Source organism: Argiope bruennichi, chromosome 2 (assembly GCF_947563725.1).
Source record: "Argiope bruennichi chromosome 2, qqArgBrue1.1, whole genome shotgun sequence".
NCBI classification, from domain to species: Eukaryota; Metazoa; Arthropoda; class Arachnida; order Araneae; family Araneidae; genus Argiope; species Argiope bruennichi.
The window spans coordinates 78,505,669-78,754,407 of record NC_079152.1 but is presented as its reverse complement, the minus strand read 5'-3'; the positions used below and the strand labels follow the sequence as shown (position 1 = coordinate 78,754,407).

At 27.2% G+C, this 248,739-nt stretch overlaps 3 protein-coding genes across 7 annotated transcripts; 1 reads left to right on the top strand and 2 right to left on the bottom strand.

Annotated features, from left to right (window-relative positions):
* Positions 1-22,872: 22,872 nt before the first annotated feature.
* LOC129956810 (patched domain-containing protein 3-like) lies at positions 22,873-182,463 on the bottom strand. 5 transcript variants are annotated; one of them, XM_056068777.1, is made up of 4 exons: positions 182,350-182,463; positions 57,982-59,016; positions 31,726-32,058; positions 22,873-25,764 (listed from the first exon to the last, which is right to left on the bottom strand). In XM_056068777.1, the coding sequence occupies exons 2-4, from the start codon at positions 58,973-58,975 to the stop codon at positions 23,888-23,890; spliced, it is 3,204 nt and encodes a 1,067-aa protein (XP_055924752.1). In that variant the 5' UTR covers positions 58,976-59,016; positions 182,350-182,463; the 3' UTR covers positions 22,873-23,887. The 5 variants fall into 5 exon arrangements, with proteins under 5 accessions (XP_055924752.1, XP_055924750.1, XP_055924744.1 ...); XM_056068775.1 differs by lacking the exon at positions 182,350-182,463 and adding an exon at positions 179,465-179,848; XM_056068769.1 differs by lacking the exon at positions 182,350-182,463 and adding an exon at positions 96,139-96,169.
* A 25,880-nt stretch (positions 182,464-208,343) lies between these two features.
* Positions 208,344-213,835, bottom strand: LOC129961349 (bursicon-like). The gene is made up of 3 exons (XM_056074982.1): positions 213,749-213,835; positions 211,006-211,240; positions 208,344-209,167 (listed from the first exon to the last, which is right to left on the bottom strand). The coding sequence occupies exons 2-3, from the start codon at positions 211,216-211,218 to the stop codon at positions 208,859-208,861; spliced, it is 522 nt and encodes a 173-aa protein (XP_055930957.1). The 5' UTR covers positions 211,219-211,240; positions 213,749-213,835; the 3' UTR covers positions 208,344-208,858.
* Positions 213,836-219,560: 5,725 nt separating this feature from the next.
* Positions 219,561-229,831, top strand: LOC129961557 (partner of bursicon-like). Its single transcript, XM_056075045.1, has 3 exons — positions 219,561-219,771; positions 222,838-223,125; positions 229,512-229,831. The coding sequence occupies exons 1-3, from the start codon at positions 219,742-219,744 to the stop codon at positions 229,668-229,670; spliced, it is 477 nt and encodes a 158-aa protein (XP_055931020.1). The 5' UTR covers positions 219,561-219,741; the 3' UTR covers positions 229,671-229,831.
* The last annotated feature ends 18,908 nt before the right edge of the window (positions 229,832-248,739 follow it).

Sequence of the window (248,739 nt, the reverse complement as noted above, 5' to 3'; positions counted from 1 at the left end):
ACAAAAAATTTGTTGCTAAGATTTCATAGAATAACTATTGTTAAGCTACGTGTATGTATATAATAATGCATAGTAATATTTGAGAATTATACACTCTATAAAACAGTATACTATCACAAAAGTTAGATATTATCACAAAACAGAGGAAGAGTCCATTTCTCGATTTTCTCGTACTCATACACAACTGGTATTGTATCATTATTATTATTATTTATTTATTTATCTCCTATTCTCCTCACCATCCTCAGAACTTAATGGAGGTGAAGTAGAGTAAGGAGAGAACAAACCCTTTAAGATGTGATTGTTCGTAAGCATGAATATCCACCACCACCCCTCTCCATATTTGCACTTGTATTAAGACAATAAAACGCGTTTTATGTTTCGTACTATAGTAAAGAAAACTTAATGTTTCTTTTCATATGTATTCTTTTCATATGTATTCTTTTCAACCGATTGGATCCAAAATTTAACACATATCTATAATTTTGGCTAGAAGGCAGCACGGCAAATTTTATTTATCTAACAATTATACAGATTAGCATCCGTTTAAAGAGATTTGATGCCAAAACTTTGTACATATTTATGATTCTGATTATAAATCTGTACATAAAATTTCTTCCTTACAGTTAAATGCTTCTATGAATTGTCATATTTACATGTATGGGATCAAATAAATGTACATTCTTTTGACAGATTTCATTTCGAAATTTTGACATAAATTTAAAAGCTTGTTAAGACTACATACAAAATTTCATCATTCTATTTCAATGTGTTTTTGAGTGTTATATTCAAACAGACATGATATATCAAAGACTATGTTTTCTGTTCTTGAAACGTGAAAATCTTGATGTCGAATTTTTTGATAATTACAATTTCTTTGTGTATACAAGAAAGTAAAACAGTTATAAACACTGACATATTATTTTTGAAGTTACCTGCTTTGTAAATTAAAGGAGTGAAATATTTTTGTAGTTTTGCATTCATTTTTTTTTAATTTCATACATTATGTGTTACCGATTCATTGCAATTTCATTTTCAATATTAATGATTTAATAAAATATTATGCTTTATATGAGTGAGTGTTCTTTGAAAATAAACAAATAATGACTTTAAATTGTTGTTCTAATAATGTTTCCATCTTTAGCGTATTGTTCAAGAATTCAAGTTAGTTAATAAGTTTTATTATTTTACCTACTTTGTGTTAGGTACGGAAGTAAATATAGATTTAGAAATACTAAATCCAAGTTTGGTATTTCTAAATTAGAATAAATAAAAATTATTTTAATCAAAACAAAAAGATTATTACATATAAATGATATTTTTCGAATCTGATATATATAGAGACTCATAAAATCTTGACGTTTCTGATACACAAGTTGAATTTGTATATTTATTTTTCCTTTCTGTTATATAGGATATTACCTATGTTTAAGCTGTATATTTCTACAAACAATTTATTCATTATGTCCTTTCTTTTATGATAGTGAGATTCAAATAAAAATACATTAAAAAAAAATAACAGAAAAGCTTTTGACTTCTTTATACTCCTTTACGAAATTATTAAATTTGAATAAGATGGATATAAGCATGAAATTAATTTTATCATAAGCATGAATTGATTTTATTATAAGCATGAAAGAATTTTACTATCAGAAAGTAATTTAAAGCTAATCATAATTATTTAGGAAGACGAAAAACTTGAATTTATATTCAAATAGCAGAACACGAAAATGAATTTTTTTTAAATCTAAATAACTAAAATTTTACATTAATTTCTTTATCTAGTCAAAATCCCTTTTTCTTTTCTTTTATGCAATCAAGTTTTATATAAATAATATCATGAGAAAGACATTTTTACTGTCGATAATAATGTTTTTTAAGAATATCCATATTTAGTACCGAACTATCAAAACATCTATATTTACGGACGTCAAGTCTGATGCCATAGTGATGTCTTATATTGATCTTTCTTTTATAATGATGTCCGAGCAAAACAGAAAAAAAAATCAATCTCGTCTAAATTTGATCTACGAAAGTCTAAAAATGTCATTTAAGTATCAAATTTATAGATTTTGAGAACATACTATTTCTTTCTTTAATTCCTTCTATCTTAGGATACTTTGCACTCTTAAAAAATGTGTTTATTAGAACAGTTTTTATTTATTGTGACCAATGTTTTCTTGATGTATGACTGCTTTCTTGGAATTAAATTTATAATTTAAATGACACGTAGTGACAGTCCGTTTACTAGGGATTGTTTAAAATTAAACAGCTCTCTAATATTATCCTTAAGATTTGTATTTTCTTTTTTTAATTTCATTTAGTTACTTTTTTCACATTGAGAGCTTCTTGATCAATAAAAACAAAATAATAAAAAACCAAGACGAAATTAGAGAAGCACACACAGAAAAGATGGAAAATGAATCAACAATCAGTAGAGATATCGGATAAAGTTGCACTCTATCTACGCCAGAAACTTTAATTTAAATTTAAAATACGAAAAAAAAAATTTTTATTTCGAAAGAACGATACATTTATATAAGAAAAATAATAACATCGCTGATTTCCCATCTAGTTTTTGAAGTGATACTTTTACCTCAAACTTTATACTTTCATTCCTATTTCATTTCTCTTAGTCTTATCTTACATTTTTAATTAAATTCTGTCTTACCTGTTCTCAGATCAGATTTCGCCTCGTTATTATTTTAACATTTTTGAAAATTTTCCCAGAATTACCTTCATTAATTGTTTTGAAAAAGATATTAAATCTATTTTTCATTTTTTGAATCAAGAACAGTAGATGTTCTCAGATTGTATTATTATCAATTAAAATTGCAAAAAAAAAAAAAAAAAAAAAAAAAAAAAAAAAATCTGCGTTTTTACTGACAGCATTATTTTGGGAAAGCTGATTTTTGAAATAAGACAAGACGTGCGGCTCGTATAATATTGCGGAGAAAGGAAATTATTAAGTTTTGGAGAAAACAAAGCTTTAAAATATTGCAAATGATTTTTTTTGCTTGTTTGTTTCAAATCATCATTCTCGTTTTTTTTCAAGGTCTACTCACATTATGTTTAAAAATTTAATTAATTTTGTTAAATATAAAATTAATCAAAAATTTTTGAGATATATAAGTTTTTGAGATCACCTAGATATTTTATTTTACTTCATCTTTAATTGTGATTGTGAATGTTTCGCAACAAAAAATATTTACTGCTATTTTTGCAAGAATTAACTGTTGCCTTTCTTCTGTTTTATATAATTTTTAAGCAAACGAATCCCACTATCTGTTATTTATCTCATTTTCTTAATAGAAACTTTGTTTGAATTGAACAATTTATTATACAAATGATAATTTTTGTACAGCTTTAATTTTACGCTTAATTTGCAATAGAGATAAATAAAAATAATGATGTGCCCGTTTTAAATGCATATCAAAATAATGTCATAAAAAATAGAATAATATAAATCATCGCCATAAACAAAATGAGGAAAAAATAATAATAACTTGAAAAGTGTAAATTGCCTGTCGTAAGGAATAAAAATCGGTTGCTCAAATTTTTGTTTAGAATTTAGAATTAAGAAAATAGAATTTAAGATTTAGAAATAAGGAAAAAAAAAATGAAAACGTTCCGCCCTCTACTTTCTTGCACACTAACATATTAGATGTTTGTATGTATTTTAATCAGCGACATTTATTGGTAAACATACAAAGGACAATTTAAATTGGATCAAAATGGGAAAAAGTTGTAGAAAATGATGGAAAATATTTTGATTTATATATATTGTACCAATTTTTCACGATAAATGCCTTTTTAAAGTGAAAAAATTATCAAAATACATGCTAACACCTAATCATATAGCATGTTATAATGAAGTTCTTAGAATAAACATTTTTGACATCCTCATTTCTATCTGAATTAAAAGTGAAACTAAAATTTGTTCCTCTTCTGCAATTTTGGTGAATAATTATCATAAAATTCATGTAATTCGATCATTGTGACTTATATATATAGTTTTAACATATCCGTGAACAGACAGATTGAAAATTGCTGATGGATTTTTCAAACTATGATATTCATCGGCAATTCTGATAATAAAACAACATATTAAATTCTAACCTTTCAAACTCTCATCTGCAATTTGACTGAAGTCTAAAATTTCGGTGTTATAACAACAAAACCATATTTCATTTGTGAACTCGGTGATTTTGAGCTAACGCTTTTATAGATATAATTAAAAGAATGTGTATTTTTTTCAGACAGAGAGAAGTTTAAAATATCAAAATCTCAAAATTTAATTTTTTTTTTAAAGGATTACAGTACTTTCTCTATATATTTGTGTACGAGAAAGCAAGAAAAATGTGTTCAAATTTTGCACTTTTCAGTAATATCTCCCAGAATAATGTCCTGTTTGCCACCTCTATTATTGACATAGTTGAACTTAATCGACAATAAATATAATTATGATGTTGTCTGTGGCACATTTGAAGCTAGGCCTAGGATTTATAGCTTGAGAAGGGGTCGCCTTCAAATTGATTTTTAAAAATTCTTTTCCTAGTTGCCAAGTAAATAAGTTTGTAAAATGTACAAATTCTATGAATGATAAAGTATTAGCATTTTATCAAATATAATTGTTAGAGTTCCTATATGTTTTATTACATTAACTTGGAATATTTATAAAATTGAATATCCGTTTCAATAATATTGCACACAAATGGGGATACCAAGTGTTCTGGAATCATAATAGAATTTTAAAAAATATCTATTCACGAAGTTAATAAAATAAAAAAATATAATCCTGCAATTACAATTATTAATCATTAAAAATATAAAAACGTTCTGAAATATGAAATTAAATTGATCATATTATAATAAAAAAAAATAGCTCTTCGTAACGTGCCCTTTCTAAATCCGGCAGGCGCCATTTACTTAAATGCGGGGTCCGATTGAAAACATTTGATATCCAATCGACTAAAAACTGATACAATGTGAACGCAACAGTGTGATTTAGGAACATCTAATAATTCGCAGACATAGAATAGGCATCAATACTTCCTTTATTCAAAGGATGCTTCCTTTACTTGTAAATAATGATATATTCACATAAAAATAAAATTTGTTACTATCATACAGGACATTTTTGCATTTATTAAAATGTCTCGATCAAATGGTTCGTATGGAATATTGCTTTCAAAATTGCTAAATTATTGATATTGAATGCATAATTATTTAAAATTAAACCTTTCTTGTTTGAAAAAAATAGAACTTGATTCAAATTGAAATTTATCAAGCTGAAATTAATTATCCTTTTTTTGCCTGCTTTCGAAATACTGCATGATGTATTGAAGAAACAATTAGATCTCAACTGTTGTTTACTGCCAAATTTAACAAGTCAGCATCTGAAAATTCAAATTTAAAGGTCACATCATTTTTTTAAGAATAAATATCAGAACTTTCGGAATAATTTTTAGCTAAAGTGTTTAAAAGAAAAGGAAATCAAATCATGATAAATAAAAACCATAAAAGGAACCCAAAATAAAAATCTATAATTAAAAAATAAATCAATAAGCAAATGTCTTTTTCTAAAAATTATAAAGAAATAAAAAATATCAATTTGCAGATATCGCTAATTTAAATCCGGAAATATAATACATCATCTCGTGCGACGTTTTTAATCATGAAAAGTATAGCTTCATCTTATGTTACAATAATAATCTTTGAAATAAAACTCGCTGATGCATTGTTGTTCACTTTCATTGAATAAAAAAATGTATTGAAAATAAGAACAAAAAAAAAATGCTTTTTAAATTTTGTTAATATCAGAAAGAAAATCATGCAGCAGTTAAGGTGTATTCACTTAAAAATTGATTTTTTAAATCCTAAGATGGCATAAAAGTTAATCTTGTGGCGTAATATTTTTGGAGCATATTACGGAAAACATAATAACATATTTTAAGTTTTTTTTTTCTTTAAGTTAATCAGTAGCTGATATTTTAATTAAACTTATAATATACCTATATAATATACCTATACATATATTATATATGTATAGGTTTATTGGTTTTGGATGAAATAGCCAGAATTGACTAAAATGCGGCAACTAAGTAATGTCATTAAACACACTTTATATAAATCAAAAACAGAAGATTTTATTTTAGTTTTGTTTGAAACTCAAACTGAAAAAAACTGATAAACTAAAGATTTTATTTAAGAAAATTTGTTTGTAAATAATAAAAATCCCGATTTAAAAACAATAAAAGAATTTAAAACTGGTTTTAGAATGACATTTCATCATTTCTTGTAGCAATACGGAGTGAAAATTCAAGAAGTAAGAGAAAAAGTATCCGAAAAAAATATGAAAATTGAGTTAGCCACTATATGCAATACCACAAGAAAGTATTACCTTCTGAATTAAATGAATCTTAGTCTGATAGTTTGACTATTTTAAACATAAATCTGATTCACCAAGAGATCCTTTTATACGTTGTGCGCAGTGGCGTAGCGATATGAGGGAAGAGAGAGGAGAATATAGAGATCCGTGACACCAGCTTTAGAGGATATCATAGAAACAAAACAGAAAAAGATAAAACTATGCCCTGAATATCGATGGCCTTCATTAAGCCACTTATGACGACTGATGGCAAAAAAATCTTATATGACGAGGGCGCCATAAACCCTCGTTACAGCACTGATCATATGCTATGTTATCATAATTGTTAATCATAGTCTGTTGTTAGTTCTTATTAAGGGTTTGTAGTAAGTAGAATTGACATACAAAATATAATTTTCCAATTTAGAAATGAGACCTTTTGATATTAAGATCACAGGAATTTTTACTAGTGGACTGAAAGTAAAAATACTGATTCCCCCGAAATGAAATTAACAGTCGATAAATATTGTAAAAATCGCTCTTAAGCATTCATGGTATAGCTTTATATTTGTAGAATTTTGTAGAGATCTATTTTTGAAGACAAACATAACCTGAAAGTTTGCCTTTGCCTTTGTCCTTTCAAAGCACGAAATATTTGAGATTTTATTACTGATAATGCAGAGGTCACGGGTGAAATGACGAAATGTATTTTCGATAGAATATTTTAGAACGATAATGGTTATAGCTGGTGTATTAGCTGTAAATTGCGACATGTGTAAATTGACATGAAAATTTATACAAAACACTAAACAAGATTAATCATTGGATTCAGAGATGCCAATTTATTATTCAGAGATGACATAATTATTTTTAGGGTAATTAGTGCTAACTCAGAAAGAACTTTTCCAAAAATTTAATTATATTTTTTATTAAAAATTAATAAAAATGTTTAATGTTTTCCTACAATAGCTTTTGCGCTTATTATTGAAATCTTGACATTACACTTTAAAATGCAATTAATTAATTTATCATTGATGCCAGTTTTATTTGTATATAATTTGTTTCTCTAATTTTTATAAATTAAAAAGGATAATATTAATTATATTTTGGAAAATTATTTTTCATCTTTTTAATTACTGAATTCATATTCATATGCGTTATCAAGATTTTAAACACATTTCTTTTTGTGCTTACATTATCACTGCTATATAATTAAGAATAAATTTGAAATTTGAAATAAAGATTGACAAATCAAACATAAAATATTATCTTACTGTGATGCTCGTTTCGAATTTCCATTAAAATATTTATTGAAGTAGCAATAGGTATTGAAATTAATTTATTCGAGTAAATAAAATTATGCACTACTTCATATTGTATTATTAATTACTGTTTTAATAATTATTGTTAATTACTGTTAAAAAATGAAACCTTTGATAACGATTAATATCTAGACGTTTACTTCCTTCCAGTATTATATTGTGCAATTTTCTTCACATTTATCCTTTTTTATAGAATTTTTTAAGCTGAATCTGGTCACATTGCAGAAAACTTCAATCTTGCAGGTTTTAGCTGGCTTACTTGTAGCCGAATCAGCTAAGCCTATAAAGGTCTCCACTATAAAACAAGTATAAAGCTAATATCAAATCCAGGAAGTAATGGGGATCCACCTATATTTACAAATTCCGTTCTTGCGATTTAGCAATATTAATGGATCATCTTAAACAAATAAAATTTTCTAGAAGATCAATTCTGCCAACATTTGGGTAAAACTCGACACAGTTTGCCTTTCAGACTAAAAATTTGGGCGTGGTTGATGACACACTCACACTGCTGTAACTCTACTAGCAAAAAACAAAATATAGTTTATTATTTTGCTTTTTAGAATAAAAAGTCTACTGTTATTATTCTGCTCCTAACTCTAAGCTAAATTTCTGAAAATATTTTGAAATATTCAACACCAATTTCTTAACAAAAAGAAATCTATTGTTTTTAAAACTTCTATAATTTATGCATTTAAAATTTCCAAACATAAAGAAAATTTGAGATTAATTCTAAATTTTACGATTCTTTGACAAGTATAACTAAAATAAGTTCAGGTAGGAAAAGGGAAATGGAGGTTTTGAATTTGAATAGAATGAAGGAATATTTTTTAAAAATATTAATCACCAAAATAGGTATAAAAAATTGGCAGAAAATTACTGAACTAAAACTGATTAAAAAGCCTCTAAATCAATGTTTTTTAAAAATTAAATAAGAAACATCATTATCAAAGAATTTTATATTTTCTTAATTCCCCCCTCCATAATTGATGATGATTTTACAAAATAATTAAAATAAATAACGCAAGCGCTTAGCTCAAAATTTTGGATGGAATTTTCACCAAAAGGAGATGTGATTTTTAATGCTCTGATCTGTTCGAATTTCAAAATATTTTAAGTGTTAATATCCTCTGATTATACCTATCTGTTTATTGCGATGTGAAACTGTGGTAACTGATGATCGATATTTTCTTTTCATAACAAATATTTTCTCCATAAAAAGTTAGATTAATTGTTGGCGTTGTGGGCCTTTTCGAAAATTGGAAACAACCACTTGTGAATATTTAAGACATGAAATAAAATGTTTCCTATGATATTTATCTTTTCTCTAACGTTTCTGAAAAGGGTTTTGTAATGCTGTTCGTTTTCATGATAATGCGGGTTATTATAATGTATCTAGAAATCCTCCTATGATTGAGCGGGACATAAATAACCAATACGTCTACTTCTCTGCCACAAAAAGCACATTATCCCGTTGCATGCTTTAGATTTCCGATTATTAAAAAAAAACATAAATAAGCAGAAAAAATGACGAAGTATCTACTATTATGCTATTTTCTAATTTATTGGAATTTAATAAAAATATTTATAACCTGCAAGTTATATTTATGATCAATTACAATCATTAATACATATTTAATTTTTTAGAAAATTTTGATTTTTTTTTCTAAAAATAGAATACTAACAGAAGTTTTGTAATTTTTAGCTGGAGAGGAAACGTTCTTTTTTCTTTGTTTTCACTCAGATATGATCGAACAAATCAGCTTCCACCAATAGTGATAATGCATTCCAAGCATTTTCTTTGATAATCATTCTTAAAGATAGCGTTTATTATTGATTCAAATAGCCTTCAAAAAATTTGTTGCCATCGGAATAAAGATTGTGTTTTTAATAATAATAACAACAACAAAACGTCAAATTGGTATAAATTTTCCATAATCAATTACATATAATCCCGATTTCAGTGAAGAACAAATGCTATTTCAGAATATGCATATTAGTTATTCCAAGTATTTTAAATATATTTGATTCTACTATGAATTCAATGCAAATTCTAATTATTGTGGTAAGTCATAAGCTGAATATGCTAATAATAAATAGATTTTTGCATTATGATTGTGCACTTTAAATTGCATGCACAGTTATTAAATTAGATTATTATCACAGATTAGAAAATGCATCCAAAGTTATGATTGTGAACTTTCCTTTATGAACCTTTCCTGAACCTTCAAAGGATGATATTTATAAATAAATAATATTTTTCTGTTTTGATAACTTACTCATAAGCAGTTGCTTATAATATTTTTATATTTTATATCCAATTTATCTAGCGAATTTTCATTTTGAATTAAAGAAAAATTCATAGCTAAAGTGTAAAAAAATGCCATTCCTTTCAAACTTTTAAACCAAATTTATTATAGACTATGATAAGGATGGATATGATAACTGTGGGAAAGGACTGCGATAATACGATAGAAAAGAATACATTTCATTAATATAAATACATTTCATTAGAGAAATATTACATTAGTCACTAAAAAAATAAGAACTGTGTTGCCAGTAAAGGCTCCTTTTTGCTGATTATGCATTATAAAGGAAGATTTTTGCATTTCGACAGTTTTTGATAGAAATTTTGAATCTTGAACTTGAATTATAACTACTATTATTGTAATTATAAGTAGAACAAAGAATTACGACAAGAACAAATTAATAAAAGTCCAGCAGAATTTTGTATATATTTTTTATTATAAACAGACTATCCAGCAGAAATATGTATATTTTTATTATTATTTATAGGAAAATGCAGAAAATTGGTTCATGGATCTAGATACCACATAGTAGTTGGAGAGAATGTTCTCTATGCAAGGTAAAGTTTTGATGAAGTTAGCATAATAATAATAAACATAGTGGAAAGGTCCCTTGGGATATTAGGATATATAGGATATAGGATATTAGGATTCCTCTACGAACGCATGCTGGATGAAGTAGAAGGAACATTATACTTCAAGAAGAGACCTAGTAAGAAAAATGAACAAAAATTTTCTATTAAATAGAATCGTTTTTTTATATTTGATATTTTTCATTTCTTCGCCCGAATGAAAATTACATGCTTTTTCATCATGTGGGTGAAGATTAAATTAGTTTAATGAATATTATTGTTTAGAACCTAATGTACTTACTTAGGTTAATTTTTATATAATATATTCCTCTTACTGGAATCACATCAAACATGAGGATGAGAAGCTTCCGACATGGTGGTTGTTTCTCGTTATCTTAGTGGGCACTAAAATAGTGAGGGTCGGCTACCTCCTACCGATGACGGGACGTGCTTCCCGGGGAAGGTTTGTACCATGGCCGGTGATGGTCCTTAGGTCTCATCCTTAGTTCCCACTAATGTTGTCGCGCAGCCCGGTCCTTCAAATTAAATCTGTATGCCATATGAACAGGCGGGTGGAGTAGCCTTGTGTGGTTACCTGATATATTACCCGCTGGATGGCACTCCTAAAGAGGTGATAAGAAACTTCTGGTTGGTTCTTGCTCTCTTGTTGGATAAAATAAAGTGTGGGAAAGAGTCGACTTCACTAAAATGACGGGATGTGCCTTCTTAGTTATGTGGTATAGTTATGGGGCAAGTAATAGTCATTAGACTCAATCATAGTTCTCATTTCAGTGCTATCGTGAGCATGTAATTCAAACCGCAGGTGACTGAGTGGTTCGATTTACGGTTATCTAATGCATCCAAATTAACCATCAAAAGTGATTTTGAATAGCATATAAGATGAAAATTCGATATTGTTACCGGAATGTCCACAAATATACCCATTACATCATCAGTGGCACATAGCACAATAATATAAAACACAATCTACAAAGAATTTAGCGCATTTCTAAATCTGATTGTGATTAACTTACCTTAGTAAACTTTGAAAGTAGAAAAGGGAGAATAACCACTAAAAGTCTAAAACAAAGTTTCAAAGCACAGAATAATCAGAAACGATCTATGTAACAATTTTATATCTGATAAATCTCGCCAACGACCTCAAACTTACAACCTGTTATCAAGCTTTTAAGGTAGAAATCCTTTAAGTGTTTTCACTTGTAGGGCTTCTGCACGAATATTTCAAGAATCTTGTTTCAACGAGTGTTTGCACCAGTCAATCAATCAACAGCCAATATAAATTCAGTTTTGATATTTTGGTCACTTACAAGGTTTCTGTAATGAGTTGTTCATTTATTAGAAGGTACTACGAATTTATCGTCTAGTCTAACATATTTGTATGGAGACTCTAACATTTGATGTCAAATGCCATAAGTAACAACAACAGTAGCATTTGCTTTCTTTTTAAATATTAGTTTTGCGCAGTCGTGCAATAACATTATACGATGACAACAAATGATTTATAGTGTAATTTGAATGAGAATGGCAAAAATGGGTGAAATTAAAACACACAAAACATGGAGGAAAAAGCTCTATTATTCTGAAAATCAATCGATACTTGATTTTAATTTTAATAAAGTCGCACGCATAGCTTTTTTTGTAAATTAAATGATAGCACAAAAAGTTAGACTTGAAAACATTGCAAAAATATTGGGACCTCTAGACAGTTGTCTACTTTGCCTGTTTGTTTATTTCAGTAGAACTTTTTCTATTTCAGCCATTTTGATCACCTCTTACAAATGTATATTTAATACTAAAGTATCTATATCTGAGAATCATATCATATCTGAATATCATTTTCACTTTTTCCCGTTTCTACTCAAACTACACTTTAATTAGGCTTAACTAAAATATTCATAATAATATGAATGAATAAAGGAAATTATATTTAATTGTGAAAAACGTGGAAATTTAAAGAAAAGTTTTTGTTTAGCTACATAAAATGGGAAATGTAATAAGAATGGCTGATTATATAAAAGAAAAAATGTTTTTCTTTTTGTGATAGGAGAGACGTAAAAGTAAACACCTCTGAAAAAAATAAAACATCCACATTAGGGTCATAAGAGAAGAAAATTAGAAAAATAATCACACAATCGGTTGGTTGGAAACTACTTTGATATATTCCAGTTTTCTAAAATCTAGCAATTTAAGATTTCGATCCAGTTCGAATCTGTGATTATTATTATTATTATTCGCTGCGACAGAAATATTGAAGTTAAATTTTATTCACTACAGTTAACATTGTAATTTTTACTGACACGACATATAGTTAAACTTTTATTCAGTAATTATAAATTTCTTTGGATAACACAATCTTAACTTATCACTCAATCAGTTAGAAAAATATTGAATCTTATTTAAAGGAACATAACACAATTTAAAATGACTTGACTATTTTCCAATAAATATTAATTAGCTATTCTTTTTGAATTGTATTCAAAAAATAATATTACAAATAACGGAACAAATAGTTGTGGAATATATTTGCTTTCATTTATAAATAGCGTATATTATTTAATTGTCGAATGGAATTGTAAATATTTAAATTACACGATTGAAGTTTAAATTTTATTAAAAAAATAATGAATACCCGTCATATTCACTATCTGTTAATAATTATTTTTTCTAATCAGAAATCTTATTTAATTAAATATGATAATTCTTATATTATCTGAGGAGAAACAAAATCCGTTTTGTATTAAAATTGTCTAAACTGAAAAAAAAAATGTACCCATACTCGATTTTATAATGAACGTTGAATCTCGTGTTCCGCGAAGCGTCGATCGATGAAAATAAATAAAGACAAAATATGGTCCCGCAAACAGAGGGCGTAACCACTCGACTGTGGAAAATCCGCATTTTTATTTTTTTAAATAAATATTTCTGATGCTATTGCAGATATGCACAATATTTTTTGATATAATTAAATTAATTTTCAGTAATTTAAGAAAAGTAAGTAAAAATATTTGCGAACAAGGAGTAATTTGGAACGATAATTTCAGTACACACAGAGAAAGATTTAGCGAGCTGGGAAATACAAATTTTCTTTGAGACACGTTTGTGGAAAATCAAAATCACTTTTCAATTTTTTTCACTGTTATTTTTTAACGTTTGCTTTTGAAGTTGTAATCGTATTCAAAGAAAATTACGCCAAAATGTTTCTAAGTAACTTAAATCATTTCCTACATCGATTACTTTTAAGATAAATTGCTAATACGTATTTTTTGGATCTGTAAGATATTATGGTTTTCAGTTTTCATTTTTGGAGTTTTGCCTGGGAAACAGGATAATGTTCTTATTTATTTTTGACAACTTTCATCATGCATGAACAAGCTTTTAACGTATTAAAAAGATTTTATACATGATGAAATAATAATGTAAAAATTCAATGTAATTTGAAATAATATGATTTGTCATATGATTGGAAGTAAATTTAAAAAGAAAGAAATTTCCACCAATAATGTTCATTATTTTATGCCAAATTATCAACAGATTAGTTTTAAGGAAGCTACCATGTAATGTACATACATATTACTTTTCGTGTATAAGAAGATTTATTATTAATAATGATCTGATGCTGTTTGAAAAAATTCTTTAAAAAAAATTAAAAAAAATTTTTTTTTTTAAATTCTTCGAGAAAATGGCAAAAAAATTACTGAAGGATGAATCAGAAAATGATGATTTCGATTCTTTTCAAAATGAAATGGAGATAGTTGAAATAGAGGAAGTCATCTCGAAAAATTTACAATTGATTTTTCAAAAAATATGCATATTTTCTAGATTATGATGAAAGTATTTATTGAGTTGAATAGGAGATTTAATGCTCTGCTTGAAGGGAGAGCTCTGCTTTCTAATATTAAATTTAATTTCTAATCCTAATTCATTTCCAAATTCGTTTCTAAACCTAAACAATTTTCATCTTTTTTTTGTCATAATCTTCAATCGTTTCTGTTTTTATAAACAATAATTTTCCAACTTTTCCTGACAAAATAAGTGACAGAATGATTATAAATTATTTCAAATTTAAGATGATATATTAATTCATATTCTATATTCTATGAATTAAAATATATTTTTATTGGAAAACAATAAAAAAAAAGAACTTTGGAGTCGATGGGAACGAGCAGTAAAATAAATTCTGTGTCAATAAACAGTAATTGCTTGTCATTTAAATATATTATTATTAAACCAGTAAAATTACTATGATTAGAAGCAAAAACACGTGTTCCCAATTACCCCATAGTTTCTGGAGTAATTCGGATATAATATTGGAGTAATTATGAACATTTCTGTAACTATGACTGATGAACTAAAAAACTGATTTGAAAATATAGCAATATTTAATGAACCCTTCAGCATATAATTATGCAGTCGCATAAATTATAGGTCTATTTTCCATATATTAAATCGAAAAAAATGAAAGATTATGGAAAATTCATTCCCAGTTACTCTAACAGATCCTATTCCTTTTCTTCGAACAAGAATCGTTTTGAAGACAGAAAAATATAATTATATTTTGCATATAAATTAGTGTACTCTTTCTTATTTAAGCAAAACTATAATTACTTAGTTTTTACACATTTCCATTAACCTCTACATTCAATTTCGAGTAATATAACAGCCTTTGAGGCATAAAACTATTGGTTTCTTTTAAAAGTAAATTATTTTTATTGATCGTCAATCGATTTTAGACAACGCCATATTTGTTTTCTTCGTACAACAATGTTTACTCTTCTTGCCTGTTATAGCATAATTATGTATGTCTGCTAACAAGAAATAGCGAGCTTTTTAATGAAGAACTCTAAAATATTTGTTACATTTTTAGGAGATTTAAAACACAAAATTCTATTCAAAATACAGAAAGTGAAAGTGACATACTCTCAATAATATTACTAACTTTTAAATAAAACTCTAAAAACATTTTTTAATTATGTTAAAATTTATTCTCTAATTCAGTTATTCATCATTCATAAATGCAACCTCTTCAGGAAATTCAAAAGAAGAAAGTGGCTAAAATTAAAAAAAAAAAAAAAAAAAAAAAAAAAATTACCCCCCCCCCCTTCTCCAAAATCAGAACAAATATTTAATACAAAAATAATATTAGGTATTCCTTGTACTGTATTCCTCATACTTTTGTAATAATATGTTCAGCACAAAGATATCGCAAATAGCAGTAAACTTAAACAAATTAGCCCTTGTACTTCTGATCATTCCGTGTAGATTTCACAGTTTTATTTATATTGAATCAAAATATATTAATTGGAAAAAACAAACATTTTAAAATATAAATTTTAAATTAACAGGAAATTCGGAAATAAAATTCTCCATTAAAATTAAAAAGATGCATGCAAGTAAAATAAAGAATCATATGCAATTCCAGAACTCATTAAAATAAGAAAAAATCTGAGAATGATTAAAATTGATATGATATAGTAGGTTAAGTTGAAAATGAGATGTTTCTATAATTTGAATAATTATTATTTTCACAGATCTGATGTCAATAGAAATGACTCGAGGAAATAGGTGTATTACAATCCACAAACTGTAGGTCTGAGTTAAATTACATAAATAATTAACAATTATATTAAAACATTTTCCATTGCACATATCCATTCAGTTTTTCTGCCGAATAATTTTTTATTATGAAACCAGCTTCCCAAAACTTTTATGTAGTTATTATAGTAATGTAGTGAATAGCTTATAATCCAGTTAACAGCTACGCTACCTGAGCAATTGCTCATGTTACTCGGCTGCGAATCACAAGGTCCCTGGTTCTATCCCCGCTCTTTCCAATTCGCTACATTGGTGACCCGGACGTTATTTGAACACGCAACCTTAAACATTTTAAAGTTCAAAATTTCAAGGGGTTTTTTAATGGCTTTTTCAATGAATTTTGCAAACTTTTGACTATCTTTTCGAATGTTATTGCATATTTCTCAAAAAAGTTGTAACTCGATGAAAGAATATTGCTTTACTATACAAAATGATGTAGTATATTAGTAAATAGTAAAAGAAAAAAAAAATTATATCCCTTTACAACTTTTTAAACATGATTATGAAAAAGGGGAATTGTTACATGGTATCATTTTAAGATAACAAAGTTGCGATGTTAAAACGATGAAATCCAAAAATTTTGAGCATATATGTAATAGCTTTTGAAATATTTATTAAAAAAAACAACTGAATTCCAAAAGTCGAACGGTTACGCCCATCATGTCCATTAAAACTAAATCGTCGTTTCAGTATATTAAAAATTGAAAAAGTGTTCAGAGTAAACAGGCAATGCCATCAATTTAGATAAAAACAAAACATGAATTTAGGGATTGCGAAATAAAAAATTGAAGAATTTCTTAACATAGGATCTTAAAACATTAATAATAAAAATAATTCAGGCAGTAATAATTATTATGATATAAAATTATTCTTTTGAAATACTGTAGAGCTTTATTTAATAGCAGCGCTCATGTATTTACTCTCCATATTACTAAAAAAAAATATTTCTGCATAACAAAGTCTTTTGAATCTTTTACCATTTTATTTCCTCTTCCCCACAAAGTTGAACGGCTTTTCATTTGTCAAATTTTTCAACAAAATCTTATAAATCGATATAAAAAATGGCAGCATCAGAAAGACATGACGCAATAATGATGATATTATATTTGTTGAATACTTTAAGGAACGTAATATATTGCTAGGCATTACGGAATATAACGAAGACAGCACAATGAGTGATGATGTTGATAATGAAGGGTTAGTTTAATTGTAAAAAAAATTCATGAAAAATATGTTATTAAATCTGTGTAAAGCAGTGCTGCAAACTTTTCTTACAGATTTCAATATGTGTTCAAATCATTAAAATAAATAAGTAAATTTGTATTTGTTTTCCCCCTGTTTTTATACTTTATTTTAGAATTTTTTTTATGAAGAAGATTTAAAACTTTGATAAATAGGTATTCGAATGCAATAAAAATTATTATCCATGTAACATAAACGCAGAACCCTTAAGGGATACACATATTTCAAATTATCATTTAATAATTTACAAAATCATTTCAGTCTTGATAGTTTGGGTATACGTTATCTGCTACACTCCGTAGCGCAGATTCTATCGTCACAATAGTTTTATTGGTAGTGGTTATAAGTTTGTCTTCTGAGTAGAAACCATACCTTAGTCATGACACTGAATTAAAATTTTAAAAAAATAGTTTAAAACTAAATTTGAATTGATTCGTTTGGGCTTCATTTGTTATTTTATATTGCACCTACAAAAAATTTAACAGATGCAATTTTATTCAAGAGAAATCTCTTTTTGATTACGCTTAAATCTGAGTAAAACTCTCTCATTGAATTTTATTTAATTAAAAATGCTATGTGATATGAATGAAACATTATTTAAAAGGATTTTACTTTTAACTTAAAATTTTATTGAGAATTGATACAATTTCAAATTTAACGCAAATTTTTAATTCATATAATTTTTTTTCTAATTTAGCTTTTTTGCATTTATAAACTTTCAACAGTGTTAGACAATATTTTAAAGGAGAAAAATTATAATATAAAACAAACGCAATATATGAACATCCTTTAAAAAATACTTTCTTTACAAGGCCTTCTTTTAAGATTGATCTAAATCTGAATTAATTATTTAAATAAATTTGTGTATTATCATCGGACGATCACGCTGTAAGCTTGATGTTTATTTCCGATTTCCTCCATGACGTCAGATCTTCATGGAATGATGTCAGCCAATGAACTGTGTAAAAAGCCGGATTCAATTTCTGCTTGAAAGAATGATGATTAGATTGATAACATTATACTGCGCGACCTTTTTATCTTCATCATCAAAATGATGATAAACACTTTGATTTATGAATTTATATTTTTTGAGCAGGCAATTCTGTTATTTCAGTAAGTTGTACAGTTGTCAGTTTCACCACTATTAGAAAAATATTACTTTTAATTACCATTGTTATTAATTATTTTTATTTAAAAATAACCTGTTTTTTATGAAATAGTATTCCATTTTTAATCTTTTGTTAATGCTTCTTTTATTTATTTGTTCTGATCAAGTTGAAATGTATAGTTACAAATTATAAATTTAAAATTTTCAAAAACATTTAAATATTATAATTTAAATATTATAATTTTCGAGGTCATTTAAATATTATAATTTTCGAGGTTAATGAAACATTATATACAGGTGCATATTTGATATTCATTTATATTTTTAATTGGTTTGATTTAATTTTTAACAGATTATCAACTAATAATAAAATAGTTTATTTGGCAATCATTTCTTCATTTCAGTAAAAAATTTTTTAATCAAACAGTTGCAAAATTTCCAACTCTTTAATTTTAATTAGAAATCTCAGTTTCATTTTTAAAATTATTTTTCTTACAAACTTTAAACTGATATACATTCTGAGAACTGCACAGCTGCGATTAAAAAATAAAATAAATAAACAAAAATAAATCCGATGTTGAAGTAATTTCTTCCTTTTAACAATTCCAAGGCTCATATCTATAAATATCAGAGACTGTGCTGCCATCTAGAAGACTAAAAGATTACAAATCGATACCAGAAACGTTGCATCACGTGATAAATTCAGATTTACCATATAGATCAAAATTAAAATTTTAGATCAATTATCAAGTAACCAAACAAAATCACCACCTTTCATTTTATTTTATTAATGTGTCGAAACTTTACAAGTTTTGATTTATTGTGTCCTAATTTTAGGCAGAATACTTTTTTTTTCTTTTTTTTTTTAATTTCACTTGCTAACTGATTAAAATATTCAAACGATTATTCCACGAATATTAAAATGAATTTAAAAGCAATTTAAGCATATATTATTGATTAAATAAAAGTTTACATTTGTGAGGTGAAAGCCGTGATTATTTCTTAAAACTATATTTATTAAAATATTGTTTTTTAATGCCCGCATATTTTATACCATATTCATGGGTAAAATCAGGTCATATTCATTGCAAGAAGCGCAGTTATTCACGAGAGGAAAATAAACTTGTCTGACTCGATCTATATTAAACAAAAATTTTAAATTTTGGATTGCCTATCATTGCCAAAATTTTAGATTTCATCTCAGATAAAGCTTGTTACTTTTATTCTGAATATGAATGAGTAGATAATTTCTATTATTTATTTATTTTTATTCTGCCCTAATTTTATTCCAGTTTTTTTCTATCACTTTTTTTAATATTTTGTAAAAATCTATCCTTTTTCTTTTTAATTTTTAGGACATGCAATTAACTAAAAGTTATTAGTGTATGTATTAAATATGATAATTAAATTTTCTTATAGCGATTTGTGCATCAGACAGCACTTTATTTAACTTATGAAGTTTTAGCAAGCTTCATTTCATCGAATTTATATATTTCTAGAATAAATTCTTAGCTTAAAGTATCTGCATTCCCTCGAATGAAAGCTTTAATCCATGCTTTCAATTGAAATTATATAAATGTAACTTTTGTAGACAGCTTAACAATACAGTCATTTTTTGCAGCAAATTGATATGTCTTTCTCAGATACAAGGAGACGTCATCAAAAATTTTTTTAAAGTATTTTGTTTTAAAACCACTATCAAATTCGTTATCACATTTCAATGAAAAAAAAAAATTGTGCCCAATTTGTTTTATACCAATCTGGATTAGAATTATATTAAAATGTTTGAAGAATGAAAAATTTAAATTAAACTTCTAAAAAGTTAATTTTTTTTTCAATTGCGTAAAGTCTAACACAATGATTTTATTTCTTACTTAACAATTAATTTATATTATATATTCTATAAAATGCTGTTAATAATCAGGATTAAATAACTTTCTTTTATATTTTTATCTTAATTGGATGAAAATGCAAACATCTATAAATATGCTATACGTGTCTTTCTTGTGAATAACTAGTGTACATGCAAAGAGAAATTATATACTGCGAAAAAGATTATATTTAAATAATAAAATGCAATCTGTTAAAGAATTAATTTATTGCACTGATCTGATGTGTAACTTCACTCATTTTAATTATCATTCCTATTCTATTTTATTTTCTTGCCTTTCTTTCATTTACAAACACAATTTTCTTTGGATTCCTTTGGAATTATGCATTTAAGCATTCAAATGAAAAAAAATGAAATTGTGCTACATAGAACTGCTATTTTTTAAAACTAAATATGAATATTTCAAGGACTATAATATCTGCAATTATTCTGATATTATAGATCTTAAATAATTCAAAAATTTTGCTTTAGAAGTTTTTGTCCTTTCCCAGAATTTTTCCAGAAGCATTGATTTTTCACATTTTATATCAAATGCTTTATTCATTTAACTTTTGATATTTTTAGAGATTTCTCTTTTAGCAGTTTTAAGTTTCTCTCCTATTTTGCATTCCACGATTTCAGAAAAAAAAAGTTTTATTAATTTTGTTAAAATATGTTTAGCAATTTTTTTCAATGTACATGGATGAGTATGACTAATCAAGATTCTTTATTGACAATAGCATTTTTTACAATCGAAAAAAAATTACATTTAGACAGGAAACTTCAGTTTTTTCGGAGGGGGAGATTGAATTATGTTACATCAAAAAATGTATTATAAACATCTTCAAAAATGTTTAAAAGTTAAATCTTTTTCTCTAAATTCCATGGCTGACTTTATTTCACCTAGTAATAATTGGAAAATATGTGTCTGATTATGTGTTCTCTTGACTTTCAGCATGTAACACTGTTTGACCAAGAATACCAGATTCAGCATGCATTTACTTTGAAGGTGGAAATATTCGACACGAAATAAACTTTTAAAAACTTTAATTTGAATTTTAATTAATTAAAAATAAAGAGAGATATTGCTTTTTCCGCTGAAACTTCCGAAAATATCATTACATGAAAATTTTACTTTTTTGTTTAAGAATTCAAAATATATGTTTTTTGTGATATTAGTTTAATTGACAAATAATTTTTTCCCTTGAATTTTGGTTTAAAAAAAATTTGCATACTTTTCATTGTTGCGATAATGTTCAAATAGTTTATTTCACCAAATATTTAGTCAATGATTTTATTTTCCGTCCTTGAAAGTTAAGGAAAAGAGATTTTATTTATTATCTACTCAATTTACATAAAGGAAGAAGAAAGAGGATATAGATAAATGTGCATTTAGAGATAGATTGTCCGCCTAATACATTTTCAATGGCAATATAATGCAATAGGATTCAATTCTGTTAGGTAAGTTTATAACAATAAGCAGAACAATTGTAAGGTTATTTAAATAATACGGTTTTAATGTTTATCATGATTTATTGCTTAAAAATACTTTATTGAGGGAATCATGAATATCAAGATAGCATTAGAAATTTTATAGAAAATAAGCACGTCCATTTCCAATGAACTAACTGATAGCGAACGGCAATCAGTAGCAGTTAAAAGTTCTTCAAAAAATGAATCAGAAATTATCACACAATGATCAGAAAGTTAAAAGGATATTTCAAAATCGATAAACTGTTTAGTAAAACAAGAAAAGTATCAAGGTTAAAATGAATTGAGTATATATGAAAAGTTTTCCTTAGTAGAAAACATTATAACCATTACTGTAAAATTCATTTTAGTTAATGACAACTCAAGAAGGTTACAGAGGAACTAACTCATCGGAGACGAATTACTTAATATGAGTTACTACATGTCTTAGGTCTACAAGGAAAAGAAACTACAATAATATAAAACATTTGTTTGTGTAATATAGTTTCATTAGATAACATTTTTTATTGCCATTTAAAAATCATTCATTTTCAAATGAATCAATTACTTTTAACCACATTCAGATCAAACCTTAAACTAGGTACAGCTTTTTAATAGCTGTCTATTTTGTTCTTCGCGAAATGTACTTAAAATTACACAATATTTAACCGATATATTCTAGTTTTTATGCTATAGATTTATATATCAGTAATCGATACCCTATTATTTCTGTCATTAAAAGTACCTAGTTTACTTCTAGATAATTAATTAATTTATATTTTTTATGTTTTATTCGAGATAGAGGTAAACAACATCTTTGTCTAATAATAATAATAATAAATTATAATAAATATAATGGAAATTATCAGTTATATATGCGACTGTTTGAGATCATAAAATATGTTTTTAAATGTTTCTGTCGTCAAATTTGGAACCAAAAGTGGGATATATAAATTGCAATTGCTATCGGACAAAATGCTAAAAATAATAAACACTTCATTATAAAAAAAATCACATTTTAATATCTGAAATACACTGTATGAAAACATGATTGTCACAGCCAAACGGCAGAGTAGTACATAAATACAAAAGGCATATGCGCAGTTCTGATACAAAATACATTCACGCACTTCTCCAGAGTTATATTGAATATCAATTGTTGATATCAGGTCACATATACCATGCACATATTGAAGGTATACGGCTGGTCTGTAGGACGCGGATCTTCACAAAAGTTTAAACAATTATGAAAATTGGGCTTATTCGCAGTTTAATCAATTTATACCTGGTATGTTTGAGATTGTATTCTATTCAGGTGACTAGCCGAAATTAATAAAAATATTAGTTTAATAGATGAGGAAACTATTTCATTTTCATGAACATGAGCTAATAATGACATAACAAAATTACACATAAAACATGAATATGTATAAATTGTATCTGTTTCAAAATCAAATTGAGTACTTTATTTCGCAATAAAATTGAACTGAAAGTAATGCATAATCTAAATTTTTAAACATAAAACTAAAATGTTCTGATTATTAAATTAATTGGATATTTTAGTCAATATTTACTCATTTTTCTATAATTTTACAGTATTAAAATAAATATTATGTCCTGAATGCTATTTTTTCATATTTAAACATTTCATTATAATTTATCTACCAATTGTCAAAAAATTAATAATCCATTAAGAAAATACAAAATCAATAACAAAAATAAATAATGGTGGTAATAGTTTCTTGATTCCAGTTACAACACACACAAAAGTTCTCAAATTGAATAAGTGTCAGTTATACCAAACTTAAATAAACAGTAGAAACATTAACAATATATAAACAGAACAAAAAAAAAAAAATCATAACGAATACCCGTGCCTTGGAATCGAATATCAAACATATCCGTTTTCTATCTGACAGAACTGATGACATCAGAAGTTGTCAAATAATTAAATACTTGACGTGGCACATTTAAGTTATTATTTTCCTAGAGTGCTTATTATAATACTAGTAAATCACAATGGCATCTGAAATTCTCTTACATAACCACTGTTAAGCCTCGACATATAACGAGATAGTGGACTATCTGGTTCGCTGTTCCTACGCGGTTTCGAGTCTTTGTTATTGGTATGATTTTTGGTAGCTGATGCTTGCTGAATATGCAAGTCGTCCCACGTTTCGTGGTAACTAGCTGGTTTACCATCCCGATTTGAATGATGGTAACCCTTCATCCGGGATCTATCAGACGCACGGAATCCGTCGTCATCAATGAACGCAGGATTCACATGATTTTCCCTTTCTCGGGATCGAGGTGATTCCCCAGGCTGACAAACGGATGTCAATTTGGTAGAGCTGCCATGCAGCTGGGTGGCATGGTCAATAATTTCATCATTTCCGCCCCTCCAGCTGCCATCACTACTCTCTCCACTTGTTCCTATACCTTGATCTAAATCTCCATTATCTGTCCATGTGGCCGTGGTTTTGTATTTCGGTTCTTCAATTATAGTAGGAAAATGTGGATCAGCAAGAGTTTTGTATGTCGGAATAGACACTTTACCATCTTTATTAGTGATTATACCGTCGGGTTGAGATGTTATATAGAAGGGTGGTGTGCCTTCTTTTTCACTGACATCATCCCCTCCTTTCTTAGCCCCGCTGCAGCAACCGTCTGTGAGGGATAGAAGAACGGGAAGCAATAAGAGTCCATGTAGGGAAGCAAAGAAAATAACTAAAAACACAGTCTTGAAGAAAACTGTAAAGATATAAGATGGAGCAGCGTTTAATATGACAATTCCAAGGAGAGTGGAAACACTTCCTTGGGCTATTGGCAAACCTAAAGAGTGAAGAGCATTCCTCATTCGAGTGTCGGGGTCTTTTTGTTCAGACGATATGTAAGCGTACGTGATATGTGCCGAATAGTCTACTGAAAATCCTATACAGAGAATTAAATTGATCATTGATATGGCATCTAAATTCACATTCCACCAACTCATGTAACCGACGACTCCAATCTCGATAGAAAATATGGAAAATGCCACCCAGAGAGCACAGTTTGGAATTGGAATGAAAATGAAGGATATCAACATCATCACTGCAGTGGCCACGCCTACCGCTTGTATGGACGTGTCTCTTATCAAAAGAAATTGATCGAACAGCACAAAGAGTTGATTAAATACCACAACAGGAAGCGAAGAATTAGCCGCTATTTCTCGAAGTTCTATCAACATATTTTTCTCATCGATTGCGTCCATTATATTCTCAGTTTGTAATACAAATCTAGCAGCAGTAATTTCTGTAAAATTTTCGTTGAATTTGATATCCTGTTTGAAATAGTCTTGTGAGAGACGGAAGAATACCTTATGTATACCTCTATAAAAATCTTCTTTTTTGCTCATATTGTATCCCTGAAGGAATACTTGCGTTCGCGAATCATTAACAAATCTATGATAAATTCTTAACCATGATTCTGTAAATCGCGGTCCAGCCATCAAACGGTTATTTTCAAGTTTGTGAAGTAAATCTTCTACCCGTTCCTGAACTACAGGATCTGAGTAATCCAGAGTTTCATTGATAACTACTTGAATTCGATAGGGGTACTTCCTAAAGTATTTATCTTCGAGGTCATAATAATCAAGAGAATAGGAATCGTATCGAGCCATTTTGAATCGTTCCAATCCTTCTTTCACTTTTGTGCATCCCCAGAGCCCGAATGCGAGGTACAGAAGGAACGATATTATTATAATAAATTTGACTGGTTTCTTGGTGAGAAATACTCCTAACTTGTCTCGGAAAAACATCATCATCATGTTTTCTTCATTATCCAGGGGATTGTCAGGATCCAATGGATTACGACCTCCAGTGCAACACAATCTGTAACAGTATCCACGATTTTCTGAAAAAGAAAAACATTTGTAAGAAATAATTTTATCTTTTAATGTTGCACATGATCGAATATTTGTAACTGAGCAATAAAATCCACATCCTAACGTTAAAGTACTTTTAATAATAATAAAGAGAACAGTTTAAGTACAATAGCATTCTAACAACACATTTTATGAAAGATGTTTGTCCAACAGCCCTTTCCATGTTCAATCAACTGTTTAACCAATCGCACAGACTATAGTCGTAGGAGCATGGAGAGGCGTTATGTCCAATAGTCTGTTGTGTACAACAGGCTATTGGATGCTAAACATTTCATTCAATGGGGAGCTAAAATGCTGAACATTTCATTCAATGGGGAACTAAAATGCTGAACATTTCATTCAATGGAGTACTAGGGTTGTAGCCTGGAAACGAACGTTATTTTATACTAATTATGTATTTAATTAAAATTTTAAATTGGAAGGCAAAAATGTGATTAGAGTTTTAACTAGGTTCCCTTTTTTTTTTTTTTTTAAGAAATCCAGTATATTAGAGAGGGATTACAAATTCTTAGAGATTCAAAATATGGTATAAATTTAAATAGTTGCCTATCAACAGCCTTCTTTCATAACAACAATAGGGATTTTGGGAAAAGGGAAGAAATCTAGAAGTCAGAATTGAAAGAAGATCTAAATTTTATTAATGCTTGGCAAATTAAAATTACATTAATAAAATAAAATAAAACTGTTGAAATTTTTAATTTTCAAGCTAAGCTAATTTTTTTTTTTGGTTAAATTTTTCGAATAAGAAAATTTTATTCAGTCTTAATTTTTTTTTTATGTAGAATTATACACAAGATAAAACAGAATTTGCCTAAAGCTTCAAGAATTATTTTATAATTGGCCTAGACGTCCTTTGTCTACATCATCCAAATTGGATTCTATCACCTAAAAAATTCCGACGTGCGAAGTTGAGCCAAATGTATAAACAAGGGATTTTGTTTTACTGGAGTAATGAAGTCATCTTTTTCGATTGCATCAGATCTTTTTTTATTGCATAACAGATTTTTTATTTGATGTTGTAGTTTGATTGGAAAATTGCACTTTCAGAAGTCGTATATTTTTGAAAGAAATTCAGTTTATTTAAGAAAAAAATAACTTGAACAATTTTTAGAAATTTAGTTTATGTGAGGTTATTCAGAAAAGTATGATGAAAAATTTAAAGAGATAACAGAAAATATACGATGGAATAGTGGTTATCAATATATACCTTTTTTTTTTAAAGAGAAATGCAGTTTATTTGAGATTATTCAGAAATATAGAACAAAAATATAAAATGATAATTAAAAAGCATACGTATAAATAAATCCATTGTTAGAATTTCTTTTAGATTTAATTAAAGTAAATGAATAATTTACAAATTTAGTAATGGTAATATTTATAATAAAGTAATAGTAAAAAAAGTAGTGGTAATGTTTTCATTTGTTGTGCCTAGATGGCAGCACAACCTAGAAGGGATATATGCTGTTCATAATTTTGAAGTTATAAGTTGATTAATTTGCCATACATTTATTTTTTATATAATTTAAAACTACTTCTTGATTTAAAATTTAGGTGGAATATACTGATTAAAAAATCGACCTTAATACTGGTTTTGGATATATGCACAAGGAAAAAGATGTAAATTCATTTTTTACTAATTAGTAGGCACAGCATTGCTCCGAATAACATTTTCAATTTATTAATAAAAATTTAATGATTTAGTTAATTGTCTCAAAACCTTTATCACAACCTTGATTATTTCAGTATATTTTTATTCAGCAGTTTTTATATGTTTAAAAAATTTAGTTATAAATGTATGTCAAAGATTAAAATTTTATTAATATTGAATTCCATTTTATTTAATAAATTGGCAATTGGTGGAATCCTAATGCATTTGTAAACAGGCGCTTTTGAAATAGCTTATTGTTAATGCAAAAGATTATAATATATGAAATATTATGATACAAAAAAAATCACTCTAACGTTCACAAATTTATTATTACATAAAAGGAAAATGTTTGTTGCACCAAAGAGTAAAATAATTTGTAGTTTCATGAAAATTCATAGATTTCCCCAAACAATTTTTATATACAACCTAAAGTTGATTTCCAACATAAATTATTATTATTTTAAAAGAACTATACAAAATTTAGTAAAACATTGCGAATTACAACTTAGGGTAATCATTTTACAATAGTGAATTATAATCTCCATCGATAGTGAAAAGCATAAAGTAAAGTTAAAAATCTCCAAGTTAAAAAAACAATTTTCAATATCCTTTATTAATAAGAAGATAAATCTTTTTGTGTATGTCTTCTTCACATGTTGTGACTTCTTTAAATTCTATTTACTATACAAATCTTTGCTACCGCCATGTTGTTTGTTGGGAAAATAGTGCGCAGGCGCAAAAGAAACAGTTTGTAATTAATAAAAAAATAACTATACATTTAATCGTCCCAAAATCTTATCTAAAGTGTTCTTTATGCATTGCAATATTTTTAAGAAGAAATTAGAAGAAAATCTCTTTTTTTTTAAAAAATTCGGATTTTAGTAGAGCAAACAAAAATTGGAGTTTCATTTATACAGATAAAGCGAAAAATTTTTAGAAAATTTATGTCACAAATACTTGTAAGTTCTATATGCGGTTCTTTGAATCTTGCTGGCTTTTTGAAGAGAACAACAACAACAACAACAACAAAAAAAAGGTTTCTTGGTCAAAATTAGTGTTGTTAAAACTTCATCATGAAGTGAGATAATAATAATAAATAGAAACTTTTTTTTCTATACTCATTTTATTGTACCATCATTTTCTTTTTGTTTGTTTGTTTAAAGATTATCATTAATACTGTAAAAAGTAAAACCAGATCAGTCAGATTTAAGTAGTTCTTATAAACTACATTTATTATATGCCATTGTTCATATTTTAACCTTACAAATTATGTCATATACATTTATCTCTAACGAAAGTATATATGAGCTTAAATCTGTGCATTCACCCAATAATTACTAGTGTCTTTATTATCTTTCACAAAAGAAATACTATTGACAGGAATGTCAATAAAATCTCCAATTATAATGAATAACAATAATAGTAGTTGTTCTACTGATAACATATTTCATTTTATTCCTTTTAAAATTATGAAATTTAGATAGATATCATCAAGGTTTATTATACGTGCTCTTAAGTAAGCAAAAAAAAAATTTTCAGACAGGGAAAAATACAATAGGGAAAAAGGATACATTTTGCCTTATGTGAATGAAACAAGCAGGTATTGAAATCTCAAGGATTATTTTTTAAGTTTTCCTTTCTAATTGAAATCAAGGACATTTCCTCGTGCGAGCTAAGGAGCATTATATCCAATATTAAAGTGATCACTATTGACATATCAAATCCCTTTCTGATAAAAGAAATTTTCTCTACAATTAGTTTGAAAATCAACATGATGACAAGGAAGCAGTTAATGTACTTTTATGATAAGATTCTTATCAATAAGTTTTGCTATCTCTTAGAGATGCAAATGACTCTAACGTGAAATATGCTATCACAAATCTAGTTTAATGTATTGGGGATTCCATCATCATAATTCCATCAAAATTCCATCATCATAAGAAGAAAAATATATTAAAATCTTATTTAAAAAATTCTTTGAAATTATAGGAAGTTTAAGGGAGGATTGATGACTAGGTAGCTGCCTGGAGCCGCCAGGCTAAAAGGTAGCTTCAGGCAAATCCATTAAATAAATTGAACCTAGGCCAGTAAATAAATAAATGTATAAAAATGCACATTATATTAATTATAAAATATCCGGATATTGGTAACATTTTGGAATGTGTATGTGGTCATATTTTTATCATTTTAGTCAGTTCATTTAATTACAGTATAAATAAGGAATGACCGCTTAAATATTATTGTGACGATCGTCGATATATCGCAGACATAAGTAACAAAAACTTTTTACAAAATATATTCATTTTCATAAAGTAAGCAAATAAACCAAAAATAAATCATTAACATATATTTTTAAGTTAAAAACGAGGTAATTTGTGAAACTAAATTGATTTATTCTGATGATTCGTACTGCTCCAAAACTAATAAATCTGCCACTGAGAGAGATATAATGGCCAAATGAAGAAGTTTGAGTTTTAGTGCTTGAGGTTAGAGAGCACATTTCACAGAATATATAGGTTTAATGTAACCTAAATATGAGTTCATGGATACTCAAATTATCCAGAGGAAGGAAAGTATTAAAATTCGTGCTTTCATTAAAACGGGACATTCAAGAAACAAAATACTAAATTAAAGCTGCAGCTTGAATTTCGTGAAATATTGTAAGCAGTAATCGAAAAATGTTTTCTTTTGCTTTGTTTCCCTCCAAACTCATCTAGAAAGCACTATAGTGGACATTAGTCTTAGAACTCAATATATTAAAAGAGAATGTTATTTCACTCGAACAGGGAAATTATTTTTGACCTTCAATACGTATATAACTGAAATTTCTTTATAATACCAGATTAGTGCAAAAAAATTAAAATAGAGAAATATTCTCAAATTTCCTTGTTAACCAATGATCCTATGGCTAAAACAGCACCCGTTCGGATTAAATAAGCATGTAGCGGTTATTCTTGTTAATTCACAAAGTTCTACTGTGGATATTCCTATATGCTATTGTTGCATTGATCGTTGCGAAAGTATACGAAGATTAGAGAATGTATATCATAATTTGAAACAGTTGTCAAATGACTAGGACGATACTATAATATACTCCTTACTTTCCTAATTTCTAAGCCATACTAACATGACTTCCGCATGCCGATATAATATGATTCAATTCCACAGGCATGAAGGATCATCGGGAGAATAAGGTATCGAATCTGTGATTTTTTTCATCAAAAGATTGCCGCTAGGTTACAGTGACTCTGAAGTCACTAATTACTTCATATTAATTTCAAGACTAGTTGTTAATGATGGACTCATGTTGCAGGACAAATATTCCAGGAATTTTTTAAAATATTACAGCACATAGGAATTTTCAATTTTGCAATTTCAATTTGTTAGAAAATTATGGATTACAAGGTGTTCGTTATCTATTTTTAAATACAAAATCCAGTTTTACTTGAAATTCAACATTAGGTATTTAATAATTTGGATGGTTATAAATATTAATATGATAAAGATGAGACAATACAGATGTATGTAAATAATATAAAAATAGCATAAATTAAAGACAACATGTATTGTATATAACTTTAAATTAAAAAATATATATAATTTTAAGAACCTTACTATGTACCTCTAATTTGAAAAAAGAAAATATTATATGAGATAGAATGAAAAGATATATCAGATAGATTTATTTATTTTGCCACTTCTATGAAAAAAGAAAACTATCAGTGAAAAATACTATTTATTAAGAAAAAGTATTTTAACCCTTTCTAAGGCCGTGGGAAGTATGCTTCCCACCAAATTTATCAATCTTTGTATGAAATTATGTAGGTTGGCATAAGTTCTGACAAATTATTTTAGAAAGACAGAAACTTTGATGTTTCAGTTCTTTATCTCACACAAAATGATGTGTCTTGGTTTGTCACTTAATTATTAATTAACCAAATTAATTAATGAATCAAATTAAATTTATCTAATAAGCTAAATGGATCCCTTTTCTTATTCTAATTTCAAGCCTAAAAATATTTTAACATAATATGACTAGAAAAAAAATGACCCTTTAAAGGGTTAAATTAAAAAAATATATATTTATTATCTGACTTAAATTTCAGAAAAATCTGGCAAACATTCGCTTTTTGATTATGAAAATACTTCTAAATTTGAAAAAAAAAAAAAAAAAAAGAAAGAAAGAAACCTTGATTTGCAATTGTTTTTCTTTCTTTTTTCTTTTTTTTTTTTACGAGTGGTCAGTGCATATCAACAAAATATATGTTTAATTGATACTAACGTGCGAGTGACTTGGGCATGGTGGGGACACAGATGAAAGAGTGTAAATTCCTCTCCTCCGCGTATCCGCTGAGAGCCATGCATCCTCCGAAGAACGTCACGTGGTAGATGTAGGTGAAGAGCACGGACATGGCCGTGTAGATGCAGAAGATGCGGACACAGGGGAAAGGGGTGATCACTCCGATCCAGAAAGAAATGAAGTTCGTCAGAGAGGTAATGGTGATGGACACGCCAGCGTCGGCGTACGTGTGTGCAAGCCTTTCGGGTACACTAAGGCGGTCATCCGTCCGCCTCCAGGCGGCTAGTAACACGAAAGTGTCGTCCATGCCAATTCCTAAGGGAGAAACGTGAGAAAAATTTAGTAATCTGTAATGCGATACATTTTCCAGTTAATGCATTTCTTATATTTTTATTTATGAAATGTACATTATCAACAATTAAAATTAAATTTGCCTCGGCGGTTTTTTTTTCTCTATAAAATCAGTAATTGCATGCAATATTCAATAGAAATAAAACTATGAAATATATTGTATTTCTTTTTTCTATCTTTCGACTGATTTTTCAATTTTTGAAATCACTGTGAAGAAATAGATGATCATCTTGCCTTCATTAAAATTTTTAATAACCTCGATACAAAAAAAAAAAAAAATCTGTTGTATTTATAAAAGTAAGCTTTTATTCCTTTTGATGAATTCCTTTGAAAATCATCACTGTATCTCTAATTAGGGAAGTGCAGAGCTCAATGGAATTGGAAACACAATCAGAAATAAATAAAATAAATTCCACATAAACATTCTAGTTCTTCAACTAACAAAAGTTTTAAAAACTCTATTTTATATTTAATTTTCCTTCTGCTCTTTTGTATCAGTCATGTATACTTCTTTTTCAAAGTACCTTTAAACCATGGACTTTTTAGAATATTAATATAAAGTTAATTGATTCACAAGTTTCTTTAAATAAATTATGGTTCTGAAGCAATTAGTATTAATTTATTTATCAAATTATACATTAAATTGTTGAATAAATTCAGATATCTTTTTTATATTGACATCGCTAGATGGCACCACCAATATACTTTTTCCCATCTTGTATGTTTTGGTGATTTTGCATTTTATTTATGTCTAAAGTTAATAAATAAACATTTTAATATAAATCTGAAGACATTCTTTTGAAATTCTTACACAAAATACTGATTGCTGAGATTTATTAATTACAAAAGATACTTATTTGATAAAAGTTTTGGAAGAAGAATATTTTTGGGTGTAAAAATAAATAAATTCTGTACTTAACTTTTGACTTTTGAAACTAAAATCTTTTAAATTAATAACTAAAATATTTTTATTAAAATTAATTGAATTTTCAATGTTTTACCACCATAACTTCTGAAAATATTATAGCAAAAAATCATTTATACACTCATTTAAAATTCATAAAATTATGTTTTTAATAATACGATTGTAACTGTCATAATTTTTTAAAATTATTTTAACAACTTAAAAAAATATTTTTTAGCGTAATTAGCAACAATGCCTTTTTTTGTTCTAATGAAAATCAAACCGTTTATTTTCATTGTGTCTCCAAATATTTCAGCAATTATTAAACGTCATGAAATGTACATTCTGCTTATATTTTTATATTTATCAGTTTTTATAATGTTATATTTTGATTTTGTTCCAATCAGGTTTTTTGTGTGTGAATGTATGGAATGTAAATGTATTCCACTAAGTAATTAGGAAATAATCCGACATACTGAAAGATTTTACTCTATACTTTTTTTTTTCTTTTTTTCTAGAATGCATCAATTTATCACAGCTAACATAATGCTGGGCGTGTTCAAATAACATTAACTAATTGCACCTCGCTAATTTTATATTGGAATCAACAATGATTGAGGAGTAAGGAAATGAAATTACAGTACCATGAAAGACAACATGCAACTAGATATTGGATAATGTGGATGCGATTTTGGCACGTAGTTTGACTGCATTTTGAAGTTTCATGGACAAAGAAAAAATCAGGTTTATGGATATTAAAAGAAAACTTTGGTTTCTTTGTTATAGGAACCATAAATATCAACTTACGTATGAGAGATTTAATTAAAATTAAAGCAACCAATAATCTAAGAGACCCAACTTGTTACCAAAGGTGGCTAGTTATTAAATAAATAAAAGTTATTTATTCTTAAAAAAGTTTTCAAAAATTAAATGAAACGAATAAATAAAATTTCAAATGGTCTTCTTATTGCATATAATATGTATTCTGCGTCTATTACTGAAAATAAGTAAGAAAATACAAACATATTATTTACATTATATTTAAATATCTTTATTCAGATTAAAAATCACACTTCTCTCATAAAAATTATTTTTGTTATGAAATTAAATAAGTGATACGATTTGTGGCATTTTGTGTCTCCAGATTGTGCACATTAAGAGGTCCCTTTGTTAATAATTGATCAATTTAGTTCCAAATTTCAACATATTCTTAATCATTCAACTTGTTAATAATAAATTTGTAATTAACTTTTAGTAACTGCGTGAAAATATATCAATTTTATTCATTAAATTTTTAATTTCATGTTTCATAGAAAAACTGAATAAAGTCGTAAAATTAAAATTCGGTTGTAAATCAACCGCTATTGAAGATATCATTAGAATTAGGAGTATTCAACAATTATGATAGATTATGAAAATAATAAATCTTCAAACAAATGTATCATTTAAAATTATTCTTTCGCAGGACATGTCCAATGGAATATGATATACCCATTCAAATGAGTAATTAACATTTCATTATACTATAAGTATGTAATTAATCATTCCTTAATCGTTAATGATGATTTAAACTTCAGTGTAACAACAGATTGTAGTACTAATATTTTCTAATTCATAAAATTCGTATCTTTAACACTATGCCACTACGTCCTACTAACTAACAACCTACATGATGGCATCGAGGATAATGAGATTGCGGACACCCTGTCTAAAGCGGGAGCTAGTAATGCCTCTGTACCTACTGAAACTTTTATCTACATGGAAATTTTCTCGAATAGGCCAAAATAGGTTTGTTCCACCAGTACATCAATGGTATAAGAGTAGGCGTCCAGATTGGCGTTTGATTGTAGTAGATAGGATCAGACTACTCTTATTCGCTTTCTTAGTGGGCACCTTAGAATTCTGAAATATTTTGAGGTTTCTAAGCGCTTTGAAGTCTGCCCAAGTCTTTTACGAAAGAGGCTTCATCTGATCACATTCTTATTTGTATGGGCCTCTCCAGGAAGTAGAGAGTAGGCGTCCAGATTGACGTTTGATTGTAGTAGATAGGATCAGACTACTCTTACTCGCTTTCTCAGTGGGCACCTTAGAATTCTGAAATATTCTGAGGGTTCTAAGCGCTTTGAAGTCTGCCCAAGTCTTTTACGAAAGAGGCTTCATCTGATCACATTTTTGTTTGTCTGGGCCTCTCCAGGAAGGATCTCCTCTTGGCAATCCGTTGTTAGTATTGAGCTCTTTCAGGATGCACAATTTCGCAGACTTAATATAGCTCTGCTGTTCTAGGGGATATGCAACAAAACTAATCTCCAAGTAGTTGTTCTGTTCCCAAAAAATTGTACACTTAAGAGGAGTATAGTTGCTCGGAATAGGTGTGAGAAATACTGGTAACAGTATGTTTGCTTCTAGGAGCTCTGGTGGGAATTTCGATAAATGAATTTAAATTTGAATATAACTATACATTTATATAAATCGTGATCAATCGATAAAATTCAAAAACCTAGTATTACCAAGTTAAGTGTAATCACTTGTGGCAAGACCTGTGACATATATGCATTCATTTATTTAACGACCAGGAAAAACACTTTTTTAATCAGTCTGCCTGTGGTTTCCCTAGTCGAAAATCCGCCTCTGTATGAAGCACCGTTCCAATTTCATACTAATACACTACTAAAGAGATAAATTAATTTTATGTGGTATAATAACCCTTCAAATTTCAGGATTTACAAATACTAAAAACTAAGCGATTTCGTTATACTTTAGAAATTCCATTTATTACTTCAAGGTATGTAATTATTTCTGCACAAGTCGTTTATTCACAATTTTCTCTGCAAGATACCAAATGAAAATTATCGTCTTCAGAGAACGCATTGCTTTCCTGATTCATGCAGAGCCCCAGGCTCATCTCACAAAACTGCTCACTGCAACCGAAACTGCTGCGTTCTTTCCCGCCAACGCTTTAAAGGAGGGCAAGGTCGCAACTATGTTGCGTCAAGGCTCCTTGCAATGGTCCGTTTGATTTCATCGTCCAAACGGTTGGCAGCACTTTACGTCTTTCATTAACTCGAGCATGTCGATATAATTGAGAGGCAAAGTGTAAGATTTCAATAGGTCGAAATCAGTGATTCCATTCTTTTTAAGGGGACATTATTTGCTAGGATATAAAGATAATTAGCTTTTTAAAATGCTATTATCAAGATTTTAATGAATTTGGTAATTCTGTTGGGGTTTTTTTTTGTATGGTTTTAGAACTTTTATAGTTTTTAGAGAAATAGTGGTGATTTCGACATCTGGCAAAACAGTTCTCAAATCAGAAAACAAATTATGATGCTTAAACCTATAAATCACGCATAAAAAATAAAATTAAAGTATTCGAGGTTGTTCTTTTTATATGGCAAAAAATGATCTTTAAATTTTTTTGAAGATTTGTTTTATTATTTGATATTCTAGTATACAATATTGGCCAGAAACGAACTATCAAAAACTATTACAATAATTTGGCTTTTTTTAAACATAAGTTACTAAAGATTTTGAATTACTGTAACTTTACGCCCATACCTTAATGAGCATACTATCTCATATTCAATACTATGAAATGATACACGATATTTTTACGACATTGTTCAATATTCGATTGGCCCAGACAGCTCGTCTCCAGTAATCCTCTCCTGATTGTGCCCCAGCCGCTTCATGGCTGCCGAAAATTTCTCTTTCAACAGTCTCTACAGAGCATCCTTTGTCTTCTCTTTTTATCTATTATCTATTTCTCAATTTTCATGCTAATTTCTAAACTTTAGTCCCCCCCCCATATTCTTCCACAGTAAGCAAAAGCCTTAACTCCATGACGTGCGGTTAAGGCCCCAGCCGGTGACCAATATACCGCAGTAACCTTCTTTACTCTGCTACTCACTATTCGAATTATGGCGGGCTTTTTTTATTCTTAGTATAAACATGAAATTATAGGTAATATTCAATATTATGTAATCGTATCGTAACGTTCAATAAAAATGAAATCCAACATGTTCGTTATTTATTACGTTTAGTACGTTAAATTTCGTTTTTAGTCTTCCTCATGTAAAATTTGGAAAATTGAGATGAGTATATAAATAATGATGTTTATGCAATTTGCTGCTTGAGTTATGAATTTAGTGTGATATCGAATCGATGTAAATATGAATAATGAATAGGTATAATCAAAATTAATTATTTACATTGTACTAATTAAAAAACAGAATTAAAAATAGTAAATTTTTGGTTTTTTACAGGTGTTAATAATATGAGCATGAAACAAATTGTGTAACCTTATGCGTTAATTTGCTTTTTGTACTTTAATTTAATTTAATTATATTAATTCCTTAAGTTTTTTAATAAACATTAGAGCTATTTTGGAACAAATAGATTTCGCGTGTCTAAACATTGGTCAGATGATGAGAATGACACTTGGGTCGACAATACTCTCATCAAATTTCTATACTATACTAGTGAAATATCTAAGTCAGATTTGAACTCCAAATAATATACAGGATGTTTTTTTTTTTTTTTTGGATCGAATAGGACTTTGAAGTGGAGTTCTCTGGTTCTGAGGCAAAAACTTTACTACAAGATCATACATCCTATTATTTCTTTTAGCAGTACTGCAAAGTTTGTTCCTTAAATATTGAGAGAAAAAGCAAGATATTTTAGAGATTTCTTATTAATTTTTATCCATATAGAGGGTGAGTATGCAATATTTGTTTATTTCTTTTTCCTACACCATGCATTGTGTGTACACACTGATGTGACCGACTCCCTCATTAGCTCAGTGAAAACTTCTACAGTTTATCAATCTAAATAAAGAACCATTATTATCATTAATAATGTTAATTGTTAATAATAATATTAATAGTAAATAATATGTTATAATTTTTTATTTATTTTAATTGCAGTTTCTTTTGAAACTTGTTAAATTCTTGTTAAGGAAACCTTAGGTCTGTTATATGCCTCTTGTCCACCTTTTGCTTTAATGGCGGATTTCCAACAAGGCAGCTGCCTAGGTCCGTTAAGCTGAGAAGTAATCGCTCACAGGTGAATTAAAAATATTATTAACTTAGTTGTTAATTGAATAAATTTGAAAAATATAATTCTATGTATTATAAAATGTAGGGACAGTATTAATACTTTGTTAAGCATTATACATCAATTTTATATATGTGTTTTACCATGTTCAGTCAATTATTGTAGGGTTTATAAACACCGAATTTCTGCTTAAATAGTTTTTCTCCCATATAATCATAATAAATAAATAAAACTATGTACATTTTAAAACTTATTAAATTAGAAAATGATAACCTAAAATAGTTCCTTAAAATATTGATTAGATTAAAAATCCACTGAAATATGATATGAAATTGACTAGTGTATGAAAAAAGTGGCTTATAATACGCACTATTTAGGGTCACACAATGCAAGAAAGATTTAAATAAAATACAGAATCCAAAACATTTAAAATATATTTGTTGATATTTAATACGTTGTAAAAATTTAGCGTAATCATTTTCCTAAGGATAGATTAATATTAAAGGAAATTTCAACAATTTTCTTTAAGGAAGAGGATGAATCAAGCTTATTATTTAATAATGACAATAGATAGGATTTGATCACATGTTTCTTTATTTTTTGAATAGTAATGATTCTAAATCATTATAAATGGTAGCTTTGGTATACAGAAATTCCTTGCGCATTCATTGTATTAAAAATAATTAAAAAAATATTTCCTGTCAGTTATGCTTTTTTTTCCTATTAAAAACGTTATTTGATTGATGGCATTGCTTGATTTGTAATTCTAAGAATTGTTTCTTAATGGACTTTAGGAAGAGATGAAAGACAATAATTATTTCGACCTTTACGGGCATTCAAGGGTGGAAAGTAAAATTTGGAAACTTGAAAATAATAATTTCTCATTTTTTTTAAAAATCATGATTTTTTTTATATAAAACCGATAAAAATATTATATTTAATAAAATCTTTTAATTATTCCAACGTATAAATAAATAAATGTCTGCAGCTAAAAAAAGCGAGAAAAATATTTTTAGTATATAATTTTAAACCAGGATAAGCTTTGAGTAAAATTTTCTGTTTAAATTTTACAAAAATATTTAGAAATGAATAAAATACAATACTGAACAGATTATTGTATTTATTAATACACATTTCTGTTGGAAATTTGTTTTATTCATTTTCAAGACAAAGCTTACTTACTACTAAAGTCAAAATATATTATTAATTTGATATTACATAACAGTTTCTAAAAATCATTCTAAGCGTTGAGTGCTTATTTTGTTATATTTGAATCAAAAATTAACTAGCTATTCATAATGATACAGTAATAATCCCCCAAAAGGCATTTCTTAACAACTTTATTTTAGAAGCATTGTCTTTTGTTTCATCAAATTATTCCAAATTTATTTTTCCAAAATTTAAGTTCAGACAAATTTATCAAACTATTAATCCTAAAATTCATAATTGAAGAGTATTGAGGCAAATTAGATTTGTTCAGCCCTAATTAAGTACGATATGCCCATAATATCTTTTTTAATTCAAAGATAGTAAGACTTTTGAATGCGGTTGGAAATGCAATGAATTTTTGATATCAAAATATTTGAATCATTTATTATTAAGTATATTAAAAAAATTCTTAAAGGCAAAATAATAGCTATATTTTTTTAAATTTCACAAAAAATAAATAAAAATGATATTAATTGATTAAATTAGATATTGAAATATTAAGCGTTTTTGGTAAATAATTGGTTAATTATAATGGCAGAATATATTTTTTATTTTAAAGAAAAGTACTTCAAAGAAAGGAAGAGAAAAGCATGTATTTTAGGTTATTATGTAATCTTCAATTAAAATACATTTTTTCAAATCAATTGAGAATGGAGAACATTAAAATTTTATTTCATATTATGGTAAATTAAAAAATATAAATGAATAGCAATGGATTTCTGTTTATAACTTTTAATTAAACAGGATTTTTATTCTTTAGAATTCGAGTTTACTTTATTATTTAGCTGTACATTTTTCAGAGTAATAAAACAAATAACAGGAAAGGAATTCAAGGGGATATAAAGAATTCGATTAAGAATTTTCCATGCATTGTGTTAACATAAATGAAAGTTATACTGAAATATAAAAAAAATATATTAGAAAATGGTAAATGTTGCAAATAAATTAAACAAATCTTAAACATTAATTAAAAGGTTTTTAATATATTTTATATAAAATCAGGGCAACAATTGAATGTGCAAAAAAGAAATGTCAGCAAGCGCTTATATTAAATTTGTTTGTTACTATGCATTAGTATAATGCATCTATAACTTATGGCAAACAATAATTGAAATGCACTATCTCAATTGCAGAGTCTAGTTTATTATACTGAATATTTAAAAAAATATTTTTCTTCAAAATAAAAATATTATTTAAAGAAATTATATTAGTTATGTGCTGATGATAATTTTTTTTTAATGTTTTAAGATAACATTGAGCACCACATTTTTTTTTAAAATTCTCGTCTACATGCCTATTTATTTAATTTCCGAAAAAATGTTTTTGATTTTCTCTTCAGATGTTTAGAGGTACGCTTGATTAAAGCTTCATTGAAAATGAAATTGTTAACTAGGGCACAAGAAAGTAATTTCAATGTTTTAGTTTAAATTTTTCACTGTAGATTGTTTACTTCTATTTCATTCCCTTTGATAATATTTTGAAAAAGTTTTTGAAAAGAATTTCGATGTTATTCGGGCCCCTGCTACAAATTTAATATTCAATCATTGTTAAATATTCATTTTCTATTTTCATTGTAATTATTAATAATAAAAACACGAATAAAATTTATTGTTTCTTCAGTTACCCTCTTCAATCTAGAAGAATAGCTCCGGACCAACTAATATGTATTGACACGCGAATTGACTAAAAAAGTATTCAATTTAGATTAATCGAATCTTGTTGACCCCGACAAACACTCATTAAGGTCAAGAACACGATAATGAAAATATTTCAGTTATTTTAAGATAAAACATTGAATTATTCTGCAAAAATACAAGGAATTGTCTATAAAACTGGGAGGAGTTGAGGATTTTTTTTTCTTTTCCTTCTTGGTGAACTATTAAAAAACTTTTTTCATTTGTCTTAGATTTTCTTAGATATGTGATTTTTTTTTAATCCTCTTTTTCCAAACTCGATATCTAACATTTTTTTCAAATTATTTATACATATCTATGTAAATTTAAAATATATTTGTTATTTATAAATCCTTCCTAAGGAATTTTTTCATAATAATAATCCATTGTAAAGTTATATACATTTGAAATCGAAACAATGAAAAAAAAAAATAAACAATTCATTCCTTAGAATTTATCGCAAAATACAAGTAATTTGAAAGTTATTTTTATCTACAGTTAAACTTTCAGTTTAATCACCAGACGTTGCTTAAATAAAAATAATATGAAACAGTGTGCGCTTATGGTCAATTGATTTTGATACTCCCTATCAAAATCAATTGGCAGGAAGGAAGTATTCAAAGAAATCAAATTTAATTTTTAGAAAAATACTTAATTGAAGCAATTTTTTGTATGAGTATTCAGATTTTATATATTATGATTTAAAAATATGAAAATATTGATCGTCAGATAATATTGTTGGTCTTTGAGCACAAATTAATTAAAAATTTTATTGGAAAGCTATATATATAGTCATAAAAGTCTAATATTCATTGAATGTGTAATAAAATTACACATAAACACACATCAAAAGGGATATTTTTTATATGTAATTATTCTTTCTTTGAAAATAATTTCGATCAAAGAATTTTAATATGAAATATTTAATATTAATTAGAGTTCAAATATTTTATATTAAAACACTGTATACATCTATATTATCTATCAATAGATCTATATAAATATATATTCATAGTTTCTGATTTTGATTGATAATGAATTAGAGAAATAAAAATTACAATATTATTTACTTAAAATATTTTGTAGTAAAGATAGATTTGATTATAAGTAATTATATGTAGTACAGATAAATCGTGTATTAAAGCAAGCTGGATTGAAATAACTGATATATTGAGCCAAAGCATGTCCTGTATCAGAAGCCTGGATTTCAGGAAGAGGATTATGAGCTATATTCTCTGATTTTGCAATCAGAATTATTTAAAACAAGACCAAACAGCTATAGCAGTGAATTGCTCTTTGCAGTCAAGCTGGCTGTTTATCTATTTTTTTCGAATAAATCTTCCAGGGAACAATATATCTTCCAGAAGTATACCGAAGTCAGAATTCATTAGAAATTTTAAAATTGCTTTGATCAGCAAAAGATTTTACACTTCTTTTTATCATAATTGGTGACATAATTAAGTCGATTAACTAGATTTGCTAAGCCAAGTGAATCAGAGACGCCAAATTTTTAAAAAAATATAATATCGGTTTATAGTATAATATCTGAAAAAAATCAATAGATTTAATTTCTTCTTCTGACAATATTTATATTGTAGATGCTGATAATCATATTTCTTTCTATTATTGTTAAAATAACTTCATATCTTTTCAGATTTATATATATTTCAAATTTGATTCTTATAATTGATAAATGAATTTCAGAATTACATTTATGCATAAAGAATGTTAAGGATATATTTTACATACATTAAATTGATTTGCTTTGAATTTTATTTTTCCGGATAAAATGCATATCAAATACTAAAAAAAAGACGATTTTAGCATATGAGCTAAAAATATCTGAGGGTTCTTTTTTTTTTAAACAATAGGAAGAAATATGATTATCAGCATCTACAATATCAATATTGTCAGAAGAAGAAATTAAATCTATTGATTTTTTCCTTTCTTTTCAACTCGTTATAAGTTTTAAATCTTTCATAAATAATGGTATAATTTATGTTTTTTTTTATTACAAAACTAACCTAATTAATGTTCGTGCTTCTTTTATAATATGATTAACAAATCAAGAGCTATATATATCTGAAATCATTCTTAAGAAATATGCCTTCTCCTAATAAAAAAAATATAAGTTGAATTTCTAACTATAACATAGTGAATTTCTAATGAAAAGGAAAACTATTTTGTTATCAAATTAATCTATTGAAAAAAAATTATATTAAGAATTTGGAAAAAATAATTCCCAGAAAACAATTTCACACGAAGTTTCCACATCACAAGAAACCCCTAGGCATATGGTTAAACCCATCATAAAAAATATTAGTATTTCAATGGTTTTTTACCTTCGTTGTCTTCGGTCAAAAATGTTGTAAACAATTATTAAAAACGTTATAAAAATCGCTCGTTGTGATTCTAGAGTATCTAATTATAATATAGTGTATTTCTAATGAAAATGAAAACTATTTTGTTATCAAATTAATCTATTGAAGAAAAAAGAAACGTTACATCAACAATTTGGAAAAAAATAATTGCTTGAAAACAATTTCACACGAAGTTTCTATACCACAAGAAACCCCTAGGCATATGGTTGAACCCATCATAAAAAATATTAGTACGTCAATGGTTTTCCCCTTTGTTGACTCCGGCCAAAAATAATCTCTGCTTCAATTATTTTTTTGGGAGAGTTGGATGACCATGATAAGCGACCTCATACGTGCAAACCTCCTAGTTGAAGGGCACAGGCCAAGAGAGCCTACCATCACCTTCCAGAACATCCGCTCGGAAGGCCAACCTGTGTTCCATCACTTGAAACCTGTTTCTTTCCGGTCGGTGATCCATAAAGAAAAACGGGCAAATCGGACAAAAAAAAAAAAAAAAAAAAAAAAACATTTGTTGATCCAGAAGATTCTTTCGACCATTCAATAGAGACGAAGGAAAACAAAGAAAAAATGAGTAGGTCCGATACTAATAACTTGGATTCCTGGAACTATTTATCATAATGGAAATAATTTGAGGCATGTGCCTAATTCATATAAAAACTTAAAATGTTACGAAATAAAGTGGACTATTATTGTAATTTGAGTAGTGATATCCTGAAGAGGTTAATATGAGTTATAATTTTACTTTGTTTATATATGTATATAAGAATTTTATTTTATCGATGAAAAAGTACTGCAATGAATATTGTAATGTTTTTATTGCTTCTTTCCTTCCAATTTTGGATTTAAAACCTCGATGACATAATGCCTTTTTTAAAAATACAAATGAAGATTTATTTAAAATTAATGGATAAAATTAAAAAACACGTTCAAGTATTTCTTCTTTTAATTTTTTTCAAGGCTTATATTAAATATACAAATTAAAAAGTTTTCAACATTCTGGAAAATGTGAAATTTATTTACAAAGTATATTTCGATGTATTCAATGCGTATTTCAGCTTAGTTCAGCGAATTCAACGCATATTTCAACGTGAGACATTCAAAACCTACTTAAATGTATATAACAAACTTATGCGCGCATAAATTAATGCAAGTAGAAAATTATACTATAATTATTCTTCCAGAGTATCGGGGTTAAACTGAATGTCCATCATCGAAATGACAACATCTGAAAGGAACAATGGTAGAATACGAATGACCATCACCAGCTACGATATGACCCTTCCAATAAGCGATGTATCCCGATATCGATACTATGTTTGAGCTATTGTAATTTTGTATTCCATTAAATCTTCATTTTACGCTTTATATATATTTATCCGTATCTCATTTTCTATTATTTAATGCATTGACACAGAGCTCTTTTTCTTTGAACAGTTTATCCTCCTGGTAGCGGACTAAGTTTGAGTTTTAGAGTCTTATTGTTTTTGTAAGCTTTATCTACCTTAAAAGTTCAGCAACGACATTTTGGATACTGTATATATTCTATAAGGTCTTTTATTTCATACCATGCTATTCATGAAATATCACCATCGCTATCATGGAACCATTTAAGCTAAGATAAGATTTAACATAATCTAAACAACATTTCTTATAATAATTAATGCAACATTTCTTATAATAATTAATGCAACATTTCTTAATAGTTAATTTGCTGAAAGAATATGGAAGTTCCAAAAAGTTTTTGTATAAACACTATGTAAAGCATATTGATATAGAAAAAGGGTTGTTTGAAATAGTGTAAAAAAATGCAGATGACTTTTAAAAAAATAGCATCAAACTTTAAGAAATAAAGCGTATCATTTTTTTTATTGAACATTTAAAATTTAGAGCTAATATTACATAAATATAAACAATTGAAATCGCTGGCGGGGAGAATAAACAATGCTAACATCATCCAGCAAATAATATCAATTTTGTTTTGATTTCACATGAGTAGTTGAAACAAGGAGAATTAGACACGCATAGTTAGCATTCTGGTTCATCGGTTTTTTGTTTATTTACTCAATGAAAACATTATCGCTTCACACCAGCTGCAGGCGGAAGTTGTGTTTACATGACTGCTGGTTTGTGCGTTTGACTTTGCTGACATAATGTGTCAGATTTGTTGAGAAATAGAGTAGAATGATCATATTATTTTCATTTTTTGATAATAATCGATTTTCAGAATTACAATAAGTGCGGGGAGAATCAGGGCATATAGCAAACGATTTCTGCAGATTAAAATTATATATGTGATCTTTTATGTCAAATTTGCTATAATTGCACGAACTTGACACTCGTTTACATCCTTTGTCACTTAATTTGAAAAGATTTAAATGAAATATAAAATTAGTTTGACTATACGACTGTATAATTTTTAGCAACAAAAAAAAAAACATACTAATAATTTATTATATTAGCGATGCAAATTGTCGTAAAGCGTATATTTTAGATATGCATCTGAGATGTTTCAAATAGAATCATTTATGTAAATAATACGCGGTCAGTTAAGTGCAGTGCAGTTTTTGTAATGCAGCCAAATCTAGTTTGAACACCCATTTATAACAAATCATTCGCATAGCGAGAAAAATCGAATGTAAAAAAGTGAATCACTTAGCGAGAGATGTTTCGCAAAACGAGTTCGAAGAGATATCGTGTCCTCACATATTGGATTGACCGATATCAGTCTGTATTAAATGCTTGTTTAAGGATAACTATTATATCTACATGGAGAAAGGTTTAACCGGAGAGCGTTGCCGAATGCGACTCCGAGGCATTTGAACAAGTGACTATGGGAGCTTGATTGATTACATTGTACCTATAGCCAAGATTATGAAGATAAAATGAATAACAAGACTAGTGAAAGAACATAGTCAAAACTACTGAGGAATTTATTAAGCTACTTTTGGTTAAAACACTTGCGGAAGAGATTTGGTCAGAAGAAATGGAAATAATAGACTCAACAGAGCAGCAACCTTATAGTGAAATAAAACAGATAAGAAGCATGGTTCTTAATAAGGCAATAGCTGTGCGAGCTACAAATTCATTTAATGATTTATTTAATGCCGTGTCTAATTTTTGCCAAATTTTAGAAAAAAAAAACAAATTCTTTGTAGACAACTTTCATTTAAAAAAACATAAATTAAATAATAAATTACACTATTATACATTTGTATGAGTAAGTCTTTACGGAATGTATTTATATTTATTCCTATAAATTATATTTATACCTATATATTATAAATCGGTGTTTATAGTCTTTATATTTATTCCTATAGAAGAAATTCGGTTAATTAGTGTTTCATTTTATGTGTAAGATGTGGGAACCATTTATGCTCCATTTAAGTGAAGTTAAACCATTTAAGCGAGGTTACACGCTATAAAAATTACTAACAAAGTTTTAAAACAAAATTTTATCATTCTTTTTTGAATATATTGATATAAATAACATTGAGTTTTGAAGTAAACACAAGTAAAAACAAGCATCAATGATATAATGGAAAGTTAATCTCTTTTAAATATATGAAGTAGCTATTCCCTATTAAAACTCAGGTTTCATCATAAAAAAGTAGTAATCTAAAAGAATTTTTTTCAGTCAATGAATTCAAGCACAATATTAGAAAGGAAAAGGGCCTCACATAATACTTGAGACCAATGTGCTGATTCATTGCTCAATAAACAACAGTGAAATATCCTGTGAAATACGTTGGATTGCTATGGCATTTTAAAAAACAGAACACGCATAAAATATTTTATATTTTTGACGGTAAATTCAATGTTAGACTGTTTTACAAGGTATATATTTCACCCTAGCCAATAACATTTAGAGACATTGGATAGTAATGAGATTTCTTTTTCCTGCTTAAAGGTAAGGATTTCAGAACTGTAACAATTAGCATATATTAGCATTCTGAGTATATAGTCCATTCTCATACATAATAATACTTACTCTCATAATATAGAATTGCCTCTGAATTGATGCTTACAGAAGTCAAAGTGATTGTTGGCTCAAGATAAGGAAAATAACCTGATATTATGATAAAGAAGATTACATTTTACTTCTAATTTTGATTGAGAATCCAATAAAATATCTGAAAAACATTTCACCTTATTCAGGAAACTAGTCGTTTATCTTATGGTAATTAATCTTTTTTGTATTAAATCATCAAATGATGACGGAAGATATTGATTATTAGTAGGCTGTAAATTAAAACCCTATTCCTGTCTTTTTCATTCTAATCCAAATAATTGGAATTCTTTCAAAATCTTCAAAGGGAAAGAGGAAAAAAAAAAAAAAAAAAAAGCATCTAAATAACTCTAAAAACGACTGTCTGACGCGCACTGCACATTGATTCAATTCTAATGATTCATGCATGTGTTTCAATTCAAAGTAATGTGTAAAATCTTTCTTTTTCTGAAAAGCCCAGGGACACGTGCTGTATGATGTATTTTTTCCTTGTGTCCGCAACTCCTCAAAAGGAGGAGAACTGGACAAACTTTCCTTCTTCCAATTCAGATGATTGCGCACTTTCCTGTTTAGACAGTAGCCAAGTGTAACCTTGAAATTAATATTTCCCCCTCAGAATAGGAAAATTCTCGTCACGTGAAGCTGTTTAAGAAGAGGGCAAAACATTTTATCCTCAGACACATCATACTTATCTTGTTATTTAAAGAAACCCCATTGCCTCCGCCTGTTTGAGACATATCACCAAGAGTCGTTTCGTCAAGACAAAGCAATTTATTTTCACAACTCGCTCTTTTAAAATGAATGGAAAGAGAAAAAATATCAGCCAGCTCATTCATATTAGAAAAAAAATCTTTAAAAAATGCGCGAAAGAAGGAAACTCCAGTCCTGGTCAAACATTACAACACTCCTTTGTATATAAAGTGAAATGTAAATAAATGTTATTGTAAAGTAATATAAACAAATTATTTTTAAGGTCACTTTGCAGTCAAGATACTTAAATATGATTTCTTTGTATACATATTATTGTATTAAAAATAAAGCTTGAACACGGACTTTGAATAAATAATGCATTGCAAAGATTAATTAACATTAATTAATACCTATTAAATAACGATAATAATTAAATTAATATCTAATAAATATAAATAATGAGTAAAAACGAAATACATTCATCGAAATAATTAAGAAAATATCATTTTTTCTGATTAGTATCAGAAACGACTTCGTTATAAATAAGCAATTTATTTATTACCTTTTATATTATATTATGTATTATTTCATCATGTATTTATTTTATTTTTATTTATTAGAGAAACACATTTCATTCACTCATGAAGACACTAAAAAAAAAAATCATGAAATTTGTCATCTGTCATAGTATCTCACTAACCTTAAATTACTTCACTCGATATTACTTTAAATGTGTATATATATATATATAAAAATAAGGAATCCGGTCATTGAAATGAATTTCATGTATAGATTAAATTACTCAATGTGTCCTGTTAAAATGATTTGAAAATAATAATTTTTTGTTCATAAAAAAGCTTTTTCTTAAAAATAATAATGACAGTTTCGATTAAAATTAATGCTACTTAATCAAGGCTTCTTATTTGCAAGGATAGTGAAAATAAGCACCTAAGATTGTTAGATGCAAAATGTGTTAAAATTGATGGATCTTATTCAGATGCATGTGTCTGATTAAACAAAATAAGAAACAGAAACATTTTCCAGTTGCAAAATCAGTCACTGGCGCGGGCATTGTACTGTTAACATCGACCGCACCCCTCTCCGTCTGATCTTGTTCAGGGGGTGTACGGATGTATAATTTATAAAACTTATTTTATTGAACACTTCCTAGTGAATGTGTATTTTTATTAGTAGCCGACTGATGTGGAGCAGAAAATAGCAATAAGATACAAAGCTATACATCGTTTGAAATTTTTCTTATACTGTAATCTAAAAATTGAATATAATTCAACAAATAACGTAAAAGTTGGAAAGTTCGATTTTTTAACAGTTAGATGTTACGAATGATAAATAACATTTGTAATATTTCATTTATAATAGAAGTTCTCATTAAATAAAGAATATTTTTCTCATCGGTATAACGCAAATTTCTGCAAAAGTGAAATAATGAAATATTATAATTGCTTCTTCATTTTGATTGCACTGTACATGTATATACATGTAGAAATCTAAGAACGAAATTTGGTGTATAAGAACTAAAAGCCCTCCTGATATAATGCCATGCAGGAAAATATTTTTCATCAACGAATTCTTTTGATAAGGAAATTTATGTGAAACAAAGACTAATTCTTGTAATAATAAAATTTTGAAGCTTTTGAAACACACATATAAACCCAGTACAATAATGTAAATCAATAATGTCATAGTCAACATGTCAACATGAATACGTCTCAAGTGCGATAATCCATAAATTTAAAATACTTAGCAAAACACAGAACCAGCCCTACAGACACAACTACAGAACCGATTTCCGGGTGCTGTTTCAACGAAATTTCACGACCGCTTGATGTATCATGAGTTATATCCGGCACCCTTCAATTTCAAGAGAAACCTAAAAAAATGCTATTTCATTTTATATTTTATATGATTTGTAATTTCGGCATATTTCCCCGATCACAACCATTGTATCAACTTTACTAATTTTTATTTCCAATCAACTCATGATTCCCAAAAATATTGTCAGTCATTCCTCTAATACCCCGTACTCCCCGGATTAATTTAGACAATTAATTCCCTACGCAACATAAAGCCAATAAGAATTATTTATGCTTATTATGCGAGTATAATTTAAAATAATACTTTTTTTTATTGTTATAAGATGTACTTAATAAAAATTGTTTTATTTGTTAAATATAGAGACAAATAGAATAAAATTACTTATAGAGTTTATTATTATCACTATTGTTTTTTTTACGTATTTTAAAAAAAGCAAAAATATAATTAAATAATAGTTAGATCATCAATTTATTTATATAAAATTATTTATTTATTATTTTATTCTAGATAAAATAATTCGCGTTTTACTTTCATTCTTCTACAAGCTGACTGTCAATTCTATGAATTGCAGGAATTTTCTTCTTCGAGGCATTTTCTTAAAACTAGTTTAGTGAGTGTAATACTTATCGAAACTAGCAAAATTTTACTGCTGCAATTAATTGCAGAAACAATTCCTGCAATTCAACAATTCGAAATTTAATGAAAACCAAATGACAGCCATGACATAAATGAAGTTCAATCGAGGGAAACAAAAAGAAAATTTATGAATCCAGGTCAAACAGCCTTCTTGGAAAGAAAGAAACTCCAAGCGGATAAATCTCTAGTTCTACAGATAACAATAAGAAAATGCGTGTGTGTGTTGCTGTTCTACAGGCCAGATCGTTTGACCAAGAGCCACCTAATTTAATGCATATATATTTTGAAAGATAAAAATGAATATTCCGAGTAATTTTTAAAAAATTAATTAATCAATAGCTTAATGATATTTTGATGTTTTTCGGCAATAAATTTAGAAAATATTCAGAATTACCGGAAATGTATAGATTCTGGAATTTTTAAAAAAATTACCTTTTAATGATGTAAATTTAATTACCCTACAATAGTTTCTTGAACTTTGACACTTTTAACAATATATTTCTGCATAATTTTCAACAATAAATTACACTGTTTTCATGAACTTTAAATCCTTTACATTGTTTATCAAATGCTGAAACATTTAACTTTCCTTCATTAATAATAATAAATAAGCATTAAATAAAAATAATAAGCAAGTGAATTTACAGTATCGCGATAAAAAAAAGCACAGTTAGAAGATCGAATAAAGGAAGATTTTTAATGGCTCTATGATGTCATGGGACTTGAAGCTAGTAGATAGGTTCATAAGTACAATAAATAGAACATGTTTAAAGACATTAAATAACACGGTTTTATATCTATAACAATTTGGTGACTGCAAATACTTTTGATGGAGTCATGAACATCAAATTATGCGTAAATATTTATTATGTTGCAGATTAGATGACAAATAACTTAGATTAGGATTGCAAGTTATTATTTTTGGCAGAATGCATGCTGAATTGGAATCATCTGACAAGCGGTTTCTAAAAGAGTCTTTAATTTTATTCATTTCTGAAAATAATGACTCACAGGCATAGGTAAATGAAAATATGGTTAAAATAGCATGAACCAGCTTCTCCAAACAGTTAAATATGTCTGAAATCGAATTCCATGTTTCAAAAATTTTGTTGCTGGCATTTTTTGTTACTGGCATTTAACGTGTACAATTAATTTTCCTGTTTCAATCAATTCTAACTTTTTCCTTGTTTCAATAAATTTTTGAATCCATATTGAATTAGATTGAAAATCAATCAGTTGCATTCCAAATTCTTCAATTTGCAACTAATCGAATTGGGACAAGAAATGAATGAAATTATATCAGGGTACATAATAAACTTGAGCGTTTACGATAATTTTTTTGAACTGAGAAAATCTGGCTGAAAATTCCTTGCTTGACGAATCAATTACGGAAATAAATTCTTCGGTGACTTTTTCTTCGTCTGGTTTCTCATGTGCATCTAAATATTTGATACATATATTTTTCCAAATTTAGAAAGTACTTGTAGTTTTTTTAATAATAACGTTCCTAAAACCGTTCTTACCGTATGTGTGGCGCAGTTTAATCAAAAATGGTTCTTGCACCAATAAACTCCATCAACCAACCAACTTAAAACATGCAATCCAGCGTCAAAAGCACGAATGCGATCCACCATGACGATAATTGTTTTATTTGTGCCTTGAAGCTTTATGTTCACTTCATTGAAATGTTGGCACATGTCTGTAAAAAACATCAATTTTGAGAGCCACATAACATCTACCAACTGTGGATATTGTTCAATTTCCCCCATATTTTGCAGAAACAGTCTGATTTCTTCCAAGCAGTCAACAAATCTTTGAAGTGCGTTCCCGCAGTTCAACCAGCAAACATTATTATACATTAGTAAGCCATTAAACACCGAGTTGACTTCATCCAACAAAGCCTCAAACTTTCGCTTATTTAAAGCCTCCGACGATATGAGGTTTTCTATTTTTGTGACTAACGCCATTACATTATCAAGAGAGGTTTAACCACTCTTAGAACACAAGGCTTGGTGAAGGGGAGTTCAAGAATCGAATGTCCTATGTCTGTTGAAATAAAATAATGAAACCATTTTTTTGCCCACCATATTTGGAGCACCATCAATTACTGAAATAATTCTTTTCGAATCAATCTCTTTCTCAGCAAGCGAATTTTTAACAGCCGCACAAATATCTGTGCCCTTTTTTTAAAGAGAATGGGAACACTCGCGTTTGTTTGTAATGCTTCATAGTGAACTTTGCTACTTTGAACTAAAATGAAAACCGTTTTGATCGGCGGCGTGCCCAAAATATTGTGTCCCGTGCCATCAATAGCACACGTGCCAGTGGTTCGCCATTCCTGATCTAGGTTGAAGACAACTATCAATGTATTTTACAGGCCACAGAGAGCTTTATCAAAGAATCAAACTAAAAATAATCTACACTGGTAAGTCTTATCCATTTCAGATTCAAGAATAATGAGAAATGCTGAATGTAGGGACACATTTATGAATCAATGCATTCGAAACTAAAACACTCAATTCATGGATTGGTAGTAACAGCAATATTAAGCTAGTGTAAATAGGATAGTTTAGTATTCATAAGCCTATATGAAAGTAAGTGTTTTGAAAATAGTATTTTGTGTGAGTTACACTATTTTTTTTTTTTTTTGGTTTCAAATCTGAATAATTTGCTGTCCTCTGAATAATCTAGGAATTGTGACAAATCTTAAAGATTAAATATATAGCTGGGAATATATTCATCGGAACATGAAGGTAAAGGATCCAATCCAGATAAAGTTTAAAAAATCTTTTAAGAGAATATAAATGATGATATCGAAATGTGTTGAAAAATATAATAGTATGACTTACACAATTGTAATATTTTTTAATATTTGAAAGCTGATACTACGCATGTTTTAAAAATAACTTCTCGATAGTTTCATAGGAAGATAAAAGTAGCACTCTAGTTTAAAATAAATGTTTGAGCTTTTTTAAAAAATAATATTCATCAATTTAAATACTGCGGAAGATTCAGGCGTTTGGCGGCCCTAAACAAAGCACATTATGAGACCCCTCTTGTTCAATGTTCACATTCAAACACATTAATTTAATCAACATGTTAACGATTTAGTTTAAATTCAATTTTTATATTAAAGGCTTTGTGAAAATGTATATGTTTGTATTTTTTTATTATTATTATAATTGTGCAATATAAAGGATTTTGTATAATATTATTTGAAAAAAATAATTTATAATTGCTGCAATAAAAAGTGAAAATGAAACAGCCCTATTAGCACAAGTTATTGAACGATATATCCATAAAGGTTTTCGATATTTTCAATGTCTCCGATATCGAGAAGGTATGTCAACAATATTATTAGACATTTTATACTAATTCGGAGATAAGAATAAGAAAAAATGAAATACTATTTTAATTAACTTGAAAAATTATTAACATTATCATAAAGTTGCATATTTTTTACAAATTTATTTATTAGATAGCAGGCTAATAGCATTCTTTTAACAGACTGCCAGCCCCCGCCTCCTTTTCCCCTCCCAGCTTAATCCGCCATTGCTTAAATACATGTCTCAACATTTTGAGAAACTGTGATTATCTTTCAGTTCATTTTAAAGATTTAATATTCTATGACTTCTCTATTACTATCACTATTTACCAAACTGGCATTTTCTTTTAACGGAAGAGTCAAAATCAGGCGTTATCAATTACTATATTAAAAAATACCCAAATGAGATCACTACCACATGATTGATTCCTCAAAAGAAATGGTCATAAACAACGTCTTGTGACCGTTTTTTAATGATATGATATTGGTGAGTGTTTCCTTTAGCCCACGATAATTGTTTACGAAAGGACGATCACTTCCTCTCGCCATTGAAATCTGTATACGCCAGGCATGCGGAAAAAAAGAACCTAAGGACGTTTCATCAACTCAGCATGACGGGCGGCAGCGGAAAAGACGCAACACTGCCGTCACGTGCCTCATTTTGAATCACGTGATGAGACACACTTTCGATTATGACCCACATTTTTTTGAGTTGTAGGTTGTTACGCACTTGGGAGTAAGATCGACTTAGTTTCGGAAGCTGTGTTGAGAGTAAAAGTAGGTAAAGATGACCTGAATAAGGGGAAGTATGTATTAAAGGGAATGTCTCTATGTTTTCGTTGTTGGAAGTTCGATTGGCTCGGAAACGTTGTTCGGCGTTGCTCGATACAATTTAATAACGCAGTCGTTGTACAGAATGGTGCCATACAATGTTCAGAAACAATCACTCAGAACACTATACCAGCTATTGTGTAATGTAAATAATTGTTATAATAATTATATCCATAAAATGTTTCACGGCGGAAGCATGGACATTTTGTTTAATTTTTTTAAATGTTGGTGAGATAATATTTAGCTAAGACAAATGAAAAATTTAGCAAATAAACATTGAGACCTTTTTATGATTAAAAAAAAAAAAAAAACAGAAAGTTATGTTAAGAAGCTATAATGATAGATTTTAGGAAGCATTTTTTTTAGTAGAATGGTAATAAAATGTAATTCAATATAATATCTCATCAGTTTTGAAAAATAAACAGAAATCATAACATCTAGAACTGCAATGATGAGAGTGTATGAAAAGTATTCCTGGTACTGCAATGATGAGATAGTATGAATAGTATTCTAGATACTGCAATGATGAGAATGTATGAAAAGTATTCCAGGAACTGCAATGATGAGAGTGTATGAAAAGTATTCCAGGAAATACAATGATGAGAGTGTATGAAAAGTATTCCAGGAACTGCAATGATGAGATAGTATGAATAGTATTCTAGATACTGCAATGATGAGAATGTATGAAAAGTATTCTAGGGAATGCAAGATTTTCTCAAAAGAATGCCAAGAACCGCTAACAAATGATAAAATATGTTTCTATCACAATGAAAAAAAATCCTTTGAATATTCATTTATAATTTTTTTTTTCAATTTTATAAATCTGAGAAGAGACTTTTCAGCACTTAACCAATCCCATGGCAATTATCAAGGAAGATCATGATATGAAATACATTTGCAATTCACTGCATATGTTTTTGTCAAAACGGATTTACAGTTGACAAATATCGAGAAGCATAATAATCACATTTAATTAAGCCTTTGCGCACAGAAAATTTATAAAATATATATCATTATACAGGTGTGAATGTAAGGATTTGTTTTTATTTTAGATTATGAAAAAAATGTAGTGATTAATTTGCTTTATTTCCTAAAAATTAATTTGAAAATTTACATTCTCATATAATTTTTTATAGTAGTCATTATCTAACCAGAATGTGAAAACGATGCATCGTTCAGGATGGCAAATTAGACACAACTTTCGAGTGCAAAAAACTTAACAGTTGGAAGTTTCAGTGAAACAAAATTAAAAATAATCGTTTTCAGCTCAGAGGATATTTTGAATTTGTAATTAACACATTTGAGATTTTATTTATTTATTGCCATTCTGTAAGATCTTCTCCAAAATATTGTTATGAAGAAAAATAAATATTAATATTCAAATGATGTTAGAGGAAGAATGAAACTGTCTTAATTACTACAAATTTGTATAACGTATTTAATTATTTTTCATATTGCATAAAAAATATTACAATTTTTATATTAATTTTCCTATTTTTTAAATTCAAACAAATAATTTATTTTTATTTAATTACTTATATGTTTCTAAAATTACAATTTGAGAAGAATTCAGACTCTAAGAGTCAAGCGGTGTGATGAAAATGTTATGTTTTCTATATTTAAGATTGGCAGATAGAGAACAACATAAAAAAAATTCATTCATATTTCATAGACGCGATTAATTAATTATAGGTAAGTTAATAATTCTAATATTCAACGAATTCCATCATGAATTGGTAGCATTTCCAAAACCAGTTTGAGGTTCTCCAAACCGCCTTTCTCCAATGGCCTTCAGGGTCGTTTCTCAACCAGGAAGCAAGTGGACGAACTCGATTTGTTTTGCCATTCGCTTTTCATTACTTTCGCGATTTGTTATTCCTCTGACATATAATTTAATATGCTCAAGCTGAAACTAGACATCAAAATCAAGGGAAAAGAATTATCAGCAAATCAATATTCTTCATGAAAAAGGTAAAATTTCATTTAGTTCAATGAATTCAAACGAAGGAAGAACTTTTACTTCTTATCTCAAGACCTGAAAATATATTAGTGACGAAAAACTAGAACCGTAACTATTTTTTACTAGCTACTGGCTGGCTTGTCACTGTAGTTACTAACGTTTGAAAACTAATGCAGTGGTGGTTTGTAAAAGGTAAGGATATATCGATTAATTTTTAATTAATAAAAGTAATCAAGATTGGTCTTACGTGAAGTTCCATTAGAGTTATGAATATTAATTTTAAAGAACATAGGCACTTAGGTTATGGGGTGATTCGTAATATGTATAAAAGCATGTAATAGGGTATCATTTTCCAATTACACTGAAATGCGGTTGTTCTGGTAAAACGCAGAAAAAAACTCCACACTTCCCTAAAGTTAATTATTATATTATGATTGGACTGGACAGGCAGATTCCTTAAATCCATAAATATAAATGTCAATAATGTGTTGCAAGGTACGTTCAGTCTTCCAATAAAAGGAACAATTACGCTTTTTGTTAAGATTATTAAATTCTATCATTATTTACAGTATGCAATTCATGCACATTCTTTTTCATGAAAGCTATATACTAATTATGAAGCCTGGAATCTAATATTATTCAATACAAAGTGACAAAAGAGTAAATTAAGTGAAGTATAATTATTTCTGCAAATATTGGCATGTCACAGGAAGTAGCAATAGCAGAAATCAAGAAAAAGTCTAAGTTCCTGTACAGGAAATTAGTTATTTTAATAAAGGGAAATAAATTCTTGCCAAGGTCAGAAAAGTTGAACAGGAATTATGCGTCATGTTATTAGCAGGAACAAACATTTTCATAACATGTATTGCTGTTTAATCCAAAATAAGCTTTCAGATATTCACTTACATGAAGAGCAAAGTCTAGTTATAATTTAATTAAAATTAATTGGCTCAGGTCATTGATAATTTAATTTCCCAATAAGCTGAACACTAAAAGAGGTAACATAATAAAGATTTCAATGCTTCTTAGAACGATAAATATGATTTTCTATACCTACTGTCGATATATGACAATCAAATATATTTGTTTTATTTATATATTTTTCGGATTTTTTTCATAGCTTTTTAGTACCCCGGCATCGAAATATATTTTATCCTAATTTCAATGCACGATTTGGACTAATGCAAATGCGTTCGCATACTTTTGAAATGTAGTGATTGTTATATATAAGAAATGTTAAAACCTCTTAAACTGCATATTTTAGCCCACACAAGTAGCTGGATATGTATTTGAAAGAAAGTTATAATGATGTCACGAGTAGATTTAACTAATATGTGAATGTGAGTTATCATAAATTATACGAACAAAGTATTACATTACTTACCAAGCATCAAGAAAGGCGCAGCTAAGTTAAGCCCAATAAATTCCAATCCACAGTATACCGTTAAACCGAAAGCTGCTGCTACTGCCACTGCTGATGAAAAGCATCCAAGGACTCCAAGCCATGGCTTGCTTTTTACCCAATCCAACATCATGCACGTAGACACAGAAAAAGCAAGCATAATAACGACCGTCACACTAAACAAAGGCAGAACCGATATGGTATTTTTCTCAAGTTCAGCCGACAATGTCAGGGATGTGTAGTAAGCGATGTTGAGATGCTCGAATTCACTCTCCTCCATCAACTGCAAGAACGCTGCTTCCCAGACGTTAGCCCTTTCAGTTTTTATAGGTCCTGTTTCCAAAAAATACAATAAATTAACCGCTCTGGCAGATTCTATCATGTTGAACTCGTCCGTTTTAACGCCACCCAAGAAAGCAGCACTAAAAAACACTTTAAACGTCACTTCATTAATCATGAGAGGGTAATCTATAGAATACTTCCCCTTCGCCATATCATCCAGTCGATCAGCAAATTCAAGAATCGTATTCTCAAAGCATTTTCTGTTCTTCTTCGCGCACATATTTTTATACTTCCACAGGCGATGGTTATGCCATATAGTTATATTATTCACCATTTTGTCTATCTTTATCAAGTCACCAAACACTTCTTTGTCGAAAATACTTTTTCCATGTTTGGCTTCTATCATTATCCTGGCGAAGGGACTGATTCGAGTCATCCTACCTACATCGAAATCTTTGGAGAGATTCATTGGAAAAAGTGTTTCTATAACCTCTCTCTCATGTTTGGCCGGACCGTCTGTAGGACTGAAAAGGTACTCTGGATCGGCTTCATACCTTATCCTTTGCATACCAGTTGCAAGAAGGGCAGAAATGAGAACAGGAACTATGATAAAGTACCCAGGTTTCCGTCCAACCATCCATCCTAGTTGCCGAAACATGTACGAGACTAGACGGTCCACACAATCGCACTTCATGGTGTGCTTGTGGGGCTTCTTAGGCTCTTGGAACTGAGGATCTGTAAAAATAAAGACAAAATGAGCAAAGTGATGACTTGAAATGTCAAAAACTCACAATAATTACACTTAAAAAGTTCTTTAAATAGCAGATGGAACAGAATATATCAGTTGAATTTTAGTAGTATTTTACATAACAGAGCTGAATCAGAATCCAGTAACAACATTTAACAGTACATAAATAGAGGATTTGAATCAGAATCCAGCAAATGCATTTAACAATGCTTATAAAAAGCAGAATTGGATGAGAACCCAGTAATTAGATTTAACGGCACTTACAAATTATATCGAATCAGATTACAGCAATTACACTTAAGAGCATTTAAAATAGCATCCATCCTAGGCATATTTGAATCAGGATTTTGCTGATTTCGTATTCTTTGAGTGATAATATGTCCTTTTTTTCCTTAAAAAGTATTCTGGATACACTATATCTGGAAAATAAATTTTTGATCGAGTTCTCTTGAAAAATAGAATTTTTGAATTTAACACAGTTCTTATGCAAATGTGAGAAACGCATTTATATCACGAAAAATGTGACTTTTAATCTGAACAACAACAAAAAAATGATACAATTTTGTTGAATTCTATGGTTCTCAACAACATCGCCATTCTTTGGGCGATAAAAAGCTATGTGACAAGTTCGTCGCAGACTTGCAAGAGTCATTTTAAGCGAATAACGAGGAGAATGTAATTTTGTCATTTTTGTCGAAAATCATTTCTAGGCCTTATTAGTATTCAAGTAATAATTTCAGAGTATGCGTGAGAAGAATAAGAATTTTTTTTCCGAGTGGCCCACTGGGCACGCAAATGAGTTTAATCACTTCAAGCCGGTATTACAAATACGACCAGATTGCGGTGACATTTCAGAATTTTTGTTTTAGTTCAAACTAGTTGGAAAGTATAGAAAAGCCATGAGAAAACAAGCACTGGAGCAAAAAGTCTTTAGTTTATATCGTTGTACATAACCAATGAGTTATTACCTAAAGCAAGTTTGGTATATATTTGCAAACATCACTTGAATAAGACTGAAATGCTTAATTATGATTCCTATCCTAAAATTTTGAATAGAAACAGTTAAAATTTTTATTAATAGCAAAATAGATATAGTGATCAATCATGGAATTACTAAATTAATCATTTAAAATTTTTTCTTCCCACAATACAGGTTTTCTGAAGAGAATGAACGTTTATACGATCTTTTTACTATACAAAAATAATCTAATTTGATTATATTCGTACTGAAATTTTGCTGAATTTAATGAAAATTAATCGTCTCCATTAAGCAGACATCTTACAGGACAACTGAACAATGACAACTGAAAAATGACCGAGTTTCATTAAAAGGAGGAAAAAAGCTCAGTATAATGAAATAAATTCTTATTAGGAACAGTGCGCTTTTAAATTTAATTAGTACACATATACGCGACTGATTTATTTAGTGAAATAAACACTGAAGTCTAATGCCATGAATACTGTCTTTGTTTACATTACTAAATATACACTTCTGGGATGTATCAAGTTACAACCTTGAAGAGAACGGAAGGGAAAGGCCGCACGTGCGCATAATGTAAGAGACTCGGTAAAACGTAAAAAATATTGCGTATTTGGACTCCTGTTGTTTTCTGAACTGCACTTCCCACTGATCTAAAATTTAAAATTCATGAGAGGAATTTATGTCACTATTTGAAGTAGATAACGGAAGAATTAGACATGCAATAGTCTGTTAAGTAACTCTGCTACTTTATTGGGGGTGATGAACTTAAAAATTTATTTTTCATGTATTTGTTTGAAAAACTTTTCCTGAATAAAGACTTACCATTTTAAGGTAACCAAAAGGCCTTTTTTTTACTTACAAAGAATAAGCTGCTTTTAAATTGACTCAAAATATTCGAATATCAATTCAGAAAACTAAAATGATGTTGTTTGCCACGTAGAAATTCAGCTGAGATAGAATTAGCTGATTAATTTTAAGAACACAGCTAAATTGAAATTAGTATACATATATATGATTATTTTATTCAGCTATTTTTTATGATCTCATATCATCACTTTTAAATTAAAATATTATACGTCAAATTTGTAAAACATCTGTATAGTCTACGTCTGCTCAAAAATTGTTGTATGTGGTATATCACTGCCGTATGCTGGCAGAAAATGTTCACATATTGTAAGCGATTTTAGTTAAATTATATGATAAATTAAATTAAATGATAAAAATAGCAAATAAAAGCAAATTCAGACAACGCTGCTGAACAAAGAGGCATTAGAATATTCCACATTAAACGGCGGACGGATTAATCAATATGAAGTTTAAGGCTTTATCAATGATATCAGTACAAAATTTATTAATCTACTTTTATCGTAGTCAATTCGCATCAAAACTACTTTTTCGTAGAATATATAAGGGATAAAAAACAAATATTTTTTAAAGGATTCTCCTATCGGTTAATTTTACATTTTCTCTTGAGATGGATTTAATAAGTAAATGTTAAAAAATCTCAGTAAAATGTTAAAAAAATAATTATAATCATAGTTGGAATTTAATCATATTCATATTTAGAGTTTCTATAAATCATATTTAATGAAACTCATATATAAGACATATATAAGAGGACTTTCAAAACGAATATAGGAAAAAAGTAGCTTAATTTCACCTTCAATAAGCCACGGTTATATTACAAGATTAAAAATAGACTTTGTAGCTGAAAATCATAACAATATACTTTTCAAATTTTTATGATTTTATTTTCCTCATATTTGATTAAATACGTATGTTAACTAATTCATACAGTAAATTTCAAGAAAAATTCATGAAATGAAATATTTGATCACTTTACTAATTTTCAATACGGAGCGAATATTACAATCAATAAATAGTGTTTAATTTTTGCATTTTTTTTAAAGAAATTTTTGAAGATTTTTTTAATTTCTGAATGTTTTATTTCTTTTAACTTTGAAAACTTATTCTCTGACGATAATACACTTTTCATCAACTATAGTTAATAGGCTTGAATGATATGAAAACAAGAATATGGTAAAAATGTAACAAGAATTCAAGACATTCAATATATTAATCAATTTTAATATTAATTTAATATCTTAACTTTTGCTCAATGCCTCATTTTTTTTCTTGACTGTAAAGATACCCCGCATTCCACCCAAAAGGTACAGAATTTAGCTACAATACTGCATGTCTTTTTAGTTTAAGCGAAGACATTTCATATATAAATCCAAAATCTCTGAATGACGGCTTCTTAAAATATGTCGGGTTTTTTTGTTTTTTTTTTTTTTAAATTTTAAACGAAGACATTTCATGTATAACTCCAAAATATATAAATGAACATTTCTTAAAATATTTAATGATTTTTTTTTAAATTTAAACGAAGACATTTCAGTTATAACTCCAAAACTCTATGAATGATTGCTTCTTAAAATGCCTTGAAACTGGGAAGAAACTAATGTCCATCAAGCATACCGCAGCCATTTGTAAGTCTTGTAACGTAACTTCTAATGATTCATATTTTTCTATCCAAACTTTTTAAATAAATATTTTGTTTTTCATATCATCAATTTGAGACTCACTACAGCGTGAGATTTGCTTCATCGAAAAGTTTCCCCACCTCCTCAATCGACGATTAAACATGTGACTATTGCCATTGAAAGGCCACTCATTCGTCACTTGTTATGCCATCATCGATGTTTTCTTTCTCATTCGGCTGTTCTATTTTCCAACCTTGGGGAGGGGGAAGGAGAGAAAAGAGAGAGTTCAGAGACCATGTAAAACAGCCGTTTTACTTTTACCAAATCCATTGACAAGGAATTGTGTTGGAGAGCGGAATTGCACACAGCTGATAGGAAAAAAAGGGGAGGAGCCTTGGTACGCTTCAGGGATTTAACACACGAAACTCGAGTTTGACACCATTTGAAAACAGGCCGCACGTTACTGCAGCAAAGTGCTTCTTGAACGTTTCGTTTGACTTTGTTTCAAGAAATGTTTAAGGGGTAAAGTAATTATTAAAATTTGTAAAAAACATTGACATTATACACAAGTTACACACAAAGGGGTATGTATAGCAAAAATAAAGTAAAAGACTATTTCATATAGAAAATCGATACGTTACAAAACTGTAACCATTTTAGAAGTCATAAACAGAAACAACAATGTTGGAAATGATCTTTTAAAAAAAATGTTAATTTCTGCAGTTACTGATGTATTACAGAAATGAAAGCTTATTTTCTAATTCATGCTGGTAAGATTCTTCAAAGTAGAAGCCCTAACGAAAACTCAATGTTTTTGAATTAAATTCACAAAGAATCAACTAAGAAAATGATGAAATTCAATAGTAAATAAGAGAAAATTTTGTAAAGAATATAATATTTTGTTTCTTGATTTCTAATGAGCATCAGTTTTGCTTCTTATATTTGATTAAAAGACTGTATTAAATATGCATTTCTACTTTATTACAATTACCGTTCCTACTATATTAAAGTTACCGGTCCTACTATATTACAGTTACCGTTGCTACTATATTACAGTTACTATTCCTACTATATTAAAGTTACCATTCCTACAATATTACAGTTACCGTTCCTACTATATTACAGTTGTTACCGTTCCTACTATATTACAGTTGTTACCGTTCCTAATATATTACAGTTACATGCTTCGCTTACATTGTTCGGACACTTGATCAATATACCTGTAAAACTTACATCTTTCAGTATAAATTTTATGAAATAAAGTTTTGAAAATTTCTTACTTAAAAGTTTCAATCTCTACAGTTATTAAATCAAAAAAATATTTCCATATGTATATTTAAACTTATATGTTAATGATAATTTCGAATCATCCTCTTTTTAATTCTGGATTGCTGAAAAAAAAATACTAAAATTGAAATTAAGGGTGAAAACAAAGCTAATTGGCACAAAAATTGTGATCTGGAAAAAAGTGCCCATGAGATAATAATAATATCTCTGTGTTTACTTCATGTGAACTTTTAGTTAGTAATTACTCTACCTGTTATAGAATTTTCAATAAATTTGATCCATCATAGTACAATTTTTTAAATAAATATTGTATAAATTTATGTAAATAGATAAAAAGATGTCAAAAAATAAATAAAATATTTAGTTTTGAAAGTTATAATAAAAATTAATTATAGTAATTTTAATTAAATAATATTTTAAAGTTCATTATTAGCTAAGTTAAATTATTTGAAAAAAAAAAAAAAAGAAAAATAGTGGTGATACAAATATGTAATTATACATAGATTACTCTGACGTGTAGAATTAACGAAACATGTAAAAATTCTTACCAGAAATTGTTTCAAAAAGATGTTACAATAAAAATTAGTTTTACAAATATAATAAATCATAAAATGCTGAAAATTTCGTTTTTAGAAGTCCATAAAAAATACTGAATTATTTATCCAGTCTTTCCACTGTTGTTGGAAGATAAATAGCAACTGTTATTGTTATTACGAAAAAAAATAATAATATTTGTAAACGTTCTATTTTTAGACCAAAGAAACAGTAAATAATAATTCTGCTATTATAAAATAAATAGCAAAAAGCGATCGTTTTTACAAATAAAATAGAAAGCATTTTTTTCAGCCAAACAATTGGTAATTTATGATTCATGCAAATAAACATACTGAGATTTTAATGAAATTCGATGAAAAGAAAGTAGGTAGAAGAAATAAACAAGCAATTCCCGAAAATCAAAATTAATTTTTTGTAATTATTATTTCTGGAAGGCAATTATATAAAAGACGATGCAAGTTATTATAATTTTATATATTTCGCTAAGTTTATAAATAAAAAAAAAGTCAGAATTTTTTGAAACTAAATGCAACCGTAAAAACTTCAACTGATTTAAAATTAAGGATCTAACAGGAATAAAATCAAATTACAATTTATTTCATTTTGCTAAAAATTATTGATAACATTTACAGCAGTGGATAATAGTAACTTTATTACCTAGATAATAGAAACTTTATTACTTATTAAGATCAAATTAGAAAGCAATTTGATCTTATCATTGACATATAATTAAAAATACTACTTCAGATAATTCCAATGTTTATAAACAAAACAGTTTTTTTATTATCAGAGTTCACGATAACAGGCAGTTTATTTCACAAACCGTGGAACATTAATAAAGAAAAAAAAAATAATTGAAAAGCTCAATGACTTGGCAAGCAATTTCATTCAGCCATTTTTGGTGATTAATTAAATATTAGACTCGAATTTAATTTATTAACTATCTGTTTCTGGGTTTTTAGCAAGATATGGAGACGTAAAAACTTTCCAATACTTTTTATTTATGATGATGATATAATAAATCAAATTTTATTAATATCTATTTTACTTTGAGAAAATAATTGATTTACCATGTTTAGTATTAAATTGATATATAAAAATTTATTAATAAATTTAATTACTTCTTCTAGGCAAATGCTATATTCAGAAAAGAAAAAATTTTTTAAACTGATTTGAAAGAATTTCAGTCTTTGTTTAACAAGTCATTGATCACTGGAAGGGATATATAATAATTCCTTATATCTTTAAAACACATTTAGTAATTTCTTATGTCATTGAAAATAAAAAATTCAGTTCTTTGATTAATTGCAATAATTCAAAATATCGCGTTGCTTAAAAAATCAATAACGCTCAATGTGATCAAGTATATAATTCTGATTATTTTAGCATTTCTTTTTACAAAATTACCTTTTTCAGATAAATATTTAATACCTTCTACCTTGCGCTGAAATTGATGAAAATTTAATAATTAACCTTTAGTTACGGAATAGATAAATCACCAATATTCGCTGAAAACGATGATTCTAGCAAAGAGATAAGAATATGTTTTCTCATCCTTTTTGCGCAAGGACAATACGAGATAAAATCTATGATCTCGTTCGAAGCCCCATGGACTTACTTTTCTTGCCTGATCCTATTAAAGATAAAAATATTCATTGAACGGGTAGCAATCTAATGTAATAAAGAAGTGTCAAATTTAACAGAGTGAAGAGTTTCTACAGATAGTTTAGCATAGGAATGATTATCATACAAAATCATTGTAATGAATTTTTATGATAAATGCATAATTCTTATAGTCTGCTAAGGTAACATTTGTACTTTCGCAAAGAAAGCATGAAAATAATTAAATATGTAAATAAATTTTATCATTAATAATTGTCAAATGCAAATAAAGATGCTTTTAATTCTAATTCTTTATTTAACATGTTTTTCGTTAATTTTGTAACTGCAATTTTATCGCATTTGAAACGAAGGAAAAAAAAATCACCAAATGCATATTTCATTTCACATTCTTTGAAATATATATAAATATTTCTATGCAAAAAAAAACTAAAAACTAAACAACATAGCTTTTATCTGCAAAAGGTAAAAATATTTCTAATATAAGGTGAAAGGTTCTGCTTGTGTACATCGAATAACTTTTAACTTTAGGATGGAAATGAATAAAAATAAAAAAATTTATAGCTAAGTTTTCGAAATTATTAATATGTAAAATATTTTTTTTTGCTAACCTTTTAAGTATAAATAATATAGTTAGCGCAAACGTCTGTAATGCTAATAAATGAATATACAAATGAAAATAAATATATGCATGCAGTAAATAAATGAATGAAACAATATATTATGATAAAATTAACAAAAAGACTTAAAGGATCCATGAATCAATTTTCTCAAATTATGCATTCTTTGGATGGAAAATTCTGGCATCAGAAAATTTATTGATTCTAAAAAAGAAAATAGTATATATTTTTTTTATTTCCATTTATTTAAGCATTTTAACTGATATTAACAATACATAGAAATTTTAAAGTGAATACAAACAGTAGTGAATTTTGATACAGAGAAAATTTCATTTTATAAATAAATTATCTAGTTTTATGAATGAAAAATTAAAATCTGAAGTAGTGGTAACTGATTTATTTTCATCTAGTTAACTTCAAAAAATTATTACTTACTTTTATAACAGAATTTCTGGATTCGGTTTCCATTTTTATGATCAATTACATTTTAAAATCGCGCGTTTCTCATTCTTTAACTTAAATCCTTTCAAAATGCTGCAGAGTAAGGATTATAACTATCTAGATTATAACAAATCCGTTTCGTTTCCGCATATTTTCTTCACAATACTACCTATACATATCGCTAGTTTTTTTCCAATGAAATAGACAGAAAAAGTTATAAACCTTATTAGTATTGATGTTTTGGCAACACAGACCTGGTAAGTTATCAGTTATAAATAAGTAGACAAAGTTATTATATATAAAGAACATATTTTGGTAACAAAGAAAAATTGATCAATTTAAAAGAAAATTAAGTACTTCCAACTTTTTAAAGTTTGCTATTTTACTTTTGCCTGTAAACTTAAAATTATTAACAAAATTAAGATGATATTTTTCCTATATATGTTTATTGAAACATCTTACTTATACTCTTTTACGGAAGTGTTCCAAGAAATGTTAATTATTTCGTGATATATCATCTCTATCGTGACTAAAGCAACTAAGTTGATTGAGTAAATAGCTGTTACTCTAATAGCGAAACTCAATAACTCTGTACTCAATTGTTGCTATGACAACCACTTAAGAGTTGGTAGACCGTTGAAAGAAAAACATTTTCATCTGAACTTAAAACGATTAAAAAACAGACTTTACAATATTTTTTATGGATTCATCTTTTCTCAGAAAGACAAGACATATACAGTAGTAGCAAATAAAAAAAATGAAATTTCTAATTAGTGTAATGTTATTAAAGTAGAATAATGTAGAAAGTGCATCCAAAATAAATAGTTCACAATAAATATAAATAGACCATAAACATATTTATAAATTTGATATTTAATTAAATTTCATCATCCATTATTTAATAAAATATACTTAAAATATTTAATATATTTTAAGATTTGAGATAATATTAAGTATTTGAGATTAGTAATATTTGCTGCATTAAACGCGACAATTTCACATATACTTTTTCAGAAATGAACATGTAAAATTTAAAAAATGTTGCCATTAAAAAAAAATTTATGCCTGTAAAATGCAATGCAAATTTTTAATAAATATTTTTGTGAAATAAATATATAAACTATTATTCTAAAGAAAAACAAAGAATAATTTTCGAAATTTTATGAATTTCAAAAAAAATTTTTTATTATACTATAATCAAAATTTATTGAAAAAAAAGGTTTTTCAAAAACGATAGCAAAATAGAAATTTTACGTTTTTTCAAAGATTAAGTAAATTAAACTATGTATAGGATAACTAGTAGGATTTTCATCAAGTTAAAATTATAAAATAATAAAATGTTTTTAATATATTTTACACGCATAAGTTCAACTCATCACAATGACATTTTTACCTTGTCATATATTAGCGCAAACATCTATATGAAATACATAACATAAACATTTATGCAATTTTACACCTTAAAATTCAAATATTCATTGGTCATGAAAAAGAACGCATTGTTTAGGTTATTAACCTAAAGAAAGCACTTTTTCATGGACAAATGTTGTTTATAGACAGAGATAGCACAGTGAAACTTAGTTCTTGCTTCTTAAAGTTTATTATTTGATTTTAGATTGTTGTAAGTAATTTAATTTGTAGTATATTTTTCATTAAAATCAACTAGATTTATTGCATTAATTTGAAATTATTTTATAATGATTGTTCCAATAAAAAGCTATGCGCTATCTCCTTTTAAATATAGTATGGATTAAACGTTAAATTATTCTGAGATAAGACAAAACAATTTTTAATTTATTTTGTTATTATTTTTAACAAACTTTAGTTAAGATTCTGTACTAAGCCACAAGACCAACAACAGTAATAACAGTTTTATGTACATAAATGAAGAGGAAAAACTTATCAGACATTCAAGATTACTTTTGAAACTGAATATTTTAGAAAACTATCACTCATGACAGGCTATTATTTAGAGCTTCTTAAGAGATATTAAGATTTTCTACACTTTCAAAATATGCCCAAAAGTTGCAAGTTTTGTGCCAATTCATAATCATGTGAAATACTGCAAAATATTTAGAACTAAGCCTATAATATTGCATGGTTTATAACTTCGTATATATTTTACAATAACATTATCAATTATCATTATTACTTATCTATAATTTTAGATCTTTTATACTTTCTCCTATATGAGGTATACATAGTGTTGTATCGTTAAAAAAAATCGATTTCTCAAGATTTTAACGAATTTCCACATTTCGAATCTTCTTGAGTCCGAACAACACATTTTTGGAATTATATTTGTCTGTCCGTAACTCAAAAAAGGCTTTGAATTAAATAAATGAAATTTGATACATGGCCTTTATGCCAAATTTGTAGATTTCTGTCAAATTTTCAATGAAATTTATTCTGAGAAAATCCGTTTGTTTTGCTACCCTAATACAAGTTAACACGATAATTATAAAACGAAAAAAAGAACTAGATAGGTGAAATTTAGTACACAGATATAACATCTAGAGAATATATCTGATAAAATTTGGAATCAAATCCACCAAGGATCTGTACAAGGGTTTGAACTCTGTCTGATCATCTGTTCGGTCTGTATTTTCACAAGCATGTAAACGCGACAACTCAAAACTTAATGACTTAAATATTTGAAATTCTGTATGTGGTCTTGTGACTTCAATTGTAGTTTCATTTTCTTCAATTGTGTCAAACTTTAATTTCAATCGGTGGGGAAAAAGGCTTCAAAACATATATTCGGTTTTCTGATAGTTGAGTATTAAAAGTATCCCAGGTATTAATAACTAAAAAAAAACCGATAAAGATATCATGCTATTATATTCTTCCGTACTTTTTATTCACCAATGGTATGCAGTTAACAATATATATTTATCAGAGAATATGCGAGATAGTTTCGAGTAGACCATTCCCGCTGATTTGAACGCAAAATGCACTATTTGAGAAATTGTGACTCATCCGAGTTGAAAATAGGTTTCATGCTAAAATATAATTATGATACTACAGATTATATTACAGCAATTGTACAAACAAATGATTTTATTTCATCTCCGTATATTAAACTCACGGCGACTTTTGAGATATAAAAAGATTCATATTTTTCGTGACTTTTCCGTAAATTAAAAAACTGGAAACTTTAATAAAGTAATGAAGGTGAAAAACAAAATATAGCTGTATATGATTAGAATTTTTTAATTGTATATAGTATATAATGGTTAATTACAAAATATGACAAATTTAACAAATGGTGATTCCAAGAGGATTCGGCAATTTTCGTATAACTACAAGTCAAATAAGAATGTTCATTCAAAAAATAATTGTTTTAAATAATTATGACAGAGAATTGTCTGATAAAATAAAACCGTGAAAAACTGTTGATATACTTCAAACAGAAATTTAATGCGACTAAATAAAAGAAACAAACAAATTGATACGAAGTAGCTAAAAGAGAAATATGTGAAAATTTCATATATAATGACGAAGTACAATTATTATGATTGTAATAGGATGCAAATTTATTTCATTTTCATATTATAATTCCAGGGATGTAATAAGGATTGAACCCCTAATTCCTAATTAAAACAGACTCCAATTTTGAAAAAAATATGATTGATGTGACTTGGATATAAAACTCATGGAATTCTCTGAAGCGAGGCACAGACAAAGAATGTAAGCTATAATCAGTATTTAGTTATACCGAAGATTCGATTACATCATAATTTGAAAATTTTTGACATTTATGCGCATATCTATAAAGAAAAAGCGTGAATTCTTTCCCTTTTTTTTATTAATGATGACCTGGCCTGTAGAGCGCCAACACACATACACACACACACACACACATTGAGCTTTATTATAAGTATAGACTAGATGCAGGTCGAAAGATTAATTTATGACGCAAAGAATATTCAAGGTTACCACGGCAGATTTCAGCTTTCGATGTCAATCATTAAGAATCCCAAACGGAAGACAGTTTATTTCTTTACTTTTTCCCACCTCGAATTGTAGATGTTCGCTGCTTACAGTAACTTGTTGATAGAATCTAGAACTACTGGGTAATTCACATTAATCAGACAAAATTACAACATACCTGTAAACGCCGTAATTAATTTTATTTTGCTAAATCAAATTTACCGTGAAACTAAAGTAATCCATATTTCTATAGCTGTCTCCCCGGTGACAAGGTCTATGAAGTATTCTAGTTCATGTGGCTGTAGTAACAGAATACCCTCCTATTAATGCGTCCAGTACGTCAATTATCTGCTGCTTCAGTTACTGTACGTTCTGGATTAGTGAATGCATAAATACTTTGTCTTTCACAAAAAACACTGGAAAAAATCTCAAGATGGATCTAGCAATCTCTTATATAAGCAGTCTGTGTCCTGAAATAGCTTCACTAACCGTATCCTGAAATAGCTTCACTAACCGTGGTGATGATGCGGTGGTTCTTTACCAAATGTTGTGTGATGTCCTTGAACGACGATAAACGAAAATTGGTGTATTCCAAACGCAAAACACTTTCTGCTGCAGGGATGGAGCTATTTTTATAACGTCGTCGGCGATTTCATTACTGGGAGAATTTTTGTTGTTTCTAGAAAAACTTGTATTTCATAGTAAATTTATTTTATATAAATAAATAAATTACAGATTTATACTATGTTATTCTTTTCTGTACCTTTCAATATGACTCGTTCTGTATATCATATAAAGTGCTTTAAAGGTAATTAAAAATGGAATGGTTAAAATTTACGAAAATTAAAATATTAAAATTAAACTATAGGGCGCAGTCTGACCAAAATGTTAAAGGTATTATCCCAGATAAAACGTAGGGACCTTGGCCAAGGCCCTAAACCCCACGAGTACCTATTTTCTAATTTTTAGTTTGGCTAGCGAGAATTTTATACTACTTTCTAAAATAGTGATGAAAAGTGACTATGCATTTTGAATGACTCTTTTTTCAAGTGATTGAAACCAAAATATGAAACAGAACTACAATTTGGATAAAAATATCTCAATATCTTCGTTTATCTAAGATGCTACATTTTTGAAATATTGCATTAACATATATGCAAATATACATACCGACAAACCTGTCAACCCTAAGAAGAATTACATTGAAAATTTGCTACAACTTTTAATATAAAGTGCTCGATAACAATGTCCCAATGTGTTTAGTGTTTTCCTATTCTCATCCGATATCTTCAATTCTTCACATAATTTTCCCACTATTGCAAGATATTAATAGACATTCAATATATAGAAAGCCATTGCAGATATATCGTACAATATAATTTATTAATAGGGATAGAGCTGTTATAATATATCATACTTATTCATATTCGTACTTATGATACTTTTTAAATATCGTTCATATTTTTTAGATTAAAACGGAAAGTAAATATTATGCCAGAAACTAAGTTTAAAAGGAAGTGTGTACCACAATGTAATCGATACGAAGAATCAAAGAAAAAATTTCAAGAATTGTTTGAAACAAACGTGAATTAAAATGATCAATTACAATCACTACATTCAATTCTAAAAACTTTCAATACATTATTACTACAGAAATTTTTAATAAATAAATATAAAACAATGACGTTCATATCTCGAATCAGGAAATTCTGTAAGTTCAATTATATACAATTTTTACGAGCATTTTAATATTCTAGTTTTCCTGGTAAACGTAAGCGAAGGTTAAATACATTAGTACAAATTCAGATTGCTAAGTTTCTCAATTACGAATCTACGAAAAGCATTCTATTGTTACACGATAGACCAATTATATGCAATCAATATTCTGACATCATTCTGTATGGCGACTGCATTTTTAAATTAAAGGAACTGATAGAAGTTTCAATAAATGAAGGTACAATTTAGATTATTGTATTAGAGCAAAAGAATTAACTAAAAATGATTAATTTATGAGGATACTATTGTCTACAATTAATATAATCAGTTCCAATTGAAAATTTTAATAACGATTTTCCTATTAATTATTTAATGAAAAATCTCAAATATATAGATAATCAATTAAGTAATCAATAAAAGTACAATAAAATTGTACTTTTATTTTGTAAGTTTTCAAAAAAAAATTCATGCGAGTTTATTTAATGTTTGTAAGAAAAAATATTAAAATTATCATGCTTTTTTAAGGAAAACAATGAATAATGATAGGTTGCACAATTTGTAGTAGACATATTCGAGTCGAGAAAAACAACTTTAATTGATATGAGATTAATCAATGTAATTGTTAATTTTTTCGAATATTGGAAAATGGATTAGGGATTATAATTCTTCATTCTTTTTCACTTTTGTGAATTAGATCTATGAAGGATTATGGTTTTAGAAGCCTCTACATAAAAAAAAAGGGAAATTTTAGAATATAAATAATTTTTTTTATTGTATATTGAAAATTTTCAATTTCAAGCGTATTTTCTCTTAGGATCAGTGGTAGATTTTCGAACTAGGAAGACTAGGCAGCTGCCTAGGATCGCTTGCCTCAAGAAGACCACAGGTAAACTCTTTAAGTTTTCGAATAAATTGCATAAAAATACAAATGGTATAAATTATAAAATATTAGAATAATATTTATATTTCATCAAGCATTATTGGCCGGCCACCTATCTATTTCACCACATTCACTTTGTCATTACAGTATTTATAAACTCTCAGTGTCTGCTGAAATAATAATCTGTACAAATGCAGATGACACGTTAAAATGAGCCATAATAAAAAAATACTATTCTTTTTTCACAAAGTTACAAAAATAATAAATATGATATAAAGTAATTCAATAACGTATTAAGTTAAAATAAACATATTTAATAAAAAAATATCGATTGCGATAATTGTAAAGCTCATAATGTGCACTGCTTAGGGAAGTGGAATGCCAAAATCCGCCTCTGATTAATATGATTGATGTTTTCTTTACATATGCCGTTGATAAATACTACCCGAAGAAAATATAATTAAATTATGAGGATATTCATGAAATTATGTGTTCGTAAACTATATGAATTGTGAATTTTCGTGAAATTCAAAAGTTAAATCCAAGATGTAGCTGGATTTTTGAAAGATGGCCTATTCCAAGTAGAGATAGCTTTATTTAAATTTTGTGAACTCGAATACATTCCAAAGTTGAAAATAATGATTAATTGTATTACTTTTGTTATGATGCCTGTATGAATTTAGCAAAAGTTTAAAAATATCCCCCCCCCCTTCCTCTGAAAACAGAAATTTTGGATTTCTGACAACAGTTAATTCAGATTTTGAGTAATGTATTCGATTCTTGTGAATTTAAATAATTCTCATTTCACTTTGGAAATTGAAATCAGAGTGGAATAAAATTTAAGGTTATCAAAAAAAAATTATTAATTTATATGTTATTTACATGCTTTCACAACAGACAAATAAATAGTTTTCTAAAATCAACATGTAAGTTTTAATATTTCAGAATTTAAAATTATTATTTATAAATTTAAAGGGAATTTTAATTGAAGCAATTAAATATTGGATTGAAAATGAGTTTGCTCTACATGTTCAAGCGCGGAATTATCTGTAATGAAAATCAAATTATGTATTTCAGATAAAAAGATCGAAAATCCAATTGCTGAAATAAACAATCCTCATTCAAAAAGTTAAAAAATTATATATATGTATCATGTTATAATGATCTTTAAAATAAAAAAAAAAACTTTTATCTTTCTATTTCTTACATAATATTGGATAAAAATTCTTGAACAATCAAATTTTTATTCTTGAACAATCAAAATTTTTAAAGATAGCAACTTTTACTGCAAACATATGTATTATTAAATAAACTATGGAAAATGAAGAGAAAACAAAACGAAAAATTTAACAATAAATTTAAAATTATTTTTTTCAATTTTAGTAACTAAAAAAAAAAGACTTAAAAATTCCATATCAAAATCAGATATTCGATTAATAATTTTCACTACGACAGAAATGTGACTAAAATTTTATTTCCAATACTGTAGAATTTTTTAAATAATTTTAATCGATTTAAAATATCGATTATTTAATAATTTTGGATATAAAATATTGATTATTTTATAATTTTTAAATAAGAATTTTCCTCTAATACATTTAAGCATTATAAATTAAATTATATATTAAAGCGATAAAAAAATTTCATTAACAGCGATATGATTTGAATGATTTTGACATTCAACTATAATGCGAAAACTACTCTATTCTGAAATTGTTATTATACAGATGCCTTAGTCTGGCTCTATGTCATTATAATATGTAATTTTGAGCAGTAGAATAGAGATTGTGACTGTTAAATCACACGTCTCTGTACGTACAAGTGTTTTTTTTTAGACTTTTATTTATTTTTTTCTAAAACTACATTTTCTGGGGAAATGAGCATTTGTAATAAATATTAAAATATTTATATATTTTGCTATGAGAAAACCATTTTTCACCTGTTAAACTAATTCGAAATTTTAGATTCTTTATTATTATTTTGATAATGAAAGTTTCCGTTTTACTCGAACTATAATTTTCTCATAACGGAGAATCATTTCTTGAGCCCCTCTAATCTCAACCAATATCTTATTTCGGAAATTTTTAAGTAAATAATGCAACAAAAAAAATATGTTTCAAGGTGAAAATATGCGGTTATAGGTTAAAGCAACGATTTATTCAAAACCTAATTAGTTCTCAATCACATTAAGTTGTTGCATATCTTGGGGCAACATATTTTAAATATTTTAAATCGTTTGATGAGGAAATAAGTTATAATCTTGTGAGTTCTCCTAATAGATCCATTTTAAACGCTTGTTGTGAAATTATATGCAGCTATTTTTATTCGTTTCTTTATATATTTTTAAATTAATCTTTTTTTAAATCAAAAATCATTTTCAATACTAACAAAAATCACTCTTTTTTTAGTATAGGAAACTATATTAATTTGTTAATTGTTTTTGACGAGTGTACTCGTCACGGAAAAAATGCAATATTTTGTGTTATGACGAGTTTATTCAATGACATTATATTTATATAATAATTGTTCAATTATTATATCTATATAATGTGTATTTGCTTATGATAATTTAGATACGCATTTTCCGAAGAGGTCGAAATGATTAACTGGTTAATTTGCATTTCTATTTATTGAAAAATATAAATTTAGTCTTCTTCCTAATAACCACAGTTTATTTTAGTTTATTTGTCACTCTTTTAAAGATAAAAAGAAATATTTGCACTTAACGTTCGTAATTTTGAACAGCGATCAGATAATAAGGATGCAACCTGAATCCATATACTCTGTGAGAACCTCGATTCAGGTTCTTGGAATTGTGAACCAGGTTGAGAGATCGCTGCGAACCTCTACAAAATTTAATATGCAGGAGTGTATTAGGCCCGATTAAGCATATTAGACAGCGGTTGTGGCCTTTAGGCAGAGGGAACTGCAGAAGGTCCGTTTAAACAGGTGTCATTAAACTAGTTTGCCAAGTATATAAGTTTATAAAAGATAAAATTTCGATGAATTTAAAATATTAGGATAATCTGAACAATTCCAGTTCATAACATGAAAATATCATCAAGTATAATTAGTCAGATTTCTATGATTTTATTTATGCAACTTAATGTTATGATATTTATAAGATATTCATTTATTTATTTATGATATTTGTTGTTTAAATAACAATGACATACAAGATACATTTTTAGCAATCACGAATCATAATCATAATAATAATAATAAGAAGCTTCTACATTATGATTTGATGTTCAGTTCAATTAGATTTTTTTTATGATTAAAGGGACATATCGATCATTTTTAATAGCAAAATTTACTATTCTTTTATTTAAAAAAAAGCGAGATCTAGATTTCTAAATATTAACGAATTAATTATTAGATAATTTTTAACAGTGTAACTAGAAATATATTCAACATTAATAATTGGCAATTTAATTTAATGAAGCAATTAATTAATTAAATTGCAACAAAAGGACTGCAAATAAGAATTCTAAAAAATTATTTTTTATAGAAAGTAAAGCTATAAATTTGTAAAGCGCTTAACATATTTAAAAATATTAAGAACTGCAATATTGAATCTAGATTATCCATTCAAAAAAGAGTGATCATATTACATGCTTAGAGAAACTTTAAAAAGAAGGCTTTATCAGAAGATAAATTTTAAAAATTAATATGAATTAGACAGACTTGAATCCATTGTCTGAAGCATCGCTCAACGCTTCATACTTCTGAAGAATGAACAACAAACATTTTTCTAGATAAATACAGTCTTTTTTTTATTGCAAAATTACAATAAAAGTACAAATTTCTGTGATCACTTTACGATAAATAAACATAATCTAACAACTTTTATTTGCAGCGAAAGTTTCATTTCCGTTCCTACAGAGAAAGTAAAGTTGTATGACTACTACTCATCGGTAGTACTCATCATGGATGTACTACTTGGAAGTCAAGTTTCTTCCCCGACACGCGTTTGTCACAGAATACGCGAATCAACACACGTCTTCAAATTGCGAGATCGTGCATCCGATGCACTTCTTTGTCTTTCAAATAATGGACATAGAATATTGAGTTTGTCAAGGATTATCTGAGATCAAATGGTTACAAAATTACCCGGAAGAAGCGATTCAAGATGACATTAAAATGGAAGATGCTTTGTTTGAATATCAAATCGGTTTTTCATAAAATAAGATCAAAATTGGATCAAAATTATCGAATACAAGATGAAGCATTATAAAAAAAAGAGGTTTCATTATGAACTACTTTTCATAACAACTGATATTTTGATCTTTTATCAAACGTTTAGAGCATATTTAGTAAAGACTATTTTAAATATCATTGACAGTAAACAATGTTTTTTATTATAAAATAGGATAATGCGATTGCTCAATTCATTATTAATTTCATATTATTATTTCTTGGTTTATTGAATCTGTAATGTTAGGAATATAAATGTGCATATATTAAGTAGATAAATTCATTTTATTGTATAACTTTTTAAAAATTTTTTTAGATAGAAAGTATTAATTTTAATATTTAGTTTTTTCTGTGAACGTATTTATTTGTAAGACAACAAATTTTAATAATTAAAATAATAAAAATAATTACTACACCATTTTAGTAGTTTGAAATAGAATATAATTTGCTTTAATAAAAAATGAAATTGTATTTCATTGCTTCAAAGGTTTCTTACCATATAAAGGAAGTTCAGAAATGGTTTAGTAAAGTCTTTTATAAATTAGAAGAAAATATTAAAAGGTTTAAATAATAAAGCATGCTTTGAAAATGTCAGAAGAAGACAAAAGACTAATTATTAACTAATCTAAAACAATATTTCAAATATATTTAAGCATTAGCTATGAATTTTAGGAGATACTAATCTTTTTTTCAGATTTTATGGGCAATTTAAAAAGACTGAAAATAAAGAAATTATTTTAAATTCACTGTAAAGTTAAAGATGTCAGTTAGTGAAAGTTCCGAAGATCAAAGTCAAAAAATCAAAGAAATGAAAAAAGAAGTTAGAAATGAAATATATTTGCTTTGTATATCTTAAAAATGAAACAATTGATTATCTACAGCAATTTTAGTTTTCTTTTTTCTTTTTGGTAAAAAAGAATAGGCGATTCTTCTGAAAAGAGTAAACAAATGGATGGATAATAGATGAATAAAATGCAAAATTTCTTTAAATCAAATATTAAATGTCAAGGTTGGTATTGAGACTGAAATGATAAATTTTTATGAGCGTTCAATAGTAAACATGACTGAAAGAATATATAATAGAATATAAATAATATTTTAATCAAAACATTAGAAAAGTTTTTGAAAAGACTTTACTAAACATTGGTAAAGACTTTACTAAACAAATCAAACTTCCTTTGTTTCAAACGCAAAATCCCTTTATTTTTCAAAAATCTCAGAGCTGGGAAATAAGTTATTTTTCACAATTTTTCCTCTGATGTTTATGATAGCTGCAGGAAACACGTAATCAAATTTTATATTTTTTCAAAGCATTTGGATATTCGAACTTCTAATATTCTAGTTTAATTACCTTATTTCAATAAATATTCCATAATTTACGTATAAGCAATACAGAAGTTTTGAAAAAATAACCTTACCTTGTGCCAACTTCTGATGGGACCACATTTGGAATATTTAGAATTTTTTCCAATCAATAAAAGGGCACTGTATAATCCAAATCGAAGGTTTTCACAGAAAGGGTTGTTTTTGTCATAACTTAGAAGAAATGTTACCATACTTAGCCGTGTGATATAAATCACTTTTGAAACGCAGCGATCCAACAGAGCACAAGTTTATAATTCACCGGTCTCAAGCGACCAAAGTTCGTTCCTGTAGTGATCAGCAACCTGACGTCATTCATGGAAAAAAGCATAAACAAAACATTATACCGTGAATTTCAAAGTTCCTCACGCAAAATTATCGAACTGTAAGTTTACATTAGGCCAACCGAGAAAACAAATAGAAACAAAAAATGCTCGCAAAAATCGATTACCGTATACTTTTCCTTTCACTAGCCTATCTGGGAACTGAATGCGGATTGGGAAAAGGTTTCGGGGCAACTAGAAAAACAGACCATCGGAAGTGAAAGTCATCCGCTCGTAAGTAGGTGAAAAAAAGACAATCAAACTAGAATGGTCAACAAAACTGAAAAAGAGAACAAATTCGTAGGAGGAAGTAAACAGCTTACCTGTTCCGGTCGGCATCTTGACTTTTGGAAAAGGAGAAAAATAATAACAAAAAATAAGATGAATTCAATTGGATTCCGCGGAAGTAGAATGTTCTAATAATCTTTTTTCTTTCTAGAAGGCACTCATGTCATGTTGATCACAGATGACAGATCTTCCAAAGCCAGCATCGATTTCGGGATGGCTGCACCCTCTTCGCAAGCCTTTGGGGCTCGCGCTAGGGATAAACGTAAACAAAGGCGATGTCTGGACTGAACTTGGAAATCGCTTTCACTTGTTGCACGCTTCGCGAAGCCTGTTCCCGATCCTACAAGTTAGCTTGGCTTTAAGCGGACGACTGTGAACCAACACTAACAAATGTGAAGTGGAACCTCCTTTGCTGTGTAACTCTTTCGTCGTCAACCGCCATGGATAACAACTTTCACCTCCCCCCCCCCTTCATCATTTTCCTTCGGTCCCCTGGTTTTCCTCACGGCATCACACGTGAAAGTGGTCGCAACCGGTTTCGCTTTGGTTACGTCACGAGACTCGGTTCTCCGAAGAATGGTTGAAGTAAATAAAGAAAAAAATCTCTAAAGGTGGGTAGAGAAGTTTAAAGGAGTCCAAATCAAGGTTATTTTTTCTCTTACGAACAATGAGGGTAATATTGGAAGTCCCATTCATTTCCAACGACTGATTTAATAATCAGGTGCGGACAATCAAAACAGAAACACATTGGTCCAGAATAAGGATAGATTGAAATCGTTATCACTAAAAATCTAAGGTCATTTCTTCAAGACGACAATATGCGTGGTAAATTGTATATATTAATTTGAATTTTAGAATAACGTTTAGAAATGCTATGTAGTCATTTCAACAAGTGATAGGATCTTAAATGCTTTTATGTAAGAATATCGGGACAAAATTTTTGTTTTCCTATTTCTAATACAGGATGTAAATAGCAATTTTTGTTTCTAATACAGGATGTAGATAGCAATTTTGATGATTTATGATACGAGTATATTTTAGAATTTTTATAACAGCTTGGTTATCAATATTTTTTATTCTCCTTAAAAGACTATGAGCACATTTTGAATTAACTTGAGTTCGTCATATTATTGATAAAAGTAATAAATTTGCTTTGTGATACAATATGGAAATTCTGTAAGTTGCACAAAACTTTTCATAAACTAATGAATAAGATGTGTTAAATTTTTCATTTATGAACAAGGTATTAATGTTCCAACTATTTTAGCACATTTTAGCTTTTTCTTGACTCAAAAGTAAAAGTAAAATGTAAATTAAACAAATAGAATAATTAGCATATAAATTTAATTTATAGAATGATTATATGTTTTCTTCAGCGTTAACGAGTAAAGATATTTAATGCAAAAGTAAATAGATGCATATTTTTATAGCTTTCTTATGGTTAAATTTTAATGATTTGAATTTTTCTTGCACCTATCGTCTTTAAGAAGAAATTTATCATACAGTTACAATGTTGTTAAGTACAATGATATCATATGATGTTTAAAATTCTATTCAAGTTATACACCATTTAAATGCGAAGCCATTACGGTTTTAAATCTATTTATATTTTAATTTTTTCTCATGGCGCTGGGCATTTATTTAATTCATTTAAGTATCGCCAAATAACATTTTTATTATACTATGGGAATTTCGACTATATTTCCTTTCATTTATTTTAATGACATTTTGGATTAAAAATTCATGTAGTAAATGAAAAAAAGATGGACTTATTTAAAACTCTCTAAAAACAGTGTAATAAATATAAAACCAAATATTAATACTGAAAATTTAATTTTATTGTTGAAATAATTTCATATTAGTTTTCAAAATTCAAGTTAAGAAATGAGAAAATTTATCATATTACATTATAAAAAAAGGTTATTTGACTTCATGTATTATAATTAAATGACATAAATATGGATTATTTTTAGTTGTTTAATCTGTTGAACACTGAGTTGCAAGTCATTTTCGTATTATTTGAAGAAAATACGAGAATAAAATTTTTGAATTCAAGAACATGTTTGGGGCTTAGTATTTTTGCCAGAGATTACCTTCTGGCGTATACATGATGTCGAATGATCAGAAATGTTTGACAGAAAATGCATTAGCAGTGTATATTATAAAGAGAGAAAGTACACGAATAGAAAACAACTGAATTTTTTTTTTAATTGAAGAAAGGACATTAAGTTAAGAAATAATATGATGGATGCGGTGATACGCTGATTGAAGATTAGAAAGAATTATTTTTGGCAGATGCAATTGAATGACTTCATGAATTCTAAAAGTTCTAGCATTATTTGTATTTTGGAATTGTTTCCTAAAAACAGGAAGCATTCGCTTAGTTTATGAAGTTTTTGAAAGCCCATATGTACTTCAAATAACATATTGTTTTTTATTTGTTTTAACAAGAAAAGGAAAACTAAAAGAATGAGGACCAGAAATCGTATCTGTAATTCGCAGATAAAATATATAAAATTAAAAGATAAGAAACAAAGTCTTGACGAAAATTCTCTTTATCCCAAGAAAAATTTATGTCGCTGATGATTTTCTATTGAAAAAAGTTATTAAATAATGTCCAAGAGATTTATGATGCAGATTGATATTCTTCTCCTGAATGAGCTTATTTTTCAATGTATTTAAATTTAAGACAAGTTATCAGAAGTTGGAAAAACAAATTAAGCAATATTTTTTTAATAATCAAATACGTAAAAGATACAAAGTATAATAAAAATATCTAACTGATCGGAAAAACATTAATTTAACATGCCATCTAGATATTTTATTACTGAAATTAACTGTCAACATGCAATAACAGTATCTTATCTAGAATTTTGCTGACAAATTAGGACAGTGGTTAATAATTCGTAATATGCTGATCGATTTCTTTCAATTAACATGAAACAAGAATATTTGAAGTAATTATATATATTACGGTCAAAGTGAATAATTACTCATTAATTATAATAACCGCCGATTATTATTAATAACTGACTGATCACTATAATGAATCGATTAATTACATTTGCCAATTATTATTATTGTCGATTATTAATAATAATCGATTAATCACATTAAACCTTAACATTTACATTTGTTTCTAGATTGATATGATTTTGGAAAACCAGTCACGATATTTATATAATTTTTCAAGAAATTCATATATCACAAAGAGCTTTATATTAATAGTATACGAATCAGCTCTATTTTGAAGCATTTTTTCTCAACAGGATATTAATTTATTCCCGATCTTTTAAACAGGTAATAAATTGTAAAGATAATATATTCTCTCTTGAAGTTTCTAATTTATATATATATATCAGCAAACATATTGCTGCTTTAACTCCTGAAGTTCGCAGAATTCTGGGTTTTTCCATGATTTTCGAGGTCTATTTTTTTTCTGTAACTTTAAATATTTGACTTTGAATTGCCATATCACCTGAAAATAGCATGCCAAAAAAAGAGTTGCTGGCTCATCTGTTTTTTCGAATAAAGTTCTTTTTCTAACTTATAAAAATGCTGAACGCTTTCCCAGGCTTCTTTTATCTGTTTTAGACAAATACTGAAAGCACGTTACTTAGGTTCCTGGTTATACTGATCTTCAAAGAAATTTAAAATTATCTAAAAGGTGCACTTTTTGCCGAACAAAGAAAAAAAAAAGGAATAAAAATGTTATTTAAAGGACAATTCGCTTGAGCGTTTTTCAGCCAACGTAAATTATATTAATTTGCTATGAAGAGATTTTGAATCAGAAAAAAGTTGGAGTAAAATTTTACAAAGTCATCGACATCAATCAGAGATAAAATAAAACGATATTTCAGTAATTCTTATTGATCATTTCTGCAAGGAATACCATGTGAAATTTTTATTTTTGTGATATATCCACACTATGTTTAACTATATCAGTTTTGTTTTAACTATATCAGTCTTCCTCCAGTTTTTTTATATGCCAGTTAATATTGTTAACCGAGATTGTAATATAGATGATCAGTTACAAGATTTCTATGAGTAATGAATTTAAGGTTTAATGTTAATTTAAACGCATATTGTAATGTCCTCAGTTTTCGAAAACCCTAACTCAGAAAGGAAAATAATTAGTCTAATTGTTTTACATGTAGAAAAAAAGTTACAATCGATACGTTGCTTGAAATATGTATTTTTAGATAATTTTAAATTAGATTATAGATTAATTTGGTTTAGTTTACTTTCCATTTCGTTACGATATTCATTTATTATTAGAATATAAAATATTTAAAGTCATAACTAATTTAGTTGAATTCGGGTAAAATAGAATTAGTTTATTCAGTTAATTATGATTCTTTAATCATTTTATTTTTAATATAAGTATTATTCAATTATATAAAATGAAATTTTAAATAAATTACTTTTTAATTAATGAATTATTCATCTCGTGGATTAGCGTCTGTTTTAATATTGATTTTAAAAATTTTAAGTTGATGAAAGTTCTTGATTAATGAAAAGTTTAATAACTTAATGGGAGTCTAGAATTGCGATGATGCAATTATGATCTCAGAAAATAATAAATATTTAAAACAATAAATCACATTTTTAATAAAAATCGACCAATATACAGAATAACTTTGCAAACTACAGAAAATAATTATTATTAGTTAATTATAATTAATATTTTATTATTATAATTAATTTTTTCATCTAATCTGGCTTCCATTTCTATAAAACGGAAACAATAAATTCAATCGAAATTCTAAAAATATATAATGTTTTTTTTTAAACCACATATATTTTAACAGTGCCAGCTTTAGCCACATTTAAATTATTGAAGATATATCACATATTTCTTATAATTAGGGCTTTTTATATAAAGAAGAATTAACAGTAAAAAAAAAAAAATACTACAGCGTGGAACAACCTTAAGGAAAATAAATTCATGCTGAGTGTTACATAAGTACTGGATAACATGTTTTTCTTCTTATTTAACAAATCTCTTATTAGCGTAATGAACGTTTCTTAAAGATATTCGAGAAACGCTTGCAATCTTTTGTTGAATTTATTTGAATGTCAGAAGTAAACCATAAAAGAAGCCGTATTTGTTAAATAGATGGCGTAAGCTTAAACTTCAAATAGATTCATGCTGTTCTTAATACATGTTGCGCACTGTACCTGGTATTTTATATTTCCAGGTCTTTTTAAAGGAGAAGATTGCATCAGTTGATTCTATTGGACATGAAACTGAAAGCAAATACGTAGAATATAAGAACAATTATCTATTTTTTTTTTTCATATTTCTTTTCCGATTTATGTTTAAGAATTAAAATTTATTTATTCTATATTATAACTTCCTATTGATCCAATTATTTAAAATCCGTACATAAAATTCAAATACGTTTCAAAATAACTGTGAAAGTGACTGATAAAAAAAGAACCCAACAAAACAGACTTAAAAGACTTAATTATTAATTATCTTTTTATCATTTTAGTCCTATGAATTTTATCTTTAGCAATTTAACTTAAAAACTATTATTTTTCATAATCATTATTGAACCATGTTGTCTCTTAAAGAAAGAATACATCCTGCTATTTATTTTTATAAATTTTGCCCTCCGCTTGGAAATTGTATCCCTGAGCGGTGTATTTTGCTTCTACAGGAATATAAATTTTATTTGGGCGGTATAGATAATTCTTTGCAGCCAGTTAAATAACGCAATTCGCTTTTATCAATTTTTTGTAGTCATTGCGTTTCATCTTATCGATTTGCTAGAGATTAGATAGTTTTGATTAAAAGAATTAAAAATTATTAAATGCTTTGAGCATTAAGAATGTTCTTTTGATAATAAAAATTAAAAATTAATATTTGGATAAAAATAAGAACATTTATCAAGGAAATTATTTCTACAATGTAAATAATAACAACTAAAATAAAATACTTATTATAAATAAAAAGTAATTTAAAAGCAGTATAATTAGATAATTCAATTTATCCATTGGTGTTCTAATCAAAAGCCAGTTTTCAAGCTATTAAGAATGTTATGGAAAATTTAAGCAGAACTATATAATAATTTTATTTATAATAATATGATTTTAGATACGTTGTACATGATTTACAAAAAGGTATAATTTTGCCAAGAGGAATTAAATCCAGATTCACTGACAATAAAATATGGATAAAAGACTCCATATACTTTAAATAAATCGAGATAAAATTTTTAATCAAAAATTGTTTTAAAGAAAAATGATATACTTTTTATTGAAGATTGGATTACTTTTACATTTGTTGACGCTAAAATTCCAATAACAAGAAACATAACAAAATCCATATTTCTGGTATAATAAATGATTAAAATGAAATAGCCTTATTTTGAATTTGCAAATAAAAAACAAAATTTGTATCAGAATTTTTTATAATTATAAAAGGTAAGAAAATAAGCAATATTTCGAAAATGGCCAGATTCCAAATATATGTAAAAATATGAAGCGAATACGTTATGTATATATATATATATTTATATATATATATATATATATATATATATATATATATATATATATATATATATATATATATATTAAATGAATTTTATTTCATGTACTTGTCAATTTTTTTTTTTTTTTTTTTTGCAAAGCACAGCGGAAAGTATCATTAAAAAGCAATTCTAAGCTTAGTGCTTTTTCTGTATTGGTCCTTATTTATTCTTCTGTAAAACTTGTTTAGTCCAAAGCCTGAAGTCATACATTAAGAACATGTAATATTTTCTTTAAAATAACTAACAAACAAAATTCGAGACCATTTTTCAAAATTGAAATGTTATCTTTATACGCTTATTCAGTGACAATTTTTGAACTTTTTTAAAAACCGGCTCTTTAAAAAAATTGTTTTTTTTTTTTTTTCAGAATTAACTTAAGTACTATTTCTATTTATAATATATAAAAATACATGGAGAACAATTTTTGTCACAAATTAAATAATTTTTTCATTGACGATTAAGACTAGAAAGTTTTAAAAATTGTCATAAAACCTTGTACGAAATCATTAATTATTTTTCATCAACTGTGAAACTGTATTCAGAATTATAATAAATAAAAAGCTTGTTAATCGTTAAGTCCTGAGATTAAAATTTCCAAACATCGACTAATTAAAAAGTGGCAATAGTAATTTATCTTCAATAAAATTCAATCAATGATGGCTTCGTTGAAATATTCTGTCCTTCACCTGTCCGTTATCCGTTAATTACTGATATAATTACTTCCACTAAGTCGTCAAAATTTTATACAAACTGTTTTTCCAGAATGCGTGACGAACACAAATTTTAGCTGTGGCAATAAATTTCACAAACATTTTTCAATGCAATTTTTCAGACAAATTACTTTTTCCGAAGCCTTTCTTTAGATAATGTGCAATAAGATTAATAACTTACACGATTTCATCTTCAGTTTCGAATAAACTATGTTATAAATTGAAGTCTATGCCGCTATATACTCAAAACTAATATATAAAACGAGTAAATCTGAAAGAAACCTCATGAACTGGTTTTCCACTAATGTATTCCAAGTACACTGTTATTTTATTAATGAAACCAATTGGCTGCTTTATTAATGTTTCAATCACATACTAAAAATAACTGCACGTAGTATCAAATATTAAATATTTCACTAAACAGAAGAAAAATAGAAAAACAAATCGAGTTTTTTTGAAATTTTGAATGATTCTTTGGGATAGTGCTCTAAGTGATGTATTAAATGGCTCCATGGATGAGATGAAAGTTCTAGAGGGGTGGGGCTATAGGTTAATCAGGGTATTACAGAATGCTTAAAGATAATTCTTTTCGTTTTTTCTTGAATATCTCAAAAACTGTGGATTCTGTTAAACATTTTTAGAAAGAAAATTAAATTATATTAAATTTCTTTAGAAAAATAACTCGCCATTTTTTTTCTACACTTTACATGCATTATATAGTTCTGCATTTTTTGAGGAATCAATAGTTTTGAAGATAGAAGAGGATGAAAACGTATAGAATTCCAACAAATGGGTGAAAATATTAATTATTTTTTTGATTAAAACGCTTTTTGCTAAAATATTAGCTTTAAACTATAGTATTTTTCCAATAAAACATTCTATATATATCAACATAAAAATAAAGGAAGCCAAAATATCACTTGTTCATTATTAAACTTAACAGATATTTACACTTTTTTTAGGCTTTAATTATAAACTCCTTGTGTTGCAACAAATGTAATACAAAGTAAATCAATACTCAACCGATATTGGAAGGACATTTCAAATGGAAAAGATACAAGAACAAATTCAAATCAAAATGGGTAAAAATAAAAATATACACAAATAAAAACATTAAAAAAAATTCACATGCCAACGGAAACATTCAGCAATTAAGATCGTACGATGAGTAAAGTTCGGAAGCAAGATCAAAATAAGATATTCAAAATACAAAGACATATAGCGTAATAATATTTATATGTAAGCAAACACTTAAAAATAAAGTCTAAATTATGCTGGAAAAGTACTATTAATATATGTACAAAATGATGTAGAGGATGATTTGCTCCGAACAAAGACAGAGAATGGAGGAGGTAATGCTATATGGTTCCTTTGTAGACAATTCATAAATGTACGTCTTTCAGGAGTAAATTTGGTCCTTCCAAGTATCAAATGCTTGGCATACTGGACTTCACTACTGTAGTCGGAACAGTAGACAAATGAAAGCGTTTTGGATTTTCCATGCCTAGCCAGAAACAGGTAATGCTTAAAATTAGGTTCAAAGTGATTATCATTTAAACGTCTCTGAATGTTGTCCCACTATTTAATCAAGTTGAAACTGTTCTTCTTTTAGATAAGTACTATTAGTGACGATTCTGCAAGCAGATGAGAGCTGTTTGCGAAACATTTGCTACAACATGTCAACTTTCTCTCATCACATTTTTCACTCATTCACATAGCGACAGAATACAGAGTTATGGTGTTTACTGTATGTAACTGTGTTAGAACTCTTCCAAGTACTAATTTTTTTTTGTTGTTGTTGGGGTGGTAGATCGCTAGACAACTCTCATTTCCTAACTAATGATAGTTGCCTACCTATCCACTATCATTAGTTATGAAATAACTATTTATCAAGTCATTGTTATACCTACGTACAATAATATACCAGGCACATTTTTAACGAGTATTCTCCACTACATCTTTGGTTGGTGGAAGTAAGAAATGATTAAATTTGACCTTGATTGATAATTTTATAAACACTGCATAATAATGGTTTTTAAATAATGTTGAATTATGAATTAGTATAATTTCAATGAATTTATGTATTCAATAATGAACTAGTATACTTCAAAATTTGGCGCTTTTGTGTTAAATTTTATTGTTCAGTGAAAACACAACGAATATGCATTTTGAATTTCTTCACTATGACCAATTGCGAAGAAACCTTAGATTGGTTTGGTTCAGGATTTAATACAAACCTACGATTGGAGTTTTAAGATCATCTTTTAAATTTCGTTTATCTAGCTAGTTGTGTTAAGATATCTTTCTATGCTTCATGTATGAGCTAATAATAAAAAACAATACGAATAAAGCATAAAACAATACGAATAAAATATATTAAAGCATATTTAAATGTGATGGAATTTCAAAGTATGCAATTTTTTTTCTTCCAATTTGTATCACTGAAAGCTAACAAACAGTTGTATAATGAACAAACGTTGTTTAAAATGAAAAAAACAAACAAACTTATCTTGTTACGATAGATATAATTGGTCGAAATGGATAATTTCATGTTGACAATAAAAGCCTATGATATTGACGCTTACCTAATATACATAAGTTGAGATATGCATGTAGTTTTCCGAACAACAAGATTATACAGCCTTTAAAAATAGCCAGATAGTAATGATTAGGGATTGCAATACCGGACCAAAATTTCAATACCGGTATTCGGTATTTTATAGATCTTAATACCGGGATACCGGTTTTAATACCGGTATTAGAAATTTTAGAAAAAGAAAGAAAACACAGGTGTTTCTTTGTTTTATTTACCAGTTTTGTTAGAGAGTGTAAATATCACAAAAATAATTTGTAACTTATAAATTATAACAGTATATAAAGAATCACAAAAAAGTAAAAAAACATCTTATTTATTTAAATCACAAAAAAAAAAAAAAATTGTAAATATCACTATTAAGTCTGTGGTACTAATACAAATTTTTGAAATATGATCTTAAAAAACATAATGCATCAGTTGTACTGTCATTAAAGCTGAAAAGTAATTTTGTGTAAAAATTACCAGCTGTCGTAAACGCTCTCTCGGCATCTACGTCTACATTCTTCAGATAGTGATTTGTGCTGTTCTTTCATGATTGCAACATGAAATTTATTGTTGCATTAGCTGATAATAAATTAAAATCTCTCCGACATAATGCCTCTATAGTCAGTTTTATTGGAAGTAGAACTGGCATAGTTCTGGATATTAAGACGAATTCACTGTCTGAAAAAATTAATTTGCAGGTTTAAGTTGATTATTGCTTTTTGGATTGGATTTCTAAATTTCAAAAACCGTTCCATCATTAGGAGTAAACTGTTCCAACGTGTCTTAGAATATATTATTGACATATATTCTGTTTTATTTTCAGTTAGTATATATATTTTTAATATGAAGTTTTTTGTAGGGGAAAGTTTAAATATCTTAACAATTTTTCGAACTTTATAAATTATAGGAAGCAATTCTTGATGGGTTAATATTTCATCCTCATTAGCAATATCTTCTTCCACAATTACATTGTCATTATCTTCATTGTCAATATCACTCTCACTCTTACTCTCTTCAATGTCGGAATCCGAAGTTTCTATATCCACAATATTTGGATTCTTCTATTCTTTATTTTTTTGGTATATTTGGTATTTACTCCTAATTGAAATCCATGAGCAAAGCACAATTGCTGATTTGCACCCATCAACTTTCCAAATTTTTTCATAACTGTTGCTCCATGAGTCGTTATAGATACAATATCTTCTTTCAGGGATAATGCATGTTTCGCTAATTTAGATTTAAGCAATTAATTAAGCCATTAATTAACTAATTAATTTCGTCAGTTGGGGAGACATAAAAACAAAAACGTATACTATTTTGCTATGTTGGCGATCCCTGTGGAGACAATTTAAAATATTTCTAGTAAATACCGAAAAACCGGTATTTAAACTTGTAAATACCGGTATTACGAAATTGTAAAATGGCTCGAAATACCGGTATCGGTATCCCGGTATACCGGTATTGCAATCCCTAGTAATGATAGAATTAAAAAAAAAAATTCGGTAGTCAGAAAAGAACTGCCCATATTTTATATACTAGAGAGCAAGAATGAAAAGATTTGTTATTTACAATATTATGTAACGGCAGGTCATTAAGTCAGAGTAACTGCGACTCCTATTTTTTTTTAACAACCGTCGTAACAGAGAAATTTATAAAAACTTAAAAAAAAGCATTAAAAACAATTTTAAAGTTAATTAATACTATGCGGAATTTTCGCTTAAAAGATAAAATTATTTCTATCTTTTAATAAAATAAATTGCCTTCATGATATAATTAACATTTCCAGTAACATTTCAGAACTCACAATAAATTAAACTCCCAACACCTGCAGTCAATAAGCTTCTACTAAACCAACCAAATCATCAAGGTTAAGGTAAACTTCGACAAATCTTTAATATATTTTTTTTTATTTCCGAAACTTGTTTTTTGAAGCAGTTTTACTATCTTAACTTAGTTTGTTAAGTTTGTTTAATGATGCAAGCAACAGATAGCATCAACGCCGGCGTCTTAGCATAAGGGGTGCGCGTCTTCCCCGTGATCTGGGCGTCCCGTGATCGAGTCCCAGTTCGGGTATGGTTGTTCTTCCTCTTTTTTCTATCTGTGAGGTGTGCGAATGTGCCTCTCTGTAAAAAGGGGTTGTGCAAGCGAATGTGACGCATGAAGTAGCTAAATCGTATTCTTGTCCTTAGCTGGTGCTACTGAAAAAACAAGAGACGCTCCCTCGGATTAAATCGCTGACAGATAACTGTCAGCGGGCATGTAAAGTGCCTTAAGTCACAACAACAGATAGCATCAATTAAAGCACAAAAAACTAATAAATTGCTTGGAATTTCAAACAAAGTATTAACTATCGAAACATAAACTGAAGGCTTTTACAAATTACCTTTGAAATTAAATAATGATATATCTTCTTTGCTTAAGCTTAATTTTTACTAACCATTTTTCCATTTGATTGATGTATGATTTCAATCATTTCTCTAATTTTAAAAAGAAATTTTATACTTATTTTAATTTAATAATTTAAAAACTTTCATGACTTCTTCATGATAATATTCATAATTATTTATCAACATTAGTGTTATTTTTCTTATTATTTAACTATTTAAAATCACATTTTGATTGTGATTTATTTATCATGTGAATGCACAGTTATTTCATGGATAAGAAACATTAATAATTTTATAAAAATACTTATAAATTTAATTTTAAGCTATTTATTCATAAAGATAAATAAATAACATTCAAACCTTTTACCAGCTGGATGGCAGATAACTGCGCCACCATCCATTATGTTTCGCGCTGACCAGAAGGAACAATATACAAGTATTCTGAAGATGATTAGGTGTGTATCAAAAGAGGCAATACACCGGTAAAAAGCTCATAATTAAAATTAAAAAATGGAATTTAAAAGGCTGTCAAAGAATTTACCGTTCAAAAAAAATCTTTCATACGTTTGCGTGCTTGATACAAAAGAAGCTAAAGACAGACAAAGAAAGTAAAAATAATAATTTAAAAAATACCAGAACAAAAAATAAGCCGGCAAACATAAACAAAACGTGGTGGAAGTCTGAATGGCTCAAACAGCAGAGCTACATAATATTTCACAGCAACAGTATCATTTAAACATAATTAGTAAATAATGAAATTTACCAAAGATAGACAACTTCATTTTAGTAAACAGAAAAATAAATAGAAAGAAAATAAAAGAATTTTAGAGAAAAGAGAAAAATAAATAAATAAAAAAAGAAAGAAAATTAAGCAAGAAAAAATAATATATGCATTGGCTCAGTCTTAGGTAGAGTCCATGCTCAGAAACAAAAGGCTGGATAAAAGAATTCTTTTTGCATTTTTTTTCTCTTCTTATATTCTCAAGATACTGTCCACGTTTAACAGTACATCAATTACTCTATCCTATTCTCTATTAGTTACTCTATTCTTTAGTCAATTCTTTGGCAATGGAAGAGTCCAATCTAAAGTTTTCTATTGTAAAATAATAATAATAATAATAAAACTTTAACACTTGAAGTACTAAAAGGAATGAAAAATGGTATGTAACAAAGTATAATCAATAGAAAGTCCGCTTTTCTTTGTAATGAAATCCCATATGACTCCGACAAGTCCAAATTTGGGAAGAATTAGTTCAGATAAGAAACAAAAGGGGATATATTATTATTCCACTTGGAAAATCCTTCTTTAACAGTGGTACAAGAAATCCAAGATAGCTTAAGCTTCTAAAGCCAATTTACAAGTATAAGTTATGCCAAAAAATTCTGAAATGCCAATAGTTAAAGAATTGGCTAACTATTGCACTTTAATATTTTAATCAACGAATGTCTTAAAGACATCCTGGTAATATACCTGGTGTCATCATGAACTAAAAGTCCTAACCAGAGCCTTATATTTAGAGAATAGCTATTAATTTATTAAATATCTAAGCAAATGCTTCAAAATTTCAGAATTGTTTCCCAATAAATGTCTTTAAATAAACGGCTATTTTATGAACGTATAGTCACCATTAGCTGTGCAAGGTGTCAAAGCACTTTTTTGTTTCCAATATTTCTATTATAATTTTAATTTTAGTTTCTGTAAAGAATTAAAAAATACAGCAAAAAAAAAAACCCATCAGAAATTTACAATCACGCGGATTTCTTTTCGTTATGAAGGCATGAATAGTTAGTTATTTATCACCAGTAAAATTTTACTTATTATTCAATTAAAAATGAAATTTTAATTTAAATATCATATGAATGAGCGATTATTCTATGAATAATTAATATTCCGCTAAATTATTCTTAAAAGTTCATTTAAAATGATTAATTCAAAACTCTTCAGGATCGTTTCTTGACTGCTTGGAAGGGAAGTTGAATAACTATTTGGCAAGCCTCATAAAAGATTGGCGTCTATTCTCTTTCTCCACAGATCAACAATGCCAACTTATTAGTATAAAAGCTATGGCGAAAGTTTATGGATTATTTATCAGAAAACGCTAGCTATTATGCTTTAATATTTAAAAGAGTGGGCATTCTGAAAGTATGCGCCATTATGTCAAATGTCGCCTTGAATTGAATATCCTAACACGTATCCTCTCGAACATTTTAATGATTATGCCTTTATAATATTAAAGCAAAGAATTAAGGTTAAAAAAATCTGCTTTACTCACATGTGTTCATTTAAATGCAAATTTATTTTTTAAAGTGGTGACAAACAAAGAGACAAGGACAATAGAAGATCCACTGTTTTTGATTTTATACAGTCAAAAGAAATATATCTGGCACCGATGAGCTACAGTTCGATGATTTGCACAATCACAATTTGACAGCCAAAGATGACGGTCCTTATGGATAAATTAATACTATTTTTTTTCCTAGAGCTGATTCACATGTGCAGTGGCCTTATTGCAAGATAACATTTTTGGATCGGGAAGATTGTACAATCGAAATTCGATTCAAGCTAAGATCCACCATGTGCGCGGGTCTGGTGAATGCTGAATCTAAAAATTAAAGATTTCTGCTGGTAATGCTCGGAAGTTTGGAGAGAGTGGAGCCAATAACATCTTCTATTCAATTGAAAAGTCCACTTCCAAATTGTATTTGTAGTCAACTACTCTAACTAACCATTAGTTCAATTTAAAAAGCTGGATATTAATATAATTAAACTTCAAAAGCCCTAAAAGTGTTCTTCCATTTTTAAATTCCCTGTTCAAATCTTTAAAGCTTTTGTTTGTCAAATACATGCGTCTTCTTTATCACAATTGTTTTACCTTAATTTATTATTAAGATACCCAGATCCTAACTTAAAAAGCCGGTATCGAATTCATAAAATATCCTTTACATGAATTTTTGTGAATTTTCTAGTGAATTTAGAAGCAACGCTATGGTTATTTTAGGAAGGATCTTTTTAATTTAGAATTGCAAACCGTTGACAAGAATGACACACGCTAGAATATTTTAAATCGAACACATATGGAAAGGAAATTAAACTTCAATCAATCTGAATACAAAATTTTGCATGAAAAAATATCCTGGCAGAAATTATTAATTGTCTGCTTTTAAACTTTACTTTTAATGTTTTTCTAGAATTTATTTATGACTGGCAAATGGGGCAACTGTATTTACAGCAACTGTTTGGCAACTGTGTTTCATTCAGTGTTTTTATCCATGATATGTCACAATGTTCATGTATTTATGCAAACTAGAAATAGACATAAATGGTTGCGTTCGCATTCGAATGAATTTGACTGTTGAATCTGGTTTAAATGTAATTTATTGTTTGCCAATATATTCTAAATCCCTCCGCGTATTTGCTCATGCGTTAGGATGGGTTTAATTCGTCAAATTAGGGGTGAAAGGAAAGGTGAAAAGAAGAGATGTGTGCATTTAAAATATAGTAAACTCGGATTACTCGATGAAATAAAATAAATAAATTTAGAGTTAAACAAAATAACATGGTCAAAAGCAACACAACAGTTACAAATATATGGAAAAAAAAACCCGACAAAATATCTAATTGGGCGGAAATTAAGCCAAAGAATGACGAAAAATTTCGGAAAGGAGCTCGTCATTCCGTGTCTCACCCTTTAGTGAGATACAATCGTCGAAAAGAGGTAGTCTCAGGATACTGAAACGAAAAGTAATTGAGAACTGCATCCATATCACACATCTCATTGATTAATCTCTTAAGCTTATATTTTAATGATGTTTCAGGATCCATCATTTTCTTTTTATTTTAACGACACTGAATATCAAACTGAGTGATGTAAATGCATGAAATTGTGATCTAGATACCAATTTAAAATCACATTGATGATTTTAAACTTCACGTAACAATTTAATATTGCGTTAAAAGAATAATTCATCAATACCCACTGCACTCATATTTCCTTTCTTAACGAAATAAATATATTTTTTATCAGCAAACATTTTTTCCCCCTTGAATAATACTTTTTTAAAATCTGGTATTGATTAAATTTATTAGAAAACTGAACATTTGTTGTAAGGAAGTTCAGTGGATAATAATTAAGTTTGCTGCAATACACAAAGCGAAGAATATGATGAAAAAAAAAAAAACTGACGACAGAATGACTTACAAAATCTTCCAATCATAATTTAAAATTGAATATATTTCTTTGTTGTTCCTTTCCTTTCAGCATTCTAAATAAAAGAAATTGACGTGTTTTTACGAAGACGGATAAAAACGAATTTACCTTTAACTTGAGGAAAAAAGAAATGGTCGCCAAAAAATAAGGATAAAACTTTTTTCCGGAAATATAGCGACTTATTCTACTAACAATTCAAAACGAGCCACCGAAAATGCGGTTGATGGTCAGCTTGCCAAGGTCAGAAAGCGTACGATCACGTGGTTTCCTTGTCCGGTCGCACTGACACCAAGGTAATCCACAAGAGCCTACATGAAGCTTGATTAAAAAATTTTTTTTTTCTAACTCAATGTACTCAAGTTTCGTGCCTGAAATATCACTCCTAAGTAGGTCAAATTGTACAGCAGAATGATGCTTTGCAAAGTTGTCTCGTATTCGAACAGCAAGATGAGTGGTTTAACCACATCACCGTCTGTGCATAAATAACCATTAATTAAAAGAAAAAGTTGCTTAGCGCAGAGTTAATGGTTTTTCATGAAAGAAAGGACTTTCCCGTTTACACTGAAATGTGCTACTAGAAAAAGTTACCACATACGTCAATGCACGCAATTCGAGAAAAACTGAAAGAAAACACATAGTATAAATACCGCTGTTACAGGCTATATATGAAAATAGTATGAGAGAAGTTATATTTATTACATGCTGATAAAGAAGCATATAAAATTATTTTTCTTCTCAACTGTAACTGTGTATTTAGTCAGCAAAAATTATATAAGGTCACTTCGAAATGGTATCTTATATAATTTTGGAGTTAAATTAGAGGCAGTTTCAAAGAGTCCGAATTTTAATCATTAGGAAGGAATGGGGTGAAATTTAAGAAAGACAATTCTTGCAAACGTTATTTTCATTTAAAACTTCAAAAAATTCAGTTTACTCAATTATTAAATTTATTATGTTTTTATCAGATTAAATATCAAAAACATAAACATTCATAAGGAGTAAAATGCTTTATAGTGCTGTTTATTCTTGAACGTTGATTTTAGATTCTTTAATGGTGGTATTTGCATCCCTAAATATTATACTTTTACTAAATTAATTTATGATTTAAAATGTGGTGATTCTAATTTTATATTCTCCAATATAGTATTATGATGATCGTTTTAATGCAATTTCGTATACAGCTTCAAAGTCTTTTTTTTTTTTTTTTTTTGCATTTCTGCAACAGTTTACAGAAATACAGAAGTAAATCTGACTTATACAATTTTATCTAATTAATTTGTTATTTTAAGGGACATGTAGACTTTCAGAATACTTAATACCACTAATATTAACATGTTATTTGGAAGCAATACGAAGACTATTTTGTAAGTACTTCATGTTTTGAGCGCGGTCAGATGGCTGAAGCGATGCTTGCGTTAACAATGCCATTTTCGATATTAAGCGTTGCCTCAGGGAGAGGGGCATCAGTCCCATGACGTCGGATTTAGCGTGCAACAACCCACACACACGACAGATATTAAGCAGAAATGGTTTTCAAGCCTGGAACCCTCCTGTCTCGAAGTCGGTACTTTATCATAATACCGTTGCAAGCACTTAGAATTTCAGACCTTAGGTCCTTATTGTTAGATATATATATACTTAGATTGTCCCAAAATAATTATTCAGTGTTGCCATTGGCATAGCGAGGGTAACAGGCACACGGGGCATAGTATAATATTTTAGCCTTCAATCATCATCAGTAGTTAAATAGATATAGATGTTATTTTCATTCCTTCATGATCTTTTTAATTCAAAAGATGTTACAAATGCGCTAAAGGTTTGTCCCCATGGCGTCCCATACGATTTACAACTGAGCATCTATACACTTTTGTCTGCTAGTCACTATCCCACTGACTGATATAATGTGATTTTAGCGATGTGATTTTAACAAAAATATATATTTTTGTTAGTATGCGATCACATAACCGCTACTTCTGATGTTAAATATGATAATCATAATGTAAAAAAAAACTACCTTATCAAGATTGCAGGTCGCCATCTCACAAGACAACCTTGTGCTTCGATTTATTAGAATGCTTCTACATAGATAGCCCGGAATTTTTCTGGGTACCTATATAAATCCACATTTTCCTTGCTTATTTTTGTAAAATATTCAAGAGTCACCCAGAAGGTGCAAAAAAAAAAAAAAATGAAATAGAAAGATTTTACTTCATAATTTTTAGCACCATTTTTTTTTTTTTTTTTTTGTTTTTTACATGCGTTTACTTTTTCTTTCATTTTAAATTGTTATTTTACTTCACATTTATAAAAATCGTTCATCAGACCATTAATATAAAATAAGAATATAATTTAAACAAAATAATGGTACTAAATTATTTTTTTTATTCTTAAAATATTTAAACAACCAAACAAACCAAAAAGAATTCTTCTGCAGTGTATTATAATTATCTTGTTTAAATGCAATGGTATTAATGAAATGTTTGTAGCAAATAAAACTGATAAAAGATATCTTTAATATATTTCTGGGAAAAAAATATAATAAGAGGAAAAAAAGCTTTTAAAATCTATCATTATATAATCAGTTTTTATATATTTTTGCGCAGAAAAATAAAATAAAATTAAACAGTATCTAATTTAAATTTTTCTATTCGAGATTTTTATGTTTCAAACAGGAACAAATAAGTAAAAAAAAATTAAACTAAATTTTAGTTGTTTCATTCGCTATAAAAGTTTTCGAATTAATAAAGCTAATTGGAATTTTTTGTATAAAATATAGCAATAATATATGAAAAGTGATTATTTTGTCAAACCATTTAAAAAAAAGCTTTTGACTCTAATAAAATACTTTTACATAATAAATAATACCTTTGTTTACAAACTTCGCATTTCACCATTATGAACAAAAGAGATACAAAGTGGCGTGACTAGAATTATATGTCGTATTAACGTGACTTTGTGTTATGTGTGTTACGACATGCTTTTAATTATTTATAAATGATGTTCAAATATGCTAAATGTATCAAATATGTTATGCTAAATTTTTCAAAGTCTATGAATTTATATTGTATAAATATTTCAGTCTAAAATGTCATGTTTTAATTGTCACATTTGATTGGCATTCTGAAACGTTATTAAATAATAATAGAATTTATTAGTTTTTATATAAAATAGTATGTCATTCTCTTTAATATATAAAAGCATGAAGCTTTATTTTGCTTGAAGTTTTAATTTTTGAAATAATCTAAGTTTGATATTAATAAAAACAAAAAACAATGATCATATTAACTACAATATATTATTTAAATAATGTCATGCTTATTTATTAGATATCCATAGATTTTTTTTAACAAATAACATTAATTGCCAAAAGTTTATTATGCTAAAGAAATTTTCATAAAGTTTTACACCATTAATGCCATGAAAATAATTTTAAAATAGTTTATTCAATAGTTCAGACATGATCATTTTGCATACAGTTTTTAGTACATGACTGTTTCAATGTATAATTATGTTATCTTATATGATTGATAGAATTCATAAAAAGGACTAAAAAATTTGACTTGCCTAAATTTTAAATAGAAATTTAATTTTATAACCTATGAATAAATTATTTATTTTTCGAAACAACATTTCACCCATAGCATCTGCAAAAGAAAAATAGCTTGTACTTTGATTGTATGCGCTAAATCTAATACTATTGTCCAAGGAAGATTAAACCATCACAAGAAAAAATCATCAAAATAAAATCGCCAGTGGCGCATCAAAAGGAGGGTAAGGGTGTATATATGCTCCAGATGCCAGATCTTGGAGAGAGCCGAGGATAATTTTTTTGTATTTATTTTTTTAAAAACCAGAATTCAATAAATGAAGTAGAAGGGAGGGACTGAAAAATAAAGGCAATATCTTTATTCATCTTATGTTATTAGAAATTCTATATCTATTCATCTAGACAAAAAATAAAAGAAATAGAATTCTACATTTTCTAATCTAGTGAATCCATGGTTATCCGTCCTTGTGCAAAATGAGTTACTTTTAGTCTAAACAAAAATTTTTAAAAAATATATAGAGAGATAAATTTTAGCCTTGAAATTCTTTTAAAAATAAATTTTTGTTACAAGTAAAAATGTTTTCTGTAATGCAAAAATCACTTCAGTATATCGTTGGTTAGTATCTGCTTTTCGATAGTACATTGTTTTGCTTTAATTCCAATTCAGTCCCCTTCAGGCAAAAAGTTTTTTAAAAATTCTTTATAGCTTGTCTTCTTTAACCTGTCAACATGCACGTTCCTTTTTAATTTCATATAAAAATTTTAATTTTATATATCATTTACCTGTTTAAAAAGGTACCTTATATTTCATATATTTGGCAACCATTCTGCAAAGTTATAACAAATTAATGAAATTCTGTCAATATAATTCAGGATATCATATTTTAAAATTCTATAATTAGACTAAAATTGATTAGAACTATAGTACATACATGCTAAGTGTAACATTTTAATCAGTGTTATATCTTTCTATAAAACGATAAAGAGAATTATACTAAACATTACTTGACGTATTTGGAAGTCTAGACAAATAAAATAACGTAATCCAGGAATTATCAGAATATTTTCAAGTTCATTACCTCACCTGAAATCCAATTTTATTTATGAAAGCAACTGAAGAATGTTGCACGACAGCTCATAAAATTATGCAAAATGATTGGATTGCAATACAAAAAGTTCGAAAGAAGAAATTTCGAAATTAATCACATTTCTGTTGAGTTGACAATTTTCCTAGTTCAGTTTTATCTGTCGGACTTCTATTCTAAGTAGATTTATAATATCTATTACAAATTTTAGAACTAAAGATTTGAATTTAAAAACATTACAAATTAAGAAACCACAGCTTCAATCAATAAAATTATCTTTTCTGTAATTCATCTCAAAATTTGTAAAAGGTTTTGGAAATTGACTTAATAGAAAAGCTTTAATGTTCCATCTGTTGAAATAAAATTTAGCCACATTCTTCGTGCAACTCGGAATTAAATATCTTCTAGAATTCTTAAAGTGATGGCCAAACTGGATTGGTCACTTAAAAGTTGCTTCTAGAATGTGCCATTGACTTTTAAGAATGGGAAATTCTATTCTTGCAGGTTGTCACAAGCTTTGATCTTGTGAATGACGTTTTCGTCTACCAAATTGCATGCCATTTGATGACTAGTAGTTGCATTTTTGACGTCAAACCTGCACCTGCGATGCATTTTAAGTACCTTCCTGATTGTTGCCAAACTGCTTTATGAGAAGCAAAATTTTAAGGGTAGGGGAAGTAGTCTTGAAATAAACAAATTAAATGTAACAGTTGGACAGTGGCTTAAAGTCACGTTTTTATCATGCGTCACTCCAGACTGTTGATAAGAATGATTAGCATTCTTTACGAGTTGATTATCCCGACTGCTATATGGGAGCTGTGTCATATAACTTTAAAAAGATCGCAATAAAAAAAAAATTAGATCCGCTATGTTAGTTTAGATTGGTGTAAAGTTTCGAAAGTATGGGTAACAAAAGTTGGCCTAAACAGGTATATAAACCAAATTTTTGAATCAGCAATATCTTTATTGTAAACTGTAATTATACAATAATTTACTGAAAATAATTCAAAAAAATTATCTAATTTATCTAATTATCTACTTCAAAAAGATTCATTAAAAATAAAAGATTTTAGATCTGCTCTATTAGATTAGATTAGTGTAAAGTTTCAGAAGTATTGGCCTAAACAGGTATATAAACCAAATTTTCGAATCAGCAATAGCTTTATTGAAAACTGAAATAATTCAATAATTTATTGAAAATAACTTTAAAAAATCTAATTAATCATTTATTTATTTTTGTAATAGAGAATTCGTATACAGGAATACATATTATAATTTTTTTCTAGAGAATAAATCCATACATTTCAGAAGTCTTGATATCTGAAAATATTATATTCTCATCTATTTATAACATTCACTGATTATATAACGAACTTCATTTTTTATGTTATAGTAATTATTAACTCTCTTGCCTCGGGAAACGTATTAATTCCATGTCTGTAATCTCATATGATTTTATTTAAAAAGCGTTTCTAGCACTGCATTGCATTATGCTATAAATATGTTTAACTGCATCGTTCTTTTATTGCTTTGAATATAAATAACAATTAACTTTACTGAAATAGTAAGTACTGAATCTCTGTAAGTATAATCAAGTACTGAATCTGAATAACGATTAAAAATAATCTAATATTAGACATTCATTGATTATTATTTGGAAAGTATAAATTCATATATAAAAAAAATCATAACTTGAGTAAGGCTATAATTCATTACTTATTAACGATATATTTTATTTAGAATTCATCAGTTTTTGGCATGAACTTTTTTAAAAAAAAGGAAAATTTTTAAAGGATCATTGGGTGGATTTTTTTAAAAAAAAAACTGCAAATATTTTTTGATGTCACCAAATTATTTATGTAATGCCACTAATTTTTTCTCCTTGCAATTTAGGATTTTTTTCAGAAGTCTATTATTACTTGAATTAAAAATCATGTTCACAGAAAGCATTTACATCTTTTAATTTAAATAAATAGACTTCTGAAATGACAACTGATGGATGCAATTATTTTCCTTATGTTAATAACAGCTTAAAGCTATTTATCTTTACTTTTCATGATTTTGATTTTTAAAAGATACAGAAGTTGTTCATCTTTATTTTACATTCTACCACGTGTTTCGAAATTATAAATTTCTTAAAACATAAAACATTAATTTCCTTCTTCAAAATAACATGTTATTTATCCATTTCAGATTATTTATAATTTTTTTTTATTATTTGTAATTTAAAGCATTTGTTATTGATACGGCATTGAAGATTTCCTGTTAGCTAAAAACTCCGAAGGAATAGAAGATTAATAATAACAGAATTCCTCAATCAAAAGTGCAGGAAAATTTACATAAGTTACATTGGACATTGCATTTACAGTAAAACTTTCCGTGCTCAAATGACTGTTTTTTTATTATGAAAGTTATTCCAAAAACTAATTTGTAAGATATCAAGAAAGAGAATTGACCGCTTGGTATTTAAATGCGAAGATATTCTGACTGAAAAACTGAAGGTCTTTTGCTTAAGGAAAGAATTTCGCAAAAGCCTTGAAATTTCTATTTACTAGGCTGCGTAAATACATTGAAGGCTCAATGTATTTAGAAAAGACGTTTGCATCGTCTATGCTTTGAAGTGGTTTACCTTATCTGAGTTCTAAAACTGTAAAGAGAGAAAAAAAAAGAAAAAAAAAAAGGGAATAAATTTCATAATTTCTTGAAATATCCCTTTCTGGATCATGCATAATATACTTAAGAAGCAAAACTGCAATTTTAATAAATCTAAAAAACAAAGAAGAGCCTGTAATTCTGGTTTAAGAATGGCTTTTATCTACTTTTTTTGTCAAGCAAGACATAAAGAGTAATTTACAATTTTAAAGATTAAAATAAAAAAGTTAATTAAAGATATTTAAATAAAGATAATGGGGTTATAAGATTTTAATATTTATGAAAGCTTTATATAAATTTTACTATGTTTATATAATAAGAAATTAAACATTTTTGTGGATATAAAACATTTGGATATAAACATTTTAGTGGATATTTCAGTTTTACACTTCATTCCATAAAAATGAATAGAATAAAGTGTGAAACTGAAAATTTTAAGATGGAAATAGAAATCAAATGATTATATTCATAAAAAAAATCTGAATATAGGAGAAAAATTCATTTTCTAAGATTTTAATGCATTTCTAAAACTTAGACATAACTATACTCTAGAAGAAAATCTTTTGAATTTTATTTTTATGAGTATTTGAGTATGACAGCGCAAAATTGAAGCAAACTTGTCTCATGAAATTTAACATATATTTATTAAATAAAAGCTTGTAGCTTTCAGGAAAAATTGTGTCTAATCCATTAAAGGAAAAAGGTGTTTTTTCATAAAAAAATCAATCAAAAACCTCTTAATTGTTTTTTTTAAAATTACTCATAAAAGAATCAGATTCAGGAAGGGTTTTTTTAACATCCTAATTGGCATTCCTTAAAAAGATATTATTCATAATTTTGTTTATTTCTCTGTGTGGGACATTCATATTTAAGGAAAAAACTGCAGTCATTTTTTTTATTATTGTATTTACAGGATAATTCAAAATTCATGGTACAAACCTGGAGGGAAGGTTGAGCACAATGATACGAATAATATTAAAATATGCAGTCTGGGTTGCAATCCATTTATTTAGTCATAAATACGGGGTATTTCAATTCAACTTAAACAGGATTTTTTGTTTCTAAGTTCTACATTAGTGAAGTGATTAAATATATATATGTACTAAGAAAATGTCTTTGAAATCTGAAATAAGTGTTTTTATATGTAATAAAAAATTTTTAATTGAAATTCTAAAATCAGAAAAAAATCAAACACCTTCATTTCAAAAAGAATGGAAAATAACGAATAACTGTTGTATCTGTTTAAAATATCATAAATGGAAATTCAAGCGTATGCTGGATGGTTATCATATTTTAAATACAAAAATATAAAGAGAAAGCCTGTTTATACTTACTTCAGGAATTTTTCCACCTTTAACTGTACGAGAAAAAGAAGATTCAAAAATTTACAGCATGCTATCAATAAGTTTAAAACAATACTGTGAATATTCATCTAAAAGTACCAGACTTATGGGGAGACTAAACACTACTGCCTAATTATGCAGCTGCTTGAAGGAATGGTGTCTGGATAATCATTTACGGAGTCAAACTACTAAATTATACATAATAAAGTGAAATGGAAGGTTTGGTAATCTTTCTAAAAATGTATTTCAAAACGCTTTATTGCTTATTTCACAAGCAACCTTGTATCTAAACCACAAAATTACAGTTTTATTGAAAAATATTTTCAAGTTACTTATATCTATATAATACTAAAACTGAAAAAATAATCTGTTTTTAAAAAATTGTACGAAAAAAAAATATATATTTTACCATATCGTAGATATTTTAAGAATATAAAATTTTCAAGTTTATACCTAGTAAACAAGATAATTAATCATTATTTAAAAGATATGCTGACTTAAGTTTGGTTACAAATGATCGTAAAGATATAATATTCAAAAACTGCTAATACATTTGAAGCATTTGAAGTTCATAAAGGTAGTTAATTAAAAACCTCTGTATGCCCAAACATTCTGATATATTTTTTAATCTGAAAAAGTAGCCTTTAAATTGGATAAATCCAGATTTACATATTAATATATATTTATCTAATCTCAAAATTCGTGAGAACAATCTTTAACCGAATAATTTTAAGAAAATAATACATAAATCTGAATTATATGCATTAAAAAAACGAAAAAATTTAGTTCTGTTAATTAATTGAAGTTAAAAAACGAAAAATTTAGTTAATTTATTAGATGGTTAATCTGTTATTTAAGAACTGAGACCTTTAAATGTCAGACTATATTATTTAGTCTTTAAGCAATGATAACTAATAATTTGATAGGATCTTTTTATTGGTACAAAGTTCTGAGAAATATCAACGTTTTTTAACTCCTTTAATTTCCAGAAAATATTATTTCCACATCTTTGTATGTAAGTTGAAAATTTCGTTTATTTATGGATTAAATTACTGTGATTAATCAGTTGTATAAATTAATATCTTTACAAAGGCAAATTCTTCATATTTGGCATTTTAACCAAAGTCTTGATCAAAACGTAAAATGCAAATCAAATATTGAGTAAACCAATTTAAAATGTCCAGCAGAATCTAAAATCTTAAGACAACTGCATTTATCTAACTAAAGTAATTTAAAAACATCTGCAAACTGAAACCATACAAATCGACTTTAAATATAATAAAAAAAGTTTTAATATCAGGAAATGTGTGAAACATTCTAAAATGCTAAACATTCAGAATAAAAGTTGAGTTGGACGAAGAATAAATCTCTAAAAATTAAATGAAATAGAAAAAAAAAATAAACTCATTTCAGGGAATTTTCATTTCGTCGCTAACGTAGATTTTATAATTTTTCAGCAAATGTGAATAGTAAAATATTTTCCCGAACAGGTATTCGATTGTAAATAAAAATTCGATACTGGATCTGCATTCGCAAAACATTAAATATCTTGATTAACTAAATATGAAAAATTTATATATCAAGCGGAGTATTTAATATAAAAAATTTCTTGCGATTTTGTGGAAAAATAAGTATTTTAATTTACTTCAGGGAACATTCACCAGGCAAAAAGTTTCCAGCAAAAGTAAGAATTAAAAAAGCTCAATCATCTTTTAGCATACATCACGTTGATAAAAATTTGATTTAAAATTATTCATCATCAAAATGTCATAACAGTTCCTGGTTTTCAAATACTGGCTATCCTTGAGTCACATAACTAGTCAGCGACTAATCAAAAACTTCTAATGAACAATAAGTTTTGTTAAACAAATTCAAAACATAAAATTAGAGGTTTGAGCAAAAATCTCTAATCATAGAATTTTTTAAACCTTTAATCATTGACTTATTTATTTATTAAATATAATTAAAAACACAATAAGAAAAAAAATCACGAATTATTAATAAAATTCATTTTTAATAATGAAATTATTGAAGCAATAAAAATAATTTTGTTCTTTTCTTTCTGATGCTTGTAATGAATCTTTCTTTCTGATGCTTAAAAATATCAATAAGTAAATTAAGGATTTAATTTTCCACAAAAAAAATCCATCTTACAATACTTTTTTATTCGCAAGCATTTATTTTCACATTTTTCTATAACTTTTAACCTTCAAAGCTTAGTTTTTTTTTCTATTTCCAACAAACTTAAGAGAATTTCAAAAAATATTCGAATTTTATAATTTTATATTTAAGTTAAATATATTTATTCTTATAGAAAGAAATCTTCACTTGAGAGTTTTCTAATCGTTATATGTGATTATTATTTAGTAATAAAATTAAACAATGATTCGCGTAGGCAATTCTCAAACTATTATTATTGTTATGAAAGAAAATTAAATATACACATTTAAAGTTTCAGTTAGTCATTAAGAAATTCCTGTAAGATGTTTCCCTCTTTAAAACCTGATTGAAACCATTTCACTGTGATTGAGTCACACGATACGAAATGTGTTCTTCAAGGAAATCATGTTTTCCCAATTATCTTTCATTTACTTACGAAAGATATTTCTACATATCATTAAAGATATAAATAAAAAATCAAATTTACAATTTAAATTGCTTTTAAGTTCAACCAGTGCACATCTAGAAATAGCAATAACAGACATTAAGTTCAAGACTATTTACTTCTAACTACCGTTGTAATCTGATTCTTTCTTTTTAATACGTTGGCGTACTTTATGTTCACTGCAATCTGTCACATTAGTTCAATATTAATTTTATCTGATTTTATACTTAAAGTTGCACATGAATTTAATTATTGCAATTAAAGATTTGATTAATAACAAGAATTATTCATTAATATATGTTCTATTTAGCTATAGCTAATACTTCTTCCAATTGATTTGACCAGTAAAAAAATATAATTGCTAAATTGCTAAAAATATATTTGCATCTGAAATTGTATAATTTCTGCTGACCGCAGTGACGTTATATTTTTAAAGTAAAGCTAGATTTTTTTTTTTTTTTTTTGCCTGTTTGTGTTATTTTTTCAGAATAATTTTAAATATTATATTGCCATTTTAAACATCAGATTTATGATAAAGAAAAAGTCGCATAAGCTTTCAAATAGTTTTCACGGTATAAGGAAAAACATTCAGCTATTCAAAATATATAAAAAATTTTTTCTTATTCTGATAAAAATGACAATGAAAAAATGAAAATGAAAATTTAAATTTGATTCAAAACTTTGTAAGGAAAAAAAAATACTAGCAGAAACTAATTCTACTCATATTAGATTAAAACATCTTCTAACCTTAAAATGTTTATAATGACAGTCATGCAAATTATTTATTTATACCGAATTTAAAGTAAGGTGTAATTAAATGAATTCAGAAAATCAATTTCATCAAAGACATGATTAATTAATAGAATTAAGAGAACATAAACAGATTTCTGGTTTCTGAAATGGAAGTTAAAAACTATCTTTTTTTAATTTTATCGATAAGATTAATGAAATAAGTTTTGCTTTTATTTGCTCTTGTTGAAAGTCAGGTAATTAATTAGACATTCTTTCAGCAAATTTCGTTATAGTGGGTACTGCATCCAAATTAATTTTTCAGTAGTTTTTGCAAGGTTAAAAAAATTTAGAAACACGGGCAGAATAAAAAAGATGAGTAGAAATAATTTTTAAAAATTTATTTTCGAAAAACTTTTACTTTTATACATATTTTGAAATTTTTATTCATAAAAACAAATATACTTCAATGTAACATACATAATCTTACAGGTTGTCATTTTTCCTTTCTAACTTAATGATCCATCTTTAATACTTGTAAAAAATCATTACTCGAAGCATCATTTAAAAAAATAATTTAAGTTAGGAAAACTATTTCATAGGTAAAAATTAATTAAGGATAAGTAGTTAATGAATTTACTTTTTTAGATGTAGCCGCGTTTTTCTATAAAAAGAAAGTCTCAATTGCTTTCAGTAATGTTCAATATAATGAAACTTTTATCCAGCTATTCTTACACAGTATTTTCTCAAATCCTCTAACTTGAATATCCCAAAATAATAATAATTTTTTGAGGGCAGATGATATCCAAAGTATCGTTTGTTTCCTTTCAACTATTTTTTTGTATATACGAACTTTATTTACTCTTAAATTTTTTTTATTGAATTAATTTAGATTTTATTGAATTTGATGATTTGAATTAATATATTGCTAAAATGTTAATGAATGTAAACAATATGCAGGTTAACAGATTAGTTTAACCGTGGTACAATGCAATACTGGTCAAGTGCAAAAATAAAAATTCATCGAGGCTTACTTATCACTAAGAAATGCAGAGATCCTGCAGCATTGACAAGGCTGCCTTTCTATCAGCTGCAAAGACTAATTACCATTATAGAGTATTTTACAACTTTTACCGAAATTAATATATCTCATATAAGGACCGAATGTTTAATAATTCTAATCAGTATCAATGTGTATAGATAATTTTTAGTAGAATGCAGATTAATCATAAAATACGGTTAATAGCTACAGAAAAGAATCTATTTTCAACAAAAAATCACCTAAAGAGAAGATATAGTTGAATTATATCAAAACAACATACAGTTATGAAAACTAATAAAGAAAATAATGGAAAATCTTAAAAAGGAAGCATTTTAATTCGATAGGGGAAAGTGGGGTAATATCGCGCAGTGGGCAATTACGTGCTCAGCTATTTTCGGTAGTAAAAAGCACAGAAAATGGTCTTGGATCATATGCTTATATATAGGAAGAGGTTTGTATCAGAATAAACCTCGTTACCTTTAAATATCTCATTTTTATTAGAGCATTATTGGATACTGAAAGAAATCAAAGTTTCCTTTTTAATTTCGTAGCTCCAGTATTTAAGGTAAAACTCTTTCAAAGCTATAAAAGCAATTTGAATCTGCAAATATTGTCAGACCAGACATTTTTCATTAGCATGTAAATGAAGAAATTAAATAGAATTGAAATTTTATTAAAACAGAAAATTACCTCGTTTTTTGCGGTAATTTATCAATATTTAACGGAAATGAGATAAGTTGAATGAATAAATTCTGACTGGGTAATTGCGCGCAGGTTTGAAATAGAAACGGGGTATTACTCCATGCGCACAAAAAAAAGTTTTTCTTAAGTGTTTTGAAAATTTTATAGATGTATCGAAATTATATGCGATACATTTAAAAGGAATTTTTATAATGGATCTATATTATCAAAAGAGATTATCTATATTATCCAAACCGAGTTGCTGATTAAAACACGGAGGAAATCAAAAACCACTTTAAAAGTGCACAAGCAATTTTTGAAAAGTACACATCAATCGAAAAATGAATCTCGGTGGAATTCAAAAACCAAACACGAAGGAAGTCAAAACACGGAGGAAGTCAAAAACCACTTTAAAAGTGCACAAGCAATTTTTGAAAAGTGCACATCAATCGAAAAATGAATCAACAATTTAGAAGAACACCTATAACCACAACAAAATAAAACTTGTGAAAGTATAGGGGCAAATAAATAACAAAGCCTCAGAATCCTGGGAAATTATCAATAATGTCACAAAAGTTTATGCTTTCAATGTTAGCAGAATCTCAGCTTTGAAAACTAGTAATACATTTAGTTACTCAATTAAATTTGATAAGACTCAAAAAGTTTGTAGTGTGAATTTTAACTTTGTATCTAAAATTTGTTTAATAAAACTCGTTTTTTTTAATAATTTTTTTATTTTAATACATTATGGCAAATTTTAAATAAAACTGGATTAATACTTCCATTTATGTTTATAAAGATCATAAGAAACAATGCTTTTACTCTTAATTCATAAAACTTCAGTTAAAAGGCGTATTCCCAGAATTCCCCCACTCAGTGCTCGAGATACCCACCATACCGCTCAAATATACCTTTTAGAAGGTTAATTATTTGTTAAAATGTAAACAAAAATGAACTGCTTTCACTTTGCACTGAATGATTGCACTTAATAAATATAATAAATTATTCAGCGAAAATCAATTACTAAATTTAATATTACAAAGCCTCTATCTTACCTGAAATTCTCCCTCTATCCCCTTTTCTATTTTATGTACTTTAGAATACTTCATTATTTAAAAAAATATTTGCAAATCAAAGCGTGCAGAAAAAAAAACCAGTTTTATTAATGAACTAAAAAGCATCAATATTTGATATCGAAGAGACCTTATTATGTTTTACAAATTAATTATTAGTATTGAGAAATGCTAAGATTTAAATTATAATAAATAATTTTATTATCATTACTAAAATTAATTTATTTTTGGAGAAATTTGACTATGTTTTGATTTTTGCTAATCATTTAGAAATATTAGTAGAAAGGAGTGTGTATAACTGAAGGACAATAAGGATTTAATGAAGCTGACAAAGGAAAAAAAAAACTAATAAAATATGTAAGCAATAAAAATAAATAAATAAATAAAAAAGTCTAAAATTTTAATTTTAATCTAATAAAATTACAGCTGTGAAAGAAACATTAAATGGAGTTTAAATGAATTGTAAAGTTTAGTCTAATTAAAAAAAAATGGCTTCAACTTCATTAAAAAATTTTTTAAAGATTTTTTAAATTTATATATGTAATTTTTATGATTTTAACATTCAGTTTTGTTTAACACTTCCATTTTAATGAGGATTTACCCTATACATATTAGTAGTGTCTATTCAGAAAAATATCTTTGTTTGCTATAAACACGTAAATTTTTAAATGAATATTTTTTTAAACTAATTTCTGTCCTAAATAATATTAATAAGACGAAGTAACAATTCCATTACAATTAAAAATACATGCTTAACTTTTAAAAAGGGAAGAAATTTAACTATTGCCATCTCGAAAACATCAAATATTGAAAACACACCACCAAAGATTCCTAAAAATATAAATTGGAAATATTACATATAGAGAAATATGCATGATTGCAATGGTGCAATGATTTACTATTGTTGTTATAATTTATTGTTAGGATATAAAATGACAATAGGTATTTAAACTGTACTGAAAGAATGCTTATATTAATGCATTTGATTGTGTAATGACTAATTGTTAGTATTTAAATTTGTAGTGAATGTTTAACTGAATTTGAAACGGATTTATTATAAATATTTTTTGTAAAAATTTATGGATATTTTATTAGTTCAAAAATATTGTAGATTGCATTTACTTTATATTTGCTGTATTATGGTACTTTCTATTACTTACTTTGTATTACTATTCTTTTGAATTGATTATTATTTAAGTTACTTGCTTTGTATTCACAGAACATATTATTGATTGATGAACACATTATAAATTATTTTTTATAGCGTGGAAATAATTCTTTAAAAGGAATAAATTTTTACATAATGAGTTTGATGCTTGTGATAATTGTGCTGACACTTTAATATATATATAATATATATATTTAATATTATATATATATATATATATATATATATGTGTGTGTGTGTGTGTGTGTGTGTGTGTGTGTGTGTGTGTGTGTGTGTGTGTGTGTGTGTGTGTGTGTGTGTGTGTGTGTGTGCGTGTTATCTTGAGCTACCAAACCTGGCAGATACATACTTTGGAGATGTTAATGTGCATTTTGGAGCGATTTTTTTTTAAATTGCAATTAATTAAAAATTAAGCGAAATTTTGTTATTTTCTCAATAAGTTCTAAAAGTATAACAATGCAAAAATGACCTCTACATCATCTTAAAATTCCCAAACTGTCTCTTCAATAGCACCAACTTTGTGCCGTATAGTTTCTTTTATTTTTAATCAATCTTTTAAAAAATATTTTCAGCATATTTTCTGATAAGAATATAAAGATTCCTAAGAATTATTAAAAAAGTTTTTAACTCATACGAGCGATAATACAAAATCATAAAATTTTTGGAAGAAAACCGAAGTTTCTGTTAAGTTAAAGTTGCAGGTAGTTTTTCTTTTTTGTTTTATAATCAGCAATATTATCGATATTTTTACAAAAAACAATGTAACATGCAAAATAGTAAAATTAAACTTTTCTCCTTAACACACATCTTTATTGGAATCATATTTCAGGAAAGCAAACTATATAATTACTTGACTTTCAGGAGAATTTATAAAAGATCTAAATTTATATTTAAAATTCTATTAACATGAAGAAAAATATCAAAATATATCGTTTAATTATGCTAAATTTACATCGTTTTAATTAGGCTACATTTATTAGGTTAAAATTTTAGCGACCATCGATCCTAATAAATCAGTTGGTTACCAAATGTTGTTAGTGTTATAATATTTTCAAACTCTGTATTAACTCTATTTTTAAAAAAAGCGAAAACGTTTCTAATTATTAATTTATTTAGCAAATAAGAAAATAAAGTCTCCAATTTATAAGTTCTTTAAACACACACACACACACACACACACACACACACACACACACACACACACACACACACACACACACACACACACACACACACACACACACACACACACACAAATGATTTTCAAAAGTATTATATACATCTTTTCATTTAGTATAAATAAAATAATAATAAATCTGAAGAAGTTCCAGCAAATAAATCTAAAAGTTATTTTATTTACAAATTTAAGAAAAATTATTTCTGTAGATAGCTAGAATACACGTGCAAATACACACGTGGATGACGTGTTAACTGTTGCCACAAGGAAATTAGAAAAATAATTTTCACAATCATTATTAAAAATGAAAATGGGCTATGAATATCTATTCTTTTGAAAAATGCCAGCCTAATTCCTCTTTTGCCTTTCTGCGGATTGAATTTCTCAAGACATCCTATATCTACAACGCTGGTTCAAGGCAAGCATTCGAATTGGGATCAAATTCCTAGTAATTACATCAAGGCCATTTAATCACCGAAATTGAGAAATCTCATCGTGCGTACCTTCCCTTAGGATGGCCTCTTTTGTCTAACCGCAGACCGGGATTCCCCTGAGATCCCTCTGTGGATTACGAAATACGACCTAACCGAAAATAAAAAAACAGGAACAGATTTTAACGAAAAATGCGAAGCTTATTCAGCTGAATATTGTATACATGTGGGCTTAAGCATTTCACTTTCACTCACGACGCCCTTTTTGGCCTCTTGCTCAATTCTTTCCCCCAAGATCATTTCCTGGTAGAGGTCACCGGGAGGGGCCTATAGTAGGGAGAATAGTCACAAAAGTCCATTTCTGTTATTGCTTCCGTCATATGTGCACTGACGGGATTTCTGTTCATTGTTAGGCAATTCGTGCTATGCAAATTATCTATAGCTCATATCAAAAGACAAATGTGTCCGTGACACGAGTTTTTGAAAATGATAAAAAAAATTGTTTTCCAGGAAAATCGTTGCTCTTAACTTCGGATTATTTTTTGGTTATCTATTTTGTAGTGAATTGATACATATTAAAACAATATGGCGGACACAAAAGATTTCGACATATATTCAGTTTTATTCATTGGTTGATTCCGTCCGGAAAATAAGAACATTATTCAGATTTGGCCCAATCCTTAATAATGTTTGTTTGAATCGCATTGGACTAGCCATAAAAGGTTAAATATTTTTATTTGATTGAAATTATGCGAATAAAATTAATAACAAATGTACAGCGTCAAACTATTGAAATGATAATTGTGTTTTCGCATAGTAATTCCATATCAACATTTTCATTTCTCAATTAATTTTTTTGTACGATATATCTATTTTAGATAAATATCATTAATTTAATATTTATACATTTCAACGCTTAGAAATAAAATAAATTTTGAAATGCTGCTTTCACTCAAGAGTAAAAAAAAAAAACAAAAACAAAAAAAAACAGACAAACAAACAAATGAATGGCCTCCTAATTACTGGGAACACTTTGAATTGATGATGCCATCGATCCAGTATATCCTAGTTGAGTGTCCAGATTTTAAACTGAAATATATAAGGCAATAAAAATATAACTAGACATTCTTCAGAAGAAATTTCATTCAAGTTTTTTTTTTTTTTTTTTTTTTTCCTTTTTGAATTTCTGAGACATTGTTTCTATTTTATCAAAACATCAGTTTTGTAAAGCCACTCTCACCACAAAAGTTAAAAATTTTATTTAACAGCTAGAACCACTGTGGAACTTTGTGATAAGATACAGCAATAACTTCTCATATAGAATAATTTGCGAGTAGTAAGATATCCAACTTTTCATTCATAAATACAGAATTATATCTGTTGCCATTACTTTTAATGAAATGCATTGTGTTCGAAGCTGATCCAATGCTACTTATTAATCAATCTATTTGTCTAATCTCAACGGATAGACTGATAATTGATAACTGTTCTATTGTGTTCCACGAATGCAAATAAGATCATTCGTCATTTCAATTTGAAAATAATTGGAAAAATATTTAAGATATTTGAATTTCAAAAAAAAAATTTAATTAAACAATAATTATTCTTTTGATATGCATATAACAATTGAAAGAAAGTGTTAAGGGTGAAAAAAAAGCAAAACCTCATTGTTTTCTCAGAAAACAGGGAAAAAAAATTAAAAAAAAAACATTTCTGTGATTTAGAACTAAAGAAAAAAATATTCTTATAATAAAATTTTAACGTTTAACAAAACTTGTACACTTTTCAAATTTTATTTTCGAAATGGTAAACAAGCGCTGATAAAGATAGTTACATTTTTTAACTAGAATTAATTAACAAACGATACTGCGAAATAATCTATTCTCTGTCATTAATTAGAAACAAGAACTATGGTTTTAAAACGAAAATGAAGTCTTTCCAAGAGTTCAATAGAATAGCATATGAAGAGGATTTATTCACTGATATTTGAAGAACACATGGTCTAAAAGACTTGGATCATAACTAAACAAAAGAATAACATACAGAAGTAATTAAGTGTCAAAGAAACATTACTAAGACATATATTCAGTACTGATAATGCATTGTTGATTTTTCCTGTTCTCAAGTTGAAAAAAACAATGGATCATAAATGGAGACAAAATGTACATGCTTTGGCGACCAATTAATACTTAAGGACTTCCGGCTCTCTTTAAGATATTTTCTCAGCTCTATCGAAAGTGCGCAGTTAAAAAAAATGCGTTTTTTGCTTTGAAGAGTGTATTTGGGTATAACTCATAAAAAATAGGCGAACAATTGAACAACTTAACGATAATAATCACAGAGCTGAAATATAAGATGCTGAATACTTTATTTTTCACAGCATTATTTTGTTTTTCATATAACGCTATTAAAATAAGAAAATCAACGAAACCAATAGAAAAGAATAAAAACTACAAAAATAAAGCCAAAAAAATTTAGACTTTTATTATAAAATATGGGCATTTAAATCTTAAAACTCGAATGCTCTTAAGGATTGAAAATACCCCTTTTTTCATTTGTTTACAATATCTGAAGTGAAATCCAAATTATTTATTCCATTTTGTTTAAAAAAATAAATAAAAAAAAACTTCAAAAAAATAATAAAATTTTTATGAAGATTGATTCAAAAAAATTTATTATAAACAATCACGTTATATAAACTTTCATGCGTAGCTTAATTCACTTCTGATTAAAATTTTAAAAAATCCATATATGGTTATGCGCAGTATAGCCAAGAATGACTCTTGCTCCAATAAACCCAACAACAACGTATGCGGTTATAATCACATTCCCGAAAGTTTGCCTTTCTTATAGCCTCTCCTGCTTCTTTGCCTTCTGATTTGCCTCTCCTGCTATATTTTTTGAGAAAATGAAATAAATACGCGTACCTTAAATGTCTAATAGATCTTAAATCATGATGCACAATACATCTAAAGATCATGTCTATGAAATTTAAATGATAACAATCATTATTTTTTTTTGAAGAAAATATGATTAGAAAATTTAATACTCCGATCTTTTAAAATTCAAATACATATTATGAATATGGGATTTACTTTTTGCTATATAATGATATTAAGTATAATGATAAAGTGCATAAAAGATGCCATAATGAATCGAACATTTTAGTACATTGGAAATATTCTTATGAACAAGCAAAATGAATTTGTAATAGCATTGTCCCGTTTGTAAATTTAGGATTTTCACAGATTAAAATATTTCAGGTGTCTCAAAAGGCAATATTTAAATACAAAAAAAAAGATGGCATGCGTATTTCAAGCCCACTTTAACATATTGCTATTTTAAATAAAAACTGTAAAAGTACCTTTTAAAATGATGTATGTTTGATCATTGTTAGAAACTCAGTTACAATGCCAAAAAATTTCATACACGTTTTACATAAATAAAGACGAATTTTCCAGACAGTTAATTCCTTTCTTATCTCATTTTTTTAAAAACAAAAATCAGACTTTATAAAATACGAGATTCAAATAAAAGAAGTAATTGAGACTCTTCCACTGAAGTAATTTACTTAATTGACTTTTAAATGCACTTTCAAATGAGGTCTTCTCTTCTTTTATCCTTTTAAAGAATGACACTGAATACAATACTTTCTTCATCTCATGATTTACAGAATCAGACGTTGCGCAAGGTTGGTCAAGAAAAGAACACAAATGTTAGTATTTAGCATTGACCCTTCTCAAAGACGTTTTTTTATCTATCGCAGAGGTTGTTGAGGTTCATTTTGGTTGCAATTCTCTTCGCTGTCTGATCACTAATATAGAAAGGACGATAAGAATGAATAAGAAATGAAGATATATCATTAACTGTTAATGAACGTGCTGCGGTTACTGAAGGTTTGTAATTTGTGAGATCGTGACAGTTAATTTATTGTGGCAATCGAACATTTTAGAGATTAAGAAATGTATATGGTATTAATGTCTTTGAAATCTATAGCACATGTTATTTTTGCTAAGTTTGCAATATAGAAAAGAGAAATAAACAATTGAAAAATTAAAATTTAAAATTTACTGTTATGAGACAATCTTAATTATTGCTTATTAATAATTTAAAAATCAAGCTAAAAAGGAAATACTGAATATTGAGCATCTCTCTATTGTAGTATCAAGATAATTAGAGTTAATTGGTGGGTAGTTATTAGACTTGATTTAAATACCATTCATGTAGATCACAATTTGCTTTTTTTTGCACAATGTTTAAAAAATATAATTAAGAAACTAATTAAAGGAAAAGATGGCATTTTAATCAAATACTAATTCAAAGTAAATATATGCATTTCACTTGCATTCACTTATTATTCAATATGTTAAGAAAAATAAATAAAGGTAAATAAATAAAATCAAATTTGATTTTTCATTTTACTTCCGATATCAGAAATGAATATGACAGTTAACTAACTAATATATTAAATATGTTATGAATTTTTTATATAAATTATTTGGATGGAATATCTCTAGAAATATTTATTTTAAAAAATAATAGACCTTTTAATTTTAATTTCAGTTGATTTGGTGTTCTGGATAACTGTAGGTTTAACCGATAAAATGCTTTCCGTTACATTTCATTATATTGTGTGTTAATTTTGTATAAGGTTATTAAAAAAATATATTTTCCTCTTCGAGGAACTTGCAATGTGTTTCATCGGTCCAAATGAGATAAAATTTGAACTACACATAATTCAAATATTATTTTTGACACTTAAAAAAAAAGGACAATATTTTGCCGATAGGTGGTGCTATAGTACGTCCCTTTTATGTTCAAAAATGTGATCTAATCACCGAATGAATGTGGAGCCGTATTCTCTCTTTCAAATCTGTCGCATGTGCTAGTCTTTGATGGCAGTTAATGTCCTTCAGGAAACCTAACAATTGAAAGTCGCAGGGGATAATATCCAAAGAACGAGGAGGCCGTGCCATTGGAAAATGACGGCTGATCAGCCGTGTATCTTTGTATTGTCTTAGCAATTGCTTTATACGACAATCAATGTGAATAGATTCATCGTCTTAAATGATACTGATGTCCTGAAGACATCCATGCTGTTGAAATTGTGGGATTACAAAATCCTCAACATATCACTGTACTGTTGTCCTGTGACAAAGCAGACTTGGATTCCATTTGCAATTATCTCTTGAAAACAGCATCTTCAATGTTCCGATGGCAAAAGTAACAATCAAACCCCACCCTACTGCCACTTTCTCAGGGATGTTTCTGGATAACATGAGGATTTCCGCAGTCAAATTCAGCAGTTGTGGGGGTTAACTTGTCTACTTCACAGAACGTTCTATGGTCAAGTAAATGCCAACCACAATTCCAACAACGAAATGAAGTGCAGAACTTATACTAAGCTCTGAGGTATATTCTGCAGTAGATGTACAGATTCGATTTTGTAAGGATAAAAATTGAAAATTCGCCTAAGCTACAGCCTAAATTTGTACATCTTGTACAAACAGTTGCAAAATACACAACGGTCTTGTTTTCTGCAATTAATCTTGTAATAAATAAAAAAATATTCTTAAAAATATGAAAAATTATTAGAGAAATAATTTTTTATGAATAATTTTTATGATGAGAGAAAGAATAGCATTTTAGGCATATTTTCTGAAATCAAAATATTAGGGATTTAAAGTACTGAAAGATTTTGAGAGACAAACACTGTTATTTTCGTAGATAACGTATCAGTCAATGCGTGTTTTATTTTAACATTTCAAATCTGCTGTGTATGGATATAACATTTTTTTAAAATATATCATTTATTCTGTCACATATTATGCATGACATTCATTGCAGGCGATTTCTTATAAATATTTGTAATTATAATGAGTAAATAAATCTAATGAGCTCTTTTCCGAATACACTTAATAAAAAGTTTGGAATATTTAAAATTTTTGATACTATAAAAGGAAGGATTGAGACGTTTGTAGATACGCGCAGATAGCCTTGCCCTTTTCTGATAACGGACAATGGGCAAGGCCAATGTAGCTAGTTTCACATGGAAGAAGTCTTTTATTATGATCGTGTACATACATCAGTAGAATAATCGGATTAAGTTGATACATGATCCTCATTTACTTCAGTTCTAGGTCAGTTATATTTTTTTAAGTTAAACATTTTAGTCTAAATATTTTATTTCGTTCCGTCACATCACATTTGATTTTATTGTTATAGGTTAGATATTTGAAGTTTAAAAAAAATAAAAATGATTAAAAAAATAAAGTAATTAAATATATGAATATTTTGATGAGTCAAAAAAAAACAGTGATAAATCTATTTTTGGATTATAAATATATCAGTAATCAGAAAAATGAGTTTATTAAGTTATTAATATTTTAAAACTTTAAAAAGTTTAAATGAATATTCTGATCAATTTACAAAATTATTCTTGCAAAAATAATTATTATCATTATTAATTTTAGCTAACTATGATATAAAAATTCTAAATATAATAATTCTCTAAATTCTAAGTATAACGAAACAAATAAACGAAATTCTAAATATAAATATAAAAATTCTATTTCTAAATATATAAAACATTGAACGAAGATTTAAAAAACTATTTTATTTTTCAATAATGCGTGAAAAAATATTAATTTTTAAAGGTTTACATTTATTTAATCCTCATCAGCTCCACCTACTTATCCAAAATTTTGCGCATAAAAGCCAGGCAGATTGTTACAGCATGTTGTTACAGTTCATTAAAACCCTGGCATCATGAAATTAAAATATGCTACATGTATGCCCATATTTAGAGAAATTTAGAAAATATTGAAAAAAATTTATGACAAGACTAACGACAAAAACAAAAATTAATATAGAATATTAACTTAAAAATTAATAATAATACAGAAGAAAATAATAGGAAATCATAACGTATAAAAATAAGAAAGTGTATATAAATAGATTAAAAAATAGATATATAAATCCATCATACACTCCGTACTTCTAAAGAGTCTGTTAAGAATGTTTCTTGAAAAGTTTGGTAAAACTAGGGCTCAAAAGGAGAGTTTTTTGGAGTCTTCTAACGTCATCGCTTCTTTTTTTTATAAAGGTGATATAAATAGAAGCTTCTACGATTTCTAAAATTTCCCTCTTTCTTCGGACTTGCATGAAGTGAAAATGACGTGCAAACATGATTGTGATACATACAATTTATTTTTAGTAATCTTATGGAATAAAGAAAACAGATATACAAGTTAAGGATCACTGTTTTTTTCTCATTATTTATGTAGAGTCGGAATACGTAAGCAAATATTTGTACAATTTATAATTTGTATGCATGTTATATGTAAGGCAATGTAAACACGCCAGTTGTCTTTCTTTTTCTCACACACTCAGTAACCCAAAATAGCAGAAAATTATTTTCCCAAGGGTTTTTTCTGAATGTTTTTATTAAAATTTTAGGATGTATAGCTCATCTCAAAGAAGAAGAACCAAAATTTGAGCAGAGAACTAGAACAATATATAACAAACTTAAAATGCATATTTGCATATACCTAATACAAGAATTGGAAGGATGAACAGAAAATGATTATATCCTCTACAAGACTAGATGCTCATTAAACAGTACAGCCTCAGTTGGATTGATTTACTGTGACGTAACACAATTTCTTCTAAATGTATTTGGCAAGTTTTCTGCTATTGTAATAGTTACATTTTAAAAGGTAATTGAATGTTTGAATTTACAGCACGAACCATATTATTATGAATTCGTGGCTGTTTCGAATTTTCAAGGACATTATCACTTGGAGATTAGCTGTGGTCTCTTATCACAGCATTGTTTGTTCTTTTGCTCTAGGCAAGTTCTGTCAAACTGCAGATTGTTGGTTTATAGCAGAATGGTCTGGAATTCTATACCATTATTCTGTATAGATTGCATCAAAATGTGCAACACATCTCACAAACGCCAAAAATAATGACATATAAGGTCATTAAAACTTGTTTTTCATGGGAAGATGTTTAAAAGACCTTGAAATATGGGCCCGATTTAGTTATTAATAAAAAATACAAACATAATTTTCTAAGCATCGAAAAGAAAACACTAGATTTACTATAAATTCTAATATGAATGATGGAATGACAAATAAGTTGCAAAGTTTGGGAATTCTTAAAATTTTAGGTTACTTAAAGACAACACTTTTATTTGCAAAAATATAAAAGTTTTTTTACAATGATTGTAAACAATATTTGTATATTATTCCTTGAGGACAACCATTATTTATGCATATTTCATTCTTGAACATTTTGAGCAAAAATTTGTGGAAATAAGTAATAGAAATAATAAAGGATTTTAATAGAAATTAACTAATTAATTTTATTTACTTAACTAATTATTTGACACATTGTTTTTAATTTGAATAGGACTAAAAACTATAGAGAGAAAATTCGATGAAAACATATATCTTAAAAATATTTAAGATTGAAAAGAAGTTATTCAATATTTTGAAAAATAATGATTTAAGTTACAAAGCATTATATTTTTCAACTACATTCACCTTATTTTAAAATGTCAATTTTTTTCATCACATGCTATTAAAAAAATTAGGAAGCATCTTTAAAATGTTTTTTTTAAAATTTTTAATGAAAAAAAATTCTGATGAAAACAAGTATTCATAATCAAAGCTAAGGGCCACTAGTTTGGAAAGTGCTAAAGTGCATGGCCACCATATTTTAAAGAATAATTCCGATGTCTTGCTTTGATCTCATCTTGGAAAGATTTTAACAGTTAGTAAATTAATTTATTACTGATTATTTAAATAAAACCATTATTATTTAAAATATTTGGCAACGTTTTTTTTATTTTACAGCAGATTTTAGTATAAATATGAACACTTTTTTTCGATAAAGAAGATGCACAATATTTTATTTTCTGATATTCAAGAAGAAGGTACTGCAATCATTAAAAAAATTCAATTTTAAGATTTTGATAATTCTCTATATTTAAAAGAAATCCTAAAATTGGAAACAAAAATCCCTGCAATTTTAAATATTTTCTAAATTTGAAAAAAAAAAAAAAAAAAAAAAAAAAAAAACCTAACTAACAAAGAAACTATTTTTGGAATCATTTCGTCTATCTGAATACGATAATTCAGAAATGGAACACGCTACAGAGATCCAAAATGTGATATGCCGGTATGAAATCTGTGTATGAAAAGTCTGTTCATGTTTCTATGAACTTGACAATCCAGAAATACATCAAGCTAAGATGGTATTATTTGTCAAATTGTCTTATCACTAAATTTGCAGATAGATTTTATAATAAACCCACCAAAATTCTAACTAACTGTCGATCTTCTTTTTCTTGTACCTTACAAATTAAGAATACCAACTAATTACAAAAATTAATTTGGTTCACAATCTTAACAAAAAGGAAAACACTTGTAGTCATGAGTAAATATTATTACTATATCAGAAAATAGAAATGAAGTTAAAATGAATTCCCAGTTTTGTTTCACTGTACTACAAAGCACAAATTGCGCTTTATTATATTAGTACACAAAAAAGTCGAAGAGAAAACATTTATGCTGTTTCTTCGATACTTAATGGGTTCGGAAAATTTTCATAAATGTTGTTTCTGAAATGTATTTGTAATTTCCATATTTTGTAATATGCAGCATTATAAAATATTTAAATATTGAGAAATTCATTATCTAAAGTACTATTGCATTTGTTTGGCCTAATTTTCTTGTATTGTTAGGCTATTCGGAACACTACTATATGGTGGTCAGGCACAATGGCGTATGACTTATTTTAATATAGAAAGTCTCTTCCTATGCTGAATCTTCTTAAAAGATTCTAAATTGATCACCAAATGGTGATTAGTTTAGGATGTGTGAATTATGTTGCAAAAAAAGCTTGACTGAAGAACGCAAGCAAAAAAATATTCGATTCCCACTTTGTTTATCGTGTATCTAAAAAGTCCACAAGTTGAATAATCATAATAAAACCGAAATTAGACATCATCTAAGGTCAAACTGAGCAAAGAATCTAAGGTGCATATCAAGAAGAAACATGAATGAAACTACAGTACATGGGATAGTTTCTCTTTTAAAGGACATTTAGGGGAAATAACCAAACACTTGTGATTCAGTTTGGATGAAATCCAAATAAGCCTCAGAAACCAACATGAGCATTTCGCCAGATCGTTTTTACATATTGCTTGTTTAGAGGCTGATAAAGGAGATATCACCATGTTTGCCCAAGCTATTCCATGTCTTGATCCATAAAGTCTCTTCTGAGCACATTTATAAAGAGAGGTATTTCGGTGTAGAATAGACTGTAAAATTTTATGGTGTAAATAAAGCTTGTATATGACCGATTCTATAATTTGATTTCATTATTTGGTATAAAAAATGAAAATTTTAATATCATGCATTATAATGCATTATTTCCATAATTGATCAAAATTATTTATTCCATGAAGTAATTAAAACTGTCATTATGTAACCTTCATTTTGCGACAATAAAAGATAATATTGTTTTTTTTTTTTTTTTTTTTTTTTTTCATTTTTGTCCTCTCTTTGCACAAAAATTTCACATATAAATTTCTTATAATTTTTTAAATATTTTACTAAATATTTAACATGTTTTTTATATATATCCAGTTGCACTGCAAGGAATTGTTTCATTTATTTAACTAAATAAAAATATAAATATTCGAATAATTAGATCAGAAATTTCATAGAACTTACCGAATATCCGAAACTCTATAAAAATTATATATGCAATTTAATTTGATTTTAATTATTATACAATGCTTTAAGAAATTAAATGTCCAATCTGTAATTGGAGCGGGAAAAGACAAATTGTCGACATGCTAAAAAATCTTAACAATTCACCCCAATCCAAGCCGGATTATGCTCATTAATAAAATAAAAGCAAGCTCATCAATAACTTTGCTACCATTTCCAGTTCATGATTTAATAAATATTAGACAGATTTTTCTGCAACTTAAAATAAGCAAGCATAAAGTAAGATACCAAGTAAAAGACTAAGGGTGTTCATTATGGAAGAACGAAAAACATTTTAAAATTTCAAATAGCACTGACAATCTGCTTTTGATGAAAAAATTAATTAAACAAAAAATTTATGAATAACAGTCCTGAAATAAGAAATAAAGGGATAAAAAACGTTTAGTGACGAAGAACAAGGCAACTCTTTTTAGGAAGTCTTTGAACATTACAAGAAAATGACAATAAAACAGCTCAAATGCGCATTAAATTGCCTTATGTTGCTTACTGTTTTGCAGAACTTAGAATTATTATTAATTTTAAAATTCATAACTTAAAAATTGTTTAACAGAAATTTTTAAAATCCAAAACAATATAATTTTCGTTGTTTTTTTTTGTGGGGGGGGGGGGAGAATCTCTACTTTGCAAAAGAATTACCTGGGAGAAACAAAAACAAAAAATGTTTAAAATAAAACGCAATATATATATATATATATATATATATATATATATATATATATATATATAAGGAGGTTTTGCCCCATGCTCCTTATGTTATTCGATACTGTGGCCATTTTTTTGTCAGGTCCAGTTACCATGTTTTTAAACTCTACTGGCCATTCGTTCAATGTTGGAAGCTTAATCTTTCTATGATGGTAACATACATTTGCAGATTCAAAACTCAAAGTCTCACGATGAGAATATTCTTTGCTCATATCTCCGATATCCAACAGCTTTCATTTTCAAATTGGCAGATTCTCACAGTCTTTCTTCGTATTTTTTCTTCATCTGATATCTCTGTACGCTCTATTACTATTGAAAAAACACTGCAAGATTAACATGTGTGTTGCTTGTATTCAGACGATTGGTAGTCTAGAGACGAAGAATTTCCGTTACTCGAATAAAGTAAACTAACCGGAAAGCTATTTGTTAATATTGCTTCAAACTGTGCGTCTAAAAACAGGATTGTTTTAAACTCATTTGCTGTTAATTTTTTTGTTAATTAATACTTTACATTTCCTTTCTTTGTCACCATTTCTTCATCAAGTGCAATATAAATACTTACTATGAGGTAATAATAATTTTCATTAAATATTTGAAACTGTAACTGCAAAACGAAACTCAAATGTTATGGATCAGGTGACTAGCTATCTACTGGCCATTCGTTCAATGTTGGAAGCTTAATCTTTCCATGATGGCAACATACATTTGCAGATTCAAAACTCAAAGTCTCACGATGAGAATATCATAAAGCGAATAAAACGCAATGTTTCTATAATTTTTTTTAATGTATAATAGAGAAATATATATAAGTACTAGGCCGCAGTTAGAGTAAATATCTTTTATTTTGCATTATTATTGAAAAATAAATCTTCTTTCAAAAGTTTATACATGGTACTTTTGAAAATAACCATATTTATATTCTGTATTTTTTAAAATTTAAATCAGTATTATACGTAAATTTTTGGATTACTAATAGAAAATTTAAACAATTAAGTAAAATTTGAAAAATTAATGTGAAAATGTATTAGTATTTCTGAAATTACAATCCTTTACAGAACCATTCAAAAGCTATAATTGCGTGCGAAAATGTTATTAACTAGAAGGAATTGCGTGATATAGTATCCATGATTAAGAAAACCTATTCTGTGACAACAAGAAAATTATCCTTATCATTCATTGAATTTTTGGCTCCTTACCTGCATCAGAATGACTTTTTTATAGATATCTTATGTGACATTACAAATTTTTGTGAAGGTTATATTTGGTGCGCATTCTTTAATGTTTAACTGCTCTCTCTGTTTTTTTTCTGTGAAAGATTAAAGGTAAATTATATTTATCTATATACTTTGAACTTAAACTATATGTATTTGCAAAAGCACTATTTTGTTTTTCAAAAAATAATGCTTTTTTTAAATTTAACGATACTAGTATTTGTTCTATAAGATTCCAGATATTTATTTCATTTATTAATTTATCTCTTTCATTTATCTTATGGCACTACAATTGATCTTCTTACTGCTTTCAATAATGAATGAGATATTAATAATTCGATATAAAAATAAAAATAATATTTTTAGGAATTTATAATGCTAAAAGAAGAAATAATCACTAACAAGTTTTAAACCCAGAAAGTGAACGGTATTAATTAAATGTTTTGTTCATTAAATACTATTAATGCAAGAAACCACAAAAAATTAACAAAATCAATTTTATTTCTATCATAGAAATAATAAGGAATATATGTATTTTTATTATATGGGGAAAAGTTGAAAAATGTATACACCTTAACAGGCACACATATTTTTCTCCATCATCAAAAGTAATTATATATCATCTTAATTTCCTATAATTTGAGAATTAAAATTAAGTAATTAAAATGCGATCAATCTAAAGCATTATTTTTTTTTACTTTAAAAATATAATAAAATACATCTTTCACAACATACATAGCAAAAAAAGAAAAAATACATATCCAAAAATATATATACAGACAAAAATATTCCTCTTCTGTTGATAATAATTATTAATTAACAATTTTTTTAGAAAAGGCATGCAATTATATGCAGAACGAGTAGTCTTTTATAAGAGATTTACTCGAAATTCTGATTTACATTGTTGAAATCGTCGGCTAAATTATGCAGAAATTTTGAGTTTTATAAATATAAAAATAAAGTTGAAATTCAATTTTATAAATATAAAACAAATTGGAAAAAAATGTTCACATTTTGACTTCAATAACTGATTAACTTTTCGGTGCAAAGTTGTTGAAATAAATTTTTAATTCAAAATGGCACAGGTTCTCAGAAAAATTTAAAAACTATAAAAACTTTTAAAATTCATTTTATTTGTGTATCGAAAAAAGGAAAATAATTTTTAAAATCAAAACGTTGGAAATCAAAACAAAAATGGAACATTATAAGACGTAAAAAGGTAGTTTTATAGTTTATTGCATTATAGTTTATCGCATTGCGTTCTGCATTAACATTTTTCTATAATAAATTTTTAAGATGTTTTTATTGCGATTTTATATTCTTCTCTTATTACTTTTGTTTTGACCTCCATTTTTTGATGAAAAACATTTCTTCTTTTTAATAAACTGATAAAAAGTTTTAATATTTATCATTTTTTCTTATTGCATTATGCGTGGCATAAAAAAATGGTATAAAACAACTAATCCATACCCTGGAATTCAACATGGTGATCTTAGCCATGCAACACCGTAAAGAACCAAAACCTAAATAACGAGTCGATCCGGTTTTATAAAAGTTTCATCCGTATTCTAAATAGTCTTTTAAAATTTCTTCTCGAAAAAAAATGTTCTTCTGTTAATGTTAAAGAATACTAAAAATAAATATTAACATTTGTATATAATAATTTTTTACTCTACGAAAACAATAAATATTTTAATTCACTTTTGCATTATTCTTATTCTAAGAATAATTTTTTTAACTCTTATTTTTTATACTATTGTTAATTTCTTACGTTAATTACACTTTTTTCATCAAAAATATCGATGTCGAAACAAAACTAGAAAGCATATGATATTGGTAGAAATCTCCGAAATTAGAATTTAAGTAAAATTTATAATGCATTTTAACTTTGAGTATCTACAAATTTCCTTCTTATAATTACATATTTTCTTAGTTTCTTATATTATTTTATTTTCGATAAAAAATATTCTTTCCTATCTTTCACTACTCCAATAAAGTGCTGTCAAAATCCTTTTATTTGCATTACTTTATACTTTTTAAATTCTAATGCATTTCATAATCAAAGTAACAAATATTCTGGAATCAAAAAGTTAATATTTATCAATGTAAATTTAGATGACTGTGGAATCTTTTAAAAGTTAAATTCATAAATTAATTACTAATTAACGACTCTAAAATTATTGAATTATTAAAAATCGCTAATTTTTCCACTAAAAATAGGAAAGTGGTAAAAATATGCTATCTACAAATACCCTTCTTGCAATAATTACAAAATAATTTATCTTTTTGTGTTTCTTAGACGGATTGAAAGTAATAATTTTACATTTGTTGGATCTTTTTTTGAATATATCCTTTATTAAAAAATATTTAGAATTGCAACAAAATGCAGGAAAAAGGCAAATATTCTCTTAATGGCCAATTACGATATTAACGCAAACTGTTTAAAACTAACATAATCGCTAAATTTTCATCTGCTAGTTGGTGATTACAGAAAATGTCAAAAAGTAAAGCTGCGCTAATTAAATTCGAATAGCTCATTTTTCTAGCTATGAAAGCACTATTTTATAGATTTCTGCACCTCCAGATGGCGCGGTTGAATGTGTTTTAGAGAGATTCATCCGATAAAAGAGATTAACCTCTTTTTTTTAATGAGATCTACATTTGGAATTACTTGTGTGGTAGTCTAAGGAAACGAATAGATGAGAAATATTGGGGTAGTTCCCTAATTTACTGCCATAGTGATTCTTTTATTGTAGATAATGTATGTGTAACCTGACTTTAACGAGAATACATTAGAAAGGAACTTGGAATTTATGCACTACAGAACCGCATTTGTAACATTCTGTGAAAGGGGGAGGGGGCACGAGCGTAAAGGAAACCTCTCGAATTTGAAAAACTGGGATATATCGGCAGTTTATTAGGCGAATCTGGTATTAAGTTGAAAGATTCAAAACTAACAAATTAAGTTTCGAAGCGTCTTATATTTAAAAATATGAAAATTTGTATTAGCAAACATTTGATTTACTAAATTTTATTGATTATCTAAAATTTTGGAGAAAACAATTGGTTCGCTTCATATTTTAAAAGCCTTTCTTTGAGACTATAGCAAAAATCATATAACAGGATTTGAAATAATCATCTTCATTTTCTTGAATTAAAAATTATTCGTTTTTTTATATATTTTGAATGTAATTTCTCTCTCTTTTTTTTCAATTTTCAATAAATTTCATAAAAAGTTTTAAAAAATACTAGGTAAAATTTAAAATTTAATGGAATATAAGTTCGAAATAAAACGGAAGTTCAAAGCACATTGAAAAAATTAATGGTGATAATAAGACTCACATTTTTTTTAAATGATTGAATTATTCAAGTACTAATAAATTACATTTCATAATTTTCATTAAAATGAAAATAAATTTTCATTTTTGTGAATATTAAACTTGTCACATTTATATTTGCTTTATATTAATTTAAAAATATTTAAGTTAATGTAACGTGAATTTTCACATGAAAATCTTTTCTATCAATATTTGTTTTTTTTCTCTAAATGCCAAGTTTAAATATAACACATAATAAAATTATATAAAACTGAATGATATTTTAAATTTTGTTTGTAAAGTCATTAGTAAACAGTATCCCTTTAAAAGAAGAACAATGATAATTACTTCTTGCGAAAATATAAGATTTTTTAAAGGATGTCCCATATAGGAGTTATAAGATTAACTAATGAAAATGGTAATTTTTCTCCCAAAGGATTAATAAAAAACTATTACATAGGACTAATAAAGAACTATTACAAATATTAAATATTTGACGAATAAACTGTTCATATTTATTAATCAATTTATTCTTTATGTAATTTATTGAATACACAATCATTGCATCACAATGTATTATTACACAATCATTGTGTGTTAATACATTGCGTGAATATACAATCGGACTTATACAGCTGAAATTTTATTCACTCACTGATTAAAGTTGACTATAATCTATATTTGAATAACTGGCTTTATGAAACTGGCTTTATGGCCTAGAAATAGAACCGACTATTCCCATAAAAAGCCCTGAATAATAATAATAAAAAAAAATCGGGGCCTTAAAAAATTTTTCAAAGATAAAATTAATAGTAGCTTTAAGCTGTCCAATATATTCGGACAATAAGAGATAGCTTGCTTTTGCCATCTATTTTGCCTCTAATTTCTGCTTCTACCATATGTCCCTCAAAAAAATTCTCCATATCTACGATGTGGTATTACAACAACAACCTGATCTATCCCAAAAATATGTAGGAACTACTGTGAAAGTTGCCAATTAAGCATTGAAACAAGTCATCAGGGTCAGTAAGACTGACCATCTGATCACTCGGGCTTTACGACTGTTTTGGTCGTAATCTCCTATAGTAACATTAACAATAAATACTATTAAATCATTAGAGTTTTTTTTTTTTTTTGCAAAGAACAACTAAGACGCCTGCATCCATATTCATTTCATTTCTACTTAAATAGCAATATTGCGTTTAAATTTCCACCAAAATTCCCATTGTATTCCCAATTTGAATTGATTCAGTCAATCTAATGTATATATTATAAACACTCAACACACTCTACATTTAAGAAAAGACGTGGAATACAAAGCACCACGTCGGTTTCATCAAGGCCGAAACACTGTTCTGTCTTCAAGTTTTCATTAATTTTCTATTAAATATGAAAAACTTGTTTACAATCATACTTGTATGACTCATGTCTTCAACCTGCAAGGGCAGAAAATACTAATGGCACAAGTGAAAACTACTGCACCTTTTTCATTTCAAACTTAATACAACATGGCGATTTCGGTGCAGATATTAATTTCGAACTTCCGGAAGTAAATATGTAATTTCTTTTATCACTCAGTTACTTCAGGTCAGATATTCTTATTTCATCATATTTATTATTCTTTACTTATTCATTCATTTACATATCTTCTTATTCAGCAGGGCATCTTTGTACTTGTGTAAAAGGTATTAGAGATTTTTGATATTAGGACTTCCGAAGCAGTTGAATAGTATGAGAATAACACTTAGCGACTGAACTTCAACAGCAGTATTTTCTGAATTTATTTTTTCTTTTAAATACTTTTACGAAAATGAATTCATTTCAGTATTATTTATTGCTAGGTGACATATCCAATGTAACTGGAATTAAATAATTTATATGTCCCTATACTAATGAAATATTAGTTATTTAATAATTGGCTCGAACTTTTATTAAAATATTTTTTATTCCTCAAGATTTGTGAACAAAATTTATGAACTAATAACAAAGTTCAAATTATCATATAACATATCTGATATATATGATACTTTATATGCAAAATGATTATACATATATGATACTTTATATGCAAAAAAAAATTCCATTTCATATAATACTAGCTGATTTTGACGACCCGTTGGTTTCATCGAATTTAATACTTCCTAAGATTTTAATAATTTTTTTTAATGTTTGGCTTTAATGAATTTTTTAACAAATAATTTAAAATTCAAATTTAATAGGCATGTAAAGATTACTATTTTAGAACTTTACATGATCCAATTTATTCTCAGTCTGAAGAACACATTCCCATCATTCAAAGGGAGGGATAAAAATATGTGGATAAATTTGGTAGTTCTAGATCAAAGGGTTCGATCTATAGAGTCCTAATACTCCCCCCCCACGCACACACACATTCATCTTTAATAATGTTAGAGACTTCTTTTACTTTTTTTTCTAACGTTAATTAAATAATTTTTCGTTCTTCAGCAAATTTAGTAAAATATTTATTTGCATCTAAAACTTTAAGGCTTGGAAAAAAATATTTTCTAGCTATCTGGAGAAATCTGTGTTTCATACACATTAAATTTTTGGATACAAGACCTCAAGTCTTTAACTATGCATAAATACACATAATTTTTATCTTACAAATGCTTTTCGTAAAAAATAAAAGTGTCCTGAAGATTTCAGCAACAGAAGTTTAGAAGTCTAAAACTAAGACTTCAAAACATTAACATAATAACCGAATTAGAGATTCTATACTTAAAAGATTAAGAAAAAAAAATTCAGTCATTATTTTCATCGCATATCCTCAATAGAAATAAATCATTTTGCTGTTCCAGACAATCCATTAACTATTATGACTTCTAAAATTATGATTATTATTTTAATTTCAAAAGTTTTCTTTGTTTCTTTCCTTCTAAAAATTTATTCATTTCATCACCGCATAACAAACAAGTTGCAAACAACAACAACAACAACAAAACTCCTTTCTTTTAATGACAAAATCTCCGATGCAAGTAAAAGAAAAAGAAAAAGGAATGATATTTACTCAACAGATGTTACTAAAATTTGCGCAACTCAAAAATATATGATCAGGTGCTCAATTAAAGAAAAACCCACGAACTATGAAATCAAATAAACTTAATGACGTTAGAGAACTACGTAACAAAGAAAAAAACTGGATAATCCTTAGTCCTTTCAGTTTAGAAATATTCAACTAAGTGGCACTCTACTAACATCCATTTATACTTTCTACACTTGCTTTTGAAAACCGAAAAAAAGAATCCTATCTCAAAATCCTATTGAGGTCATTTGGCCTGAAACTGCCGTTCGCTTCTTCACAAATAAAAAAAAATGGCAATAATAGGGGACTTCAAGCAGTTTTGACCACAACTAAATGTTGCAAATTGCCTAAAGGACAAAGAATACAAAAACAGACGCGACTAGAAAGATAATTATTTTTCACGTGACTGAAATAAAATAGTAAAAATATTAGAAATATACCAAATATGAATCTGGTTTTCCAACTTCTGCAACTAACGCAAAATTAGCCGCTAGCTTTGTCCTTAAAGTATAATTTAGAGTTTATCTTTTGCTATGAAGCCAGAAGTCTGAATTTTTCTCAGTTTGCATTTTATTGTCACTGAAATTTTTAATATTTTTAACGAAATTTGCGGTGTGCAAGTATTTCTTCCTAGTTAAATATGAATACCCAAGCATCACACACTTTTCATTTTTAATCCATAAACTCATGAAGTTTCAATGTAATCATGAAATACGTCTTTCGTAGCAATTAAATAAAGCTTTTGAGATTAAAAGAATGCTTTATTAAAAAAATATTTATATTTCCAGTTAGAATGTTTTAATTTTAAGCTTATTTAAAATATTCAGATTTTGAAACTATAATATGTGAATGATTGATTATATTTTCAATATATAGCTAAAAGAAACTGAATCAAAAGCAAAAAAATGAGTTAATGGGCGCAGTTGGATTGAAAATATGATCTCTGAAATAAGAAATTTGAGCAGATGTTGTTTACTGATGATCTACTGGCATGTGTCATTTTTCATGTTACAGAGATGACATTTGTAAATAATTAGAAAACGTTAACTCATTTTTCTTTTAGATTGATAATTTTTAACTGCATACCGCTGACATATATGTGATATAATTACACAAATAATGTAGTTTTAGTATAAATATTATCAAATTCTGGAGATTCTTAATGAAATATACCTAATTAGTTTTGAAACTAGACGATTGTAATCATCTGGTGTATTATTACAGACCCTACAGACCCTTCTGCCAGTTTGACCGTAGTCATTCGACAACTTCTTATGTCTTTTTTTTTTTTTTTGTATATAACAATACTTAGTTGCGGTATTTTGACCTGTCTTGTCAACTGTTACAACTTTATAATATTTTCTTCATGGACATCCAATAGCAATTTTGGAAATTCATTATCAACCTCTTTGTCTGACTCATGTCTTCGAACGTACCTACATATTTTCCAATGATAAATACATGTGTTTTTATTTATTCATGGCATTTGTTATATGAAGAAAAAAATGTAAATTATATACAAAGCACATAATACATTTTTTTTCATGTTAAGCTTTAACTTTTGCCTACTCTTTTAAACTACGTGCCTCTCACGCGGTTCAAAATATTTATATATTCATTGTTACCAATCAGTAACATCTGTTTCTTATGGCAATTGTATTAATCACTAGTAGTTTCTGTTTGTGTACGAAAATTAGTGTTTTGTGTTAGTCCTTAAATTTATGAATATCCGTGTATTATTAATGAATGTAAAAATCTATTTCTATTGAAATCTATTTCCATTGGTAACAATATTTTTTATTTCATCATTGTTAAAGCATGATAAAAGAAATTCTGCCTTCAAATTTAGAAAATTGTTCGTTTAGCCTCCTATGTAAACCACATGCTTCAGATAAAGAGATAGAAGTCATTGTCGCAAAGAGATTGATTAATGTATATGAGGATAAATACAAACAAATATTAATGAAGCATTTTTAGCGAAGGACTTTTTCTGAAAAGATAACGACCCGTCATAACATTTAAAACAGTCAAAACAGAAACTCTATGTATCGCTTTATCTACTCGGCATCCCACACAAAGACCTTCGAATGGGACTTTGAAGTTCGTCTTGAATTCATTAGGCCTAACTTTTACTTCCGGAACTGCTTGAAAATATTAAGTGGGATTTAATATTTTTAAAGCATTTTATTCGAAGAGTTGGAAGACAAGTTTGTTTACAATATGGTATTATTGTTCAGCATTGGAATCTAAACTGACTGAGAAATAATACAAACCAGAGGTTATTTGGAAAAATAATAATGAAGGATGTGAAGATATTGTAAAAGCACTTTCTTCTTAGTTTTATTCTGAAATATATATTGCTTAATTTGAATAAGTGCATGAGCTTTTTTATATAATTTTAAAAAAATTACTACAGATGAAACATATTTTTTCTCTTGAAACATATAAGTCATGGACATATAAAGTTACCAAAATCGATGTGGATATAAATAGAAGGTGGATGAGCATTACAATATTTCACAAAGTTTTAGTGCTTCACCAAGTGAAGCACAAAATTTGTTTGTTATGTTTAAATTATTAAGTTCTTCAACATAATATATATCAAGGATCGGAAACGATAATGTTGATGAACTGTACGGTTAAATGAGGTTAAGGTGAGCACTACAAAGCCAACATTTTTCAGAATATTTTATATTTTTCAAAGAAAAAAATTGAATAATAAGATTGAGAGAAACGAAATAATGTAGTTCGAGCATCATTTATCCTCGCTATGCAATTTTTTGTATATAATTAAAGTTTATTTGCCCGATATTTTTGATTTTAAGATTTGTAAAATGACTCACTCTTTAGCTCTCAATCTTTGCTGCTTCTTATCTTTTTAAAAATATTTTACCAAGCATTTAAGTTAAAAAATAAATAGTATTACCTCATTTCATAAACAACACCAACGATCTCAATTTTCCAAATCTTACGAAAGGAAGAAACATTTTTTTATTATTATTATTTCCCCCTCATGTTCTAATAGTTGGAAATTCGAAAGAAATGACGTCTAGTAAAGGACGATTTATAGATGAAAGTAGAAAATTTTTAATTCACTTGATTAAAAATATCAAATGATAATAAAAAAATTATAATTTTATTATCATTTAAATACTATTATTTTATTTTTTCTCTTTTATCCTATATTTCGGAAATTTATTTATCAAAGTAATTTATTCAATAATTGACAAATAATGTCACTCACATCAGCACCATTTTAACAGATCCATCAATTGACCAAAACTTCAATTCAAGCCATGTGATTTTTCCTTCTATTTTATAATATCTACATTGCTCTTTTTTCAACATCAATCAAATTAATCTAATTTTAACCAATAAAATTATTTTTGAAAATTGAAAGAAAGCTTCTATTAGTCTTTCGATTTATTTCTAATATCATTAAGGAATCTGTCTGCTCTTTATTTTGGTGCGTGAAATTAATCTTCTTGGTGAAGCATTCTACGCAGATGCAGCACGTCATGCTTCACTTAATAATAAGACACTTTGTTGAGTAGAAAATAAGTATGCGTCATGACATTGACGCAACATAAACTTATTAACTAACACGTTCAAAAACTTGTGTAAAAGTTTATTGACTTCTTGCATACTTTTATTATTCATTCTTTAAATCCAATAAAACTTGTTGAGTTTCTTACTTTGATTACTTCAAAAAAACAATTGTTGTACTGTAAATCTGAAATTTGCCGTCCAAGATAAATGTTTTTTTGACTCAGACAATGCCTTTGTATCTGAAGGTTATTTTAAACTTTACGATCTTAAATTTACTTTAAGTTTAAACGTACGAACTTAAGTTACAAAGTTTCGAATTTTTTTTTTTTTTTTGATAAATGCAAATCGGCTACCTAATCATATGTATTAAGATCTAGTATTTTTACAATTCGAAACCAAATTTAGTGCAGTTGGTTTGCATGAATTTATAAATATTTTTCACACAAATATGAAAGTAATTAAGAACTACTATAAAAATTATTTTTATGTTTTAAAATATTTATTGATGAAAGAATTTAAAATTATAGAAGAAATAAGTCTGTTATAAAATTCAGAAGGAGGAAAGGATTTTTCGTTAATTTTACAAACATTAAATAGCTATAGTATTTTTCAAAATCAGATGCAAATATATATACTTTTAAAATTTTATAATTGTATTATCTTTTTATAAAATAAATTTTGAAATAATTTTCAAACTAAGCTTTTGATAAAATAGAAAACTTTTTTTGGCTTACTTAGGTCTTGCTATTTGATTTGTATTGGCCTATGAATTTCACAGTATTAAGGGTTCGCAAGCACATTATTATAAACCTGAAATTAAATTCGAAACAAAATCGGCTTTTATGAAAAGCATTACAAACAAAACAATATTTATTCTTCAAATTTCAATTGATGCATCACATTTTGGGACTCAAATGTGACTCACGGAATGCTGAAAAACGTCCTGCCTTATTGTTTTGAGGTAGTTCTTGAAATGAAAATCACTTTAGTCCTTTCAATGTTTAATACTTTCAAAAAATGTAAATCATTCATGACCAATTTCATATGAATACTCTCAGAACAAGCTATAGATGTCCAACGATTGATGCAGAAATGATATAATCTCAGGTAATACTTTCCATTTATCTGTTCTCAAATTGCTTACAGTAAATAATGTGCGTTTAATACACAAACTTCATTTATCGCGAAAGTATTATATGTGCAAAATGTGCAGATCTTATTTCACGGATCTGAACAGATCTGATAATGCATATATCAGATTCTATGATACGTACATTCATTGTTGCAGAATCCATAACTAAAAACTAGCGTTGAAAAGTGAAGAGTTCACTTGGTTGCTTTATTTATTTACTTTCAAATTTATTCAGATGTAATATGATTCGTATGAAAATATTAGAGTAAAATTCTGATTTAATTATCACCATCCCAACCGATTCTGATACAAAATGAATTACCTATTTTTTATTACCTATTTATCAAAGTGAATTACCTATTTTATTATACCAAAATGAACTACCTAATATAGAAAGTCATCCCAATGTGTCCTTCTTATAACGGCTCGAACATAGAAAGTCGTTCTTAGATTATTAACCTAAAGCCAACTGAAATGTAGAAAGTAGTTTACTGAAAATTGGCGTAAAACCGTTCTAGTATATAAAATCATCAGTACTTTCTTTTTAGAGGATAAAGATAGTTTTGTGAAGATTTAGATACTGGATAGTGGACGGTCATTGAGTTAAAAATAAAAAGACATTTTGTGTATAAGGCATTAGAAATAAAACATATTCCATATTTTTTTCAAAGAATATTTTGAAGTGAAATGTTTCTGGCCCTTTAATTATTTCAATTCAATTTCATAAAGATACTGATAAGATTTTCAAATTTAGGGAAACAAAAATCAGATTTCACAAAAATTTGAGTTTTTTTAGTAAATTTATTTTCATATTTCATGTAAGTGGGTATTTTTTTAATTCAGTCTAATAAAATGCATGATTTTTATAATTCTTTGGAAATTTTATGAAGCCAATTGACGTCACGAAAGCTAGCAAAACAAAATGCTCGACACAAGTCACAATAGCTGTAATATTCGGTCTCTTTATCACATAAATAACAAATTGACATGTCTAGATCGCATCTTTTTCTGTATTCTTAATAGCAAAATTTTGTAATGTCATGCTGACACCTTTTTTTGCGACAACAATGCAATACTTCTATGTGTTGTCAATATAATTGGCTTCTGTGTATGTCTGAATGTAATTCCAAATTATTTATTACTCGTCCAGGGAAAGAATGTATTATTTGAATAACCGATCTTGATCAACGTGACTCGTTTCATGGGAAAATTACTATTGAGGTCTCCCTTCGTCTTAAACAGTGAAACATGTATGTGTGTTATTACTTTGAAATATATGGATTTGCGAAAATAAACTAAAAAAAATCTGCATTTTTCTGAAAAATCTGTAAGTATTAAAGCAAAGGAAATGCTAAGAAGATCCCAGGACCAAGACTAGTTTTTTGCTAGGAAAAAGCAAATGTTATCATGGGCAAAATAGGCACAATTTATGAATCTTTAAACTGTTGATTCAGAATATTTGTGCCTACTATGATTTTTAATCAATTCTACGGGCACGAAATAGGAACGAATTTTAATTTCATAAGACTTCATAACAGCCATTATACGTCGATTTTCTCAATAATTCTAGGTTCTAATCCACAAAAAGATAATAAATAGTGATGTACTGCCTGAAAAACAAAGACACTAACATAATATGAGTGGCAAAATAAATACAAATAGGTCGAATAAAAAACACTCCCTTAATTAGATATTATGCTACATAAAAAATACAGTAAATGTTATATTATATTAATCTAGTTATACTAAGTAATAATGAAAAAAAATAATTTAATTTCCAAGCAATGAAAAAAAAACTGAAAAAATATATATTGTTGAAAGCGTCCTATTAAAAAGTTCGTAATTCTGTAAACATTCAAGGATCACTATTTTATCCGAGTATCGTTATCAGAGTTAAGAATTCACTTTAAATTTCATTTCAGTTTGATTCACTTTTTAGTCAAAAAAGTCACGTTACAATGAAAACAACATTTTAAAATTATTGTGGGTTAAAGAAGAGATGGAAATAAAACCTTACTATTATTTTAGGTTTTCAGACATTCATAAAAACATAACGATAAATGCATACACGACAGCAAACAACTTTGCAGATAATATCTTTTCCTATATATCAGAGATCATTTTTTTAAACAGTTTTACCAAAAGCATTTTTGCATCTTTATTGAATAAACATAATATAAATCTTCTTTAACAAGTAAGGATTCTCTATTTCTCTCTCGCTCTCTCTTTGAAAATTTTATGCATTGTACCTCCTACAATGCTATCTTAATGAATATGAACAATGCACATTGTACATACCACTACAATTTTTTTAACCGCCCAATGTCATCCATTTTATAAATCCCATAATAAGCTACATAACTAATTTCCAGATCCTTTAAAATTTTTTAATGAATCTATGGGTGCACTATAAATGGGAAAATGATCAAATTAAATAATATTACGATTACTAGAATAGAAAAAAAATCGACATATTATAGTAACTTTTTTTCAAACCTATTATAGTAAGTTATTTATGAAAATTTTCAAATCTAATGTCTTATCATGTACTGCTTGCTACAAGTAATTATCACAAGTAACCATATTAAAACGATAAGCATAGAAATTTTTATACATAGATCAAAGGGAAAAAAATGTAGAATTTTTTTAAGCATAATAAGAAGTTTACATTTTTGCGAATTTCATGAAAGTATTATTATTACTCTACAAGTTGCACAGTTTGGTCATAAATCAATAACAAATTTATAAAGCATTAAAAATAGACATACAATTTCAGGTGGAAAATTACTTCAAATTGAATGAATTGTTTTATTTTATATTATTTGAGTCAGCAAACACAATGCTGAAAAAATTGCGATATCTAAGATTTTAAAATTATCTCAAATCTTATGAGTCGTATTTAGAAAATATTCTTGTTACACTACTGTTTTATAGGGGAGGGGGGGGGATCACTCTTCGACAAATAAAATTGACTGAATTGTGAAACTTAGTTTACACTATTTTAGACCATTTCAATCTATAAGACTGATGAATCAATAGATGAAATTGATTTATTTGCTTGATCAGTTTTAATCTCAGAAAAGTGAGACTTGCTTTATTTTAAATATTAATGCCAAGTATATTTTACTAAATATGACTAATAAAACCAAGGATAGTATAGAAATATAGATTTCGCAGTTACTTTGATATTTAATTTATTGACTCAAAAAACAAAGAAACATAAATCGTATTATCATTTTATTTAAACAATTTTCCATTTGTAGCTTTCTGCATTTCTCAGACAACTTAGAAACTAGATGTTGGTCTACAATTAGAGTAGAAAATCTCATACCGTTATTTAGACATTCTTTATGAGATATTCAAAGGTATATGCATCTTTTTTTTATATTTTCTAATAAGACTAATACAATATTTATTGAAATCATTATATTGTTTAAAAAATCAATACATCAACAAACAATTGAATGAGTGAATTATTCCAATCTTAAAAGTGAATTGTGAGTATTTAAGATAAAAGTGCAAAACTCTTTTAAATAAAGTCACATAACATATGAGCGAGACAATGTCACATTCATTATTATTCTCTTCATGGTCATTGTTCAGGTAATTTCTGAAGAAAAGGAATTTGCACCCTTTCTCTCACATTTTTTTGGGTGTATCGCACCTAATCAAGATTCCAGTCAAGTACATTTTCTTTTATGATGCAATTATTTTAAAATAGTGACACTTTTTGTTATGTAGAAATCACACGGATTTTCTCGGAAATCCTGTGGCTACAACGGATTGAATATTAAATAATGTTTGAAGGTACATGTATAATGGAATAATATCCCAGATTATAAAAAAATATGATTTTTTTTAGCTCAAAATTTTTTAGCCTAGTAAGAAATTCCATTATCTGCTATTCCTTTCCTGAGATTATATTTAAATGTGGAGTTCAGGGGTATTTCTCATCAAAATGTTAATGATGTATTTAGTTATATTAAAGTCGCGTTTTGGAGCAGTAAGAGAGCAATTTTTCACTGAAAAATGAAAAGAAATTTCCTAAAGAAATTAATAATTTTATATCAACATTTCATATCGACATTGTGTGTATGAAAGTTCTCTATAATTTCCTTTTATAAGTCTTATAAGTCGCAATCACTCGTAATTAATCATTACAGTAGCAGAACATAATTATTAAATATACTTTTATTAATACATTGACTGTTCAAATTTGAAATAACTCATAGTTGATGTCTTGTAATCGGTGTCTGAGACACTGATTGCAGTTTATGCTAACTGCAGGCAAAAACATTACTAAATATACTTTCTAAACTTTTTCTAGCGATGCTTGTGATTTATCTGTACCATATTTTAAATTAAGAATTATTTAATGTGATTGAATAAAATAAAATCTGGACAGGAAACCAGCAGTTTGCCTTGGCAGACATCGTGTTAAAAACTGGAGGAACAGGAACTTCAAAAAATCACTAAATTACGATCCTCTGAAATTATTAAGATTATAAAAGTAAATTCAGCATTTTGAATTACATTAATTGCTTAAATGTAAAATTTATGACAACAACTAGCTCTAAACCTTTTTCAAATCATTTAAATTTATTACATTTACAGAACATAGAATATGTAATAAACGATAGAAATATATATTTGTTGCTAATAATTATTCAGGTTTTTTAACTTGGAAGAAGTGGACCTGGGCAAACCTCTTCTGCCTGCATAACTTTGACTGAATGCTGGTGATGTTTTTAATATGGATACGAACTTTTTCTCAATCCTAAAAACAACTAAAAGAACTGGGTTTTCTTGTTTTATCTTATTGCTTGAAATTGAAAACTATAGCTCCTTATATAGAAGACTATTGTTTCATTAAAAATATCTCACAAAAGACTTAATTCCGTTATTGAATTACGTCTTTTTGTTATTGATTATTTCAGAACTTTCTTTTCAATCGCTGCTTATTTTTTCAAACAAATAAGCTTAATAAATTTAAATAAATGTTCAAAATTTTATTTAAAACAAAACATTTAATGATTTTTAAATAGAAATAACATTTTTAATATTTCCTTGAAAGTTATATAAAACAGAATTAGACGAGTGATAAATTTTGTAAATCAGGTAAACCCGAAAAGTACCTTTTAGATCTTAATTAAAAAATGTATTTCAAAATGAATCCAATATTATCCTCGGATTATTATTTATTGGTTCCTCGATATTATTAATTTTATTTTAAAATCAATATTAAATGTAGCTATTTTGCTTTTCCACAGAGCGGGTAAAATGAATTCTTAAGTCACCTTCTTTATAAAAAGAGAAAGTACTTTATTATATTTTTTCAGAAGCAAAATACAGTTTTAAAACTAGATTGCATGTAAAGAAAAAACAATATTTTTATGATGCATACACCAAGTAAACAAAGGACTGTTTTCTTTGTGAGAAAAAAAACAACTAACATCACGTTTCGAGACTATTTTATTTTTACCTCGTAAATATGAGGTGAAAGTTTACACCGATTCTTCAAGAGAATTTCGTTCTTGACCTAATTCTTAGAGATGTTTTCATTTTAGAGCAATCAACCCCAAAAATGTTGACATATTATTGTGTGGACTTCTCGAAGGAAAAAAAATTAGCTCGAAGGCATGACTTTTTGCTGGTGAAAGTGAAATTTGTGGTTAACCGTCACAGGTAACAAGAAAGGGTTTTAAAAGATGTTGCAACTAAAATGAAAAAAAGTGGCTTCTTGAATTTTCCTGGGGGATGACGTCAATGTCTTATCTCTTATAAGAATTTTTGTTCCGTCTTCGCTACTCAAAATTAATTGTCAACAGAAAAATCAAACTGAAATAAAATAAAAAATTCGATTGACCGATAATTGCGAGGTTATTTATTTGGCCGGCAGGGTTACGTGGAGCAATAACTATAATCGTTGAATTTGTCACTAACATTTACGGTAAATAATATCAAGTAACAAACAACTACAAGGATAATGAGTATAGTTGATTATTATTTTTTCATTCCTAATGAATTTTTGACGTTCATCAAGGTTATAAACAGGATTTGAAAGAATTATAAATTCAAAAGATTTTAATAACACTACATATTGAAGGTGTTACAAAACTTTTTAAATTTCACATCATATAAATAAGAACAAAAAAGCACGTTTAGGACTGTGAAAGCATTTTAAACTAAAATTCAGTTTTAATTAAAACTTTTGAAAAAAAATAGGAAAATTAAATATAAAATAAGTATAAATTAGTATAAATATCTTCAATATAAAATGTATTTAAATAATAAATATTAAAATAAAATATTAAAAAAACACCATTTTACATTTATTTTGAACATTCAGTTAAACTTTTTGTCAAAAAACGTGCCATTCAAAATAATTGCTAGATTTACAATATCTAAGGTATAGGTGGCGCTGTGTGTGTTCACATTCATTTATATATATTGCATATTCTTTCTCGTACATTGCTTACTTCTGTAAATACCTCTTGCAATAAGCATGTGTGCTTGGAGTTTTCTCTTAACAAGGAGTAACATGATATGCAGGCCAGCTGTAGGGAGTGAGTCCCTTAAGTAATGCGCCATTAGTGATACAATCACCATACTTCGAGGAAACCTATCAAATTGCATTTATTATGATAACCTGTAGGAATTTTGACTCTTATGCTTTTTTTGCATGCTTAATACCAAGCTTTTTATGTCTATTCTCGTAATATAGAGCGAGAAGCGTGAGTTTATTTTGGACATCTTCTCAATTTAATAGTGGACCAAAATTTCACTGAAGTCGGAATTTTTGACATAAAAATCCTTGCGAAATTTTCACATTTCAATGAAACATATGAACATTGAAATGAAAACATTGAACATGAATTTTTGATGCATATGTTCATGATCAGACAAACACACAATAAAACAGTAATAATAATAAATCATAATAATAGATAATAATAATGAATATAATTCTTTGCTCATAACTGAAGATGAAAAAATGTAGGTAAATAAAGTTGTTTGATCGAACATTTTGAAATTTCTGACAATTCTATCTTAATTAAAAAATTTACAGTAAATTGAATGAATTGATTGCACAGTTTACTAATTATATACATTTAAACGAAATCGTTTTCAATTATACATAAATGAATTTTCTATAAACAAAATTTAACGTTTCAAACAAAAGCTGATGCCATTCGTTTCTTTGATGGTTGTAAGAGAATAAAGGAGTAAGTATATATTCAAGTCTTAGAAATTTATATAATTTATTCAGACTATTTTCATTTATTCAGATTTCCTAGTTGAATTTTATTGAATATGAAAAAAAACTTTAGAATGTAGAGTATATTAATAAATCTTAACACTGTTTAATATTTAAAAATAACCACACAATCAATATTTCCCTAAATTCTTGAATAAGCTTTATATAATTTTTTTTAAATAAAATATCTCATGTAATATAAAACTGCAACCATTACTTTCATTGAATACTACGAAGTATAAGAACTACTAGCTTGATATAGTAGGTACTAATAAGGTAATGGGAATATCGCGTGATATGTTTCTTTTTTTTATATCAATGCATTTTTTATGAATGTGGATTATCTTTTTATAATACCAACTTAAACAAAATGATATATAACTAGAAATGTAAGAATATAAATGTGTAGCATTCCACTGACCTGCATGTCATCGGACATTTTTTTTAGAATGTGTTCCTTCGTCGTTTTTACTCTATTCTTAGAAGTCGAATATTAATAAGAAAATCATATTTTATTTTATGATTATATAATATTAAGGTTTAGCTTTGAATTTTGAATAGCTGATAACCGATATTTGCATTTTTTCCTGTTTAGGTTTGTTTGTTTTTTCTTTCATACAATGTAAAATTTATTTTTTCAAATAAATACATAAATACCGCATAATATGAAATGAAGTTAGCATAGAAAAATGAAGGAAAAAGACTTTCCCTGCTTTATTTCTTCATTGGCTCAATATTATGTCTTTTTGCTTCAGGTAAAAGAAAATGTGTAATATACTGCATTTTTCTTCATTGTCGAATTCCTTTTGTTGCGCATGCGTATTTATAGGTCGCAAACTTTTCCTAACATCTTTTAAGCTGGAGGAAGAATTGTAGAAAACTGCAACATCAGGAACGTTACAAACAGAATTTTAAAATGTTTTTCCAAGTGGAAAAATTTTAAATTGTTGAAAACTGTAGTATTTCCTTTTGTCCAGTTTACTTTTTTCTAAAACAATCAATTTCCTAAAAGTTCAACTGTGCGCTTTATCTCCTATAGCACATAATTACTTTCAGAGAGAAGAGAATACCACGTATATGGCTTTGAGCTGAAATTTTGTAAATTAAGAGTAAATTCTTTCTTTTTTATGAACTCCATAAACATAAATCTAAATATTAAACAAATTTGATCTAAAATAAGAATATTTTATTAAAATAAAAAGCACATTATTTTAATAACGAACATTATTAAACAAATATAACAAAATTGAAGTTCACATCACTTTCACACCCGCAACAATCTTTATGCGTTCCACCGATGCAAATTATGTAATTAATCTCCTTAACATCTTTACACTAACTTCAAAGCTTAGTCCTACAACATTGAAATTATAGACCATACTTCTGAATCTAAGGAAAAGAAAGTAGGCTTTCGTAAGCATTTTTCATCCTTATTATTCGGTTTAGTCTACATTGTAAATCGATTTTGTCTACATTGTTGATCAATCAGTAATTTTCAAGAATTGCTTGTAAATTTTCAAACAAGTTTTTGACATTCTCTTAATCAAAATCGCCGATACGTGTATGCTTCTCGATTTTTTTAATAATATGGACAGAATGCGCTTAAGAAATAATGCCAATCATATCAATAAGTCTATTTTTGTCTATTTATTTAAATAGAATTATTTTAGTTCATCAAAAATGTACACCAACGTTCAAATGCCCACAAAATTGATTTTTAAAGTGACTTTCCGAATGATTAGAATGTAGACATTTTTTTCGCATTAGGAATATTTAGGTGCCCAGAAGATTCCTAAATCCTAGATGTTTGGTCTGCCCTATAAAACAGCTTTTAATTCAGCCTCAATCTAAGATTCTTCTTTAATTGGTACTTTATGATTAATAGCCAGTCATCTAAAAATAATCGAGGTATTCATTAGGTAAAAGGAATTTTAGTAGGAGGTAATACCTCTCCGAAATTGTCGTATTGCAAAGAATTACCTAACATAGAATTTATTCATTCAATATACATTGTTTCAATGAAAATTCGTACAATTGACTAAAAAAATGGTCTATTGTATTGAATAAAACGCTTGATCTTGTAATATTTAAAATTGTTTTCATTGCTTATAAAAAGATTATTGCTTATTAAAAAACTCGAGATTCGAGATTATAATGAAAACGTTGATTTGCTATCAATATCCTAGAATATTCTAATAAAAATGAGAAATTGGAAGATGAGGAAGCTTATTCTAACAAATATCCATTCCGCTATGACAGCAGGTGGTCCAAAATCATTTCCCGCGCTTTTTATTACCGAAAACAGCTGCGTACATAATTGATTTCTATGTAACATTTAATATCAAACAGAGAAATTCGGGAATCTCAACTATAAACAAAGGGGAAGAAGAGAAACTGTTTGTTTCTAAATGTAAACAACAATTATTTCTCATATATCACAAACCAGCTGTCGACGGGCAGACGAAAATTTAAAGCTTTCCTGTGTGACACGAAATTTCAGCTGCTTGTAAAAATATATATTTCGTAATTTCTTTATATATTTTCATTTATGTGAGAAATATTTTTTTTATTTCAGTAATTGTTTTGAATTAAAAAAAAAACATTTGGGTGTTAACTTTTTTGTTGTTGTTATTTACAAGTCCAAAAATTAATTGCAGAACTTCGGTCGTTTTGAATGTAAAAACTTTTAAAATCTAACAGTAAGGTGACTTATTTCAAGTTTTTAAAAAACCATTGATCGTATTTTAAATGTTAGTACTCCTTTATTTTGAAATAAAAATGGTTTAGCCTTTTCATCATCTTTCCAACAAACTTTGTTATATTTCTATTCTTTTTTACGCAAGATGAACAACTATTTTATACTTTTCTATTGAATATATAAGTTAATAAAAAATGCAATGACATTTTCAATTTTCATCCAATTAAAAGAAACAATTTTACTTTTTCTAATTGTTTCTTCAAAATATTTGTATATGATTCCCATTTAAGTTAAACAACTGTGACTCAGTCTGTTTTAAGCATGAATAAGGAAATTTTTTAAAGATAAAATCATTGGCATTTTGTTTTAGGATGTGAGCAGATTTTTTTTTCTAAACATAGGACTCGGAGAACGCATAAAAAGTTAAAATTCATAACCTTCTCAAAATATAACTACAGACTCAAAGAAAAGAAAATATAATTCTTTCAGACATTTAAAGCATTTTTCAATTGGAACAATATATCTATCTTTAACGGATTAAAAAGCAATTATTGGGCCTCAATAAATGTAAAAATCTTTTATAAAGGGTGCCCCCCAAAAGTGGGACAAGCGCTTGTATCTCCAAATATTGCACCAAGATAAATACTTACAATCAGAAAGTTTCATTAAATAATGTAGGAAATTGTGTGAAAATATTTTATATAACTTTTGTAGATACTAATTTAAAATAATTACAATCATGGTATAAAAGTAGAGTCCATAAAATGGTTCAAGTACACTGATATATTCTCACACAAAATTTCACGGTGCTATCCTCAAAATTTGTTGAAATAAAGATTTTGAGTTTCTTCTAAATTTTGAGGAGGCTTATAAATTTAGATTTAAACCATTATTTTAGAAATGCAAATTTATTCAATGCATAAAATCTATCACAAGTAAATACTTATCTAATAGTATATAGTTCAACTATAACGACTCGAAAGAAATTTGTTAAATACATAAAGTTGCTCGGAGAAGCAATGCAATTAAGAAGAAAGAAAAAACAAACCCTTTGTTCCAAATATGTGCAAGGTATTTAGCTTTTTCAAAAAAATTAATATATTTCAGTATGAAGGATCAATTCAAGTAATCAGTATTCGTAATCGTAATGCAAGTATTGTTAAAAGAGCGCCACTTCGTGTAAGTATTAAAAAATTTTCATTGTAAATTTGTAAACGCTTCTATAAAAAAAAGTATATATATATTTTAAAATTAATACTTTGCACATTTTTATCGATAGAAGCATGAGATTCGGTATGTGCATAGATGAATATAAGAAAAATAAATATTTTTTTATCATCTGCCGTATAAAAAAATATTTTTTCATTATCGCCTATACAGAATTTAAAGTCCATTCACACAATTGACTATCTGATTTAATGAAACTTGATTACTTTAAATACACGTTTAAGGCAAATTTAAAGAATTAAAAGGCTGTTTCACTTTTTTAAGACCCTGTAGGATTGCAATACCGGTATTCGGTATTTTTAAGATCTTAATACCGGGATACTGGTTTTAATACTGGTATTAGAAATTTTAGAAAAAGAAAGAAAACAAGGTGTTTCTTTGTTTCATTTGCCAGTTTTATAAGAGAGTGTAAATATCACAAAAAATAATATGTAACTTATAAATTACAACAGTATATAAAGAATTACAAAAAAGTAAAAGAACAACTTATTTATTTAAATCACAAAATAAGTGTAAATATCACTATTCAGTCTGTGGTACTATTTCAAATTTTTGAAATGTGATCTTAAAAAACATAATGCATCAATTGTACTGTCATTAAGAATGAAAAGTAATTTTGTGTAAAAATGACCAGCTGTCGAAAACGCTCTTTCGGCATCTATGCTAGTTGGTGATACTGTTAACAATACGCGATATACTTTTTCCAAGTATTTACCTCTAAATCCCTCATCTTCAAATAAATCAATTTCTCGTCGGATGGCTTTGGATATAGCTGATTTCTGTATTGTATTTTGGTGATGTGTGTTGTTCTTTCATGATTGCAACATGAAATTTATTGTTGCATTAGCTGTTAATAAATTAAAATCTCTCCGACACAATGCCTCTATAGTCAGTTTTATTGGAAGTAGAGCTGATATATTTCTGGATATTAAGTCGAATTCATTATCTGAAAAATTAATTTACAGGTTTAAGTCGATTATTGCTTTTTGGATTGGATTTCTAAATTTTAAAAATCGTTCCATCATTAGGAGTAAACTGTTCCAACGTATCTTAGAATCTATTATTAACATATATTCTGTTTTATTTTCAGTTAGTATATATTTTTGTAATATGGCATTTTTTGTAGGGGAAAGTTTAAATATATTAACAATTTTTCGAACTTTATAAATTATAGGAAGCAATTCTTGTTGGGTTAATATTTCATCTTCATTAGCAATATCTTCTTCAACAATTACATTGTTCATTATCTTCATTGTCAATATCACTCTCACTCTTACTGGCTTCAATGTCGGAATCCGAAGTTTCTATATCCACAGTATTTGGATTCTTCTGTTCTTTATTTTTTTGGTATAATACATCAATTACTCCTAATTTAATTCCATGAGCATAGCACAATTGCTGATTTGCACCAATCAACTTTCCAACTTTTTTCATAACTGTTGCTCCATTAGTCGTTATGGATACAATATCTTCTTTCAGGGATAATCCATGTTTCACTAATTTAGATTTAAGCAATTAATTAAGCCATTAATTAGCTAATTAATTTCGCCCGTTAGGAAGGCATAAAAACAAAAACGTATACTATTTTGCTATGTTGGCGATCCCTGAACCTGTAGTGTAGACAATTTAAAAAAATTCTAGTAAATACCGAAAAACCGGTATTTAAACTTGTATTACAAAATTGTAAAATGACTCGAAATACCGGTATTCGGTATCCCGGTATACCGGTATTGCAATCCCTACCTGCAGGTTATGATAATTACAATGGAGATATTTTCAGCACTTTTCAATGCATAATATCACTTTTATGTTTATAAAAAGTATATTTAATCTCTATAGCTCTTGCGCAAATTTATATATAAAAAGTATGATAAGATTTCCATTTAGGTTTTATGAAATATAATATAAAGAAATTTAAAAAAGGTGTTAGATTGCAGAGTATTGAAAAATATTGTATTTAAATGAATATGATGACATGCAACATATATGATGTATACATTAATGGAGTGCATTGAAGTTTAAAAATTCAGCATAACCAAAATAGATAATTCCAACATGGAATTGTTTCTTAAAAAATAATTAATAAATACCATAAAGCGTGGGATCGGAACATTTTTCGTGACATATCGATGAATTTCCAAAGAGAAAAAAATTTATTCTCCAGTAATAAACATTAAAAATTGTAGCACAACTTTTTGAAAATAAACATGTTCCTGTTCTATTCAAAATATTTTTAAGGAATCTTGGCAACGTAATAAACGGAAAGAAAAAAAATATTATTAATATATACCAATAAGCATCGTAAATGAAATTGTAAGAGCATCTCCAGCGATTCTGAAGGCTATAACCAACACAATTTTTAAAATACATACTTAAATTTTTACAATACATTTTTATACATACATACATAAAATTCATTTCTACACACGACTTTATTTACCTTTATTTTATTTGGCTTTATTTATAGAGACCGTTAATTATTGTATTTACAAGCATATCTCAGGGATTGATGATAGTTCCTATTAAAATTTCAATGTCTGCAGCTTAATAGAGGAAATGTAGAATGTAGTTCAAAATAATTTTTTTAAGACTGCGTGAATTAAGTCATTATTGTAATGTTTGCATTTATCAAATTCAAAGTATCGACAAAATAATTATTATTCATGTTAAATAGTGAAAGACTGAAAAATTAAATGACTATAGCGAAGAAACAACGACATACATAAACAATGAGATAAACTAACAGCATTCCAATAGCTATATTCAAAATCATTTTTTAATAATTGCAATTAACACATCTTTATGAGCAATGCATTAAATAAATATAATTCCATAAGTTATTTTCCCAATTAGTCTTCAACGATGCAATTTAACAAACACTTATAAATAAAAAAAATAATCCATTAGACATTCTCCAAAATATGCCAAAACATTTACGCTTTTTTGTTTCTTTTTGGGATTATTTATATATGTACAATAATTTTAGAAATCTTTAATTTTTCTCTGACAGACCCAAATTTCGAAATTACTTCGAAAATTTAATGTATCTATGGATCGATTCTATTTGTTCTATCAAAGAAAAAATCTTATTAAAAGCTTTTAAAGTATTATTAATACGAATAGATAGGAAAGGTCAGCTAAAAAAAAGTTATGCTATTTGTCTCTATTCTTTCTTTTTTCTTACTTCCTTCGTGCACTTGAAATAAAAGTTACCTTAAAAAATTTACTTACCAATATATGGTCTAATAAGTAATTTTTAAGTCAAATTACATGTCATTGAAATATATTTGTTAAACGGAAATATATTTCTTCCTTAAACAGAAAATTAATAAAAGTTTCGTAACAGCCATTTCCCTTTTTTATAAAAATACTGTTCATTGTTTTAAATATTTTTGCTCAGATGTTTATTTTTAATAAATGAGCATCGACGACATCATGAAAACAAAGCATTTCGACGGATGTTGAATCATGTTTAAAGTTTCAATCATTTAATTCTTGTTTTCTACATTTCGTAAAATGCATTTGATTGATTATCTTTAAAATGTTGCTCATTCTCTTAAAATTTCTATAAAAAGCTAATCCTTCTAAAAATATTAATGCGCGAATTCCAATATGATTAATATTGAATATTCCAATTTTCAATCAGATTATTGTTTGCTCTAAACTGAAACTATATTGATTTTCTTACAGACTCCTCCTGATTTCTGCATGATCGATTTGTATTGTTCTAAAATTCTTTGCTCTTTTATGTGCTATTCAAAGAATAAACAAATCTCAAAAACTTTCATACAAGCTAAAAGAAATTTTTCTTCAATGAAAATAATAAATAAATTTTCAATTGATAAAAATCATAAGTATTGGAATTACTATAATATAAATCATCGTTAGCAATTTTAAGGAAAAACTACTTGCTTCAGATATTTGAATCTTTTGAGACTTTGAGGGAATATATACATAATTACATAAGAAGCAGACAAAGACCTAAGGTCATGGCTGAAAAAATTCATTAGAAGAAGGATATCAGTTCTGTATTCTAGAATGATTTAAAAACAAGCAGGCAGATCACTTGAGAGTTAACAAGAATTTTCTCGTTCCAGCCGATAAATTGGTGGTGGAGATTTTGTCGAATTGAATAGCAGATATGGCCCATTTACCCCCCCCCCTCCTATGTATTCGAGATAAGTTAGACTTGTATTGATTGCATTAATTATTTTTGGTGTGCCAAAATCGCACTGACTAAAGAAAACGGCGTGTTTTCCCTTTATCTCGAATCCCTGACTTTTGGTGTAATACTGTGCGATACCCGACTTAGTCAGAGACCATACGGGAAACTTGATGGAGCCGCTGAAGAGCAACCCCACTTAGCACGAAGGAACGAACTAGATAACATTTGATCCTTGCTAACAATAGAGAAGACGCATATTGGTACAGATAACGAATAGAAAAAAAATTACATTTTACATTACATATTAAGTTGTGAAACATTAAAAATGCATAAAATACATTAAATGAGTGTTAACTTTTTACATTAGGACAGAACTAAATATAAAAGAATTGACAAAATGTCCCTAATAGAAGATTTAATGACTGGAAATTTTATGAGTTCTTCGACTTTAAGAGACACCCAATTTCTTGGCCATATGAAGCTGGTCTGAATTCTCGCCATAGTGCACAGGCTTTGATCATGTGATTTATAGATCCTTCTTCCTTTCCACACTGACAAGTCAAGCTTTGGCCAAAGAAACGACTTTGATGCATAGAAAATACACCATGGTTAAGCTAAAAATCACCCTCAATTCGGTTACCCGAAACCTTTTTAAAATATTGATGAATTGTTCGTCCCTTGATTGAATTATTCCATGTCTCCTTCCATCACTTAATTATTAGTTTTTTAGTCTCATTTCTGAGTTAGAATTTGAATTCATGGAAATATATTTCTTGGGTTTCTAAGTTTAAAGCTTCCTTGGCTAGTGTATCTGCTTTTTCATTTTCAATATACCTCTGATCCAGATCATTTCAACACCAAGTTCAGCAGCTTTTTCTTTTATATCCAATATTATTTTTTTTTGTTTCACCAATGTAATCTATGGCCATTAAAGCCGATTTTGAATCAAAAATTATATTTGCTCCTTTTACACTGCGTTGAGCGACAAACTCCAGAGCATTTCTGGTTGCCACCACTTCTGCCATAAAGACAGTTGCATTGCCATTCAATCTAAATTTTCTAGATCCATTTTCGCACCATACAAGCGCAAACTCACATACAAGCTCCATGTAATTCCTTTGACTTTCCATGATGTGATAGATACTTCAAAATCAAGGTTGGCTATATTGTCTGAATATTCTACATTCTTTGCTTCTCTAATTAACTTAGCCGCCTCCTTTTCTCTTTTAATAATTATATCGATAGGGGGACAGCCATTGAGAATTTGAAGTGTGTCTGTGGAAGCCGTGCTAAGGCTTTAGTTATAGCGAATAACGGAATACTTTGAAGCTGTTGAAGTTTATTTATTTACCTGACATTTACAGTAAACCAAATAACACACCCATATGCTATAATTTTTTCATTTTTATATAGTTCTTTAATTGTAAAGAGAGTAAGACACCAATTAGCCTTAGTCAGCCTTCTTATATTTTCATTTAATTTCCCTTTTTTAAGTAACATTTCGCTTAAATGAGGTATAAACGACAAATTAGAGTCAAAATTGATTTCTAAGTACTTTGACTGATTTTTGGAGTAATCTAGTTTTTTTTTTAAACAAATGGAATTATAATCAAGGTCATTTTTTTAATACTTTATGGGCCTTCTTTTAAAACTATAATTCTTGCAATAAAGAATTGGCTGTTTTCACTAGCAATAATCCCAAGAAGAAAAATATTTAATTCCAATGCATCGCATACTTGATTCTAACAGCCTAATAGCGAGATAGAAGAACTTATACAAACATTCTCAATTTATTTTATCATCAACGAAGAGTTATGAAGTTATAAAAGATGGAAACAATCGCTTGTAACTACAGTTTCATTTTAAATGTTTAGTTCTTAATAACCTTGACATAAAATTGTATTGAAATTATTTTTCGTGAAGAAGTTTTTGGTTCGTAACAATACTCAATTTGATACACGTGATCGCGTAATTATATTGAAAAAAAGTTTTACTTTGTATTTTTTCCATCGCCATTGAAAACTCGTCAAATTCTTTCACAATCAGTCACAAACTGTTATTACCGTTCCTGAGGATTACTACCTTTGCTTCACGAATTTTGACTTTTATTTTCTTCTGTTATAAACAGACATCTTGCCATTTTTATTTCATTTCCTTTTCAACTGAGATCTTGAACTTTCTAATTAAAAACAAGGAAATGCTACGTTAACTTCAAAAAGTAGATAGGGAAATGATGTTGAATACATCTGGTTAATGAAATTTTTAGATTTATAATTTTTGTTTTTATATCATTACATTTAAATGTTAAGCTTAGTTTCAAAAAATAATTCAAAGTCATTACTTTATTTTATTTTATTTATTTATTGAAATTTTGGTCACATGTAACGCAACGTGACCAAATATTTAACTTTTCAATTAGACTTCAGGCTTTAAATTATTACGGCTTTCATTTAAATATGTACAGTCATATTTTTTAATTCCTTTAACGAATTTATTTGCCATTCGAAAGTTAAAAGTAATTCTGTAAAACTATAAAAATAAAGTAAAAAGTAAGATAACTCCAGTTGGTAAGAACTTTATCATTAACTGGGATAACTCTGATTACCAATTTGTTATGATGCCTTAAACTTTTTCATATTTATGCTTAACATTCAATATATTTTAAAGAAAAACAGTAAAACAATAAATAGCAAATCGAAGCAATATAAAAAAAAGTGTTTGCAACAACGCCAAATCACATGCACCCTCATGTCCATCGTCACCACCAGCCCGGACTACAGTCTTAGTTACAAGCATAAGACAGCGTCATCCCGTAAAAATTCAATTATGTCCTGATGCATACTAATTACATGCTGAAAGCAGTATAAGAGTACATTATATCCCCTCTTAAATTTTAAATTCAAAGAAAAATGTTTGAGAATGACCTATTAGGCCTATAGGAGTACACAGGGCAAATTCCGTGAAGATCGTACTTATCGTTTTGATTTTGGGGGTGTTCCATCTGCTGGAACACTGCGCCGCTATTGCTCTGAAAAGTACGACTAAGCAAGCATTGCAGTAAAGCGCGGAAATGAGTAAAATCTCATGCATTTGAATATAAGATTACTTTATACATATTTAACATATTTAGTATGATCCAAGGTGCATCATAAGGAGGCATGTTCAGATTCGCTGTTGGAGGGCAATGCTTGCAGCATTTCTGGTATTTCGGAAAGACATAGTTCATCTCTCTGTGTCATTTTCAGTGCAATTAATTTGCAATAAAAATGTGCAATTATATTTAAACTATTTAAACTAAAAAAACAGTTATAACAGTTATATATATATAAACACACACACACACACACACACACACACACACACACACACATATATATATATATATATGTGTAATGATATTTTAACTCTAATTTCAATTTAATTAATTTTCATAGTAACTTCATCTTAATTTAGCCCATAGTAACTTCATTCTAAAATATTCTCTTATTTCGTGATCCAATTCCACTGTCTCTACTTAATTAATTCAAGAGAAGCTTTGTTAAATTGTTGAATCAGCTAAAATCTAACTTTCCCACACTACGCGTGAAGAGATAACATACCGCTGATCAAGCAAATTCTTTTTTAAAATCTCCCTGTGTTTCCCCTACCTTGTCCATCCGTGTAATGAAAATCCCTATCTAAATCTCCTAATACATTAGCACTGTAAAGAAATATTTTCCCTATCAAAATCATAGGTTATATAAGACCAGGGATAAAATGTCCAAGAGCTCTTCCCTCATTCCGTTTCTGTGTCGCTCTGTGTGCTCGTCGCTTGTACATATGCTTGCTTCTTCAAAATGAAATAAAACGACGTCACGAAATTAAAAGTATCTTCATTGTCTTCAAACTGCATTCTACTTCACAAAAATAATATATATATATATATATATATATATATATATATATAATTTAAAAAAACATTTACCCTATTATTTAAAATGAACATTAGTGAAAATCAGAGTAAAGAATGGATTTAAATAAAGATAACCAAAACTATTGATAAAGATCAACAAATAAATAAATAAAACAACAAAATTTCAGACCAAGAGTAAGAGTCGGTTATTTCCAAGAATTCTGTCTCACAGCATCCCTCTAAGTAACTCAATCGGCGCAGTGTTCCGGCTAATGAAACTCTAATTTTACCCAACGATTATATGTATGTTTTCTCTATAATATATTTAAAAATATATGGAATAAATAGTTTAAGATAAAGCCAACAAAATAGCATTGAAGTTATTTTTCTGACAATTATTTTTTACTAGAAAAAAATTAACAAAATTCCGTAAAAGACTAGACATTTACAAAACGCGCTATAGCTGAAAATTACGGATCAGCTTGATTTAAATAATCACCTATTATTAAAAAAGAAAGTTAAAAGTGAATCTTAATCTTTTTTAATTTATATTTAAATTTATTGTTTTTTTTAAGCGAGCGAAGTTAGGTGTTTTATGTAGTGGAACACTGCCCAGCAAAGGGATATATTATTTGTCATGAATACTCAAATTATAGTTAATTTGTAGCATCTAAGTAAAGTAATACAAAAGTATTTACATATTTTAAAAACGATAATTTTTTAAACCTTTTTTTTCCCTACTCTATAAAATGTATACCATCGAAGTATGCTGAAATTCAATACCATCATGATGGTTACTATCTTTCTTTTTTATCTGCTCTAAATACGTATACAATTTGATTTTAATTATCCAGTAAAATTATTTAAAGCTCAGCTGTCAAGATAAACTAATTAGTATACTATGGCCGCTGGACTAAGGGATATCCAGGTGGATCGATAAAAAGGTGTCATTGGCTTAATTGTCAAATATAAAAATGTAAAAAATATTATCCCTATAAATTATAAATAATTAGAATAACATTAAAATTTCGTCAACTAAAACTTGTCAGATTACTATGTATTCATTATGTTTACTTGATAATTATAATGTTTATAAAATCCAAGCTCCTATTTTATGGGGTGTAAACGTGGATGATCAATAGACATGAATTAAAATAAATAAACGAATAAAATATTCATTTTCAAAAAATTGTTGAAATATTAATTTAATGTAAAATCATTCATTTCCTCTTCATACAATATGGCATTCATTGCAGATACATACAGTTTCACGTCCAACATTCCAAAATGATCATGGACTGAAAATTTCTAAAAGATTATTAAAATATTTAACTTAATATAATTTATTTTTAAAAAATTATACGGAAACTACTATAAAAGACTTTTAATACTCATCGGAAAGACTTTTTTCTTCTTAAAAATCATCAAATTAATATTATGTTCATTCATGTTGCTGTAAAAACTTAATTAAATCATTGAATTTTTCTCTGTTTTTTTTTATACTTGGTTTTGTTTGCTAAGACTATAAAATATATATATAAATTATCCACACACTTAGACCTTATCTTAAGAACAGGTTTCGCAATTAAGTGTTCAGCTAGAAAATCTGTTGAGATGGGTGCTTTAAAAATGCGAATTTCACAATTAAGTGTTCAGCTAGAAAATCTGTTGAGATGGGTGCTTTAAAAATGCGAATGGCTAAAGCAAATTCTGCATTATGAGCATATGTATAGTAATCAGTTAGACAAACCTTGCAGAAATCTTTTATAAGTTTGTCTGAATTCTGAAATATATTTACACAAATTTGTTTGCTCAAATTGCTTTAGCATTTTCTTGCGCAGTTGCAATCTACTAAACAAAACTGTGTCACAATCCATACGCACGTGCACTGTGGAATTTATTTGTATTTAACATATAACCCTGCATATATTTTGAGAAATATCTTCTAAAATTAATTTGGCTCACAAAAATGGTTTGTAAAAAAATTGTTATCGCATGATTTAGATATGTCATCATGCATCTAAATAACAATGTGTTCATTCTTGGAATGAAAAGGTCATTGCAATGGTCCTTCAAAGAAAACATGAGTCAATGTGATTCTTGCTCTATGACAGCCCATTTTGGAAATAAGAATGCATTTAATGAACTCAGAAATTAGACAAACGTAATCTATATTTATTAAAAATTGTTTTTGTGTGAATTCTATGGAAATTATAATTTTTTACAGAAATCATTAATAAATAGTGAAGCATTTGTAATAAGAATATATAATAACAATGTAATAACAATATAAGTAACAATATTTATAATGACAATACATAATAAAAATACAAAACAACAATATTTGTATTAACAATATATAATAACAATATAAATAACAATATTTATAGTAGCTATGTTTAAGAATAATATAAGTAACAATATTTGTAATAACAATATAAATAACTATTTGTAATAACAATGTAAGAAGAATGCTTGTAACCCAGTTATCAAATGATTATGGTTGTTTGATTTTTTGAACAATTAATTAACAATTTTCTCTTAACGATTGTTGGGATTTCAAAAATATTCCTTTAATTCAAATTGTATCACTTATGATGTCAATTTCAATCAAAAAAATATTTGTTGCACGGAATAAGGCAGATTATATTGTAAAAAAGCGTCTGGTCTTAAATTAATTCAAGATGTGTATAAAGCATAAATAGAAGAAGGTTATTTTTTGCTATCTCATTTGCTCTTTCATTTATTATAGGAAAAAAAAGAATTGTCTATTTTTCGTTTCAGAGTTTTTAAAAAAAATTTGAGAGCTTAACAATAAAAAATAAATTTTCAGAGTTTAAAAATAAAGATTAACAATAAAGTTCATTCAAATAAATATTAAAAAATATATAATGCGAACTAAAATTTTACATGCACGATTAAACAAATATCTTTAAAAAAAATCAGGAAATACAACAATTGCATAAATTTCTAACTTAAAATTCCATGAAGAAAGTCAATCGAGTCTATGATTATGCGAATTCTCCAGTAAGGAAATTTGCTATAGTCTAAATAACCTAATAATATTTTAATCTTTTAATTGATATTAATAGCTTATTTACCTTGAAGAATAATACATTAAATGGCAGATTCATGTGAGCTAAAACAATAGTAAAATATTTCCCTTCCATTGTTTTTAATATAGTAATTTTTTTTGCTTAAAAATCATTAGAACCTATTACAGCATTAAAATTTTAAAATAAGTAGTTCCTCAAATTTTCTAATATTTAAATTATCAATAATTTTCTACATTTAATGGGTTGCAATTATTCCAAACGTACCATTTTTTAGGGATATCTGAAATTTCGAAACCATTAATCAATGATAAAAGTATACCGTTTATGAAAGACACTTATATTTATCCTAATTCATTTCCGCAGCGGATGATACGCTTATCCATGTATAGAGAATATTAGATCTATCAAATTTTCATTTGTTCATATCATACCAGAATTTTTTTTAAATGTTCTAGGGAATTACCCAGCTAACTATTTATCTATTATTCCAAATTATCCGTTTTATCTGCATGTAAACGGAATGGGTGAAATTTGTTAAGTAATAGTGTATGACTCAATGAAACACATACTTTAATTTTAAAATAATCTATTATTAACTCCAAATAAACCCGAATGTTTTCTTCTTATGAAACTTACCCATTTGTTGATATATTTAATCTGAAAACTTTTAATCAAAGGTTCAATCAATGATCAACCAGATTTCTAACTTCATTTTCCGCTTTACGTGCATATATTCTGCATTATTTTAAGCGAATTTTAGTGAAACAATTAATTTCTTAAGTTGCATTTAATATAAGCTAATGCAGTTAATATCAACTTCTACATAAGGTGATATAAAAGTTACTGTAGTTTGGATGCATGATAAGAATAGTAATATTAACTAGATTAATTAACAGGATACTTATAGAAAGGTGGAGCACTAACTCATATTATAAAATATGCCAAAGTAGTTCATGTTATTATCCTTTTGGGAAGCGGTGGCCTGGTAGTAAGGTCTCGGCTTGTGAGCCGTAGGGTTTCAGGTGCGAGACCCAATTCCACCGAAGAACCGTTGTGTAAAGGGGTCTGTTGCACGTTAAATATGTCAGGCCAAATGTCCTCCTGTTGGTGTGGAGAGAGGGTGCCAGCTCAGGTGTCGTTCTCGTCATCTGACCTAGGTTAAAAATTACGAGGTCCGTCCCAAAATAGCCCTAGTGTTGCATTACAACGGGACGTTAATATAACTAAACTAAATTAAGTCATTGTCTCTTTAAACAATAAAATTGGAATTAATGTTAATTATGTGCCTATCCAACCAAAACAGACAAAAAAGAAACATTTAAAAAGCCGTGGGGTAGGTCTTCCCAAAGCTTTCTCGCATACCCTCCATTTTTTTTCTTTTCATTCCCTTACCGCCGTATAAAATTGTGGACCTTATACCTGCATAGCATTGATAAATGTATATCTTTGATGTGTATTTAGCATTTTCTGAATCTATCCTGATAATATATGACACTATTTGATATGTATTTTGAACAAATTTTTGCCGGCCGATTGAAAGAAAAAATTGGCACAGAGCTGCAGTTTTAGTTACAAAATAACATATCGAATTTCAGATGTAATTCCGACAGATTTGATGTAAAATTATTTATTTTATTTTATATTCTATTCTTTATTTTATTTTATATTTTATATTCTAAACCTGTGTACCAAACTTTATATATCAAGCTCTTTGGGATTTGTAGTTATCGAGTTTCGAACAGCCAGGCAAATAGAATAATTGTGAACGAATTTCGTTCAAAGTTTAATAGAAATCTACAAATTTGGTCATAAATCTATATACTAAATTTCATCCATCCAGCTGAAAGCAGTTGAGAGTTATCGTGTTCACAGTCAGACAGATATAGGGCCAAAAATATGTTTCACTGACACAGGGAGTTCTGAAATGTGAAAATTCGTCAAAACTCCTCGAATTTGAATTTTTATTTGAATTTTTGGGCTATTAAATTATTTCCACTGTATTTCGTATACTAAGAAATAATTAAGGTAGTTTGAAAATGATAGGGCAAGCGCGCCACTTTCTCCTATTATTCTTTTTCACCTATTTCAACGTATTAATTTCACGTAACGTAATTAATTTCACCTATTTCAACGTATTAACCTTAACGTATTCATTACCACTCCAGCTCATGTATTAATTAATTAATTAATTGTTGCTATTTCGATTTGTTTCGCTGACATCACATCTGGTACACGCATACATATATAATAATAATAATATATATATATATATATATATATATATATATATATTCATTTATAATCATAAAAAACCCTTCAACTTATACATAATATAAGAGAAAGGCATTAAACGCATCATGGTCATTAAAACTGCATTAACAAAAGACACTAAAATTAGAGGGTAAAACCCGAAAATTAGCTTGCAGATGAGCAATATTTTTTAGAAAACTGAGGTCAAAACGTTGAAAAAAGGTTCACCCTATATAATCACTTTGATGCTTGGTACTACATTATTCATTTATTCCTTCATTGTGTAGGTTAATGGTAGTTTTCTTCTTAAAACATTACGCATTCCAAAATACATTATTATTAATGTGTATTGGATGGACAATATGCTTGTAAATACTTTGATATAGATTTAAAATATTTGAAAATCCGTTATCTAATATCCAAATCTATCTATCTATCTATCTAAAAATGTCTTAAATTTATCTAAATATATCTCAAATTGCCTTTAAATAAAACATGACGTAGAAATAATAAAAATTTAAACTGTGTACATTTTTAAATATTCAGTTCTCCAGAGTTTCAGCATATATACAATTCAGTGTTGCTGCTACGAAATTTGTACATATGCCTAAACGCATCAATGAATTCGAATTGCAATTATACTTGCGGCAAGATTTACGTTCCTGAAAATAAAATTGTTAAATTTATACACTTTTATTTAACTTGGCATATTTGCTACTTTCAGAACTTAACCGAATTCTTTAACCGAATTAAATTTTGATTCCATAAGAGGGACGCCATCTGATAGTGAATTTTAAAAAAATGAGCTTATGATTAAATATTTATAATATTTAATTATAAATTAAAGACCGAAAAGTAGAAAAAAATTAACTCATAAGTAGAAATATTAAGTGTTAATATTAAAAGTAGAAATTGATTCTACTTTTTAATATTCTAATAAAAGTGGGTTTTTATAAATTTAATTTCTTAAAAAATGTTAACTATTATTTATAGTTAGTGGTACATATTTACGTTTATTAAGGATTACACCAAGATGAAATAGATTGTTAAAGTTTACGTTAAGTTCTCTTAGCGATCAATTATTCTCAGTGTTTTCAAAATAAATAAATAAATAAAAACAACGGAAATTTTTTTTCTAGACTTTATTTATTTCTGTTGCAATCAGCTAATCTCCTACTGTAATAGTTTATAATGTCATAAAATGGAACTCAGTAGAGATATTTTTGAAACAAACTAATGGTAGAACGATATAGATATTTTAGTCAATTGTAAATGGCAAGAAAAGATTAAAAATTTAAATGATTTTCTCTTATATCAATAAATGATAAAAATATGAGATATATCTATCAACCATATCATCAAATCCTTAAGTTATTCACTCGGAGTATTTCTATTAAACCTTTAACAATTCGGTTTTGTTTCTTTGCTAATTACCTTCACTATCTAAAGCCATTTAACAATTAAATTAAAACTTTTGATAACAAAATAATAATCTTTAATTGCCTACAGTTTCTGAATTATTACGAAATGCATTTTTACATTTTTCTATGTAATTATTTGGACATTTATGCAAACGATTTAATGAAAAAAAAACATCAGGGCATAAACAGATTATACGAATTCACATGATGCGTCTTACACAATCTTTAGACCACTATTTATCAAGCCTTCACTTTTTAAAAAGAAATTATAATTCTGTTGTTATGGAATTATGCTGTAATATTCAAACCCATGTATTATTATGAGACTGATTTAAAGAATCAATGTACCAAAACTCAAATGTTTAATAAATACTTATTCAAATTTTAATATTATTTCATTTTAATCAGTAAAAGCCTGTTTACATAAAAATTATATTAATCATAAATACATAAAATAGATACAGAAATAAATAATAATCTTTACTTATATTAATCACAAATACATAAAAATAGATACAGGAATAAATCATAATCTTTACTTTAATGTATTTACAGAATTATTACGAAAAACATTCTTTTACATTTTTCTAATGTGTAATAACTTAAAAAATACGGAAAATACGAAATCACATTATGTTCCCTTGCAAAGCCTTCGGCCTCTATTCTTCAGGCGTTTTTGTTTTTCAAAAATATAAAATATAATTCTTTTGTTAATAATAATATAAATGTGCAAACAATATATTTATATGATATTATTTTAAAGAACCCATGCAGAAAAACTCATTTTTTAAATAAATACTTATTTAAATTTTATTCAAATTTCATTTTAATCATTTAAAACATATTTACATACAAAATTTCCTGTCATTCTTAAAAATAAATAAATATAGACATAGGAGCAAAGAATTTAATGAAAAACGTAGATAGGAAAAACATCTCGGGAATATTTATAAAATCATATTATTTTCCCTGCTTGGTTTCACATCACTTTTTTTCAGATCTTCTCTTTAAAGGAATAATCTCTATAATATTATCGCTATAGTATCATGTATTAATATGGAAATCCATGGATAATTAGGAAATTGACTTAAAAATTCCTTGTAATAATATATAGTTATTTTTGTTTCAATAACTATTTGTTTAAATTTTAATCAAATTTCATGTTATTTAGTAAGCACAATTTTACGTTAAATAATTCTTACTGATCATGAAGGAAAAACATTAAAAGAAAGATGATTTTATTATTCAACATTTTGCTGTGATGAAATAATATTTTATTTTTACTATTTTTCTTATTTAATAAAAGTGATTTCGACTGGCATGGTTTAGCAGTTCTCAGAAACTCAAAAATGGCATTAACTCTTTTTAAAATTTAAATTCTAAATTTCCTTTGAAATCCATTACAAGAGCAATAAAATATTTTATTACAATGTTTAATAATTTTAAAGTTAATTTTCAGAGTATTTAAAAAATATTCATAGGTTTTAAAAAAAAGATTTCTAAGAAGCCGCAGAGGACATGCGGATGCCTCTCTTTATTTTTTCTCTGAAAGAATGCGTTGGCACCTAAAAATATTGCGTATTGAGGTGTCACGTGGTTCATAAAAGAGGAAGAACCCTTGTGCAAACTTCCTTTTAAGAAAGAATGACGCATCTTTAACACGCATCACTAATTAAAATGTCAGTATGATGAAGTGTTATTGTACTCTGTCGTTATTAAATATTAATGTTCTTTCTTGGGAAAAATCCCTTTCAAAATTTCATATTACATTTTGAAAAGGAAAAACATACATTTCAAAATTTCATATTACATTTTGAAAAGGAAAAAAGGATTTTATTTTTTAGAAGAATCTTCATAATTATACTCATTTTTTCATACAACTGTCTGATAATTATTAGATATATGAATTTAATCATGTATGTAAACTTATAAAATGTTTCCTAAAAAAATATCTATATTCTTATGAATAAAAAGAGGCATACGTCATAAAATACAGCTTCCCATTTTTTTAAACATATATGCAAGTTTTTCAACTCTTTAGCAATTAGTATTCAACTTTCTTTAATTAATATCAAGTTATCATAAATATTATATTTGAAAAATTTTAAATAAATATTTCTTTTGATTGAAAAGTTGAAAGAGCAGAAAGTTACAGGAATATAAGAATTATTGCAAAATTATTATATTTTGATATACTATTATATTTAATTGATATAGATATTTATTAATCACATTTTAAAATAAACATATTTTTTCTTATATTGAAATTCAAACATCGAAATTTAAATATCTTGAATATTTTATTTTTATAATGCTATTTCCAATCTTCAGTTGTTTGTCCTATCCTCCTATTATTCCAATTAACTATTAAAAATTATTCCAATGATGAATACATTTATATCTAATAATTACTAACTAATCATTTCGAATTCTTCTTTTTTTCCATAATTACATAGCATCTTCCTTTTTATATTTCTAACAAGAATGTTTTGTAGGCTGAAAATTACTTTAATATGGAATTCAATTTTTTCGTAATATTTAACATTTGAATATTAGTAATATCAATTATATAATATTGTCTCTAATTCTTTTTGGGTTCAAGCTCAAGCCAATCATAACAGCATTTTTGTCTGTGAATTATTAATTAACCTTCTTGAAATCTTTGTTTTTTCATGGTTATATCCTTATAATTATATCCTTTTGAGGAATCATGTTTCACAGTCGAAAATCACTGTATTATTGTGTCTGTCTCCAAAATATTTCTTTTTTATCTCAATCATTTAATTTAGTATTTAAATTATTTTGTCTTTCAATTTAATGAAATTTCTAGAGAATTTCAACACAGTAGTTACTTCCCATCGTCCTTTCTACCATTTCCCGTTCTCGGAATGGAACATGTTCCACAGACTGAAAATCACTTCATTGACAAAACATTTTTTTGTCTTTGAATTATTTAATAACCAATGATTTATATTTTTCAGTTTTCCCCTTTTAATTACGGAAAATTTTTCTGATTAATCATTTATTCCTTTTTTTTAATAATTATCGATGAAATATGAGGTTAAAATCTTTACATTTTCTTTTTTTTTCTCATTTTTATTTTTCGTCTGCATATCTTTCATGAATTTGATGCTTACTAAATTGTCCTATTGTCAAGCTTTGAAGTAAAAAATAATGATACGATTATTTTATCTGTATCAAAACTTACTAATGAATTATGTGTACACTTACGCATTTTGTATTAAATGAAAAAGTTCTGAGGAAAAGAATTTTTTCAAATTTGGGGAACCAATTAAATGATATCCTCCTTGTAAAATGTTTTACCAAAAGTGGAGTTTAAAATTTTTTTTAATATAACATTTTTTAGGAGAAGCGGAAACAGTCAATCTGTATTGTTTTACTCTGAATGGTTAAATAATGATTTTTTTAAAATTTATTCTAGAATATATATACGGATGATTTAATAAATATTTAGATGTTCAGTTAGTAAAAAAAGAAGGCAAAACCGTCCCCAAGCAGTAAAGTGTCAAGAAAGGAGTTCAGCATAAAAACAAAGCAGCAGTTGAGTATTATAGTTATTAAATATCAATAAAAGTAGTAAAAATTATCTTATTTCATTAAAATAAACAGAAAATATTACGTTTTCGCTTAACTGTATGAATTAAAACAATATAATTATTATCTAGATAGTCTGCAGATGAACTGGTTGATCTGTTTCACCACATTAAACATAATTACCACACTATCCGTTACCGCATTACCTACAATACTTAATCTACATATTATCTATTTGGCGTTTGTTAAAATGAAAATCAGATTATTACTATATATTGAACGCCTTCTCCACTTTACTATGTTAGATCTTAGCAATGGTTTTGTTTGTTTAAATTGGTATACGGACAAATACTACTAATTGAAAAATATCTCATTCTTTAATTCCTTAAAATTATAAGACAATTTATAAAAAATATATATTGATAGCTGTTGAAATAAAATAATATTTATTTACTGAGGGATGAGAGTAAGTAAAACCAAAAAACACTAGGAACAGTAAAAATTTTAAGAGTTTGCAGCGGACATCAACTATGGATATGTGATAGTAAAATAAACAACGCTAAAATAAAAATGGGTTGGTGAATGATGTTTAGGAAATGCAAAGAAAAAGAGAGGTAAAACGAAAAGAAAGGGAAAGAAAGTTTTGTATTTCAACGAATCACAATATGTTAAGATGCTCAATACGTCGTTAAAATATGGAAAATTCACAATTTATAGATGATTTTGTACTTTAATGATTAAGACAATCATCAAATTAATGAATTAAAGAAGATGATCTGCAGATTAAAGAGGCAATGTGCACATTGTAGAATTTCGAGCTTCAACTATGAACAATAAACTTATTTTTTGAATCTATGAAATGAAATATTCTATTTTTCAGAAATATGTGTCATAAACTAAAGATTGGTTGGCAAGCTATTCGAGAAATGAACATCACCTTTGAGCGGATTGTAAGCACCTGAAATCGTGTCATGTAGTGAATAAAGCATGAATAATTTATATAATATTGGTTTATTGAAATACTTGTTTTCGAGCAAAAAGATTTTCTAATAATAATTCAATTGATAAAGTAATTTACTTATTTACATTCATGTAAAACAAGTGAAAATTATAGCAATTTTCTGTAACTCATTTGAGATGTGACAGAAGTGTCAAAACAAGTTTTCTAATTGATTGAATTGAAATATTTTCATTTTCAAGGTTACTCAGATTTTAAGTGCACAGAAGATTGACATCTTATATGATAGAATGAAATTTATGTATTCTCTTTATATTTTTATTGCTGTTGAACAAATAGCATAGACTCTACTTTAGGCCTAAATTTTTCTAACTGATTCAAAGCTTCCGATATTTCTCAATTTTAATTCGAATTGATGTATTTTGAAAATCACTTAATCAAATTGACATCTTAAAAAATTTCATGATTTTTTTTTAGGCTTAATCCTATTATAACACAATCCTCTATGATACAGCGATAAAATCTTCAGGGTATTGTATAGCATTCGGAATGTCGAGCACGTAGAGATATTTTATAACATCTTGATTATGATGAATTTTATTTTTTCAGCAGTGATTTTATATTTTGAAGTTGTTATGCCACATGCACAAAACGCAGAGTATGCAAATTATTTTACACAGTGGAAATAAAAGCGATTCTTTTCATTGTCCATATATTTTTGGAACAACTTATTTTGAATTTCATTTTGTTACAAACAATCAGTGATATAAGCATAATATTTCTGTATTGTAATTAATTTATATTATAATTCCATATGCTAATTAATTTTCGTGATTATTGTTTCGTGCATTGTTTTTTTATTTGTTATTTCAAAAAATAGCCTATCCAAATACTTTTGAGACACATAGTACAAAAGATTCAATGTTTCGCTTTATAATAGAATAAAGTACGAAAAACTTTGCAAATATGGAAATGAAAGTATTTCATAATAAATCAGCAGTCTTTGCAAAGCAGGAAGATTTACTTATTCGTTGTTAACATTTGGATGTTCTTCAGAATATTTTAAATCTGAATACATTATGCTAGATTTTAGACATTTTCGCAAATGCAGATACAGCAGAATCATCAAATTTAGAATAAAAACTCGTAGACCATATAACTAACGAAGAAATAAAAGTAAAATTCAGAAATGGGCGTAAAGAATTTTGAATTTATAAATCAATGCCAGCAGTCCATCCTTAATTGTGGACATGAGTTCAAAAAATTTTAGTTGCTTTCCTGTATCGTATTTGGCTGAGCATGGATTCAGTTCAGTACTTATTTACTGTGAAAGAAAAGGAAGAAAATTCTGATCATTGGATGTTGACAACTAGCTGAATTTGAAACATATAATTACTTAACTAGAATCCTATATTAACAAAAAGTTAAAGTTAGCTTCAATTAACTCTTCTTTCTTTATAATAGATTTTTTATTTATTTTTAAATTAAGAGTGATTAAAAAATGGTATATATAAAAAATAACATTTGGTATTATAGAAGATGAGGCATTGGAATTTTATTTTCTTGTAAAGGAATGGTGGTCCAGAAAAGTTTAGGAACTATTGATCTAATTATTAATAAAAGGAGCATTTTTGTCATGATCTAGAAGTCTAGTCATATTTTTAGAAAACTATTTAATTGTGACTGATTATGTAGACTATTTAATCTAACAGTTGCAATGTATGGTACAAATAGAGCTTTTCTGCAGATAATCCGTTTTCCAGGACAAAAATTCTCATACTAGGTTTGTATAGGTATGTAAAGTATGAAGTCGATCTTCTTTTGGATCACGAAACGAAAGCAAGTGATGGAAGAATCTGCTTCAGCCATCCCATTAGCGAGCTTAAATATCGTTGAATCACTTTTTGTCTATTCCGGTGAACATAACGAGCAATCCATATTTACGGCCATTACTTATATAGAGCATTTTATAATTGAGTTTTGAAGATTTGTATAATATCTAATAAGTAAAAAAAACCCTACAAATTTTTGCTTATGCTAATCATTTACTCTCATCCACTTAGTAGATAAATTTGGCAACGTTAGATCCATTTGATCCATGCTATTACAATTAAAAAATATATATAGCTGAATGAACTGCTGGACAATTTTTAGGCAGATTCTTATAAAAAAAAAAAAAACCAATTGCAATGGTTCTCATGACGACTTCGAGGGAATTTCTTCAGTTCTTCACCTATCATGGTTTCTAAAACCCAAACCATCCTTCGTTGGATTGGATTTTAATTTTGTTTAGAATTTAAATGACTTGGAATATGTTTTTAGAAATGTAATAATCTGGGACGAGTTCGTAGATGGCCAATCTTGATCAAATGGGTTAGAAATGGTGGGTTATTGAAATTTTAATTTCACTATAACTTTCTTAATATTGAAGATAGAAAAATAAATCCAATCAGCCAAATTAGCGCCTCATTAAGACAATCAACTTTAGTATTTAAAGTGTTTCGATAACTGCAGGAAGTTAGAGGCTGAAAAATGATTTTCACACTCTAATTTTGACTGTTTCTAACATCAATAATTTATATTGTCAGATAGTATCTTAGATATAAAGGAATTTATTTACCTTTGCTTACTATCTTGCCAAGAAGAATTTTTTTATTAGGTCTACCGATGGAATGAACATCGTCGTGAAAATGCTGCAAAGCGGATTCTATATGAATTTGACTATAAATAAAAGCTTAAAATATATTTAAATTTATTTTTTGTATTAAAATATTTACTAGTTACTAATTAGAAATCTTAGCACGAATGTTGACTTGGGCAATAGAGCTCTGTTGAATAGAAAGCAGATTCAAAGTCTTTACCTTGTGAGAATTATTCTATCAACTGAAGAAACATAATCTAAGATTAATTATCCAGAAAATCATATTAACATTATATAAAACCGAGTTAATTTACGAGTTTTTTTTACCATTTTGATTGATCTTAGTGATTGCTGTCAACCAAGTTTCGGCTATGTTGAAATTCACCTTAGGCCTCCTGTATAGAATGGCTTTGGATTTAAAAAAAGTTTTAAAAAATCATCTTATGTTCCATCATTTTTATAAAATATTTTTATATCTCTTTTCCATTTTTTTTCAAAAAAATTACAAAAATAATATGTTTTTGTATTGTATAATCTCTGTACAAAAGACTAAAACAGTAATGATACTTGTTTCAGAAAGGAAAAAAAAATTAGGCTCGTTAAAAATTGAGGAAGTTTACAGCATAAATAATTCAACAAAAATTTTCCACTAATTTTTTTTTCATTTCAATATTTTTTAAAATTAACATATACGTTACATGATTTTTTTTATGTAAACAAACTTTCTAACAAGAAAATAATGAAATATAGATTGTACTTTCCTTCCTGATAGCTCATCTTTCCTCCCAATTTTATTTTTAAGGCCTGCATCCCGAAATTAATTTTGAATGAAGTAATAATTTATAAAGTGAAATTATTCAACATCTGTGCTTTTGTATATATTAGTTACTTTGATTTATGCAACGTGATATTAGCAATTTCGTTTATCTGTCATAAGAATAATGGATTGACCTTGACATTAATGCCAAGTATTCCTTGAAAAATAAATTTGCTTTTGTATAGCTTCGTTTTCATCGAATTAATTTAAATTTCAGTTTCATACATAAAATATTTTTCATAAATATTAAAAAAAACTTTAATCCTCTTATCGGTTGCGGATTAATCGGATTTGTTCAGAATAGGCATGTGAAAGTTAATATTAACTCTATATGAATATGAATAAGGAAAATCATTTAATGTAAGATTTTTCATATAGTTAAGAGTTAATTTCCTGCTGTTAAAATAGCATTCCAATATTATTTCCTTAAACTGCACAAACGAAATATTTACACATAAAAAATAATCAGATTTCCTTTGGAAGCCTTATGTACATAAGAGTGGTGTTGCCTGATTCTTTGTTTTAATTTTACATAATCGAATTCAATGAATTTGAACCGATTGTCGCAAGATTTTGACAATCAAAATATTGATGATTTTATAGTTTGCTACTAGAAATGAATACATTCGTTTCTAATTGAAAAGAAGAATAACTCTAAAATCATCAATATTTTGATTATTTTAGAGTTTGATACTAGAAATAAATATGCTAGTTTCCAACTGAAGGGACGAAAAAAATATAGTATTTTCTTTCTAATATCTTCGATCTTATAACAGATACCTTCAGAAATTTTGAATCATCATCAAACAACTTTGCAAACCTCAATAAATTGTGCACTTTAAAATAAATGCAACATTTATTGAGGTTCAAAATAATTATTCTGAAAATACATTTTCGTAATAATTATTTAAAATTAAATGCTGTATTTTAAATAATTACTTCGAAAATGCATTTTAAATAAGTTTTACCAGAGTTACATTTAATGCACAATAATTTTACAATTTCTTATGTTACATTATTTTCAATTGATATATATAAATACCAGTAAGTTCTGAAGAGATCTAACTAAATAAGCTCAACTTTTACTCATATGATATTTTTAACGAAGAATATATTATATCTAATAGAACCTGAAATATAAATTTAAAATTTAGAGTTTAAGTAAAAAGAATGAGGAAATCTCAAGATATATCTTGAAAACGATGACATTAAATAATAATAACATCACTTCAAGATATGCCTTGAGATTTAGTCAAAAAACTGGAGCAACTTTGAATTTTAAGATAGACACTTATTTTTTACCATCTGTAACACTACTATTTTTAATTTTTCTTAATAAAGTAAATACTATAACTACATTTGAGTGATCCATTAAAACAGAAGAGTAAATTTATCTACTCTTTAAAGGGCCGATGGACTTATCTGGTTGGAAAAAGTAAAATTATTTTTATTTAATGGTGTAATATGTGTAACAGCATTCGTAATTTGAACATTCTATTAATGCTAACCTTAAAGAAAGGATTAAGAATGTAAATAAAATGCATCAGATTATAAGAATAAAATGGCAAAGACATATAAATTAGTGATTAATTCTCCGTCGAAAATGCTGTAGACACTAATATAAATATTCAGAATGATTTTTAAAACTTATAGAGTCTCCTTTCATCTCTTTATCCAGTTATATTTCTTTAACTAAATGTATGTGCTTTCTCTAGAGTGTTTTAGTAGAAAAATAATTGATTAAATACAAATATTTAATAAATAATTTTAGTAAGAGATTAAAATTAGTAACGACGAAATTTAGAATAGATTACAAAAATATTTCAACTTAATGCATATTTCTCTAGAATTAGATAAGAGAGTTTCAGTATAAAATGCAACATAATTAACCATCTTACAATAATTATTTTAAAAAATTATACACAAATGACTCCAAAGTAGTCAATAACCAAATGGCTTTTAAATCAAAAGTGAACCAATTAGAAACTAATCCATTTATTCAAATTTTATTTAGTGCGCTGTGTGTTAGGAAGACTATTTTATGCATAAAAATTTCATTTCGTCCCAGCTGATTTCCATTTTCTTTTAGATTTGTGTATAATATTCTCAAATCAATTTTATTGAAATTTATAAAAAAGGTCAAAGAGAGTCAGAATAATTTAAAATATAATGAAGGAACAGATAAGGGGAAACAATATAATGGAGGAAAAAGATAAAGTTTTACGAAATTATGTTGAAGACAAACTAACAATTGTGAAAATTAGAAAGATTGTATCAACATAAAAGCTTACAAGACAATATTCTAATAAATCAAAATTCTAGGAAGAAAACTTATTTTTATAGAGGGAAAAAAATTAACTTTCTTTACTTTTTCCAAAACTTTTAAGAAGAATTAATGAAATTTTCAACGAAAAAATTATTTCTTAAAAATTAATTCTTTGTCGCAAATAACAGCTTAAAAAATTACAAATAGTTCAAATCAAAAATTTATTCTTGAAAAATTAATTTTCTCAAACGAAGAATAAACTATCTATATACATCGTTTGCAAACATTTATTGCAAGACTTAATGACAGATTGCTTTCAGAAAGAATAGTCTGCAAAATAAAAACAGATAGTTTTTATACCTATATTATTTGCAAGAACACTTTGATATAATTAAATTTTTGTTTTCGAAACACAAAAATAAGTATTCAATTTGAACAACTATATTTTTTAATCTAATTTTTATTTTATATCACAAATAAAGTTTCATTTTTCTTCATATGTAAATATTTGTGAAATCACTACAAACTATTTAAAGGATGAGTGTGTTAAATTGACTTCTCCTTTTTGGAACTATATTATAGCTATTGTAGAAGATAATACAATTCTGTAAAATGACAAGATCAAATTTCCAAACTCCCCTGTCAAGACTTTGCCCTGTGAATCGTCTGTTCAACGTTTCTAAAGCAGCTTCAGTAATTTCGGTCGGTCTATAACGACATAGAATGCATACTAGTGCTAATTGCATGAAGAGAAATTCGTTTCCATTCGAATTTAGAAAGATCTGAAATTTGCATCCAATTGTTGTTAGCAAAATATTGGACACAGCAGCAAAAAATGTTAATTTGTATTTGCTTGCTTCTGTTGCACTAAGCTCATTTCTTTTTATCTTTTTTTCTCAAATTAATTTAAGACTCACAAATTTCAATATGCCGTTTTATAAATTCATTAATAAAACATTTTATTCTTGTTTAGAAAAAGAATTATAATTTCATTAAAGCTGCAAAAAAACAGATATTAATGTATCTTCTCTTATTTCCTTGTGTACGAATTATAAATTTAAAAAATGTATTGCAATCATCACAAAATCAGATCTCAAGATTTTGATGAATATTGATATTTTAGATTTCGCACAGATTCTTTCATTAAATTTAAAGAAGCTTTTTTGATTTTTATCTGTCTGCCATGCGTATGTCATGAAGCCTTCAAAATATTTTTTTAATCTAAGACAGCCTCGATTATGATATTTGTTTGGCTCATTTTAACTTTAACTGAAATTAACCTAGATGTTCCCAATTTTTATAAAGCTATTTTTAATTATTTATATGTTTGTATTTATAGTCATTGATATCCTGACAGAATATTTAATTATTCCAAAAATAATAAAGGAACCAAGGATAATTAATAACTGATTATTTAGAACAATAACATTTGGAATTTATGTTTACACAGGAATTGGATATTTGTATCAATCTTTTGGCCAAATCTGTTTACAAGATGGTTTACTTAACCTAAGCACATATTTATTTTTTATTATGCAAAAAGGCTCAGGAGCACGTTGTTATTTAGTTTAAATGAAGATAGTGTTAATATTTTTATTTTCCTTATATTATTTACAGCTTTACATTAATTCTTTTGCAAGCTGGTAGACACTTCTGTAGAATATATTATAAACGTTATTTATTACTCTGCTTATTCACATGAATGTTCCCACTTGTAATTGTATAAAACCGAGAGAATCGAACATTTATATATTAAAATATACTAATTGTCTTAGGCGACCAGCTGTTTTGCTGGTGATATTAGTACTACCAAATTCCATTTCAATCGTTTAGATACAACTCCATATCAATAACTTCCTTAAATTGTCAAATATTAAAACTTTATTATTGTAACTGCTTTACATATGTTCTATTTATTGTACAAATGTAATGGGAACCAAATTACATATCATTATAACGCTATTAAAAACTTGAATGTCCATATGTCTTCTAAAATTCGACGTATTGTACCTTCATTTCTTATTCGCCTTGTAACTACGTAACTAATTAAAAGTTCCCCTTTCCTGTAGCTTTCAACAAAAGAAATATTTGATGGAACAAGGATAACTGTTTCAATTTCAGGGCAAGAATGCAATAATATTGTTGGAAATTAAGCAAACAATATTTTTTAAAGTATCAAAATTCAAGAAATTCAAGTGATTTTATACTGTGAGGTTTGATAGGGATTCTTTGTTACGTGTAAATTGAAGAAAGAGAAATATAGGAATCTTTTAAGAGAATTCGCTTAGGATGACAGATTTTTATCCCTTCACTTGGAGGGTGTTAAAGTGCTGATTAAAGTAATTTTACAGCATTAATTAAATAAAATGTGCATTAATTAAATATAAAAAGTAAAAATTGGATCAGGAAATAAGAGAACATTTCAGAACGAAGTTAATATAGCCTAAATTAAGATAGAAATTAGGAAATTAAATAAGATTTAAATTAGATTTTAAAATATCATTGCATATATCTATGACAAATTTGGTAGCTGTAAGTCATCTTTATTATGAGTAGAGATTAAATTTATTTACTTTCGTGCAAGGTATTGTTATTATAATTAAAACAACCCACTTTAAAAGAAAATATAAGACAGCTCTCAAGTCAAACACCTTTGAATATATAATAATTTCAAAGTTTTATAGAAATAAATTTCTTCGGAAATATTTGATGAAATTATATCACTCCAGAAACATCAAAAATATAAAATCTAAGGGCAACAGCAACAAACTCGCATTCGTAAATGTGTGATTTCAAATAATTTTAGATAATTTTTATAAATGCCATTCGAATACATATGCTTTCGTAAGGCATGGAAAAATTGTTTTCTGCAACCTTTTATAAGTGGTGCCTTATAGTAAATGTATTCGAAAAAAATGAGTTCAACTTTTTAGTTAGAAATACCGTTTGATGATAATGTTTTAAACCTGATTCTGTTCCTTGTGATTGTCTGGCCTTAATGCAAAAATGCCAGTGATATTTTCAATAATTTTATATCGCGATATTCATCTGTTCTCCTTCTGTCTATTTAAAATCTTGCTGATCCGCTCGAAAGAATCATCATGGTTCCGAATTCGGACGCATACAACGATGTTAATGTCCGACTCCTGGTAAAAAAATAATATTTCTGCATGTTTTTCTGTCTATCTTATAGCAACTTTTTAAGTATTAATTTCCTTTTTCAGTTTTTCTTTTTAATGTTTCAGTTATGTTCAGTTTAGCTTTTTGTATCAGCAATAGTACAGTTTATAGATAGTATTACAGCCTATAAACATTACTATGTTAAATTAAAGACAAATGGAAGAAAGTTTAATCGAAAGTCAAAGATAATTGGGTTTGTAAAGAGAAGATAGGAAGAAATTGAAGAAGTATGAATTTTATAGATAATGAATTCTATTACAAAAATAAATTCTATTGATCTGAAAATTATTTTTCATCATGGAATAGACAAATAAACATTATATCAAAAATTCTGAAGACAAAAAAATTCGAAATTATTTTTCATCATCGAATAAACAAATACAACATTATGCACAAAATTATGAAGAAAAAAAAAAGTCAGAAAAAATTTTTTGAATGAAAAAAAGTTAGCCTTGTCATGTTGAATAAGTTTTTAGAAATTTAAACCTTTACGTTGAATCATTTAGAATGCAGAACAATTTTTTTTATTCTTTTTATTACAAGAGCAGTAGTTTCAAAACTTGTCATTTTCCTTTTCATCCTTTCGACTCTTGTGAATGTAAAATTTCGTTACTTTAATTATATTAATTTGACTTTTAAAGAAAAACGATTTTTAAACTTATCTGTATATGAAGTATGCTAAATAATTATCTTCTATAAATAACCAACTATCATTTGTTGGGAAAGCAGTTCTCTGATGGATGGTAACATGTCAATTTAATTTTGAGATTTGCGCCTTTTAGAGTTGGACAAAAAAGATGTGACGCCATAGGACGTTGTAAAGCAATTTGTATATGAATGTTAGATGTTATGCACATGCATGTTTGACATGTTATTCTAACATCAGATGAATTGACTCCATCTATTAAAATGTCATAAAAGACATTCAAATCAAAATATGTGATATGAACCTTTTATTCCATTCATTTCATTTAGAAAAAGTTAACAAAATACTGGTCAAAAACATGTCTCAGTTATAAATATAATCCGAGATGCTTTACATAAAGTTCATTGTGTGGCTTCAAATACCGGAAATGCCACTCATAAATAAAAGAAATATGAGAACAAAAGGGAGAGCAGTGGAAAAACAAAATAGATTTTTAAAAAAAGAAGAAAGAAATGAAATACTAGAGATTCATTTATTACTGAAAAAAAAAGTTTATCGTTTACTCCTGAACTTTATTTTGGATGTCAAAGCCAGTTGTTTGTTGTCGGAAGATATATTACTTTTTAAAATGGTAAATGATATTTCGAAAAAAAAATTCTCCTGGTATAACATTTATTCTTGATTTTAAAGCGATATTTCAATATAACTTTAAAGTAATCTAAATATATAAAAAAGAAACTGCTTGACTGATAAATGGATTATTATGTGATGAACTATTTTCATGAAAAATATGTAAAATATATTTCAAAGAAAAACTTTATAGATAATTTGCAAATATAATATTCTGAAAACAAGTTCAATATCCAGAATGAGTTTCTAATACAAAATAAATATGTTAAATCAAATTTATCATTTTTTTCTAATTTAATAATTTTTGTAACCAAATTTTATTGGAGGATTTTTAATTAAGAGAATTTATTTTTTTACGCATATACTTAATTTTTGAAGTTTATATAAAAAAAGATTCAGACTAAAGTTAATTGATAAAAATTTAGTACACAAATTTGAAAATGCTTGAACTTTACATTTATTGCAATTTAATTAAAACCGCATTCAAAATTCCAGAATTATATCTATTGCAATCGGAAATTCGAAAAAAAAATGTTTTCAATTAGACAAGTATAATCACGATTGAATACAGTTGTTTCCCATAAAATAGTGATTTAAAAAAACATAAATAATTTGATTTGAAATGTTCATTTCAAAAAAAGTTAGAAGTATTTTCAGAATATTTTGTCATTTATCAACTGCTGCACTTCTTGTTTGCTATCTACTTCTGAAACGCTTCGTTATTTTAAAGAAAACATATCTAAATCTAAATAATGGTCCATTTATCGCATAAATATAGTTAATTAGGTACAAAGCAGATTTGCATCTAATTTTGTATTTCATAAAAGTGGTTTTAGGAAGCCTTTTTTTTAAAGTTTTCCTTTGAAAATTTTTATTGTTATTGTGGAAGTAAATTATACTTAATTTTAAACTTGCTGTAGCGTAAATGATTTTATTTTACCTACATGATAACATCAAATCAATAAAACATGCAATTTTTGTTTTTCACTGCTATCTACTGTGTAAAGGTAAAAATTATAAATATCGGTTAAATTAAATATCGATGATTTGCTGTTTTAAAATTGAAATCTATTACAAAAAATAGCGTAGTTTTTACCACAGTTTTCCTACAGTATTTTAAAACCGTGTTTGTGTTTTTGACTTAATATTCTGTTATAAATTTTGATAGAACATTTTAATAGAAAATAACTTTTTTCAAGTTATTTTATCTATTAAAATGCCATACTTCTAAGCTGCGAAGCGAAGAAAGTTTAAAAGAGAACTTCTTAGCTTTCTTCTTTATATTTATTCCAATCCTTGTATGCATGTGTTTAAAATCTATAACCACATTTTGTTCAAGAATTAAAAGAATAAATATTAACTTACTTGTATTTATCTTTTTTATAACATTTATCCAATTTTAAAGCAGCGTTAGTTATTTGTTTTACCATTATTTCCTTGATTGAAAATCCAATATTTGTTCAAGAATCCAAGGGGATTTGATTTGTTGAACCAGTGTTTCAATTTACATTTTCACAAGGTCCAATTGATCCAATTAGTTTTCTTGACAGACGAGCCAAACAATGGAACTCTCAGTTTAAATTTTTCTCGTACTGGGGAAGCACTTATCATTCCCATCACTGGAAACAACTGAGCGGGTACTTATTATGCTTCCCAACGTCAAGGACAGAAATTCGCTGTGGAGCAGCCTTCTTCATTTGAAACACAGAAACAATATTTAAGTGTCACGCCAGTGAACGAATTCACGTCACTGGGGTCTCCGAGCTAATCTCTCTTTCTAGGCCATGCCTTGTGTCTTGTTCTACGCATGTCTTCCGCTCTCCCTCAAATAATTAAGGTCTCTGCTTTTGATTAATAGTGCGTCGTGAATCAGATGATTCAGAGCTCCCCAGCAATGTCATGTCTTGATTTGGCATTGAAGGAATGAACGTTGTTTCTTCTTTAGTGAGTGGGTTTGTTGTCAAGCAAAGGCGAACTGTTTTTTGCACTTGTTTTGCGGTGTCAACAAAATGAAGGCAAACCTTAGATCCCTTTTGTTATTTATTTTAAAAAATCTGATTTCACAAGTACTGCTAAAAAAAGTGTGTGTAGTTCAAAATAAAAGAATTTATTTTCATTATTTATATCAACCTTTAATTACGTTTTCTCTTACCCCACTTTCATTATTTCCATTTTTATATTGTTGAAAAACTATGAAGTTTTTAGGGAGGAATTTATGATTAAGTAGAATGAAAGCAATAATAATATTTTATTTGGAATGAAATAGAAAAATAGAATGCTTTTGTTTCTGAGGAGAAAATTTCAAAAATATCCTCAGGTAAACCCATTTTTAAAAATGTTTTCAATTCTGATTGAGAATAATAATGAAGAAATGCACAACGGAAATTTAAGCGGACTTTCTTAACAAACATAAAAGTAAAATTTCGTGGGAGTGAAAGCTTCTTTGGATAAATCATCGTTTGTGTTGTTATTTAATATTAATATAAAGAGAATAAATTTTTACATATTTTTAAAGAAATTTACTTGAAAAATTAGAGCTTCTCCAATAATATTTTTAAAAATTAGATTAACATTTTATATATAGTATAATGAAAATTATCTTTTATTCTCTATAATAGTTTTCGCAAAAATTAAATTAATTAATATTTACTAAAATTCGTATGTTAAAATGAATGAATCAATATTAAATGTTAAGAATAATTTGAAAATAAACTGAAAAAAATAACTGTAAATTTCAAAGCATAATATAATTCTGTTTCTACTAAGCGAATATAATATGAGAAAGTGTTTCAGAAAAATATTTTTCAGACCTTATTCCATCCCTATTTTTCACTGTAAGATTGAAAAGCGATCTGCTATTTATTATTCTTAATAGTATGCTAAATAATTCTAACATATAATAAAAAGCCTGGGAAATAATAATAATTTTACTGGGAGGATTCGATTGGGTAATTTACAGGCAATAGGCTGCTTTAATTTACGAGCAAAGATTGATTTCATTTTCAAATAATAAAAGTTTAAACATTTCTTTATTTTGAATAAATAACTTACTCCTGCTTCATTAAAAATTCTCCTCGTAATTATAAAAATTTCTATAGATTTGCTCTAATATTTTAAATATATTATGAAAAGTAAGATATTTACTTGTTTATTACTTATATTTGTCACATATTGTCAGTATTAATTTTAATAATTGTGTCATCAAGTATGTATATACAGAAAAAAAATTGATAAAACATATTGAAATTGATAGAGTGAAATATAATTCAAACTATCCTTTTAAGAAAAAAAAGTTTAATTTTTGAATTACAATAGATATAAAAAAACTTGTTTCATTTGTATACAATTTAATTAGATTAAAATGATAACATAAATACTTAAAAAGATGTTTCGAAATGTTAAACATCCATAATCAATTGTGGTTTCAAAAATAAATAAATTAGTTTTAATCATAAAATTTAAAATATTAAAGGCATGGAAAATGAATTATAAATGAATTGTTAATTTTTAATCTTTATAATTTTATTTTAAGTTAAAATTATAATGAAAAAATACTTTCAAAAAGATCATGCACATTCACTTAAAGTTTGTATGAATAAATTCTGCTTTTTCGTACATTAATGATTTAGAAATTCAAACGGTTATGCGAAGCACGTCTGATTAAAATTTAAATAAATTTGTATTCGAAATGTAAAAAGATCATTTAACCCCAAAGTTTCCTTTCATTTTCTTTTTATATGGACAAAGTGTTTGTTTATCTCTTATCCATAAACTAAATGGTCGATAACGTTGAATCGTAGTTTCTTTTATTTATTGCCATGCATATAACTATTTTATTTTCATATATAATGAGAGCAGTGCATTTAAAAATATCAATAATTTTTTAAGTATTTATAAATAATCTGAAAGTTAAAGAAAAACAATTACAAAAAAAAAAATAGAAATTACAGACAAATGAATTCTCGAAATATTACCTTTTTTCTACAAAGAGACAATATTCTTATTTTTGTAATCCATCTTAAACATTTATAACAAAAATAAAATGTTGGAATGAATAAACAAATGTTTTGAAGCATAGAAACACTTCGACTTAAATTTAAAGCAACGATAGAAAAGCCAAGCTTCGCATTTCCAGGATTTCTTCCCTCATATTGACAAAATATTGATTAAAAGAATTATTCGTTTTGATTGGTTCCTTATAACATCCTTAGAAACCGGATGAATCAAAAGTTAATTTAATGGTAACTTACCTGAAGATTTCTTCCTCCGAGTCCCAGACACTTAAATAATAAAATCTAATCCATTCTGTTTTGGCATCCAGCAACAGTTTACCCACATCCTTCCTTTGAGGCGTTGCATCTGCGTTTGTCTGAAAACGGAAGTACAAAAAAAGGGATATTGATTCACAAGTTATATTAAATGACACTTTTATAACCACAATCACTTCTCGTGTAGAATTGAATGTTGTTGAGCAATGATATCCAATTCTACTTCAACTCGAAAGCGAAGCTTCATTTTTAATATGTAATTTGCAATTCAATATATAAATAAAATTCATTCATCATTATATATAAATAAAATTCATTAAAATTCATTCAATATATAATTAAAATTTATTAATATATAATTAAAATTTATTAATATATAAATAAAATTCATTCATCATTATATATAAATAAAATTCATTAAAATTCATTCAATATATAAATAAAATTCAATACATAAATAATATTTTTAATATTAGTATTATAATATTATGGAGAAAATTGAGAATAAGTAAAGCTATAAAATAAAAACATAACACATTTTTACATATTTTTTTTTCCTGAACAGATATAATATTTAATATGATTTGATAAAAACAAGCATTTAGAGTAGAAGGTTTGGTTAAAAAGGTTTGGTCTTCCAGAAATTAACATTGGAATAATAAAAACCAAGGAGCGTTAATCTTTTAACCGAAACCTTTAACCTAAGAATTAGTTTTCATTAACCCATAAAAAAGTGTATCTAATGTAGATTTCATATAGTATCCTTAACTACGAATAACTAATAACTTTATATTTTAAACCAATATAAGTGGTCGCATCAAAACTTTCTCGTATTCTATTTAATATAGGTGCTGTCACCTTCATCACATAAATTTGTGGACCCTGAGCAGAGAAATGATATTTCTAGATCTAAGATTTTTTATTTTCAGAATCCAACACTCAGGAGAGTTGCGTGCCTAGTATGTTGTAGAGAAAATGGTTGTACTGATTGCATGGTATTGAGTATCTTTGACGTGAATCCAGCATTTTTACTGAATCTAGTGTATGATCTTTGAGGATAATTTTTGGCGAATAATCACTTATACAGTTATAATAAAAACTGGAAAATCGAGAATGTATTTTGATTGAAACCAAAATTTGACATAGAATTACAATTGTAGTCAAAAGATCACAAATAAAATTTCATTTATTTGTATCATTGCGTTTGGAAGTTTCACGTGTACATGCACGCGAAAGCACAAACCGACTGAAAATAAATCTCTTTACGAAAGTTTGTTCCAAATTTGCCACAAATTGCATTTTAAATGCTAAATCTATGTACCAAATTCTATTTATCTAGCTCTTTACAATCTGAATTTATAATGTTCCTCTGTATTCGATATAGCAAATAGCCGGTCAAATAGATTTTCCCTGAATGGATTTCGTTCAAATTTGATAGAAATCTATGAGAATAGCGTAAAGACTATTAAGTTATATTTCAACATTCTAGTTCGAAGTATTTTTGAGTTATATCCACAAACTGAGAGACAAAATTGATTCCAAAAATGTGCTTTATGGACTCAAGGTGTATGTACACACTTAAAACTTCGAAATTCTTTCAAAATATCGAATTTTTTTATTGCTTAATAACGTTCTCTGATTCTTTAGCTTTCAAACGATACCAAGATGTTGCCAATATTCCAAATATTTCTCGAGTTATAATTATTTTTCTTGGGGTGCTTTCATTGGTTTGGTTGGTTGGTTTGGTTTGGTTTTATGGCGCAAGAGCCATCTTTGGCCATACTGCGCCAAGCATATGGTTGGACATCAGGCCATATTAAAATAGACTTATTAGAAGAATAAAAATTCTAAATAATAATAAAACTTTTTACACGTACTCTCAATGTAAAATTTTAGAATTACAATATGAATAATGATTTTGAAAAGAGAATTAGGTGTTGCATAGTAAAAAATAATTATTAATGTCAAAAAGTATTAAATGCAAATAAAAAACTGAACTGCCTTTAAAAAGTTAAAAATATTTTTGTGGTGTATAATTATTTTTCTTGGGGTGCTTTCATTGAAAACTCTAGTTACGATGTTTTTAAAACTCATTTTATGAAGAATGATATTTTTCCACTATGTTGCTTCATTCCAACAATCATAACAACAAGAAATTAACCAAATACAGTTATTTATATATCAAAATAATCTGTATGAAATAGCGGATGTTTTGTCTCGATCAAAGTTATATTTATAGAAATAAATTTTTGACAGCTGTTTAAAATTTAAAATTACAGAAAAAAATCTCCCCTTTTCTATTCATTGTTGGCAAAAAAATTGTAACAAAAAAAACTATATATTTTTATAACTTGATTGAGGCAGACAACATGAAGACTAATATTAGGCATCATTTCCAAATAGAATTGTGTGTCTGTACAAATTAGAATTTAAGATATCATGTTTCAAAAAATAGGCTAATTAGCTCACTAAATATTATTTAATTCATTAATAGTTAGTGTAATATTGTTTTTTCTCACTGAAATTAGTTTAAACATATATTAATAACCTACTGTAAAAAACTGGACTTTTGAAGTTAAAATTTAAAAAAAAAATCTTCAAGTGTGTGCGTACACCTCAAGGAGGTCTGGAACGTGGATATTCTCCAAAATCTTGGATTTGAATTTTATGATGAAAGCAATACTTTCTCTTTTATATTTCGTATACGAGAAAGCAAAAATCAAAGTAACCTTTTATCAAAGCAACGTCTTATTTTTATATCTATCCCTTTGCTCCTTCCATATTGCACTATTTTTAATACCACCCCTGCCAATGGATTTTGTGATCCTAAATTCTAACCAATAAATATCATCTTTGCTACATGCATGTGTGTATTTATTTCTTTTTCAGGCTAATATATCATTTTTGTTTTAACAGAATGTACAGAATATAGTAAATTTTAAAAGTATATTTTTTATGGCTTCTTGATCATAAAGGGAAAACACTTACGTTTAAGGACTTAAATATTTTTACATAAAAGTTCTTAGTTCCAGTAGCTGCACTGAGAAAATATATAGCTTATCTCTACCATAGTATTCTCAAACCAGACGATTAAAATCACAAAATCTTATTGTTTGCTCCTAATTGTTTAATCTAATTGCTCCGAAATGCTCCGATAAACAATATCTCTTTTTTGCCAAATCATATAATAGCCTGAAAACCTTGATATTCCACTTGAAAGACATTCAAAGCTTTTTAATCAAAACAGTAAAGTCAGATTTAATAGAGCTAGTAATAATTGCTTTTACGAAGTCTCAGCAAGTACATAACTTCCAACAACTTAATAAGTCTGTTTGCATTCGGATTGTAGTTATAAATTAATATCTCTAACATTTTCCTAATGGAATTAATAAAACCTTAGAAATTTCCATATCTCTCAATCTTAAAAATATTTTTAAACATCTATTAAAATCATTGCTTAATGAGTAATATAAATTTTCATTCACAAGGTGGAAAAAGAATAAAAATAGAAGGTGCGCATCATCAAGTATGGAGAGTCAAATTATTTTGTATATTGAGTACTGTGAATAAATAGGACATTGTATCACTCAGCATGACGTATAATGAATTTAATCTGTTAACTGTCTGTGTCCTGAGGTAGCTTCACTTCACTTCAGTCACGAGGCATTCATTTTAAACAGAGGAGTAAACTGTACGCATTCTATTGTTTTTTTTCCCCTAAGAAACTAATATGTTTTCCCAAACTAACAATTTTCAATTTAATATGCATCCTAACCTAAGAGTTCCAATGATATGACAATAATTTATAGGAACTATTGTTAAACAAATTTTAATTTCACGAAATTAGTTTCAGTTTCATTATCTTATAATGGATAAAGAAAAAATTTTTGAAAGCAGTTTTTAAAACAAAATCATAAAAATTACTTTCATTACTTTATAGATTTTGAATGGTGAAATCTTTGAATGTTCCCTAAACATGGGATTCTATCTCAAAAACGGCAAAGTTTTTTTCTGGGTTAAAGTTGAAGTAAATTTAAATTTTATATCTGCTGTCGTTGTTGTTACTTATGACACTTTACAAGCCCGCTGACAGATCTGTCAGCGATTTAAGCCGAGTTAGCTTCTCATGTTTTTTCAGCAGCGCCAACTAGGGCCAAGAGTACAACTTAACTACTCCATGCGTCACATTCGTTTGCACAACCCCTTTTTAAGGGGTGAACATTCACACATCTCACAGATAGAACACAGAAAAAGAACAGGACACTTAGATTATGGGGAAGTCGCGCTATCCCTATGTCAGGAAGCTGGCAATTTTTAGACCTTCTGAATAAGAATAATAATTCAGGCTTCATACATGGGATAATTTCAATGGGTTGGATAGTGAGATTATTTGTTGAATCATGAGAGACAAAAGTTGGTGTGCGAAATCATTAGTATGAGATATTACATCCTGGTCTGTAATTTAAAAAAAAAAAGTCTATTTGTGTATACAAAACTTCAAAAAGGAAATTTATTATTTTCAAATCGATATAATTTGCAAAAAGTACACTTCGCAGTGAATATAATTAAGCACCAGTGAATCCTTTTGAATCTATTTTTATTTAGCTTGACTTGTTTAATTCTTGCATAGATGGATATTCGCAACGAGCTAAATTTTTGAAATTTGTGTATTCATGATGACAATACATTATTCTAATACTTTCAGATTTAATAATAAATCAAATGACTTATTTAATTAAATTTTGATTGTACACGATTGGTGCCACTTAGTGCATAGTTTGATTTTAAAAATTCCAAATTCCTTATTATTTATTGTAATGAAATATAAATTATTGTTTAAAAAGTAAAAGTTTCATAAATTCAAATTTTAAAGCACTAATGAAAACATGCCTTCAGAATTTATTTTTGTTAAATTTATTCTAATTAATATAAGATTTTTTCAATCCATTCAGAATTCTTCTTTTATCAAATACAAGACTGAAGATAAAACTTCGTATAAATCATAATTAATCAATCAAATCTTTGTGTTTACCCTAACTTTCGATTCTTTAAATACATTAGTAAAATATAACAGTTTTTAAAGCATATGATGCAAATATCAGCAGACCATCGAGGAGATTTTTATATTGATTTCAAGCTTGAAATAGCAAATCAATTGAAAAATCGCATATTTAATAAACTGTTACAGCTTATGTCAAGGTTTAGTTGCTATTGGAAACCTCTCTGTAGTACTACAAATTAGGATCGAAGAGCTTTCGTTGCCCTTTGTGTATTTAAGTCTGTTTCTGTTGCGTGAAACACACATAAAAATCAATAAAATGTATTTTTTTAAATAAAAGGATTTTGATAGTTTCAAATAAATATATTTCTGCTTCTGGGAAAGATAAATGTCTGAAATTTTAAGTCTAATTACTTCTATTAGTCAACTTTTTGTTTAAAAAAGAATATTGGATGTGCTTAATTTCAATTAAATTCTTTAAATATAACGATATCCACTGTTATTTCAACCAGGTATGGATATTTTTTAGAAGGCGGGGGGGGTATACTCAAGAATATAATCTTGGATAAGGAAATTTTCTGGAACAGTTTGGGTTAATATAATCATTAAATGAAAAGAATTAAACTGTGCCACTATATGCCATGTAATTTTATTTTAATTTTGAAATTAAAGCAGTTCTTTTTTTCAAATTTTTATAAATTTTCTTCTGCGACCTTCAAGGTCTTAAATCCTTTCGAGTTGAAGGGTCGTCGCGGGGCAGACCAAGATCAAACTTTACTGAATTAATTTTGTAAGAAGTAAAAATTTGTACTGTATGTTATATATTAAAAGTCTTGTCTTGCCTATATACGGGGTGATTCGCGTTGTATGGGACAAAATTAAAGCATACTTATGAATGTTGTAATAAATTTATTTTGACACTTTAAACTTATTGTGAAGCTACAATAATCCAAGTTCCTATAATGTTCAATGTATATTCCTCAAACGACACGGCTGAATTGTATGGCATGTTCCTATTCCTGCCACATTCGCAGTAGAATATCATCTGTTAATGACTCCAACACATTAATTATCTGCTGAATCAATTGCTTTAAATCCTAGGAAAGTGTAAGAACGAATATTTTGTCTCAAAATACGATTGTAAAAAATCGCAGCAGATTGGATCCGGTGATGTCTTACATAAGATGTCTGTTTTTTTAAATAACTTAACCGACCGTTGATGCAATGACGATGCATTGGTTCTTTACCAAATGTCATGAGAAATTGTCTTTGAACGACGATAAACGAAAATTCTTCGGCATATTCTAAAAAATGCTTTCTTGGACATCGACGGCGTCATTTTGATAAGAATGACGGTGAATTTTTTCTCCTACCGGCGATTTCGTTACTGGAAGAATTTTCGCTGTTGCCAGATAAAATTCGTGTAATTATAGTTTCAGAATAAATTTATTATGACTAAATAAATTAATTACAAAATTCTTATTATGCTATTCATTTTGTCCCATTTAATGTGAATCACCCTGTATTATATTTAATGTTTATAACAGGGCATTTACAGGAATTTACAGGAACGACAAATTGACTATCCATCAACGATTTTTTTGTTGTTGATATTTTTAAGAAGGCGGGATATATAAGGTTTCAAAAAGATGGATTATAAAAACAAATCTCTTTATTTAATTCTTTTATCCTAATTTGTTTTGATCAAAGGGTTTTTTTAATGAAATAATCATATAAAGCCCAATCAGCTGCTCAAATGTGTTCACACTCATGGTAACATTTCTTCTAGACAATACAGTATTGTTTAAGGTTAAGAAGGATCAGTATCCCCCTTGTATCTTCCATGACTTCAACAGCGTATTTTTAAGTTTAAAATTTAATAAACACCTTACACCTGCTCTATTCATTGGGTGCAACAATCTCTTTAAAGGAGCTGTGCGACATGATTTTATATTAGCAAGAAAAACGAAACTATCCCTCCATCTATGCAATGCCTTATCTCATATTTCTTTTTCTTCAAACATAAAACGAAGTTGATTCCTATATCATTATAATTTGACTCATTTTAGTTGAGCATATCTAATAGTATTTTATTTGGGGTGTAATACTTTCATTTTTAACAATGGAAGACAAACACGTGATAAAAATATTTGATAAAATAATGAAAATGGTTTGAATTTTAATGAAGTAAATGAAAAATATTGTTGCCAATTGTGTATATAAATGTTTTATTTTTAAATTAGTCAAAACAAAGTGGAAAAAGACAACATAACTAAAGCTTGAAATAAAGAAGTTTTGTTTTGAATTTCAACATTGTACCAAAATTATCGAAATAAAAATATCAAAATTCGGCTTGAATAAATTTTTAATTGATTGAAGTTTCAAAAGAAATGATAATGAATATTTCCATCTTTCAAATCATGTCTGACTATCTGTCTTGCAGAGAACAAACAAACTGATTGAAACGTAGACAAGCATTCATTCGCTTTTAATACTATTACAGATGAGCTATTTCGCGCATTTTAAATTTCTCTTTGTAATCTTAAATTTCACACATTATCAAGAAAATTAGTCATATTTCTGACAGCTTCAATTTAAAAGAAAGGGTCATTTGATCTTTCTGTTTGTATCATTGCAAAAATAGAGTTCAAAAAGACAAGACACAATGAAAATTACTTTTAAATACTAATTAACAAATCATTTTTTTATGTGAATATTTTTTAACATTCATATATTTCATTTCATATAGATGCGAGAACATATATCCTTTATTTATTTACTATCCTTTATTGAATAAAAGCTTATTGATTATTTTTCAAATAAAAGGATACAAAACAGGAAATGGAAGGTATTGGATTTGCTTTTTAAGCAATGAGGAGGGAATATTTATTAAGATTTTAAAAAATTATTTGAAAATGTGATTGAGAAATTAAAACATTGTAAAATTATTGCCTGTATTACTAGAATATCCTTTTTAAAAAATTCTAAAACTCATTTAATTTCATTCGAGTTATGTTTTTAGATATATGTGTCCCGACTCGAAATGATAAGGAGCTGTTTTAACAAGAACTTTGGAATAAATTCTATGTTTTTTTAGAACCGCAATCTGAAAATGAGCATGATAACGGAACTCATACTTTGCTCTTTGGTATCGCATTACCAGATGGGCATTTAACCTCAACAAGTATAAATTGTTCTAAAGACTTAACGAATTTTATTTTAAACTTGATACCCTCCGATTTTGAAACTTTGTTCTACTTCTAGGTTTCAGTAGCCACTTTCAAATCCAACATTTTTGACACTCTGAAAATAGCATCAAATCTTGTTACTGAAGAAATCAAGATTATTGTTACCTTATTATAATACCTTGTTCAGTTTTTAAATCAATGATAAACTTTAATAAGTCATTTATGAAATATTTATATTTTGGAATATTAATCTTTAATATATTATGAGAGTATTATATAGTTTTTCCACGACATAATTCTTACGATATGACTTATTTAAAAAAATTAGACATTAACTTCATATGGAAAATACCATTAAAATCTATTGTTATAAAGATACCAATTTTGTGAATAACTTAATATTCAAACTCATATTGCAAAAATGTGCATGTGTATGCATGTGTGGGCATGCATGTGTGTGTATAAATATACGGGCATGCATATATGTGTGTTTGAATAAAACACACACATGTTAGGATTTATTTATTGTGTTATGTGTTATGTTTATTGTGTTATTCTGTTCATGTGTTATGATTTATTTATTTTAATTAAAAATGTATTATTATAAAAAAATTACTATTTATTTTAATTTGAAATATTTCTGAATTTCTTTATGTGATTAAATGTTTTTTAACTCAAAAAGTGAAATGAAAAAAAATATGCGTTTCTTTTTTCTTCTTCTTATATTCAAACACTTAATTTTGTAGTACCTAATGTTCTCAGAACGCTTTTCTTTAGTTTATAACATATTTCGCTCCGTCAAAAATGGAAATTTTCTTAAAAATTTACATTTTTAGATACAGTTGTTCTCACATAAGATTCAGAAAACCTTTAATGTTAATTTTTTTTTCGAAAATTGATTGTTGTGTTTTGAGTAGTCTGTTGTGCAAAAAGTTACAGTCGTTTCTATTTTAGAGAACTTGAACACGCAGTAAGCAACATTGATTTTGAACTCTGACCAATTGTAATAGTTTTTCCATTGTATAATTGCATCCAGTCAGTAAGAACATCGATAAGAACAATCTAGAATTAATATAATGAAATAAAAATAGAAATAATTTCAACTTTTCACTTTCAATAAAAAAATTTAAAAATCGTTATAGCATAAGAAAATGAATTCATATTATTACTACACACATGGAAAGTATCAAAATTCATATATGATTAATTTTCAAATATGCATGTTTTAGGTACGTTCTTATTATTACTCTTCCTATTAATCAAATATAGTGAATGAAAAAATAATTTCTTAATTTTCATTTTTTTAAATTTTTTGTGACGATTAAAGGCTTTAATAAGTTAAGCTCCTTACTGAAAAAGCTACAAAGATTATTGGATGTTCTCAAAACACGTCATTAAAGACAAATCTTCTTACGTCATATTTTAGACCATGATTAGCAAAACTTTAAAGGTGCATTTTGAAGGTCATTTATCAAAGTCTGCTAGATGGACGTTAAAATTAAATGTAAATCACGCCTCCCATTCAACACACATGAGAGTTTCTGAACTCTGTTTCTTAGAGGTTATTTCACATGCAATGACGTCACTATGACGCCAAAGAAGAAAATGGATAAGTATGAATGACAAGCAAAGAAGGCCAATGATCCTTGTATTCAAAGGTTCTTCCGAATATTTAACTTGTGTTGCATTGTCTATAACGTGTCAATAAATTTTCTTTATCTACGTTTATTTCTAATTACGTAGCTTTATGTTTTATAACCTAAACATACGAAAAACTAATGAAGAAATTTTATACGTTAACTGCGTATATTTCATCCAGCATATTACTTTTTTTATCCATATTATAGTAAACAAAACATTTCAAAATAAGAAACTTTGCTTTTAATTTTTTTTATAGAGAAAATATTATAATCTTCAAAAAATTCAAATACAAGATTTTGACGAAATTCTATGCTTCAAACCGAAAAACATATTTTTGGAACTATGTCTTCTTGTTTGTGAACACGCTAACTCAAAAACGCTTTGAGTTAAATGTATGAAATTAGGTATATTGAATGTAGATTGATTACATTTGTACATTTCTACCAAATTGTGAATAAACTTCATTCAGGGGAAATCTGTCTGTCTGGCTGATGGAGTCAGATGACGTTCGCGTCATCTGACCGCGGTTCAAATTTACGAAGTCCGTCCCAAAATAGTCCTAGTAGTGCGTTACAAAGGCACGTTAATATAACTAAACTAAAACTAAACTTGTTGCTTGGAGGTTGCTACTTTTTGTTTCTTCTCATGATAATTAACTATTGAGTAAAAAATTCATATATACAAATGCTTTTCTCTAAATTTTTTTAATTAAATTAAATAATTTAATTAAATATTAATTAAATAATTAAACATAAGATAGTTTGATTTCTTTTTCTGTTTTTCTTAATATGTTTCATAATAAATATTTTTAAAAATATGGACACAAAATATATGATTATATAAGACAAAATGTGAAAATTAATAGCACCTATTAGAAAAACTAACGATTATTAGTATTGTGAGACTTCTGCATTTACATATTTCTTCTAACATAGACTTCGGCTGTAAGTATTCCAATGCAGGTATTCTGCTCTTGACTTATCCTGTACATTTACATTAAACGGCACATTCTTTAGCTTTTTTTGCGTGTGTGATGAGAAAAGAGTCAAATATACTTTATAAATACCTTCCTGCTATGCAGTTGGATCGAAAATATTTTATATATTTACAATTTCAATGTATATAATATTATATGTTATAGTATTATATATTTACAACTGCATTCGTGTTACAATTTCGAGTATCATCTTTGTATATACACTGATTAGTCGTTTATAGATTTAGTCAAAAATCATATTTATTAAAAGCTACATATCTATCGTGTTGTGTTTTTTAGTTATTGTGTTTATGCACGAATGAACAGACAGGAAAACAAATAATCAACCAGCTGTCGAATTTGGCTCAAAATTTGATTAGGATTTAAAACTCTGAAACTAAGATCATATAACATTCCTCATGTATCATTGCATTTTCGAATAATCACATATACGTGTGTATTGAAGAACAGACAAAAATACTACTCATAAAATTCCTCAAAAATTTGGCAAAAAAAAAAAAAAAAACACCTACATTTTTGGTGCATAGATCTTATATTAAATCGCATCTATCTAATTGTTTGTATTGTGTTGATGGCCTGGCATGCAAATTTAATACCAGAAACAACTTTTTTTTTCTAAGTCATGTAACTCAAAAACGTTTAAAAGTTGTTCTCAAAACCTTGAGGACGAATTTTTATGGTTGTGATAAAACTTCTTTTTTATATATCATTTATTTATACGAGAAACTGAAAATAAACAGAAAAAAATATTAATACAGCAATTAAAATCTATGGTTAACTTTTACTCTATGCTACCTATCACCTATATCCATTTTTCATATAGAGTCCTAAGGTCATAATTAAATCCTGATCGAGCCGATGTAGGTGCACAGATGATTTAATATTCATTGGTTGAAACTGATCGCAGGTTCTCTTTTGCTATCATTCTAACCTCTTTCTATGGCCTCTTTTAAGTTACCTAACAGAAAAAAAAAGAAGAAGAGGCGCTGGAGGAAACGCCTTGTACTTTGTTACAATTTTCAGAAAGCTGAAATTCTGAACGAAGTAATGAATAACAATTATTATCGGAGAAATAGTTGATTTGTATTTCTTGTTTTTGTTTTCAGAAAAGTAACTGGCTTTTCTTCCTGTTTGACTTATAGAATTCTTCCTGTATGGATTCAGACTTAAACTCAAGAATAACACATCATACCACGATCGATAATTCATGTATATTATATAAGGTATATAAGTGCAGTTAAACTATTATTAAGTGACATATAAAATAAAAAAATAAAGAATACTTAATGGATGAATATACTATAAGGAAAATAAGCTGCAAAATTATATAAAAAGAAAAAAAAACACATGCTTTGATTAAGATGCTTTTTGAAGCAGACTCAAATCTCTAATCAGAAAAACAGCAAAATGCTTGCTGTTTATGTTTGAATCTTTTATCTATCTTGCTTAATTGCTTGAGTCGTAGTTTTCCGATCATAATCTTGCGCGTGGCATTTTTTATATCGCAAAATTTACAGAAAGAATGCCAACTTCAAAGCTTTCTCAGTTTAACAAATATATTTTGTTTTATTAAGATTTTAAAAATTATTTATTCAGGAAGGTCTATTCATTTTTTTTCAGCTTTGCATTATTTGAAAAACAAACCTCTTTGTTATAGTTACGATATATATATATATATATATATATATATATATATATATATATATATATATATATATATATATATATATATATATATATATATATATATTACTGCAGCTGATTATTTTTACTGATTATTTTTTCAAAAATATCTTTAAAAATGTTCAAAAATTTTATTGAAATCAGAAAAAAATGTGGGTGCATTAATGATAAGCAAATTTTTCATAATTTGAAGTGGTGAAAAATGGTTTGTGTGCTGTACATACAATTTGTGTACGTTTTTCGTACAATATAACACGAAATTATTGGAAAAGAACAATTTTAAAACTTTGATTATTTTTAATTAAAAATCTAATTAATTTTTTAATTCTTCCTTTTTGTAAGAATATTGAATGATATTTGAATCGCAATTTATGGATAGAATCCAATATTTAAACTCTATCGCGTAAATAAATATATACTATAGGAGAATAAAACGAAGTAACGCTCACAGTATTAAAGATTTAAATTTACCTTAATACATGAAATCCAGAGTTAATCAAAAATACCTACACGATATGTCGTCTGCAGCAGTAAAGCAAAAAAATAAATTTATACTGGAAGCACATAAATAACACGAGTTGATTTTGAATGATTTGAGATCAAATTAAATTCTCCATTATTTAGAAGAACTATAAATTAATTTTTCTAGTGATATTTATTATTTTATTTAAATCTGTTAGCAAATCAACAAATGAAGAATGTATATTTATTTCTGAAAAGCATTCTATTGAAAATCTTTTATATTTATTAATTTATGAGATATCGTGAAAGCCATGGCTCTTACAATATATTGTTGTTGCTTCTTATGGCACTTGCCACGGACAAGCCCGCTGTTACGAAGATAGCGATTTTAAGCCGGTGGGGGAGCGTCTCTTGTTTTTATAGTAGCGAAAACAAGGGCCAAGAGAACGACTTTCCTACTCACACATCACTCATTCGCTTGCACAACCCCTTTTTACAGGAGGGCACATTCACACATCGTACAGACAAAACAACGGAAGAACAACCATGCCCAAACCGGGACACGAACCTAGGACGCCCAGATCACGGGGAAGACACGCTACCTCTATGCCAGGACGCCGGCTCTTTCAATCTCTAACCAGACTAATTACATTGAATTATAAAACGACTAAAACTATCTGACACCGATCTTTTTTTAGACACTACTATACTTTGATCGTCTCTTGGTTGCTGTTTTATTGAGCCTTTATTTTTGGAATAAAAACTGGTAATGAGCGAAGCACTATTGGAATATATTTGGATGGCACTATCCAAATAATTCAGGGGGAGGGGAAACTGTATTTACTAAACATTATAATATTTCTTCCACATAAGACCAATAGACGACATCTGCTGATTAGAAAGCACATAACTATTTATTGAAGTCCTTGAAGCAAACATGTGCAGCTGTGAAAAGTGCTCTACCAACCCACAACTGAACTATTGAGAACCCAGACGACCTTCCTCCCCAGAACCGCAAAGTTATCAAGATTTCGAAAAGCAGGGATAAAAGTCCAGAACAGAGCTCATGGGCACAGTCAACTGACGTAATTACCGGAAAGTTCCTTCTAATGCCCCACCGGAATTGAAAGTGAAATGTAGGATGACCGAGCATCTGACGTAAAATCTGGTGGAGCAAGTCAGTTGAAGGTCTTTGACCGTTTTTTTTTTTTTTTCTTCTTCTTCTTCTTCTTCTTTTTGAGCCTTCTGGATTTCTGAGGGTGCAGATTTTGACCTGCAGCTGTCATTTTCTTTCTTTTCTCTGTTGTGAGGCCATCTCAAAAAAAATTACAGAAAAGAAAAGAAGCAACTTTTTCAATGCGTCATGCAATGTTTTTTTCACTTTACAATCTGATCAAAATGAATTTATTTTTACAGCTCACAAATATGGATTGAACTCACATTTTCACAGGAAGGCTTTAAGTAGAAGTTGCTTTAAAAAATCATTATTATACAAATGTCTAAATTCTCAAAAATTTACAAATTAATTCACCAAAAAAAAATTTGCCATATGAAAAGCAGAGCAAAGCATAACGACACTGTTCATCTCTGCTCATTTATTTTAAATCACTTAATTTAAAGCTATATATATGCAAGCACACAGAAGCATTCTGATAAGATTATTTAAAAATTTAAATACTAATTGAGATGTATAGAAAAATAAAGTAAGTGTATTGGATAATTCAAAATCTATCTCTCTAATGTTGGCACTTTATGACCATTAAAAATTTTAAAAATAACGAAGATATTCTGATCAATAATTTTATTTCCTGAATATCATTCGTTTATGATACTTCTAAAATTATGGAAATCAAGATTAGAGAAGATTAAATGTATTAAAAAAATTTAAATGTTTACTGAGAAACAACATTGTGCTTTTAATATTATTGCGAAATATTAATTATTATAAAAACTTAAAATTACCAATGCATTATAATGATGATAAATTAAAAAAATTACACTAAACTGCTACAATTATATTTTAATTCAAATAATCACTAGATTCCCAAAGTAAAAATAATATAATTCAAAAATAATTGGGATGTAGAATTTAGAACATTGTTTTGTATTCCTTTTCTTATGTACTCTGTCGTTTTGATTAAATTGCTACAGCAAATGCAATAGAATTATATATCATTCAGATCATATATCATTCAGACCAAAAAGTGTACCTTTATTTCATGGAAACTATGGAATGGAATTAATTTAATATTCTTTTTATAGACAGATTTATGCGCACCTCAGATTTTTGTGAACCAATATTTCAAATTAGAATCAACAATTCAAGCCAGAAAAATAAAAATTGAAATTTTGGAATTTTGGTTTCATAACATTTTAAAATAATCTATTCTATAAAAATAGTTATCCATTTTTTTTTTATCAAAAACAAAATAATAATTTTTAAGGGATTTATTGTGAATACAATGAAAAATAAATTTAAAATATTTTATTCATCTATCGATACTTATTAAAAATTTTAGCTTCAGATTTCTGTAGTTCCCACTATACGTTGATTTCGAATTGACATCAAATATAAATAAGGTTGAAAACAAAAGAAGATAAAAGAAATTCTTCCAAATTTTTTGTATCATCAAAAGATATTTCATCAAATTATTCCCAACAATAAATTTAAGATATTTGTAGATGAAAAAAAAAAATCAAATCATTATTATTTAAAAGAGAGATTCATAAACTTCTCAAATCACTTTCTTGAGGTAAATGTTTTAAAACTAAAAATCCCCTGAATTTCCACCGAAGACTAAAATTCTTAAACAATTTATTTGATTTTGAAGAAAACGAACAATTCTTTACATTTTCGCAATAATTACAGTAGTGTGTCACTTTTCACATAATATTGTATCAACTAGCTATAAATTATATTTCCTCCTCCAAAAACATTAACTAATAGTTATATATAATTACAGTACTAAGTTACTTTTCCTATAATATATGTACCAAATAGCTCTAAATTCGATATCCTTCTCCTAAAACATTAACAAATAGTTATATATATATACATTATTCAAATATATTATTAACTTATCTGTCCATGGTTGCCAGTTGATTGTTTGTTACAATAATCCAATGATATTTATGTCTAATTCTTTAATCTCTAAAACAAGACATTCTACAAAACAACATATAATAGAGAAGAAAATTTTGAAAAATAAAGCTTATTGGTTTGTTTATAATTATCGGTTGTTTTATTATAATTGGTTTGTTTTATTTCTGTTTAGCTGTTGTTAAATATCGATCTCTATTAAGGACGAGTTTAGGTAATTTTATCTTATTAGATTAAGCCTTGAAATTACTAATTTAATTTACTAATTTTTAAATTTACTAATTTACTAATTTTGAAATTACTAATTTGTAATACACTTTTATTGTAATCATATGACCAGGGGAGGGCGGAGAGGTTTCTATACACAGCGGAATCGGGGAGGTTATGCCATGACATTTAGCAGTGAAGTCAAGCTTTGATGCCAGACCACCACAATTTCTCTAATGAAAGATAAATTAAAATACATATATTGGAATTCTGCCTGTTAATATAATAGGTCCTTTTGATTCAAAAATTATTTATTTGCATTTGAATTTAAACATATATTCAAAAAATTATATCTATTAAATCAAGATTGCTGGGTATACAAAGTTTCTGCCTCCACCTCTTTTGTATTATGTTAAATATGTATGAAAGCAATTTTCAATTTTCTCATTGACAATACTGCTTATATCTTTTCTGCAGTGCAAGATCACTAATCACAAAAGAGTATCTGAAGAAGGATTAGTTTAGAAAGGAAACAATATAATGCATAGAAAAAGAGAATGGCCTCAAATAATTTTACAAAAAAGATTCAGAAAAATTTCTCCCGAAGGAAAGAAGCGCTTATTTTCCAAAGAGCATATAATCCATAAAAAAAAAAAAAAAAAAAAAAAAAAAAAAAAAATCTCGAACAGTAATTTTTCAACACACATTACAACCACTTGTTGGTAGAATCAATAGCCACTTATTGGTAGAATTCAATACTCAGAAAGGTAATGACTGACAGGAACAAAACTCTTGCAAAATAGTATTTAAAAAAGTACAAAAATATAGCTAGCTTTGTAAGCTCAGAAGCGAAATATCTGATTACTGTACTGACAGAAAATATTGAAAATAATTTTATATCGACTGGAATTAATCGTAGTGAAAAAAACAACAAATAAATGAATAGAAGTATTATGAAAGCATATTCAGATCTTGTACAACTGAATATTTTCCAGCTCGCATCTAAATGTTTTGAAAAAGTTTAAATTAAATAAATGCCGGATAACAAATCAATGTAAAGTATTTGAAATACAATTGCTGAGTAAGAAGTCAGTGTCCCTCTAGCTAATAAAACAGAAAAATATTAATTAAATAAAAAAATAAATATTCATCATTATTTTATTTGTAAATATGATGTCCTAAGGGAGGGGCGCCTTGTAACTGAGGAGGAGAAACTTTCAGAATGGTGGCTGGTTCTCACCACCCTTGTGGGGGTCTGGCTCCTTCCATGTATAACGGGACATACTTCCCAAGGGAAGTGTTGTACTGTGGCCGGTGAAGGTCCTTAGGACTCAACCACAGTTCCTGCCAGTGTTGCTGTTACGGCGGCGGTCCCGTCATTCAAATTTTTTCGTGTGCCTTCCGCCGAGTCGGAGTAGCCAGTTTGTGGTTTGTAAATGTGAGACTAGAAGGTTCATCTACTGCAATGATTTGGGCAATTGAGCCTCTGTTGACTACATAATTAAACTTAATTTTCTCATCAAAACGAGCAAGAATTAGAAAAATTGCAAGGGAAAGTCTGTACAATAAGAATCTAAATAGCAATAGTTTTAAAAAGGAAATTATAACTAACAAAAACATTCAAAATTGGAATAAATTTAAAATGTTATAAGATCGATATCCATTTCCTGGGCTTTAAATAATTAAAGTAAAATAAGTAATTAGCAGATCCAAATGCTAGTCATATCAACAATGTAAAATGAATAAAAAGAGGAGAAATTTTCATAGTGTCAGTATATTAAAGAAATGTAGATTTTATAAGCTTGATTAAAACAAAGACTAAATCCTAAATGATGACAAGAATACAAATAAACAACGTTTCAAAACGAAAAGCATCAGGAATTGTTTTCAAGTCAATTCAGAATAAATAAATAACGCATATGTAATTCTAAACAAAAAAAAATGGGAATGATAGAAGTAATTAGAATCGAATTGAAGTTTAAAAACGTTATTAAATATACTTGTAATTTGCTGATGAAAGGAAAAGAATGAGAACACAGTCTAATGGGAATTATTAAAACAATTGCTTTTTTGGAATTACGTTATGGTGTAAAAAACAGCATTTATACAAAAATTTCTTCGGTACTTACCAATCACAATATTAAAAAAATTACATTATTTAAATTTATAATTTTAATTGAAATTTTTAAAGATCATTCCTAACTGCAACTTTTTAGCTTACAAAATATATAAAAAAAATGGAGGTGAGAGCAAAAGACCTCACTCAATCATATCCATGCTAAATTATAATTTGTAAAAACTATTGATTAGCCCTATTGTATATATTCGAGTATACTTCATAAATTGCTTAGGAAAAGAACATTTATCTTTAATAAGTACTGAACTAATAAGTACTAATAAGTACTTATAAGTTAAAACTAATAAGTACTGAAAGAGAAATTAATTTTTAAAAAATTCAATGCAACTTGCAGTTTAATTTAAGGAGATCTGGAAAAATATGAAGTAGAAGATAAGTGTTTTTTATTTCGTATGGAGCATTGACTCTTAAACAAAAATTCTCGATCGAATATTTTAAACCTATTTACTTGGATTAAAGAATTTCTTTGATTTTCTTCATTCGGAAATGGTTATGTAATCGTTGAATCTAATGCGATTACCACAAAATAACTTTTTGCTTTGAATTGATGATAAATATTCAATATCTGAAACAGTCATGCTTCATCAAATTCCGAGTGACTTGTGGATACTAGCAAGCATAGCAATACAGAACAAAAAGAGAAAGAAAAGAAAAACGTTAAAGAGAATCATATTATATAATGAAATCAAACATGTAAAGTATGTTATCTTTTTATGTGAATTACACTTGACAAACTAGCTCGTTGCTAATAAAATAATAGTAGAAAATAAAAAGGATAAATATGAATAGTATGTATTTACTTGAATATTTCAACATATTCGATAAAGATAAACCTAAAAAAACTAAGGCAGAGTTCGTTGAACGTTCTGTTGTCAATTTTAAGTAAAGAAAGTCTGTGTGTTTTTAAATTATTACACAACAACAACAACAAAAAAAAACTCAAACTCTACACAAAAAGATAATTAATAATAATGAGTGAGATATATCGGATGTAATTTCAATTTAATATCAGATTTCAACCACAATACGGTGGCAGCAGAAGTGGCGGTTAGTGAGATTATCAAAAGCAATGCTTCTCAAATCCATACAGTGTTTGTATTAAACTATTCCAAGAATATTTCTAATACCAAATTGCAAGTGATTTTAATTTGGTGAGAATTAATTGTTAAATAATATGTAATTTATTCATGCAAATTTTTAAACAGATAAAAAAAATTTCCTATATTATTTTAGATAGATGAATAATTTATTATCTTAACTACGATGGAGAAAAAAAAATATTTTTTCTTATCGGTATTCAGTACAATGTTTAAAATACATGCTTAGAGTTTAGTTTAAAATGTTTTTTATTGGTTTAACGCTTAAAAAATTACTTCGTGCTTATCAATCTGTTCCGATTATTTAGTACATTGGGGCACTTATTTCGTGCCAGTGGAATTATCGACAAAGAACTAAAAACTTTTTTTTTCTAAAAAGAAAAAATTAAACTTGAAAATGCTTATTGATATTGCTTATTAGCAGATAAAACTTATTTATGACAATTCTCTGATAACATTTAAAAAAATTAAAGGTACAAAAAATATTAAATTTTCATAAAATTTGAGACTTTTTAAATAACTTTTAATGAAATTCATTTTACAGTGCATCAAAGCTGAAATAATGAATTAATAAAACTTTTTTTTCTGGTTAAAACTTCCAAAATTATGACGTGAAATAAATGTTTAAAATGGGTTTAAATTCTTGAGAGCATACAACTTTAATTAAAGACGTAAGTGTTGTCATCTTCTGCTGCTACATTGAGAAAGCTATGAAAAATAGCAATATTATAAAGAAAGGCCGACAAATTTTTCAATTTATAATCATGATTTTTGAAAACAGATTCCTTAAATTTTTGATTCACTACATGACTACTTTAAAGGAGATAAATTAGTATTCTTTTCAAAATGTTTATTAAATATTCATTTGGTTACTTGATATTCAGTAAACAACATATCTTTTGATATGCGAATTTTACAACGGCGCCTTTTTCCAGTTTTTAACATTGATTAACTACTAAACAGTAGTAGACAAAAAACAAAGGAAAATATTATGAAAGTAAGATATTTTTAAGAGAAATCTTAAAGATAAATTTATTTAAAAGCGTGAAAATGTGACAGTTTTATTTCAAGGGTATTTTGCATTTTTTTCTATAAATAACACACACATGACTAACATGATTCACTGTCAGCATAACACATGACTAACAATTTGAAACTAATTACTTTTATTTACCTAAAAACATATTGCACATAAATGCTTTAAAAATGAATCTATTTTGAAGAATTATTTGAACTTTACATATCATTGTAATGCATTCTTTTCAAGGCAAATAAAATACAATAAATAGAAATTTTATCCAACATAATTCTGGGATCTATTCCTTTATGTTAATACAAATAATTTATACTTAATTTTGTTATAAATGTACAATATTAATATGTATCTTATAAGTTAAATTTAACCAAATTTTACATATATAAATATAAAATACTTTCTATTCATATCAATGCTTTGATATCGAGATTAAAAATGAACTTCCAAAGCTTTTAAATACAGTAACGCCATCTATGACGAACTAGAGAAAGCTTTTTAATTTAGCTAAATGCTTCCAAATATTGTTTGAATAAACATTCACTCATTTAGTGATTAAGTTCATTTGCTCATCTAGTTACTTATGTCATATATTAAGCAACATTATCGTGATTAATATGATTAATATTGTTGCGCACACACTTGTTCTACGGCTATTTTTCTACATCTTTTGTGATAATTTATTTTAAAACGTTTCGCAAGCTAGTTTTTCATTTAATAATAAAGTGAGTAGATTCATTTGACGTCACTATCCTGTGATACACTCAACTACGCATGTCATCTGCTATGCAAGTCTACAATGGCTAAAACTATGCTATGATATCACGTCTTTTTTATTTCTGTACGATTAGCAAAATTAAACTGGTTCAAGGCTTTCAAATCCACTTTATAAACATGAATTGATCTATTTGAAGTTAAGAAATACAATCTTATTTGTGGCATATGTGCAAGTGATCGCGGTATTCATAGTGCTCAATACTCTTGCTTGTTCAAATACATTTTATAATAAAAGTGATATTTTATGAATGTTAATTATATTCTATGATCAAAAATACATTATGTGACATGTAAAATATGACTTAAAATTAACAAAAGTTTGTTTTTCTTTTGTTTGGTTCATACATTGAAATAAATCATCAGACTACAAAATCTATGTAAAACAATGGATTTTAATTATATGCTTTAACAGAGCATTATCGGCTTACCTTTATTCGCGCAACATTTTTAAACAAACATGAAAGGATTATTCTTTCTTTTAACTGCATATTAAACAGGCTCAAATTTCGACATCACAGAAACTTAAAAAATGTATAAAAATGATATTACCATTTTTTAAACCAAGCTGAATTATGAATAAACGGGTTTCCATGCAATTTCAACAACCCCTTATTTTATTTTAATTTAATTAATATAATCTTTTCTTTTCAATTCTGTTTCTTAAATTGTATTTCATAATTTCTGATCTTTGCAATTTTATGTGCTTTGTCTTTTTCTTACTGTTAAATATCATAATGGAAATAAATATTGATGGTTATTTCTCTTTTTGTTTAGTTCTTAGTTAGATGGAAAATAAATGACAACATTTTTGAAAATTAATTACCAAAGAGAGTTGATAACAAGTATAATTATTGAACCAGAAAGTATTATAAATATTCTATCATAATTATATTTACGGAATACCAAACTTTCCAACCATATTCAAATTACTTGTATTAGCCTTTACAATTAAAAAAAAATTCTTGGAGAGGTACAGGATTAGCAAGAAATAAGTTACCCATTTCAGAGGACTCTAAAATGGTTTCTATTGGTCCAAGTAAGATAAAATTTGAACTGCAGATTATTTAAATGATGCTCTTAACATTTATTAATAAAAAATAGTACAAAAATTCACCAATAGATGGTGCTGAAACACAAAGGGCATTTATTTGCATATATTGAAAATGTGAAAAATAATTTGTGTTACAGCGCATGTCTATTGCCATTTTTCTTTGGATAAAAAGAAGGCGGATTCTGCACGAACATTAGTTTCTTCTCTGTTCGTCATGCCTATGCTGCAAGAAAAAGCGCTACTGGAGAAATTGTTCTATCAGAGCCAACAAAATTCCGTTGCAGCCCTAAAGGAATTTCGTCGTATGAATCGTCCAAAGTCACCAGGTGCCCTACGCAAGATGATGCAGAAATTTGAAAAAACTGGGCAACTTGACATTCTTACAGGTAGAGGACGAAGAAAAAAAAATCTCGTCTTCCAGCGTCGAAAATGTTGCGATCTCGCTGGTTGAAGCCAGCAGTCATTTTAGATGCTATACCTGTATATCAAATTTTTATCTTTGCAGTTCTTTACATTTTGTAATTATTGAGTTCACTTGTAATCAAGCAAGATTACTTTGAATGGGTTTCCGTCAAAATTTAATAGAAATCTACTATTAAGTGTTATATATATACCATATACCAAATTTCAAATTTCTTGCTCAAGGCATTTTTGAGCTATCTTGTTCATAAGCAGATATAATGTTAAAAATGGGTCTTTCGAGCTTGGGAAAATCTGAAACTTAAAAATTCATCATATTCTAGAGTTTGATTTTATTTTATGTATGATTGTAATGCTTTCGTTATACGCTTACAAGAAAGTACCTAGCTTAATATAGTCAAGTATTAAGACACTTACATTTATATATTCTTATATGTTTTTAATGTCTCATCGGTTTCTTACTTACCATAGAAATATATAGTTTTTACTTTACGGAAGAACGAACACTTTTTGCTAGGAAAAAGTATTAATGCAATAAATTTTATAAGTAATTTTAATTAACTTAACCATTAATTAATTGATTGGTGAAATAAATTTGTTATCCATTTTAATTTGTTCTTAAAAGTTCCTTAAATATAAAAATAAATTTTTAAAAGCTTTTCTTTGTTATTAATGATGAACGAATTTCATAAAGAAAAGTTAATGAGCTTCTTTTACCAAAAAATGCTGTGAAGTATTTTATTTTCTTATTCTTTATAAAGTTTCTTTTATTTCGTTATTAGTGAAATGTTTTTCCAGCTATGAAATTAATTTTTTGTCACAGCTTTCGATTCTTTATTTTAAATATTTTTAGACTTTGTTTTAATGATAAAATATATTTAAAGGCTGTTTTAATCGCACGTTTTAAAATGTTTAAAAAAATGCTATTGTGGGTATGCGAAAATATGATATATCATTTAATGGATTTTTGAGATTCAGAATATAGAATTGCAAATTTTTGATTTAAGATATTTTTCTTTTTATTAAAAATAGACAATTTCTCTCTAATTTTAAATAGTTTAAGATTGCTGATGAAGACGGTTATTTAAAATTTGCAGAGATGATGATTAATTTTCAGCTTATAATATTGCATTGTATTTATGGGTTTTTTTTTTGCTGAATTCCTATACTTTTGGTTTCAATATATTCATTTTAATAACTTAATAATTATAATTCCTTTGTATTTGAACACAAGCTGACATGAACAACAAATATTGTCAGCCGTTGTGGGCTTATTAGAACGTACCTTTATATTTAAAAAATGGTTACATCAAGATTTTTCCACTTTAATTAATTTAAAGCTGCTAATGAAGTCGGTTATATAAATATTGTGGAGATGATTATTAATTTTAAGTTTATAGTAATGAATTGAGTTGCCTTTCCTACTTAATTATTTATGTTTTAGTTTCAATATACTCATTTTATTAATTTAGTAATTATAAGTCTATATTTGAACACAAGATATCGTGAACCACAAATACCGTTGCAGGTTTATTTGAGCTTACCAATTGCTGACAATGGTTACATCAAAATATCAAATTTCTTTCTCCGAAATCTTTGTTTAACAAAAACTATGTAGGCATTTTTTTAATCTTAAGATATCCTTTTAATAAATAAAAATGTGTAATAAAATGTCTAAATTTTGACTCACTGAATTCTGCATAAACATTATCATATAATTTTTTAATTCGTTATATTATTATATTTTTTTCTATTGATATATTTTCTATAGTCATGAATTATTGGCTTCTAAATCACAACACCTCGTACACTTCTAATCGTACAAGTGCTAGAACCATTAACTTTATTTTCGATTTTCGACCAATATACATCTAAAAGTCTATGCCATTCATTTTATTTCATAATGTCATTTTTAATCGAAAATTTACTCGTTAATATTGTTTGAAATCTCAAAATGCTTCATCGATTAATAGAAAAATGTAATTAAAAAAGTAAAATTTATTCATCATTTAGAACAGCTAAACTAGGTTTGCTTCTGAAATTTAGATGCATGCGTTTATTAGAATATTTCGCATCTATATTAGAACATATTTTTAAATAAAGTACTTGTTTATTTTGCTTGTTTATATGTATTTGTTTAAACTTCGATATTTGTGGCTTATCTGTCACTTAAGTAATAATTTAACGTGCCACTTGGCTTCATTATATAGAAATGTTTCTCGTACAGTAAATATCCTTAAATTTCATCTTAAGAAAATTTTTTGCCATTTTTCAAATAATACTTACATTAATTAATGACTACTTAATTAGGAAATATGTATGATGTGAAATTCATGTCTAGCGAAACATTTTTGCAGTAAAAATTTCAAATATAAGCAAATCAACAGAACACAAGTTTATTAGCAACAAGCAAATGAAACAATGCGACGCAAATTTACTAGCAACATCTGAATTGCAGAAAAATACATTAATATACTTGCACTATGTACAATAAATATTATTGGGTAACAATATGTCACGAATTTTTTTTTTGTTATATTGATTATGGGAAGTTATATAATTTTATAAGAACCAAAAATCCTTCATCATTTTTTATTTCAGCATTCCATCATTCTAGTCATTGAAAATTTCCAATTTCAGATTTACTGATATTCTGTTCCTTATTGAATAACTGCATTCAGAGTTTTCCTTCCAGATAATAAGAAACCTTCAGTATTAAGATTTTCCTGAAAACGATTTCCATTGTTTCAAAATAATGATAAGCTTTTTATTCTTTAATATCATTTATCAATGAGCAAATGAAACAAGCACATTACGAATCAAAAGATAATTTCATATTAAGAATCATTTAGTCTTATTCTTATTTTTTTTTATTACTTCAACAGAAATGCAAATTTTAAATTTTAAAAAACTATAGTATCATATCACACATAAAATGCTTCATTTACTGGAATTATAATTTATCTTCTTTATCGGATATTTTATTTTTCTATTTAAAGATAGAAAAAAACTTGATAAAATCTTTGAAGCATTTACTACATCACCGAAAAGTAGTTACGGTTACGGAATTTAGCAAATTTTCAAAAAATATATATATTATTTATGTTTCAAAATATCTTTTTAATATTAGTATATTTACAACATTTTGATAACTAGTTATTTGATTTACTTAATTTCCGTGTTTTGTACATAAATTATCTTGAATGAATTAAATAATAAGAATCAATGCAAAATGAAAATAATAATTAAATTTATTCTTATGTTGTCACTTTGTGATATTTACTTTCTTTTTTTAACTTTCAGATAATATTGTAATTAATTGAAAAATAACAAAAAGAATTTATCATATAAATCTAACAATATATAGTTCCAGACAGCTACTTTTATTAATCCATGCTTTTTATTATGTAATTTTATTTTTGAACAACTGCATGCTACATTCCACAGATTCAGTTATTATATTTGCCTTTTCAATATGAAATTGATTTACTTATTTCTTGCTTGCGCCACTTCACAGATTGGGACAATATATTTGTATAATATTGCACCACTTAATCAGTTATCGCTGTCACAAACACCATACATACTTTATATAATGCTAATACACTGTCTGAAGCTAACAAAAATTAATAAAAATTCAGAATATTTAACTGAATCTGAAACAAAGCGTCATTTGCGTTATTTTTTTTAATGCCGTCATCATACTACAGGTATGTCTTTTCCATTCTTCAACTCATTGATGAGATGATAGTCTTCCATCAAGGGCATTCCTTTGGGGAAATCAGCTTGAGGATCTGCAATAAGAAGCTGCATTTCTTGGGGCTGTATCGCAGACTCATCTACCGCTGTGCAAGGGCGACACATGCACTCTACAGGGGCTCGTGTAACTATCTTTCGGAATCTTGGAGAAGCCTTAGGGCAGAAAATTCCAATGCTAGCTTCTCTCTCTCCCATTTCCTGACAACACATACAAGATCTCTCCACTTGCCAGAATTTTGATCCAGAAACCTATAAAGAAAATAAGTAAAACTCTATTCATATCATTATATGCAGATGCATGACTTGATCAAAATAAGAATTTTGATCCAGAAAATCTATGAAGAAAATAAGTGAACTCAAGTCATATCATTTTATACAAATACATGACTTGATAAAAATAAGAATTTTGATCCAGAAAACCTATGAAGAAAATAAGTGAAACTCAAATAATATTATTATATAAGATACATGAAATTCACAAAATTGGATTTATAATAGAACTTCATAAGATGAAATGCTGATTAATCAAGCATGGCATATCAGCACAGAAACCAAATTCTAGCCTTCAAGTAAAAAGATAGGAGTAAAAGTAAAGGTGAAATTTACGTCAATTTTTCTAATCGAAAAATGGATAAAAAAGAAAGTAAACAAAAGGGCATGAGATAAAAAAAAAGTTTTAAAAAATAACAAAATTTTTATTAAACATTTATAAGCTATCTCCCTTTTTGTTATTGAATCTCAGTATTTGATATTTTCAAAATGAGTTTAATTTTGAATAATAATAATAATAATAATGAAGGAATAATAATGAGTTTAATTTTGAATAATAATGAGAAAATATAATCTTAAAAATAAATTATCGTTATTTTAACTTGAAATTTTCTTTCTTTTTATTTTAGTACATTGGATTTCGATTGAATCAGAGGAATTTTCATTAAATATTTCTCTGAAGTATGACGCAAATTATGAAACATAATCTGTAATACAGACAAATTTCAAACTAAATGTTTCTACTTTGTATTCTTACATTTTTATTCGATATACTTAATTTCAGTCAGAATGTTATTTTATTTGTTGATATTTGATTACTTCCATTTCAATTTAAAGTTAAAATTTTATTTGCGATGATATAAAATTAGAAAGATGCATAACACAATAAAAAGGCTTGTGCAATTTTTTTAAAAATGTTATGAGCTATATATCTATCAAAATGTAATGTTTAAAAATACTTTTCTGAGAATGACATTAAAAGAAAATTATATAAACTATTTAACTGAAAATTTTAACGATGTTTACTGCTTTTGATAAAATAGAAAGATGAAAGGCTTTCAATTGAAGTGAGTATACGAAATTTGTTAATTTTTCTCACGCATTTCATAAATTATTATAAAATATGTTCTTGGTATGAAAACAAATGAAAAAATATCATTCTGATATCTTCGTCACTTCGGTATTCTGACATTTTAAGATCCAAGCCAAGTACCATACAGGGTGCCGTTGTCGATCAAGTAGATTAACTCCGATAATTTTTTGGGTTTAATTTTTGCCTCTCGGAGATATAAAATTTCCAATTATATGCGTTCGCAATTCTAGTAGATATTATTTAAGAGTTTTTTTAGTTATAAAAAAATTACATATGATTGCATAAAACTGATGAACATTTATAAAATGATACAGAAATAAAGCTCAAATCGGAATAACTTTTTGACGATGAATCAGAAATGATTTTAGATTTATCAAATGCAGATCGTTCGATGTCATTATATTTTTATTACTTTATTTGAATATTTTTTGACAGTAAAATCAGGTTTTTTTCCAGAGCTTTTTTTTTAAAATAGTATAATTTCAATTATTTCTCATGAAATGATACTTTTTCCAATATTTAAACATTTTCTTCATAATGAATAAAAACAGTTTGAATTTTCTAAGAAGTAAAATTGGTTAGATCTAGATTTTCTCTATATATATTTTTTTAAATATCATTAAAAATTATCAAAATCCTCACCCACAAGGAATATATACAATCGAAATATCAAAGATTTGAAAATGTTAAAAACGAATGTCTCACGAATTCTTGTCTTCCATACCTGAACGTACGATGAACAACTTCCCTGGCAGGCGAAAGAAGGTATAGGCTTCGGAATGCACCCTGGCTGCTGAAGAACATGAATTACTGGACGCAAATGGCATTCTTCTCCACGACCATTGACAATGGGTACAAATGTTGTACACCAAAAGAAAGAAAGCAAGCAGATGAAAAAGCAATTGTCCAAAAGCAGTTGTCCGAATTTGAAGCCCATTGCGGAATGTAGCAGTCACCAACTTTGGAAATAATTTATAAAGTAATAAATGATAATATAAAAACAATTTTGAAAATGCTCGAAAAATAATAATATATGTAATCAATAAAGATAATAAATAAGGGCAAAAAAATATTAGGCGCATTGTTTATTATGAAGTTTAATTATTGTTTTATTACATTTGTTAAATAAAGTATTGTGTAATTTAAAATTTTAGAAACTTACAGCATGTAAGGTAATATAATATATGTAACATGTAAGATAGTTTCAAACATTCAAAAATGTTAAAAATGATGGTTTATAAATTGTCATTACCGAAAATATTGCAGAAATGTTTTTAAAAAAATTATTATTTATGTTGCTTAAACATCACATTTCTTTTAAATTCTTCTATTATATTAAAATCGAAATATATTTTTATCATGGATTTGAATAGAAATTAAAACTCAGTTAAATATTCCAATTTTAAAAAGAATGACGGGAAGTCTTTTCTTAAAAATTATCTATATTTACAACTCTAAACTTTTGATCAAAAATTTTAAATTCAGAGGCTAGATTGTCTACTCACGGCTTATTTAGAAAAATAATCGTATGTTTATTTTTATTATTTTTATTTTTAGTAAATGTAAAGTTGTAAAATAAAAAAAAATAATTTATTCATAAATTTAAAGATATATTTTTATCTCAATGAAAACTATAGAAACACTAATCCTCAATTGTGTCACGAATGCCTTTGAGGATTACGGGAGATCTATTTCCATTTAAAAATATAATCGGCAATTGCTTTCAGTTTCTTTTACTGCAATAAAAATAATTTAAATTGAAACGAATTAGTAATTAAATATATAATTCAAAAAATACGAACAATTTAATGTTAATTTTTTTCCACATTAAAATAACTTTTTCGAGAATATTTAAGCTTAAAATTAAAAAGGGAAGTAATCTTTTCTTTTACTTTAACAACAAAATTTAATTAAATGATGTTAAATTCGCTCTGAAAAAAGCATAAAAATAATATAAATTGTACAAAAAAAAGTTAATTAGAGATTCTATAAAATGGTGATATATAAAGCATTAAATGTTTTAAATTCCAATTAATATTTTGCGCATAAAAAATATAAAAGAGAAATAAGAGCAAAAGTTAGAAAAAAACTGTAAGTTTTAATCATTTTATGGAACTTTAAATCACAATTTAAGATATTTCGTGATATCTCTCAGCTCTATTTGTAGAAAATAAAAAATAATAACTATTAAAATTTAAAGATTGTTTCACCGTTTAAATTCTGACAACACTTGAATCATAATAATTAGAATATATGAAAATAAAAAAAAACTTTCTGATCTGTCTTAGACTTTATAAACTAATTTTTTTCTATTTAAGAAACACATTTTCAAAATACAAAAAAGGTTATTTTCTATGCATATAATGATAAGCAATAAAAATATTCACAGCAAATGAGAAATAAAATTATTTCTCCTTTTAATACAATATTTCCGATAACAATAACGCAATATTCTCATTTTGTTCTATGGTAAGCGCATTTTATAAGAAATGTTTCATATAAAATAGAGATTTGTAAGTTGCACTTTTGCTCCAAAAAATGTGTCTCTTTAGTAAAGATCAAATGTTCATTACTTTATTCTCGGGTCATATGTTTGATCGTTTTAAAAATTCTATATGTATTTACCAATGTTTGTGCGACATTTTTTTAATAAACAGACTATCTAAGTGATCTCGCCATTTTTAGTTTCTACAGGTTCTTTTTACCATATACTATTTGTAATAACTAATTATTAGTAATTAGTTATTATTTCTGCTATTATACTATTTCTATTTGTTCTCATGTATTGTATTACTAATTGTAAAATTTGTTATACTATTTGTACTTAGGCATGTAAGAAGACAAGGACAAAAGTAATAGAAAAGTCAATCTGAACAAACTTGAGTGAAATGACCTAGAGTAATTACGTTGGTATTTATAGCTTTTCGCGGCAAATTCTTCTTTACATAATAATCCAATAAACTCAAAAATCTGTTTTTGACAGTGACAATAATTAATGTAAAAAAAGTAATGCTACCAGTTTTAAAAGAACAAAATATATTAATTATAAATATTATGCTTTTTAAATATCAATAATAAAGATACTGACATTCTATAACTAATTCTTAATAATAAACTATTCTTTACCACTTTCAATAATACTGATTATTTAAAAATTAGCGGATGTAATTTATTTACTTCCTATTTTATATGGGTTTTTTTAAATACAAAAGCGTTTTTGAAAATTTATGGAATCTATTTTTTTTTCGATTTAAATATGGAGATCAATTAAGAAAGTTCGTTTAATGGAACAAAACAAAATTTTCACTGATTAATACTACTCAAATTCTGTTTATCAAATTAATAGCGAAAATTTTAAAAAGTTCTCTATTTTCATCAATAATTAATAATAATACAGCGATTTTAATAAAATAATGCTAAATGTATTAGATATATAACAATAAAAATGAACAGGAGTTAAGAATTACCTGCGCTTCTCAATGTGATTGCAGATCCAATAAGAAACTGTGTGTCGCTTCGAAGTTCTTATGTTGCCACCCATAAAAAGCTAAAAGCTGCAAGTGAAGTTAAGAAGAAGGAATGAAAATATTTGTGTTTTTGTTTGCATGTGTTATTATTTTGGACTCCTGCTAAGGTTTCGATTTCAAAGGTTGATTGGTTTGATTTTAACCCTGTGGGAATAATGGATTTATCGAGTTACGTCAGACTTCGCAGGGAGCAGCATTATTATTCAAAGTGCATATTCTTTTGAGTATTTTTTATAACTTAAAGAATAGTGCTAAATATAAAATTTAAATTTTTTTGCTCTTCTGGCTTTTGTAGCATGCATATTTTTATAGATATCCATTTACTAAATAATAAATTTAAAATTAATTTTCAAATTATTCTTTTAATGAGAACAGTCATGCATAAAATTCCTTTGGTTTTGAAATTATTCAAATTATTTCTAATGTCAAACTATTTGTAAACACATTATTTTTTTTTTTGAAAATTAAATAAATATCAAGTTTAGTAGTAAACAGAGCATTTAATCTGATTCATGTTTTAAATATCTGAGGGAATAACCTTTTAATAAATTAAATCGTATAGGTATCGTTCAAAAGAGAAAATAAAATTATGCTGCTACTCTAATTTATCAAACTAAATAATATTAGTAGAGAGATATAGTAATGGTTTTTTCAATCATGTTTTAAGGTTTTTGTACAGGAAATGTAAATAAATGTTCAAGCATTTTGTCTTCATAGTGTCTTCTCTCAAATTAACATCATAGAAATAGCAGATTTATGTATTTTGCGGCTCTAGGCAATGTGCATTATGAGGACTTCAATGAATTAGCAAATTTTTTTCATATTTAAGACATTTTTAATTTGTTTTTTTAAAAAAAATTGTCAGCTTTGTAAAAATAAATTTGTTTTTATTTATCTCTTATGATTCCAGACTGCCCAACATAACACGTTGGTATACAATATCATTGAAACAAATGCTCAATATTTAATATATATCATAATAATGAAATGAATGTTATAAAATAGATAAGAACCTCACTAAGTACATTTAATTAAGTATTAATATTATTCTAATATTTTACAATTCATAAAATATGTATCTTTCACAAATTTATTTATTTGGAAACAAGGAAAATAAAATTTTTCATTTGACTTGCTGCGTCTCCTTCTCAGCCTAGGCAGCTGACGTTCGTGCCTGGTTTGGAAATTCACCATTGCACCTTGAGTTCTTTTCTCTCCTTAATCCGTTATTGTTTAGTGCAAAAGCTTGAAGAGGGTGGTCAAAGCTCTGGCATCGTTCTTGTCGTCTAAACGATGTTAAAAATTAACGAGATCGATCGCAAAGTATCTCTAATGTTACTTTAAAATGAGACGTTGCTATAACTAAAGTAAGAATCTTACTGAAAGATGGTAGAGCAAAAGGAACTTGTTCAAACTCTGTTTGCCAAAATTACAAAACAAAAAGCTTAAAATATGAATTTACTACAAAAAATCCTTTGAATGATTAGAATTAATCGGTGCAATGTAGAGAAAAATCAAGGGTGAGTTGAACTTCTAGTCCAAACTATCGTTGCACGATAATACTTTAGGTAAGATTCTCTTACCATTATTTTATTCTTTACATTTACTTTTAATTATATAGCAGTAATACCGCCATACAAAGAATATAATCAATATTGACTTAATGCGAGTGGATGTAATTGCAGTAATCAAAACAATAAAAGCAATTTTTCAAAACACAAAAAAATATTTCTTTTTTAATTTATCACAAAATTAAAGAAAAATGTACAGAAATAAAATTGCCATGAAAAAATAGTATTTCTTCAAATATATTAAAGAAAGCCTAAAAATTCGATTAATTTTGATTAAAAATCTAATTACGTTTTAAATTTAAAGCATTTTAATCTCTCTTTTAGTAAGTACTTAGTTCACAAAAAGTATCGACTTATGAAATTGTATATTTATAGGTCCATCCGTTTGCTCTAGAGAGCATTTTGAATATAATTCTGAATCATGGAAGTCGCTTTGCGTGACTTTCAGATAATATGTCAGCTTGTAAAGTTGATTATGCTCTCAGTTATCGATCATAAGAGCAGGAAATTAAGAAGAAATGTATTTCAGAACATGAGAGAAATAGAGTGATCAAAAACAAGTTCTAGAAATGAACTACAGGAAGAGATATTGTAACGTTCTCTAACATAGGCATGATTCGATTTTTGCCTTTAATAATCCAGTCACTTTTATGAAGAATAATAAATACGAATTATCAGTGGACGAATGATAGAACAAAACGGTTCTAAAGTCTTTAAACTTTTTTTTTCCCTACATCATTCTTATGTTCGGAAATACATATTATTCTTACAATACAATTGTTTGAGCAAGAGTTCTTTAGAGGATTTCAGCTCGTAACTTAATCCTTAATTAATCTATTCCCTACTCTTTCCGTTCTCCTATATATGAACACGCTCTTTCAAACATAGTTTCCTCCAAATATGCATCCATTTAATATGCAAATTTTTAAAATTGTAAGTTATGTCTAAATTAATCTACGATCATATTCATCAAATATATTTCAAAACTTCATAGAACCAAGAAAAAGACTGATACCAGATATTATATAAACCCTTAACAACGAAATGTCTTCCTCACCAGTAACTTTTCACCGTCTCAAATTGTCTAGGTCATTATTATAGAATTAAATGCATTTAGTGGAAATTTATTTATATATTTATGAACTTGAAAAACCCAGAAGGAAAAAAATCGAAATCATTCAATTATGTCATATTGTAGAGATCCATCTTTGTATTATATAAAAGGACATCTATGGCTCTTATATTTATTTACGATTCATATTCCGATTTTTGTCATTGAAATAAATTTTTGGTATTAATTTTAAATTTACATCCTGAATCAATTTCTTTTGATAAGATGTTAAAGCCTGTTTTTTAAAGGGTAAGTTTTCTGATCTTTAAAAAAATCAAAGGAAAAATCACGGACTTTTAATTTTTTCCTTTCCAGATCTGTACTCTTATTTTTTATTTTAAAACCGAAGAATATTGCCTACTCTTTTATATAAGTTTTAAACAGTTTTGTTCATATTAGCCATATTTTTTCTTTGTTCATATTATTTAACTGATCACCTATGTATCATTTCACTTATTTAAAAGTTCTTATTTACTAATTTTATTCAAATTAAGTAATAAAGTATTTTTTATAAATGATTTATCGATTTCTTTTTATTTATTTAAATAGATAATTGTAAAAAAATTTTATGTTTGTATACATAGATGCTTCACTTGAACAAACAATATTCATGAATATAAAGAATATAGAACAATTGCAATTTTCATAACATCGAGTCTTGCATCCCAAATGAAAAATATTAATATGAAGTTAGCTCTCAAATTTCCAAATATATTTTAAATGTAAACGATGTATAAATTTCCAAATATATTTTAAATGTAAAAGAGTAATGAAAGTCGTCTTAAAATCAAAATTATTTACATTTCTGATAAAAAAATTAATCACAAAATTACCAAATGTTAAACAGAATATTTCAAATCTTTCAGCAATCTATCATATTATTACAAATTTTTGTGTAATTGGTTAATACTTACTGTAAAAAAATTACTCATTTTTCTGATAAGATATATTAATTCATATTTCATAAAAAAATGCAATTTATAATAACAAAAATAAAGATGGATATAAAAATATTACAAGAAAAAGACTTTTCAAATGTTATTTAAATATTTTCATACATTTAATGGAAAGAAGAAAGTTTTTCCATTTAGATAATACGATGTATAAAACATTTCCTATTTAGTATTTTATAAAAAGGAGTGATTGGTAGCTGTTGGGGTTTTAAGGTTTATTCGTTCCGGTGTGCTTTGCTAATGCCTATGCTGTGTCAACAACAAAGCTCACGATATTTGGTAATTTCTCATGCTGACATAGTTAATAAACTAAAAACAATTTAAACAATAACTAAAAATTGAAATGAAAGATAATACTTTGACATTTGAAAAACGAAGCATCAAATTTGCCATAAAAAATAAGAAAATGAATTTCATTTACTTTTTGATGTTTAAATGCAAAATCAATAATCTGTGGTGTAAAATAAAAAAAATAAAATATTATACTACTTTAGCTTATATTTCATTGGAATGTGATTTTTTTTTTCTTCTAGTGGTATATAAAGTAAAAACTGGTTCATTAGATATAAATTCTAATTCTTCAGGGATATGATATTAAAAGATATGTTTGATATTAAAGATACACTTTCTAATAATAAGTAATTGGACACCTGTGATAAAAGATATAAACACAATTTATTCATATTTAATAGTTGGTAGAGCCTCCATCTGAGGCAATTAGAACCTTATCCCTCCTGTGCATGCTTTCCACAAGTGTTTAGATGATGGACAGTGCTATTTTCTTTCAGTCGGTTTGTAAAAGCCATGCAAGTTGTTTCATCAATTTCTATAGGATTTAAGTCTAGACTCTGGGCAGGTGAGGCAGTTCACCCTATTGTCATCATACCAATCCTTGGTGGACCTCGCAACATGATAAGTGGCGTTGTCATCCTGAAAATAACAATGATCTATGCTGTAAAATTGACACAGCGTAGGAAGCACATTGTTGTCTAGAATAGTGGATCCGGAGTCGGCGCTGAGCTTAGCATGAATTGGGATCAAGGTTCCTATCCAGATGATTCGGCCTTTCTATGATATTCAACAATTACACCTTACTCGAAGTCAGACAGCTCATGGAATCTTGCATGAATTTCATGGCACCTTGCATGGGGCTAATGCTAATGCTGTTTCTTACACGATATTTTACAGGTGTGACGGAGATCAGGACCGCAGATATTTGCATTGGTGTCCAAATACTTATTGGTAGATAGTGTATTTGTGAAATCAAATATTTTGAAATAATTTTATTTAACTAACCAATATTTTAAATATATTTCCAACAAATAAAAACATTTATATATGTGAATTTCGAACAAGTTGATTTACTTGAATTCAAGATAGTATATGTAATGAGCAGATCAGTTATACTACCGGCGCCTCAATGGAACAATATCTACAGGACTTTGAACATCTCCTTCCTTCATTTAAAGGTAAGGAAGGAAGAAGATATTTTCATCTCTCTTTGTCAAAATTCCTACATTAAAAGAAAGTTTTAAATTTGGTTTTCTTGTATTTTAAAGCTATATATATATATATATATATATATATATATATATATATATATATATATATATATATATATATATATATATATATATATATATATATATATATATATATATATATATATATATATATATATATATATATATATTCTAATTATAAAAAATCATAATGTGAAACATAAAACGATATTCAATTTAATCTATAGATTTATTTTTAAAAATTTCAATTTTTTTACACTATTTAAAACATGAAACAACCATTTTTTAAACCATAAACATGATATATAACTTATCAGGAGGCATATATTTATAACGAATAGTTTAAATATTTTGCTTATAAAAGTGTATTCAAATTTTTATAACAATTCTTTTTTGTCATTATTCTTTGATAAACTTGCATTAAAAAAACAACAACTCAGTACGCTACTTCCTATATTTTTTCAAAAATGCAAGCTTGTTATTCTAAGGAACCCTTGCTGATTTCAAGAGAGGATAAAACCCTAAAAAAAGAGCAATCTAAAGTGCTTCGATTTAATGCTTTCTTCACAGCAAGGGTTACAGTTCCATTCAAAATTCCCGCTGCGAATGTCATTTTCTACCCTTTCAGTGCAAAGTCCTCTCTGATCCAAGCATTTAGAAGACTTGCATCTACGCCCTCCAACTTGATTTTATGGGACTTTGCCTACAACTTCAAATTACTCTTGAAAGAGCAGAAAGACAAGGACAGCTTGGCTAGCTTTTTATTCTGCTTTAGATGCAAGTCTTTGCTGTGATGCCGAAAAAGGTAAGTTGCTTTTCCTCCATAGCTTAACGGTAAAATTTCTGTTAATGGAATTTGCATTTTATGTGCTGTATTCTAGCACATAGTTTCTAATTAAGGATATATTAATACCCTTTAATATAAAAATGAGTTTTTATTGATCAGCTAACTAATGAATTAGACATAACTTGCTAAATTTCTTTCTAATACAATGAAATTAATTTTAAAGAAATTTTAATGGTATACTTTTAACTATCGAATTAGTTGTTTTTTATGCTGATTGTTATTCTAGAATATGTTTAATTAAAATAAATTAGTCGCATTTTAGTTAACTATGTATTTCCTGCTTATTTTTTAATTAATAATGTAATTTACTCAATTTTTCTTTTTTGGTAATAAAATTATTAATAAAGAAGCGAAAACTAATTTTTATAATCTTAGTTATGGTAGGAATTGTTTTTCACGCGACTATTAATTCCACTCATTTTTAACTAACGTGGTGGTTAATAAATCTTTTTTTTATTTACTAATTTTTCTTACTAATCCTTAAAAGAATCTTTTAGAAAAAAATATTTAAAACTGAATAAAAACAGTTGCAAGATAAATAGAATAAATAATTGTTTTTCTGAAATAATTTTAATTCAATTAATTCCAAAAAAATATAGAAAATTGAATAAATAATTTAAGATTTTGAACTTTGCGCATATTGATTCACATTATATTTTGATTTCTAAATATGAATTATCTTAAAGAAGATAATTGCACATATTTCTTTGATTCCAATGCAATTAAATTTTAAAATCGTACTACTCCATCTTATATCTCCACTAAAACAAATATTTGCATTTAATTTTTATTATAAAATTTATGATTAGTATAAAAATATTTTCTTATATGTTGAACAATACAGAAAAATAAATTGAATTAAATATACTAAAATTGATTTTGAATTTAATTTTTAATTAATAAATTAATTTTAATTAGCTCATCGATAATCATTTAATTCTTAAAATTAAATAATTATCGATAAATAAATATTTTTTTATAATGTATATATATATTATAAGTTAATAAATAATTTTGCTAGTGTATCATTAAATTATTCTAAAAGGAACTTTGGAAAAAGTGAAATGTAGTGCTATAAACTCGAAATATGGAACATTCGAAGAACTAATGATCATTATTTAAAGATATTTAAATGTAAGGAATACTCATTTCTTCTTGAAATAATTAGCTCCGATAAGTGTAGTCAATCATTACCAAGCATAGCATTGATCAATCAATGCATCCCATTTTTCCCAGTCATCGAAGTTTATTTACAAAAGAAGTTGAGTAATGTACCGTAAAGTTGAATTTCAAATCCTGTTTATGTTTATTTGCAAGATGTTAAAATGATATCCAATATAAAAACTGATTTTGATTCAGATTTTATTTTTTCACTTTTTTCTGTTTATAACAAACGGTTTTATATACGTTATTAAAATGGTTACCTAGGAGGAAGAAATGAGAAGTTAAAACCAGACGGTGACTAGATCAAATGCATGTAGATTAATGTGTATAAAAAAAAACTTTCAAGAACAATACTTCACTTTAGGGTTAGTTGAGTTATTATATTTTGTATGATATACTTTTAATAATTTCTATATAATACAAAACAGAAGAAATTTTTTGAAAATTAATAGAAAGCTACATTTTTTGAAATTTTTTCGATTCAATTCAAAAATTAAAAGTTGTTTAGTTATCATAATAAATAGAAAAATTTTAGGCTGTAAAATCATTTTTTCCTGTTCTTACTTTTTAATTCCAAGTTTATTATAGAAAAATATTTTCCTTTTAAAAAGCATTCTATAAATGTAATAAATTGCGGTAATAACCAGCAAATATGCATTTATATAGGAAATTTAAGTTTGGTTAATAATACTTTGAAAAGAAATTTTGAAGAATGTATGTAAGAATTTTTATAATTTTTCCTTAAAAACGTATGGGTGTAACATCGTTTTTGCCATTGCGTCATTCTTTAAAAGAGTGTTTCAGCCTCATATATAAAATGTAACAAAATCTACGTCGGTACCTTTCAGAGGCCAAATAATATTTTAAATCTAAATTTGTATTTCAGAGCTATTTGTGATATTGTTCAAAGCTTTCTATCAAAGATAAATATACATCTGGTTCCCAAACGGAAATTGAAAAAAAAATTCTCTCTTAATTTAAAAATCTATTAAGCTCTTTTACATAATTAATACAATAAAATATGCTTCGTAAGGTATTTTCCCCTTGTAATGCGTTTCACGTCTGTTTTACATAATATTTGTGTATAACTTCATTGTTAAATCAGAATTTATCATTTTTTCTTCCGTTACTTATTTGAATAAAATATCTTTTCTTTATTTGTCAAACTTTATAAAAATTGTATTCACATACATATGTAACGAATTTGGTTTTTTAAAAGCAGGTATCCCTTCTATTTTTCAGTTATGTTTGTTCAGTTTTATTATCTGTACTCAATGTTTGTAAGAATTCTGATTTTTACAAAGAAAAATAAAAATCATTATCTCTTTATTTTATTATTAGAGGTATATTACCACTTTTAACGCTGGTAGAATAACTACAAGCATTTAATGCGAGCATTTTTTTTTTGTTTCAAACTAACAAATTTCTATAAAAAATATCATTAAAACATAGTTTCTAAGTATAATTTTTACAGAAAACCTTTCAATTAAGAAATTAACAATTTTTTTAGGGAAAGAAAAAATCAGTTGATCTTTACAAGCGGGTTTTTTTTTTTCAGTTTCACTTCTCTATTTTTTAACAATAACAAAAGTTTCATTTGAAATAAAAGCTATTAAAGCAGAGTCTATAATCAGCTTTGATTGTTTTTTATTTGGCATTCATATGTCCGATAAGAAAATTAATTAATGAAAGAAGTTAGATTTCATTTCCACAAAGTGTATAAATACATTGTTTATTTTATGTATTTCTCAAATTTCAAACTCCGAAACCAAAGCTTCTATTACGGTCCCTATGGTCTTTTAGAAGAATTAGATATTTTAGAATTTATTTTTCTTTATGTTATACACTAATATTTTTCAGATGACTTCAAATTTTGCCAACTGCCTTTTGATCACATGGTACATTTTTCTTCTAATTAACCAAGTTTGCAGTCGAGAACAAAATGAAGTTGAAGTTGCTGAAGTAGTAGCTGCTATGAAAGATGCCTGCGAAACTTTGCCTTCTACCATTCAGGTAACCAAAGAAGAATATGATGACCTTGGAAATGTAGTCAGATCTTGTGAAGGTACCATTGGGGTAACCAAATGCGAAGGTACGTGCACTTCACAGATACAACCAAGTGTTGTGACCCCTACTGGATTTTTAAAGGTAACTATGTTTCACTCTAATTATTATTTAAAAGTTAATTTTCAATTCCAATATCTTATATCTCGAATAATAATTGAAATGAAATTTTGAATATTTATTAAATATAAAAATAAAATGACATGGTAAAAGCAATTTCAAATATTAGAAACTATGACATCATGACACTTGATGTCATACAAGTTGTTCGGCTAATAAAAAGTCTTAACATTCCGCTATTATTGACAAATCCTACAGTAAACCTTCATGCTATAAATAAGGTTGCTTCTCAAAACTTATGACAATGAATCCTATTCTTTTAACAGCAATTTTTTTAAACCTTTGGCTCTTTAAATCTATAAGGCTCTTTGAGAGATGACCTGTACAATCGTTCTTCCTAGACAACATCAAATATATTTTAAAAAATTGTTAGCTGGTGATATGTTTGATCACACAGTTCAGTGAACATTCGCTTTCTTCAGAAAATCATTTACAAACTAAGCTCTGTGTGAATTCTCGTTTTTACTAATAAAAATAAAATTGTCGCTATTCGCTTCCGATAAAACACTATGTAAGTTTCAAAAATCCGCAGAACCTGCACAAATAGTAGAAGGGTACGGGCGGAATACCACACAAGAGAATAGAAGAGTAGAATACCACAGAAGAATTCCACTCCTTCCAAAGTGACTGATTTCCCTTATTTTGGGAGAACAGCAATGGGTATTAATCATTCTCTAAATGATGTTTTGTGTGTATTCAATCTGTACACTAAATCATGACTCATCAGTGAGGAGGACGTGGTCCTATTATACTGCGCCTGAAAATAATATTCCTGAATTTACAGAAAAAATGGATTTTCTAATGAGATGTGTTGAGGGAAATTCATACCATCGATCTCCGTACTCTTCTGGGCCTCTATAGATAGTTTGCCTAGATACTATTGTTCTATTTATTGCAGAAAGACCTCAAGAGAGTTTTCCACCCATTAGTTTTCTACAGGTACAGGGCGTGTAATGTCACGCACTTATCATTTACAGTGTTTAGTTTTTGTACAACTTTGGGTAACATTTCCGATAATGATACCTGTAATTTGGAATCGATTTCAAAACTTAGATACAACCATTCGAGAGATCTTTAATCACTGAACAGAACACCGTCTCAGACCCCCGTATCCGTGACCATTCTGGTCACTAAACGGTTTGGTGGGCATGTTACGGGAATTTTATTTAAGTAGCAAGATATTTACAGTAGAAAAAACGAAACAAAAATAACTATTTATAGAATTGACAAGCATATAAGATTTTGTATTAAGATGAAACCGTTTGCAAAAATTCTTCAACTTAGAAATATAATTTGTAGTGATAAACTTAGAAATATAATGCTGAAAGATAAAATGTGTAAAAATATACATATATTCTGTGTTCACTTATTTTTATGATATAGTAGATCAGGATGCAGTTAAAAAAACAGATGGAAAATAATTTGGTAAATGAGAAGGAAGAGAATCTCTGTTTGATTGAAATGTATGACAAGAGACTACGGTGTTTGTTTTTTCCCTAAGTCTTTTTTGGTATGAGACTTGATGTTGAGAGCTATGGAGGCAAGAATAGGTCTCTACTTTCACTTATAAATTTGATTATACTGTGGATTTTTTGCCTAAAAAGGAAGTTGCTGGCGACTCTTTTCAGCCATTCCTGTTCATGGCTTGGTGATGGTTTTTCATATGCCAGGAGATTGTAAGGAGGCATTCCGTAACATAATGAAGTGCTGTGCCAATCCCACCACGACTGCACTGATCACTCTCAGACAGATTGAACCTTTTGAGGTAGGCAGGAAAAGAGCCCTGTTCTGAGAAGAAAATAATCTCTGATCCAGTTAGTGGGATTAAGATTGACTGGAGGCAAGATATTAAAAACTTTTCTGCCGTGACATTATTGCTCCACTTTTTTAATCACTGAGCGACGTCCTTTTTGAGACTGGCCAGTTTCAAGTATAGCCGTCCACTATATTAATCCATCATTTAAATAATTCTGGAAACTTGTTTTTTCTATAAGCAAAAACTGGCAAGATTTTTCTACTAAAAACAACACTTCTGTAGACAAAAATCCCAAATAGGAAAATCAGTCTGTTTCACAATCCTCGAAAAACTTTGCTTTCTAAAAAGTTAAAAAGTCATCCAATATAATGTAGAGCCCTACGGTACTTTGACCACTCTTCAACTTACATACAACATCAATTTTTCAATATAAATGAAGGTTATTCTTAGAAATAGCGAAAAAATTATGTTTACAACATAAATTTTAGACATTAATGTATTTAGAAATAAAAACTGTATTTATTCTTTTTAACAATGTAACGTTTTATCAGCACATCGTGCATGCATCAAGCAATCATATTTTAAAATTATGCTTTTTTTCAGCATTCAATCTAATTAAAAAATTATGTGGAATACAAAATATTTCAAATATTCTTTCATTTTTTTTTCAATAGGAATAACAACGCATTCTCTAAACAAAAGATGTCATTTAATTATGTAACATTAAAGCAAAGCAATTAAATGATGAATGGAATCAATTCAAGCTTTTACATCTACACTATATAAAATAAATTGAAAAATTTTCAATCCTAATATCTAATAGATAAATGAATTTCAAGAGAAGAAAAATCCACTTATAAGAGCATAAATACACATAGAAATTTAGTATAAAATCTGGCTGAAAAAAAATCATTTAAAAATTGTGTATTTAAATTCCAACTTATTTCATTTCCTGTATGGAAATAAAGTTCTAATTTAAGCAACTACGCAAAAAAGTTAGCTTTATGAATTTGAATAGGATCATCATTTTAAATTTCATTCACGATATCTTTCTGAATATCTTTGCCGACAATAAATACTCTAATAAAATGTGAAAATTTAATAACATTTTTTTTTTTGAAATTACGTTTAAATAGGAAATGGCAATCTTTTGAATTATATTAAATGTATTAAACCGTTTCTTAATAAGAAAATCTCCAATTGTTTCACTAAAAATAATACAACTATGCAATTAAATTTTCAAAATTGCTGATAATGAACTGGCATGGCTATCAAATCATCATATATTTCTATAACAAGTGCTATCCCTGAAAATATGAAAAGAAATTTAAGGAAATGTGTTTTATTCTAAATGGCAGGTGCTATAGAAATTGGAAATCGGAAACGAACTCCACACCATCAAACATTCTCTAAAATCCTAGCTTACTTTAACTAACAGAAAGTTGACATTCTTTTAACTAGATTACGTATAGAATACATTTACAAATTACCATCTGTTGCTTTGAGAATAAACACTAGTGTGTTGTTCAGAATGCAATTGTATTTTGGCTGTTTACCACGTATTGTCAGATATTCGAAATTTAATTCCCAATGCTTATATTTTTTAATCAACTACAATTTCATTATATGAATTATTCGGGAAAAATCTTTATGTTCCTTTTATGTTTTTTTTAATTTTTGAAATGAATAGAGTTCTGCTCTTTAATTCAAACATTATTCAGTTTTCATTGAAAGCTTCATTATTTAAACGGCATAATAATATTTGATTTTATCTTAACTTTACCATTTAGTCTGGCTCAGTATAATAAACAAAACCAAATGGGACTAAATTTTCAAAATATGAGCAGTAAGAAATTTATTTCTAAATTCTATTATTTAATTTTAAAAAGCAATGTTAAAAGTTCAAATTAATCAGTTCTATGCAAACTTGTTAATTAACAATCTTGTGCCTAATATTACCTGGATCAAATTCCTCTTTAATTTTCGGCTACTGTAGAAGATTTTAATAATATATAATTCCATGAAGTTTATCTTTAATCATGATATAAATTAAATTTCTAACAAGACACACTAATAGATGTTTATCACTGAAAACATCTCAATGAATCTTCACATTATTTTGCTTTCAGTCAAATATTTAACATGTGATTTAAATGCCTTCTATGGAGCTTTTTAAAGAAATTCTCGTTTTCTGGATTATATCTCAATGTTATTATCTAAAAAAAGAAACTTCATACTTTGACCAGTAGCCTTCCAATTTATTAGAAGATTGTATAAATTTATTCATTGTCAACAGAACTATTCCATATCAGTCAATCAACATACTCTGCGGATAATGTAAAATGAAAGAAAAAACATCGAATTATATATGACAAGTTATATTTAAAACCGTGACTCTAGTAATAGTCAGCACTCAGTATGAATTAAACGACATTCTTTAAAAAATATACATGCACATTAACATTCTTTAAGGGTATCACAATGGTAGAGCAATTTTCTTCTCAATGGTATTTCAAAAATTATTACTCACAAAAATTAAGAAGTTAATAAATAGGTATTAATAATATAATATCTATGAAATAGTAAAGTATGCTGGTTATTTTGTTCTTTTATTTACAAATCCTGAATATATAAGATTAATACCAACAGGGAAACTGTGAGAGTAGGAAACGATCAATACTGAATTCAAATAAGCATTCAATAAAATATAATTTCATTTTTTCATGCAATTCCCCAGATATGAACATAATCAATTTAAATAGCTGAAATACCCTTCACAATAAAACAGTTTTTTTTTACATTTTATCTAATTGAATTGATTTTAAGAATAAAACAAATACTATTTTTAAAAATTATTAAAATTTTGCATTGCAGTAGCAAACACAAGAGCGACAAAATAAAATTTGATCCTCAGTATATAAATGCATGAATGGTGTGAAAAATTCCTTTTCAAATTCCTTATTCACAAATGTGAAAAAATTACTATAGATCCATTAAAGATTACCGTTTTTCTTTAATAATGTTTTTAATGTGAATATTCCGAACATAAAAATGAAGTAATCTTTCCTAATATTCTTTCTTTTTTTCATAGATTTAGCGATAGAGTGGGCATAAGAAAAAGATAAAACCATGTACAACTAAAAAAAATGACTAGAATGAAACCAAATTTCATTAAAAAGGTTGTGAAAAGCATGTGAAAGAAAATCAGTGCGAATTCCAAAAGTCACTGCGGCAATATTTTACCCGAGGGAAAAATAAGCTCATTGGAAATGTAGCACGGGGTGTTAACGTTAATGTTAACTCATAAAATATTTTTTGTGAATTTCATATTGTATATGCACTTTTTATTAATAGAATATTATTGAAATTTTAAATAAATCATCTTCAGTGCATTTCTTGTAATTAGTGATCTGTTTTTGGCACCGACAGTGAAAGATCTCACCTATCTGTCAATTTCGTTAATACAGTAGCTGGGTCTTAATGTGATCATTTCGGAATTTAAGAATTTTGATAACATTAACCAGTTTATAAAATACCGAATTGGGTAAAATTAAAAATATTTTGATCACATCAAGGGAAAAGGGAGAAATATTTACTTCAGGTCTATCCATAATTTATTTCAAAAACAACAATTAAAAATTCATCAATTGTTGCTTAATAATTATTTCTGTGCTGTATTTACTGCTTTTATATACTGTTCATACTTAGTTGTTTTTTTTAAATATTTTGAATGATATTGTAAATCACATTTTAAAATATAAAGTACTTCATCCATTTCGGCATTTTTGGAGGGTTTTTCTTCATCCCATTAGCCCCCGTCAGAATCACCAACATTTATTTCTTGGTCTTGATCACAAAGAGACTCACGATTTTCCAAGATTTGAAATTTTCAAAGACTTTGAAATTTTCATCTGTACCACAGTATTGTGAGGATTCTTTTTGGTAAACTTTGATATCTATCCAGAATTTCAATTTTGTCTGTAACATAGATTTTTTTTTACCTATTTTGCTTTCATAATTCAATTACAGCCTTCAATGGTGTAACAAATTTTTAGCCAGACCTGGCAGCGTATCTCTTCCTCTAAACCAATCCAAACCACTCTGGTCCAGATAAAAAATTGTGTATCCTATTCTATGAAAAAGAAATGCCTTCCAGATGTTTCCTTACAAATGCGTTAATTACAGAAACGTCAATCGCTAATATTGGTTGAAGATGAAGGATATATCATTTCTCTACTTCAAAATTGATTACATTAAACGATATAATAATTACAGAAAATAAATGATTTTTGATACATTTGAATACGCCTTTTCGGGATCAGAGGATTTTTTAAATATAGAGCAAATTATAAGAATAACTGTGAAAGTAAGCCGATGTATTTATTTTCTCTGAAATCCTCATTCCATATCCTCCAAAATGTGTATGAAATTTGGTTTTATTTCCTCCATCAGTTTTAGCTGCATACATTACTAATTATGGAAAGTTATTTTATGATTATCCTATATAATGGATATTCATGTTTTGTTTATTATCAAAGACATTTATTGCTTATGTTTGTATCAATATTGAACATTTTGTTGTTGTTTATTTTAGGATTGCCACTGTTGCAGGGAAACATGGATGAGACAGCGAGAAATTCTTCTGACAGACTGCTATACACAGGACGGTAAGAGGATTTTTGGACAACAAGGAACGATGGTCATTCATTTGAAAGAACCTGAAGCTTGTGCCTGTCACAAATGCGGACTTTAAAGAGTACAAAAGGGATAACTCTATAAAGAATGACTCATTAGTAATGCTTCGTTTGTGTTTCTGTATCATCCTACAAAATTTATGATTTCTTTAAAACTAAAATAAGAATTTTCCTCCGTTTTGAGCATTTCTTTTCTAATTTGATTTAAAAGTGATTATTTTGTAACGATATTACATCAAATTTTTTTGAGATTAACAAAATGTAAAATATTTAATTCGTGTTTAAAATTTTACAATGTCTCTTTTTCTTTCCATTCCAAATGTTAAATGAAGATTCTTTCGTTTAATATGCAGTCATTCCAAGTTATGGCACATATTGTTGCAGTTCAAGCAAAATACCTTATTGTAAATTATAAATAAAGCTTCATTTCATAAAGCAGTTGTGATGTTTGTTGTGCTTATAATGATGCAAATAGTAAATAATTTAATGAAAAATTATATACGTTTGTCTTTGTGTAAATGTTTTGTAAAAGGCACATACCATAATTGGAAAGTTAAACAATTAAAGAATAATATTATTTTAAAGAGAAATTTTAAATTGAATTTTAAAAAGCGAGTAATTTTTTATTAATTCGTTTATATTTTTTAATAATTTTCTAATTTATGTGCACTTTGACTCGTCTTGAATGCACATACGTTCGTTTCCCTAAGGGTAACTTGATGGTTATCGACAAATTCTCCGATATATAGAAATTCCAATACACAAAAATAAATATTGTAAATTTTTCATCATTTTTTTACAAAACAAACAAGTATTTATTGGTAAATTTTTAGGTTAAAAATACATAAAAGAATTAAACTATTAAAGAAATTAATTGTAAGAAATGTACAAACAATAACAATTTTTTCTAGTTTCTTTGTATCATACTTATTGGAATTTGATTTTTATTTTTATCTCCTGTCTATTTTCTGTTTTCCTTCATATATTTTTTATGAAATGAAAGTCTCTTTAACAGTTAATGATTTCTGTTTAGAGGCAATTCACTACAAGAAAATCTAAAGCTAAACTGAATTTAAGGCATAAAATATATTTTCAAGCTAATGGATTCTTAGAATAAAAGTTAAGAATAACATATGATTCGCTTGCAGGTTTATTTTTATTTATCTATTTATTATTATTATTATTATTTACATTTTCGTAAACTTCTTCGATTAGTCCTAGCTTTTTTAATGCAATAAGAATGTGTGAAGAACTTTTTAAATTTTTATTTCTTCTTTTGAAAGATAATCATTGTCACTTTTTAACTCCAATAGGTATCCCTTTTTATTTTATATGAAAATTGATAAACAGAAACTATTTATCAATTAAAAATATAAGATTCTTAAAAATTACAATATATAGGTACAATGATTATAAAAATAGAAAATCCTTCAAAGGTAAGGATTTCAAATAGTATTTATACTATTTTATTTTCATAACAATATTCGCGTTGTACTTTAAAAATGTTCTTTTTTTACAAATTAATACTATACCCCTTTGACTTAAGATTTCACTTGCTTGTGTAATTAAACAAACTTTCTTCTAATCACTCTTTAGATAATTTGTTCCCTTTGTGTTGCTATATCTTCAGTGATCTATGAAAAGGTTTATTTTCACTCAAGTGAAATAAGAATAATTAGTACTATTGTTACAAAACGGAACCACAGATTAATATATTTTGCTGGATGTCTTTTAATATACCATTTCTAAATATGCAGATATCTATGCATCGAGCCATTATAGATAAAACTTTTTTTTTTGTATTTATAAATAAAAAAATAAACATTTTCCTAAAATATAGATTTAAAAGCTCTTTATACAGCAAGAGAAATTACTTTTTATATTGAAGTATATTCGGAATACTTTTAAAAAGAAAATCATTTGAGCTTAAGATACAATATTCTTCAGAAACACTAGAGCTAAATACGAAAGCATATTCAAAAATTAAGAAGCAAAGCTCGAATTTTGTGCGAACTAGAGTTCTTTTGGAATTTGAAAATAAATCATTGAAAACTATCGTAAAGAAATGAAGGGCCTCTAAGCGTACTCAAAAAAGTCCAGTATTAGAAATATTAAATTAAAAGTACTATCTGCAAGTGAAAATGAATTTCTCTTCTTACATCTTATTCTGCAACAAAACCTTCTTATCAAAATCCGTAACTTACTCAATTTAGCACAATATATAATAAAAAGATATCGCCTGTTATCTACTTTTTATTTATTTATTATCACCTATTATCTAATTTCTTAAAAAACTTAGGAAATAACGAACACAAAAATTATTTTAAAGTTCTAGAAATTATTAGAAAGAAAATCCTTTAATATTCTACATATTATGAGTGAACGGTGTATGATCACTAATGTACAATAATCGGAAGTTTGAAATTTTCCAAGCTTGTGCGCTGTTGGTAAAAAAATATTGAGTGTTTCATAACAATTGGCTAATATAATGAAGCACAATAAGAACATTTATTAAATTATTTCCTTTCCTAGCGCAACTGTAGTTTTTAGCTACTGGTAGCAACCACGTGCATTCTGTCTAGGCCAAGTGAGAGACAGTCCGTTCTAATTATACTTGTTTTGAGACAACTAAGCATTATTCATTCAATAAATGCATCGTGATTCAAATCCTTAATGGTTTCGTCCTAATGAAGCCTAGAATAATCTGACGTCATTTTCTTAGAATTTAGAATTGCTGGCAAGGTCGCTCTGGTTCATTATAAACAGAGGAAGAATTTTCTGGAATGAAAAATACACATTAAAGAATTTTTCTCTTCATTTTTTTCTATGTTTCTTAGCCTTCTTGAAGTGGTTCTAATAAACTGCTATGTTAATGAATTTAAAAATTGTTACAAAGCTATATTTGACATATTTTGATTACAGTATGTTTTATCTTTCGTTCAAGCAACTGTTTTTTTTTTCGGTATCCTTAAGCCTTTATAAAAAAAAAACATGGAATATATTACAATTATCAATAATTGTCATCATCGGTATATTCTAGACAGAAGATTATTTGTAGTTTATACCGGGGGAAAAATGTATAAAATTTCAAAAACGATTAAATATTTAAACTACATGAAATCAATTTTATGAAATGTTGTTCCTTTCTAGTTTTCCTTGATTTCAAATTCTATCTTTCTACAAAACAGTGAAAAAAAAAAAGGAAGAAGAGAAAAAAAAAAAAAAAATAGAACAATCTCAGTGCAAAAAAAATATTTTTCACTTGAAAGTTTCGGTTAAAATAATCATCAAATATAAATTTATTAATTCTCATATTGTATTTTTTGCAACTGAATTACAAAATCAAAACGATATTAGATTTTTTTTTTCAATATGAGTGTAGACTTTTTTTAAAACTATTGTCAAAATACAACTAATTAAATGTCCAAATCTTTTTTTCTTTAAAAATTTGCCCCCATTTGTATTTTGTGAAATTTTACTTAGACATTATTCGATCCGATTCGATTGCATAGTATTTTTTTTCTTAGATTTCTCTTCGATAAAATTTTGTTTCAGAAATATTTGACAAATAAATGAATAAATATTGGGGCAGTAAAGAAAAATTTCAGAAAAGCGCTAAACTTTATAGCAGAAGGAAATTAAAAAATAATTTAGAGAATTTATCTTAAATTTGAATCTTCAATAAAATGTCTTTCATTACCGTGTTCGAAATTTATAATATTGTTAGCTACAGCATTTGTAAAGATTCTTATAAGCAGGGTATAAAAAACGGAAATAAGTGTATATTAATAATTAAAAAATTGATTTTAATTCCTTATATGTGTTTTTTTAAATTAGAAAATTATTGTATTATTGTATAATTTTTTTAAATTTGGAAATGTATCAGTACAGCTAAAAGTCTGTACTAAACGTGAGATTTTATGGATTATCTGTCATTTTATATCGAATTATAATGACTAAGAATTACTAAATTTTAGATCATATATTTCAGAATATGCTATGATACTATGCACATATCATAATGGGATACCATAATTATGCATTGTATGTCTCATATGAGGAAACAAAAGCCTTAATTTAAGTATGAAAATAAAACTAGTAGAATCTTCCATCTTAAGAATCTCAACAGACGTACAATTATATTCAGTTATAGAAAAAAATTACGAATAATCAAGTAGTGAAATCCAATTATACATCTAAAGCAATTGTATACTTCAGTTTTTATATTTACAGAATGGCTCAGTTATGAACTCATTTGTAATAAATATTACAAAAAAATATATCAAAAAATATATCAACATATATATCAAAGTTTCATATCTGAAACAAAAAATACGAACATATAATCCTGTCCAATGCCTGAAATTCCTGGAGTTCAATAAATAAAATATTTATTTTATTTTATAAAAATTATAATATTTCAGAATTAGAGCGATATTTTTTGTAACTAACAGAGCAGTCATAATCTATCGCACTTTTTCAGTCATAATTTTTTATAATAATCATAAAGACAGATATACAACTCATAATCGTCTTTTGGCAATAGAATACCTCGTGAATAAATGTTAATTTTATAACGTTGTTTCTGATTTTGTGAATTATTCAGACATTCTCAAATATTTTTTTCAATTTGACTTGTTTTCTATTTATAATGATAGAATTTGGTAATAAATTTTTCACTTTATTACTCATAAATTAGAGTTTTAAAAATTTTGTTTGTTTATATACACCTGATCTATTTTAATATTTTATGTACTTAATTATTAGTTAATCATTAATTAATTTGATTTTTCATCCTGTCTAATGAATGTCATTTAGAAATTTTATTCGAAAAGCAATAAACGTTCCAAAATTAAAAGGTCAAATATTATAAAATAAAAAAAAACCTGTTCCTTAATACACATGTAAATATGTTTTAAAAACTGTATTTAATTAAATTTATTCAATAAATATAAAAATAGAATTATTCAGTTTTATTTAAATTATTATAATTCCTCTTTATCCTATATATATATAATCTTCCTATATATATATATACTATTTATTTCTCTTCCTATCTTTTTTATAGAAATGCTCTCTGCCTTATACCTAAGGTTTTTATATCCATATTTTTGTACACTTACATGTGATGAGAGGATACATACAATATACTTTTAAAAACTCTGTTATTGCAAAGACAGCTGAATTGGCTTTCTGAAAGAAAAGTAACATATTTAAATTCCATTGAATGAAAGAATAGGACTCTCTCTCTCTGTTAATAGTTGTTCATTTAAAGTTTTCATTTATCTTGTACTAAAAATGCGTTGTATACATAAGCAATGTTTAAAAGCAGATGTAATTGCCAATGTTTCGGCATAAAAACTACTCAAAACACATTCTGATACGCGTGGCTTGCTGTTAGAACCTATTATAAATGAAATTATAATTCAGAGAGAGATGTATTTGATAAAATGTTGAAAAACATTCAGTTGTTTATCAAAAAATCCCATATCTCGATTTCTATTTATCGTATAATTAAAACATACACAGATTCGGAAACCCAAATAAATAGGTTTTAAAATAAAACGATAAAAACAATCTGAATTTTTACCAAAAAACTGCCTTTTAAATATAAATTGATACCTTAAACGGAAAACACAATAAATTATAAGATGAAATTAAAAAGGAAATTCAATTTTCTTTATACATACTAAGAAAAGGATTAATCAAAAATCTATTGTTATGTATAATATTTCCATTAAAAAATTTGATTGTTTACTTTTATCGTCGACTCTATCTATTATTAATTGTTATGTATAGTATATGATAGGCCTTTGCAAATTATTTTTGAGTTTTACGACGAAGTGGATAACTTTATGAAACAAGCAATATGGATTATGTTCAGAGATCAAGTTTTCTCAAGAATGTGTGCACAATTTGTAAGAGAAAAACTATACTTTTAATTTAAAAATAATACAATTAAGTATTTCAAACTGATTACACCTTTCAAAATAAATCACCATACGACAAAATCTTAATCGCTTTTCTGCGTTTAACACAGATTATTGATTATGTGTGGTTTTATAAAATTGTCACATTTTCATATATTGTATTTAAACGATTAATGGACAAACAAACTCGATTATTAAACCGTTCTTCATTTTAAGTTTATGTTATCATGAAAAATTAAATAGTTTACTTTTTTAATTAAAAAAAACTTATTTTATTATAAATTTTTTTCATGTTTAATTATCGTACGAAACATGTAAACTTTAAATTACGACACGACCTTCGTTCTCTCTCTCTCTCTCTCTTTTTTTCCCCTTATGTCTTGAAAGTAGCAAAATTATGAAGTTTTGTGTGTATGCGTTTTAATTAAAGTGTACAAGCAAATTATTTCATGTATTCCAAATTTTATGGATAACAAATTTTTATTAAACTTCATTGATAACTAGTTTTTCCGAATAATAATCCACACAAAAAAAATCATCAAAGTAAAAACATCAAAAACCCAATAAATTTTAAAAGGAATGAAATTCGATAGTTTAATTTTTGATTCATGAAATACTGAATGAAAGGATTAAAAATAATTTTATATTGAAATATCTATTACGTTCATTATCACAACCTTAATATCTTAATTTTTAGTTTCATAATACTCTGATAGATGGCAGCACGAATAGACTGTCTACCAACATCTATGTTCATACATATAATGCTGTATATTCTTATTCCTTAACACACACGCTCACATACATATAGATATCATTTCCAGTTCATTCCGACTTCATTGTAACTTTAGCTACTGAATTGTTCATACTGTTATTTATTTATATGAAACCAAAACACAGTGTTGATAAATTCCTTTTTAAAACTATGTTTCAAATTCTTTCTCGTGCTCTGTCTTTCATACTTTCTGCTTTCCTATTCGTTAGCTGTATTACTCTCGCCATGCCTTGGACAAAGAATCTTAATATTATATAAGCATTGGACTACTTCTTTGAAATTATTGCGAAGAATAGAAAGGCGTTTAAGAAATCCACGATTGTTTTCACAAACGTTTAAGTGCATTTCTGCATGCACTTTGGGCTAGTTGTAACGATATTTGGAAACATGTTTCGACTTTTTAAATATTAAACATTTCTCACTAAAAATTGCTTTTTTAAAGCATAATTATTTATTTATATGCAAAAAAATCGGTAATTGTAATGAGTTAAAATATAATTAATAATAAATATTTTTTTGAAAAAGAAATCAATTGTTGTAACATGACCCACTCTTGGGCTAATTCATACACGTCTCCACTTTTTGAAGTCCGTCCAGATGTAATTTTATCGTTCCTCATTCCAAAGAAAAAAAATAACTAGATAGGATCTTTCAGATTTATAACTTGTTCTATAATCATTTTCATTTCTTTTGTTACTTTCTCCGATGAGTAGTGCAGCTATGTACTTCGGTCTGGCACATTTTAATGTGATCTGTTTTATAACATTAAAACACTAGTATTTGCTTTACTTGTGTGTTCTCTTTCCACTCTGTTATTTATCTGCAAATACTAATTTATTTTTCTTACTTTCGATCATCAATTTCTGATGAATTACTTTAACAAGAATAAAAAAATTGACATTATTCAATTAAACCAGAAATCTAAATACGGAAATTGCAACATGTTGGAAACGGGTTTTGCAACTTATCCCAAAATATTGTTACAATTTCTACCAACGTATGACTTCGGATTTTTTTATTTATTTATAAATTAATATTACACTTATTAAAAAATTTAAAATTCTATTTTTTAACTGATACATAGAAAAAAAATATTAAGTAAAAACGTTTTACAAGATCAGCTCATTTGTCATTATGAAGAAGAAAAAAATTGTTTCGTTAACGAGCTAAAACGAAGAACGTGGACACACTACCCGTTTTGGCAGGATATTAATTGTGCTTATTTAATAGATTCAGTCATAAAAATAATGCTAAGTAAAATTTCTGGTCAAAAATTTAAAAATCACTGTACAAAGTGTTTGTTACAATTTCCCCTGTGAAACTAGCCCTTATCTCGCCTATTTTATATAGCTATATATAATATATATCATAATGTGATGTTATTAGTATAATTAAAATCATCGAGCAAAGGTTCAATCATAATCATGCGAAGTGGACCGATTAAGATATGAAAAACTATTACCATTTTACAATTCCTAGATATTAAACAATATTATAATGTCAATTTTTTCGATGTGTGATATTTGAGATTTGGGAAGTCATTTATCGATTTTGATCTTTTTTTCATTGTCTTACACGAATGAATGCACTTTTTCGAAGATAAGCCAGGACTATTTTAAGATGGGCTTCTCAATTTTGGACATATAACTCCTCAGGCCTTTATACTTTCAAATAAAGAAAAGTCAATAGATTTATAAAAGAATCAAATATTTAAAGGAAATCAAATGTATTTTATTGAAACAAATAATTTAAATTTTCAAAAATGAAAAAAAATGGTGTTATTTATCATATACAATAAATATAGGATCAGTATGGCTATGAAATCAAAATATTTTTGGAAGTAAATATCTTGAAATAACATGAAAGTTATATATATATATATATATATATATATATATATATATATATATATATATATATATATATATATATATATATATATATATATATATATATATATATATTGTTACAAAATTTTCCTTGCGGGTGTATTTGGAGGCAATCCAGTAAACAGTATCATGCAAAAATATAGCTCTTTGTTTTAACGTGTATCAGTCAACAAATATCGCCAACCAATCGCAATAACACAGCGCATTTAATCACTAGCTCTGCAGCTTTCTTATATATATATATATATATATATATATATATATATATATATATATATATATATATATATATATATATGAATTTTTGAAACTTCGCTTTATTCCTTCCAGGGAGGCATAATTTATGTACAAGATGCAAACTGACGTACGTTCATTAGCGATACAAGAGCAGAAGAGTGAAATGAGTGTAAAAGGAGGCAGAAATATTTAATATTTTTCCCTGCCATTATATACTATGAGATTCTAATAGGAATTTCTTTACACTTGCCAATTTAGGAAAGGGAAATTTAGATATCTTTCAAAAGAAATTGTTTAGGTTAACAGATTTTTATCCCTTTACTCGAAGCGTGTGAAAGTGCATATTAAGCCCATTTAGAACTCGTGTTGAATTAATTAAATAAAAAAAAAGTGGAATTTGATCAGGAAATAAGAGAACATTTTAGAGTGAAGTTAACGTGGGTTAAGTTAAGATAACAATTTTGGAAATTAATTAGGGTTTAATTTAGATTTTAAAATATCATTATATATTATAAAATGTCATTATATATAATTTTATATTATAAAATAATTTAGTGGATCAACTTTTGAATATTGACGAATAAATTATTAATTCAAAAAAACATCAAACATTTAACTTAATTGTTATTAAATTTCAAATATATCTTACTTTATACTCATTATATCAAGAGGAATATTTTTAAAAAAATAGTAAATTATTAAAATTTAACTTTAAAAAATATAACGAAATGTGTTAAAATATTCTATAAAAATAAAATGAGAGGGCCCCCTAAAATGAAATTTCAAATTCTTTTAAAATGAAATAAAAATCAAGATTTTTTTTTAATATCTACTCATCAAATTTAAGAACAATTCAAAAAATTAATTCGCTGTTAACTTAAAATTACTTTTTTAATCTGTTTGTTTATTTTCATTTTATGCTATTCCTTATGACAGTTTATATTTTTACATAAAACAAGCGATATTTTGCATTAGTACAACGAAATATTTAATATTTAATCCAAATGATAAATCGACTTAATGAAGAAAAACATATTTTTTCGAATCTTGTCCATAGATGGCAGCACAATCTCCTGCTGTTGGGAACTTTCAGACTAAAAATTTAGATGTTATGAAATGCGCAATTTTACAGGTTCTGCTTTAACAGGCATCATGGGCATTATCATTAATAAAATTATTTGTGGAAATTTAAATATACCCTTATAATTAAATTTTCAACAAATTCCTTAAGCACTTGATACCAAGTTTATAAAAGTCCCTTTGGATTCAAATTTCCCACGTTATCTCTGAATAGTGAGTTTCAGATTCTGTTAAAAATAGTTGAATTATTCGTAAGTAAATAAAAGTATTGTGTTTTTCAAAAAAAAGAAAGAAGACATGGATTTAGAAGATATTCAATTACGTTTATGCAACAAGTTTTTTAAAATAAATTTCAGAAAGGAAAACTGATCAACTCCGTAAATATATTTAATTGTTCATCATTTTTTGATAAATACAGACGGTGTAGTTCTAATTAATTTTTTTTAAAAATAAAGCAGCAATTCAGATGTAAGTTATAAAAACTCACTAAGTAACTCAAAAGGGTGGGGTTTTTTTAATTTTTTAATTATTTATTGAGTTGGGTGCCCCCACCCCCACCCATATAGAGTTTCCTAAAAGACCATGTTTAAAAAATTCTTGTTTCTTCTAATGCAGAATTGGTATAAATTATCTTTCTAACATCGGAATACCAAGACCTGCCTAAATTGATAAATATTAAGAAGGCGTACTATTCTTTGCACAATTTTTAAGACAATATGACTAATTAGCAAGAAAAGGAAATTTTATTGCTTTTCCGTCCCAATATTACATATTTTCTTGAAAACCATCTCACACCTTCCGGCAGTGTTTGCAAATCAATGATTGGACTGATATTTATTTGTGAATTTAATTAACATAAAATACCCTTTCAAATTGTAACTATGTCCTTACAATAATATTAAGCATTCAAAATATCAAACAGCATCGGGAAGATATCATCTGGCATTAATATATGCTGTGCTAATAGATAGTCCTTTCATTTTTTCGACAATATTTTAAGTCATAAAACGATTCCATGAGAAAATCATTAAGAATCCATGAAAAAAATCCATGCGAAAATCATTATTTTATTCTTGAAAGAAAGACTAGGTTAATATTCTTTTGAAACAGAACTCATGAAAATTATTAGCATTTATGGACTCATTTCAAAGAATAAAATATGAGGTTGATACATATTAGATTAAAATAAATTAATTACTTAGAAATTCATTTATCATGAAGGGTTGACTTAAAAGACAATGATTCTTAAAATTACCTTATCGTAGCGGTTCATTGCCTCAGGAACTAGCAGTGATGCAAAAAATATTTATCTAAAGCTGTATTCTTTTTTAAAAAATGCTACTTTATCCATAAGTAGTCTAAATTTTTGAATTTCAAAACCAGATGTGAAATTTATTGTAACCGAACTTTGCTATATCTAATACATTTCTTAAGAGTTTTTTCAGAATTTTCGTGTTTTTTTTTATTTATTTTTCTAGAATATGACGCAATCACACCATCAGTAGTTCATACGTTCATCTTCATTTTCATCACAAAGTAAACATGTTAAAACAAAATAATAAATTTCTTTCTTTACAGCCATCTAACCAACCATGCTTAGAATAAACTTCTCTGCGAAATATCTGCTGATACCGGGTCTCGCTGTTGAAGACTTTTGAACAATATTCAAATCTGCATAAAGAGAGAGAGAGAGATCTGCAATTTTTATATTCAATGTTTCTCTCAGCAGATGTTGTGGAAATACATTTTTTTGAAAATTTGCAACTTTCATCCTTTTTTACGTGTAATAATTAATAGCATTTAATTCCTCTTGATAAAAATTTCTATCTGAATAGTAGGAGTTTGGAAAATTATTTACCTGCATGTTTTTGAAGAGTGACTTCTAATAAAAAAATGAACAATAAACCAAACATGCTTTTATAGAAAAGAAACCGATTCTTATAAACAAGTGATGAGAGAAAGTAGAAGGAAAAAAAGAATGAAAAACAGTGACAGAGTGAAAGTGAGGGTGAAAGTGCAAAATAAAAAATTGATTACCTGGTCTTCAATCAGGCTCTGGGTGCATTTCTGTTCCGTTAACTCTATATACTTTCACTAAAGGTGAAAAAATTGCTTTAGTCTCCAAATCAATCAATCATTTGTGTGCACTGTGGATGCTCATTTTCATGAAATGATGGAAATCCAGCTCTTCTCTGCGCTACTCTTGCTTTTTGGTTGATCTTCTGACTTCATGTTTTTACTATTTTTTCCTTTTTTGTTTATTATGGGACTCTAAGAGTAAAACAGTAAGCACTGAGCATCGAATTCTCTGAATGGAAGTGTAAGTAAATTAGAAGAAAAACGGAAATGCAACATTAAAAAATAATTTCCAGTATTTGTTGCAGTTCTTCATTCCTAATAGTCAAGCTTCAATATTGATATCTTACTCTGTTATTGTTGTTATAATGTTACTTTATGGCAATTGAAAATTCAGAAAAACATATTTAATAAAACTTTCTCTTTGAAAAACTCTTTTACTGTGATTCATTTTTGATTTAGTGAAATACTAAATATATTTTTCAAAATTTACGTTTTTTCTCCTTTTATTTAAGTATTAATATTTCAAAAACTAAATTCATATTTATGCAAGATACTTCAAAAAAATTCTGCCGCTAGGCTAGAGGGCAATGATGGATTCTTTTCATCCGAAGACATAAGGTAAAGAAAATTTAATCTTTCTCTTCTAATTTCAAAGGGAATTTAGATAAGACGAAAGAGAGCGGAAGGGAATGCAATTCGCCTTCTGACTTGAATAATAAAGAAGTTATGGCGAAAAATCCAACTCCTACACAAATCGATAAAAAAAAAAATCAGGTTTAATAGTGACTGCAAGATAAAGAAAATTGCTTTTTGATTTCTCACTCTTCCCTTGCTTCATTTACTAAATGAGAAATTACAGGCTCACAGAATGCTCAACAAGAATTGTTCAGTAAAACGATAAACTAAATATATGTTTTTCTGAAATAAAACAGCAAAACTTTTTATTGGAAAGTATTCTTTTTTTTCCAAACATTTATAGAAAGAAACCTTTCTGTAAACTTTTCATTTCCTCTTGTTGTCAAAAGCCGCGCAATCTTAGATATGAGCGAAACCTTGAGTTTTCCGATTCTGCAATTTTTGTCACCATAAAAGTTCAAAAATCCACTAAGGTAGAATAAAGAGAAATTCGATAAAATGAAATTGGATATTAAGGCATACATAGATGAAAAACAGTTATACAAAATACAAATAATTCGTTTAAAAACAATATAGTTGATAATTGAAAGACAAGCAAGTTCATGGTTGTTATGTGCTCTCATGTATTGTGATTGAAACTTAATAGGGGTTACCATAACCATGTACCTTACATATATTTATATATATATACTTACATCTGATTTGAAAAATTCACCTCTAAGTGAACTCGATGTTTGGATAACTATTGAAAGGTGTCTCCTTATCAACATACAATCAGTCATAACAATAGAACATCGGTAACATTAAAACTGTATAACTCGGCTAGATTTAATCGCAAAAGATAGAATTTTTTTTATTGAAACATTAGATTGTCAAGATTATTTTATGATTCATAGGATCTGTTAGAATTGAATATGGTTCATAGAATCGGAAGACTGTATAAAATTAAAGCTTCTTAAATGTTTTCAGAAATATGCTAATTGATTGAAATAAGATAAAATATTATTTGTGTCATTTAAATCATTTTGGAAGTAAAATTGAAAATTGAATTTTATGTTGAATCAAAGAAATTTTTATTGAATAATTCTGTACGATATTGCATAAATCCTAAAAAAATATTCTTTAATACACATAAAATATCAATGTGGAAGAATCCGATTTTCTGTATTCACATTTTTTTAAAGTATGTAAAAAATTTTTCTATATTTATTTATGTTTTGTCTTTTTCACTTCTGTTTCACATTCAAATTTTATGAACCTGACTGAAAATTAAAGAGATAAATTTACAATTAACAAAATATCGTAAGGCTTCTATAATAGTATGAGTTACATGACTATCAAAATATGAAGCTTAAAAACATTTTGCTGAAGAAACTAATAAGAGACCAAGTTACATAAAATATTTCATTGAAAATTTTAGGGAGCATTAATCCTGCCAAATTAGCTAATGAGGCTAGAAAATAATATGTAAAACCTAAATAAGAAACACAATGATGCATGACTGTATATAGAAAATACACATAAAATATAAATAATAGAACCAATGAAACTAAAATACATTTGAAAATAAATAATTTAAATTAAATTAATTTATCTTTAAATTTTTTTTATTTCGAACACACACAAGGATAACATTTACAAGCTCAAACATGAAAACACTGGCACATAGAATCATAGTAGTAAAATATATATTGACAATTACAGCACGGGAGCCTTCTACCTCCTCTCAGCTCCTCACTTTCTTGCTCTCCACTCTCTTTCTCGCCAAACTCGCCAAAGGACGCAGGCGCAGTTATTATATATATATATATATATATATATATATATATATATATATATATATATATATATATATATATATATATATATATATATATATATATATATATATATATATATATATATATATATATATATATATATATATATATATATATATATACATATATATATATATATATATATAACCAATCTAAAGTAAGAAAAAGTTTGAAAACGAAACTAAAATGAAAACGAAACAAAACAGTTTCGAAATCGCAACTAAAATTTATTACCTATTTAAACTAAAACCAAAAAGGAACTTCATAGTATTTAGAGAGCGCAATTGCAGCTACTTCTAAAACACAGATGAATTGATACAAAAGTATTAGAATCAAGTAAATAGGAAAAACAAAAACCAAATAAAAATTAAACCAAAAAAATTATTAAAAAATATTAAAAAAGAATCCGGCCTGAAGACTTTTTCAAGGGTCACCCTCAGGCAGGGATTCAAATAAAGGGATTTTTTCTGTGAGGACATACAGACATCCCCCGAAATTATGCTCAAGAGATATACCATTTTAACAGAAAGGAAATACAAAATAACAAATTAGAAAAAAACCACAAAGTAAAAATACAATAAAAACAATAACAATAAAAACAAAAACAGCATTAAAATTAAAATTAAAATTAAAAACGAAAAGGCCAAGACATACCATCCAACAGTGAACGAAACTTTAAACAATCGATTGTGATTTCCTGTTTTTGAAAGTTAACGGTAAATTATGTAAACAGAGGTAGGCACCCAGCGCCATCTATTGAGTGATCCAATATGCAAGTAAATTTCTATTTTTATTTAAGCCAAAAGATTAATCCCAAACCATACCTTGTTTAATTAAAAAATTGACATTACAGTAATTTCTAGGAAAATCATTTTTAATTAAATTTTTAAGGAGGATATTTGATGCTTCAATATAAGAATTTTTATTATTGCAAACCCTTTTGATCCTGTTAACTTGTGAGAAAATAAGATTTTTGAAAATTTTAGAGTTTAGATTGGAATGGTAGTTACATAGTTTTGTTATTTTAAAGTTGAAATCATCCCTTTTATCGTATATACCAACTATTGTTTTATCATTAGCAATTTCGATTTTTAAATCTAGAAAGGTAGCCTCAAGTTGATTTATATTTGTATCTTTTAGAATTAAATCTTTTGGATAGCAATTAGTAATAATATTAGTATTGTCGAAGTTAATCAAAAGTAGGTCATCAATATATCTCCACCCGTTTATTAAATTATATTTAATTATTTTTTTCTCATAGTAATGCAGGAAAATATTAGCTAAAGCACTTGAGAAAGCTGTCCCCATTGGAATGCCCTTGACTTGTTTATAAAAATTAATACCATTAAACACGTAATTTTCAGTAATATTACGTGTTTAATGGTATTAATTTTTATAAACAAGTCAAGGGCATTCCAATGGGGACAGCTTTCTCAAGTGCTTTAGCTAATATTTTCCTGCATTACTATGAGAAAAAAATAATTAAATATAATTTAATAAACGGGTGGAGATATATTGATGACCTACTTTTGATTAACTTCGACAATACTAATATTATTACTAATTGCTATCCAAAAGATTTAATTCTAAAAGATACAAATATAAATCAACTTGAGGCTACCTTTCTAGATTTAAAAATCGAAATTGCTAATGATAAAACAATAGTTGGTATATACGATAAAAGGGATGATTTCAACTTTAAAATAACAAAACTATGTAACTACCATTCCAATCTAAACTCTAAAATTTTCAAAAATCTTATTTTCTCACAAGTTAACAGGATCAAAAGGGTTTGCAATAATAAAAATTCTTATATTGAAGCATCAAATATCCTCCTTAAAAATTTAATTAAAAATGATTTTCCTAGAAATTACTGTAATGTCAATTTTTTAATTAAACAAGGTATGGTTTGGGATTAATCTTTTGGCTTAAATAAAAATAGAAATTTACTTGCATATTGGATCACTCAATAGATGGCGCTGGGTGCCTACCTCTGTTTACATAATTTACCGTTAACTTTCAAAAACAGGAAATCACAATCGATTGTTTAAAGTTTCGTTCACTGTTGGATGGTATGTCTTGGCCTTTTCGTTTTTAATTTTAATTTTAATTTTAATGCTGTTTTTGTTTTTATTGTTATTGTTTTTATTGTATTTTTACTTTGTGGTTTTTTTATAATTTGTTATTTTGTATTTCCTTTCTGTTAAAATGGTATATCTCTTGAGCATAATTTCGGGGGATTTTCGGGTCACGAGGAATCATTATTAGACTTAATGTCTGTATGTCCTCACAGAAAAAATCCCTTTATTTGAATCCCTGCCTGAGGGTGACCCTTGAAAAAGTCTTCAGGCCGGATTCTTTTTTAATATTTTTTAATAATTTTTTTGGTTTAATTTTTATTTGGTTTTTGTTTTTCCTATTAACTTGATTCTAATACTTATATATATATATATATATATATATATATATATATATATATATATATATATATATATATATATATATATATAACTCTGGAATTACAAACTTATTATACTTCATTCAAATATTTATAAAGGCCTTACTCTTTTAATACGATGCATTCCAATATGCAAAAGCGGACTCTCACACTAAGTTTAAAAACATTAACTATCATCGTGTGTAAAATTACATCTTAAGATATGTACTTCTTATTAAATGAATATTTCACATTCATGACTCTTATAGCATGAAATTTTTGCTTTTCTTCTGACAAAAGCATATTTCATAACCAACTATCCAAACGAATCCATAATGAATCATCAGATCTGGTTCATTATGCAGAAACCAACCAATCACATTAGTTGTTTCCTTTCATAACAGTAAAATTCATATTCTTGAATTGCCTAAATCTCTTTCTAAATTTAAAATGTAGTATGAGAAATGATAATTTTGACTCAAGAAATATGCTTTTTTGAAAACCTAAATTTTTTTTATATATTTATTGGGTATATAAATATGATTATTAGGTGCAGTTAAAAAACTTCATGTGCGAATCTTAACAGGGAGAACTTGAATTTAAAATATTTAGTAGCAACTTTTTATAATTTGCATATGACATCTTTTCAAAAATGCCAAATATAAATAAAAATAATGTATTATTATTAACTAACATTTTTTACATGGTTGAAAATGTCGAAATTCGTGTCAAAGATTGTCGAATAGTTTATGCCACTGCGACAAATTTTAGGTCATTGCTTTATTATAAAATATACTGAAGGAAAAATGAATTATTTGTTATTGGAAATTTACCGTGAATCATCAAATATAAATTGCATAAAAGAATTTCAATTGGTTAAAAATAATGTTTTCAAATCTCACAAAAAATCTCTCAAAAAGATTCGAAATGAAGAAGATGATGATGAGTTTTTTTTATAGTTATATGTCCCCTGATGAATGCTTTACCTCAAATTATTCCTATTTCAATTTGATATCACTAAAAGTAAAAATTACTGTCGATTATTACCAAGTTCTTATCAGAATCATTAACATAGTCTTATCTACTGACATGAAAATACTTATCCCAGAGGTGCAAGAGGGCCGCGGTGGCCCGGTGGTAAGGTCTCGGATTCGGAACCAGAGGGTTTCAGGTTCGTGACCCGATTCCACCGAAGAACCGTCGTGTAAGGGGGTCTGTTGCACGTTAAATCCGTCATGCCAAACGTCCTCCCGTTGGTGTGGTGTGGTGTGGAGAGGGAGGTGCCAGCTCAGGTGTCGTCCTCGTCATCTGACCGTGGTTCAAAATTACGAGGTCCGTCCCAAAATAGCCCTTGTGTTGCTTCAAACGGGACGTTAATATAACCAAACCAAACCAAACCCAGAGGTGCAAAACCAGTCAAGGATCTTTAAATGCCCTTCGCTGGATCATGCTGTCCCAAACACTACAAGCAATAAATGCTTCTGCTTCAAATTGCCATTTATTTGTATCAGTATAAAACGGTATTTATAAAAGATAGTAAAAGCTTTATCAGAATATAGAAAATCGGCAGGAAATCTGAGTTGTTTAAAAAAAAACCAAAGTTCCTGCTTTACAGAATCTTTCTGGGCCAGACTGAATACATTCACTCTTCCAGTTCTTGATAAAGCAGCAAATAAACTAGCCTCTGGCAAAAAATTGAATAAATTTGTAATCTATCTTAAAAACGCTTTTTAATCATTTAAAAAGGAACAAAAAATTACTTTAAAAATGGTATAAATTTTTTTGGTAATAAATTATATTTAAGTATTCAGTACAAAAATTCTACTTAAAGATTTAGTCACAAATCCTTTGACAGAATTACGATTCAAACTAGGTATATCTTTATAGAATACAACAGTTTTCTAATAAAAGAAGCTTAGTTTGTTATTGATATACTTGGAGGATATTATTATATTTATAAGCATGCAATTTATTTCGTCTTATTTAGTCAATTAATTCCGTTCAGAAAGCTGAGGAGAGGAAAAGAGGCTCCAGAAATTCTTAAGGAGTTTATTTCAGTTTTGACCTTATAGTGGGGTATTTCTAAGGAAAAAATGGGTAAAATTTAGATTTCTAAAAATAATTTCAATTTAACCCTTTAATATGTCATTTTTTTCCAGTCATGGTATATTAATATATTTATAGAATTAAAATCGGCTTAAGGAAAGTGATTCATTCAGCTTATAAGGAAAATTTAATTTGATTC

Bases quoted from the DNA above. Each gene is read 5' to 3' on its own strand.
- LOC129956810 (XM_056068760.1), bottom strand. From the start codon at position 79,192: ATGTGGTCCCATCAGAAGTTGGCACAAG. The intron at 59,017-79,164 runs GTAAGGTTATTT...TTATTTTTACAG, and splicing joins CCATCAGAAGTTGGCACAAG to ATCCTCAGTTCCAAGAGCCT. The intron at 25,765-31,725 runs GTTAGTATCAAT...TTTCTTTTTCAG, and splicing joins CATGCCCAAGTCACTCGCAC to AAAATCGTGGATACTGTTAC.
- LOC129961349 (XM_056074982.1), bottom strand. From the start codon at position 211,218: ATGGGCTTCAAATTCGGACAACTGCTTTTGGACAATTGCTTTTTCATC. The intron at 209,168-211,005 runs GTATGGAAGACA...TTTTCTTTATAG, and splicing joins GTTGTTCATCGTACGTTCAG to GTTTCTGGATCAAAATTCTG.
- LOC129961557 (XM_056075045.1), top strand. From the start codon at position 219,742: ATGCAAGTCTTTGCTGTGATGCCGAAAAAG. The intron at 219,772-222,837 runs GTAAGTTGCTTT...AATATTTTTCAG, and splicing joins TTGCTGTGATGCCGAAAAAG to ATGACTTCAAATTTTGCCAA. The intron at 223,126-229,511 runs GTAACTATGTTT...TGTTTATTTTAG, and splicing joins CCCCTACTGGATTTTTAAAG to GATTGCCACTGTTGCAGGGA.